The sequence below is a fragment of the Phocoena phocoena genome, chromosome 16 (assembly GCF_963924675.1).
Source record: "Phocoena phocoena chromosome 16, mPhoPho1.1, whole genome shotgun sequence".
NCBI classification, from domain to species: Eukaryota; Metazoa; Chordata; class Mammalia; order Artiodactyla; family Phocoenidae; genus Phocoena; species Phocoena phocoena.
This window is the reverse complement of record NC_089234.1, coordinates 11,575,744-11,833,540: the sequence shown is the minus strand read 5'-3', so window position 1 is coordinate 11,833,540 and position 257,797 is coordinate 11,575,744. Positions and strand designations below refer to the sequence as shown.

Below are 257,797 nucleotides of genomic sequence, written 5' to 3'. Positions count from 1 at the left end.
TTTTTTAAAATTTATTTATTAATTTATTTTTTTTTTATATTTATTTTTGGCTTGTGTTGGGTCTTCGTTGCTGCATGCGGGCTTTTCTCTAGTTGAGGCAAGCAGGGGCTACTCTTCATTGCGGTGCACAGGCTTCTCATTGCAGTGGCTTTTCTTATTGCGGAGCATGGGCTCTAAGCATGTGGGCTTCAGTAGTTGTGGCACACGGGCTCAGTAGTTGTGGCTCGTGGGCTCTAGAGTGCAGGCTCAGTAGTTGAGGCACATGGGCTTAGTTGCTCCGTGGCATGTGGGATCTTCCCGGACCAAGGATCAAACCTGTGTCTCCTGCATTGGCAGGTGGATTCTTAACCACTGCGCCACCAGGGAAGTCCCCAAGTCCAAGCTTTAAGTTCCAGTTGATCTGGTGGTTGAATGCTTCAGGCCAATCTTAAACATTGAAACAGACCTGGAAGTCTTTGCAACTGATGTATTATCTTGCTATGGTTTCTTCTCTTGCCTGATCAAGTAATTTGTTTCTGCATTCTATTGTTCCCTTTAGATCATTAATTACTGAGACCTGTTCAAGGGCAAGTTCTGTGGTCAGGCTTAGATCACAAAATAGCTTAGGCCAAAAATGGCTTCTGTTAGGTCAAGAAAGCCATGCCTGGTTCTCTTTCTCCAAGGACCCCCCACCTTATCTACTTACAGGCCCAAGACAGCAGCCCAATTCCCAGATCTTTTGGCCACTGGAGAGGACGTTTCACTGCTTATCGCTTTTCTAAACAGAAAGCTGAAGCAATTGCATGTGGTTCAACAGCTTGCCTCAAGTCACACAGGGATTCATTGGCAAGGGGACAATTAGAACTGAGAACTCTTCATTGGACACGTTGGTCTGCTGATATCTGTCTAAAGCTTATCTCCTATGTCCTAAAAGGAATGAAATAACCTAGAATCTCAGGCCCAGAGGCCCAGAAGGAATTTCATACCAGAGCCTTTCAAGCCTGTTCAGAATTGCAAAGTGAGTGGCCTTCAGCTAAATCTCAGGCTACAGCCAAGGACTTCCCCTGGGAGGATAAGCAGAGTCCTCCACTTGTTCATTCCAAGAACAGATAATCTTAATTAGTATTTGTATTTGAGCACTGTTCTGCTAAGCCTTTCCTGACTACCTCCCCCATGGGTCTGGGTGAGAGAAACCTTGCAGGTACCTAGAAAGCTTTTCTCATTCTCATTTCTCACGTTTTTCTCATTCTCATTGCTCTTGCCACATCACATTGGAATTTTCTAGTCTTCTCTAGATCTTAACCATACTGTGAACTTCATGAGGGTAGAGCTCATGTCTTACTCAGCTCTGTGGTCCCCATGGCTAGGCTAGTGCCTGGCTCATAGCAACTGCTCAGAAAAATTTGTCAAATGAATGAATAAGCAGTGGCTGACATGGTGGCCAAAACGTTCTTTCCACATTCATTCTGGAAAAGACATCTCTTTATTCAGTTTTCTCTAGCTGTCACAACAAGGACACAGATTGTTCCCCTGAAGAAAAAAGACAAACTGAACTTGTCCTCATTACCAAAAGCGTAGAAAATAACTGAAATTCTTGCTTTTGAGTTTGGGAGAAGAATTTTTGGACCTAGTCGAGGGAAAGGCAAATAAAAAGATATATGCTACTTTTTATGATGATTAGGAAAATACCTCCCTGGAACCACAAGTTAATATTCTAGTAACTAGGGCTACAATTAGAGATGACAAACATTACTCTGGGTTTTGCTGAGTTCTTCCTCTTTCCACGGCAAAAAGCATTCATTTTTTTCCCCTTCTTTTCCCATTGACAAGGGCCCCTGGGTTCAGGGAAGATGCAGTCTCAACACTGAGCCATGTCTGCTAGCAAAGGCCTCTCCTGAGAACATTATCTCCCGGATTCCCACTGCATGGCCTCGTGCTGCTCCACGGTGAGCTCCTCAAGGGCAGGCAGCGGAGTAGCGGGTGGAGTCAACTTGTCCTCAGTTCAAAACCCCATGGGGAGGGCTTCCCTGGTGGCGCAGTGGTTGAGAGTCCGCCTGCCGATGCAGGGGACACGGGTTCGTGCCCCGGTCCGGGAAGATCCCACATGCCGCGGAGTGGCTAGGCCCGTGAGCCATGGCCGCTGAGCCTGTGCTTCCGGAGCCTGTGCTCCGCAACGGGAGAGGCCACAACAGTGAGAGGCCCGTGTACCAAAAAAACAAAAAAAACAAAAAAAAACCCATGGGGAATTCCCTGGCGGTCCAGTGGTTAGGACTCTGTGGGTTTGATCCCTGGTCGGGGAACTAAGATCCTGCAAGCCACGTGATGTAGCCAAAACAAAAACCCCATGGACCCACAGATTGTTTCACCTTCCCAAGTCTGAGAGTCTCCATGCAGGAACACTCACCTCACAGGCTTCTTGTGAAGCTTCTTGTGAGGCTGGGTTGGGAGGGCCTGCCCACTGTAGGCTCCTGGTCACTTCATGTTTACTCACAGGGCAGCTCCCTTCCTGCCACCCCGACACACCTCAGCTTCCTTCTGAGCCTTTCCCCTCCTGTCTTTATTGCCTATTCCCCGCCTATTCCCTCTCCCCCCGCTCTTTATTCAGTAGATCATATTTTTTAGAGCAGTTGCAGGTTCACAGCAAAATTTGGTGGAAGTACAGGAGACTTCCCGTTTCCTCCCTGTCCCCGCTCCTGCACGGCCTCTCCCATATCTACATCCCACACCACGGTGATGCATTTGTTATAGTCCATGAACCTACATTGATAATGTCATTGTCATCCTTAGTTTACATTAGGGTTCACTCTGGTGTTGTACATCCTACAAGTCTGGACAAATGTGGTGACGTGTATCCACTACTATAGCATCATACAGAATAGTCCACTGCCCTAAAATTCCTCTGTGCCCCCCCAGTCATCTCTCCCTCCCCATACCCTCGGCTACCTATCCCCTTCTTAGAGCTGTGTCTCCCGTCCAGCCTGCCAACATCCTCACTCAGATAGCTCTTACTCAGCCCAGACTTACCAAACACAAGACCAAACTCTTGCTTTCTCTCCTCAAACCTATGCCTCACGGCGCTCTCCCCACCATCCCAGCCGACCAGCACCCAAAGGATACACAGTCTTCTCTCCACCTCCACTGCCACCACCTCAGCCCAGGCCACCGTCATTTCTCCCCTGGAATTTTCACAGCTTCTTAGGGCCTCTTGGTGATCAAAAAGGCTTAGGTCACTTCCATGATGTGAGGTCTATTTTAAAAGGGAAAGAAAACCCAACACAAAGTCCACACAATTCTGTCCCATGTCTCTGTATCCCTCAGGCCCTGCTACTTCTTTGGACTCTGGAGATTCCCAACTGCCCTTACCTGCATCTCTGTGTTGAGGCCTTTCAGAACTGGGGAAGGCCGGACCACCCATCCCTATGGAAAGACAGAAATTTAGGAGAATTAACCCCTGCCCAGCAGCCCTCACAGTGGCCAGGTGGAGAGAGTTGGTGTAAAAATAGCCCAGCTCCCCTGCTCCTGGGTAGACAAGCTGAGGTGAGTTCCCAGAGTTTCCACAGGGATTAAGCTGGTCACCCATGGAGGTTTCTTAACACATCTTTACTGGCTGCTTTCCCGTATGACTTCCCCCACCTCTCCTGCACTTCCGGCACCTCCCAGACAAGCTCCTTGCATTGAATCCTAGTCTCAAGGTCTAGGAGAACCCAAACTCAGACACAGCACTACAAAAACTGTAATACAGAATGCTATCCACAGGCTGATTACAGGATTTAGGTAGAAATATTTATTCGTAATTCACTCCACGCGTGGCCCGTAGAACTCTATTTGAAGACGTTACAAAAGTACAGGCTCGAGGCCCACCCCTTTACGCCTGGCCTGCCTGCTTCCCCTCCCCCTCCCGTGATGGGCCCTGCAGCTTCCTACCTAGTCTCTCTGCTTTCACCGCCTCCTTCCAGTTCATCCTCAGCAGCAGCCGTGGTTCTTCTTCAAACCCCAACCAGGTCATTTCATCTCCTACATAAAACTCTTCAGTAGCTTCCCGTTTCATTAGAGTAAAACCCCAATTCATAGAGGGCACTAGACAGTCTGTGCCCCTGCCTCCTCCCAGACCACTCATCTGGGGCCCATCCCACCCCATCCCTGCTCCAGCCACACTGGCTTACTGCTCCTTCCCCAACACCCAGTGCGCACCTTGGCACCTGCCGTGCTCTTTGACTGGACTGCTCTCCGCTCAGGTCTGGCTACCTCCTCCTCCCTAATTAGGTCGTGGCTTAGCTGTGGTCCTCACCAAGAGGACTCCCCTAATGACCTTGTCTCTTATTACCGGCTTGGCCCTTGTCTGTTTCCTTTGATTGGAAATTACAATTACTTTGTCTGTTTACTGGGTATTTTTTGGGTTCCCTCCCAAGATAAAAGCCCCAATAGGGCAAGGACCATGCCCATCTTGCTCACTGTTACATGCCCAGACCCCAGCACGTGCCTGGCACATGACAGGCTCCTGGCCAATGTAGATGAATCTGGCTGAAGATCTAGCTAAAAACTCACCATATGCAGCCACTTCTGATTACACATCCTCCCATCCCAGCTGACATCTCCTTTCCCTGAATGCCTTTGACAGTTATCATCAACATAATTCTCTTGGCGATCAATCCTGTGTTTTATCACAAGCCTTCTACTGTTACCTTGAACTGTTACTTGACTAATGTTTCCTTTCTTAATCATTTCTGGTGGCTCTCCTGGTTTGCAGCTTGAATTACTGGCTAATTCACTTTTTAAAAGCCCCTCAAGGGCTTCCCTGGTGGCGCAGTGGTTAAGAATCCTCCTGCCAATGCAGGGGACCGGGGTTCGAGCACTGGTCCGGGAAGATCTCACATGCCGCGGAGCAACTAAGCCCATGTGCCACAACTACTGAGCCCGCGTGCTGCAACTATTGAAGCTCGTGCTCCTAGAGCCCATGCTCCACAACAAAAGAAGCCACCGCAATCAGAAGCCTACGCACCACAACAAAGAGTAGCCCCTGCTCGCCGCAACTAGAGAAAGCCCGCACGCAGCAACGAAGACCAAACACGACCAAAATAAATAAATAAATAAAATTAATAAAGAGAAAAAATTTTTGAAAAAATAAGATAAATGAATAAATAAAAGCCCCTCAATACTTGAGGGTATATTTTCTAATAATAAGGACATTCTGTTATACAATAACCATATTACAACGATCAAAATCAGGGGTGTTGGGCTTCCCTGGTGGAGCAGTGGTTGAGAATCCACCTGCCGGTATGGGGGACACGGGCTCGAGCCCTGGTCCAGGGAGATCCCGCATGCTGCAGAGCATCTAGGCCCATGCGCGACGACTACTGAGCCTGCGCTCTAGAGCCCGCGAGCCACAACTACTGGGCCCACATGCCACAACTGCTGAAGCCCACGTGCCTAGAGCCCGTGCTCTGCAACGGAAGAGGCCACTGCAACTAATGAGAAGCCTGCGCACTGCAATGAGGAGTAACCCCACTCGCCGCAACTAGAGAAGGCCAGCAACAAAGAACCAGAGCAGCCAAAAGTAAAAACAAAAGAAAAAAAAGAAAAAATCATCACATCACATTTAGTTGTCTTGTTTTTTTAGCCTCCTTTAGGCTGGAATAGTTCCTCAGTCTTTCTTGATCTTCCTTGACCTTCACCGTTTTAAGAGACACTGGCTAGCTCTTTTGTAGAATGTCCCTCAGTTCACTTGTTTGATATTTCCTCATCATTCAAGTCAGGTTAAACATTTTTGACAGGAAGACCACTGAAGTGTTGATCCATAATTTACTTAACCAAACTGATATTGTTGGAGATTTGTGTTGTTTCAAAATTTTCTTCATATTATAACTAATATTATGATCTTTATATATCATTGTAGCCAAATCTTTGCACACATTCTTACTTATTTCTTTAGAGTATATTTCTGGAAGTGGAACTGCTTTAAGGGTCGTGTGTGTGTTTATAATTTTTGTTACGTGTTGCCAAATTGCCTTCTAGATGGGCTGTGCCAGTTTACACTCCCTCCACAATGAGTGAAAGTGGCAGTTTCTAGGACGTTTTGCCAACACTGAATCCAAACAGTTTAAAGCATCCTTCCTGCAGCAGTCTGTACTTCTCACGTTGGTCTATCTTCTACTCCAGTTTCTTGCATACGACTGGTTGGTGCAAAGCACCTAGAAGCTGTTTAAAGGTAGGGCTTGTGTGCCTTACTCATCTTTGTGGTCTTGTTCATCCCATGGTGCCTAACTATGCTTCCTACTTAACAGTGGATCAATAAATGTCAAAGGAAGGAAGTAACAAATGATAATTTTGACACCTTATATGATGGTTAGATTCTGTTCTGACATGTTGGGTTAATAAAAATGTCATTAACATTAGCATCTCAGAGTTTAACAAGCAGAGTCCCTACTAGCCTAGATTAGAAAGCAGTCCAGCTTTTTACCAGTCCCTATTCCCAGGACCTCTTGGGAGTCCCAAAGAATCTTTACATCTTGTCCATTTTGACCCCAGGTGTGCTCTTCACCTCATGTACCAGCACTGCAACAACTGCTCTGGGTTTCTCAGCTCCCCTCTTGCCCTTGCTCCAGAAGCTTCTCTGGACTGCTGCCGGTCTTCCTGTACATACTTCTGGGTCCCAGGGTGGTCACATGCCTTTTTCTCAATTCCTGGATGCCAGCAGAGATAAGCGATCATTTTAAATTGAAGGCTTGGGGATAACAGACGGGAATTACAATGCAGACAAGGCAAACATAAAGCAGGGTGTGAGCTATCCTGTTCATACACTCTGTCACCTTCCCAGCTCCTTAGGCACCCCTGAGGGACGATTTTCTCCTTTGCAATACCCCTTCTTCCCCCATGTTTCAGGGACCTGCTCACTTGGGAGAGTATCGTATGGAGCACCCTTGATCTTGCCTCTTTTTTCCATGCCAGCCCTCCCCCACCCTCACCTTGGCTTCTCCCAGAAAGAATCCCCAGTGATCAGCCTCCCCTGGTGAAGACATCTTTTTAGAATATGCAGCACAGTTCAACTCCTCTGTATTCCCATTCCAGAGTGGGAAGTGGCTTGATTTTCAAAATAACTAAAAGCCGCTGAAAGTGTTTTCCCAAAATAAAAGAGCCTTCTTCCCTTTCAGATGAATTTTCCCTCCACCTCTACCACAACCACAACAAAACACTGTTCGCCTAAATAGTCTGTGACTGCCTTTAGTCATCATCATTTCAGAAATATTGGTGCCATGTCATGAATCATGGAACATTTACACACAACCTCACCGGTTTCAAAGCATTATTATGGGCTCCAATTCCCTGCTCTGTTATGGCTACTTAGGGGAGGGGCTCCAAGTCTTGTGCAAGGAGAAGCTGCTTTTAATTTCCCTGAGGGTTTGGAATGCTGGGGGCCAGAGAGGGAGAGGTTGAGTAGAGGTGGGACAAGAGGTTGTGCTGAAAATAAAGATGCTTTTGTTTTTGTCTCGTCTCTGGTCTTCCCCAAATGGGAAACTGACGTCTCAGAGAGGAGGGAGGATGAGAGGGGTAGTGGAGGGGAGCAGTGGAGCAGCCCCTCCAGGCCAGCAGGGTAGTGAAGCTCCTAATCTGCAATTTCCTAACCGGGAGTGCTTATCACGGCTCAAAGCCTCCTTCTTTCAGAGGAGTCACACTCCACCCCGACATGAGACAGCCTGCCTGTTGCCTACCACCCCTTGTAATTTTGTTCAGCACACCAATGTTCTGGTCCTCTCTTTGTTAATTTCTTCCTCCTCTCCTCTGCCGCTCCCTCTGTCCATTAAACTATTCTCTGGACTCTTGGTCTCCTGCCAATATCCTCTCTTTCCTGCAAGATCAGTGCACATGGTAAAAATGCTGCAACTTTCCTATCATTCTAGAAGATCATGCAGTAGAATGGAAACAACGCTGCACGTAGAACCAGGGACTGGTCTTGGAGTCCCAATCCTACAACTTTCTGGTTATGCATCCTTTATTTCAACAGCCTTTTATATCTCTTTAATTTCCTTGTTTATAAAGTTGGAATTATAATACCTACCTACTCGTTAGGTAGGTGAAAGCACTTTGTAAACTGTAATTTGTTGTTTAGCATATTAATATTATTAATCACTAGGTCTAATCCAAGTATTCCCCAACTATTACTTGAATTTAAAAATTATATTTTTATTGAGATAAAATTAACACAACATAAAATTAACCGTTTTAAAGGGAATGGGTCAGTGACATTTAGGACATTCACAATGTTGGGGAACTACCGCCTTTAGTTCCAAAACATTTTCATCACCCCAAAATAAACCCCCAGACCCATTAAGCAGTTCCTCCTCCATTCACCCTATCCCAGCCCTTGATAACCAATCTATGTTCCTGTGTCTATGAATTATGAATATTTCATATAAATGGAATCACAAAACATTTGTCCTTTTATGTCTGGCTCCTTTCACTTAGCAAAATGTTTTCAAGGTTCATCTACTTTGTAACATGTATCACTATTTCATTGCTTTTTGTGGCTGAATAATATTCCATTGTATGGATACACCGCAATTTGCTTATCCATTAATCTGTTAATGGACATCTGAATTGTTTCCACATTTTTTTTTGACCTTGAGTCATGTGAGCTCTTAGTTCCCCGACAGGGGTCGAACCTGTGCCCCCTGCAGTGGAAGCACAGAGTCTTAACCACTGGACTGCCAGGGAAGTCCCCTGTTTCCACCTTTTGACTGTTGTGATAGTGCTGTTACAAACGTTTGTGTACAAGTTTTCAGTTCTTGGGGTATATACCTATGAGTGGAATTGCTGGATCATGTGTTAATTCTGTTTAACTTTTTCAGGAACTCAGTTTTTTTTTTTTTTTTTTTAGGAAAGAAAAAAAGAACATTAAAAAAATCAGAAAAAAAAAATCAGGAGTGGGGCTTCCCTGGTGGTGCAGTGGTTGAGAATCCACCTGCCAACGCAGGGGTCACGGGTTTGATCCCTGGTTCGGGAAGATCCCACATGCCGTGGAGCAACTGAGCCCATGCACCACAACTGCTGAGCCTCTGCTCTAGAGTCCGTGAGCTGCAACTACTGAGCCCATGTGCTGCAACTACTGAAGCCCGCGCGCCTAGAGCCTGTGCTCCACAACAAGAGAAGCCACCGCAATGAGAAGCCCGCGCACTGCAATGAAGAGTAGCCTCCGCTCGCCACAACTAGAGAAAGCCCATGCACAGCAATGAAGACCCAACACAGCCAAAAATAAATAAATAAAATAAATAATAAAAAAATAAAGTTAATCTATGTAATTATGTATGTACCAGTACTTTACTCCTTTAAAAAAAAATCAGGAGTGATGGAACTGTTCTATATTTTGGCTGTGTTGGTGTTACACAAGTATATGCATTTGTCTAAATTCATAGAACTAAACACCAAAAAGAGTGAATTTTATTTTACTGTATGTAAATTTAAAAGGTAGATGACAAAAGGAAAAAAGATACTCATCAACTTAAAAAAAATCATCTTGTTATGGCAAAAGATTGGTAATAATAAAAAATGTTCATCAGTGAACAACTAGTTAAAGGAGTTACAGTCCAGCCATTTAATGGAATGAATATCCTGAGTCCTTAATAAAAACAAGCGAACGGGCTTCCCTGGTGGCGCAGTGGTTGAGTCCACCTGCCGATGCAGGGGACACGGGTTCGTGCCCCGGTCCGGGAGGATCCCACATGCCGCGGAGCGGCTGGGCCCGTGAGCCATGGCCGCTGAGCCTGCGTTTCCGGAGCCTGTGCTCCGCAACGGGAGAGGCCTCAACAGTGAGAGGCCCGCGTACCGCAAAAAACCCCCCAAAAAACAAAAAAAACAAGCGAACCGTCCTCCCTGCCCCGCCCCCCCAAAACACAGAGAGACCAGATTCAGCCAGGACAGAAGGGAATTCTTTGGAATCCCAGTTGGATCCTGGAGCACATGAGCGTTGTGGAGCTTGAGATACAAGTAATAGAAACGTTCTATGACCCAATAACCACTTCATGAGCAGAATTCCCTTTGCAGCACGTGGGGACTGTTTGCGTTGCATTGAGTGGCCTAGCACACTCATGGCCTCATTTTAGCCCATAAATGTGGAACCTGAGGCTTACTTTTTCCATGTGGGGGCTGGCTGCAGCTCTCCAGAGTTCATGCTAGATGGCATCCTCTCTCTATGGAGGAGACAATGACAGCTAAGCGGAATGAGTGCTCCAAACTGTCAGGTTCCCGCCCAAGCTCATTTCTATGGCAGGGAACCCACGCCTTTGCTCCTACAGGAGGGGATTAAGCTGCTCCAAATTAGATACTATATTCTATTTTATGTAATTGTCAAAAAAGTGATCTGGGGACCTCCCTGGTGGTCCAGTGGTTAAGACTCCATGCTCCCAATGCAGGGGGCCTGGGTTCGATTCCTAGTTAGGGAACTAAGATCCCACCCACCGCAACTAAGCCCTCGCACTGCAACTAGAGAAGCACACTTGCTGCAATAAAGAGCCCGCAATGAAGACTCAATGCAGCCAAAATAAATTTTTTAAAAAAGTATATATTAAAAAAAAGATCTGCGCAAAGCATTACATTTTTTAAACTCCGAGTGTTTGTTAGATTCCATTTATCATACAACTGACTAGCTAAGACTTCAAGGAAGGAGCAAGTATGCCCTCCTTTTATTGGGTCAATTAAATATTCACCTACCCACAGTGGCCTATCTTAGGACAGTAGAAGCTTCATATTAAGGTCTCAAAGATAATTAGGCTCAGAGTCTCTGGAGCAAGAGAAAGTTTGTTATTGCAGCATTAATGTCGAAATTGCTGGAGCCCTCTCACCTGTAAGTCATCTGCTTTTAAAGGCTCCTAACATTGCATTTAACTCAGCTCACCTCCTTTTTCTCTTTAAGAAGCAATTCTACCTTTGTTGTCAAGATTTTATCCACATTTTCACTGCAGGCTACCACGCTCAAACAAATGAACCTGGCTTCGGTCATGTCATTGCCTGACAGATGCTAGTCATATAAAGACCATCAGTTATGGCTTGGATTCTTTGCTTATCCATATTAACAGAAAATCATTGGCTTTTAAGTAGATTACTAGGTAAGAGTCTGGTTTTCCTCCTCCCACTCTGAATTAATTTGTATGCTTTTGTTGTGTAATTTCCTTACCAATTTGAGCATTTTTCCGCCATCTAAATCTATCTGATTGCTCGGCACTGAACCAAACAAAAATACCCAGCTCTCCACCTGTCATTTTGGGGGTAAATAGCTTGTGTTCTATTCAAGTCTGAAAAGTGAGTTGAAATTTGTCTGCTTAGTTTTCCTTAAAATTGTGTGATTGGCTTAACTACTGGGCTGATTGCAGGAGACAGCTGGATTTGAGGATGGAGGTACAGTCAGACGGATGGAATCATTCCAGGGACTGAGTGTCATGGCTTTCTAAGATGTTGACCTCTGATACCAGGAGGCCAGTCTCCCCTACTTTTCCCTTTTAATCTCTGATCTGGCAGTGATGTAGGAATTTTGATAGTTAACTAGTACAGAATAACTAGCACCCCAGAGGCCTAGGTGGGGCTGTGTCATGGCGTATGTGCTCTGAGTCAGCAAACATTGCCAAAACCTGTGCATAAGGTACTTACTAGGTTCTACAGAGAATGGAATCAAAAGATGAAAAAGACACATTTCAGGCCTTTGAGTAGGGAAGGCAGACACTTACCTAAAAAACTAGCCTTGCCATCCACTTATCAACTGACCTAATTCTCCCAGGCTCAGTTTCCTTTCCATGCAGTGGAGGCAACAACTTTGTAACAACTCAGGGCCCAAGTAAGTCTACTGTGGGGACCCTCCTAACAGAACATAGCACCAGGAAAGAGGCCTTTCCTTCTCACTAAAGAAGATCATGTTAAACTGCTATAGTGTCAGGAGCACAGAGGTCACGTGTGGCTGGAATCTTTTTTCTGAACTTGCAGTTGAGAGCCCCACTGATGACCCTGTAAAGTCTTGTTACCAAGTTGGGCATTTAGATGTCTATAGATCATAATTATCTGGGTGAAGCCTCCCAGCAGACTTAATACGATCAGCCAGTTTATCTTGAAACCAAAGGCTGCTATGGTCCCATGAGTTGCTTCGAGTTTAGTTTTTTCCAAAGTGTGATATTTCTACTACTACTCACATTTCAAAAATGGTTTGGGTTAGGATAATAAAAAAAATTTTTTAAAAGCAACTTGACTTTAAAGAAAAATATTAAGAGAAGAGTAGGTGGTCTACAGCATTGCAAAGTTTTTAATGTCAAATTTGGTCACCACTGGGTCCATGGATGAAGGGACTTCTCAGAGGGGAGGGAACATAACAGGAAACCCTGTGCCTCCAATCCCACGGTCAGCTCTCATTTCTCCTCTCCTAGAACCTTCCTAGGTGCCTGAAATCGCTTCCTCTCTGTTTCCAAAGTCCTTTGTGTCTGTGTCCACAGTGGCTCTTATTCCAGTTTATCTCAGTGCTTTTCCTCCCAGTTTGCTTGCTCTCCTAGTGTGAGCTCTCCTGGGAAATCAGCTTTGTATTCCCCGCAGTGCTTGGTACATAAAGGTGAACTTGGAAGATGGAGAGAAGAAGTGGGAGAATGAAAGCACTGTCTCTCCAGCTGTTTCCTGATGATTAGAAAGCTGTGAGGCAAGGAAAGGGATGGAAACTCCAGCTGCAGCACTATTGGAAAAGCCAGTTTGATTATTCAAGCAAAGCAATCCATATTTGGGGACAAAGATAGGTTTGTGACTTTCAGAATAGTTGCTTTCTATTTACAAGAACTCTGACAGAGCAGCTTTATCCACGCAATACAGGTGCTGACAGAAGAACAAGAAGATACCCTGTTTCTTTGGCATTTCCAGCTCAGCTGACCTTGAATGGATTGGGAAGTCAGCATCAGTCTATGGCATATTCCCATCCCTCTCGAACTCACCCACCCTCCATTTGGATTTCTCTTCTTCCTCTCAGCCAGCAAGATTCCCAGTTTACCTATTGATATTTAAACCTTCCTGAATCAAACCCGTTTTTCAAGAGGACTGTGAGTCATTAGTGCAGTTCATGGAAAGGAATGAAGCAATAATGGTGGTGTTATGGACTGGAATGGACCCCCCCCCCCACCACTTAAGTCTTAATCATTTAGCCAACTGCCTGCTTTGCCTCTTACAGTACAATTTAAATTCACTCTGGCAGCCAAACAGAACAATTGCAACCCAGCTCTGCCAGCCAGCCTGCTAGCCAGAAATTAAGTGCATAGACTCTGAGTCCAACTGCTAGGTTCAAATCTTAGGTCTTCTGCTTATCAGCTGTGTGACCTTAGGCACGTTATAAAACCTCTCCTAAAAAAAAAAAAAAAAAAACCTCTCCTAAGCTGGTGACTTTATTTATAAAATGGAGCTGTGTTCTCTACCTCATTTGGATGTTGTGTTTACCGAAATTAATCATAAAGCACTTAGCACAGCACCTGACCCACAGCTGGTATCCAGTAAAGCTAGCCATTATCGTTTCATTCTTGCATTGGAATGTCCTAATTTCTTCATAGAGGCACAGGTACTTGAAGTACAGCTATTTATTTTGTAGGCAGGACATATTGCCTTGTAGCAGAGAGAGTAGTAGATAGACTTTCACTTGCTGAATGACCATGCTGAACCCACTTATTCTCTAAGGGTCTGTTTTGCAACTGTAAAGTGAGGAGGGGGGAAGGAATGGCAGGAATTTTCCAGGATTGCAAACTCAATAGTCTGTAGAGGCCAGATAGGTAAAATCAGTGGTGACTTGGGCTGAGTATAAGACAATGAAGAATGGTGGGGATTACGGTTAATTGTAGAGTTTAGTTACTCAAACTGTGGTCCACGGACCAGCAGGGTTGACAGAACCTTGGAGTTGGTTAGAAATAGCTGACTCGCAGGATCCTCCTCAGCCCAAGCAAAACAGAACCTGTATTTTAACAAGATCCCTTAGGTGATCTGTGTGCACATGAAAGCTTGAGAAGGCTGTTGTGGAGCACAAGCCATCTAAAGGCGTTCAATTTTAGTTTTTTGTTTTTGTTTTTGTCAGTCAAATAAGTAAACTTTGGGCTGCATCAGGCCTTAGGCTGCCAGCAAGTGCCAAGGGCCCACCATAGCTGCTGAGCTCTGAGATGCTGCCAGCTCTAGGATTCTCCATCTCTCTAGACTCTTTCATTGTAAGTTAGGGCTCTGGGCAGTTGGATATGCAGCCCAAACCAAGCCCGGGATGCTTAGAATAGTAATTCCTGGAGTGGAAGATGCCTAAGAAATCATCTGCTCAGCTCTCTGCCTTCTGACAGGTAAATTGTTACTGTTCCTCTCCACTTTGCATACAAGATAAGTGAGGCACAGGGAGATCCACTGATCCAAATCCAGACACTAGAAATGGTGGTGATGGATACATTCCATCAGAAAACGACAATCCTGTGCTGTTAGAATAGGCGACCATCCTGGTTTCCAAGGCCTGGAAAGTCTATTCATTTCTTTATATTCTCCAATGCATAATAATTGTTCTCCGTTTCTCTCGGCACCTCCCTGCCACTTCCTGTCAGCCCTAGGGATGGAAGGTTTCCTCCTTTCGGACAGAGAAGGCCCAGAGCCGGCTTCTGAACGGATATCCGGCAAGCAAGATGCGCATGAGGCAAAGGCCTCATTGTTCCTTGGGGTCAGCCCGCCCCTCCCCCAGATCGGAGGACACTTGTCGCAGACCCTGGGTGTCCCAGGGCCCATTTCCCAGGAGTGGAGCCTTCAGAGGAAGCAAGGGAGCAACGCTGAGTGCAGATCTGGGGTCTGATGTTCTGAGGGTACAGTGGAAAGGCACTAAGAGCTCCAAGATAAATAATCCCGGAATTTGAAAACGAATTTCCAACACTGGGTGCTGTTACTTATTAACGTTCCTGACTCCGGCGATTCCGTCTGCATTTTTATTAATCTGAATGAGTCTGGTGGTAATGAGGATCGTTGATTTGCGGGCCCCGCGTGCTGGAAGGCAGGTTATGTGCAAAACCAGCCGCTTCCCACGCCCGGATCCCCAGAGTCTCAGCCGGGCGTCCCGGGCGCAGAGGGGGTCGGGGGGTGGGGCCGTCGTCCGCGTGGACCCGCCGCCGCGCCTCCACTCCGCGGCCGCCGGGGGGCGCTCAGACTGCGCGGCCACCGACGCGGCCGCCAGCGCCGGGTCCCTACCGACTCGCAGACCCCTTCGCGCCCTCGGAGGAAACAAAGTACACCTTTGTCAGCCACCGAGCGCGTGTGCGTGTGCTACGGCGCACAGTGGCCGGCCGCCGCGTGCGGGGCCCGCGGGCGCGCCTCGCCGCCTCTGGGCGGCAGCCCCTGTGTGGGCCCGGCGTGCCCCAGAGGAAGCGGGCTGCGGCGCGCGGTCGGGCCGGCCTGACCGCCCACCCCGAGCAGGCCACGAGGGGAGACCAGAACCCGCACCGACTCCTGCCCGGCCGCGGCGCTTCGCCCGCCGCCGCCGTGGCCTGTGCACTTCTATTTCTGGGTTTTCGGCAGGGCGGGAAGCGGGCGAGCGGGAGCCCCAGGCGTGGACGTGCGAGTCCGGGCCCCAGGGCTGGGAGCTTCGGCTCGGCCGAGCCGCCTTTGATTCGCCCGCCGCCCCTAGCAGCCCTGGGGCACCCCCGCCTTCACTCCGAGGGCACGTCCCGTAACGGCTCTTGGACTCTGGTAGCTAAGCGCCAGCCCGGCCCCAGGGCAGGGCGCTGGGAGTACTACAAGTCCCAGCAGGCCCCGCGCCGCGAGCGCCGAAGCGGGAGGCGCGGCCCGGCCTGACGCCTGCGCAGTGCGGCCGCCCGAGCCTGCTAGTACCACACCCCCGGGAGGGACCGAGGGGAGGCAGAAGCATCCGAGGCATTAAAGCATCCGAGGGAGCCCGAGGGGAGGAGAATGGAGTGACAGAGAAACACGGAGGGTGGGGGGTGGGGGGGAGACTGTTGAGGGAGGGGGGAGGGGGGACACAGAGGGAGGAAGAAGCGGCGGCGGCGGCTCCTCTTTGCAGAGGTGGAAACTCCGAGGGATAAGAGCAGGAATAATGCGGTAGGCTAGGCGGGCTGCTCGCTCCCGGCTCCGGCAGCAGCGGCAGCAGCCCGAGCAGCGGCAGCAGCAGCGGCAGCACCTCAGGCGCTGACAGCCCCGCCGGCCGGCTCCCTCGCTGACCGCCGACTGTCAATGGAGCTGGAAAACATCGTGGCCAACACGGTCTTGCTGAAAGCCAGGGAAGGTAAGAGGCAGGGCTGGTGCGAGCCTGGCGCATTCGCCGCGGGCCGGGGTGCCGGTGTCGGGCGGCGTGTGGGCTGGGGCTGTGCGTGTGCAGGATGCCCGCAGTGAGTTGGTCGGGAGCAGGACACCTCGGAGAGCTGCTCTGCAAACGTTTCAGGGTTCCTGCCCTTGTGCTCAGGGAATCTGGACTTGGGCAGAGAAGGAGAAACGTGGAGGTTGCAGGGATTAGGATGCTAAAATATCCCTTAGTTTCCAGCCAGCTCTAACCTTATATATCGTGCCATCTCGGCAGCTGTTGAAAGGTCAGTTGGAAAGGCTTTCATTCAGGAAGAGATGGGCAAACATGCAAATAAAATAGCTTTTCCGAGTCGGCCCGGGATGGTTCTGTGAGTGAATTCGGGGGGGGGGGCGGGGGTTAGGGGGGGAATTATTAGAAGCCAGTCTTTGCTTGCGCAGGCTGAGTTGATATAGGCTATTGCTGGAAACCATCCGCTGGGAATGTTTCTTAGGGAAATCCCGTCGTGTGGAAGGAAGCCTTTTAAAGGCAAAGTAAGATGTTGATGAATTAGCCCTTTCGTAGAGTAACGAGAGGATGGCTGTACAACTCACCTAGAAAATAATTCAGGATTTCAGGGGTGGGTTCCCCGCCCCCCACTTTTGGGGAGGAGGAGAGGTAAGTGAATTTTTTGGTTTTGGGCTCAATTAAGGAAAGAAAGGTAAGTGTGCCAAGTGTTTAGATGCGTTTTGGATGGAAATCATTAGATTTTTCTGCATTAGGCTATCAGGAAATATCGTCTAAATGGAGTGGGTAAGAACCTAAGTCGACACTATAAACACACTTTCTGACTCTTCCTTGAGATGAAAAAAAAAAAAAAAGAAAGAAAGAAAAGAAAAAGAGAGAAAGTGGCCCAGAAACTTACATGCTTCCTAAAATGATTGCGTGCGTGTAAACATACATATTTGGGAACACCTGGAATTTATGTAACATCTCTTTTGCCAGGATTTGAGCTCTGGGTGCAGCCTTTTTATGAAAGGGGAAGTGGTTTTCCCTTTCGTGGGAGGAGGCTTTATTTGACACCCAAGGTAGTAGGCAGTCTACGTAAGGTCTTGACTTCAGAAGGATACTCGGGGAGCAGCCCACGAAAACGCCTTATTTACTTCTTAATATTTTCATTCACCCACGTTAATGAATGAAGGAAGACTTTCTGGCCAACAATAAAACGATTCATGTTTATCCAGACGGTTCCATCACCTTGTGGCACTGTACACGCTGTATGAGTAGGTGATGCACAGCTCAGGAACTCAAGTCGTAATTTCGGTGTCACTTGTCTCTAAAGCAGCAGCCTGGAAGATTTGCTTTGAAAACTCCAGCAGAGTTGAAAATGTGCAGGTCTGTCCCTCCCATTGCTCAGCTTTGGTGTGAACAGACTTTTAAGAGAGGCTGTTACTTGGTGACTTCAGGTTCTAAAGCATGAATGTTTTCTGTTTTCCTAACGGGACATTGTAGCAAATTGGATCAAGGTGGGGGCTGGTGGGCTCTCTCCTGAACGGGGCAGTGAGTCCTGTAGGGGGAAAAGCGGACAAAACAGCCCCCCTCCCCCGCTCCCAGCCTTAGCAGCCGCCACCTAGTGGTGGAATATGGTTGTACATCTCAGGGTTCGGGGGCTGGGAAAGTTTTCACCCTCTCTCCATTCTGAAATTTTTTCCTGGGAAATCATTGGATATGATGGTACTGGAGGCTTCGCAAGTTTCACTGGTTTCTCCTGTTGCCTGGGGAATTGGGCTGCCTAGATTTGCTGCTCTACACATTCGTTTGCCTGGAGCTTGCTTTTTTTCTTCTCTCAGCATTTGGTTGCTTCTTTTAAAATGTTTTGCTTGGAGTGGGCAAAGTATTATCAATTTTCTCCCCCAGTTTGATCTCCCCATTTTTTTTTTTCACCAAAATGAATTCACCACTTGATAATTTTGTCTGTCAGGTTAACACATTTTTTTTTTTTTTAAACAAATTGTTTTTTTCAGAGCCTTAGGAAAGAGGGCTACAGTCTGGAGGCTTATATGGAATGACCGAATTACAGTGATTAAAAGTTCCCAAGAATGTGCCTTTCACTTCCTTTTCCTTTTAAAGTCTTTTCAGTTTCTCTTTGAGAGTTTGGTAGTCATCTCATGGTGAGAAAATAGGCTCCTGGTGGCGCCTTTGAAATGGAGGGGGCCTTGCCTCTAAGGATACAGAGAAACTGACACGTGAATGAGAAAAATTAATCGCTTACATGGAAACTTCGTTTTGAAATTTGCGTTTCTCCCCCCCTTTCTCTCATATGTCTAAAGAGAATCCATGATTTTAAGTGCTTCCACTTTCTTCTTGCTGGGTCTTTATTAAAGATTTGAGTACATATATTCTAATTAATGTAGAAGCTTTTAGAAATAAAAGCAATTAATTTTTCTCTTCACGATTCTCATGTAGTTGAAGTCATTCTTTTCAATTAAGTAATTTTCCTAATAATCGTATTACCCAAATATTCAGAAATGAAAGTTCTAGTCAGTTTAGTGAAAGATCTAACATAAAATTTATAGTATCTTTAAAAATCTGAGTTGTTTAGAATGTTTAAAATCACTTCTTGAAGATTCTTGTGAATGGTTATAGATGAGAAATATGATTGGTAAATACGAAATATAATGTAGTTCACTTAACAAAATACACTGTAAACAATTTAAAATGTGGCTTTCAAGTAAAAGTCACATTTGTCCCAAACAATAGAGAAACAGGCCTTGAAGAAAGACAGACATACTTTGCAAATGCTATGAAGGAATTTGTAGTTGTCCATGTTGGTGGGTAATTTTGGGGCCTATCTTTTGTTATTGTTACGCATTCTTAAAGGCAGATGTCTTCTAAATTCATTGTAAGTTCTTACCATAATAATACATGTGTAAAGTGGAGAAATGAATATAGCAATAAGACAGAAAATCTATAAGTGAATTAGAGTAAAAATGATTCATCGTTAGTAATTAGAAAACATAGGAAAGCAGATTGCACCTTTGTGACAGTTGTTTTGAAATAAGATAGAGATCTGGGTTCAAAATTTTAAACCGCCCAAATGTATTTTGTTCTGGTCTCATGAGAAAACATCAACTTGATCACCCTTAGGAACTTCAGCTTACTCTCCTAAAAAGTGGGTGGTTAGGGAAAAAAAGAAAGAAGTTGAGACTGAATTCATGCCAATTTATGGAAATGAGCTAAGTGATTAAGCATTTAATGAAAAGAGACCCAGACTAACTTTATCTGTCTATCTATTTACATTTCAGAATCTCAGAAAATTGGCAAGCGTGCTAGTGCTGAAATAATAGTAGTGAGAAAGAGTGTTTGCAGAGGGCCTTTTGTGTGTTTCCTTTTGGTTTTATTGTTGCAGTAAAGGTTTTTGTGTTTTTGTCATATTCTAGATCTGTTGCCTCACTCCTGAGTGAACGGTGTGGAGCAGAAATTTTGTAAAGGCCCACCTTTCCTTTCTTCACAGGCCAGCAGTAGCCATAGTTGATCAATAAAGACGACAGAGAGGGAGTATTGATCACATTTTCCTGAGCGTGATACTAGCAGGCACTGAGTACAGGAACTGAGAAGTCAAAAACATAATGACTTTGCCCTTGGATGTCAAAAACCAGAATATGCAAGAGCCTTTGACTCAGATATCTCTGTAAATTTGTTGGCCCGGCTCTTCCTGATGATTAAGATTGGGGACCTGGGGAAGGGTGACAGCAGAGGCTGGGGAGGGCTGGAGAGGAGAGGGGACCCGCATGCAGCCGGCAAGGGGCAGGCTCTGCCTAGACAGACTCAGCATTCCACAGCGGGGCTGAAAGCCCTTGTTGCCCCTCTTCCCTCTTCCCCTTGCACCCTAGTTCACGATGACAGAACCAAAACATCAGTGTATTCCGTTATTAGAACATTGGGATGTCTCTGAAGCCCGCAGCCCTTCTACTGCTGTCGGCAGGCGTACTTAATCCACCCCGTGGCTTCTCGCTTCAATCTTCCCGCACAGAAGAGCGGCAGCTTTGCATCCTGGGTGCAGGCTGCTCAGCGTGTGTAAAAGCTGCTGGACCTATTAAGTACAAAGCTGTCATGAAATGAAACTGCCTTTTACTTTTTCTGAGTTTCTTTTCAGTACTGACAACTTGGAGGTGGAGAAACCAAAAGCAATTGTTTTCAGAGGCATTGCTTTCCTACAGAAAGATTTCCAGTGATGATTTTACCTAATCTAGCTGCCTGTTTTTAAAACCATCAGATAAATGCCCACAAGACTCTCGTCTTTCGGTAGCTTAGCCGCTTCTTGTCAGATTCTACACTCCAAAACGCTTGATTCTTCCAGTCCCCAAACTAATCCTTGTTTAAATTATATCTTCAGCAGCCATAATTCTTTTTTTTTTTTTTTTTTTTTTTTGCGTTGCGCCGGCCTCTCACTGCTGGGGCCTCTCCCGTTGCGGAGCACAGGCTCCGGACGCGCAGGCTCAGCGGCCATGGCTCACGGGCCCAGCCGCTCCGCGGCATGTGGGATCCTCCTGGACTGGGGCACGAAGCTGTGTCCCCTGCATCAGCAGGTGGACTCTCAACCACTGCGCCACCAGGGAATCCCAGCCATAATTCTTGTAGTGGTTTGCCAAATGATACCCTTCGGGTGTGGGCCGAAGACTTTGGTAACATCCAAGTGAATTTCAGGAAAGAGCTCAGTATAGGACCAAATTCACCTTTACCAAGGGCCATTCAACCCAGACCTGGGAATTTACAGTGTTCTAGTGAAGTGGTTCCAGGACTGCAGGTAATACTTAACGTTAATATTTGTTGCCAGTGTATTTGTAGCTCAAGGTAAAGTATTATAGTATCTAGTCATTTTTGAAATAAAAAAGGCTTATGGTTACAAAAAGATTTCACTACAGGAGAGCATGCAATTCAGAGATGAAATTTGAGAAAACAATAGAAAGTGACTTAAAAACAGGTGACACATAGAAAAGGAAATCAGGAATTTCTTCAGTCTTACAACCCCTAGCCCCTACACCTCACTTCAAAATAGAATAGTGAAGATAAAGGGTTTTAAGATGTGATTTTAAATGATTAAAATAGATTATGTGGGCTTAAATAATAGGAGTGATTTCTACTTTGAAACACATCCTATTACATTTCAGTGAAAATTTTTATTTAAAAATATCCTAAACATTGAAAAGATTTTAATCCATAAGTAAAACTTAAAATTTTATCTTTTGGGGGTAAAGACAATATTGTTCCATCTGGTACCATTCAGACACTGGAGGAAACACCCCATTTGGTATAAATTGTGCTGCCTTTTAAAGAGAAAGCAGTTATGTCCTGACTAGACCTTGCCCCCTCCCCCAGTTTCTCATTTTGGGTTAACCATTCTTTTTTTTTTTTTGGGTTAACCATTCTTAAATTGTCCTCTGAGGTTCTTACAAGGGTAAAAATCATTCATTCATTCAGCATTTGATTGTTGAAGGGCCCTGTTGGAGGTGACATTTTGGATGTTCAGCCTTGATGAGATGCAGCTGGAGGTGGGTGAAGAGATGGAATTGGGCATCATCATTATCTTCTTAGGCTTTTAAACTGATAAATCAGATCTGAGTAGAACCCGATTTTTCCCCTGAAGAGCTGAAGCTGTCTGTTGTGTGACCCGCTTAGCTGGGAACTGTCTGTTGACTCTGCTGTGCCTAGAACTTGAACACTAGCCTGAGGGACCAAAACACGATTTAAGGATAATTCAGAAGTCATACTTGAGGGATAGGCCCGAATCTGGAAGACAACTGCTGATTTTCCAAGATACTGTGTTTTTATGACAGTCAGTTCCTACAAATGGAAACCACTCAAAACAATAGCAAGAGGACCCTTTGGTTGAGGAATGAGAAGATCCAAGAGGAAAGTGGTGTGCGGAGGTGCTTTCCAGGTGGGACCTTGGTGGTCTTCCTAGGGCAGCAGCCTGGGCAGGGCTGATGGGCTGCAGCTCAGGGGTAAAGATGGTGGAGGCCGCCTTCCTTTCTGGCTTTTTCTTGGAATTGGCTTGAGCATGTCCTCTGGTGGAGCCTGGAATGACCTGAAAGTGTTAAAGGCGTCTGTCTAGTCCTCTAAAGATGTGCTGTCCAACATGGTAGCTACTAGCTGCATGTGGCTATTTACGTTTAAGTTAATTAAAGGGAAACACTCCATTCCTGAAGCCAACCATGTTTCAAGTGCTCACCAGTCACGTGTGGCTAGTGGCTACCCTGTTGGATGGTACAGATGTAGAACATTCCCAGCACTGCAGAAAGTTCACTTGGACAGAGCTTCTCTAGAGTTCTACACCTTGAATTAAATGAGTGTGCTAACCCCATAACTTCTGACATGAAAACTGGGAGAAGGTAAGGGAGGGGAAGGAGGGGGAGAAACAGGAGAGGCTGGGGGGTGGGGGATCAGGGATTAGGACTGAGTCACTTCAGAGAAAAATGCAGTTCAAGGACAATCATAGATGTTGGTGGAGATAGTAAGCCACCCATATTCCTCCCCCTCCCTCGTTTTTTTTCATATCTTGTTGGGAAATTTGCCTAGATTGAGCAACTTACTGTCCTGATTTAAATTTTTTTTTTTTTTTTTTTTTGCGGTACGCGGGCCCCTCACTGTTGTGGCCTCTCCCGTTGTGGAGCACAGGCTCCGGACACGCAGGCTCAGTGGCCATGGCCGACGGGCCCAGCCGCTCCACGGCATGTGGGACCCTCCCGTACCGGGGCACGAACCCGCGTCCCCTGCATCGGCAGGCAGAGTCAACCACTGCGCCACCAGGGAAGCCCCATGATTTAAATTAAGTGCATGTTATAGATGTGCACAGGGCCCCATGTTCCTTCTCGAAACTCCTGAGGTGAGGATATTTTAAAACCATCATTTTATTAATAAAAACAAAAAGTCGTGTGTACAGTAAATCCGCAGAAAGAAGGAAAAAAAAACAAAGCCTCTTTCTATGGATTTCAAAAAGACAGTCTAAAATGAGCGGGAAGTTAGGTAAAACAATTTTAAGGGTTTCCGTTTTCTTTTGAACACGCCACATTGAAAGAAGATCATGGAGAAGGATGTCAAGAACACACTATTCCTGCACCCGGTTTAAAATGATTTCTCTTTAAAAACTGTTTCCTGTGTGATTTGAAACCTTTTAACGATAACCCAGTTAGAACACACTTAGAAAGCAACATGATTATTTGAAACAATGAAACAGTGCGCTGCTGTTCTTTGGGGTCGGAAGCACAGAACTCTGTCTGAAGTTGTGCCAGGGAGTCGACTGGTAACCTCCTCCTGGCAGAAGTCAGCAATAAATTAGGCTCATTTCCATAGGGCCTGTTTTGTCTCTAGGAATTTGTGGTCGGTGGAGTATCAGTATTTTTTTAAAAGGCAATGATGAAATAAACCTTAAAGGAGAACTTCTGGGGCCTGTGCAGAAAGTAAAAGAAACGGAGATAAACAGATAAGAACATTCATAGGTTGAGAAGCAGCAGAGGTCCACGGGACGGCCAGGGCCTGGGCTGCCCCAAGGCTTCTCGGTGGGTCTACTGATCTGTTCTCCACTTTCCAGAATAGAGGTCACCCCTGCTTTTCAGATGAGGAAAAGTGAGAGGAAAGAAAGGGAGTCACTTGTCCAAGATTACTTGAATTGCAGACTTTTCTAGAGAAGCCCTTCAAAATCCTTTAACGTTCCAAAAGAAATCTTTCCCCTCCCCTGTAATAACATAAGCCCCAAACTCCCACAAAAACCGAAAACCAAAAATCCAAACCCATTTCTCTGGGCGGTATGGTTTCTAAATGTAAATGCCCTGAGGTTGCACTTGTGGAAGAGAAAGAGGGTCTCTGACAGATTTCCTGGGGAAAAGGGGCAAAATGGGAATCTAATTGCCCTCCAGACCCTGACTTCAGCTAAATGCCAGTTTGAGAGCAGTTGGATAAAGTAATTCCTACTAGGCTATGAATGACTACCATAAAGTGAGTCCTCAGAGTGGGTGTTCCCATTTTAAAAGTAGAACTGTTTATCAGCTCGACTGAATCTGTGATTGACGAGGGGGAGACATATACAAACGTGCCTGCACCTGTGCATGTGTGCGCACATGGCTGCGATCCGTTCTGAAGCCCCCATCACCTGTGTTCTACCTGCGTTCCCCCCTCCCTGACACATACCAGCACAACCAAAGAGCAAGGTCAGCCTCTTGGCATTCTTCTTCTTCCTGGCAGGGCTTGGGGAGAATCCTGAGTAGCCAAAGAATTGCCCCTGAGGGACAGGGGATTAAACGAGATGGGCGGTGGTAGGGACATGTCAGCGGTGGCAGCCCTGCTCCCTCTCCTTGGCAGAGCCAAGACATGGGCACTGGACAGGCCAGTTCCTGCTGATGTTGGCTTGCCACGTGCAGGTCATGTCTGCCCGAGCTCCCCTTCCTTGGGTGCTTGCTACCCCTTGGGAGATCCTTGCCCCTGTGCAGCTCTGCCTCATGCACCTTAGGTATATGCTCATGTCTCTGCAGCTTTCTTTTTTTTTTTTTTTGCGGCACGCGGGCCTCTCACTGTTGTGGCCTCTCCCATTGCGGAGCACAGGCTCTGGACGCGCAGGCTCAGCGGCCATGGCTCACGGGCCCAGCCGCTCCACGGCATGTGGGATCTTCCCGGACCGGGGCACGAACCCGTGTCCGCTGCATTGGCAGGCGGACTCTCAACCACTGCGCCACTAGGGAAGCCCTCTGCAGCTTTCTTTACTAATAGAAAAGTAGGGGGCTGGGATGGGGGTTACCTACTGGAGTGGTTTCTCGGCCACATCGCAGGGCACAACCCCTCTTCCTCCCAAAGAGAATGTGTGAAGCAGCCTTTTTCCCCAGAAAAGCTCTCTCAGAGTTAACCCTTTCCATGTCGCAGGGGTAACCTTGTGGGTATTTGCATTTAGAAACCAGACCATGCATGCGTGGGTGCATTTTGCATTAACTTAGGAACTTTACTTTTCAAGGATCTTTGGGAGCTGAGAGTCTCTTCCTTGGGGGTTGCTGTCAAACTTGTGACGTCCTGCTGGAGAGGAGGCAGCACGAATGAGGGGACAGGGAGTCAAGCCTTTGATCTGCTCCTGCAGAGAAGGTGAAGCTCCAAACTTAACCGATTCAGGAAGGGAAGTGGGGGGTGAAGGATAGAATGACCCACTACAGGGTGGAGAGAACCCAGCCAGTGTAATTGGTCTGCATATCTGATAAAAGGTCTTATGAAACCTCATTTGAAAATGGAATTCCATCTTGGCACAGGTCGTAGCACCACTTGTGAAATGGAAACAAGCTGGAGGAGGGTCAACAAATGGGCCATGAAAAACGGCTTTCTGATGGCTGTCGCAGGAACACAGTCTGCTCCATCCTAACAGGGTCTGGGTGCTGAGGAACAGCTTGTTAGGATGCTTAGATAACATCCCCCGAGAAGGACCCCAAGCTCTAGGACAGATAGGGTGGGATGGGGACAAAGAATTGGGCTGCAGGCTTGAATGGCAAAGATGTCTCAAAATCCCACTTTTCTCAAGCCGAGTGCTGTAGTGGGTTGATGCCACTAAGCCTACAGTCACAGATTAGGGAGGCTGTCAGTCAGACGAGTGCGTGCCTGGAACGTAGTAGGTGTTCAACAAACCTTGATTTGGGAATGACTGATGTATATCTAAGTTTTGTGGAGGAGGGGGAAGAGCCAAGAAACTAAGGTCCTCAAGAAGTGGCCTTGATGTCTCAGTAGATGGTAAATTAGGAGATGATTCAACATGGTTAAGAAAGATTAACTAAGGGTATAGGGCAAATTGGAAAATGTTTTCCAAATGTTTGTCTTAACTGTGAAAAATGTCTGGCAGACTTCCCCATCCTGACCCCCAAATTGGAAGTGGTTTGTTTTTACTTGTTTTGGAAGAAATAAATGTTTGCATTAGTCCAAACATTCGGGGCAAACAGTTCTCCCCAATTCTGAGGCTCTGTGTGGGTCGGAGATGTTTCATGCTGATAACACTCATACCTTTTTTGGTTAAATTGAAGGTAGCTTAGGACACAATCTTCACATGCTTTTCACATCACTGCTAGAACGAGGCTGAGCAAATGGAAAGAAAATAGGAAGCCAAACACGGATCCTTCCAGATGCAGCAATGGTTGATGACCTGGTATTTGAAGGATAGAATCTTTATAGAAAAATTGCCTGTTTGCTCATGGGCAAAGAGGCTGGATCCAATTAAGACAAGGAAAACGTATGTTAACTCAGAGAAAAAATTTCTGAACAGTCAATCCTGTAATCCTCTCTGAAGAGGAAGGGGTCGACATGACGGGGCTTTATGGATGATGCCAAACCCTGTGCTATATAATAATTAGTAACCACTGGTTATTCTGCCTCACACTCATTCCCCAAACCACTAACCATCGCTTGCGGTGGAATGCACCAGGCCTAGATATTTGCCCCAGATGTCTTCCCATGGATAGTATCCAATTAGAGGACTTTTGAGAATTAAAGCTTAATTCTCTTATAACATAGCAGAATACAAATTAAAGAAGAACAAACCTGATTTCCTCGTCGGTTCAGTGGGTGACTAAGGTGAGGGTTAGTCTTCAGGTTCCCTTCAAGGACACGTCTCAGTTTACGTTTTGGTAACTATTGGGTGGCTAATTGTCTTACGTCCTGGTGCCTGGTGCTTTTGCTAGTTTTTTTGGGCAGCTTACAAACATTTCAGGAGTGGCTGTGAGGGGATCGAGGATTTGAGAGGCGTATTCAGAGAAGTGGACCTATGTCTGCTTTTAATTTCATTCTTCCACGGGGGGCCTCTGCATTCTAAATGTCTTCCTAAAATATAGAGCTTTGGGGATCCCTGCAAGCAGAATTCCGAGGGCGATAGCCCTAGATTGGCTTCTGCATCTTCCCTAGGATCGTAAATCCAGTATTTAGTTAGGTCTTCTTATGTGCTAGGCACCATGCTAGGCTCTGAATGGAGGACAGGAAGCAATGGAGCTTCCCTTCTTCTTTGTTTTTTTTAATAAAGGTATTTTTATTTTTATTTATTTGGCCACGCCTCTCGGCTTGTGGGACTAGCTCCCCGACTAGAGATTGAACCCATGCCCTCGTCATTGAAAGCTCAGTCTTAACCACTGGACCGCCGGGGGATTCCCGCCTTCTTCCTTTTAACAGAATTGTTTAGGAATTATAGAGTCCTGGGTGCCCATGGTTTCATTTGTTCTTTACAGCCCTGTGAGGTATGTTTTGTTCTTCCCCAGTTTATAGATGAAGAATCGAAGGCTCCGAGAGGTATTGGGTTGGCCAAAAGGTTCGTTCGGGCTTTTCTGTAACTTCTTACAGAAAAAACAGAAAGAACCTTTTGGCCAACCCAATAAATGCCTTGTCCTGGAGCATCCTGCTAGTTCCACAGCCCGGACCCAGCGCGAAGCCCAGTCTCTACCCTGACATTCTGCTCCATCACGGCTGCTGCCCTCAATAATCTTACCAGCTAGTGGGAACATCAGTACTAACGTGCATGAGACATTTGCAAAAGAATCGAGTGTGCCGCTGTGACTCACAGTTCAATAGGAGTCATTCTATCTAAATTTGAAGGTTTTCTAACATTCGCACAGACAATACTTGCTTGCTAAAGAAAATGCAAACAACAGCGCACAACATCAAGAAGAAAGTCAAAATCTCCCTCCTCCCATGTGCCCCTGCTACCCGTTCCACCCCTCAGAGATAGTTACTGTCAGCATTTAGATGGACATTTTCCCAGATCTCTATGTATGTGCGCTCATGAACATACAGATACATTTGACACAAATGGGATCCTAGTATCCACGTACTTCTGCAGCTGTTTTCAGTCAACAATAAGTTGTAGTGCCTTCCCATATCTCTGTTTAGTTTCCCGTGAAACGAAGGTGTGTTAGGAAAAATTGTGAAAGACTTTGTAAATGGAGTGTTGTTGCAGTGGAATGCTGGGTGTTTTCTAGCAGACCCTGAAGGGCTATCGGGCTGTAAACGGGTCTGTGTCTTTGATTGTTTTGGAGTAGCTACATTATTACATTATTAATGTATTTAACCATACATTATTAATGTATTTAACCAAGCCCCTATAGTGGGCCATTTAGGTTTTCCAATTTTTAAGTATATTGTAAACAGTGTGGGAATCGTCTACCCATTCTGTAACATCTTTATACACTTATTTAAAGACTTAGTCCCCCCGAGTCCCCATGGTGGTATCTGCCTAATAGATACTATCCCTCACTCCCCCCCTTGGGAAGAAGAGTGATGATTTCTGAAATGGAGTTAAGTCATCCTAGGGATGTACAAAGTACATTTTCTTATGAGAAAGAAGCATGATACACATGAGGACATGTGATACGATATTTTTGAAACCTTTGGTGTTTAACACCTGCACCTCTGAGTGTTCAGTCATCTTTTCTATGCTATTCAAAGCTTGGATTGGGGAAATCAAGTTCAGTCAAAGACTTTCCTTGGTGATGACTTTATAATTGCCCCTGAGTTTTGCATGTGTGAATCTGGCAGGGAACACAGGCTCAGATAACAGCCCATATTTCTCTCTTGCTCTCTGTTTTGTTTTGTTTTTTGGCTGCACTGTGTGGCTTGTGGGATCTTAGTTCCCGACCAGGGATCGAACACACATGCCCCGTGCAGTGCAAGTGCAGAGCCCTAACCACTGGACCACCAGGGAAGTCCCATATATTCCTCTCTTTTGATCATCACCACAAGCCAGACTTGGAAGCTATTATTATTGTTATTTCAATTTGAGAAAGAAAAATATCAAGCTCAGAGAGGTGATGTGATTTTCCAAGGTCACACAGCAAGGACCCACTTCTCCCCGTTCCTCCTCTGGTGCTAACTCACCACATCTTTTCCCATCTCTAAGGACTTTCACATTTGTTTGTATGTTGCGTAACTCTAGGGAGTCATCGGAACCTGGAGTTCGGAGTTCATTTTTCAGAGGGAGTAGAGTTATAAATGTATCTTGGGGAAGGGGCACCCTTTCCTAATTCTTTCAAAGGCGCCACATGTGCTGCTGGTGGTTCCACACAGTGTCCTTTGCCTCCTGTCTCTTAGCTGGTATAGCTTTCTCCTCTGTGGAATTCTGGGGGTTTTTCCATGGGTAACTGCTTTGACTGCAGGTTTGCATGTGATTTACCTGGGTGAGGGTTCTGTGAGTCCCACCTTGAGAATCCAGAGCTCAGGTAAAAACAGTACAAAACAAAAAAACCCCTGGCCCTGCCTCCCCACTCTATATCCCTCTGAGATAAGCTTGGCTCCAGGGCATAGTCCAAGGTCCTGGGTCTTGAATATTTTTGTAACAGTTGGAGAAGAGAGTGGCATTTTCTTCCTGGAAGCGTTTGTGGGTTTTTGGCTCGCCCGGTGGAGACTCACTGTGCCTGGAAGCGCAGGGAACGGAGAAAGGCGGCCCCTTGATTGGATTATGGGTCTGCACAGGGCTGTGGGCTCACTGTCATCTCCGGGTGCAGGAAGGAGCTCCACCAACCAGAGCCTGCGCCTTCTTCCCCAGAAGAGGGGTCTCAGGACCGAAGGAAGCCCACGTGTGCGTGGAGTGCAGGGCCAGAGCAGAAGCAGCCTCTAAAGTAGGACCGGCCCCTCTCTGAGGCAGTTCTGCTCTAATACTGATTCCCAGGCTGCATTAGTTCCCTAGGGCCACTTAGGGCTACAAAGTACCACAAAATGGGCAGCTTAGAACCACAAAAATTTATCGTCTCACAGTTCTGGAGGCCAAAATCAAGTTGTGGGCAGGCCACGCTCCCTCTGAAGGTGCTAGGGAAGGATCTTTTCCAGACCTCTCTCCTAGCTTCTGGTAGCCTCAGGCGTGCCTTGGCTTATAGATGGTTGTCTTCTCTTTATTATGTCTCTTCATGTGCTTTTCCCTCTGTACCTGTCTGTCTCGGGGTCCAAACTTCCCCGTTTTATAAGGACACCAGTCATATTAGATTGAGGCCCACCCTAGCGACCTCATTTTAACTTAATTACCTCTATAAAGACCCTGTTTCCAAATAGGTCACATTCTGAGGGTTATGGCTTCAACATCTTTTTTTTGGTGGGGCAGGGCACAGTGCAACCTGTAACACAAAGCCCTGCCCCTGATGTTCTAAATCAGAAGCTCCTGGGGAGCACCTGAACATCTGTATTTTAAAAACTCCCCAGGATCAGCCAGGTTGGGGAACCACTGCTCTAAAAGGTTTCTCACTCTCTTCTGAGGTGATCTTGGAGATTCAACTCCAGCCTGGCTCCCCAAGCAGTACCGTCTGCAGCTTCCCTAGCAGTAGGTTTCTGCCCCCTGCGCAAATCTTTCTAGTGTAGAGGAACTCATATATATATGAATGATAGGCTTTTTGCTTTACCCACTAAACAGTAAACTCCCCTGAGGGCGGGGACTAGGTTTTTTTCTTTCCTGTATCTCCCTGGGCCTCACCAAATGCTAATGGCAAACCCAAGTTTGCAGTCAAGCCCAGGTGTGCCTGGTGCAGTGCTAACCCACCAGGTCCTGGTTCTGCTCTTTAGAGGCATCCAGAATCAATGCAGCACCCTTTGCTGAGGAGGCCCTTCTGATGTTAGAAGACAGCTGTAATGCCCACTGTAGAACTGGCGCCAGAACCCCAGCCTCTAGATTCCCAGGTCTATGCTTTCATTGTACATCACGTTCGAATAACAGACACATTCAACCAAGGGTCAGAATCTGCTGGCAGATGGGGTGTTGCTTACACCTAGCACAGCTCAAGGAAAAGCTGTTTAATAAATTCCTAGAGGCGGGGTCGAGACACCCACTTTTTTGCTTTTCAAGGTAATATGGTATCTTCTCTTGCTGTTAAGTGCATCAAGCCAAGATGTGCAGTTTCCGTTGAAAGCACTATTAATGCCTCTAGTGAAAAGGCTGAAGGGAAGGGAGATTGTGCCGCCGACACCCTGGCTGTGTGAGCTTAGACACATTGCTTGACCTCTCTGAGCCTTTCCTCGGCTGTGTAAATGTGTACCTCGGCCCAGGTGATTTCCAGAGCTCTTCTCACCCTTTGGATCTTGAGAATTTGCTGGTGTATATTTCACTGATAGGAATTCATCTTTGGGTACTTCATGATAAGATTCGATGTTAATTTCGAGAGCAGGCATTGCATATTAAAATGAAAAGTACCCCAAGGAAAGAATTGGAGCTGGGAGGGGTTGTGTGTATAATAGAAACAAACAGAAAAAGCAAAAAACCCATCACTGCTAGTTTAACTGAAGCCTGCAATCTAAGGAAGGCAGATGCATGATTCTAGTATTTTCTTTAGTGGATTATAGAAAGGCAAATTAAATAAAAAATAAACCGTTTGATTGTTCTGCACTGTATTATCTTAATAAACAGTCTTCCTGGAAAGTTCAAAAAGACACAGTGCTCTGTCTGGCCAAAAAATACAATAAGTAAATAGTGTTGAGAAAATAAGAATTTTCCATCTAGACATGAGTGATGGAAACATTTTCATGTGGACTTGGTGACATCCCGCAAGGAGTCAGAGATTGATAGGCATTACCTACTTTCCAGGGCTGTGGTTGGGGACATTGTTGTCACCCGCAGGGAAAGAGGTCAGAGACTCAGACGGGAATGGGCCCTGCCAAGCGCTCTTGTGGGTTCCTGGCAAATCCTGACTCACTTCTTCATTCCTCTGCAACATGCAGTCTAGACGTCTGCCTTATCTCGACTGGTGGCACAGATTTCATAGACTAGGGTGATGCTGAGAGGGTTGGTGGTCCTCTTCTGTGTAAGGTTTCTACAGCTGGAATTGGTACAAGGTGGAGACTGGTAATTTGGGTTCTGTCCTTGCTTTGTTGTTAATTTGTCTGACTGGGTCACAAAGCTAGTAACTTAGCCTTTCTGTATCTTTATCATTACATAATGCCCTAATGATTACAGAGACCAAAGAAAGGATATAAATAAAATACAAAGTTCAGATACAGACTCAAGTTTATGCAAAAATTTAGTATATAATAAAGGAAGCATTCGAATCAATGGGTAAAGAACAGCTTACTCAGGAAACGATGTTGAGGTAACTAGCTCACTGGTCATTGGGGAAGGCATGTTAGATTCCAGCGAGACTGGTATTCCCCTCCCCAATTCTGATTCGAAAAATCCTAAGGAATGACTCCTGTTGGCCTGCCTTCATCGCTCTGGGACAATTAACGTAGATCGCAGGCATCAATTCTTAGACTCTTAGGTTGCAGGCTATTGGGGTGAAGTTGTAAGACCATGGTGGCTCTGGTTGCAGCCAGAGAGGATGGGGGTTTTAAGTGGGGAGGTCATTTCTAGTGGGGGGAAAAAAAAGAGGGTCATGGTCAGACAGGCAGTATGTAGGGATTTGCTATACAAGAAAATATCCTCAATCTCACTAGTAAGCAGAATCTTATATATATGCATAATCTTACATTGGCAAAAATTTTAAACATTGATAATGCCTCTTTAAGGAAGTGTGGGTAATTAAGTTCTTTCAAACATTATACTTCCACTGCTGATAGGAGTGTAAATGAATAAGTCTTTCTTAAGGACAGCTTGGCTATATATATATATATATATATATATATATATATATATATATATATATATATATATGTCTCAAAAGGCTTGAAATTGTGTAACCCTTGGTCTTGAAATTCTATTTCTAAAATACTTTTTTAGGAAAAAGGAAAAATCAATGCACAAGTGCTATGCAGGAGGTTGTTGAGTAGATGGTGTTTATAATAGAAATTGGAAGCAATTTCAATGACCTTCAGTAGAGGCTTGATAAAATGAATTTTGGCGTATTCAAAAAATGGACACATACGTAGCCATGAAGAATTATGGAGATCAATTCTTATTGACATGGAGAGATGATCATAACATAGTGGGTGGAAGTTAGGAAAACCTGGATTTTGTACAGTGAGTGTTCATTATACTTAGAAAAACAAAGACATTTCCATCTGGAGAGGGGGGATGACAATTTGTGCCTTGTAGGGCACAATTTATATTCTTTGATGGGAACATAAAGAAATAAAATCCATAAAAAAACAAAACAAAACATGCCAGGCCCTCTGGGTCTCACCAGGGGTTGTCCTTCTTAGCATTTCACCATGGTAAGTCATAAGATTATTCCCGCCATCTTGCTCAAATGATTCTAGAAATTTTCCCTTGGACCCATCAGTTGACTGACTAGCTTGATTGAATCTGTGAATAAATGCCTTAGCGCACCTAGAACACTTTTTTGGGTGGGGAAGCATCTTTGTCTTGCAAATATGAATTTGATTTTTAGGAAAAGCTTACATTCTTACTGTTGGGTTTGGTGCATGAGGGCAAGCGGCCCCTCTGGGTGGCAGTTTTGGAGCTGAGGAGGAGGCAAGAGCGGAGAACGGGACTCTTCCCAGTACCCTGGGCAGGGTTGGGGTTTATCTAAATCCCCCCCAGGGTACTTGCTTTGTTAGGCTGGGTTCTTCTGGGTGTGCAGGCCCTTTGTGTTTGCCTCAACAGTAAGGCAACTTGCTTCTTTTATTGTCACGTGACAGTTGGTGGGAGGTGAGCACCTGAATTCTTGTGTGACAGTTGGGGAATTGATGAAGAGACACTGTGACTGTCTGGAATCCTGTAACCAGGGATGTGCCCGGGGCACTGGCATCCTGTCAGCTCTATCTAGTGAACCAATGACCAGCTAATGAGCGGGCATACTTTGGTATGCACACAACTGGAGTCAGTTTCACTGCTATGATTCAAGCACCTCCCAGGTGTGAAAGGCCAGGTGAGGCGCTTTAGGAACGTCAAGATGAAAGAGACTGCTTTGGTCTTCAGGATGTTCCAGTGTAGTTGGGGAAGGACAGACACATGGCCAACTACATTACAAGGTAGACCATAACTACAGAGGTGGTCTCGATGGGGGCGTTCAATAAACACTTCACAGAGAGTTGGTGTTTGCCTGGACCATGGAGGCTGGTGGCTGATAGTGTGAAGCCACCATTCACAGAGCCCCTGCCGGGTGCCAGGCTTTGTGAAGGGGGCTTTACAGAGATGTAGTTTTCAATCCAGTGCGTTAGGTGTCATTGTCATTTGCATATGACAAATCTGACAGAAAGGCTACTGTCTGAAGTCCTGCAGCCGGTAAACATTGTAGCTTGGATCTGACCCTAAAAGCAGTGTTGTGGGAAGAATTCCACCTCATGAGGTTACAGGGTGGAGACGGAGGTTCCTGGCAGTGGGGAGGGTAGAGCTCCAGGTTGTTTGCCTGGTGCCTGGACTAGCTGTTTGCCAGGTTGTTTGCCTGGTGCCTGGACTAGCTGCAGGGTAGCAGGGCAGGAAGCCTGGAACAGTGGACAGTCACGTGGGGAACGAGGAGGTCTCTGAATGCGAGGCTGAGAGGTCTGGAGTTGCATTTGGAGTTACGGAGCTTTTGAACATTAGCATAGGCTAATAGGCTAATGCTGGCTGAGCTGGAAGGCCCTGGATCTGGCAGCAGAGGCTGTGAGGCCAAATGCCCAGTAGTTCTGAGAAGTATGTAGGGGCTGACCAGGCTCCTCCCCAAAAGAGGGAATGGGGTGGATAGGCACGGCCTTGGAGGCTGAATCTATAGGACTCGGCACCTGATGGGATATGGAGGTGTGTGGAAGGACAAAACTATTAAGTTTGAACGCAGGCGACATTGCAGAGCAGCTGGGAAGATGTTGCTGGTTCAGGGAAAAGATGCAGGTATGGTTCGGGCCTCACTGAGTGGAGGAATGGCCGGGACGGAGCCTTGAAGTTTGTAGGAGTCTCCAGGCCAGAGGTGAGGTTTGGCGAGGTGCCGACAAGCAGCAGCTTTGAAGAGACATGGGAGCAGGTGGCTCTGTTGTTTTTCTCTGCCCAGCACCCATTCCCTCTTCTGGTAACTGCGCCTCCATTTTTCTCGGGGACTGCTCCTCCCTCATATTCAATCCATGAGGTTGGGTGGTAGTGACTTCTCATTGGCTCTGTTGGTGAGCATGTGACCCAACCCTGGCCAATCAGAGCACTGCTTCTCTCTCTACCTCAGGGACCAGAGATAAGGCTGTGATTCATGGTCCAGAAAGGGCTGCCCTAATGTCGCTGGGGATGCCGAGCTGGTGGAAGGGAAGCCTGAAGCCGCTGGTGGCTGTTGCCACAGGCTGCTTGAGAATAAAGCCAACCTGAGATGGAGGGAGGGAGGGAGGGAGGGAGGGAGGGAGGGAGGGAGGGAGGGAGGGAGGGAGGGAGGGAGGGAGGGAGAGAGGAGAGAGGGAGAGAGAGAGAGAGAGAGAGAGAGAGAGAGAGAGAGAGAGAGAGAGAGAGAGAGAGAGAGAGAGAGAGAGAGAGAGAGAGAGAGAGAGAGAGAGAGAGAGAGAGAGAGAGAGATGGATTCCTCATCACATTTATTTGATGTCGGTCTCCAGCCATCCTGGGAGCCAGATGCATACCCTAGGCTTCCTGTTTGGGTGACCCATGACTTGACACTAACAGTCAAAGGGTCCTGACTCACTCCGGGTTAGAAGCCATGTATTTAGGGGATACCTAACCCTAGAAGGCGTGGCCAGAGGGATGGGGCATGTATCAGGAGGACCCTCTGCGTCAAGGAAGGCTGGGTGAACGTTTGTCCTGGGCTTTGCCTGAGCATAGGGGCAGGTGCGTTTGATGTTTGCCACAAACAATACAGTCTCCCACCTGACTGCCCTAATGGGACTTCAGTTGTAGAAAAAAAAAAAATCAGGAAATAAGTAAACAAACATGCTGGTCACCATGGAAATGTGAACCCAAGGTGTTAGGAACAATAGCTGTGTGTGAGTCCGGAAGTGGATTTGTCTACACAGACATTGGTTTGATCCCAAATCTGTTTCCTTGTGGGAGTCTGGACATGTCCATAAACTCGTTATATAGCCAGCTCTTCCCTGGAGAGGGTAACATCTCTGACAAGCCTTTGTTTTATCATTATTAAAATAGCTGTAAACTTAATACAGTGCTCAGGCCTGCCAGGGCCCTCCCTGGCAGCTGCCTTTTGAGGTAGATACTCTTTTTTTTTTTTTTTTTTTTTTTTGCGGTACGCGGGCCTCTCACTGTTGTGGCCTCTCCCGTTGCGGAGCACAGGCTCCGGACGCGCAGGCTCAGCGGCCATGGCTCACGGGCCCAGCCGCTCTGCGGCATGCGGGATCTTCCCGGACCGGGGCACGAACCCGTGTCCCCTGCATCGGCAGGCGGACTCTCAACCACTGCGCCACCAGGGAAGCCCGAGGTAGATACTCTTTTTAATCCCAGTTCCACAGGTGAGGCTCACAGAGATACCTCAACTTGTCCAAGGTCACAGCTATTAATGGAAAAGTTGGGATTTGAACCCAGGTCCCAGGGTCTGTTCCCTTTCAATCACCATGTTCCACTATCCCACCTTGGTGTTGAAAAAAATATTAATAAAAGTAGTTAATACTTACTTTGCATGTCTTATTTCCTTGAGTCCCTATCACAAATCTATGAGGTAGGTACCACTGGTTAATCCCATTTTATAAACGAGGAAACTGAGGCACAGACCATTTAGGAATCCTAGCCAAGTCCCACAGTCAGTAGGAGGCAGAAATATGTTTTGAGGTTGATTTTTTCAGATGGATTTGAAATGCTAGTATGCCTTAAATTTAATTTGGAAGCCCAGGATGGGTGATAACTATTTCCTAAATCTAGCTTTCATCGATTGTGATGTTCTTCATTTATTTAAAGAAATAAATCAGGAGAATGAACATTGTGGACAGAGAATAATAGTGACCTGATTTGTCTCTTATCGTTGGAAAACCATATCCTGGGATTCACTAATGTGTAACTAGTTGGAAAATGTTAAAGCAGAAGGGTAAGATTTTAAAACAAAATCACACCATTAAGTCTATGTAAATTAGTTCCTCGGTGAAGAAAAAACCCAATGTACTACTTACTGTTTGTGAGCCAGCTAGACGTGTTACAAATGCTGTGGAGTGGGAGTATGTGACAATTTTTTTTTTCATTGAGGGACCATTAGAAGAGACACTCAGGCTGCTTAAGCTCCCCCAAACTCGTGAATTGGTTCAATAACAAAATGTATGAATCATTTTAATATGAAGGTACAAGGACATATACTTGAGTAATTTCTGACACTTTTTTTTTTCTTTTTGAAAATGTGTTATATTTAGGATTTACTGTTAGAATTAAAAGTGGATTTGGGGAGGCCAGGGCCTGTGCCTATTTATTGCTCTTTGTTATGTACCGGTATACAGAAGGTGCTCAATAAATACTTTTGGGATGAATTATGAACCCAGGAGCACCAGGAAGCTCCTGAGGCTGGCTGTTGGCCAAAGGCTGATGAACAGTTTCGGTCCTAACAGGTATCCTATTAGGATTGTGCTATTGTTACCTCCATTTCACAGATGAGGAAATGGAGGCTTAAAGAGGATAAATAACTTCCCAGCATCCTGTGTCTTCTCAGTTGTTTAAACCAAGCAAGCGAAGATGATTCTTACATGCACTTTTCTGCTCTGTTGGGTCTAGGGCCCACTCCCCTGCTTTGACTTTGGGAAGGAAGGTATAGGCCTTTGTTTTGTAGGACTATTTATTTGAGTTACTGGTTTCTGCTCCATCACAGGGGCCTGCAAACTAGTTAAGAGCTTTATTCTCAGTGTATCTTGTATACTTTTATTGAGAAAAGGCCGCCGGTATTGTGTTCCTTTGTGCAGATGGTCACAGTGCCCAATAGTGCTGGGGCCCAGGTTGTAGCAGGGGCTATTTATCATTTAGTCCAGGGGTTGCAAACTGTTCAGCCCACACACTATTTTAAAAATCAGAATATTTCACAAAACATTCCTGACTTAAGACTTCTCTTAGAAAACTGGAAGTTCTGGCAGTATGAAATAAGAGTTTTTATGTAGCAGCATCTGTTGAGGGCCGCTACTACTGGCAGAATTTAAAAGTTCTGTGTCGAGAAGCAAGAAGAACTACAGTCCTGCAGCCTGTGGAACAAAAACCACATTCACAGAAAGATAGACAGGATGAAAAGGCACAGGGCAATGTACCAGATGAAGGAACAAGATAAAACCCCAGAAAAACAGCTAAATGAAGTGGAGATAGGCAACCTTCCAGAAAACAAATTCAGAATAATGATAGTGAAGATGATCCACAACCTTGGAAAAAAAATGGAGGCAAAGATGGAGAACATGCAAGAAACGTTTAACAAAGACCTAGAAGAATTAAAGAACAAAAAAACAGAGATGAACAATATAATAACTGAAATGAAAAATACACTAGAAGGAATCAATAGCAGAATAACTGAGGCAGAAGAATGGATAAGTGACCTGGAAGACAGAATGGTGGAATTCACTGCTGCAGAACAGAATAAAGAAAAAAGAATGAAAAGAAATGAAGACAGCCTAAGAGACCTCTGGGACAACATTAAACGCAACAACATTCGCATGATAGGGGTCCCAGAAGGAGAAGAGAGAGAGAAAGGACCTGAGAAAATATTTGAAGAGATTATAGTCGAAAACTTCCCCAACATGGGAAAGGAAAATAGCCACCCAAGTCCAGGAAGTGCAGAGAGTCCCATACAGGATAAACCCAAGGAAAAACATGCCAAGACACAAAGTAATCAAACTGGCAAAAATTAAAGACAAAGAAAAATTATTGAAAGCAGCAAGGGAAAAATGACAATATACAAGGGAACTCCCATAAGGTTAACAGCTGATTTCTCAGCAGAAACTCTACAAGCCAGAAGGAAGTGGCATGATATACTTAAAGTGGTGAAAGGGAAGAACCTACAACCAAGATTACTCTACCCGGCAAGGATCTCATTCAGATTCGATGGAGAAATCAAAAGCTTTACAGACAAGCAAAAGCTAAAAGAATTCAGCACCACCAAACCAGCTCTACAACAAATGCTAAAGGAACTTCTCTAAGTGAGAAACACTAGGGAAGAAAAGGACCTTCAAAAAGAAACCCAAAACAATTAATAAAATGGTCATAGGAACATACATATCGATAATTACCTTAAACGTGAATGGATTAAATGTTCCAACCAAAAGACACGGGCTTGTGGAATGGATACAAAAACAAGACCCATCTATATGCTGTCGACAAGAGACCCACTTCCGACCTAAGGACACGTACAGACTGAAAGTGAGGGGATGGATAAAGATATTCCATGCCAGTGGAAATCAAAAGAAAACTGGAGTAGCAATACTCATGTCAGATAAAATAGACTTTAAAATAAAGAATGTTACAAGAGACAAGGAAGGACATTACATAACGATCAAGGGAACAATCAAAGAAGAAGATATAACAATTATAAACATATATGCACCCAACGTAGGAGCACCTCAATACATAAGGTAACTGCTAACAGCTATAAAAGAGGAAATCGACAGTAACACAATCATAGTGGGGGACTTTAACACCTCACTTACACCCATGGACAGATCATCCAAAATGAAAATAAATAAGGAAACAGAAGCTTTAAATGACACAAAAGACCAGATAGATTTAATTGATACTTATAGGACATTCCATCCAGAAACAGCAGATTACACTCTCTTCTCAAGTGCGCACAGAACATTTTCCAGGATAGATCACATCTTGGGTCACAAATCAAGCCACAGTAAATTTAAGAAAAATGAAATCATATCAAGCATCTTTCCTGACCACAGTGCTATGAGATTAGAAATGAATTACAGGGAAAGAAACGTAAAAAACACAAACACATGGAGGCTAAACAGTACGTTACTAAATAACCAAGAGATCACTGAAGAAATCAAAGAGGAAATCAAAAAATACCTAGAGACAAATGACAATGAAAACATGACAATCCAAAACCTATGGGAGGCAGAAAAAGCAGTTCTAAGAGGGAAGTTTATAGCTATACAAGCCTACCTCAAGAAACAAGAAAAATCTCAAATAAACAATCTAACCTTACACCTGAAGGCACTAGAGGAAGAATAAACAAAACCCAGAGTTAGCAGAAGGAAAGAAATCATCAAGATCAGAGCAGAAATAAATGAAATAGAAACAAAGAAAACAATAGCAAGGATCAATAAAACTAAAAGCTGGTTCTTTGAGAAGATAAAACAAAATTGATAAACCATTAGCGAGACTCATCAAGAAAAAGAGGGAGAGAACTCACATCAATAAAATTAGAAATGAAAAAGGAGAAGTTACGACAGACAACACAGAAATACAAAGCGTCCTAAGGAGACTACTACAAGCAACTCTATGCCAATAAAATGGACAACCTGGAAGAAATGGACAAATTCTTAGAAAGGTATAACCTTCTAAGACTCTACCAGGAAGAAATAGAAAATATGAACCGACCAATCACAAGTAATGAAATTGAAACTGTGATTAAAAATCTTGCAACAAACAGAAGTCCAGGACCAGATGGTTTCACAGGTGAGTTCTATCAGACATTTAGAGAAGAGCTAACACCCATCCTTCTCACACTCTTCCAAAAAATTGCAGGGGAAGGAACACTCCCAAACTCATTCTATGAGGCCACCATCACCCTGATACCAAAACCAGACAAAGATACTACAAAAAAAGAAAATTACAGACCAATATCACTGATGAATATAGATGTAAATATCCTCAACAAAATAATAGCAAACAGAATCCAACAACACATTAAAAGAATCACACACCATGATCAAGTGGGATTTATCCCAGGGATGCAAGGATTCTTCAATATACCATAAATCAATGTGATAAACGATATTAACAAATTGAAGAATAACAACCATATGATCATCTCAATAGATGCAGAAAAAGCTTTTGACAAAATTCAACACCCATTTATGATAAAAACTCTCCAGAAAGTGGCCATAGAGGGAACCTACCTCAACATAATAAAGGCCATATACGACATCATTCTCAATGGTGAAAAACTGAAAGCATTTCCTCGAAGATCAGGAACAAGACAAGGATGTCCACTGTCACCACTATTATTCAGCATAGTTTTGGAAGTCCTAGCCACAGCAATCAGAGAAGAAAAAGAAATAAAAGGAATACAAATTGGAAAAGAAGAAGTAAAACTGTCATTGTTTGCGATGACATGATACTATACGTAGAGAATCCTAAAGATGCCAGCAGAAAACTACTAGAGCTACTCAAGAATTTGGTAAAGTTGCAGGATACAAAATTAATGCACAGAAATCTCTTGCATTCCTATACACTAATGATGAAAAATCTGAAAGAGAAATTAAGGAAACACTCCCATTTACCATTGCAATAAAAAGAATAAAGTACCTAGGAATAAACCTACCTAAGGAGACAAAACACCTGTATGCAGAAAACGGTAAGACACTGATGAAAGAACTTAAAGATGATACCAACAGATGGAGAGATATACCATGTTCTTGGATTGGAAGAATCAATATTGTGAAAATGACTCTACTACCCAAAGCAATCTACAGATTCAATGCAATCCCTATCAAATTACCAATAGCATTTTTTACGGAACTAGAACAAAAAATGTTAAAATTTGCATGGAAACACAAAAGACCCCGAATAGCCAAAGCAGTCTTGAGGGAAAAGACCAGAGCTGGAGGAATCAGACCTCCTGAGTTCAGACTATACTACAAAGCTACAGTAATCAAGACAATATGGTACTGGCACAAAAACAGAAACATAGATCAATGGAACAAGATAGAAAGCCCAGAAATAAACCCACACACCTATGGTCAACTAATCTATGACAAAGAAGTAAGGATATACAATGGAGAAAAGACAGTCTTCAATAAGTGGTGCTGGGAAAACTGGACAGCTACATGGAAAAGGATGAAATTAGAACAATCCCTAACACCATACACAAAAATGAACTCAAAATGGATTAGAGACCTAAGTGTAAGACCAGACACTATAAAACTCTTAGGGGAAAACATAGGAAGAACACTCTTTGACATAAATCACAGCAAGATCTTTTTTGATCCACCTCCTAGAGTAATGGAGATAAAAACAAAACTAAACAAATGGGACCTAATGAAACTTGAAAGCTTTTGCACAGCAAAGGAAACCATAAACAAGACAAAAAGACAACCCTCAAAATGGGAGAAAGTATTTGCAAATGAATCAATGGATTAATCTCCAAAATATATAAACAGCTCATGCAGCTCAATATTAAAGAAACAAACAACCCAATCCAAAAATGGGCAGAAGACCTAAATAGACATTTCTCCAAAGAAGACATACAGATGGCCAAGAGGCACATGAAAAGCTCCTCAAATCACAATTATTAGAGAAATGCAAATCAAAACTACAATGAGGTATCACCTCACACCAGTCAGAATGGGCATCATCAGAAAATGTACAAACAACAAATGCTGGAGAGGGTGTGGAGAAAAGGGAACTCTCTTGCACTGTTGGTGGGAATGTAAATTGATACAGCCACTATGGAGAACAGTATGGAGGTTCCTTAAAAAACTAAAAATTTGGGCTTCCCTGGTGGCACAGTGGTTGAGAGTCCGCCTGCTGATGAAGGGGACGTGGGTTCGTTCCCCGGTCCGGGAAGATCCCACATGCCGCGGAGCGGCTGGGCCCGTGAGCCATGGCCACTGAGCCTGCACGTCCGGAGCCTGTGCTCCACAACGGGAGAGGCCGCAACAGTGAGAGGCCCATGTAACGCAAAAAAAAAAAAAAAAAAAAAACTAAAAATTGAATTACCATATGATTCAGCAATCCCACTACTGGGCATATACCCAGTGAAAACCATAATTCAAAAAGACACATGCACCCCAATGTTCATTGCAGCATTGTTTACAATAGCCAGGTCATGGAAACAACCTACATGCCCACCGACAGACGAATGGATAAAGAAGACATGGTATGTATATACAATGGAATATTACTCAGCCATAAAAAGGAACGAAATTGGGTCATTTGTAGAGACGTGCATGCATCTGGAGACTGTCATACAGAGTGAAGTAAGTCAGAAAGAGAAAAACAAATATTGTATGTTAGCGCATATATGTGGAACCTAGAAAAATGGTACAGATGAACCGTTTGCAGGGCAGAAATTGAGACACAGAAGTAGAGAACAAACGTATCGACACCAAGGGTGGAAAGCTGTGGGTGGGAGGGGGTGGTGGTGTGATGAATTGGGCGATTGGGATTGACATGTATACACTGATGTATATAAAATTGATGACTAAGTGGCTTCCCAGGTGGCGCAGTGGTTGAGAGTCCGCCTGCCGATGCAGGGGACGCGGGTTCGTGCCCCGGTCCGGGAAGATCCCACATGACGCGGAGCGGCTGGGCCCGTGAGCCATGGCTGCTGAGCCTACGCGTCCAGAGCCTGTGCCCCGCAACGGGAGAGGCCACAAAGGTGAGAGGCCCACGTACCGTAAAAAAAAAAAAAAAAAATTGATGACTAATAAGGACCTGCTGTATAAAAAAATAAATAAAATAAAATTCAAAAATAAAAAAAAATGAAAACTGGAAGTTTTGGCAATATGAAATAGGAGTTTTTACGTAGCAACATCTGTCTACAGTTGTATATTGGTTGTCTATTTTGGGGCAAGGTTTCAGGCTCTACATTTCACCATAGACCCCACTATTCCCTCTTGCCTCATACCAAGTCCCCTTTACTCAATTATGTCACCTGACCAACCCCCAGTTTGGGACCCCTGTCCTTTTCCATAATATATTTGCCTTGAAAACTTTAAGTTATATAATAAAAACAAGTTCTTTTTTTTTTTTTTACAAAGCAGTTTTGCAGGCACAGGGTTCACTTAAAACATAATTTCAGCAGGCACAAATATTGTTCATTTAATGCTGAGAACTGGCAAGAACGCTGTATGAATACTTAGCAGTCGGAATGTGTTGGAGTGAAGGCCATGGCAGGCATTATCTGGAGTCTCCAGTATACTGAATGGAAGGGCTTTCTTCAAGGAAACAAAAAGTAACACACAAAGCTAAGTGACAGCAGCAGTGTTCAAGGGGAAGACCCTTAAACTTCTGGGATACTGAAGGAGGTGGGGAGCTGGGGAAGGCAGGTGCAAGGGGAGAGACCCTCCCATCAGCTTCTCCCACTCCCCATGGGAACATTCCACGACAAAGGAAATGGAAGCAAGTGAGCTGGGAAATACCCAAGCTGAAGCTCCAAGGATGCTGTTTACAAGTTCTTACAGGAAAGACTATTATGGGCGAGCTCTTAATGGGTTGTCTGTCTGTCAAGGGAAGAGAGACTGGGGTGGGGGAGGGCTGGAGTTAAGATGGAAATGGCTCAAGCACTGAATCTTGCATTTCCTGTCTTTCCATTTGCAATCTGCCTGGGGATTAAAAGGCCAGGAGGGGAGCCTGCTGAGCTGGGGAGGAAGGGGGATCTGTGTGTGTGTGTGTGTGTGTGTGTGTGTGTGTGTGTGTTCCTTTTTCATGTCCTGAGTATTTTCTGGGTGCAGAGAGGGCTTTCTGGCTTGCAGAGGAGAGGATACCCCTTATAGTGGATGGAAGCTGCCCAGATGACAGGCTGGAAGATCAGATGTTATTGCTTTCCTGGGTGGAGGGTGAACTGGAAGGAGAGGTGCCTAGCCCTGAAGATCACAGTGAAAATTTGGACTAGCTCACCCTGGGGAGGTGGCACGATTTCCTCTGAAGTTTTAAAATAAAGGGCAGAGATTCGATTCCATCTGGAATGATGGGTGTGGCCATGCCTGGCGGCTGGGATGGACACAATGATCCTCCCAGCCCTCTTTGTTCTGGGACTAGACACCCCACTCCTCAGCGCCTGAGAAAATTCGGGGACTACAAAGGTTTAGTCTCAGCACATTAGAATTACTGCTAGAAAATAAAGATCCTTAAAGCTGGATCCTTTGGCTTCTTGGGCAGCAAACAGAGAAACGCCTCCCTTCTGTTAGACACTCAAGCTCCAGTGTCATAGAGCAGAGTGAAGAGAATCTTCTTCTTTATTTAAAAGTGGACTGCATGGCGGTTGACTATTCCAGGGCCCGACATTAAATAACCGAATGCAGTTTGCTGTCTGGAAGTGGTTCGCCACGTTCTCCTGGGCCCCGTCGAGAAGTGGTGACCCCTGCAAAGAAGGGTGATAATGTGGCCAGTGTTAGGATTCATAGTGTCCCCTTTCATTCTTAAAAGGGTCCCTGCTTGGACAATAAGTTGCATAGTCACTTTACCGTGAAAGAGCAGAAGACACTCAGTAGAAAACTTTGTTTGGGGAGGCAGTGTTGAAACCAAGCCATTTGAAAAACATGATTTTCCACTTAAAAATATATATAGGGCTTCCCTGGTGGCGCAGTGGTTAAGAATCTGCCTGCCAGTGCAGGGGACACGGGTTCGAGCCCTGGTCCGGGAAGATCCCACATGCCGTGGAGCAACTCAGCCCATGCGCCACAACTACTGAGCCTGCACTCTAGAGCCTGTGAGCCACAACTACTGAGCCCGTGTGCCTAGAGCCTATGCTCCACGACAAGAGAAGCCACCCAATGAGAAGCCCACGAACCGCAACGAAGAGTAGCCCTGCTCACCGCAACTAGAGAGAGAGCCCGTGCGCAGCAACGAAGACCCAACGCAGCCCCCCCCGCCAAAAAAATATATATATTTATTTCTTTTTTGTAAAATCTAAATGATGTCTGCAACCTTCAGAGCCTGACTTCTTGCTCGAAAGAGAGGAAGGAAGTTTTGTTATTGAGAAAGCTCATTGACTAAAACCAAACAGAAAAACAAACAAATAAAAAACAAAAAACCCCAAGGAGAATGAAGTAAAGGAACCTGGAGCTTCCTCATCAGAGGCCTGAACCATGCAGGGGCTGCGGGGGCTGAAAGGGGGCTTGTAGCAGCCTTCTGTCCACGTGGGCAGACGCCTCAGAAGCAGGGCCTTCTGTCCACATGGGCAGACCCCTCGGAAGCAGGGTTTTGAAAGGAAAGAGGATGCAGAGAGGTTCATGACTTGATGCTGGCCAGCTGGAACATTCAGGATGCAGATGCCCAGGCCACAGGGCCCTGAGGTCAGAGGGAGCAGGCTGGTGCCAGACTCTTAGCCCTTTGCTGGGGCCACTGGTCCATCTGTGACCACGGTTGATTGCAAGAGTGTGGGTTAGGGGTTGAAAAACATCTGGGCTCTAGACACTTCTGTTAAAAGATAAACTGAGGGATATTAAAAATTTTAAGGGTTTATTGGAGCAAAAATCAGTTCCTATCGGGCAGTGCCAAACCAGAAGCAGTTAGGAGTGTTCCACTGACTGGGGGCTGGGGGGACTTATATAGAGAAACTGCGAAAGCAAAGAAAGGAAATGATTCAGTTGACTGAAATGTAAAGCCCAGTTGGCTCTTTGTGATTGGTTGTCCTTAGCCTTTTAATTTCGTAACCTCGAAGCACTTACAGGCTTAGATTTTGGTTGGCTTATGTAGGCTGCCTCAGCCTAACCACCTCCTTCTTAATTAATGCAACACCAAAAAAGACAAAAAGGACTTCCCTGGTGGTCCAGTGGTTAGGACTCTGCACTTCGACTGCAGGGGGCACAGGTTCGATCCCTGGTCAGGGAAATAAGATCCCGCATGACATGCAGCGTGGCCAAAAAAATAAAAAAATTAATGCAGCACTTCCTAGGCGGGGTGACCTATACTGAATCATTCTCTTGGTTTCCTCATCTATAAACTAGGGATGGTACCACCACCTATTTCCAGGGCTTCTGTGAGAACAAATGGAGGAGGGCAAAGCTGGGCTGGGCCATGCCAACCTGAGGGGTTGGCCTGTGGTCCGTTTGTGGTCACAAGGAGGGCTCTTTCCTGTGGGCAAAAGGGAGTAGTAACCCTCGAGCAACTTCGCTTTAGGGACATGTGACAGGTGGCCTACAGTGCACTCTCTTCCCAGCCCTGTCAGCGGCTGACAGGTCCAATGAGCCTTCGCCAAAATGTAGCTTTTCCTAACACGGGTCTTTCTTCAAATTCTGTCCTATACTGCTGACCACAAACTTCTCTGGGAGCGTCTTTTGCCAGAATGAAGCTGGCGTAACTGTAGAAAGAGGCAGTGTTATATATACATGATTGTGAAAAATGCTGTAGTGACTGGCACTTAGGAAATATTCATTCATTCATTTAATTTATCCACCAACAAACAGGCACTGAGCCCTGCTCTGGTACCAGGCACTGGGGCGACTGGGTTAGCCTGTCAGACATGGTCTCTGCCTTGATCTGGAACTTGCCTCCTTGAGGGAAAAGCTTGCAAATAACACAAGTAATTTACCCTCTGTTAAAGAAAAAAATAAAGACTAAGAGACCAAAGATTGAGCACTAAGTGGGAAAGTTTTACTGCTTAGTGGGGAATCCGACAGCGTGGAGTCTTGGATGTGGGGGACGAGGTCTAGGCAGGGGAAGGGTTGCTGTCAGGCTTTCATAGCTAAACACCCACAGGCTGTAACTCATTGACACTAGGAAGATAGCCTCGTTAGCATTGGTGCCCAGGCAATACCTGGGCTTGTTGGTTAGGTGGGCACCTGGCTGATTGGAGGTGGTCTCCTGCGTGACAGGGGCTGCCCATGGCATCATGGTACTCTGCCGGTTGTGTCTTGTGCTGTGTGCAAGATTTGCCGAGTCTGGATTATGGCACCCAGTGGGGTCTGTGTTGTAGCAGTAGGCTGGGTAGCCAGGTCAGGTTTGTCCCATCTAATGGGTTATATACCCATTAAAGGTGAAAATTCTTAAGATAATGCAGAAACATGGAAAATAATCTGTGAACTCTTAACTGCAAGGAGTAGAACATGAAAAGATCACAACTGCAGTACTCAGAAATCCTGGGGTAGCAAGTGACAGAAATGCAAATCTAACTAGCTTAAACAAAAATGAGAATTTGTGGCCTCCTGTGTCTGGGAATCTAGGGTATTGTTGGATTTCTGGGTCCAGGATTCAAATAATGTCCCTGGGGTTTTTTCTGTCCCTTGCAGCTCTGCTGGTCTCTCCTCCACTTAATTCTTGGCTGCTCAGGGGGTCCCATAGCAGCCCTCTTAGCAACCCCAGTGCAAAGAGAGCATCTTTTCGGAAAAGCAGCCGGAAAGTCCTGGAAGATACACTTTTTAGTAGCACGATCTCTCTTGCCTGTCTGATGCCTGGAGTGGAGGGAAGGAATGATGGCAGGGGGTCAGGTTGAATGGCTGTCGGAGGAGGGGAGGAAGGAGGGCCACAAAGTGAAAACCACGACTGTCTACCCCAACTGTGTAAGAATAGGCACCTCCTGGTAGTGCCAGAGACTCCTCAGTAACTTGTAGTCCTGGGTGGTAGGAGCTTGGGGTTTTTTTGTTTTTTTTTTTTTTTTTTGCGGTATGCGGGCCTCTCACTGTTGTGGCCTCTCCCGTTGCGGAGCACAGGCTCCGGACGCGCAGGCTTAGCGGCCATAGCTCGTGGGCCTAGCTTCTCCGCGGCATGTGGGATCTTCCCGGACCGGGGCACGAACCCGTGTCCCCCGCATCAGCAGGCGGGCTCTCAACCACTGCGCCACCAGGGAAGCCCCGGAGCTTGGGTTTTAAAGTTGTTTCCAGTCATAAAAATCACAGTGTTTAAAGAGAACAGTCAGGGCTTCCCTGGTGGCGCAGTGGTTGAGAGTCCGCCTGCCAATGCAGGGGACACGGGTTCGTGCCCCGGTCTGGGAGGATCCCACATGCCGCGGAGCGGCTGGGCCCGTGAGCCATGGCCGCTGAGCCTGCGCGTCCGGAGCCTGTGCTCCGCAGCGGGAGAGGCCACAACAGTTAGAGGCCCGCATACCGCAAAAAAAAAAAAAAAAAAAAAAAAAGAGAACAGTCAGACTCAGAATTGTCCTTCCTGTTACATTATGGTTGGGGCCAAAATAGACATTTGCGTTTAAGCCTTGATCCTGTATACCAGGGTTTAGCAAACCTTTTCTGAAAAGGGCAGATAGTAAATATTTTAGACTTGTGGCCTGGGTGGCCTCTGTGGTACTACTGAACTTGACCATGGTAGCTTGAAAGCAGCCATAGCCTATGCCTAAACAAATGGACATGGGCCAGATTTGGCCCACAGGCATTATCTTGCTGGCTCCTCATATAGATGTCTGAAAATCTTGTATTCAAATAGGCCATAAAACACTGCTCTGAAGTAAACTGTATGTTTGCAAACCACATACCTGATAAGGAATTAATATCCCCCCAAAATAAGGGACTCCTAGAACTCAATAGCAAAAAACCAAATAACCCAGTTAAGAAAAAGGCAAAGGACTTGAATAGACATTTCTCCAAAGAAGACATACAAATGGCTGACAAGTATATGAAAAGATACTCAACATCTCTAATCATCAGGGGAGTGCAAATCAGAGCCACAGTGAGATAATACTTCACACCCATTAGGATGGCCGTTGTCAAAAAACAAAAAATAAAAAGTGTTGGCGAGGATGTGGAGAAACTGGAACCCCTGTGCCCTGTTGATGGGAATGTAAAACGGTACAGCTGCTGCGGGAAACAGTATGGAGGGTCCTCAAAATATTAAAATAGAACTACCATATGATAGCAATTCCACTTCTGGGTATTTATCAAAAAGAATTGAAATCAGGATCTCAAAGAGATGTTTGTACACCCATGTTCATTGCAGCATTATTCACTATAGCAGAGATGGAAACAACCTAAATGTCCTTTGACAGATGAATGGATTAAGAAAACGCGCGCGCACACACACACACACACACACACACACACACACAGCGGTATATTATTCAGCCTTAAAAAAGAAGGAAATCCTGCCACATGCGACAGACAACGTGGATGAATCTTGAGAACGTTATGCTAAGTGAAATAAGCTCTTCACAGAAGGACAAACACTGTATGATTCCACTTATATGAGGAAACTGAAATAGTCAAACTGATAGAAGCAGAAAGTAGAGTGGTTACCATGAGCTGGAGGGGAGGAGGGCAATGCGGAGTTGCTGTTTAATAGGTATAGAGTTTCAGTTATGCAAGAATAATTCTAGAGATCTGCTGTACACATTGTGCCTATAGTTAACAATAAACAATACTATATCGTGCACTTAAAAATGTAAGAGGGTAGGGACTTCCCTAGTGGTCCAGGGGCTAAGACTCTGCGCTCCCAATGCAGAGGGCCTGGGTTCGATCCCTGGTCAGGGAACTAGATCCCACATGCGGCAACTAAGAGTTCACATGCCGCAACTAAATATCCCGCACGTGGCAATGAAGATCCTGTGTGCCGCAGCTAAGACCTGGCGCAGCCAAAAAAAAAAAAAAAAATAGTGCCACAATGAAGGTTGGGGTGAATGTGTCTTTAAAACAAGAGTAAGAGGGTAAACATCATAAAAAAAAAAAAAAACTATATCGGGGCTTCCCTGGTGGCACAGTGGTTGAGAGTCTGCCTGCCGATTCAGGGGACACGGGTTCGTGCCCCGGTCCGGGAAGATGCCACATAACGTGGAGTGGCTGGGCCCGTGAGCCATGGCCGCTGAGCCTGCGCGTCCGGAGCCTGTGCTCCGCAACGGGAGAGGCCACAACAGTGAGAGGCTTGCGTACCGCAAAAACAACAACAACAACAAAAAAAACTATATACCTAAAGTAAATTGTATAACAGTTTATTTTCTGTTCCTAATGTGGTGGGAGAACATTTGGAAAACATAAAATTGATCCCACCACAAAAGCAAGGAATTAGAATTGCCCTGTTCAAAGGGGCAAGTGATGATCCATCACAGATCAGTCAGCTGAAGAAATCAGTCATGGCCACATCGGAAGAGATGATGTCTGAAGGCTGCAAGATGGCTGGCTGGGTTCAAATGCTGGCTAGGATAGCTCTTCTTGCCGGTTTTAGCAATTCATACAGTTGTGTCACGGATTTGAGACTAGCATGGCATGCCTAGTTGAGGTTTAAAGCTCCCTCCTGGACCCTCCAAGCCAGGTGTTGCTCAGGATTAAAAACATTCATTGTTTGGTCAACCGAAGGCCCTCGCAGCTCTGATGAGAATGTCACCTGCGAAGGACTGGGCTCCTCCCAGGTTTGCATTTTAGCACCATCAGAGTCTGCTTCGGCAGCTGCTGTTTTAATGGACACAGAGGGAGTGGCTGAGGGCCTCATGGGGGTCTGTTCCAGATGAGAAAAGTCTGTGGTCCTGGGGTCAGAGTGGGATCTTGGACCTTCTTACGTTCCGCAGATGTGATTGCATGGCACGCAGAGGTAACCTGGAGTGCAGAGTCCATGTGACCGTCTTGGGGTATCCACTCCACGCCTCCTACCCAGGCCAGTGAAAGGCGGAAACTCTGAGAACATTCCACTTGAATAAGATGCGTTTAATAAGAACAACGGGAAATGGTAAACCTGGCTTGGGGAAAGGGAATGTGCTCTTTCATGTAAAACAAACCAAAAATGTGACTGTGGGAAGCATCCAAAAAATAAGATGACCTGGAGGCTGGATTTAAAAATTGGCACTGGGGGAAATCTCGTTTCCCCAGTCGATGACTCCCCCTTTAGCTGTGCTCATGCCAGTGGAGCAAACCAAAATAACTTCATAAATTAAAGTTTATGCAGGGAAGAAAGCTAGGCCTGGACTATCACACACCAGATGAAAACCTTGACAGCTTTGTTTACAACTGACATCCTTGGTTTGAAGGTTAATGGTGTCTAGAGAAGGTTAGGTTGTACACATGTGCAATTAGAAAAATCACTGTTGATAGAGAGAGACATAGCTGTGTTTACTTACTATAGTTTATGCCACCTTTGTTGGCTTGTTTGTTTTCCCTTCTGGAAAGAATGTCTTTGTCCTTCAGTAATTAATTATAACCAGCTTTTGTTTAGATCCAAGTACATGGAGACTGCTCAGAGAGCTCAAAGTATGTCAGTAGTAGTGCCTTGTAACTAGGACCTCGATTTTTTTTTCCTTTCATTATGCAAGAAGTAGAAGGATGCATTTGGGATGTAAAAGGTTCAAATTACAGAGCAGCATACATTCACAGGAGAGCTCAAAACTCCCCTCACCGCCACCAACCCGCCGCCCTCACTGCCCTTGAGATTTCCTGTTCTTTCTAGAACTGTTTCTTTATGTTCACTGTTTATATGTCCACCAATAAGTGTGTATTTATGTATACATAATATACACAATTACTTTATTTTTAATACACGTATGGGGTCATGATGTACATATTGGCAGACAACTTGCTTTTTTCACTTCACGTGTCCAGATCTGCTGCTGGTCAGTCCATGTGTGCGTGACTTTTAATGCTGCAACACATCTCATAATATGCGTGCGTAACTTACTGAACCATTTATATATCCTTCCTTTTGCTGTTAAATGAAGTAATGAAGGCATGACATCACGACTGCCTTCTGGAGCTAGACTGCCTGGCTTTGAAATGGGACTTCACTTGAGGGGTTGGGGGTCAGGGGTGTACGACCCAGGGCGGGGTTGGCAAACTGCAGCCCTCTGGCCAAATCTGCCCTCCTCATGTTTTTGTATGGCCCATGAGGCAAGAATGATTTTCTTATTTTCAAATGGTTGAAAAAGAAAATCAAAAGATAAATGTTTCCTGATATATGAAAATTTTTTGAGATTCAAAATTCAGTGTCCATAAATAAAGTTTTGTTGGAATATAGCCATGCTCATGTGTTTACTGTTGTCTGGGGCTGCTTTCATGATGCAACAGCAGAGTTGAATAGTTGTGACAGCAACCATCTGGTCCACCTAAAATATTTACCATCTGGCCTCTTACTGAAAACATTTGTTGACCCTTGACCTAGGGCAAATTACTAAGCTCTCCATGTCTCCACTTTCTATACCGTAAAATAAAGATAATAATAAAACCTACTTTGTTCAAATATAGTTAAAAAAACCCCCCAAAAAACAAGACCTACTTTGTAGGGTGAAGTTACTTATCTATATCAAATAAATATCACATGTAGATTATACCAGATTATAATGTGTCAAATGTATGTGTATAAATTACATGTGAAACATTTAGAACCCTTTAAATGCTTCATAAAGGTTGGCTACTATTATACCATCATTATTATCATTATCATAACTCTGTGCACGTGTGCAGGGACACTGCAGACACCGGAAGTGGACTTGATGGTGGAGGGATGTTGGTGAGTGCTACCGAATTGCTTTCCAGAACAGCTTTACCAATTTTTGCTCCCAGGAGTCCCTGCCGTCCCACATTTCTGACCAGCTGGATAGGGACTCACGGAGTAGATTAAAACAACTCGAGTCTGTGAAGAGTTGGGTCCTTTTGGGCTCCAAACACACTCTTGAGAGGCAGAATTTCCCCTCTGAGTGCTGTGCCCAGATCTCTGGGTCGACCGTGCCTGGAAAGGTGTCCCCTCCAATCAGCATGAACTCACAGTTGTTGAGTGAGGGCCTCCTCTGTGCTGAGCCCTGGGCCTGTACGTTCTCATTTTAAGTTTTCACAGCCACCTCTATTTTCCAGATGAAAACTGAGGGGCTCAGAGAAATTAACTTGCACAAGGTTCACAAAACTTTTGATGTCACTCCCTTACTTCCAGGAAGGGATAAGGAGGTGTCAGACTCTCCATCCGCTCCCCTTACTTTCCCAAATCAGCATCTTGATAACTGGGTACGAGCTACGTGGAAAATTGGCAGTGAGCTTCAAAGGGAGTGGCCTAGTCACGGCTGAGTTTATCTCCTCCCGTTCTAAGTAAAGAGAATTTGTCATAGCATACGTTACTATATTTTTCATGCCCCAGTGTCACACTTTGTGCTGCTCAGTCACGCTGGGAATGATGCAGTTCTAATAGATAACCCCCCGTTGGGTAAAATGTCTATTTTTAGGCGTCTCCCGGCGCTCCTGTGAGGGGCCTTTGCAATAGCATTTCTCATGTTCCATCAGCGGTCTGCAAAAACATGAAGCAAATTTACCCGGATATTGTTGACCTTGTACACGAGGGGAAGAATGTTTCTGGTTTTGTGTGTGTTTTCACTGACGAACATTTGCATTCTTTCCTTCTTCACTTCTTATTTTTTCTCATACTGACATTAAGAAACAACAGAACGCCACTTACCCCACAATTTAAAACTTGGGATCTTAACCTGTACAGACAGTTGTTCTCCATGAGGAATGTGAAACATTTGACAGAATTTCCTGAAGGAATGAAGAGCCACAATCCCTTGATTAAAACCACGTTACAACAGAAATCAGGCCATATCCGAAAGCCCCTGGCAGAGGGCTGCTTATTTGATCAAATGAAAAAGGTAGCACAAGTTGGATGCTTATGGCATCACCAGGGCCTTTCTGTGATGCTTAAACTTTTTAAAGAACGTACTGAGAACTTCCTCTTAAAGCTGTCTCTGCTCTGAGTTATTTTCGCAAAGGCTGGCCTTCCTTCCTGCATCCCAGTGACTGATAGTCATGGTAATAGATGAAAAGCCCAAACTTCCATTCTGACAGGCTGTGAACTTTTATCTGAAGTTGTAATTGTCAGGCTCCCCTTGTTCTTTTCTTGCTGTCTTATACAGCGGATGATGAAAGGGGCCTGGGGAGAGGTAAAAGAAAAAGCCTTCCAGAAGGTATGTGCCTAAAGCAGGGTTTGTCAGCCTTATCAGTATTGACATTTGGGGCTAGATAATCCTTTATTGTGGGGTTGTCCTGTGCACTGGAGGGTGTTTTGTTTGTTTTTTTAAAAAAATTATTTATTTATTTTTGGCTGTGTTGGGTTTTCATTTCTGTGCGAGGTCTTTCTCTAGTTGTGGCAAGCGGGGGCCACTCTTCATCGCGGTGCGCGGGCCTCTCACTGTCGCGGAGCACAGCTCCAGACGTGCAGGCTCAGTAGTTGTGGCTCATGGGCCCAATTGCTCCGCGGCATGTGGGATCCTCCCAGACCAGGGCTCGAACCCGTGTCCCCTGCATCAGTAGGCAGATTCTCAGCCACTGCGCCACCAGGGAAGTCCTGGAGGGTGTTGTTGTTTTTTTTTTTGCGGTATGTGGGCCTCTCACTGTTGTGGCGTCTCCCATTGCGGAGCACAGGTTCCGGACGCGCAGGCTCAATGGCCATGGCTCACGGGCCCAGTCGCTGTGTGGCATGTGGGATCCTCCCGGACCGGGGCACGAACCCATGTCCCCTGCATTGGCAGGTGGACTCCCAACCACTGCGCCACCAGGGAAGCCCCTGGAGGGTGTTTTTAACAGCATCCCTAGATGCTAGTAACACTCCTGTAGTTACGACAGCCAAAAATGACTCCACACACTGCCAGGTGTCCCAGTGTTGAGAGCCACTGGCCTTGATCTTGGTGGTCTTGAACTTGCATCCTGCTCCTTTGCCCTGTGCATCTCCCACTTGCAGCTCTCCCATGAACAGGAACCTGTTTTCTTCATCCTACCCTTACTGCCTTGAGACAGTGCTACATCTGGACAGGTGTGCCAAGCTCGCCCCGGCCCGGGAACCTGGAATAAGGCGTTTCGCTTGAGGTGCTGCAGCCAGCACTCTGCCCGGCAGGTCCCTGTCGCTGCTTGTGCTGCAAGGTATGCTGATGGGCAGGTGTGTCAGTAGTAAGACTGTCTTGGAGACAGGTGTGTGGAAGGGAAACTGTCTGGTCAGTGTGGGGTGGAGCCTGGCAGCCCCAGCTTCTGGTCCTGATGGCAGGGGCAACTGATGGATCACCACGCTCTGATCCCTGGCAGCTCAGGCCTGTGATAGACAAGAGAGCTGCCCTGCTGTTTCCCCTTTTGGAATCTGAGGGCAGAGATGGTGAAACTCCTGGGAGAGGCTCAGCTGGATCCCAGTGAGCGGGAACACAGCCCTTTCCCAGGGCCGAGGGGCGGGAGGTTCCATGAGTGCCTCTCTCTGGGACATATGGCTCCACCGGCCCCCAGAGCACCCAGACACCTGGGTGCAGTGGCTACACTGGGGCGCTGGGGGAAGAGCACTGGTCCAGGAGTCACGTGGCCTGAGTTTGGTTTCCATTCTACTCCGAGTAGCAGTGTGACCTTAGGCAAATAGAGTCCTCCCTCTGTCCTCATGTTTCCCATAAAGCCACCTTCCTGTGTTCCTGTAGAACATTCTTCACTTCTGTTTTCTCCTGACTTACAGGCAAAGGTGGGATTGTTGACAGGTGGAATTGTGGCCTTATTGAATTTGCTTTTAGTTGTGAGTTGCTGACTAGTGGGGTTCAGTGAGGGGCTTGGGGGGGCTCATTCATTGTTTTTTCCCTCATGTTTATGGGGTCTTGGAGGAGAGCCCAATAAATAGCATTTCTCTTTCCTGAAGAAATTGAGAGATGAGACCCTGGTTGCGGGTTTGAACTTTGGAACTTGTCCAGATTTATTTATCAAGTAAGTCATCTTCTTCCCCTGGAGCCAGTAAATCAAGTGTCCCAAAGGCCAGGAGTTTTTAGGGAAAGTGCTGGACACTGGAGGGCAAGGGTCATGGTCAGTGTGGACTGTGAAGGCCCTGTCCTATGCCCGGTAGGGGATGCTGGCCTGGCTTTCCTTGACCATCTCATTGCTTCAGGCTGGTTTCAGACCCTGGCTGTCCTGACCTGCTGGTGAGGGAATACTGCTGTCATGTCCTTCTGAGCCTGGAGACAGCTCAGTGGTGACAGCCCAGGGACGACGCAGTGGTGTCCACACCACCCAGTGCCCCTCTGAGCTCAGTGGTAGAGCTCAGTAGTAGAGTAGATTACACTGGCCCTTGGTGGAATTCCCAAATTCCAAGGAAGAGCGTGGGGGATTGGGCCAACCATGAACTATCTCAGGTTCTGGGTTGCATCAGAAAACCTGCCACACCAGGTCGCTGATGTCTGCTGATGTCTGCTTCTCTCGGCGTCATGGTCTCCACAGCCCCCGGACCCTGCCTTTGGAGGCCTGTGGAGGAGCGGGACAAGCCTGCACTCTGTGTTCCCCCTTTAACTGGAAGCTTGGAGTCCTCGATGCAGCTGCTCTGTTTTATGTGTCCCATTGACTGAGTCCAAGCTCTGCGTGAGCCTGGTCCCTGAAGTGTGATGTGTGGCCTCTCCAAGGCTGGACCAGCATCCCGGCTCTGTCCCTGGCACACACCCAGCTTGTTTGGAGGTCATATAGCTCACCATAAAAATGGTGTGAGTGGCCAGCTCTTTCTTCACTGTGGCTCTGGGCAGCCCAACCCAGCTTTAGGGTGGATGCGAGGCCTGAGAGTGAACTTCTTTGTGAATAATGACACAATTCCAGAAAAATGCAGCATCTCCCGGATACAGCTTCTGGAGCTTGGCCTGGGGAGGGGGGCCTGGAGGATTTTTCGTGTTTGGGCTCTTGGCGGTTCTTTGCCCCAGGGGGGATGTGTGTGTGTGCATGTGTGCATGCTTTTTCACAGGACACATTATTTTCAGATGCTTGTGTGGACAGTTTTTGGGAGTCCCCTGGGGAAAAGGAAAAAGTCCAGAATGCTGTGACACCTGATGGAAAATATTATGCCTTAGTCAATGGAGTTGATGTGTCTCCTCTGACTCTTGCCTTTAGACTAAACCACACCTCAGCCAGAAAGGATGAGGCACACATGGAGCCTTCTGGGCTGGTGAGTGTCCCTCTGCAATGGCACTGACTTAATTCTAATCGCCTTGGAAAAATGCTTTCAGAATCATACAGCGCTTGAGTTTGGGGGAGGTGCTGAACGGTCATCTTGGCCAAATAACTCTTTTTAAAGGAAGAGGAAACTGAAGGCCAGGGAAGACCTACGACCCACCCAGGGTTGCACAACTAGACCTTGAATCCTGTCTCTTGAAACCCAAAAGAAGGTTTTGTCTATCCTGTGCTACTTGAGTCTTCAGACATAGATTGTGACAAGTTGTAGACAGGATTTTAATTTCCACTCTGGTCTCATTTGTTCAGTCACTCTAAGCGTCACACGTGCTCCAGGGACTGTGGACATAGAGGTGAGCAAGGCAGACCTGGTCCTTGTGCTCGTGGGCTTCCCAGTCTAACGGGGAAAACGGCTGTGAACAAGACACCACATGTGAGATGCGAGCAGAAGCAGAGTCCCAGCTCCAGGAATCACCCGCCACCCCCCAGACCCCACCCTCCATCCTCCAGGCCCTCTCTGCTCTTTGCAGAAAGGCTCTCAGTATCAGAGAATTTAGGGAACTTACCTATGGTCGGCATGGCCGGGTCGAGGCCTGTGGGTCTGGGGAGGTGACACCGGGCCGCAGCACACCCCTCTCCTCCCCACTCCCACCCCGACCCGTCCCCTAGCCTTCTGAGCCACTTTCCTTGGACTCTGGCCTAGTGGCTGGGTCTCTGGTAATGAGTGTTTGGCCTTTGAGCGTATTTCTTTTCTTTCCTTTTTTAAAAAGATTGAGATATAATTCACGTATCACAAAATTCACCACTTAAAGTGTACATTTCAGTGTATTCACAGTGTGGTGCAACCGTCAACACTACCTCATTCCAACGCAGTTTCATCCCAAAAAGAAGCCCTACACCTGTGAGTAGTCACTCGCCATTTGCCCCTGTTGCAGCTCCTGGCAGTCTGTGTCCTCTCTTGCTGGACATTTCACATAAATCGATCTTACAATATGTGGCCTTTTGTGTTGGGCTTCTTTCACTTAGTCTGACGTTTTCAAGGTTCATCCTTGTGGTAGCAGGTGTCAGGACTGCATTCCTTTTGGTGGCCGAGTGATATTCCGTTGGGTAGATGTATCACATTTTGTTTATGTATCTGTTGATGCCCCTTTCATTGTAACTCTAATCACAGCCTCCGATGTCTGCTTGTGTTCTCTGGTGAGTGTTTGGAAGTTGTTTCTAATTTGTCTAATGGAAACTTTGGTCGACATTCTCCCCTTGGTAGGCTGGCCGTACTGGCCTAAGGAGAAGCTAAAGCAGTGATTCTGAATTGGGAAGGGGAATGTCCTCTCCCCCAGCTCCCCAAATCTGACATGACTCCCCCGGGGGCACTGTGACAGGTGGGAGTACGTCATATCTCGAGAGTGTTGGGGCAGAGTGGCTGAGTCCATGGATGAGGGGATGCTGTAGATGGGCTGGGCTGCCTGACCGACTGGCCTGCATGTCTTTATTTACATCTCACCTGAGCTGCCGTGACGGGTTATGGCACAGCCAGTCCAAGAGCATGTTTGGGGCCCTTGCTTAGAGTACTGTCTTTATTATCTTTTATTTTCCCCATTTATTTCATTAAGATATAAACTTCACCTTTTAAAATCGCACGGTTCTGTACATTTTAACAAATACATATAGTCATATAAGTACTACCGCAATCAAGAACATTTTCGTCACCCTCTGAAATTCCCCCAGATTCCTTTATAGTCATCTCCTCCCCCAGCCCCAGCTTCTGGTAACCTCAGATTTATTTTCTGTCCCTGTGTCTTGTCGTTACAAGAATATCACAAATGAAATTACATAGAATGTAGCCTTTTGAGTCTGGCTTCTTTCACTTCACATAATGTATTTGGATTCACTGTGTTGCCATGTGTATAAGTTCCCTTTTATTTCTGAGTAGTATTCCGTTGTTTGTTTATCTGTTCCCCAGTTGAAGGACATTTGGGTTGTTGCCAATTTTTGGTGACTATGAATAAAGCCACTGTAAACATTCATGAACAGCTTTTTGTGTGAACATAAGTTTTCATTTCCCTTGGGTAAATATCTAGGAGTGGGATTGCTGGGTCATATGGTAAGTGTATGTTTAACTTTATAAGAAACTTCCAAGCTGTTTCCCAAAGAGCTGTAGCATTTTGCATTCTCACCAGTGATGTATGAACGTTCATTGTCTTTTATTACATTCTAGTCTCCAAATTGATCAGAGCCAATATACGCTTGGCATTTTTCGTTGCAAGGTACAAAGACCTACTCTGTTTACCTTACCTGTTTTAGTTCAGATTCTCCCAGAAGTAGCTTCTGAGGCAGTGATTCGAGTATAAGTGGCTTATTTGGGAGATGGTCCCAGGAAACACCAGCAGGGCAGTGGAGAGGTGAGAGGAAAACAAAGGAAGCCAAAAAAGGGTGTTCCATCGAGCAGTTTACCATTTGGGGCAGCTCATGCTCTATCCCACTAGGAACTCTGAGAACCAGTACAGAGCACACGCCTGAGGTTTCTCCCACACGAGGAGCGAGACAGCTGGGTTCTGCAGACCACCTCCCATGTCACGGGCTGAAGGCTGCTGCTGGGGTCTTGTTCGTGGCACTTGCAGCTGCCCCGGGTGCAGGGACAGCTGGCTTTGGCAGACAGAGTCACAGGTGAAGGGTATTTGGAAGTCAGGCCAACCTGTGACAGTCAAGGTGTGCGCTCCTCAGATAGTAGACATTTCCTTCCAGCCGCTCCCCATCTCCCTCTCTCAGCATGGCTCTCGCCACTGGTGGCTTCCCTCTCTGCTTTGTAATTCTGCTGTTGTGTCTCTTCTTATGTTCCCACTACAACTCACTGACTCTGTTGAGTTCAGACTCCCCAGAGAGAGAAACTGGCTGGCGAGTTAGTCACTGCCTTTTTACTGGGCAAAGTCCTCAATTTAGATCATCCTATAGACCTTCTGGCCATCCTTCGACTGCCCTTGGGTTAGGTGGCCTGGTCTGGGCCACTCAGCTGTGGCCAGGGAGGTGAGTCAGAGAGTTTGGAGAAGCGCTGTCCAATAGAACCTTCTGTGATGATGGAAATGTTCTGTATCTGTGCTACCCAATATGGTAGCCACTAGTCACAGAGCACTACTGAGCACTGGAAATGTGGCTGGTGCTACTGAGGAACTGAATTTTTAATTTAGCTTAATTTTAATTAATTAATATTCAACTTCAGATAGTGGCTAGTGTACTGGACAGCACAGTTCTAGACCATGGGCCACGAAGTGGCCTTGACCTTTTTCTCTAGCATATAATGTGATATGTGATATAACCTTTTCTAGAGGTCAGTTTTTTAAAAAGCTAATTAATATCTGATCCAGAATCTGTGGGATTCTGATTCTGAATCTTTTAAACTCTTGTTTCCCCCATCTGCTTCAAGAATGGGAAGTACCATCATTTTAGGCAATGAAGTTAAAATTGACCCAGCGATTTTTTGGGAGGTATGATTCTGTTATGAACCTCCTTTGATATATTTACATTTTATCCTCAGAAGTTCTCTTTAATTCTGTGACTCACTCTGACCTCTGTACTACCCCTATTTTGTGTTGTCAGATGTCTGCGTGTGAGTTACTGATTTCCCCCCTCACACATGGAGACACCTGGCAGGTGGTTGACCCACCAGGGAGTAGGGCTGAAGTTGTTTCTTGGAACTTGGAAGTACAGGTTGTGTTCCTGATGGCAGCTTAAGTGTGCATTTCTAAATCAGAACCAAATTAGGACAAGTGTTCCGTGAAACACCATTACAGGAAATGTTAATAGGTATATCCAAGAAAAAAGGTTCTATGGTCAAATATTTTGGGAAATATTGCTTACTATAGCTTTTTCTTAGGTATTCAGTTTTTAAAAATTCTTTTCCATTATGGTTTATCATAGGATATTGAATATAGTCCTCTGTGCTATACGGCGGGGCCTTGTTATCCATTATATATATTATAGCTTACGTCTGCTAACCTCATACGCCCACTCCATCCCTCCCCCAACCCCCTCCCCCTTGGCAACCACAAGTCTGTTCTCTATGTCCATGAGTCTGTTTCTGTTTTGTAGATAGGTTCATTTGTGTCATATTTTAGATTCCACATATAAGTGATATCATATGGTATTTGTCTTTCTCTTTCTGGCTTATTTTACTCAGTATGACAATCTCTAGTTGCATCCGTGTTGCTGTAAATGGCATTATTTCATTCTTTTTTATGGCTGAGTAGTATTCTGTTGTATATATGTATCACATCTTCTTTATCCATTCATCTGTCGATGGACACTTAGGTTGTTTCCATGTCTTGGCTATTGTGAATAGTGCTGCTATGAACATAGGGGTGCATGTATCTTTTTGGATTAGAGTTTTGTCTAGCTATATGCCCAGGAGTGGGACTGCTGGATCATATGGTAATTCTATTTTTAGTTTCCTGAGGAGCCTCCATACTGTTTTCCATAGTGGCTGTACCAATTTACATTCCCACCCACAGCGTAGGAGGGTTCCTTGGATATTCTTTTTTTTTTTTTTTGTGGTACGCGGGCCTCTTACTGTTGTGGCCTCTCCCGTTGCGGAGCACAGGCTCTGGGCGCGCAGGCTCAGCGGCCATGGCTCACGGGCCCAGCTGCTCCGCGGACTGTGGGGTCTTCCCGGACCGGGGCACGAACCCGTGTCCCCTGCATCGGCAGGCGGACTCTCAACCACTGCGCCACCAGGGAGGCCCTCTTGGATATTCTTAATGCACATTCTTATATCAAAGGCTCTGAGAAGTCCTGCAGAGGAATATATATTCTTTTTCACTGTATAAATCAGGTTTTCCAAAATTATTTGGACATGGAATCCACCTTTTTTTTTTTTTTTAATGGGCCATCTCTTTTTTGGCATTTCCTAGGATACTGGTCTGTAGACCCTTTAGTTTAGGAAACGGGTATAGGCAATTCTTAAACTTTTCTAGCTTAAAAGTCTGAGCGCTTGGCTAAGAAGGAAATTCTCTTTTCCATTATGCTCTTAGCTTTTCTTCTACAATCTTTACTTCTTGTCTCCTTCTCTTCCCCTCTGTCCCCCAAGTATTGAAAACCTGGTTGATTACTAATTGTGGGACTTTTTCTGTAACACACATTCTGAGAGAGATGGCTGGACACATCAGAGAATCACAGTGTTGCTTTTCTCAAATGCCATGTGCCCCAAGAGGCTCTATGTTTGTTATCAAAATGTGCTGCTCACATGCTGCCTTGGGTGCTGTCATTGGCATTTTCAACTTGCTCCTGTGTCATTTTGCAGCCTGGTTCTTCTGAATTTCAGCAAAATGACTGTGATTAGGTATGTCTCTTTACATTTCAAGTGACAGAAGCTCAACTCCAACTAGCTTAAGTGAAACAAACAAGAAACAAATCAATCCTAGGGAACTTTGTTTAGTTTGGTTTAATTCTGGGTGGGGCTCAAATGATGTCATCTGCTGATGGTCCCTCTCTGTTTCCTGTCTCCCCGCCTTCCAAAGCTCTTGGCTCTGCTTCTCTTGGTGTGTTGGCCTCTTTCTTTCCTGACACAGCTCATCTCTTTCACCATCATGGGAAAGATGGCCAGCTGCTCTTTTTTTTTTTTTTTTGCGGTACGTGGGCCTCTCACTGTTGTGGCCTCTGCCATTGCGGAGGACAGGCTCCGGATGCGCAGGCTCTGCAGCCATGGCTCACGGGCCCAGCTGCTCTGCGGCATGTGGGATCTTCCCGGACCAGGGCACGAACCCACATCCCCTGCATCGGCAGGCGGACTCTCAACCACTGCGCCACCAGGGAAGCCCCGGCCAGCTGCTCTTTGTCGTTAAGATTTGCCGTCCCCACAGAGAAAGACTTCCTGTGCCAGCACCAATATATCAGATGTCATTAAAACATTCTGATCAGCCTTGCTTGGGTTTTGTGTCCACACTTGTGAACAGGGGTTGGGGTCCTATGAGTCATGCAGGTGGCAGGACACTGATTGGCAGCATAGCATAGTAAGTGGGGGCAGGACAGTTTTTCAGCAGAGAGAGGGGCCCTGGGTGGACTGAAACGACAGTTATCCACTCACAGCGCCTACTCCCTTTTCCTGGTGGCCAGGGCTACCCTGAGTCGTCATGGTGTGAGGTGTCTCTTTGATCCTCAGTTTTCACAGTTGGGTTTTGGAATTCAAAACCTGATCAGACAGAAAGAGCGATTTTAGGTTTGAGGCTACAACTTAAACGGAGGCCTCTTGAGCAAGAGGCCAGACAGAGCTCGACCACCTGCGTAGCTGTGAGGCCAGACGTGTGCTGGTAAACATTTAACAACTAGCTCTTTGGAAAGAAGAATGTCGTGATTTGTAGCATTTGTGTTTCCATGGTGTGAATATTCCCTCCATAGCTGATTTCAAGCTGTCAACCTGACATCACTCAACAGGGAGATGGGAAAAGATGTTTGTAATTGGCATGTGCCCATGTAAGCCAGCTCCACAACATGGTGTGAGGTCTACCAGGAAGACCGGAAGCCTGGGAGAGGTTATCAGATTCGTAGCTTGGGCTGTTGAGGGGAAAGATAGAACAGGACCAAAAAGGGATGAAAGCAGAGCAATATGCCTTCGGCAGGCGGTTGAGTGGAGGCTGGGGTCCTTTTTGGAGTCAAATGACCTGGGTTTGAATTTCCACCCGCCACTTAAGAGCTGTCTGACCTTGAATAGTTCCCTTCACCACTATGTACCCAGTTTCCTCATCTGCAAAATGTGAAGAATATTGAGGCTCCATTGAGATGATGCATGGGATGTGTTGCACACAGGGCCTAGCCCCTACCAAGCACTTAAATATTAATTGTTGGGACTTACCTGGTGGCGCAGTGGTTAAGAATCCGCCTGCCAGTGCAGGGGACACGGGTTCGAGCCCTGGTGTGGGAAGATCCCACATGCTGTGGAGCAACTAAGCCCGTGCTCCACAACTACTGAGCCTGCGCTCTAGAACCCACAAGCCACAACTACCGAGCCCGCGTGCCACAACTACTGAGGCCCGTGCGCCTAGAGCCCATGCGCCACAACAAGAGAAGCCACCGCAATGAGAAGCCCATGTGCCGCCACAAAGAGTAGCCCCCGCTCACTGCAACAAAAGAAAGCCTGCGCACAGCAACGAAAACCCAACACAGCCAAAAATAAATAAAAAGATAAATTTATTTTTAAAAAAATTAATTGTTGCTATTCCTGACCACAAACAATAAATTGGAAAGGATCTTAGGGTCCAAAGAGGAAGGTGCAGACCTGTCCTAGGGCACTCAGTGTCTAGCTGGGAGGCAGACTCCAAGATGCCTTCCATCCTTTTGTGCTACTCTGTTCTGGGCTAGCAGGGGCTCACAGCAACCTCTTGGGACAAGTGGCAGCCTTTACCCATTTTACTCCCTCTGCTGGGAACCAGGAAGCCTTTCCTCTGTGAATCAAGCGCATGTGTCTGGTCCCCTCCTGCCCATAATTTTTGGGGCCCTGCTCATATGTCGGGCTCTGTCCTCCCTGCTTTCTATTCCTTAGTTTCCTTAATCTTCTTAACTCCTCTATGAGCCAGGCATCACCAGCCTTGTTTTACAGATGAGGAAACTGGGGCTCAGGGTAGAGCAGGCCTTTGCCGAGGCTCCTGGGCAGGTGAGTGGAAGAGCAAGGATTTTAATTCAAAGTGGGCGTTGTGGACTGAATGTTTGTGTCCTCCAGAATTCATATGTTGAAGCCCTAACTTCCAGTGCAGTGATATTTAGGAGGTGAGCCTTTGGGAGGGGATTAGATTTAAATGAGGTCCTGAAGGACTTCCCCGGCGGTCCAGTGGTTAAGCCTCCGCACTTCTACTGCAGGGGGTATGGGTTCGATCCCTGGTCGGGGAGCTAAGATTCCGCATGCCTTGTGCGGGGCCAAAAAAATAAAATAAAAAATCCTGTTATTTGAAAAAAAGAAACAAACAACAAATAACTAAATAAGGTCCTGGGAGTGGGACCCCATGATGAAATTGTGTCCGTAGCTGAGCCGGGGACCACCTGGAGACAGAGGGCCTCCCTGGCTTCTCCTAGGAGGATGTCCTGAGGTGGAACAGCTGTGCGCACCGTCTTAGGGAGGTTTATTTGAGGCTGCTGTGCGCCTGGGCAATCTGGATTCTTAACCTACTTTTAGAAACAAAGCTGGTTGTTTTTACCCAGGAGAGCCCTTCCCAAGTGCTCAGCCACCATCCAATGAGCGTCTCTTTCCCTTTCATAACTTGTGTGTTTTTAAAGGTGAGGAAGTTTAAATGGTAAAGCCGTAGGGTCAGCCAAGGGGACACGCTCTCTCATCCTTGTGGCTGGGGTAGGAAACAGGGAAAGTGGATTCTACCTGGAGCCAAAGAGGCCTATAGCTGCTTTTTCCTATTGGGCGGCTGGTTGAGGAACCAGAGGGCCTGTGCTGCTTGCTTTCCCATGGGACCTGGATTTGGCCAGTTTGGCGGGGTTGGAGTAGGGAAGGGAGATGTGTTTTATTATCTGGTGCTGGTTTGGATGGCCTCTTCTTACAGCTTACCAGTCTGGGGCGGGGGTGGGGGAGGTTATGATTGTCCTGTAAGCTGGGCCTTGGGCTGCAAGGGATTCCTAGGCTGGCAGGTGCCCGAGGCTGAGCTGACTGTGTCCTGAGTTAGGGATTGAGGATGGTGGTAAGTTGAGAGGCAAAGTCTTAGACCAGGTCACCTGTGGGTGGCCTTTGTGCCCTCTCTTTGTAGCTGTGGTGTGAAAGAGCTAGGCTGTTCAGGGATCTTCCAGCTGCTGGTGGAGGTGGGGCATGGTGCCAGGTGGCAAAGAAGGAAGTGAGTTGGCTGAAGACTCAGCCCAGGGCCTGGGTGCCTTAGTGAGGAGGTGGGAGGGTTTAGCACTAGGGAGCCATAGAAGGAGCTGATGCAGGAGCGACTCGTGGTTTAGAAAGCTGACTGGTAGCCCCAGGTAATTTCATGGACCTCAAGGGGTTGGACCCACACGCTGCAAACCATGAGGCAGCCTTTTTCTTCCTTTTTGTGGCATACTGCTCTGACTTCAGCATGTCTCAAACTTTTCACCCCCTCTCTAGTACAGGTCTAGGTACAGTGATAACGCTACAGACCCTCTTGTTGGCGATTACTTCAGAAGGGGTTGTACTGAGGATGTGACTCTGACCTACAGGGACTGCATGTGCTCTTTTCAACTTGCCTCTCTGTTTTGCTCACTGCGTGGAGCTCACCCATAGGTTTTTATGCACCGATGTGGAATAAGTGAGTTCTATTTAGGCTGATTTGGTCTTAGGGAGAGAAGCCCCATAAAAGCCATTTCCAATAAAGGGGGGTTTATTGTACATCTACAACAGGCATCTCAAGACAGGCCCCATGGGGACTCGAAATGGACCATAAAGTAAGGAATGAAGGCTGTTCTTTCCATATTTCAGGAGCTGCTTGCTGACTTAGCACCAGACCCAACAGGGCAGCCTCATCCCCCAGGCTGTGTGATCTCATTGCTCTCATGTCCCCACAGCTGAATGCCCCAAGTTCTTGGGGTCCCTGGGACGGAGAGCCCATCTGTCCTCTCCAGGCTACAAGAACCAGCCAGCCAAGGGATGGGAGTCTCTTGGGTCAGGCGTCCATTCCTGTCCAAGTAGGCACGTCATTGGCACTTGTAACTGACAAATCAAGATGGGCAGGAGTGGAGGCAAGGGTAAGGCGGGACGGCTTAGGCGCCCCCCTTCCCATCCAGGAGAAGCTGCTCATGGCCATTCAGCTGTTTGGTAGAACCACTTCGAACTCATCCTGCTGCTCTTAGAAGGTGCTTGTGGCAGTACAGGAAAAGAGAGCCCTTGACCACTCTTGGATTCTACAGCAAGTAGCTCCAGTGCCTGCTGTGAACCTGAGTTTCGCCTTCCATGAAATGAAGGGGTCCGATTAGAGGCTTCTGGGAGTGTTTTCAGAGCTCTGGGTTTGATGGAGCTTTGCCTCGGCTCAGCCACACAAATGGTGATGTGGGACTGGGAGGCTGCTCGGGCATCAGAAAATGCATCTTTGGGCTTCCCTGGTGGCACAGTGGTTGAGAGTCCGCCTGCTGATGCAGGGGACACGGGTTCGTGCCCCGGTCCGGGAAGATCCCACGTGCCGCGGAGCGGCTGGGCCCGTGCGCCATGGCTGCTGAGCCTGCGCGTCCAGAGCCTGTGCTCCGCAACGGGAGAGGCCACAACAGTGAGAGGCCCGCGTACCGCAAAAAAAAAAAAAAAGAAAGAAAGAAAATGCATCCTCCCCACTCCTCTGCTCAGCCAGGTCCAAACCCCTAGATGCTGCCTCACAGGAAACAGGGTCCCCTGAGGATGGGAATAAAAGCCAGTGGAATTTCTGCAGACGTGAGGAAGGGGACAGGGTGCCCTTGTTTGTGCTGATCCCCAAATGAGTGTACTGTCTAAAGCCCACCAGGTTTGGTACCTGCAGGGTGTGTCAGCAGGTGGCAAAGGACAAGGTGGAGACACTGGCACCAATCCCACTCCTGTTCTGTGCACTGACCTCATGCACACCCGCCTGTGTGCTCCCAGATGGAGAAATTCTTTGTATTTGTCATTTATCTCTTACCTGCTTCTGAAGCAGCAGATGGGAAAGCGGAATTAGCAAAGGCAGCTTTCACACAACCTTTGTGTTAATTAAGTAGAAATAATTAGATTATTTAAAAACAAAATCCAACACTGCATATTTCTGATTTTGGGATGTACTGTTTTTCCGTGCAAAGAAGCGATTTTAGGGCTTCCCTGGTGGCGCAGTGGTTGAGAGTCTGCCTGCCGATGCAGGGGACACGGGTTCGTGCCCCGGTCCGGGAAGATCCCACATGCCGCGGAGAAGCTAGGCCCACGAGCTATGGCCGCTGAGCCTGCGCGTCCGGAGCCTGTGCTCCGCAACGGGAGAGGCCACAGCAGTGAGAGGCCCGCGTACCGCAAAAAAAAAAAAAAAAAAAAAAAAAAAAAAAGAAGCGATTTTATAATACTATAGAGGAAGTGCCAGCGTAGCTTCCTTCCGTCTCTGGGCAGACCCCATGTGTGGGCGTCGGCAGTTGGTCCTGATGTCTGAGGACCTGCCTCAATTAGTGCAGCCTCATCAATGAGCTGGACCCCCTTGGTGACTTTCGTTGCACAGAGGGGGCATGATTTCGAGGTTGGAATAAGTCAAGTGGCCTAGGCTTGAATCCTAGCTCTTCTACCAACTAGGATATGACCTAATTAATTTCCCTGAACCTCTGTATTTTCATCTGTAAAACAGGGATAATAATAGGGTCGTTGACATTTAAATCCTTGACAAATGGCGCATGATAAATGCTAAGTGTTGTCCTTGTCATCTTGGTCATCCTCCTCCTCCTCATCTCCGGACATGGAGTAGAGTAGGGGATGGATGGGGTGTACTGTCTCTTTAGTCCCTGGAGAGTGCGGTCCTGGCTCTGTCTCCAGGCCTGGATGAAGGGGGGGTTCATCAGTCGTCTCCAGAGGCCTGGGCCCCAGCTGGCCTCACTCCTGGGTGATCTGGGGGAGTGGATGAGAGAGGGGGAGTCCTCACCTGGCAGCTGAGTCCCTGTGGGCCTGGAGGCCCCCTCCAGAGGGGGAGGATGTTCTGGCCCCTCCTCAGGGTAGAGCTGGGGCCTTGGTCACAGGCGGATCATAACTGTACCTCATTCCACACTCTTCCTGGCAAGTTTCTGCGTGTTCTTTAATGGAAATGGTAGAACTGAGCCGGCATCATTTCTAAACAAAGAGGGACTTTTCACAGGAAGCTTGCAGACCTGACACCTTCTTGCTTGCTGTGGCGCGTGGCCTCTTCACTGACAATTGGTGTGTGACTTGCTTGAGAACAATAGACAATAGTCGTGGCCTGCTTCCTGTGAGAAGCAAAGAATGGGCACAGGTGGGGGTCCGGAGGAAGGGATTTCCTGAGAGCATCCTGTAGCCCCTTAACATGTTGGCCCTGTAATGAGAGCCGTCAGGGCTGACATTATTGAGGGTGCCCATAGGCGGGCCCTGTTCTGAGACCGCACACACTTGAATGAATCATCCAGAGGAGGTGATCAGGACTGATGGAGGTGCCGAATGCTGTTGTCCAGGCCTCTTCCCTGGAGCCATCTTGGAAGGGGCTCGCCAGCTCCACGCCAGGGATGTTGAGCTTCGGGAGAGAGGGGGCTTGGCTTGCCCTGCCCCTCCCGCCCTGCCAGCGGCCCCTCTCACCGATTTCCTCGTCTGGTCTACTTCTGCCGTTTGGCCTCCTGTTAGCTCCTTCAGTGGACCTTCCTGTGCGCCGGTCCTGCTGCCTGGAGCCTCTTCCCTCCTCTCCCGGCCCTTCACCCATTCGATTCTTCACTGACCTTCAGGGTTTGGCATAAGCCTCACCTCCTCAGGGAGGCCTTCGTTTGCCGTCCTGAGTAGCCGGGCTCCTTTGCGGACCACGCCATCCACGTTGTTCTCAACCACAGCCCCCTGTTCGTTTCTTCCTTTCCCATTGCTCACCACAACTTGTAAGTGTACACTGGTTGGTGTTCTCGTGTGTCGTCCCGTCCCCGACTGGGCCGTGGGCTGCTCGGTGCAGGTCTGGCTCATGCTGCCACAGTGGAATCAAGTGAGTCCGCGCACGAGCAGACCTTCTCAGAGACCTTCAGACGCCGGGTGAAGGCACAGCTCGGTGTGTGTGTGCTGGGGGTCTCGAGGAGATTTCCAGAGGTTTCTTCTGAGAGGCGTGAAGGAGAGAGTTAAGTACAGGTTTTCTAAGTAAGACAATAGGGATTTTCTCTCCAGCAGCACCAACTGCAGAGTACCTGGCATACTCGTTCAAAGAAAAAAAAAAATCACTTAGTTCTTAAGAAGGCTCTGGAAATTTCATCTGCGTTTGGGCGAATTGGCACGCAAGGCCTCTGGAGCAATACAAATGTGGAATTTGAACTCTACCCTGCCTCAGAGAGCAAGGCTGGAGCGATAGGACAAAATGCATTTAAATGTCACGCCTTATTATTAGTTGTAATCTTATCTTTGTTAATAATAATAACAGGACCCGCCTAGAAGTTGCTGAATAATAGCAGACAGGCGCTTTCCTAAGCTCACCGTCAGAGAACTGTGGACTCTGGGGGGGGCGGTGGCTCCGCTGACACAACGGGAGGGATGGCGATTTCAGCCGGAAGCTCCACCCTGGTCACACGTGTTCTGCCACATCCTCCACGCCCTCTGGGGCTCTGGTCATTCGGAGAGGCGCCGTGGAGGCCCGTGGCCTCTCAGACACTGGCCTTGCCTCTTCAGAGGCTTTTCTACTCCCACCTCCCACCACCCCGAGCTGCTGGCACAAGTTAGGGGGTCTGCAGGTTTGGGACGTGCGAGGCAGTTTCTCTCTGCAGAGATTCTGCTGTGGCCTTTCCCTTCTATTGTTTGCTGCCCCAGTGACTTGCTGAAACCATGTGTTTCCTACAGATTTTGTTTGCCTGCGTTGACGTCTTTGTTTTGCTCTAGTAAACAGCCATTTAGCATATACAGATCTCTGCACTTGACAAAGAGAAATCTGGGGCCCTGGACCGGGTGGCTGCACTGAGTCACTGACTCTTTTGAGTCTGAAGACCTTGGCTGGTCCAGAACTCGTAAATGACTCACACTGTCAGCGCTGGCCCGTGTGCGGAGGTTCATTTGCTGGCTGCGGTAGTGGAGGGCAGTATCGGGCCTCTGACTAGTCAGGAGTAAACCTATGTTTGAGAACTAGGTTAGTCAGGGTTGAGTCCCAGCTCCAGCACTTTCAGCAGCTGTGTGACCCAGATTTGGGGAAGTTGCTTACCTGATCTGTGTGTTTCCTCATCTGTGAAAATAGTACCTACCTTGGTGGGAGGATTAAAGGAGTTAATATTTGGAAACCATCTTGTGCAGGGCCTGGGGCTAATATATGCTAGCTGTACTTGTTATTTGTCTGTTGGGCCCCGTTACTGGACTTTCCCCAGAAATCCTGTCAGGAAAGGCTTTCCAGCGGACCCACTTCACTTAGAAGTGGAATCGAGGCGTTTATCACTGTGGGTTGATGTGATCTCCTGGATGTGGTGGTGATGGTCTGTTCATCAGAAATCTGAACTTCTACCTTGTACAGGACGCACAGATGCTGAATGGGAACAGCCCTGGGTTTGCACCCCCGTGACTGCCCTTACTGCCGTGTGACCCTGGATGTGCTGCGTATCTTCTCTGGGCATTTCTCACCTGTGAAACTGAGCCTGTGAGATCCCTCTTTCACAGGGTGGCCGTGAGCTTGAACTGTGCCTATGTCTGTAAGGTGTTTAGGTGGCACAGAGCCAGCACATGGTGGGTCGGGGGTTTGCCCTGACGAGCTGCATCTGAAAAGGCCAGAGTTCGGTATCCTTAGAAAGGGCATTGGAAATACAAGAGAAGCTTGAAGAAAGTGGAGTGGTGGGGAGTGGGGAGCAGAGGAGGTGATCACAGCCTTTACACTTCTCAAGGCTTTACCCCATCAGATTGTCTAGGTCATTTGTGGCCCAGCTCATAGAACTGGAGTGACAGGAGGCGAGACCATCGCGGAGGGACCTGAGCCGCCGCAGAGAGCGTGGATTCCTGTTCTCAGAGAGCTTCAGGCAGAAGCTGGATGGTGCCTGGGAGGGACAGGGATGTGGTGGTCCATCCTGATAGCCTTCAAAGTCCTTCCCACCCTGGATATTCTAGGATTCTCGCACAGAACCAGAGATAATGTTCCGCTTCAATACCACACACGTGTCATTCCCCTGCCTCAGAATATGAGGGCAACTAATGGATTAATGGGGCACCTTTAACCAGTTTTAAAGGCCCAGTCAGAGAGGAGATTACACCAGGTCATGGGTAGACTGTGGATTTCCAGAAGGGGGCCTTGGCAGCTCCACTCTAAGCTCAAAGGAAGTGATTTTGAGATGCATCCACTGGCACCTGTTCTGAGGCCAGTAGTGTTGGAGGCCGTGCTGGACACCATTGGCATGAAGGGGACTTTGATGTGGTCTCTTCCAGATGGAGCTCCATTGTGGGATTGCGCCGTCTGCCTTGGTACAGCAGGTTGTAAAGATCAGGAGTGGGTGACTTCAAGAGTGTACAGACTCCACACGACCATTTAAAAAAAGATTTTAAGTTTATTTATCCATGAGCAATCCATGGTGGTCATTACTGGATGTCGGGGGCAGGGTGCCAGCCTCAACACCCTGGCCCCAGGCTTTCTCAAGCCCATCCAGGGCACCATAGGCATTGGTACCTCAGACCACAGGTGCAGGTGGACCACTGCTCTGACCCATAGGGCAGGACTTATTTCCCCAGGCTTTGTTCACATTGGCCACCGACTTTTTCACTGTGGTTTTGGGGCTTGTTTGATGGTGGGAAAGTGTCTGAGCCATATACTTAATCTTTTTTAAAGATTTTATTTTTTTTAGAACAGTTTTACCTTCACAACAAAATTAAACGGAAACTACAGAGAACTCCCATATACCCACTGCCCCCAAATATGCACAGCCTCCTCCTTTATCAGCATCCCCCACCAAAGTGGTACCTTTGTTACAATTGATGAACCTATGGGACACCTCATAATTATACAAAGTCCATAGTTTACATTAGGGTTCACTTTTGGTGGTGTGCATTCTGTGGCTTTAGACAAATGTATCCACCATGATAATATCATATAGAATAGTTTCATTGCCCTAAAAATCCTCCATGGTCTACCTATTCATCTCTCCCTACCCCAAAACCCTTGGCAACCACTGACCTTTTTACTGTCTCAGTAGTTTTGCTTTTTCTAGAATGTCATATGGTTGGAATCATATAGTATGTAGCCTTCTCAGGTTGGCCTTTTTCACTTAGTCATATACATTTATGTTTCCTCCAAGTCTTTGCATGGCTTGATAGCTCATTTCTTTTTAGCACTAATATTCCATTGTGTGAATGTACACCACAGTTTATACATCCATTCACCTTCTGAAGGACGTCTTGGTTGCATCCAAGTTTTGGCAGTTGTGAATAGAGCTGCCATAAATATCTGTGTGCGGATTTCTGTGTGGACAAAAGTTTTCACCTCCTTTGGGTCAATACCAAGGAGTGCAACTAGCTAGATCATACTGTAAGAGTACGTTTAGTTTTGTAAGAAACTGCCAAACTGTCCTGCAAAGTGGCTGCACCATTTTGCATTCCAGTCAGAAATGAATGAGAGCTTCTGTTGCTCCACATCCTTGTCAGCACTTGGTGTTATCAGAGTTTTGGATTTTGGCCATCCTAACAGGTGTGTCCTGGTATCTCATTGTTGTTTTAATTTGCATTTCCCTGATGACAAAGAATGTGGAGCATCTTTTCATATGCTTATTTGCCATCTGTATACCTTCTTTGGCAAGGTAACTGTTAGGGTTTTTGGCCTATTTTCTAATCAGGTAGTTTGTTTTCTTACTGTTGAGTTTTAAGAGTTCTTTGCGTAATTTTATTTTATTTTTAATTTTTATTTTGGCCTCGCAACATGTGGGATCCCAGTTCCCCAACTAGGTATTGAACCCGCACTCCCAGCAGTGAAAGCGCAGAGTCTTAACCACTGGACCTCCAGGGAATTCCCAAGAGTTCTTTGTACATTTTAGATAACAGTCCTTCATCAGATGTGTCTTTTGCATATATTTTCTCCCAGTCCATGGCTTGTCTTCTCATTCTCTTGACATTGTCTTTCGCAGAGCAGAAGTTGTTAATTTTCATGAAGTCCAGCTTATCTATTCTTTCTTTCTTGGATCAAGTCTTTGCTATTGTATCTAAAGTGTCATTGACAAACCTGAAGTCATCTAGATTTTCTCCTATGTTATCTTCTAATGCCTAGGACTTTTCAGTGGTGTCACTGTCATCTCTTGTTGAGATTTCTGGGTAGCCTTCCCTTGATCCTATGTGTTCTCTTTTTCTTTAGCTAGTTAGAGCTGGGTTTATGTCATGAATGGAAGAGCCCTGAGGTGCTTGGTTTATAGCAAAGCTTGGCTGGCCTTTGGCATGTGATCGGGGACGGGTTCCAACTCAGCCATCCCGTTGAGGAGCTGAGAAGCGGGACTGACTGGCCGACACGAGATCATAACACTGACCCAGGGAGGCCAGGGGTTTCCCCTGGGGCACAGGAGCACACACCACACTTATCTCTGAGATGTCTGACCCTGACAAGGCTGGAAGAGATGAGGCAGCGAGTGGTGAAAGTTCTGGTTGGGGCCGCACACGATGTGGAAGGGAGAGCAGGAGAGCAGGAGATGTTCGGAGAGATCCCAGGGGTAACGTTCATTGTGCGGCTTCCTCATGCACTTACCCACCATGCTGACTTCAGAAGGTGATCGGCCCACTGATTCCGAGTGTCACGCTCGTGTTGTAAGTGGTGTCTGGTTGGTCCTGGGAGACTCAGCACAGGTCTCTTTATGCGGCTGTTTTTGGTGGTTCTCTTTCCTTTGGTGTCTCCTAAAGCAAGGCTGGATATGTTCCTCTCCAGCCCGCTGTCTGCATCTGGAGACAGGGGGTTGCATCTTTGCCTGTTGAAGGAAAGTTATAGTTTAGGTTTCTCCATCCCCTTGGCTGATTGTCCCTCGCATCCTTGAACAGAGCTGGTGCCCTCTGGGTGGGCTCTGCAGCCTCAAGAACGCTGTCAGCTGTCAGCGGGGAATCAGCACGCCAGGGTTCCTGCCTCGGATGCAGCTCCTCACTAGGTGGTCACAGGCAAATCTCCTGGCCTCTGTGGGCTCGGGTTCCTGCTGTTACACGGGAGTTGCTGTGGAAATGCAAAGACCCTTTGAATGTAAAATTTCTCAGAGAGCAATATTGGAAAGTGGTTCAGAACCTGGGATTGGAGTTATGGTTTGGCCACATGCTAGCTTCCTAAGGCTGTCAGTTTCCTCACCTGTAAAATGGGCTAATGACGGTCCCTGTCTCGCTGCTTTTGGGGAAGATGAAGTGAGATAGACACCGGAGTACAGTCACTGGTACGTTGGTAAGACTCAGTAGGTGGCAGCTAGTACTTCATATCACCGTCATCACGGGTGTGACCCTCACACAGGATGGGGAGCAAGTTTCCCGACTCTTGCTGGGGTTACAGCCCAGATAAGCACCCAGAGTGAAGTGAGGAGGGCATACGGTTGATCAGCATCTTTGGTTTCTTTTCTCCAAGCAGTGACCTGGACCGGCTGCGTGACTGTGACCTGCACTTGACCTGTTAGAAACAGATGAGGGCAACCTGAGAGAGCTTCCTTTACACTGGGCAGGATTGGATCTGTGACCACGGATCGTGTTACCACTTCCTGGAGACAGGCAGTCCTTTCAGTTTTATGTAAACTTTCCTGTGATGGAGACTTGATACAGAGGAAGAAAAACATAGGGTGAACCCTTTATTTCCTGTGATAAATGATGACCTTTGGAACTGGGGTCAAGTCTGAATTCTCCAAGGCAGAATTATTTCTTGCTGCTGTGGTTTTATAGTCACGACATGCTGTGCTTTTGACTGCTGCTCCTTCTGCCTGATGATCTGATCGAGATGCCAATAAATTAGATGGGCGCCTTTGGAAGGCATTCAAATATTACTCATTGGAGTAAAAAGGCAACATTTGTTCAGGGAGAGGGCCGAGCATTATAAAAATGGGTATTAGGTACTTAGTGTCAACATCAGACAAGAAAAGAAGGGCTGCAGGAGCTGGGGACCGTCTTGCTGGGCAATACTAAAGATGCAGACAGAGATGCAATTGTCCACGGCTGTCCCAGCACCGCAGTGGGCTTTGAGGATTCCCTGCTTGAGGTTTGAAGGAAGCCTGTGTCTTTCCTCCTCTATTTGCCAGATTATCGTTTCCACACATTTAGCCACAGAGGTGGGATATACCGGGCTTTTGCTGGAGAGACGTGCAGCTGAGATTCTGCTGTAAAGGATGAGGTTTTGAGTGAAATCAGAGGGCGTTTTTGGTTTTCTTGAAGTCGCCTTTGACATTTTAGCAACACAGCTAGCAGATCAGGGGTAGAAGACTCCAGTAGGATTTGAGATCCAACAGGATGTGGGAGGAGTCCTAGACCTCAAAGAGAGGAGGGACTTTGGGGAGGATGAAGTGCTCCTTTTACTTATGAGAAAAGGCCCAGAGAGGGTGAGTGGAAGGCCGAACAGCACACAGCTAGTTAGGGCCAAGTTGAGACCTGAACCCACGTCTTAACTTCTAACCTGGGGCTCCTCTGTGGTTGGCCCATGCTTGTTGCAGTTCACAAGTCCTGTACAGTGGTCGACTGTGATGGTGCTGTTTGTCACTTCTGTACCAATGTACTTTGGCAGATGAAATTTATATTTTACGATGTGTTCTTTTTTAAAAAGTGATGTGATCATACTGTGGAAAAATTTCTCCAAGGAACAAAGTCCACCAACCATTAATGTTCTGGCATATTTCTTTCCTGTCTTCATTTGTGCCTGAGCATGTGAGTGAGGAGAGAAAGAAAAAGAAAGACCCACAGAGTAAATATACAAGCAGAAGTAATTGTAATAATGTCAGACTTAGCATTCAGCCTGACTTTGAAGTTTATTAGAAATTGAGTTGGAGTCCCCTGATGGCCATATTTCCATTGCTTGTCCTTGTGACTTGGGAAAATTTATGGTTCCTTGGCCAAATCTCTGGATAACATGACCAAGTTTTAGCCTCACCTGGGTGAGTAAAGTTTTAACCTAAATGTTCTCAAGTGAAGAATTAGGTGGTGATAGTTCAGAAGGTAGCTTGTTTGGAATCCTCTCGCTAGACACTGAGCATGGGTTACTGACACCTGGATCAGTTCAGCCAGACCCACAGAGAGCTCACAGACCGCCACGCTGGGGCGTGGAGACCACACAACCGGCTGACTGTGTGCACTTTTCCCTTCCCAGTGGTTCTCCAAACTAGTTCTGGGGGCCATGAAGGGATTTCTAGATGTCAAAATAGAAATAATAACGTCCACACACTTTCCCTGGAGGGATAATTGATGCTGTTGAGACATGGTCCCTGTATATATCCTGTAAGTGGACAGCAGTGGCAAGTGGAAGATGGCAGCCTGGGGTCCCTGGGGCTGGTCCTCATTGCTCTGCTCCGGGGTGTCAGGGAAGGCCTGCACCACACTCCCTTTTCTCTTCTCTGTAACACCCCCTCCACGACACGGCCGGCCTTCACTCTCCAGACTGGCACCTAGGAACCTATATTCTTTTTAGAGCCACTTCATTGAGGTATAATTGACAGGCAGTAGTAAACTATGCATATTTATAATATGCACACCATTGGAAAAGTTTGGGCTTATCCCCACACCTGTGAACCCACTGCCGCAAACAAGTTAGTGAGCCTGTCTGGCACGCCTGCCCGTTTCCAGATGCCCCTTTATCATCCCTCCCTCTCATCCCTCCCTGCCTTCCTCCCAACCCCAAGCAACCACTCATCCTGCTTTCTGTCACTATGGATGAGTTGACATTTTTTAGAGATTTCTGTAAATGGAATCACATAATCAGCACTCTTTTTTGTCTGGCTTCTTTCACACAGTGTAAGTATTTTGAGATTCATCCACACTGTTGTATGTATCACTACTTCCTTCCTTGTTTATCTACTCACCTGTTTGGGCATTTGGATTGTTTCCAGATTTTTTTGCTATTACAAATAAAGCGGCTGGAAACATTGTGTGTAAGTCTTTCTATGGACATATATTTTTCCTTTTCTCTTGGGTCAACACCTAGAAGTAAACACCTAGCATGGCATGACTGGATATGGTGGGTATAGGTTTAACTTTTCTGGAAATTGACAAACTGTCAGTTCCTAGTACCACCGTACTAGGAATCTATATTTTTAAATAAGCCTCCCCAGCGATTCTCCCGTAGCCTTTTCCTTCCTGCGATCACCTAATGGCCTGTGGTTGGTCCTGAGTGACAGGCCTCGTGAGCCAGTCACCTCCACTTGTTCTCTCATGGCCGGCTTGGACTTGGCATCTCTCTGCAAGTCGCCCCTGGGGAGCAGAGGGGAAGCTCAGACTCTTTCCGTGCATACATGCCTCCCACCCACCCAAGCCACAGCAGATGCACTGACTTTCTCTAGGGTCGACAAGCCACGTGGCAAGGAACCGCCTTATCCAGTGCCACAGTGTCCCACCCAGAGGCCTTAAAGAGGTGGACGCTCCTGTGACCCCCTCGTGAATTCTTGGATGCCTCGGGGTTCACTTGTCGGCTGACCCCTGGATTGACATGAGCCCACTGAAGAGACAGCCTGGAATCTGGCATGACTGAGCAGTGAATCAGAGCTCCTGCCTGCTTCCTCCCAGCCCTTCTGCCCATCCCCCAGCATTTACGGGCCCCGTTAGGTACCAAGCCATGAGCTAGGTGCCCATCACAGAAAGATGAACAGGGTAGTTCTGTCCTTGCTAGACTCCGCATCCAGGAGGGGCAGATTTTCTGATGACAGCAGGCCCGGGAGGGGGCAGGCTCGCTGCTCCTGGGTGGGCAAGGGTCCGGGGCGTGGTTAAGCCATACTTCACTCCAATGGCGACAGCAAGGGCCTCATGTCCCTTCACAGCACAGACGACTCTTGAGGGCTCTTAGGGAACGGGTGACGACGGCCCGCGGCCCCCTGGCGTTCTGTGGCTAAGGCCGCCTCGAGCCCTGCGGGGCGAGGAGGAGACGAGGTGTTCCAGGCTGCGGGCCAGGGCCCAGGCTCATGCACGTCATAGCTGCTCGGTGCGCAGCACGTGCTCTCGCTGGGCACACTCACACCATTTTCTGGGGGGCAATGAAGTGGAAGGGAAGCATGTGATAAATAGAGCAACCTTGGGAGACTGTGAAGTCCTGGTTCTGCTCCTGGAGGGGCTGTGGTCAGTTTGCACACTCCTTGGGCTGGTGGTGATGGAGGGGCACGAATCCCACCACGTGGCCACGCAGGCTGTTTTGATCCTGCGGCCTCCTTTTCACTTGGATTCCTGCTGTCCTGACCCCACAAGTCCCATGTTTGAGTGGCACCGGGGCCAGGATGGGAAAAGCTCTAAATGCAAGGGCAGTGTTGGGACTTTACCTGTAGGCAGTGGCACGCCCCTGCGCTGTGCCCAGGGAGTTGGAGGCCTTAGCGCCTTTGACTAGAGGCTTTTCCCTGTCTGTGCAGAGCAACTGTACTTAAGGTGAAGAAGAGTGATTTAAAAATATTGGTGCAGGAACAAGTTATGTTTGGTAATGAGATATCCCAAGCATGCTTTGTCTGAGTGACGGTAACAGTTCATGCTAGGACGCGCACAAAATCAATACTCCAAGCCTGTGGGCCAGCACACTCGTTGCCCCCAGCTTACAAAGGTTTTCTAGTTGGCTTTGCTACCTGCAGGGATGTGACTGTCAGGTTTCTGTGGCCTGCCAGGCCGGTGCCCTCCCATCCATCCCTCTGTCATTCAAAAGTGGTTCTAACAGCTCTGGTCCGCTGTCATCCGCTCTCCAGTTCCCTCTGCCTTTGTAGGTTGATACCCGTCTTATTCCTTGTCATTTTAGGGGTCTCAGGAAGGAGAGGGAGTAAACGTGTTCTGTCCAGCTCCGCCATGCTTGCCCGGGAGTGAACCAGGTCTCTCCAGGAGTTGGGCAAACACAAAGCATAGAATCTACCATTTTAACCATTTAAAGGTGTGCCACTGAGTGGTCTTAGTTACATTCACAGTTTTGTGCAACCATTACCACGAACCATTTCCAGAACTCTTTCATCATCCCAAGCAGAAACTCTAAACCCATTAAACAGTAACTTCCCATTCCTTCTTCCCCTCAGCTCCCGGTCGCCTTTGTTCTGCTTTCTCCATCTATGGATTTGCCTACTCTAGGTGCCTCGTGTTAGTGGAACCGTATGGTATTTGTCCTTTCGTATCTGGCTTATTTTACTTAGCATAATCTTTTTAAGGTTCGTCCATATTTTGGCATGTATATAATATCCCATTGCATGGATATAGCATATTTTGTTTAGCCATTCATCTGTCGATGGACACTTGCGTGGTTTTCACCTTTTGGCTATCGTGAATTGTGCTGCTGTGGACACTGGTATACAAGTATCTGTCTGAGTCCCTGTTTTCAATTCTCTGGGGTATACACCTAGAAGTGGAATTGCTGGATGGTAACGAAATTCTGTGTTTAATGTTTTGAGGAGCTGCTAAAGCTGCTTTCCTCGCAGAATGCTTTGGAGGCAATGATTCCCCCACTGCCTGCAGGATAAAGCCCAGTGCCCGCCTCTTGCATTCAGGACTTTGATCATTCTGCCTCACTACAAGGATTTGCTTTGACCAGACTGATTTGCCATCATGTCCTGTGTCCATGCCTGGGCTGGATCGTTCCTTTCACCTAGGATACCCCTTCACCTCCCTCTCAGATTTACTGCAAATCCTGCCTTCAACACCTCCTTTGGAAAAAAATTCACCCCTCCTTGCTGCTGCTCCCAAGGCAGTTCTTGTGGGTCCGACTCGGTGATCCAGATCCCAGTTTGCAAACTAATTCTGGGTTGGTAGTCTGTGCCCTGAGATTACTGTTTCGCCCCTTTCCTCTGGCTCCTTAGCTCCCGCTAGGTGTCAAGCTCACCGAAGGCAAGCACAGACTGTTCCTTGTGGCTCGGCCCATCTTGTATGTCCAGCCTGTGACTGCCAGCCTGCGGGCGAGCTGGTGCTCTGCAACCAAGCTCCACGTGGCATATCCTCTTCACAGGGAGGGATCTGGCTGGCCCCCGGCGTGAGCGTGCCGGGCCTTCCATGCTGGCAGGCTGCCTCAGGTTTCCGGGGTGCGGCCTGGCTGCCTTTCTTCTTGGGCCCCTGCCCATTTGGAAGCATGCCCTCGAGTACCGCCATCCCTGAACCAGGCCATCAGGTCATCCGATCCCCCAGGGGGGCCAGGAAGCCTGGCTGAACACGATGACTGTGAGTTAGTCACAGAGAAGCAAGCAGCCACTTACTGAACTTGGTGGGCGGATTCAGTGGAGCCTCTGATTTCTTAGGGGCCGTCTCATTGCCCAGACACAGCCTGAGTGGCCTGTCACCCAAGCCAGAAACCCGGTGTTGACTCTCAAGCCCGGCCTACTTCTCGTGAATCCTGGCGATTCTCCCTCTGAACTCTCCGTCCACGTCTCTGGCTTAGAGGATCGCTGTGGCTTCCTACGCGCTTCCCCCACTTCCGGTTTGTCCCCCACTCCAGCCTGCCCGTATATGCAGCGCTGCCTTCCTAGGGTTCAAATCAAGCTGCACCCGCCACCCTGGTGAGTGACCAACAGCCCCTCCCCGCATGGATTTTGGGCCCCCGCACTGCTTTAGTTCCCTGGGTGTGCACAGGCCCTCCTCTCACTGTCTTGTCTCACGTGTGCAGTTCCCTGGCCCTGGAGCATTCTCCCAGCTCTTCGCCAGGGCAGGTCCCACTCGTGCTTCAGGCTTCGGCCCTGACGTTGCTCCCTGGGAGACACTCCTCTGACCCCAGCTCGATCGTCCCCGCGGTTTGCGCTCCCTCTCCCCTCCTCCACCTGTGCTTACCAGCCTTAGCATGGTCTGGTCTCCTTACCTGGCCCCCTCACCAACTCAGCCAGTCTCATGCCACTGTGTGCCCAGCTCCTTCGACCAGGGCCTGGGCACGGAGGCTGCTGGAGAAATGTGGGTCGTGGGGTAGGACAGACCCCCGGGAGGCTGGACTGAGGCCCTCTGGGGGTCCAGGTTTCTCACCTGGAGCAGGAAAGTTTGGCCCTGGGGTCTGGGACAGCTTCCTGCTGTCACGTCCCTCACGTCCCTCGAGGGCCCAGATCTAACTGGAGTAGGGACAAGTGCTCCGGGAGTTGTCAGTAGGGTCCAGCGTTGGTGGAGGCCCTCGAGGCTTTGAGGAGGCTTTCTAGAAGCATTTGGGCTGCTGTCTCGTGAGCAAACAAGATTGAGTGTCTAATCTTCAAGGCAAGTTCTTTTAAGAAGGCAGGTCTATGGGGCCAGGGGGAGCCTGCAGTTACTCCAGTTGGCAGGGTCTGGTGGGCATGAGCAGTCTGCTGACCGGGGTCCAATCCCTCTTCTAAGCCTGGACAGTCACAGGTGCCCATGGAGACTGGTCCTTCTGCGAAGGTGGATGCGTCTCAGGGCCTCTCAAAGGTGGCAAGGGGCTTGGCCTGCTTCTGATTTTTTGTTTCGTTCTGAGGCTACGAGTTCATTAAAATAAATTTTTTATTGAAGAATTGTCTTTTTATTATTTCTTTCTTATTTTTTTATTTTTGGCTGTGTTGGGTCTTCGTTGCTGCGCACGAGCTTTCTCTAGTTGCGGTGAGCGGGGGCTATTCTTCGTTGCGGTGCGCGGGCTTCTCATTGCAGTGGCCTCTCGTTGCAGAGCACAGGCTCTAGGCGCGCAGGCTTCAGTAGCTGTGGCTCGCTGACTCAGTAGTTGTGGCCCGCGGGCTCTAGAGCGCAGGCTCAGTAGTTGTGGTGCACGGGCTTAGTTGCTCTGCGGCATGTGGGATCTTCCTGAACCAGGGCTCAAACCCGAGTCCCCTGCATTGGCAGGCGGATTCTTAACCACTGTACCACCAGGGAAGTCCCCCAGAAATTTAAAATTCCACAGGAAGGTTACAAACATTATGGTATTTAAAACGATTTACCTTTACTAAGATGGTGCTTTTAAAACAAAAGCTGCCAGCAACTCTGGGTACCAGGTAATGAGAGGACGTGGAAGAAACACCGATTCATAGCGTGCTGCAGGCGGGGCGGAGCTGGGATCAAACAGAAGTGTCCCCTCTCCTGAGGCTGAGCATAGTCTCATTTGAAGATGATACAAAATATTTGATCTTGAAGCTTCTATGAAAGTGAGGCCAAGCCCCACCTCCCTCCCCCTCCCCACCTTCCCACTCCCACCCCCAGGCCCTGCAAGTCCTTCTGCGAGGCTAGGAAATGAGGACATGGGGTGGGGCCTGGGGGAGGGAGCAACTCACACACATTCCTGGGGCTGTGAGTTGTGGGTTTCTGGAATGCCCCATCTCTGGGCTCCCTGGCCAAGTGCTAGTGGGGCCTGGGGCACACATGCTCTTACCCAGGGAGGCTTGTTCCTGGGGTGGAGTGAGCTCAGTGCCCGCCCTCTGGGGATGGGCCTGCTCTGTGGCCGCCTGTGCTGGTGGTTTCCGTGAGATCTCGGAGTCATCGAGTGTCTGTCAGAGCTGCGCATCCTACCCCTCACTCTGCAGATGTGACCATGAGTCCCCCTCCTTGCAACATACATAACTCAAGGTCACACAGTTAGTAGCAAAGCTGAGAGGTAAACCTGATTCCTTAAGGCCTGACTTGGGGCTGGGGGGTGGGAGGGGGAATGCCTCCAGCAGGAGAATGTTTCAAGTTTCCTCTTTTTCTTTTTTTCTTGCGGTACGTGGGCCTCTCACTGTTGTGGCCTCTCCCGTTGCGGAGCACAGGCTCCGGACGCGCAGGCTCAGCGGCCATGGCGCACGGGCCCAGCCGCTCCGCGGCATGTGGGATCTTCCCGGACCGGGGCACGAACCCGTGTCCACTGCATCGGCAGGCAGACTCTCAACCACTGCGCCACCAGGGAAGCCCTCAAGGTTCCTCTTTTTGTCCCCGGGGCTTAGTATGGAGCCGGGCATGTCAGGAGGTCAGCAAATCTTTGTTGAATGAATAAGAGCAGCCACGATTTATTGAACGCCAGGAATTACGGTAACTGCAAATCTATATGGTTTCATCGAATCCTCCTCCAGCCCTGGGCAGTAGGTACTTTTATCCCCTGTGTGCAGGTGGGAAAGCTGGAATGCAGATGGGAAAAGAAACCTGCCCAACGTCAAATAACTAGTGAATGGAGCTGACGTTTGGACTCAGGTTGTGGGTCAGAGCTACTGTCGAGACCATTGCTGTCCAACAGGAAATTCATGTGAGCCTCCTGTGAAACTGAAAATTTCTAGTCATCCCATTAAAAAAAGTAAAAGAAAAACAAAAGCAAAAGAGAAACACCTGAAATGACATTTATATTTTATTTAATCCACTCTAAGCAAAATATTATCATTTTAACATGTCATCTACGTAAATATTATTACTAAGATATTTTGCAGGTTCTTTTCATACTGACTGTTCAGAATCCAGCGTGCATTTTAACATCTCACTTTGGATTGGCCACATCTCGAGTGCTCAGTAGCTAGTCGCGTCCAGTGGTTTCTGTGTTGGGCACTGCGGCTCACTCTGCTCGTCAATGAATGAATATTGGGATTTGTTGCCATTTGCAGCTGAGGAAGCATGAGGGAGTGGTCAAAGGGAATAACAGATAGAGAGGGCGTGGCAGGCCTGAGCATGTGTTTTGGGTTCCAGAAAGCACTCGCTGGGTCTCTCCTCAGGTGTGTATGCTGGGTGAAAGCTGTCACCTCGAAAAGGGAGTATCCCACTAGGGGCTGCCCCTGAGAATGGAGCATCTCACCCACATTCTGGGACGGGGCGTGGGCAGGGTTGTGCAGAGCGCAGACACCCTGCGCTTCCAGCCCTGAGCTGCGGGGAAGCCCTGCTAGTCTGCGTGGGGATCTGGCTCTGAGCTGTGTTGCTTTTGGCCAAAGGCGGTTGCAAAACTCCCGGAGCTCAGAACAGGTACGGTGTGTTCTTCAGGAAAGGTTGCGAGGTTTCAGACATAACAGAGGTTCTGAGTATACAAATAGAGGATGTCTTCAGTCCAGTGTCAAGAGTGAAGTCATCAGACTCATACATCATGGGGTCGGCGCTGGCTGACGCATTTAGGGCACCTTGGGCTTGGAGGCGGCCTGTAGCAGGGGAGACTAGAAATTACAGACCCGGGGAGTGGGGAAGGGTGTGTAAACGGAAGGGGAGACAGTAATGCACTAGTGTTTTCTTAAATGGGTCTTGAATGAAAGGGGTTAAGACTGTCACTTAAAACATTTCCTGGATGGTCCTAAGGTGTAGCGAGAGGAGGGTTGGTGGGGAGAAGAGGGCCCCGTGGGCCAGGCTCCCCCGTCTCGATTCCTGGCTCAGGGCAGAGATCAGAGCAATCTGTGGCCAGTCTCCCCGCCAGACAAGGTGGCCATGGCACAGTTCTTAAAATCCTGCACTATGATTCAGGAATAGGACTAGGTGGCCTGGGAAAAGGAGTGTTGGCAGGCAAAATATTTTAACATTAAAAAAATAACAGTGGGACTGCTCTGGCGGTCCAGTGGTTAAGGCTCCGCGCTTCCAATGCAGGGGGCACAGGTTCGATCCCTGGTTAGGGAACTAAGATCCCGCATGCCAAGTGGTACGACCAAAAAAAAAGAAAAAAGAAAAAGAATAATAATAATAAAAATTAACAACAACTGGTCGATAAGTCCACATCCCCTGAGGCAGGAGTGGAGGGGCCGGGAGCCGCTAAGGCTGCGCCAGAGCCGGGGATGACAGGCAACAAGTTCTCTCACCTCACCTACAGCTTCTTGGTGGAAATCCCTCAGACAAGGCTGTCGCAGCTTCCCCGTCTGCAAAATGGGTCTAACAATCCCTACTTTCCTTGCAAGTTCAAGTTAGATGCTGTACATGCAGAAGCAGTTTGTAGAGCCAAGCATCGCAGGAATCCAGAGGTGATTGTTTTTATTAACCCTACTGTGGATCTTTTATTTTTATCTATCGTATAGCCTTTAGGTATTGTGTTGTTGTTTCATCTGAATTTTTAAAACTTTTCATTTTGAAAAATTTCAGGTGTACTCAAACATAGAGAGGATGGCATACTGAGGCCCCTGTGCCCTTCAGCCCGCTTCAACAATTCTTAATATTTCATCAGGGCGATTTTGAGCTCACCGAATAATTTCTTTCATTAATCGAGTTCCCGAAGTGCTTTAAGTCCTTTGAAGTAAAATCTGACCCCTCACTTGGGAGAAAGAGTGCGTTTGTGTATTCGGCGTTTTGGCCTAACATGCTTGCCGCAGCAAGTGATGGGCTTTTCAGCAGCGTCTCATCAGTGGACTGTGTGGGATCCCACCTGGGGCCTCTGGGGCCCCCTCACCCTTCCTTAAGCCACGAGGGCAAGATCAATTCTTGCAGGAGTTTGCAGGCCTCTGAGAACTCTCCTTTTCAACTTGCTATAATTTGAAGGGAAAAGGTTGTTCTGGAGTCTAAATGATTATTTACAAGAGGAGCTGGGGAGTGGTTGACAGGAGTTTTGAGGGGGCCGGGAAGTCTGTTGTCTCTGCTCATTTCGGCCTGCCACGCACACGGTCATCCATTCCCATGTGGCGGTTTCGGTGGGAAAGGTGGGGAGGGGGGGAGTCGGGGGTGAAGGCTGATTGGACTTCCTTTGATCTGTTTCTGCTCAAAGCTGCTATGTGTAATTCAAGCTTCTTAACTTGGCCAAACCACCTCTGGGTGGTTGTGAGGGTCAAATGTCAGCTTCAGATGTCACGTCTGTCTAGCTCACTAATCTGTCCCTTGTACCTAAAACAGTATGTGGCACATAGTACGTGCTCAGTAAATTTATGTTGACGATCAGGAGGGAGGGAAGGAAGGAAGGGAGGAGGGAAGGAAAAGTTACATCCAGCCATCTACTATTAATAATTCATCGCAAATCTTTCATTTCAGGACAAAGAAATGTCATTAGAAGGCCCCCAGGAAAAAAAAAGCCTGTTTCCTCTGGGCTTCGAATGCCTTCTCTACTTTTTCTTCTTGTAGAGATTGTATTCTAATCTCAGGCTTAGCTCAGATGACATTTCATCTTTTAAAATGTTTTGGACTTTCTCTGGCAAAATCCATAGCCACCTCTGCTGTCACCCACGCTGCTGTTCACACCTCCATTAAAGCCCAGATAGGAGGATGGGTCTGCTTCGTCAGGTGCCAGTGGCACGTTGGTCACTGAGAGGTTGGCACTGTCATGTCCACATCACCAGAGAGGACTCAGGTTCAGAGAGGCAAAGGGACTCTCCGGGTAGACACAGCTCGTGGACGGTGAGCCTTACATCCAAAGTTAGCCTTGTCTGAGTCCAAAGCTCTGCTCGGAGCCCTGCTGCTCCCGGGTGCATCTGAATCCTTGGCTTTCGGTTCTGCCTTTCTGGGCTGGGTGGTCCTCACAGGTAGGAATGGAGCCTGTGCCTGTGTCCCTTGCTGGGAGATGTGCAGCTCCTTTGGGGGCACATCTCTCTGGCTGGCCACCCTCGGTGCGGGGTCTGTTCTCCCCATCCTGACTGCCTGCAGATCCCCCCCAGGAGTTTGTGAGCCTTGAGGGCAGGGGCGTGGCTCACTCCATCCTTGTTGTTGTGGGCTTGCCAGGGTGGGGAATGAGGAGGAAAGAGTGGAGGGGCTCTGAGCACCCGAGTGTAAGCTCCATGCAGACAAGGGCCTTGGCTGCCTTGCTAGTGGTAGTCGCAGTGTGTGTTGCTCGGTCTAAGCACATAGTAGGTGCTTAATAAGTATGTATGGAAAGCATGAGTCACCTCCGAGCCCTGCTTCCTGGCCTTCCCCAGGGCCAGCTTTGTTGTGGTTTCTTGAGCTAAGAGTGGGTGGGCCAGGCTGAGGGGGCACCCGGTGTGACTCCGTCCCCTGGGTAGACAGCAGCTCTACCACCCCTCACTGGTGTCACTTCTGCCCGCCTGCAGTGCATCCCCACAGCCTGGCCCGGTCAGATGAGGACCCTCCCGCGGCGCCCTTGTTTCCCTGCCTTCTCACCCACTCACGCAGCGTCTCATCTCCTGGACACTCATATCCCGACTGGCTAGCAGGCCGGTCATCTGGAGAAGGGGACACAGAGTCCAAGCTACTAATCCCTGGCCTCCGGCGTGCCCTTGAACTTCCCTTTAAACAGCTCTCCGACCCCCAGCAGCACTTCAGGTCACATTCCCAGAGAGCCTGCAGATGAGGGCTGAGTCTGTTTATTTTCCAAGATTTCAGAAAACATGCCTTTTTTTCCCCCTCTGACCTCAAACAAAACGTTTTCCCCTGAAACACTTGTATTTTTAACTGCATGAGAAAATATGGTAAGAGAGCATATTTTCTTTTCAGAACTGTCATTTTAAAAGAGTTTAATTTAAAAAAAGGGGTTGAGGAATGGGGAGAGTAAGGTGTTTTTTTGTTTGTGGTGCTGTGGAGGCTACTTGGAGCTATTTTCTGCCCAGAACCACGTGTATGTGGCCCCTACTCAAAGATTCGCAGAGGTTTTTGAAAACTGAGCCTGCAGCTGTTTTGGTCATTGTTGTGATCAAGGATTTCTGAGCACCTTTTCTTCTCCTTCTGAAGACCTAGGACTGGACCCACTGAGGGCTGTAAACAAGCATCTCCCTCCACAGCAGGAAGTCCTTTAATGTGTCTTTGCGTTGAGGAGCTGGTATTCTGGGCAGAGTGTGGGGTAGGATGGGAGGCGGGGCCTGCTCTGCTTGTGGCTTTCTCCCCCTGTGGGGGTCAAGGATGGCAGCAGCCTGTGGACATATTTGTAGCCTCTGAATTTTCATCTGGTGATCTGAGGATCTGAGGCCCAGAGAGGGTTGGTGACTTGGCCATGGTCACACAGCCTCCCGGATAGTGATGCGTGGAGGCCTGGAAGAGAGTGTCTTACCTGTGTCTTGGTCTTTGTACCAGATGCCCACCGTGCCCGAGTCTCCCCACGACCCAGCAGTGGTTTGTTGATGGACTTCCTGGAGGCAGTTTCATTAAGCTCCAGCTGAACTGCCTTTGGCCTGATTGGGATATGGTTCTCTTGTTTCCAGTTTGTACAACTGTGCTCTTTGTTCCGCTCAGATCAGGGTCAGGCATGTCAAATACCGACATTTCAGGGATCCTTCTAGAATTTAAAACTTTTAGTTCAGCAAGTACTTACCGATTGGGAGGCTGCTCTGTGCTCAAGAAAAGTAGAAAAGCTGGCTGCTGCTTAAAAGGAGCACTTGCTTATTTAGCAGGGGAGGTTGAAGCCTAAGAACCCCCAAGTGCTGAGCGGCTTCTGGAAGATGCCTCTTCCCCCGCTTCTTTCCACCTGTGGCCCTTCTCATCACCTCCGTCCTTTGCTGTCACCTCTACCGCTACTATCCTGGTTCAGAGACTCATTCCTTCTCTTGCCTGGACTTTTGCAGTAGCCCCTGAAATACCTCCTGGTCTTGCCAACATCATGACGACTCTCAAACTTGCGTCTGATCATGGCTTTCCTCCCACAGACTGGCTCTAACTTCTCTCCCCAGACTCCCGTCCTGTCCTAGACCCCATGATCCAGCCATTGCCAGGGACCCCTGACCCTCTGGAGCCTCTCTGCCTGGAATGCCCTCTCACCCGCCTCTGCTTGGAGGGCACCTACTTGTCCTTCCAGGGCAGGATGAAACATCCCTCCCCTGGAGGACCTTCTAGATTCCTTGGGCTTGGTTTTCCCCTTCTGTGCTTCTACAGGCTTCTGTTCACTTGGGTCCTGTAGTCCCTGGTGTTGGGCGTAATCATCTGCTTCCTGGCCTGTCTTGTCTTCCGGACTGCGGGTTCCCCTAAGGAGGGGGCTGTCATCCCTGTGTTCCCAGCGGCAAGCCCGGTGCAGTACAAGTCAGAGATGGGAGCCTGTTTATTCAGTAAATGCGCCCAGGATAGAGTGGGGAGGATCAGGGGAAAGCAAGAGGGACAGGAGAGGCAGGCCTGGGGCGAGTAGCAGGAGAAGCTTTGCCGAGGAGTGAGCCTTGCGTTGGCCCTTGAGGGGTGATAGACATTAGGTTGGGGGTGGATCTAGGGTGGGGAGAGGTCTTAGGCATTGGAAACAACGTGGTGGAGGCCCCCGGAGCCGGGCATTGAGGGCTGGGGGTGATCCTATGGTGGGGGGTGTCTTCCTCTATGACCTTCAAGTTTCTTGTGGCTTAATCTCTTCCACTTTCTGGAAGCTGGCATCAGCGGCAAAGGAGGGTTCCTTGAGTTTCCAAAGTAACACAGATCAGCAGGAAACTCGGTGAAATCTGTGCTACACGCCGAGGTGGGGGGGTTCAGCCTGGTATCCTTGGAGAAGCAGGCGTCTGAGCCCAGGCTCCTCTTGGGGTCATTCGTTGGGGTTGTGGCTGCACGGGTGGACACAGCAGCATCTGCTGTGGCGGGCATGACCACGGTGTAGAGCTGCCTGCCAGAGCCAGGAAGGAGCTGCCTCCTCGGACCCGCTCGTCAGACTTCACATTCGCCTGGTGCCTTCGCGTGGTGCTCATCTGCTCGTTGTTTCTGGGCTGCTGCCTCAGACTGGTGGCTATTTTGGGGGTCTTCCAGAGAATGCTAAGAAAAGTAAATAAGCCCCAAACTTAGTTCTTACCCTCAGGGAATAAGTATATTTGAAGTTGTACACAAACTTAAGGATGCCTTTTGCCAGCCGAGACAGGGTGGAGCTCTCCAATCATATTGACTTTACAAAGTGCCTTTAATAACTTAATCCTGGTGACACTGACCGCTAGCTCTGGGTCAGGCCCTGAACCAAGTGCCTGGGGGCGTCAGCCCATGTCATACTTCGGACAGCCTATGAGCAAGAATTGTCTCATTTTATAGATAAAGAAATGAAAGCCCTAGAGAAATTAGGTAACACTTGTATAATAGTTCAAGGTCAAGAGGCCGCATGTGGGACTTGCTGACACTCTCCTTTGACTCTTAGAGCCATCTTGTGAACCAAGGCGGGGGAAGTATTTTTATCTCCCATTTAACAGATGAGAAAATAGAGGCCCGGAGAGACATACAGAGGCACATCTAGCCTGAACCCAGGCTCCTGACTTGTGGTCCAGTGCGCTTTCTTCTGGCCATGCTGCTGTATTCTTTATTTAGCTGACAGATGCTGCTCTCCCATGGGGTGGTTGTAAAGCTCCAGTGCGGGGTTGCCTTCAGTGAAGCAGCAGCAGGGCACCCAGAAAATGCTCCGTGTGCTAAGTGGCTTTGTTCCTGTCCACCCTCACCATGCCAGAGCACCGCCCGCGAGGCTGTCACTCCAGTGGCTCTTGACGATGGGTGACCACAGATCCGTTCCGTCTATGTCGACCTTCCCGGTGCCAGGCACAAGGCAGGCTTCCTTCTGCCGTGCTGGCTCCGCCCTGCCCCTGGTGATACAGTGGGTGGGAGGAGTGGGTGGTGCCTAGACGCTCTGGCTCTGGCAGCGTCCCTCACTCACTTAACCGTCTCTGCAGGGTGGTACCCAAGTCAGGGAGTGGGAACAATACTCTATTGTTATGTTAAACCTGAAATAGACACCTTCAGTTGGAGGGGGTGAGATGCGTCTATTATGGTTTAGTAATGACAAGAGCACGCTGTCTTTTCAGATGCTTGACAATCACCTGCTAATCCCCTGGGGTCTGGAAGCAGCTGTATCTTCACCCTCCCCTTCACTTTGTAGGGCGGGGGAGCAGCGGAATCGGGGTGGGGAGGGGATGGGACTCGGGCTTCATGGTTTGAGAAGATGCATTTGTACTTACTCCTGACCCTTCCCGCGGGGAGAAAAGGGCGCCTGGCTCTGGGAGAGATGCCTGTATGGTGGTGGGAGAACATTGCACAGACCCAAGTTCAAATCCCAGCTAACATTTATTGAGCACTTACTGCATGCATGTGCTCCACTTAGCACTGTACCTGTGACGTCTTGTTCGGTCCTCACAGTGCAGGTCTCTGAGGTCAGTACTGTTTGCTCGTTTGTTCCCTTACTCATTCATCAAGATTATTGAGCTCCTCCTGTGTACCAGGTACAATTCCGGGTGCCAAACAAGGCAGACAGAGTCCTGCTTCCGGGAGCTTACACCCTAGTGAGAGGCATCGGATGTAGCAGAAAGCAGCAGAGAGCTGGGTTTCTTACGCGCTTCTGAACGCCCTGTTCCTTGTCCCCCGCCCTGACCACATCACTCTCCACCTCCAGCCCAGATCTCTCTCTGGACGTCCATTGTCTCTGTCTGGACGTCCCAGGCACTGCAAACTTCACATTTCCAATGGGCCTTGTGGTTTTTGGTCTCTCCAAACATGCTCCTCTTGCCTCAACAAACGGGAGCCTGTCCCGACCCCCCTCCCTAAGTCCCCCTCCCGTCCTCCCCTGTTATCAAGAACAGTCAGATCAGGCTTCCCTGGTGGCGCAGTGGTTGAGAGTCCACCTGCCGATGCAGGGGACACGGGTTCGTGCCCCGGTCCGGGAGGATCCCACGTGCCGCGGAGCGGCTGGGCCCGTGAGCCATGGCCGCTGAGCCTGTGCGTCTGGAGCCTGTGCTCCGCAACGGGAGAGGCCACATCAGTGAGAGGCCCGCGTACCGCAAAAAAAAACAGAACAGTGAGATCAGCTTCTGTGTTGTGCTTCCAGGACCCCACACCTACTGCCCCTGCCGCGGTTCAGCCCCACACTGCTTCCAGCTTTGACCTTTTCAGCCTTGCTTTCCGGTTACTGTGCCTTTGCACATGCTGTTCCTGCTGCCGGGAACACCGTTCACCCTCAGGCACACTCCCCGCTCCTGGCAAAGTCCAGCCTGTGCTCAAACACGCCCTTTGTGGAGCCTTCCCTGAGTCTCCTGGCAGACTCGTGTGCGCCTGTCCCCATGCCTCCTGCGGTTAGGACATTCCACGGCTCCAGTCTGACCTTCTAAGGGCTGGCCTGACCTCCTCCTACCACCCTGGGGCCTCCTGGGGTGCAGGGAGCAGGCCGCATCTCCTTTTTCATCTTCAGTGCCCAGAATGGTAGGTGTTTATTGACCGATGTGCTATGTAGATGAATATTAGATCTCTGACAGAGATGTCCATCTTGGGAGTATCCTTCATACCATGATAGACAGAATCCTGTTCTCCTTTAAGAAGCCTTAAGCTCATCTAATTCTGTAGTTTCCAAACTTGTTTAGATGTCTTAGAAACCTGTTCAGATGAAATTGCTCCACTCTAATGGTTCCTGAGGAGGTCCCCAGGGCACCCTGCAGGGTCCTAGTGAAACAGTTTGAAATCCAGTGGTCTAGCCAAGCTCTCATGTATCAGTGAGGATTGGAGAAGAGAAGGGGTGGGTTGAAGGCGCTTCCAGTTTCATGGTGGCTAGTGACAGAGCCCTTTCCGGTGTGCCGCCGAGTCCCCCGTTCAAGCAGACGTTCTAAGGGGGAGCAGCCCTTTATCCTCACGATGCAACGTGAGGTCCATTGGTACTGAGCTTTGCAGAAGCTCAGTTGCTAAGATTTTTCTTTAAGCATCGAGTGTTCTCCCTAAAGAAAAATGCTGCTGAAGAGTGGAAAACCATGCATACCCGCTGAGCCCGGGTGCCACTGCACCACAAGTTTCTAGGAGTTGGCAACTGTGTTTTAAAATTGAGAGGTGCACGGGAAGGGAGCCTGCAAGGAAGGAGCCTATAAATATTCCCTTTTGTAGGGTGCAGAATTGACGTTTGGTTTATTCGTAGTGTGTTAGCTTCCAAAGGATGAGCCACAGGGTTCTGTATATTGTGAGGATGGGAAGGGGGTGGTGGGGGCCATCCCGTCGGGAGAAAGATGCCAGTGTGCCGCTGGCCAAGGGCAGAAGTTGTCCCCACTGTCACCTACATAATGGCCCAATTTAGAAGCTCATTGGCCTGAAAGGAGGACAAGGTTCCCTCAGTTTTCCCCCAGTCACAGGGTGAACCGAGACGTTGGGAAATTGTCTCAACTGCCTTTCATTTCTAGGGGATAGATAGCATGTGTGTTCTACAGCACTTTCCCTTATATTGATACTGTGACCTAGAAGTTTACAAAAGACTTCCAGACATTTTTGGCGGGGGCAGGTAAGCTTTTTATTGAGGTGTACTGTTCATGTAGAAAAGGCAGAAACAATCAACGTCCTGCTGGATGGGATTTTGCAAAGTGCACGCATTGCAGAGCCAACGCCCCAGAAGCCCTCTGGGACCCCCCTCCAATGTCCACCTGCCCCAAGGTGGTGCTAACACCAGGGGGTGGTTTTGCCCACGTTCGAAGTCTGGATGCGCAGAATCACATGCTACCTGCTTCTTTGCGCCTGGCCTCTTTGACTCACCACCGCGTTCAAGGTTCAGCCACGTGGTTGCAGGCACTTGTAGTCGGCTCCTTCGCACGGTCTTCCACTATCTCCCACACACATTTGACGGTCACGACAGCCCCGCGAGGTATGCGGGTTGGGGACCGTTCCTCCCGCCTGATGGGGAAGGAAGCCCAGAGTCAGGGAGGGGAAGCGGCCTGCGAGGTCACACAGGTCGGCAGAGGTGGGCCGGGGGTCCCCCGAGAGCTCTGCCCTGGATCCCCACACCCCAGACCCCACAGCACTGCACTGAGCCTCCGCCTCCCAGTTAGTGTAACGTGTTCTGGAACTTTCCCCTCCAGTTTCACGTCAATCCTCTGTGCTGCAACAGAAGTTCCTTCCCACATCTTCTTTCGTTCTATAGAAATGGACACTCACTCTGTTCTTTGCTCCTCTGGGAAATGACTTGCATTCCCTGGAAGTCACCCTTGGACGGCTGGCTGAGGGATGTGGCCTCCTTGAACTCACCCTCTTCCCAACCCTGTAATTATCTGGGTTACTCACCTATAAGCCGTTCCTTAGCTGTGATTCTCAAACCGGGAACCCAGCTAGCAACCCCCAGTGGGGTTTGGCCCTCCCGGGAAGGTTCCTCAGGCAGTCATGCTGGGAGCCTTTTCCTCTGGCCTCGTGTGGAGGTAGAAACATACAGGCAGAGGTGCAGACTTTGTCCTGAAAAAATGCCCACGGTACTCTGCTAGGTAGGCCTGCCCTTTACCCCCCCCAGCCCTGCCTGACGGAAGCCTAGTGATGGAACATTCTGTGCTCCAGCTCTTTCTTTCCCTTGTTTTTAAATGGACGCCTGTCATCAGGGAGACCCCCACCCCCCACCCCCCCCGCCCCCGGAAGCAGCAAACCCTGTTCATAACTCTGGGTATTTATTTCTGCACCCTAGAGGTCAAATGCCCTTCTGCCTCGTGAGAAGGCTGGGATTGACGCTGAGGAGCTGGGAGTGGATCGTGGGTTGACAGCTCAGATGGGGGCGGCTCTGGGACATGTCCCATCTGCATGACAGCTGCTGAGGAAGTGACTGGATCCTTCTGGGAGTGATTTGTTCCTTTGCCCTAGAAATTACCACTGGCTCTCTCTATGGTCCTTCGAAAGCTTCTGGCTCTCCTTTTGAGTTACTTTGACCGTATTTCCTTACCAGTTGAATCCCCGGTTTTCTGAATTCCCACTGCTGGTTTTGCTTTTTAGCTAAGCCCTAAACTGCAAACATGTAGTATGTATAGCATTATTCCCCCTGCTCGTGCCAGTAGCAGACATTGCTAATCAATTGTTGCACTCCTGTCCACTGAGCCTGAACTGTCTTGAGTCCTGGAACTCCAGGCAGCCACTTCCATCTGTTTGGAGCTCACAGGCGTAAAATCTTTTTGCCATTACAGCTCCAGGTGGTACAAGCAGAATCCTGCTTTCTGCCGAGGAAGCTTGATTTCCTATGAAAGGGGCCAGAAATGAAAGAAATCGCCTCTTTGAAGCATTCGTTAGTTGCCTAGACCTTTTCCCTTTGCAGGCGGGGTGGCAGGGAGTAGGTGTGGTGGCATGTCTTGCCCAGTGGATATTTTGAATTCAGGAGTCCACATTCCTTTAGGGTGTCATTTGCTGCTTCCAGAATCACACTTTCAAGGAGACTTGAAGGTTGTAAATAAATAACTGGACTCTCTTCCAGCCTCCTGAGGTCTCACAGTGATTGGTTGTTGCTAGAGTCCTCAGAGTACATCCAACAGGAGAAAAATGTAACTTGTGCAAGTCCCCACTTAGGAATAGACTCACTTCCTGCTTCCTGGGTGAGACACCACCTGGCAGGAGGGAGGCCCCGGCTGGGGGCAGGGCAGCCCGAGGGCCACTCTCCTCACAGTCTAGCTTGGTCAGGGTGTCCCTGCTCCTTGCCCCGCGTGTTTATTTCCCAGGCAGGACTTCGGGGCTCCCCAGACTGCTTACCGCTTCTGTTCACAGAGCCGGTGGTGCCCTGTCTCTGGCAGGCAGCTTAGGGCAGAGAGTGGGGTTAGGAGGCCCCTGGGAGCAGGGGCAAGTCCTCCCTCGGGCCCACATTTCTTACCTGCCCCCCAGTGCGCTGTTATTACAGTGGGACTGGCTGGGGTATATCAGCCTCAGGCCAGCCTACCTGGTGGTTTAAAACCAGACTTAATCAAAATGTAAATACTTCTTAGGGCCAGAAAGCAGGTCCCTCCAGGTGTTTGAGCAGAGGCTGGAGAGCCTGGAGCCTGAGGAGGGGGCGGGCCCTGTCAGGCTCCTTCCACACTGAGGCCGGGGGTTCCCTGGGGCCCCTGCTAGGGGTCTCTGGAGGATCCACTGTCCACAGGGTGACAGTGCCCTACCTGCCCCACCACTGCTTGTAGACACTGTCAGTGGGGCAAAGGTTCAGGTGGCAAGAGCGTCTGTGTCCTCCTTCCCTGGTCCCCCACCCGCCCCTGGCATTCCCCAGAGGGGGGTCTCTGGCTCTCCCGAGGTTGCCCAGTGAGTAGGAGGTCGGTCACATGCATTGATGGAGGGCTGTGTATCCGGCATTGTTCTGAACTCCACGGGTCAGCAGTGACCAAGGCACATGCCATCCCTGCCCTCAGGCTGGGGTGGTGGCCCGGCAGTAAACCAGGAAGCAAACAAGATCATGTCAGATGGAAATAATCTATAAATATGTAAACCGTAGTAATTTCCGATGGTGATCAGAACTGTGGAGTCAGTGAGATGAAGCGGGATTAGATGAGAATGAGACAGACTCTGCGGGTGGAAGTGTTACTGTAGAGGGGGGCCACAGAGCTGCCACGGGGCTCACGTGACTCAGAGGTGTCAGAAAGGGGCCCGCGTGGGATGGTCAAGCAGGGGGCACAGCTGGAGCAAAGGCCGAGAGGTGGGAACCAACTAGAAAGTCTCCGTGGGAACTAGAGGAGGTCAGGCTGTCTGGAGGGGAGTGCGGGCCTGGGCCGTGGTGGGGGCCAGCTGTGCGAGGCTCTTGGACATCATTTCAAGCTCGTTGTTAAGTCATTGGAGGACTTTATGTGAGAGAATTCCAGGATTGGATCTGGGTTGGTATAGCTCTGGCTGCTGGGCCGAGATGGTTTGAAGCGGGTGACAACAGAGGTGGGAGAGCAGGGAGGAGGCTGGTCCAGTCGAGTGACAAGAGCTGATGCTGGCCTGGTCCAAGGTGGCAGCTGTGGAGACAGGGAGGGGACAGGCATGTGTTTTGCTGTAGAAACCACAGATCTGGGGATGGACCCAGTGTGGAATATAAAGTGGGGGAGCGAAAGTGAAGAATCCTGGGTGTCTCCTGGGTTTGGGACCCGGTAGGGCTCCTCCGATCCACTCACCACCTAGGGTTGCATGGTCTGCGGTCCCCTCCCCTGGCAGAGCCGGAGTCCTTGCTTACCTGAAAGTGCCACGCAGTGCCTGGCTCCTGCGGGCCATGCCTGGAAGGGCAGACTCCACCCTGCCTTTCTGGAGCCAGAAGGCTGGACGTTGTGATGTTACCCAGCATCTGGGGAAGTTGGAAAACTCAGGGTTTAATGCCTGAGAGGCAGCCCTGGGCAGCCCTGGCTGATGTGGCCAGGGGGCTGTGTTTGGTCCCCGGTGACGGCAACTTCAGGACAACGTTGAGAGCTACCATTGATTGCGTGCTTGCCCTGCTGTGTGCCAAGAGCTGTACACACATTTCTCGCAGGTATTCCTCACAACCCTGAGCAGCAGAGTAGACGATCTTATCCCCATTTTGTAGATGCAGAGATTGGGGCTCAGAGTGTTTGGTCCAAGGTCACCCAGGTAGTGAGCGGCCCAGCTCACCGACAGGCCCCTGACTCCAGGTATTAAGTCCTTTACCAGCACCCAGCTCTGTCGCCAGTGAGCCACACCGCCCCCTCACCAGTTGTGTACCGAGGGCCCGCTCTGTGCCCGTCCCTGTCTAGGCCCGGGGGACGGAGAACCCCTGCTCCTCCGCGCATGCGGGAGAGGACCGCAGGGAGTTTGCGGAAAGAGCAGCCCCTCCCACCCCGTCTCCCTTTCTCCTTCCTTCCCTTCCTTCCCAAGAGGGTTCGCTGCCGGGGCTCAGGCCAGGTGGGAGCTGCAGGCAGAGCAGCCTTGGGCCCAGGCAGGGGCCGTCAGCCTCGTCTTTTGCGACAGCTGCCTGGGCCCCGCCCGCCTCCGCCCTGGCACCTGAGGGGCACACCTGACCCACTTGCACTTGATCTGCCGCCGCCTGGCCCTGTCAGTGGGTGGGGAGCGAAGCTCCTCCATCAGGTTTGGACGAATCCGAAGGACTCCCTCGGGGTCTGAGGATGGAAGTCATGCCAGGACGTTATTGTGCCAAGTTTTCTTTAGCAGGGAGGGGGAGGGGCTGTTACGCTGATGTCCAGAAGAAGAGGGTGTGATGTGCCCACATTTCCCAAACCTCACGTCAGATGCCCTGGCCTGGCAAGTGACCATCCGTGTGTGTCCTCACGGGCACAGGGCCTGGGACTCTGGGGACTGAGCCAGTGGGGTGTGGCTTGCCCTGGCTGGCTTCCCTTCTCCATGTCTGCCTGCTCCCCAGTGTAAACCCGTGGGGGTAGGGCTTGATTCCTCCTCATTCAAACTGTGTCCTTACCCCTAGCCCCCCGCCTGGCCCGCTGTAGGTACCCAGTAAGTGTTTGTTGGTAGGTTGAGTGAATGAATGAATGAATGGGTTGCCCCTGGTCTTCAGTGCTTCTCTGTTGCTCTAGACCTGCGCTGTCCAAGCTGGTAGCCACTCGCCACACGTGGCCGTGGAGCCCCTGAAATGTGGCCAGTCTGAACTGAGTTGTGCTGTAAGTGTATATAATATTTCAAAGACTAAGTATGACCAAAAAAAGTGAAGTGTCTCATTACTAATTTTTTATACTGATTATGTGTTGAATTGATATTTGGTATATTATTAAAGTGAATTTCACTCATTTCTTTTTCCTCTTTTGATGTGGCTGCCAGATAGTCTAAGTTTGCCTGTGTGGCCCATGTTCTATTCCTCTTGGACGGCGCTGGCCTCGGCTGAGGTATTTGTCTTTGAAAGGCCAAGAGACCTGGGCTGGAATCCCAAGTCTCCCATTCCTGCCGGTGTTACCAGTGCAGGGCTCTGAGTCTCAGTTTCCTCACCTCTGAAATGGGGGTGCTGAGTGAAACCTCACGGTCAGAATTAGCCGGAGGAGACGGCAGTGCCTTGTGTGTGGGGCCCCGGGTGTTTCTGCTCCCTCCACCTCTCAAGGAGGCGGCTCTGATTCAGGGGTTTGGGGCCAGGCCACGACTGGGCCCTGCTCCTGGGACTCAGAATACAGGCCATGATGCTGAGTGGAGGAGAGTGAAATAAAAGAAAAAGAAAATCACTGTGTCCAGAAAAATCACTGTGTCCCGAGGAAGCAGAAATGTCAGAAGGGTGGAGAAAGGAAGGCAGGCAGCCTTCCTCTCAGGACCCCTGAGCCCCAGGGCAGGGAGCTCAGGGAGCAGGGGGCAGGCCGTGATTGTCACCCCGACCCCGGGGCCCTGGGGTGCTCTCCACCAGGCAGTCATGGCCTGCGCCCTCCGTGGTGCTGGGGTGTTCCGGTGCCTTTCAGTAGCCTCTGTGTTCAGAACAAGGCCAGTGTGTGTGTGTGTGTGTGTGTGTGTGTGTGTGTGTGTGTGTGTGTGTGTGTATGTGTGTGTGTGGCGGTTACTCCTTTCACCCCCATCCCCAGGGTTCGGTGTCTGTCCCTTGAACGGGGTGGGGCAGGTTCAGGACCAGGAGGGAGTTTCCGAGCCCCCCACCCTCACTCCCTTGGCCACCTGGGAAGCTACCAGGATTCATGCAGTGCTGAATGCTTCCCATGCATTTCCTCAGCTGTTCCTCCCAATCCAGCGAGCAGTAGCCCATTTCACAGAGAAGAAAATGGAGGCTGGGAAGGGAAGCAACTCGTCAAAGGCCATACACCTGCAAAGAGGTGGGCGGCCAGGAGCTGAACGTGGGTCTGCGCTGGGTGCTTGGAGGGTGGACTTCGGACAGAGCGCCCAGAAATCTGCAGCAGAAGGGGCCCGGATGGCCTGGCAGGGAGGCTTGTGCTGCTTGTCTCTTTAGAACGTCACCATTCACAGTGTCATGGTCTGTCTGTCTCTCTGTCTCCAGTCTGCTTCACTGGCTGGTCCCTAAGCCTGCTTGGTTAAGGCCCCGGCACCTCCCGAAGCAGGAGGAGAATGCGTCACCATTCCTCAGTTTCCTCATCTGGCACAGCTGGACCTTCCTCGCTGAGTGGAGGGGGAGGATGGAGCGAGGTCAGCCTCCAGAGGGTGCTGCTCAGCAACAGCAGCTCACGGGTGTTATTATTACTGTTGCCTCGACTGCCACCCAGTTCTCTTATTTCCAGCACTTCCTCTTGAAGCTTTGGAAACAGAGATCCTAAGTGATTGGTAGCAAGTGAAGGTGCATTGCCCAGCCCTGCTCCTTGGCCTGACCCAAGGTCAGGTGTGGCCAGCAGGTGGGGGCTGGTCTGTTTCAGCTGTACAGGGATGCCAGGAGTGAGGTGCGGCCCCTGGCCCAGCTATCAGCGTTCCCAGAGCAGCTGCCTCCCACAACTGGGCATGGCCATGGTAGTGTGTTCCCCAGACCTGCCGAGGTGGAGCCGGACCGGGTGCCTGGCTGCGAGGAGCCCTGGGAAAGCCCAGGTGAAGGTCTCCTGAACCTCGCATTGAGCTCGGCACTGGGGGCCTGGCCTAGAGCCTCTGACCCTCCAGCTCCCAGGGCTCCCTGCTTCAGGGCTCAGGGCTCTCAGAAGCTTGAGGAACCCAAGGTCCCCAGGGGATTCTTGGCCCCTTCCCATCCCTTTGAGGGCAGAGCAAGGGGCAGGCAGATGTGCCAGGGTCACCTCTCAGAGTCCCGGGTAGAAAGGAGCACAGCACAGCCTGCTTCTGAGGCGATGCCTCTGCTCACTCATTCATTCGTTCCCTCACTCATTTGCAGACACTAACTGAGGTCTGCTGTGGGCCTGGAAGCATGTCCTAGTCCCTGAGTGCTGGTAAGCAAAAGCGACATGGCCTCGGATGGGACCTAATTAAGACATAAATTATAAGTCTTTGAAGGAAGGACTGGGGAGCAGTGGGAGAGAAACATGGAGACATAACTCTTGGATTGATGGGGAGGAGGTTCAGGGAATGATGTGACGCTGAGACCTGAACGCTTGTCTGGGGAAGTGGGGGGTGACATGTGTCAGAGCAGCATTATTTGTGATGGTAAAAATCTGGAAATAACCCATGTCTCTCAACAAAGAGTGGATGAGTGAATTATTTTCACAAAACCTGTGGATATATGTTTAAATTTTTAAAATTCTCTTTAAGCTTGAAATATTTCATTAAAAAAAAAGATACTGGAAGTGTGTATCTGGCAGGGGAATGACATGTGCAAAGGCCCTGAGGCAGGAACTCTTCCCCAGTGAGGAAGGAAGTGAAGGCCTGGCTTTTGCCCTGGAGGCCACCCCACCTCCTCTCTGTTTGAAAGTCTGCTTTCAGCTGCCCCTGAGACCAAGGGAAAGGTCCTTGGAAAGGCGTTCTAGGAGTCCTGGGTGTCAGCTGGAAGACAGTATGATGGTGGGGGAAATTGGACCATCGGGGGCAGTGCCTGCGTAAGCTAGATTAGTGGGAGGGGAAACCTTTGGGGTGAGTCAGCCTTCTTTGGTTGGATGCAGCAGAGCCTAGCTGAGCTTCTGCCAAGGGCCCTTGGTGATTCTTCTCTCCTTTTGTGGAGGAACTTGCCTGCTAACCAGGGCATCTGTGTGAGGTGAGTCACTGTTTTCCCCATTTTGTTGATCGCAGACGCCTCCAAACACGTCCGTTTAGTCTGAACCGCACACACTGATGAACTTGGACATCTGGACAAGCAAGCTGGGCATGTGCTTCAGCTTTATGTCCATGGACGGCTCTCTAGAGCTCTCTGAAATCCATGGAAGCAGGGATTGCAGATCGAGGATCACTAATCTGGTCCAGGACCTCTCTTTTCTGATGCGGAAACAAAGGCCCAAAGAGGGGAGGTATCCAATCTGAGGTCACGCCGAGCGGGAAGGAAGCAAGGGGCCCGGCTGACGTTTGCAGTCTTGGCCTGGAACATGGGGCTCAATGTCCCGAGCTGAGATGAGTCCTGCTGGCCTCTCCTGGGCAGATGCGTTGTGTCTGACCCTGGCCCCTGAGCCTGGTGGGTAGGGTGGGAACCACGGGGGTGAGATTCTGGCCAGGGCACTGCACCTGCAGGTGCTTCCTGCTGGCGTTCTGCTAGGGAGCACGTCCCTCCCCCTTCCGTGTGACTCTTTGGCTGCAGCATCCGCCAGCATCTACTGGGTGCAGGGCAGGGTGCTGGCTGCAGGGGGGCCATGGCCTCCGTCCTGCTGGATGCTTCTTCTGGCTAGTCCGTGCCAGGTGGTTGTTAGAGGGTATTGGGGCTTTGCCTGAGAAAATGCAGTGCGCCCTGCATGACTCACTTCTCTCTGGCCCTCTGTATCCCCAGCTATTCATTGAGGGGCAGGGCTGTGTGATCACCAAGGCCCCTCCCAGATCTGGCGTCCATTAGTTCTGAGTCTGGTGGAGAGGAGGGAATCATTACAGCCCCTTCTCATTGAGCTTTCTTCACTGTGCCGAATGCTTTACATGCATCAACGCATGACTCCTGTGTCTGTGAGGTCAGAAAAGAGTCAGTTGAAGCTCAGGAGAGGTTGAGTACTTTCCCAGAGTCAGTCACACAGCTAATAAAGGACACAGCTAGGATGTGAACCCAGGCAGTCCGACCCTGGAACGTGTCATCTTAATCACCACTATGGCAAACTGAATAAGGGCCCCCAAAGATGTCAACATCCAAATCCCTGCAACTTGTGAATAAGTTACCTACCTGGTAAAGGGATTTTTTGGCTTAATTACATTAATTAAAGGATCTTGAGATGGGGAGGTTTGCCTGGATTATCCTGGTGGGCCCGATGTAATCACAGGGGTCCTTGTAAGAGGGAGGCAGAGGGAGATCTGACTACAGAAAAGGAGGTCAGAGTGATGCAGCTTGAGAAAGACTCAACCAGTGGTTGCTGGCTTTGAAGCTGGAGGAGGGGACCACGAGCCGGGGAATGCGGGCAGCCTCTGGGAGCTGGAAAAGGCATGGGACCAGATTCTTCCCTAGAACCTCCAGAAGGAATCAGCCCTGCCAACACCTTGGTTTTAGCCCAGTGAATCTGATTGCGGACTTCTGACTTCCAGAGCTGTAAGATAATAAATTCATGTTATTTAAAGCCACTAAATGTGTGGTAATTTGTTATAGCATCAACGGGAAATTAAAACAACCATGTCCTCCTCACTTGCAGCTGGCTCTCCTTTCTGTATTCAAGTTTGTTTCTGAATTCCTAGGGGTAGAAATCTAATCTGCCAAATAGAGCTCTCCTTGGCCATTTTACAACTAAAGAAGCATTTTAGACAAAGACTTTGTAAGGCCAACCGCCTTGCTCCCATTTTCTCTGCTGTGTAATGGGAATTAGGAGGGAAAGGGTCATGGGACCCCAGCATAGACTCTGCCTCTGTGAGTCCCCAGCTGGACGCTCCACCTCTCCAGGCACCGTCTTTGATTCTCTGTGAGTGATCGCCTGCAGTGGGGTCTGCACCAGATGCCCAGCACATCTTTGTGGGCTGAACAAGCAAGGTCAGGGCCAAGGTCTGCGGCAGCAAGTGGTGGACTTCTCCCCAGGTCCCTGCAGAGAACACAGGTGCTCTGGTTCATCCTCAGGTACCTGTGCTTACGGTAGAAGTAGCCTGTGTGCTTTACTGGGTCAGGAATTTAGACAATCCTTAAAGAAAGCAGTTCTTTCTGTAGAGATGCTATCTTGAGGTGATCTTTAAGGACAACGTGCCGGCTCTGTAGAACCCAAGGTGAGGCCCTCTGGTCCAGTCCAGTAGCACAAAAAATGGGGTTCTTTTTACCTTTCCCAGAGTGTGGCTTAACTGCTCTTGGGTCCATTGCGAGGACCCATGGGCCCTGAGAGCTCATGGGCCCAACTCCTCATCTGAAGAAACTGAGGCCAAGAGAGGGGAAGGGACTCCCCAGGGTCACACAGGAAGTTAGTTAATATTTTTCTTTGTTGGGAATTCCAAGCTCTGAAATGATAGGGATTTTTCCTGGGGTCACATTAAGACGGGGGAGTCATTCACTCTTTCATTTAAGAACATTTTATTGTGTATGTGCTCGGTGCCAGGCACTAGGTATAGTCGTGATGCCAGCTTTTGAGGAGTCACCTCCTAATGGGTGGGGTGGGTGGGTGACAATAAGCAAGCCTAAAAGATAAATGAATAAAATAATTTAAGGTCATTACAGTTTATAAGGGGAATAAACAAGATGTGATGGGGAGTATCTGCTAGACAAGGGAATCAGCGAAGTCCTCTCGGAGGGGGTGATCTCTCAGTTGGAAAGCAAAGAAAGAGTCATGGGGAGCGTGTTTCAGGCAGAAGAAACAGCCGGGCACACGGACTCGGAGTTGGGGGGGAGGGGAGGAACTGGTGTATTTGGGAAACCAAAGGCAGCCCAGTGCGACTGGCACGGAGTGAACCAGGAGATGAGGTAGGGTGGGGAGGCAGGTGGGCTTCAGCCTGCAGGCCTTGTTGGTCACGGCGAAGGGTTCAGGTTTCATCCCAAGGACCATGGGGAACCATTGGAGAGACTGGAAGTGGTTTGCTTTTGTAGAATGACACAGGCTGCAAGATGGACAGTGCATTGGGCGGGAACCAGATGGAGGCAGGGAGGCGTCAGAAGGCTGCTGCAGCCGTCCTGTGAAATGTGATGGTGGCCTGGACCAGGGCGGTGGCCCACTTTGGAGGGGCAGGGAGATGGCAGAGTGAAAATGTCATTTGGAAAGAGAACCTGTAGGACTTGCTGGATGGTTGCAGGTGAAAGACTGTTAGTTAGCTGTCGCTGTGTAAGAGGTTACTCGGCAGCTTAGAACAACAATCAACATTTGTTAACTCACGGTTTTTGTGAGTCAGGAATTGGGGAGCGGCTTAGCTGGGTGGTGCTGGCTTACGGTCTCAGGTTGCAGTCATGATGTTAGCCGGAGCTACCATCACCTGAAGGCTTGACTGGGGCCAGAAGGCCCGCTTCCAGGGTGGCTCCTGCACATGGCTTGGCAAATCAATGCCGGCTGCTTCCCGGAGGTCTCAGCTCTTGCCCACGTGGGCCTCTCCATAGATGTCCTCAGAGCAAGTGATCCAAGAGAGGGCAGGGCAGAGGCCACAGTACTTTCACGACCTAGCCTTGGAGTCATACTGTCATTTCCACCACATCCCTTTGGTTACACAGGTTCAGTGTGGGAGGGGACTGCACAGGCTGTGAATCCCAGGAGGCAAGAATCACTGGGCCATCATGGAGGCTGTTTACCACAGGGGCCATGAAGAGGGTGAGATCACGGATGACATTAGGCTTTTGGCCTAAGTGGCTGGGTGAATGGTGGTGCCATTTACTGAGAGGTCGAAGCCCATGCTTGGGGGAAGGTAGGTGGGAATCAAGAACTCTCTTCTAGACCCCAGTTTGGGAGACTTCACCTCTGCACTGGAAACTTCTGTCTATAGGTGCTGCTGTGCTGTGCTGGTTTGGGGCTTCCATAGCCTCAGACTTGGGGGGAACTTTCTCAGGGCCTAGTTGTCATCTGTCCCTTGAACTAATCCCATGTCAGCCTCGAGGACCAAGAATTAAGAACCAGGCATTCTTAGGTTCAAATTCCAGCTTAGCCACTTTGTGGCTGTGTGACCCTGGGCCAGATTCTTGGCCTCTCTGGGCTTGTTTCCGCATCTGCAAAACAAATCCGCTTCGCTGTGGTAGCATGAGACTCAGAAATTATGTTGCTGTAGCGCTCAGGCTGGGGCCTGGCTCGCCCTGGCCTTTTTACACTTCAGATTCCCAGCCTTTCTGTGTGCACAGTCATAGCTACATCATAACATACCCAGGTCGCTAGGTGGATTTGATTGGGAAGGATTTCTAAAGAGTCTGTTCAGCTTCTTTTAAGTAGATGATGCAAAAATTCTGGGGACAGCAGAAGTAATTATTACTCACAGGGAAATGCAAGTATTTTTATGAGTATCTTCTGAAAAATTGAGGCATTTCTTCATGAGCAAACAGTCCTGTTTATTTCTCTAACAAAATAGCCACAATTGTGCTGCAGGGGCCAACTTTCAATGCCAGTGGCCTTTCTCAGGGGTCAGCTCACCTCCCTCCCACTCCACAATCCCCCCCCCGCCACACACACTTTCTTTTCTTTAACCTAGAGGAAACATAGTGAAGACAAAAGTGACCAAATTTGGGCTTTGCTGAGAGAACGGGATTACTTTTGCAGTGAGAAGTTAATTTTTGTGGCCAGACTTTCTCAACTGTGAAAACCAGTGTGGGCAAAAGCATAGTAAGCCTGAAAGTACATTTGGAAAATGATTTTCCTTGGAAAGGACGTTTTAAAGAAGGTCATTAGTGTTTGCAAGAGGACAGGGGCATCTGTTTTCTGCTGAAGGAAATGTTCACTCGTGAAGAGACAGAGAGGAGGAGAGGGGAACGGGGGAAGCCATGGGGAGGGGATGCTTGGGGAGCCGAGATGGGAAGCAGGACGGCTTAAAATCGTGTTCGCACCCTCCCGGTGCCTGGACACTCTATCTGACCCTGACAAAGGGCATTTGGTTATTACACCTGTTAGGGAACTGTGGCTCAGAGAGATTGGGAAGGTGTCCTGTGGTCACTCAGCTGGTGGACAAACGCTGCCTGTCTGATAGAGCCCCCTCTCTTTCCATGCTGCCGTAGGAGAAAGGGCTTTTCGTCTGGGGTCAGGATAACTGACACGGTAAGATGGGAGGAGACACACCTGAGGGGAAGGGCTGGGGAGGCGGTGTGTGCCCTGTCCCTCCCATAGGAGGTGTTGTGTTCCCATTTTCAGGGAAAAAAAATGCAGGCTCGGGAAAGACTACGGTGTGTGATGTGGTTTTATTGTTTTAAAGTCCATTTGGGGGACCCTCCTGGCGGTCCAGCGGTTAGGACTCCGAGCTTCCACTGCAGGGGGCATGGGTTCGATCCCTGGTCGGGGAACTAAGATCCTGCATGCCGTGTGGTGTGGTGCGGCCAAAACATAAAAAGTAAAAAAATAAAGTTCGTTTGGAAACCATCTCTTCCGTTGTGGTTCTGCCTCTCCACCTGTTTATCAATCTATTTGTCAACGAGTTATTGAGCATTTACTATGTGCCAAGCACTGTTCTGGGTGTTTGGGAGACAGCAGGGAACAAAACAAAGATCCCTGCCCTCGTGAAGCCTGCATTCTAATGGAAGGAGGGGTGGACACAGGCAATAAGCCACGTGGAATGTTACAAAGTGATATGTGCAGTCGAAATTAAACCTACAAAGTAAAAGAAGGGTAGAGGGATCCGGAGAGGCAGGCAGTGGGTGGGTACAGCCTGTAGTGTTAGAACAGGTGAGCAGCACGTGTTGCCTTGGAGGCGTGGAAATGCCCTGGAACTAGGCAGCGGTGGTGGTAGCACAGCGTCGTGAATGTCCTAAATGCCACTGAATTGTTCACTTTAAAGTATCAATAATTAATTTTATTTATTAGGGAAAAAATATTTATTAGGGAAGAAAAGGTGGTCAGGGTCAGCTTCATGGAGAGAGTGGTATTTGTGCAAAAGGCTAAAGGAGGGGAAGGTGTTAACACTTGGGATGTTTTCTCCCAAGGAGAAAGAGGGAGGCTCCGGGCAGAGGGAATAGCGGGAACAGATGAACTCAGGTGAACTGGGACCCCCAGGCTAACAGCCTGCTGTCTGTTTTTGTAATAAAGTTTTATTGGAATAAAGCCATGTTCATTTGTTTACGTATTATGTTGTCTGTGACTCAGGGACTTCACCTGGGTCTTTACAGAAAAAGTTCCTGACTCCTGAGGTAGAGCATACATAGGTCCTCAGGTGGGAAGGTACATGGGGTATGTGAGGAACAAGAGGAGGAGAGGATGGCTGGAGTGAGGGAAGGAAGGAGTAGAAGCAGGTGAGGTCAGAGAAGTCACGGGCACCAAATCAGGTAACCCTCCTGCATGGCTTTCCTGTGGCACCTCTGGTAAATGTCAGGACAGAGGCTGACATCATGCTGATGGGGAAGTGTGTGTGTGTGTGTGTGTGTGTGTGTGTGTGTGTGTGTGTGCGCGTTGGGTGGGGGCAGTGGTAGGGTGGAGAGATGGCTGAACTTGGGAGTCCTAACACCTGGGCTTTAGACCTGCTGTCTGTCCCTCGCCAGCTCTGTGTCCTCAGTTATCTCATTTACAAAAGTCGTGATGGTGGTGGTGGTGATGGGTGATGGTGATGGTGGTAGTGGTGTTGGTAGGGATGGTGATGGTGGTGGTGGTGGTGAGGATGATCGTGGTAGTGGGGATGATGTTGACGGCGGCGATGGTGGTGGGGACAATGGGGGGGTGGCAGTGATGTTGATGGTGAGGTTGGTGGGGGTGGGAATGGTGGTGATGGGATGGCAGTGGTGATGATGGTGGTGGTGTTGATAATGGCTACATCCAGTGAGCCCCTACTCTGTGCTAGGTACTTGCACACTTGACTCTAACTCTTTATCGCAGCGGTGCAGATTGGGTAGCAGCATCTTCCTTTGCAAGAGAAAACACTGAGTGACTTGGGGAAGACCCTGTGTGTGGCAGGGCTCCGATAACATGCTGTGATAGCCACTTATCATACTCCAGTGAACAGACCGGAGGCAGTGGGCGTGAGAACCCCTGGTAAACAGCGCAGCCAGCACTCAAGGGCAGCAGCCTCTGGTCAAGGTGGCCCAGTCTTAGTGCTGCCCTTGGCAGCAAGGGTTTCCTGGGAGGGGCCGTCCCCGGGCCCCCCTGCCCTCCCACTCCCACCGCAAAGCCACACCAGAGGCCTCCCCTCTCTCAGGCTCCGTGTGATGGGGAGGGGCCGCATCCCCCCCAGCCCCATGGCAACCAGTTACCAGGCCTGGTGTTGGCTTGGGTTTTCCTAATTGAGGTTGTGGGATCCTTCTGGTTGTGGCTGAGGCTTTTCTGCCCTGGAAACCCGGCTGTGGCATGGCCGTGGGGTGGGGCCTGGAGGTGCTGGGACCTGCCTGCAGGCCGCACACGCCCCGTGCTGCTCCGCCCCCCCCACCACTACCTCCCGCCGCTTCAGTACCCCGCTTCCTTTGAAGAACATACTGGAGGTTTTAGGTTCTTGTAGCTGACAGCTGTGGCACCACGAAACATTCCGTGGTCAGGCTCTCTGTGTGTCTTTGCCATGGAGGTCCCATGTCTGGTCCCATGGAGGGTGCAGCCGGCCTTGAGGCCTGGGGTGTGGGAATGCACTGCTTCTGTTTGCCCACCGTGGTTTTTGCCCATCCTCCTGGTGGGGTCCCTGTGAACAACGGAAGCCCCAACTAAGCCGCGGAGTTCAGCTCCCAGGCGGGTAGACAGGCCCTGGAAAGGCCTCCGATCCTGTCCCGTCCTCCTTGCTTCGCTGAGTTTGGGCAGGGTGGTCCCCGGCCTGGCTGCGCCTGCACCAGTGTCAGCCTTTTGATTGGAGCCCAGGGCTTCATCCTGAATTCTGATGAATTCAGGTGGTGGTGGTGTGAAGGTAGCAAGCCCCTCTGGGTGGGAAGAGGCTCTGTGCCCTCCTCCCTCTCTTGCCCACCCCTGGGGTCCTATGCCAGCTAGGATGGCGCTGGACACACACTTGAAGACACCAGGGCTACCGGATGCTTCCTGCCCCGAGGAGCCGTGGACTCAGCTGCCCCGCTTAAATGGCACAGTTCCCATCACAGGAGATTCTGGGCCAGAGGTGCCTTTGGTAGCCCCTCGTGTTGTGTTTTCTTCCAAACGTTTCCATCAGCGGGTAGTTCTGGGGGCGTCTCCACTTGGCGCCACCAGATCCTGACCTCCCAGCTCCAGCACTTTGGGACAGTGGGGTAACGGAGGAGTGGAGGACAGGGGAGGATGGAGGGGGGAGTCAGCTAGATGCAGGGGGCGTCCAGGAAACGTCACAGAAGAGGGTATCCTGAGGCAGAGACCCTGTGGGTACTGAATATTTCTAGAAAGTGAGACCTACAAAAATAGAACGAGACCCCTGGCCCTGGGTTTGCAAGCTCCATCCCCCTTGCCCCACGCACCCGATCAGCTCCCTTCTCATCTGTACTAATGCGATCTTAAAGAAACACTCTTGAAAAAAAAGGGTTCTGCTGCCATGACCTGGCACCACCCTCCCCTGCCCCCTCCTCCCCCTCCCATCCCAGGTGAGGAAACTGAGGCCAGAGGGGTGGGCCCGTCTCCCTTTCACAGTGGTTGCCAAGTGCATTGGGTTGGAGAAAGTCCCCTGCAGGCTGAGGTCACCTCAAGTACATTTGGCTGGAGTCACTCAGTGACGCAGTCCCGAATGGCCCTATAATTGGGATCTTGCCTTGTTTGGGGCTGTATGAAAAGAGACTCTGAACCAGTGAGATACACCCTCCTCTTCAGCTTCAGCTGTGGGTGCCACTCTGGCAATGCCAAAGGGGACACAGCCCAGGTGGATGGGACAGAAATATTGGTGGCAGGGAGGGGCGAGCATAGAAACAAGCAGACACAGGGTCCACCTACCCCACCAGGAAAACTGGCCTCCTCCGCATTGCCTGTGGCCTTTGAGAACACCCACGGCCTCCCTGTGGCGATATTTTCTGGAAAACCAACACTGCTGGCAGTGCTGTGGAAACTGAGTCCTGAAAACTCACCTGGTTAGAAAGGAATTGAACAGACTCTTTAGCTCCACAGATGTCACAGGCAAAATTGTCATAGTGCCTTCCACTTGACCGGCTGGAGTGGCTGAGTCCTCAGCTTCTGTGGCTGGGAACACAGAGAGCGATCCTTCCCATGTACAGTCAGTCACCAGGATGCTTGAGACCCTCCCAGACCTTGATCCAAATGCGCTGAGAGCAGCTCCTCCGGTTTTCGTGGTTCTCACCCCCCAGCCCCGAGATGTGTATTCTAAAGACCTGCTTTACAACACAATTTGAATTTCTAACAGATTTGGTCCCTGACATTAACATGACCTTTCCAAGCCTCCTGGAAGCTTGGTGACCCACAAGCCATTCCGAGGAAGGGGCTCTGAGGTGACAGGAGGGAGAGGCCCTGCTGGGAATCCTGGGGCCCCTGTAGCCCAGGCCCCCCTCCATCCTGTGTCCTTGTGCCTTTAACCAGCAGTGCCCTAAACCGTTTTGGAAGAGAGGGCAGCTGTTTCTGTGGTTTCGCCTGTGCTGCCTCTAGTTACATCTGGCACCACCTGGGGGCCTCTGCACTGAACGGGCAAAGCTCGCTCAGCCCCTCCGTCTCGCCCCATCCACAAGGGCCAGAGCTGATTGGGTAATTTCAGAGCCTAGGCTGGCCCACGACATGTGGCGTGCCTGGAGAGAAAAGGTGAGTTGGCCAATCAGATTTGCTCCTTGGGACTCTAGGCTCAGGATCTGGCAGATGGGCAGGGAGGGGGCTTTGGGGCCTGCCGGCTGCAACGCCATTCTGAGACTGACTACCCTGAGTGAGCAAAGACTCCGCAGAGGAAGCGCAGTCCCCACGAGACCACCCTCGCTTCAGACCGCAGCCACCAGTTTGAGAGTCCCCAGGCCACACATACTTCTGACTAACTGGCTAAACATTTGGGGATTCCCCCAACCCCTCTCAGGTTTGATGATTCACTAGGACGACTCACAGAGCTCAGGAGAGCGCTGTATTTACAGTTTTATTAGAGCGAAAGGATACAAATCTGAACCAGCGAAAGGGGCAGATGCATAGGGCAAGGTCTGCTAGGGACACGTCACCTTCCCGGCCCCAGTGTATGATCACCAACCAGGAAGTGCACCCGAGCCCAGTCCCCAGAGTTTTTATTGGACTTTTCATTACTTAGGCGTGATTGATTGAATCACTAGCCACATGTTTGAATCCAGTCTCCGTCCCCCTTCCCCTCCCCGAAGTTTGGGCACCCTCATTTGGCTCAAAGCCCCAACTCTCTAAGCCCATGGTTGGTCATTCTGGCATGGCCAGCCCCAGCTTGAGTCGTCTCCTTAGCATGAGCTCGGGTGTGGTTCCGGGGGCCCACCACGAATAAAACCCACACCCCCATCACTCGGAAAATTCCCAGGACTGGGAGATCACCTACCAGGAACCAGGGACAAAGTCAGTTTCTTCGTTATACAACAACAGCCAATGGGGTTCCATGCAAAGAGGTGAGTAAGCCTGGCGTGGTCTGCAGAGAGGCACATGGCGGAGTGAGAGGCAGAGACACCCCAGCCCCGGGTTCTCTGTGTCTCCACAGCCTTCCTGTTCCCACAAACCCAGCTGCCCTTGGCTGCCTCTCCTTGGATTCCTAGAGGCTCCAGTGATCCTGGTAATAATCCCTGTCTTTGTGGGTCAGCTTAAATGATTCTCTCTTCCTGCTCACCGTGGTTAGAACCGCACTCACCAACACAGTTTTCCAGTGTGAGTTGACAAGTCTGTCCTGGAGGATGTGGTCCATGGGAAGACCAGCTTCCACTCCCTCAGGGCCCACAAAACGAATCAGGTGCTCTCCGGATCCCAGTGTGCCTATCTCCAGGGACGATGCTCTTCTCTCTGGGTTCCAGAGAACAATAAAGGTTCAAAGGGAAAAGGTCAGAATGGGAAGAGGTACCCAGGAAGTATAGGGTGTGTGCACTGATGATTCGGGCGGGGTTTGAGGTGGGTCCTGCATGCTCCGTAGGGAACCAGACCTGGGCCTGGTGCCGGGTGTGGTGGGCCCCTGAGGCCATCTCACCAACTGTTCCCCCATGGCCACTGGTGAGCTTCTCTCCAGTGTCTCCCTCTGGATTTCTGGAAACAGTTGGGTCCGCATCCAGTTTGCCTTCCTACACCGGCGAGTGGCCGGGTAAGCGGTTTTATGGGCGTCGTGTGAGAAGAATGCTCACGCCAGGCAGGGGACAGGGACCGGGATTCTTGTCAGAGTCAGACCCCAGGATCACCGAATTGGTCCAAACTGCTGTGAATTTTTTCAGATCTAGAAAAGAAGTAGGCAAGGCAGAAATAGTCAGAGAGAGAAATTTCCAGAAAGAGTGGTCCTGTCGTCGTCCCGTTTCCCACATGATGCTCAAGGGCTTTCTCACACTTGACCGTGCATCAGTATCAACCTGGAAGGCTCATTAAAGCGGACCACTGGGCCCCCTCCCAGAGTTTCTGACTCAGCAGATCTAAGGTGGGGCCCAAGATTTTGCATTTCTGACAAATTCCCCAGTGATGCTGGTGCAACTGGTCCAAGGACCACATCGGGAACCACTGATTCAAGGGTGTGAAGGAAGGTCTTTCCAACAAATGCAGAGAGCCTTTCTCAGCTTCCCCCAAGGAACCTTTCTCTGACCAGGGAGGAAGAGAACATTAGAGTAGGAGTCAGGATGCCTGGGTGTGTGACACGAACCGCTTGAGTGATTTGAGCCAAGGTTCTTGCCTTTCTGAGACTCTGTTTCCTCACCTGTCAAATGGGTCCAGTAAGAGGACCTATCTTGTGTGGTTGATGTGAGGATTAAATGAGAGGGTGTCTTAACAAACAGCTCCCTGACTCCGGTAGTACAGGAAATGCCACATTTCTCTAACTTCCAAATCAGATATACTGTAAGATTGATGAGAAGTTCAAGGTCAATTGTTTTGCAAAGGTCTGTCCCACTCCCTTCCATGGATGGCACGAGAAGCCCCAGGGCTCAAAGGAATCCAGCAAATAAGACCTCACACCATCGGGGTCACTGCTGTTGCCGATTTTGTCGGTGTCCTTTGGAGGAGAGGTCTCTGCGCTTTTCCACTCCCCTGTGTCAGGCTGGTCCCGGGTCCCTCACAGCTCAGAGCCCCTCGTCACTGGGATCCAGCAGAGGCACAGGCCTCCCCACCATACTGTCTCCCTCTCGTTCTCATTTCAGTCCTCAGCCTTCAAAGCACGAACACCTCCCTGGAAAACAGTAAAAGCAACAAGAATAACAGCCAGTTTCTTCCCCCACAGTGACAGTTTTCTCATGGCAGTTTTCTGGCATGATCTTTTCATTCTTCCCTGGGCACATCCACAGGAGCAAAAGAAATGCCAGTTCGTTCCTCAGTAGCTCACCCTGTTATGAGTACTTGGCCCGTGCTTAAGACACGGTAGCTCTTTATTACTTTACTTTTTCCCCCAAGTCCTGCGCTCCATCCCCGCTAGGACTTGCCCTCCTGCTGGCCACTCTCCCTCCTCCTGCCCTGCCACCCCCTTATCACACTTCACTCGGCCCATCTGGGGTGTACCTGCACGAGGCCATTGCTGGCAGCCAAGGGAGACCCTGGGGGCTGGAGAAAGCAGAAGTGATTTGGTAAGCAACTTCCTCTCTGGAGGCTGCATCTTCCTGTCGCCCACCTTTCTCCAGGTTTTGCTTGGACTCTTGCCCACCCAGGAGAGAGACCTGCTGCCCTGGTCCTTTGGTGCCTTCCCCAGAGCCATGAGTGGGTAGAGTTCAGCCCATGTCCACAAGCCCGACATCTTGGTCTCTTCTCACCTCTGATAGGAGCCCTCCTGTCTGGCTCCCAACCTGTGTTGCTGGCATCCCCTCCCTGGCTGGGGCCCCCTTCCTCCATGCAGCCCCCACCTGCCTAGCCACACCCCCAGTGGTCTCACTCAGCTCTGCCCTTTTAAGCGTGGAATGAGCTGGACGTCCACGAAGGTAGGCACTCTGTCCTCTTGGCCGTCTCATTTTTAGCCTGTGGAAGGTAAACTGTGAGCAACCGTAGGCTGGTTGGTAAAGAAAATAAAGCCCAAGGATGCTCAAGACAGGAAGTGGCTGCCAGTCAGTGTGGGTTGGAGAAGATACATGCTCCTGTTTGCGTGTGTGGTTCATCTACTGGCCCCATTAATTCCTCTCCCTGAGCCTCAGGTTTCTCATCTGTGAAATGGGGCTAATAACTGCCTTATTGAGGACCAAGCGTGTGGCATCTAGTTCAGTGCTAAGCAAATATTCACTTAACCAGTCAGTCAGCATAACTTAACAAAAGCTTGCAATTGTCCAGGCCAGTTGTGTTAGCTGCCCCACCCTCTGGAAGGTCTGGGCTGAGCTGGGAGAGGGCTGTGGGCAGACAAGGGATCTGCCTCTCAAGGGCAGCCCTGGGAGGGGCATAAGGTTGGGGGCTTGAAGAAAGAGCAGGACTTCAACAGGCAGAGGGGTCAATTCTGGAGGTCAGAAGTCTGACCTGGGTCTCATTGGGTTAAAACTAGGGTGTTGGCAGGGCTCTTTCCTTTCTGGGGGCTCTAGGGGAGAATCTGTGTTCTTGCTTGTCTAGCTTCTAGCGGTCGCCTGCACTCCTTGGCTCGTGGCCCCTTCTTCAAAGCCAGCAACAGCTGGTCTAGTCTTTCGCACATCACATCACTCTGAGCTGACTCTCCCACCTTTGCTTCCACAATTAAGGACTCTGGTTACATCGGGTCCCCCCAAATTATCCAGGATAATGTCCCTGTCATTATCCTTAATTCAGTCTGCAACCTTAATTTCCTTTGCCACATAACCTAACATATTCACGGGTGCCAGGGATTAAGGGATACTTTGGAGGAGCATTGATTTGCCTGTCATAGTCCCTGCCCTGTTCTAGGGGATGAGGAAGTGAGGAGAAGGACGAAGGAAGCCCCAGGTGGCTGTGTGGTACCCACCGGCCCTTCATTACTCCAGCCTCTGGGTCACATCCTCCAGCCTTGACTCACCTTTGCCACCTCCCTACTACCACCACTGTGGCCCCATTACTAGCGAGTCTCTCCCAAACCTCGCACTCCTTCTGAGTGTTGGTCATAATGGTCATTAAATAAAGCAGCATTTCTCCATTTCAGCACTGTTGACACTTAGAGCACGTTGTTCTCTGTTGTGCGGTGCTGTCCTGCTCATTAGACATGGTTTAACTGTATCTCTGGCCTCTACCTGCTAGATGCTGGTAGCACCCTCATCCAGTTGTGACAACTCCAAATATCTCTAGACACTGCCGAATGTCCCCTGGAGGACAGATTGCCCAGGGGTTGAGAACCGCTGAAATCAAGCCTTTGATGTTTGTCTTCCTTACTAGATTGGGCACCCAAAGAAGGAAGCCCCAAGAGGGTGACACCCCATCTGTCTTGCCCGTCCCCATGTCCCCAGCACCTGCATGGTGCTCGGCATTTACTAGATGCTCTACACATACTGGTTTAATGAATTAATGAATTTTGTTAATTTTCTTTATTTTTAAAGTTTTTGGTGTTAATTTTCTTAATGGATAAATTAACCTATAAAAAAGTATGTGTGTGTGTGTGTGTGTGTCTTAAATAGACTCCTGTTGCCATAGACTGGCTACCTAAGAATCGCCTGGGGAGCCTCTTACGTAGCCCGACTCCTGGGTTCCGATCACAGAGAGTTGGGGCTCAGGCTGATGGGGTGCAGCCTGGGAGTCTGTATTGTCAAGAGGGCTTCACCAGTTCCTCAGAAAAGGGAAACATAGAATTACCATATGACCCAGCAATTCTGCTCCTAGGCATATACCCAAAAGAATTGAAAGCAGGGACTCAGATATGCAGAGCAGCAGTATTCACGATAGCCAAAAGGTGGAAACAACCCAAGTATCCATCAACAGACAAATGAATAAACGAAATGTGCTGTATGCACACAATGGAGTATTATTCAGCCTTAAAATGGAGTGAAATCTGACACTTGCTACAGCATGGATGTACCTTGAAGGCATCATGCGAAGTGAAACCAGCCAGTCACAAAAGAGCACATCTTGTACGCTGTCACTCGTGAGGTCCCTAGAGTAGTCCAATCAGAGAGACAGAAAGTAGAAAGGTGGTTGCCAGGGGTAGAAGGGAGTGGACGCTGGTGTTTGATGGGTACAGAGTTTCCATTTGGGATGATGACGTTCTGGAGATGGACGGTGGTGACGGTTGCACAACAATGTGAGTGTGCTTAATGCCACTGAACTGTACACCCACAGATGCTTAAAATGGTACATTTTCTGTTATGTATATTTTACCACACACACAAAAGTGCTTAATCCCAGCCAGATCTGGGAACAAATAGTGTGGGAATCAATGGGAGCACAGGGGGTGCAGACTGGATGAGTTCCTTTTTTTCTTTTTTTTAAACATCTTTATTGGGGTATAATTGCTTTACAATGGTGTGTTAGTTTCTGCTTTATAACAAAGTGAATCAGTTATACATATACATATGTTCCCATATCTCTTCCCTCTTGTGTCTCCCTCCCTCCCACCCTCCCTGTCCCACCCCTCCAGGCGGTCACAAAGCACTGAGCTGATCTCCCTGTGCTATGCGGCTGCTTCCCACTAGCTATCTACCTTATGTTTGGTAGTGTATATATGTCCATGCCTCTCTCTCGCTTTGTCACAGCTCACCCTTCCCCCTCCCCATATCCTCACGTCCGTTCTCCAGTAGGTCTGTGTCTTTATTCCTGTCTTACCCCTAGGTTCTTCATGACATTGGTTTTTTCTTAAATTCCATATATATGTGTTAGCATACGGTATTTGTCTTTCTCTTTCTGACTTACTTCACCCTGTATGACAGACTCTAGGTCTATCCACCTCATTACAAATAGCTCAATTTCGTTTCTTTTTGTGGCTGAGTAATATTCCATTGTATATATGTGCCACATCTTCTTTATCCATTCATCCGATGATGGGCACTTAGGTTGTTTCCATCTCCGGGCTATTGTAAATAGAGCTGCAATGAACATTTTGGTACATGACTCTTTTTGAATTATGGTTTTCTCAGGGTATATGCCCAGTAGCGGGATTGCTGGGTCATATGGTAGTTCTATTTGTAGTTTTTTAAGGAACCTCCATACTGTTCTCCACAGTGGCTGAACCAATTCACATTCCCACCAGCAGTGCAAGAGGGTTCCCTTTTCTCCACACCCTCTCCAGCATTTATTGTTTCTGGATTTTTTGATGATGGCCATTCTGACTGGTGTGAGATGATATCTCATTGTAGTTTTGATTTGCATTTCTCTAATGATTAATGATGTTGAGCATTCTTTCATGTGTTTGTTGGCAGTCTGTATATCTTCTTTGGAGAAATGTCTATTTAGGTCTTCTGCCCATTTTTGGATTGGATTGTTTGTTTTTTTGTTATTGAGCTGCATGAGCTGCTTGTAAATTTTGGAGATTAATCCTTTGTCAGTTGCTTCATTTGCAAATATTTTCTCCCATTCTGAGGGGTGTCTTTTGGTCTTGTTTATGGTTGGATGAGTTCTAATGGCCCTTTTAAGCCTCAGAGCCGGAGCTGATGGGGATGGGAGCATCGGACTTGGCTGATTTCTCGAGACGGCGGCCCTTCCCCGGGGGATGCACGTAACCTTTACAGGGGCCGGGCCAGCTACCGACTGGAGGCCACTGTCCTGTCCACAGGGGCAGCCGCCGCCCAGCTCCAGCTCATCCTGGAAGAGAAATGCAGGAAGAGAAGTCCCAAATCTGGATTCATATGTAACATCTCCATGTTTAAATCTTGACACCGGGTTCAGTGAACAGGCAAACAAACCAACAAGCCACACGTGGGTCCAACAGAGCAGCTCTTCAGGCCTCGGGCCCGGGGTGGCGTCTCTTCTCGGTGGCTTGGGCCTCAGCTGGAGAGATTCGAGTTCTGTTTCCTCCTACCGGATGCCGTATCACTTCTGAGGTCTGATGCCAGCTTCCTCTTTGATACCTGGGAGCTTCCTTTGCTTTCGGTGCTCCCGAAAGGGAGCTTTATAGACAGAAGGATGAGCGTGAATGCCTATAGGGTCTGGATTCTGCTCAGGCTGGGGTCTTGGCCCTGCCATTTGTGAGCTGTGGGCCTATAGGTGACTTGCTTCTTTCTTCCCTGTGCCTCAGTTTCCTTGTCTGTCAAGTGGCAATAGTAATAGTTATGCCTGGGAGAGTTAGAGCGGGGACCAGGGCAGGGCAGCAGAAGCGCTGTGAGGTGTGCGTGGATGTGTGATGGTGTGTTGGTGCCGCTGGAGCAAAGAGCACAGTGGAGTTGGACAGGCCATCAGCTGGTGAGTTACACAACGTCGGACGTCTGTTTCTACATCTGTGATATGCCCAGTGATTTCCTCCTCCGCGAGTCATTCTGAAGATTAAGTAAGATAATGTTCAAACAGTGTCTGGCCACAACGTGAGCCCCACACACATTTGTTTTGTTCCTTGGAGGCTGGGGCCTTTGACCTTTGTGGAGGCTTGAGGAGAGGGGGCTGGGGCTGGTTGGCTGGGCTGAAGACAGAACGAGCAGAGAGCTGGGAAATGGATCGTGTCCTGCCCCTCTGCCGTCAGCTCCCTCCCCTCCTTCCTGGCCCCCTGGGTGGGGGTCCTGGTCCCATCCTCAGAAGCCCACCCACTTGCTGTTCAGGAAGGTGGCCTCAGCTTTGCAGGGCAGTTGGATGAGTTGGGAATCTCCCTTTATTGAGATCAGCTCTGTGCCAGCGCAGGCACACGCTGGGCCGGGGGCGGGCCCAGAGCCGAGCTCCTCCAGGTGTCCCTGGGTTGGCTGGCAGGTGGGGGCTGCCCCTGGGGGTTGGCCAAGATCTGGCGTCTCTTTAACTGGCCCCAAACTTCGCGGGTACTTGAGGTGGTGATCACATGAAGGGGGATGAGAAGCCCTTAAAATTCCGAGACGCTGAGGGTCCTAAAGGATTATGTGATCTTTGGTGAGTCACTGACCATTGGAATTTAAGGGCCACTGTGGGGGCAGTGGGCAGATGATGGCATCTCAGGTTCTTGGCGTGGTCCTGGCCACGTGACACAGAGGTGCCTCCAGGTCCAAGTTCCAAATGGTGGTGGGCTCAGGGACACATAGGCTGGAGTCGGCCCCCCCTTGCCGTTTGCACACCTGAGTGTTCTGACATCTGTCCACGGATAAGGTGTGGTAGGGATGATGGGAACACCTGTGTGTGTGCCTTAGGTAGCTCCGTGTGTTCATTGCATGTACGTGTTCATTGTGTGTTACATGTGTGTTCATTGTGTTTGTATGTCTATCATGTGTGCATATCCATTGCATGTGTGTCCCTAGCGTGTGCGTGTTCATTACGTGTGCACACTGGGCAGGATGCAAGGCCTGACGGGGGTCCTTCAGGAGTCCTTCCAGCCTTGAGAAATGCATCCTCTGAGACCCTGGGGTTCGTGAGGTGGGAGAAGAAGGGGCTACCCAGGACAAGTGGAAGTTGAAGTCCTTGTCCCCGACACCTGGCCTCCAGCTGGGGATGGGGACTCTCCCCAGGAAACAAGGGGATAAAATGAGGTGGTGAGGGGGCCGCAGTCCACCCGCTTGTGAATCCATTTCACCAGGATTTCCCAGGCCGACAGGCCTGGCCCCTGCCATCGGAAGGTTGTGGTCGAGTCTGGGGTGAACACCAGGCACCCGGCAGGGCTGCACAGCCTTGGGAGACGCCGAGGAAGAACAGGGTGCCCGGTGTGGGTGCAGGTGTGGAGGATGGGAGGGACCACTGCTGCTGGTTGGGGGGGGGGTGCCCAGGCCCGGGCGAGCCTGCGGGAAGAACACACAGGCTTGATGCTGACTAGGGAGGGGGCGTGTCCCTGTCTCCCAGCCAGGAAGCCGTGCACGGGCTCACTGGGCTGGGACACAGGCTCTGGAGCCTTGGACAACACCAGCATCAGCTCCCCATCTTTCTCCCCCATCTCTGCAGGGGGCGGAGGAAAGCGCAAGGGGAAAAGCAAGAAGTGGAAGGAAATCCTGAAGTTCCCTCACATTAGCCAGTGTGAAGACCTCCGAAGGACCATAGGTAAGCTGTCCTGCCTCGAGGGGGCACAGGGAGGGACGGAGAGGGGAGCAAGCGGCCCGTTAACCGGATCCGTCTGAACGGTGAGTCAGGTACAAATCGATTAATGCAGTAAGGTGATGCCAGGTAGGCGCTCCAAGCTGATGCCTTTGCTAATTGGTATAAAGATGCAACCAACATTCGTCGAGTATTTGGTGTGTGCCGGGCAGGATTATCTCCCCATTACCCTTTGAGGCTGTTATTTTACTCCACTTTTCAGCTGGGGAAACCAAGGCACAGAGAGATTCTGTAATTGGACCAAAGGTGCACAGCTTGTGGGAGGGTGGTGGAGGTGGGCCACACCTGGCCCTGAGCACCCCCCTCGTAGCTTTCCGCCCTTCCTTCCTGGGGCCCGTGGGTCCTGCCTTCAGGAAGCAGCCCCAGGCTTTGGGAGCTGAGGCGGGGTGTTGAGCCTCTGGGCTCCCCTTCCCTGCTGCCAGGGATGTGGGTTCTCACCGAGGAGCTGCCCTGCTCAGTACACAGCCCTGTCCTCTTTATTCAGCACCCACACGGCCAGGCAGCTCCAAGAGTAGAGGGCGCTTGTCTCCCTAGGGGCTGGCACAGCCAAATGCACAAGGAGGGTCTGTCCCCGGCCCCGCTCCGAACACGGCTGTGGTGAGGAGGCTGGGGGGCTGGACGAGGACTCTCTGTGCTGGTGGGAGCCCTGGCCCTTCTCCCCTCTGTGCCCAGGGAGGGGCACTCCCGCTTGTTGCATGAGGGCGTCTTATCTGCTCCTGACTGCTAGAGGTCACGGATGCGCCATACTGTGTTTATTACACTCAGACCCTTTGAGCGTGCATATAGGATGGTGCTGTTACCCAGAACTCCGCAGGCCCAGCTGCTCTTGAGACTTCTGCCTGGGGCACTGGGAGAACTGCCCTGCGCCTGCTGTGGGACGTGAGGCCACTCGTGGCCGTTAGCTTTTCTGAATGGCTTCTCCGCGTGGCCTGGCCTCCACCAGCTCCCCAGGCCAGGTGGGACTCACGTGCCGTCCCAGGCCTGCTCAGTCCTCTCGCCGGGCGCCCCCCTCCAGATCCTTCCGTTGTGCTGTGACAGCAGGTGACCTGTTCCCTCTGTGCGCCCCACATGCCCAGCACGGAGGAGGAGCTCCCTGAATTGGTGTTTATGAAGTGGAAGGGAGCCACGTGCATCCCACAAAGGCAGATGTGAGCAGGGAAGAAGTAGGGTGCTGAGTGGTGGGGAAATGACCTCAGACCCACCTTCCGTCCTTAAAAGCTCAGGTCGGGGTCCCCACGGGGTTCTTGGGGCTGAGAGTGCAGGTGGCCCAAGAGATCAGGGCCTCTGGGTCCAGGCCGACTTGGGTTCAAACCCCACCCGCTCTCCAGCCACCTGACAAGCTACTTAATCTTGCTGAGCCTCAGTTTCCTCAGCTGAAAACAGTGCTCACGAACCCAGTCCGGTGAGACCAGGTGTGTGAAGGGCTTCGCTGGAGCCCGGGACCACTCCCCTTAGCACTTGACTTTCTTCCCGGAATGCACAGCAGCTCCCACTCTGCTGGGCCACTCTTGTGTTGGGGGTGCCCGAGTTTGCCCTTGATCTGGAGGTACGTGGGGCAGCGGGGGGAGAGAAGATGGGCTCTTCTTCTGGGGCTGGGAGGATGTCGGGGAGGGTTTTGCCACTGACAACTCACAAGTAGCCTTCAGAGAGGGGAGAGGAAGGAGAGTCCCTGGAATCTGCCGCCACCCTCCCAGGGCCATCTGGTTCTTTAGGCCTGGAGAGAGTAGGGCCTAGGGGTGGGGAGGGGTGGGGAGGGGTGGGGAGCTCAGATGCCATGGTCTCCGCACAGCCCTGGGGAACCAGACCCTCTTCTCCATCCTCTTGGTCCAGGGCGAGCACGTTCACCAGCTACCACATGCCTTTCCTGGATGCTGAGCCCAGCTTTTTCTCAACAGGCCCAGGAATGGCTCCCACTCAACCTCAGAGCCATAGGGCTGATCCCAGAGACCCTTCTGAGATGTTGATTTGGAAGAGAGAACTTGAAATAGGAGGAAAGGACCCTCCAAAGTGGGGAGCTGTGTAGAGAGGCAGGGTAACTGCGTGAGGGCCAGTATCACCTGGGAGGGGCCCGGCAGGTGGAGCCCATTTGCTTCTCTGCCTTGGGTTAACGGCCTGCAGGTGGTGGTGTCTGGAATGGTCCTCAGGACCCAGCCCCCTCTGAAGGCCACCTCCTCAGAGAATTAAAACTAGCTCCAGGGTCTTTCAAAGCATCCTGCCCTTTTGTGAGGGCACCTCCCACCTCCCCACCTTCCACCCCCAGTTATTATTGGATGTCTCCTTGCCCCTCAAGTGCTAAAGTCTCCTCGAGAAGGATCTTTTAAATTCACCACCATGTGCCTGGTGCCTGCTTACAGGAGGAGCACAATAGTTGTATGAACGAGTGAAGGAAAGAATGAATGAAGTGGTATGAAGGAGTGAACACTGAGCTTCTGCAGTGTTTTAAATAAATGGAAGAGTGTTGAGAGTCATATGAAGAACATTCGTGTACCCGCCACCTGGATTAAAGAAATGTTAATATTTTGCCATATTTGATTCATGTGTCTCTTGAAAATGGAAAACACAAACGTCAACTATAGGACTTCCAGTTCCAGACAACGTGGAGCAGGTGCGTTGTTTCCTATCCCCCCTGACCATGGGCAGTCCAGAGCTTTGGACATCACATATAAAAAAATATAAGAAGATTCCTAAAGGGACCTCTCTGGTGGCACAGTGGTTAAGAATCGGCCTGCCAATGCAGGGGACACGGGTTCGAGCCCTGGTCCAGGAAGATCACACATGCTGCAGAGCAACTAAGCCCATGAGCCACAACTACTGAGCCCTCGTGCCACAACTACTGAAGCCTGCGCGCCTAGAGCCCGTGCTCTGCAACAAAGAGAAGCCACCTCAGTGAGAAGCCCGCGCACTGCAACGAAGAGTAGCCCCTGCTCGCTGCAACTAGAGAAAAGCCCGTGCACAGCAACGAAGACCCAACACAGCCAAAAATAAATAAATAAATAAAATAAAAACAAAACAAGCATTTAAAAAATAAAACAAAAGAAGATTCCTAAAAATGGAGGAAGAGGCAGACTGGCTGGGATCTCAGGATGTGAGGAGTGATGTGCCAGTGAGCTCCTGGCTTTTCTTTTTTGCCTCCCTTAAATCCCAGGGACCATGTGCTGGAGAAACTCACTACCCGGAGATGCCAATGGGTGCAAAAGAAAAGACACCCCCTCCCAAAATAAATCCTGTTCTCTCTAGCCAGCAGCCTGGAAAAAGGACAGCTGAGCTGAGCTGGCCCCTCCAGAACGGTCACACTTCGGCCACAGTTCACTCCAGCAGTGTGGACGCCTCACTGTCTACCTTTCTTTTCACCTATCCTAGTGCCAGACTCAGAGGCCCAGGGCTCCCTCCCTCTCCACGTCTCTCCTTTCTGACACACAGATCCTGATACTTGGAGGTGAGCGAGTTCTGCCGAGGTTCAGCCCCTGACACCAACTCTCAGTGCCCCCCACTCTAGCCCTGCTCCCCATGGGGCCTCCAGGCATTGCCCCAGAAGGGCCCCAAATGCCTCTCACCTTCCAGTTGGCCCGGCTGCACCCTCGTCACTTCCGGTATGGGGGACCCCCCTGGAGCCTAGGATTCGCCTCTGAGCTTTTCTATGTCCGTGGATTCCACCCCATGGGCCCCATCCCCATCTGTCCATCACGGTCCATAAACGGGCCTCTTGTCAGGGTCCCCTCCCCTGGGAGGGTGAGAGAAACGTGCACGCTGGCGTGTGAAAATGAATTCTTCTGTTCTCCTAGAGGGATTGAAAAGACTCTGTGTATGAGTGCAGTGTGAGGAGAGGCCGGGAAAACAGGAAGGCCGCCATAAACCGAGGGGCTGCAGCTCGTGGGGACCGGCCCCAGGGCTCGGGCCTTCCTGTGTGTTTACAGTCCGTCGCTCTGGTGTTTGCCCAGCCTCTGCTGGGGTCCTGCTGGAAGACTTTCTTAAATAAAAATCTCATTTCTTCTCTAGACCAATATACAAACCAAACAGTGGCAAATGCCACATTTATTTTTCTTGTGGACACATGAGCTCACTTTCTGAAGCTCTTTGGGAGGATGTCCCAGAGCAGGCTTTGGGCCAGGGTGATGAGGCCCTTATGGGCCCAGAGGGCCCCGTGGGAAGGCTCTTGATCAGAGGGGAGGACGGAGACCACAAGGACCCCGTTGACTGGCCAGAACAGTGGTCTGTTAAAGCCACACCCTCTCTCGCCCCCAGCACTGCCCTGACAACCACAGGCCATCTCCCCCAGCAGCCAGGGGGATTCTGAGAAATGAAAACGGCACCCCTTGGGTCCCCTCCTGAAACCGCTGCAGCAGCTGCTCCCGCCTGCAATAAAAGACAAACTTCTCACCGTGGCTTATGAGCTCTTTGGTCGTTGCGTGGAGCCTAGGGATCCCTTCTCAGAATAATGCTTTTACATACAGAAAATAAAATACGCAGGGTTGCAAAGGAAACCAGTTCTTTTCAAATAGTTATTAGATACTTTAAAATGTTATGATCTTGAAGTATATGTGCTTTTTTGTGAATAATAAGGCCCAGCAGCTGGTCTAAGAGCTACTGTAATTTTGAATTAGTGAGAGCGTAAGTGATGTTTCCAGATATCTGCAATGATGGTGATATGAATGGGTCTGAGATTTCTGTCGTTGACAAGTCCCAGGCACCGCTAACATTACTGTGGGTTGTTGTCAACATTTGTGACTCAATGAAGTGCTCATTTCCAGTTAGAGGCTGGTGAAGAGAGAGATGACATTTTTCTCCATCCAAGTTCACAGACCCCCTGAATCCTATCCATGGACCTCTTGGCAATGCCCTTCCTACCCTGTCCTATGTGAGCCGGCCCTCACCTTTGTCTCAGTCACTTCCTCCTCCTCCATTCACTTTGCTGTGCTGGTTGCCCTTTTTTTTTTTGGTTGCCCTTTTGTCCCTTGACTACCCCAAGCTTGTCTGGAGCCTGGAGCCTTTGCCCCTGCTGTCCTCTGTCTGGAATGCTCTTCCCCACACTTCTTCTAGGGGGCCTTTAGGTCTCAGTTCAGATATCACCTCCGTAGAAAAGCCTTCCCAACCAGCCTTTAGATAGGAACTATACTTGCCTTCGAATTGCTGTCTGTCACACTGTGCTATTTATGAATGTTCTTGGCCTGCACCCCCAGCTGCCGTCATCCTTTGTTTAGTTGCTGACCTGTGTATTTTCTCTCTCCCTTACTGGACTGGATGTCCCATGACAATACTGACTGTGTCTTGTGCGGGTCACCACTAGAACAGTGTCTGCCACACAACAGAGGTTCACTAAACGTCGGGAGAGTGAACGAAGGAATGAATGAAGTGAAATATTGGAAATGAGGGCTCTGTTTAAAAATTCTGTGACATATGCTTGCCATACCCACATTTAATTTAGCCAGTGGTTTAAAGTCATAACAGTTCAGACTTGGGAGGCACCTTAGAAAGCATCTGCTTTGTCTCCCTTCCCCCACTCCCTACTAGATGATGAGCAGCTCAGAGGGGCAGGTGACCTGGTGGCTCCTGGTCCAGGCCCGTTTCCCCTGAGGCTGCAACTGGAGTAATTCTCACAGTGACGTTAGGCTTTTACGGAATTCTTGACTCAAGGAACTAGAGAGCATCTCGTCTAGCCACCCCTTTCAGACCTGAGTCGGAATTTCAGAGCCTGTTAGACTCCAAGAGGAGAAGTGACCTGCCCAGGACAGTCCAGGCCCCTGATCCTGAGCTGCAGCTCGCCACTCCCCAGCATCATATTGATTTTATAAACATTTTGGCATCAGCCCCCAGCCCACAGCCCCCAGCCCACAGCCCCCAGCCCACAGCAGAGAAACTCAGTAGGTACTCGGAGGGATAGACATTTCTATGTGTCTCTTTTTTCTTTCTTTTTTTTTTTTTTTTTTTTTTTTTTTTTTATGCGTTACGCGGGCCTCTCACTGTTGCGGCCTCTCCCGTTGCGGAGGACAGGCTCCGGACGCGCAGGCCCAGCGGCCATGGCTCACGGGCCCAGCCGCTCCGCGGCACGTGGGATCCTCCCAGACCGGGGCACGAACCCGCGTCCCCTGCATCGGCAGGCGGACTCCCAACCACTGCGCCACCAGGGAAGCCCTTTTTTCTTTCTTTTATCTTCTAAGTATGGGTAGCATGTTCATTTGCTTATTCAGCAAGTGTTTACTGAGCGCTTAAGGTATGCTGTGCACTGGGGAAACAGGCCTGATTCCTGCCCCCGGCCCCCCGAGCTCATTCATGGCTGAACCCAAGAGACTGGCAGAAATAAAGAGGTGATAACAAATTCTGAGAAAGGTCCATGATGGAGGGACAGGTTGCCGAACTAGAGAATAGTGTGGAGGGTCTTCCACCCGTCAGGAACTTCCCTGGAGGAAGTGACGTCACTCTGAGCCTCCCAGGGCATCTCTTTGTGGGAGCTCCCTGGGGGCATGGACCACGTGCTCTCCATCTTGGGGTCTCCATCGCTGGCACAGTGAGTAGGTGGATGGATGGATGGGTGGATGATGGATGGATGAAGTGACTGAATGAATGGATGCTGCCCTCCTCCTCAATCTGGAAACCATAACTGGGATTGGCAGTAACGAGTATTAAGACAGAGAGTCCTTGCCACATGTATCTACTTCTAGTGTGAGCCCCAGATATGAGTAACTGATTTTAGACAGTCCTGGAGGGGAGCAGACAGATCGTGGGAGAAGAAGCGTTCTTTGATATCTGCTTGATGAAACATCAAATAATGGCATTCGTTAGTAAGCTAATTGTAAGATAATTAGAGGGTCCAAATCAAAGAAGTTCTCAGAATGTCCAAAACTTGGAAGGCTGGAACGTCATTGTGAAGATAAAAGATTGTTGAGGTCTGCAAATATTTCTCAGTGACGCAGAAAATTCTGTTGGGCAAAAAGTGTGGCATTTTAATTTATTTAGCTCAGGCTCATTGCATGCTTTTTTCTTTCATTAAAAAAAAAAGAGTATGAGTGAAAGAGTTGGTTATTCCACTGTTTGGCAATATTTCTGTAGGAACTGTCCAAAAGCTATATAATAAATCAAGGCCCCTCCCCACCCCCTGGTGAGGCTGACATTTACCAGGAGGCTGTTTGCAGAAAGTAGCTGCCGCGGTGCCCTGTACACTCACCGATGGATGGGACGGGAGAGATTTCATTTGCCTTGTGGGACAGCGTCTTGCCAAAGTCTTAACTCTTTCCAGGAGCAGAAGCTCTAGGCTATGGGGGATTCCTGGAAGAAAATGGAGACTTTTAACCTTTAAGAAGAAAAACCAAAATACTGTAATAATGTGAAGATGCCTTGAACTAGCCTAGTTTTGACTATTCACCCAGCATTGCTCATGGTCTTTGAACAAGAAGTCAGCCTACAAATATTTGTTGAGCTCCTGCTGGGTGCTGGGCATTGTTGCAGGCCCAGGAGCTGTACCATTGGCCGCAGAAGCAGGGTCGTCTTGTGGAAAGTCACTGGCATTAAGGTCAAACGGTGGCTCTGCTGCTCCCAGACGTGTGACATGGGGCAGGTTGCTTAATTTCTCTGGGTTGTCGTTTCTTTGTCTGTCAAATGGGAGACACTATTACCAACCTGGTAGAACCGTTGGGAGGGCCAGCAGAGTGCCTAGAAGAAGCCATCCTTGTCACGATCATCATCATGGTGCTCGTGATGTGTGGCAAAGGCTGAAGGCCCTTGGGGAGGGCTTCAGAGTTTCCCAAAGAAGCCGAATTGGCTGCAAACGATGAATGTGGCTAGCTGCTTCTGCGCTGACATCTCGTGGGTCCAGTGCCCCAGGGACTCCAGCCTTGGGATCATTTGAAACCTACCCTTCCTTGAGCCCCTGCCTCTGGCCTCCCCTTCCTGGAGGCCACCCTGATATCCCTGCAGCCCTCAGCCCTCCTTCTTCCCCTCAGCCCCACAGCACACCTGTGGAAGCTGATGGCGTCACACTGTGCCCAGATCCCTGGCCTTGTAGGTTTCTTTGCAGGGACATATGGAAGGTTGTACCCCAGAGCGCTAATAAAGGTTACCCCTGGGGAAGGCATAGAGGTCAGAGGGGATATTAGCTTTATCTGTAAGGTGATTTTTTTTTTTTTTTTTTTTTTTAAGGAGAATGAATTGGCGAGTTATTTGTGTAAGTGAAAGTTGAATGAATAAATACAGAATTTGCTGCCTGGTTCCACAGTGGGGCAGTGGGATTGGTGACACCATTGCCCTCTTTCCTAGTTGATTTTGGGTCCCCTGATGAGTCTGTGGTCTCTGAGAAGATGGTCAGAGTCTCTCCGTCTTTGCAAATCCAGCAGGACTGTGGCTGTGTGGCTCCTGCCCGGTTCTGCTGGGATGCTGGCAGGCAGGAGCCACCGTGTTGCCTTCAGCAGGTAGGGTCTCAGGGCCTTCAATCCTGCAAGGCTTTGGAGGAAGCCCAAGCCTGGATCAGCTCAGCCTGACCCTGGACCCCATCCCTGGAGTCTCCAGCCTCCTCCTGGGCTGCTCAGCTCTGCGCTCTGACTGGCGGGGTCCCCCTCATCCAGCCCACTGTGGTCTCCTGCCTGCACATCGTCGATGTCCACTGAGTGGAATGGGCAGCTGGGGTCCTTTCCCAGAGATGTGACAGGGGCTAGTCCATGCCGTGCTGCAAACAGCCTCCTTTTCTGCTCGTCCCTGTTCAAGGGCTACAGGTTCCCTGGCATTGCCAGGCACGCATCAGGGTCTGGAAAGGAGTATGGGCTCCTGGGACAGGTCTTACCCCACCCAAGGGTCTGCATGACCTGGTCCCCTTCAGGCCTTCCAGGCTGGCACGTAAGCTCTTGGTTTCATCGCCAGGTGAGCCAAGTCTTTCTACAGACGTCATTCTCGTCCTTGGGGTGATAAGGGCACATCATGTATGTCGTTCTGCCACTTGCCATGCTCTGATAAGACACAGCATCTGCTTGTCCTTGGAGGGCAAGATAAATTTAGATGTGGCGGATTTAGAACATCAGGTGACCTGTCTGCAGCTGTAGCTCTTACAAGGGAGAGGGTGGCCTGGCTAGTTTGCTGGGTGTTAGTCTCACCTCTACACCAAGATGAACAGCCACTGGAAGGCAAGGGCTGGATCTTCGGTGCCCAGCCTGGGCTTGGGTGCAAGCAAGATGCTCAGTGATCCTAGCTGGTGGGTTTTGTGTTTGGAGATTCTTAGAATGGAGCACTGATAGGGATTTTACAGATGATCTGAGATTGTGGTTTTCAAAGGCTGTCCTGCAAGGGAGCATGAGAGATCCAGAGCAGACTTCTATCTGAACAGGGTTTCTTTTTACCTTTTATATTTGGTAAGATTTTATTCCAGAGTGAAGGTTTTTACCTGTGTAAGATTTTATTCCAGAGTGAAAACCAAGTTTGAAACCCACTGCTTTAGGCCAGGTCTCCCATTTTCCAGGTAAGTAAACTGAGTCCCAGAGAGACAAGTGACATGCCGAGGTCTCCCTGTGACCTGACTCCAAGGCAGGCTTTCCCTCAGTGTGTTAGTCGACTCAGGCTGCCAGAGCAAAATGCCACAGACATTTATGGGGGCTTAAACAACAGAAATTTATTGTCTTCACAGTTCTAGAAGCTGGAGGTCTAAGATTAAGGTGTCGACAGTATTGTTTCATTCTGAGCCCATGAGGGAGAATCTGCTCCAGGCTTTCCTCCTTGCTTCTCATGGTTGTTGGCAATTTTCAACATTCCTTGGCTTGTAGAAGCATCACCCTAATCTCATCTTCACCTTAACATGGCATTCTTGTTCGTGTCTGTGTCTGTGTATGTCCAGATTTCCCCGTTTTATAAGGGCACCAGTTATATTGGTGTCATATTGGACTAGGGTTTACCGTAATGACCTGATTTTAACTCAGTTACCTCTGTAAAGACCCTATTTTCAAATAAGATCACATTCTGAAGTACTAGGGCTTAGGACTCCAACATGTCTTCTTTGGGGCTCACAATCCAACCCCTAGTATAACCTTCTCACATGGTCTCTGGAGTTCAAGTTCAAGGGGCTAGAGGATCCCAAATCTGACCAAGTCTGAGGGTGGATCCTTCCCTCCTTCCTGACCCCAGCTTGGGGTTAACCCCTGCAGGCCCAGGCTGACTTCTTCCCACAGGCCACAGGAATGTCTGCAAGACAGTTAACTGCTTTCCAAACCATGCTGCACGGTGCTGTTTTGTTTCCTCCTTTTACTATTGTTGTTATTGTTCCAGTAATTGTAATTGGTAAATTACTTTGCTAAAAATCATAAGAAAGGCCACCCACAATTTTACCACTCAGCTATAGCTAGTTAATACTTTCATGTCATTCCTTCTAGCTTCTTTTCCCCGTGTACATACCATGGTTTTGTTTCTTAATCTTTTTCTTAACATAATTTCAAAAATATTTTCCCAGGTCATTAAAAACCTCCATAAACGTGATTTATGTTTTTCCATTTGGTGCATATTTATTGAGTGTCAGGCATTGGGGATACATCAGTGAACAAAACACAAAATTCCTGTTTTCTTGGGCCATCCAGAGGGGTGAGTGTCTACACCAGCGGACAGTGGGGAACTAGCCTATTGCCGTCCTCCCAGCATTGGTCCAGGCCCCCGATCTTTCCCCACCTGTGGCTTATTTATTTCCTGCGGGCGGATTCTTCCTTTAAGTTATCTTGAAAATAAGCCCTCTTGGGACTTCCCTGGTGGTCCAGTGGTTAAGACTCCGCTCTCCCAATGCAGGGGGAACGGGTTTGATCCCTGGTCAGGGAACTAGATCCTGCATGCCACAACTAAAAGAGCCTGCAGGATGCAACTGAAGATCCCGCATGCCACAACTAAGACCCGCTGCAGCCAAATAAATAAATAATTTTTAAAAAAAAGAAAGGAAGAAAAGAAAAGAAGCCCTCTCCCATTAGCCTCCAATGAACCTGATTTTTCAAGGCTTCCTGTCTATCCCATGTATATATTGTACTTTTGGGGTTTTTTCCCTCTAGTTTTTGCCATTACAGTTAGCGTTCAGATGAGCATCTTTGTACTTCATTGTGACATTGCTCAGAGGTGAGAAAGCCCACGCTGTCTTTTTTTTTTTAATTTATTAATTTATTTTTGGCCGCACAGGGTCTTCACTGCTGCACATGGGCTTTCTCTAGTTGCGACGAGCGGGGGCTGCTTTTCGTTGTGGTGCGCGGGCTTCCCATTGTGGTGGCTTCTCTTGTTGTGAAGCATGGGCTCTAGGCGCGCAGGCTTCAGTAGTTGTGGCACGCGGGCTCAGTAGTTGTGGCTCGTGGGCTCTAGAGCACAGGCTCAGTAGTTGTGGCTCTCAGGCTCTAGAGCGCAGGCTCAGTAGTTGTGGCACAGGGGCTTAGTTGCTCTGCGGCATGTGGGATCTTCCCGGACCAGGGCTCGAACCCGTGTCCCCTGCATTGGCAGGTGGATTCTTAACCACTGCGCCACCAGGGAAATCCTCACGCTGTCTTTTTCTTTTAAACCCCACATTTGTTTATTTATTTGTTTTTGGCTGTGTTGGGTCTTCGTTTCTGTGCGAGGGCTTTCTCTAGTTGTGGCAAGCGGGGGCCACTCTTCATCGCGGTGCACGGGCCTCTCACTATCGCGGCCTCTCTTGTTGTGGAGCACAGGCTCCAGACGCGCAGGCTCAGTAGTTGTGGCTCACGGGTCCAGTTGCTCTGCGGCTTGTGGGATCTTCCCAGACCAGGGCTCGAACCCGTGTCCCCTGCATTAGCAGGCAGATTCTCAACCACTGCGCCATCAGGGAAGCCCCCTCACGCTGTCTTTTTAAAGGCAGACGCGTGTAGCTAAACCCGAGTAGCCTGCGCCATGACCTCTGCCTCCCTTGCTTCCTCTGGAATGTTCTGTTTCCCGCTCATGCTTGCGTCCGCAGATGCCATTAACCTGAAATGTGCCTCTGATGGACAAAGCCAGTGAGGTTTGGTGAGCACCTTGGCCCCGCTTGCCAGCCCCAATTCACTGCAGTCGCGGGCATGAGAAGGGCTTTTCTGTCTGTTTTAAGGCCTGTTGCTGAAAACAGGGGAAAAACAAGCTGGTTTATGCAGCAATGGGGACCTCAGACCAGCACAAGAGGCCAGCCGACCCGCAGCAGGCTGAGCATGACAGTTCTGCCCCATAAAGAGACACTAGGACAACACTCCTGATGGTCTCTGCTCAGACTATTTACAGAATTTATTTCCCGGGCTCTGTCTGTTCAGCAGCACCTTGGCAGTATTGCCCCAGCCTCTGCCTCAGCGTATTAAACACCCCTTGTTCCGAGTACCCCAGAGCTAGCACCCAAGGGAGAGTGAGAAGAAAAAAATGTGGGCGGAGGGATATTTGTGGCCAATATAAACTTTCAAATTAAAAAAAAAAAAAAAGGACAACACCAACAAAATGTATCCCCTAAAGGGCTCCTGTAGGCATGAGCTCCTACTGACTTCTCTCTGCGGCCCCTCCCAGCTAGTGTTAGGAAGGAAAATGCAAAATCAAGAAACATGCAAATCGAGCGCGGCTTTTCATCTGTTCGTTTTTTCTGTTTCACGGTTGTGCTGTCCTTGCATTGTCTATAAAAATTATATTTTAAATTATTATTATTATTTTTTGGCCTTGCAGCTTGCGAGAACTTAGTTCCCAGACCAGGGGATTGAACCTGGGCCACGGCAGTGAAAGCGCAGAGTCCTAACCACTGGACTGCCAGGGAATTTCCTAAAAATTATTTTTAAAATTATCTTTTAGTTCTTTTTGTCTTTACAAAAATAATATAAGCCCATTGATGACATTTCCAAAATAGAATCTAAAAAGAAGAAAATAAAAATTGCCAATGAGACAACCACTGTTGACATTCCGGTCTGTGGCCCTTTCATAGTTTGTTCTGCTCAGAGAGAGAGAATTGTGCCAGCTGTCTTTTGTTGCCCTGCCCAAAAGTCAGGTATCATCTTAAATTGAGAAATATGGTTGTAGAATCCCCAGTGGACTGGGAGGCAGAAGACCCAGCTTCCCGTGCTCCTCTCTTGCTTCTATGGCCTTGGGAAAGTTGCTTAACCTCAATTTGCCCATCTTTAAAATGGGGATCCGGTAATCTTTCCTACCGTACTGGATGATCAAGTGGCCAGTGGAGTTACTGGTAGAAAGTCTTTATAGTGAGCTCTGCAGATTGATCCTGGCTGTTTTCAATGTGGTCGTGTGACCCTTTCTTCTAAAGCCACCCCTGTGTCTGATCTTGATGACAATCACCACCCTCCCTGTGGCTGCGCAGAGACCCGGGATCCTCCCTTTCCCTCTGACTTGCCACCCCTGTCCCTGTCCTGTGTACATAGCCAGTCCCTTCCAAGTCCAGGTAACTGCCTCCACGGTCTCTCTTGGGGCAGCCCCTCTCTCCCCATCTCCACCATTCCCTTCGTCCCGGGCACTACCTTCTCCTGCCTGAACTCCTGTGTTGCTGCCAACTCCTTCCAGGCTCATGTGTTTCCTAACAAGCTCTACGCAACAGCCAGGAGGCTCTTTCTAAAACATCCATCTGATCACGCTACCACCTGCTGCTTCAGTAGCTTTCCAGTGTGGTCAGGATGGAGCCCAAAGGTCCCCAAAGGTCTTATCAAAGCTGTCCAGGCCCTGCCTTACCTGCCCTTTCTTACTGCTCCAGCTTCACCCCTCCTACTGTGCCCCGACTCAGCCTTTCCTTCTTTTTTTAAAAAAAATATTTATTTATTTATTTAGTTTGGCTGCGCCTGGTCTTAGTTGTGGCATGCATGCGGGATCTAGTTCCCTGACCAGGGATTGAACCCAGGCCTCCTGCATTGGGAGCACGGAGTCTTACCCACTGGACCACCAGGGAGGTCCCCAGCCTTTCCTTCTTGTTTCCTCCCTTCTCCAGGCCTTTGCCTGGCATACATCCCTAACTCTGCCTGGTAATTGACTCAACCTTGGTCTTCTACCTTGCAGGTCACTTCCCCCAGGAAGCTCTCCCTGGTGACCTTACCTAGTCTGGGTTTGGTCCTCACCCTGTGGCGGTCTGAAGACTAGCCTCTTCCTCGGCTTGACCACAGGGTAGAGCCTGGATCTGCCTGGCACTGTTTCCCCAGCATCCAACACGAGTGTCTACCCTGCACCGTGCCCTTTTAGAATCTTCATTTTCTTTCCTTGCTGGGATATTTTTGCCTTAATCTTCCCAAATCCTGGAACGATTGATTGCTGATGGGTCGAATTTTTCTCTCAGTTCTTTTAAAAGGCTCTGGAAATGTGGTTAGAGAACGGCTTTCACCTTGTCCGTTCTGAAGTAGCTGCTTTCATCACAAATGGTTCAGGACAGAGGTGTCCAACTGTACCCTCCAAGGGCAGTGACCCCACTTTTCTCTCCCTTTCTGACTCAAGGGACAGCGTGGGAGAGCGGGAGGAAGGGGTGAGTGCTGCCAGGCCCGCTGTCCCGCCAACCCCCTCTGGTTGGTGGGCAGAGATGGACACAGAGGTGATGCTGCTCCAGGCCTTTAGCTGAGACCAGCTTGAGGCGGAGCAAGGTGCCGAGAATGGCTTTGCCAAGAGACGCCATCATCAGGCTTGGGTGGCAGCAACTCTGCAAGTACCTGGCAGCTGTAGGCACTGGGCATATGCCTCAGGCAGGTCAACTGGGACAAAGCTTTTGAGGGGCTAACCCAGCTCTGTCAGTTCGGTACAGAGACAGCAATGAAGTGTGAGGGACCTGGTTTTGAGCCAGGCTCTGTTCCTTACTGGCAAGTGATGTAACTTCCCTAATCCTCAGTCTCTCTATCTGCAAAACGGGCATAGGAGTGTTGCGAGGATTACCTGGGGACGGGTGTGGGGAGAGCTCTGCACAGGGCTGGGCTCACAGTGGGTGCTCACGGTGGCCGCTTCAACCCCTTCCTCTTCTTTATCTCACTGTGGTCAACAGTTGGTACAGTTCAGAGCTTCGCCTCTTGGTTCCCTGAGTGGTGGTCGCCAGGTCCTGCTGCTTTTATCTGTTCATTCATTCATTCTTTCATTCATCTGTTAAGTCTTTACTCTGTGCCAGGGATCTGGGGAGCTGCCAGGTGGTAGGGAGCTGCTTTCCGGAGTGGCTCTTGGTAGCATGGACTGGGCCGTGTATTTCCTTTACTTAACCTGGATATAACCCTTTTCCCTTAGCCCTCAAATCTCTATTTACTAACTCTCAGCAGGCTCAGAGTCTCCAGATGGTTGCCCTCCACACCTCCTTTCTTACAGGCCATCTCATCTCACCCACCCCTCTGGCTCCAGGCAGGAGGGGTCTCAACCAGTTCAGACACATGGAGTGAGAGCCAGTTCATCCGCAAACCCCTGTCCAGCTTTCACTCTGAAGGCCAAGCAGAGGGTCCCCAGGGGGCATGTGAGGCCAGCTCCATCCCTTAAAGAGCTGTCCCTGGTTGGGGAGACAGGGCGGAAAGCACACACATGATGCTGGGTAACAGCCACGTGAATGTGGGCAACTGTCAAATATCTGTCCTTAGTACCAAGTGCCCAGAGGTCGGGGGAGAAGGGGGACAGAGACGTCTGTGTGGGACGGGAAGGAGCCAGCTGAGTCGTGGCAGAAAGGGAAGACTTTTGGGGTCAGCAGGTTCAGCGTCATCCAACCAGCAAGCATTTCCTGGGCACTTACTCTGGCCAGACATCAGGCTGCTTGCCTAACAGACACACACTCATCGAAGTATTACAGAACCCTATGGGCCAGGGGCTGTTTTCCCCGCCCCTATTTTTTTTTTTTTTTTTGCCACGCCGTGTGGCATGTGGGTCTTAGTTCCCCAACCAGGTATCAAACCCGTGCCCCCTGCAGTGGAAACGCGGAGTCTTAACCACTGGACCACCAGGGAAGTCCTCCTGTTTTATGGACGAGGATGCAGAGATTCAGAGAGATTAATAAACTGCTCAAAGCTACAGAGCTCTGGAAGAAGCAGAGCCCACATTCAAACCTGGGCCTGAGTCAAGGCCATGCTGGCTGTGATTTCCACCATGTTGGCCATGATTTCCCCATGGGGGTGGGGCACATTTGGACGGTGATGATGCACTGCTTTGGTGAGCTTTGTGCAGGGAAGTCAGGAGTGAGAAGAGGCTAAGAGAGGCTGGGTCGAGCCAGAGACACCATCCATGCCTCCAGCCTGGAAGGTTAGGTCTTTGTCTTGCAGGTAGTAGGGAGCCATTGAATGTCCATCTCTGACAGCCCCTGCACCCATTCTCAGTGAGAGCAGAGAGCAAAGGGGAGCAGGCAGGGCTTCCTGGGTGACATGAGATTCATTCACTCCTCCAGATATTTATCCTTTACCTACTGTGTGCCAGGGAGAAATGAGACAGTGTTTCTCAAGTACCCAGCCCAGGACCTGGAATGTCCCAGAAAGGGCCGCCACTTCTGATGGCAGTACGCCGTGGCTCAGGTGATGCCACAGGGGACAGGAGTGGCTGAAGCTTCCTCACCCGCAGCGTCAGTCTGGGAGCAGGTTTCTCTTTGTGATGCTGGGTCATGGGATGCCTTTCACATAACCTGTGAGGTCTCCGAGCCGGTAGCCCTTCCCGCTGCCCACCTGTCTCTCCCCTTCTTTTCGGGGGTGATTTCTCGTTCCCCTGCTGTCTGTCCTCTCTCCCTCCTCCCCCGCTGGACCTTTTAGAAGGTGTCAGATGGGCAGGAATGTCACACTGGCCATCTTAGACCAGGATGTGCCTGGGGTCCGGCTGGGAGATCACCTCGGGCATAGTCCAGGTGCGGCTTGCTGACCTGAGCCGACTGGGCGTCAGAATGTGGGTTTGGGTGCAGAGGGAACTCTCCGCCCTTGACAGTCCTCTGGCCTCCTCCCCTGGCTAGTCAGCCAAGAGATTCGTTCTCTTGGGGCTTTTGCCACCCTCTGTCCGTGTTTGGCTTTAAGGTGAAAGGAATAGTTCTCAGCTGTGCTTGCCTGCTGCCGTGTTAACTTCCCACTCATCCCCAGCCTGCACCCCTCCTGGATTCCTGTTTCTTGCAATGACTTTACTAGGTAGAGACCTCAGAATTTCTGTCCCCAGTTGGTTGGATCTACCCCCCTCTTCTCCCTCTCTTTGCTTTGACACTCAGTCCTGAGGGCTGAGGTACAGCTGGCACCTGGCTCATCTGAGGGGAGACCAGGTTTGTGCTGTCTGTTGCCCTCCAGCTTTCTGGAAGAGTCTGCGGAGGTTCCCTCTTGTTGAGGGGATTGTCCTCGGCCTGGCCTTTGTGACCCAGCGCTGTACTATGTGCGTGCGTGTGCGTGTGTGTCCATCACCAGACCATGTGCCCTGAAGGCAAGCTGTTGGCTGTCTTGTATCCCTTTTGCCTGAACAGATACCAGGTGGAGTGACTCTGACCTGGAGACAACACCAGCAAGGGAAGGCAGTGGAGAGAGTTCTGGGCCAGGAGATAGAAGTTCCAAATTCTGCATGGTTCCCACTTACCAGCTCTGTGCCTTAAGCCAATCACCCACCTCTCCAAGCCTCCGTTTTTGTTTTGTTTTCAATGAACAGGCTCTATTTTTAGAGCAGTTTTAGTCTGGTGGAAATATTGAGCACAAAGTACAGAGAGTTCCCATAGAGCCCCTGCCTAAGCCTCAGTTTTCTCACCTGTCAAATGGGGATGGACACTCACCTTGTTCTTACTGTGCTGGGGGGTTGTATAGAAACCACCCCTCCCCTTGCCCCCATTTTATGGATGACATGGCTGAGGCTCAGAGACAACGGGCCTGTTCAGGACCACTGGCTGGGGAGTGTGAGAGCCTAACTGCAGGGGTCCAAGCAGGCAGTGAGTGGGCAGGGGAGGGACGAGCTGAGTGGGACCTTCGGCTTATAAGGCCTTCTCAGGGGGGTGGAGAGTCTCCCCAGGAGCAGCTCTGATCTCCGCCACCTTGGTTTGCAGCAGGGAGGAAAGCACAGTGCCTCCCAGTGGCCACTGAGCTCACACATCCCTCCTGGGGCCCCTTCATTCATTTGTTCAGTGAGTCCTTGAGTGCTGACCGGGTGCGGTGCCAGTGTCGGGTGCTGGAGATCCGAGTTGTAGTCGTTTTCGAGCTAACAAGATTCCTCCTGGAATATCAGAGCTGGAAGACCTCAGTCCCATTCTAGCCACACCCCTCACTCTGCAGGTGGGGAAACTGAGGCCCCACAGAGGGACGGACGGGCAGGCTGGATGCTGAGGACGGCAGGAAACTGGGAGGGGCCTGGGTCTGCTGGCTTGATGGCAGGCACCATGGGCCCAGGAGGTGCCTTAGTCGAGGAGCCTAGCAAGCCCAGCCACAGCATCTTGTGCGGGGAGGGGTGGGGTCTGAGCCGGGGAGGGGCAGTTCTGGGTCTGTGGCAACAAGGGGCCCGTCCTTGGCTCCTGGTCTCCTCCCATCCTGCCGTAGAGCTGAGTAATCACTTGCTGGGCAGGTCGTGGGGCTGCCACGCTCAAGGGCAGCCTCCAAATTGGGAAAGGGCTTACTCCCAGGATCCCGGCCCTTCCCTAGGAGACAAGGGCCGCTTGGCAAGCAAAGAGGGCAGCCTCACCGGTACCCATGGGTACAGCCGGGTGGTGCCAGGTGGCGCTGTCTGTCCCGTTGTGTTCCAGCATCCACCCTTTTCTTCTCCATGAGCGAGGGCAGAGTGATACCCCACGGGTGAGCTCTTCCCTCACCCACCCGACCCCTGGACAGGGGCTGTACCTCAGTTCCCTGTGCCCCCCGGCCGTGTATCACAGCACCTGCATCCAGTAGGTGCTTGTTGTGTGTTTGATTAACGAGGAGTCCTGAGGCCTGGTTTTCGTTTATGCTCTGCCACTACCCACCCACCTGCATCCCTCTGTTCAAACTGCTGGGAAGCCCACAGCCCAGTTTTGTGCCAGAGGCATAGCTCTCCTTTGTCAGATGCCCTGGGGGGAGCTTGTTTTCTTCCCCCTCCCTCTTTGCTGATTACTTCCTCTTCTTTGTCTTTCATTGAACGATTGAACTTGTGCTTTTATTGGAAAATGGTGTGGATCCTTTTGAGACGTGAGCAAGTAACAAATACACCAGTCATTAGAAGTAAAAATGAGAAAAGGCCCCCCTGCTCCACCTGGGAAGTAGGTGCTTCTGAGCTCTGTTCCACCTCTCTGGAGAGAGGGCAGATTAGCACCTGCCCTGCTGACTTCGAGGAATGTATGGGCAGAATGTATTTTGACAGGCCAGGGTGCTGGGCAGTGCCAGGCCAGTGCCTGCCCCGGGGCTCTAGAAGATGAGGCCACTTGGGCAGGAAGATGCCACAGGCCTCCGTGGAATTGGCTGTGGAACAACCGGCCTGGAGGGGCCAGGGCTTTGCCCGGCTGGGCGCCGCTGGCCAGCTCCCTATTTCGAAGAAACTGGCTGAGACATTGGCTAGACCGGCCATTGGAAAGTGCCCTGGGGGGGGGAATTAGACATCCCAAGTTATAGCACTGGTGGCAGGCCAACTTCATGTGTTGCTTTGCTTTGCTCCTCTGTCCCTGGTAAAGAGGTACAGTGACAGGGCATCCACGGTGAGCCAAGACGGTGACATTGTCCAAAAAAGGAAAGAGCTCGACTGAGAGGTATAAATAGGAGTGCGGGGCTGGGGGGTGGCCGGATGACAGGGCTTCTCTGCTCAGCCCCTCCACCACCACCGGAGGGCTGCTCTTGAGGTGCTGGCCACCAGCATGAGACAGATTTTTTGAGATGTTGGCGAGAGATGAGGGTTGAGGAATCTCCCATCATCCTGCACCCTCTTCCCTCGCCACACCCTGGCCATCACATCACAAGAGAGAGTTTGGGAGAATGAGCTCTAGGTGGCCCATTTGCTGTGTTCAGAAAAGAACTTGTGGCTTGAGACTAGAGGGAGGAGAGGAGGGAGGATGGAGGGGGCTTGTGGTCTGTGCTGGAAGGAGGTGGGGGCCGGTGAGGAGCTGATGGGGCTGGACTAGGGCCAAGCCTGGTCCTCACTGGGCTTCACGGTTACAAAGCTGCAGACAAAAGGCAGGACAGCAGCTCAAGGTGGCGGCATGGCTCTGGGAGGTGGGCCAAGGTGATGCTGCGTCAGACGATATTTCCGATGGTTCTGGAAGGAAAGCAGTATCTTTAAAAGCCAAACAGGTTCAGTGCTTTGCTCTTCCATTTACTCACTGGGTAGTCCTGGGCAAGCCTCTCACCTTCAGGAAGCAGTTCTTCATTCGGACCATGGGGTAAATACAGGACACCCCCCGGGGTCTCCACGCGCATCAGCTGAGACACGAGTGGGAGGGCGCTGTACTCAGCGCTGGCACCTGCCGGTGTGGAACAATACTCACTGGGGCCGAGATGGCCCTTGGGGGTCGGTGTGTGGTCTGTCTCTCTGCAGTCCTGGAGACGGCCTTTCTGGGGTCATTGGCCAGCAGCCAAGTTATTTTCCCAGTGAGGCCTGAATGGTGAAAGCCAGCTCTCCTGTCTGGCACTGATTCAGCTGCCGTCACCTCCTAGTCCTTTGAGTTCCAGGGATTCTTATGATCTTCAAAACCGCCACTTAACGCTGACTGTTGCTCTGAACGTGCCTGTCTTCACTCTCCATGGAGGCTGTGGGGCTGCCATGCAGCTTGCAAAGCTCTTTTCATACTCGCTGAGCTCATGTAATCCCCCAGCAATCCTGCGGGTAAGTGGTATTTCCATTCTCCTTTTACAGACCAGGCTCCTAGAAGTTGCCTCCGTTGCCCAGCAAGACCTGGCCTGTGGCTGCTCTCTGCTGCTTCTCGGGGCTTAATCATGGTTGTGCCACACAGCTTGCCCCAGGATGGGGTGAGGATGCCGTGCAGATGGGCCTGGAGGGTCACGCCCCTTCCTGCTAGATAAGCTTTCCACCAGCGGCAGCCACCTCTTTGACGGGGACCCTCCAGCTCAAGAGCCTTTTGCATCTAGGTCTTTGGCTCCGTGGTCCCAAGCAGCGTGCTGCCTACACCTGTCTCATTTTCTCAGTACTCCATTTGGCCACAGAAAGGTGAGGTGGTGGGAGAAGTATTATCTTTCAGTCTGAGTTGGTTTGAATTTGCCAACTAAAACATTTACGTACGCCAAAAATCATTTCACTCGGTTACTTCTTAACAGGCCTAGTGCACTATTTTCCATCAAAACATTTCCATCGTTCAGAAAGTGTCTCTGACACAGAAGCTGGGTCCTGCTGCATCTTTGTCACAGCTCACATTTTATTTGGGATCCAGTGTTTTTGGAATGTCACCACCTCTTGCTTTGCGTAAGGACTGAGCTCCCTGATGGAATATTTTGCAAGAATGTTTTTCATTGTCAAGGTGGCATAAAACTCCTTCAGAAGGTTTTCTTTGTCCATCTCAGAGAAGAATCCCCTTTCTGTAGAGCTCCTGCCACGTTTCACTGGCCAGGATGGGTCTTGCCAGGGCACCACGAAATGGATCATGTCCCCTTACAGCCAAAGCCATTGAAGGTTCATGGAAATGTTTGTGGAAACAATTGCAGACTCCTTTGCTGACAGCCCACTCCTTTTGTGTAATTTTTGATAGAACATGCACCCAGCACAGCAGAAGAATTTGGCCAGCCCTTGGAATGTGCTGGAATGGAATTTAGCTGTGCTCTCCGTCCAGGTCTCTGATATGGCTGCGAGAGAATGTTCGCCTGCTCATTAAGCAAATATTCAATGAGCTCCTTCTATGTCCCAGATTCTGGGCTACTCAGAGATAAGTGCCACCCGGGCCCCATCCTCAAGGAGCCTAGTTGATGGAGACTAAAAGATGCAGGTACATTTCATTCCTAAATACTTCAGGACCATATTAGGAAGGGCAGCAGGCACGTCTCTTAGTGTTGTGAGGTGATTTCAGGTGAGACATGGATGAACTGGGGTTATGCATTTATTTTGATGTATGCCATTTAAAAGGAAAAAAAAAGTAACTACTACAGTAATTTCCCATATGTTATTGATTAGGGAAAAAAGTTGAAAAACGGTAGGAGGGAGAGTCAATTAAAACCCAAGTTAAAGAAAAATACCAAGTAAATACTCTAATGGTAGTAACTATTACAGGTGGTAGATTATGGTAAAAGTTATCGTTAAAAAATCTTGACAGGGCTTCCCTGGTGGCGCAGTCGTTGAGAGTCTGCCTGCCGATGCAGGGGACACGGGTTTGTGCCCCGGTCCGGGAAGATCCCACATGCCGCGGAGCGGCTGGGCCCGTGAGCCATGCGCGTCCGGAGCCTGTGCTCCGCAACGGGAGAGGCCACAACAGTGAGAGGCCCATGTTCTGCAAAAAAAAAAAAAAAAAAATCTTGACAGTGACTCACAAATGGCTATATCTGGAAAAGTTCAGTGCAGGTTTGTTGCATGCTGATGGGCTGCCAGGGGCTTTACCTGTACCATCATCCAAGCTTCAGGAAGCTCTGGGAGATGGTGGTGTTACCATCCCAACTGACAGCTGATGAAACTGAGGGTCAAAGAGGGGAAGTGATTTGCCCAAGGCCACATGACTAGTAAGTGGAAGAACTTGAATTGAACCCTGGTCTGACTCCTGATCATGAACTCTTCGTCACTATGCTAAATGACAAAGTACTGCAGTTGGTCAAATGAAGAAGTGATTATTTCCTCCCTAGGGTATAATCCAAGAAATTTCCTAGAGAAGGATGCCTTGACTGAGGGGCAGGATTTAGCAAGGGAGGTTTGGGTGGCAAGGCAGAGTATCCCATCAATCAGATACCTATGATCATTTGCTGGATGGTTTGAACAACATGTTTTTTCCTCATATAAATGAAGCCTCGAGGTTAGGCTACGGCTTGGCTCTTCTGTGCCATTAGGGACCCAGGCTCCTTCCATCTCTTATCTCCACCAGATATCTCATGGTCCAAAATGGCTAATGCAGCTCCAGCCATCACATTCTTGTTCCAGGCATTAGAAAAAAGAAAGTGAAGAAAAGGGTAAATATACATTCCTTTCAATGAGTCATCCACCTTTAAGGAGTTTTCCAGAAGCTGAACCTAACCCAGCTTCTCCTCATCTCGTTGGCCAGCCCTTGTTATATGGGAGGCTGCCTACTGTGTGATAGGCATATGTGCATAGAAAACAAAAGTCCTGTCCTCAAGGTGCTTCCAGTAGAGTGAGCTGCTTTTGGTTGAAGGTGTGGAGAGGACAGCAGTTGTGTGGAGAGAAAAAAGCCTCCTCTGAACTGGGACCTGCTTCTGGAGTGGTCCCAATAAGCCTGGTCTTTTTTGCACTGTTCTGCGTGTTGGTTTGTTGTTTAATTGGAGTGTAGAGTTGCAGCAATTAGGCTGCCCCAGGCAGCCCCTGCTCACCATCCCGTCAGCCCCTCTGAGAAGACAAGAGCCACTCTTGAGTGCAAAACAAACCAGGTTCCCAACCTTCCGTCCTCCAGTGCAATTAGAGCAGTAGCTGCAGAGTCAGCTTTTCACTGCAGCCTGGAACTGAACCCTGGGCTGTCATTTAGAGCCCTGCATGGGGTGCAGAGCCCCGAGGTGAGTGTGGGGTTCTGTGCAGCTTGCGGGAAACTGCTTACCACCTGGTCTCCATCCTCCCTCTTGCCCTGCCTCCCGGCTGTGGGGACATAAGCGTGCTTTGCACTTCTCAACTCTCAGGGGGTGTATGTCGGCTAGTTGCCAGGGATGTCAAGTTTGGAGAGTTCTTTAATATCAGTGATTCTTTTCTGAGTTGCAGAAGTTGTCCTGGGGACCCATTCATAGAAGATCGATCCTTGTTTGGGTGAAGCCCACTCTGCAGGGATTTGGGTTCTTTTGGGTCTGAAATACTCCCCTTTTACTTTGGGGGAAACTTTCACTTTTTATCAGATCGTGGAAAGAATGTTAGAGCTAAAATGGGCACAAGAGGTGGGATTAGCCCCCATGCCTCCATTTTCATGATCAGGAGACTTTGCTGCAGCCAGTATGAGGCAGAAGTGGGGAGAGCAGGCTTCTGCACGCCAGTGCTGTGTCTTTGCTCTGTAATTACCTCCAAGCAAATAGTATTATAAAGAGACTGGAGAGATGCTTTCATATGGCGTTAGAAATCAAACCGTTATTAATATGCTAATTACAATGGTTTTATATTTACCATTTAAGCAAGTCCTGGAGAGCTTCTCCTTGGCAACACTGTTAGACATTCTGTTCTTGAAATAGAAAGTCCATTATTACTGCTTAATGAAAGCTCTAAATCCAGGCTTTCCCTGTGTTCAGCCAGCCCTTTTTCTTGGATTTAGTAGGTCCAGCCCTGGCTTCCTGAAATGAAGGCTTGGTGGGGTTGGGTGAGAAGGAATTGACGCAGCTCGGAAAGCAGGCACCTCCTCAGAGATGTCATGTCGGTGGATGCTGGAGCCCGCAGGTCCTAGGCCAGTTACCCGCTAATGTCGTTATACATCTAAGTATTGTTAGCAGTGACATAACTCACTCCTAAACCAATTCTACTGACTTTATTTTTAGACTGGATGATGCAGGTGCTGTTTGGAAATGTCTTTTTCTCCCTACATCACTTTTGTCCGGGAAGTACCTGGTTTATGAGAAAAACAAAATGGCAGTTTTTTAAGGAGCCTCCATACTGTTCTCCATAGTGGCTGTACCAATTCATATTCCCACCAGCAGTGCAGGAGGGTTCCCTTTTCTCCACACCCTCTCCAGCATTTATTGTTTCTAGATTTTTTGATGATGGCCATTCTGACTGGTGTGAGATGATATCTCATTGTAGTTTTGATTTGCATGTCTCTAATGACTAATGATGTTGAGCATCCTTTCATGTGTTTGTTGGCAGTCTGTATATCTTCTTTGGAGAAATGTCTATTTAGGTCTTCTGCCCATTTTTGGATTGGGTTGTTTGTTTTTTTGTTGTTGAGCTGCATGAGCTGCTTGTAAATTTTGGAGATTAATCCTTTGTCAGTTGCTTCATTTGTAAATATTTTCTCCCATTCTGAGGGTTGTCTTATTTATGGTTTCCTTTGCTGTGCAAAAGCTTTGAAGTTTCATTAGGTCCCATTTGTTTATTTTTGTTTTTATTTCCATTTCTCTAGGAGGTGGGTCAAAAAGGATCTTGCTGTGATTTATGTCATAGAGTGTTCTGCCTATGTTTTCCTCTAAGAGTTTGATAGTTTCTGGCCTTACATTTAGGTCTTTAATCTTAGGGGAACACTCTTGCACTGTTGGTGGGAATGTAAATTGATACAGCCACTATGGAGAACAGTATGGAGGTTCCTTAAAAAACCTACCATATGAACTACCATATGATAGTTCTACCATACCACAAATAGAACTACCATATGACCCAGCAATCCCACTACTGGGCATATACCCTGAGAAAACCATAATTCAAAAAGAGTCACGTACCAAAATGTTCATTGCAGCTCTATTTACAATAGCCAGGAGATGGAAACAACCTAAGTGTCCATCATCGGATGAATGGATAAAGAAGATGTGGCACATATATACAATGGAATATTACTCAGCCATAAAAAGAAATGAAATTGAGTTATTTGTGAGGTGGATGGACCTAGAGTCTGTCATACAGAGTGAAGTAAGTCAGAAAGAGACAAATACCATATGCTAGCACATATATATGGAATCTAAGGGAAAAAAAATGTCATGAAGAACCTAGGGGTAAGACAGGAATAAAGACACAGACCTACTAGAGAATGGACTTGAGGATATGGGGAGGGGGAAGGATGAGCTGTGACAAAGCGAGAGAGTGGCATGGACATAAATACACTACCAAACATAAAATAGATAGCTAGTGGGAAGCAGCCGCGTAGCACAGGGAGATCAACTCTGTGCTTTGTGACCACCTAGAGGGGTGGGATAGGGAGGGTGGGAGGGAGGGAGACGCAAGAGGGAAGAGATATGGGAACATATGTATATGTATAACTGATTCACTTTGTTATAAAGCAGAAACTAACACACTATTGTAAAGCAATTATACTCCAATAAAGATGTAAAAAAAAAAATAGCCACTCAGCCAAGGGCAATATAAATATTTATCTGGGAAACAGGGGGGATGAGTGCCTTATTTGCTTTGAGGGTGGATCCCAGGGAATCAGCACCCCTTAGCTTTCTGAGGAGCTGGGTAAGGCAGGAGCCCTCTCAGAACTGGGTGCTTTCATTCACTGGCAAACAGGAGAGTGAGCCTTTGTTCCGATCAGGGATCAAAGATACCCGATGAAGGGCATAGGACTTTTCTGAAGAGTAGGCTGTAGGTTCTAGAAGAGTAATAATACGTTAGCTAATGTGTTATAAACCTAACACATATTTAAGCACCCACTATGCACCAGATCTAAACTAGGCACTGGAAATACATTGGGGAATGTTCCAGTTACCATGGCTGAGTGATGTAGTGACACAGAACAACCATTGACTGTGCTCACGGATTCTGTGGGTCTGGAATTCAGAGGGTAAAGCAGGGGTGGCTTATGTCCGCCCCACGTTGTTCAAGGCCTCAGTGCAGGACTTGCCGCTTGGATGACTAATCCACTTACATATCTGGCAGTTGATTTGGCTGTTAATGGGTCCTCTGTTCCTCTCCATGTGGCTTCACCATGTGGCCTGGGCTTCCTCACAATGTGATGGCTGGTTCCAAGGATGAGCATCTCAGAGATGGAGAGCTGAGCAGAAGCTACGCCCTTTTCGTGACCTAGTGCCAAAGCATCGCTCTCACCGTGTTCTGTTGGTTGAGGCAGTAACAAGTCCATACATGGATTCAAGGGGAAGGAACAAAGACCCCACCTGTTAGTGGGAGGGATGTCAGTCACATTGCCTGAAGAGCATATGGGGTGAATGTATATTTCAAGAAGTATAAGTTTCGAAAATATGAGCAAGGAAGAAGAGGCTATTTAAAAAAAGCAAAATAAAAAGAGAACTTTTAAAAATGAAAATTTAATAAATGAAAGTTAAAACTCAAGGGACAGATTAAATAGCAGATTAGACTTAGTGGAAAAATTAGAGAAGTGGAAGATATATTCAAATAAGTAAACTAGAATGCAGCCCAGAGACTTACGAAATGGAAATAATAAAAGACAGTAAGAGGGCTTCCCTGGTGGCGCAGTGGTTGAGAGTCCGCCTGCCGATGCAGGGGACACAGGTTCATGCCCCGGTCCAGGAAGATCCCACATGCTGCGGAGCGGCGAGGCCCGTGAGCCATGGCTGCTGGGCCTGCGCGTCCAGAGCCTGTGCTCCGCAACGGGAGAGGCCACAACAGTGAGAGGCCCATGTACCACCAAAAAAAAAAAAAAAAAAAAAAGACAGTAAGAGACATACAGGATAGAGTGAGAAGGTCTAATACACACCCAGTTGGGTTTTCAGAAGGCAATAATACAGAAAATGGGAAAAGGCAATATTTTAAGAGACAATGACTGAGAATTTTGTAGTCTTTGACAGATATGAAACCTCAAAATCTAGGAAATTCAGTGAATCCCAAACATGAGAAATAAAGCATGATAAATGAAAATAAGGCTTCTCCTTTGACACATCAGTGTAAACCTGTGTCCACCTAAGACAAAGAGATGATTTTAAAAGCAACCAGAGAGAAGAGCAAGATTTCCTGTCTAGGAACAGTGATGAGTCTGTCAGATGACTTCTCAGCAACAGTTTATGGGAGCCAGAAAACGCTCTAATAACTTCAATGTGCTGAGGGAAAGTAATTGTTAGCCTATAATTCTATACCCAGTGAAAGAATAAGAGCAAAATTAGAGATAGAGGACAAGGCTTGGATAATTCCCCACAGATTTATTTTGTAATAGGACATTCTGAAGAATGTATTTCAGGCAAAAGAATATACCAGGTGGAAGGTCTAAGGTGCAAGATGGAATGATGTGCAAAAATTTTGGTAAATATTTGGCTATATTTAAACAAATGCTAGTTGTATAAAATAATGTCTCAGTTGAGAGATTAAAACAAAACAAAACAAAATAGAACAAAAATACTGGGCAACCAGAACATGTAAGGTGGAAGGGGATGATCAGAATGAAAGCATTCAAACTTATCATATCTTTTTCAGAAGGAAATTTTAAATGTTCATTTACTTCAGATTTGTTAAGACCGAACAGTATAACTTCAAAAGTAGTAGAGCAGCAGTTTCTAAATGTGAACTGGGACCTTGGGTGTCCCTGAGAGCCTTTCAGCAAGGTCAAAACTATTTCCATAATGATACATAATCCTGATAATGTTATTTGTCCTTTTTACTCTTATTCTTTTGTGAGTATAGAGTTTTCTAGAGCCTATCATCACTCTGTTAATGAAATGTATGCCTGTATATTCTTTTTTTTTTAAATTTATTTAATTTTTGGCTACGTTGGGTCTTCGTTTCTGTGCAAGGGCTTTCTCTAGTTGTGGCGAGCGGGGGCCACTCTTCATCGCGATGCGCGGGCCTCTCACTGTCGCGGCCTCTCTTGTTGCGGAGCGTAGGCTCCAGACGTGCAGGCTCAGTAGCTGTGGCTCACGGGCTTAGTTGCTCTGTGGCATGTGGGATCTTCCCAGACCAGGGCTCGAACCCGTGTCCCCTGCCTTAGCAGGCAGATTCTCAACGACTACGCCACCAGGGAAACCCGCCTGTATATTCTTGTGTTTTAAATTTATCTCAATTTTATTTTCTAATATGGAAACTATGAATAGATATAACCCACATAAACAAAAGCTGTTTGGGGTCCTCAACATTTCTAGAGGTGTAACACTGTTCTGAGTCTATAAAACTTGAGAACCACTGTGGTAGAGGGGAAAAAAAGGAAGATAGAAACAGTGAAACATAGAAGGCGATTCTTGTGTAGCACTGACATATATATATACTACCAAATGTAAAATGGATGGAGTGGGAAGCTGCTGCGTAGCACAGGGAGATCAGCTCAGTGCTTTGTGATGACCTAGACGGGTGGGATAGGGAGGGTGGGAGGGAGGCTTAAGAGGGAGGGGATATGGGGATATACGTATACATATAGCTGATTCACTTTGTTGTACAGCAGAAACTAACACAACAGTGTAAAGCAATTATACTCCAATATGGATATATATATATATATTTTTAAAAAGACAATTCTTGTGAAATAGCATTTCCTGAGCCCTGAGAAACAATTGGTGCTATATAGTTATCCTTCATTCTAAGATAACTCAAGATAGAAAATTTTTTTTTTTTTTAACTTTTTTGTGGTACGCGGGCCTCTCAGTGCTGTGGCCTCTCCCATTGCGGAGCACAGGCTCCGGATGCGCAGGCTCAGTAGTTGTGGCTCAGGGGCCCAGCCGCTCCACGGCATGTGGGATCTTCCTGGACCAGGGTACGAACCCGCGTCCCCTGCATTGGCAGGCGGACTCTCAACCACTGCGCCACCAGGGAAGGCCCAAGATAGAAATTTTTAAATCGAGAAAACTGATAAAGTAAGGTACTAATATATTCTGCAGGACTTGAAAACATTGATTTGGAAGAATTTCAAGACTGGGTCATCCGCATCCTGTGTTACAGTGACACCTACTGAACAATGGGGGCGTTACAACCCAGCTCTATGGGACCAAGAACCAGCAAGAGTAAATGCTGCATTCAGACTGAAAAGGACCTAGAAAAGAGCAAATTCTGTCAGGCAGGGTATGACATTATAATCGGCTTAGACAAAACAAATTCTCAGGATGCAGCTCAGAAAGGACATAATGACAGTTGCTTTGCCTACACACCCTCTTCCACAGTTAGAAGGAAAATCAAGGAGCCTAGGGCAGAGGCTAACATCAATCACCTTGGAGCTTTTAAGAAATAAATAGTTCCAAGGCTTTATAGAATCAGAGTGTCTGGGCTCAGAATTTTATATTTTGAAAAAGTTCTCCAGGGAACATGGTCATTTTAGACAATATCTGGTCAGAAATGGCCCTGCTAGCGTGGTTTCTGCCTTATAGGAACCACATAGGGCTGGAAAGCTGAGCTTTGAGTCTCATCTATGCCAGTGCCGGCCCCCAGCTCTTCCACCGGTCGGTGCCCTGTTCCTTCCACTGTTGTCAACGCCCAGGTTTGAGGCTCTGAGCCCTGGACTTTAGACCATGTTCACGGCTCATGCCTTCTCGATTTCTGGGGTCCCGTCTGATTTCCGAGGTGGACTAGCTAGAGCCCTGTGTGCCTACCTTCCTGATGCCCTGCAGATCAGCCCCTTAACCACGTCTGGATTTCTACTCCCCGCATTGCCTGAATCCAACCTCAGACAGCCTTTGGGCTCTTCCAGCTCCATCTTTCTTCTTTGATCCCAGGATTATTTCCATTTGTGTCTCAGGACCATCAAGAGAAAAGAGCCAAGAATAGAGAAAACTATCAAAAGTAAAAAGCAAACAACAAAGCATAACCACAACCCTCTATATGCTTCAGCATCCGGCAGACCCAGCCCAGCCACCGTTGGTCCCTTTTTTCACAAGTTTTCAACACAGTCTATGGGAGGATTTGTCTTCTCGTGTGGGGACGCTTCTCACAATTGACAAAAGGAGAAAGGCTTTGCTTGACCGAAACTTGCTCTGCCAGCTCTCCCTTTTGCAACGTACCAGTGCTGGGCTGTCTCATGGTACCTCTAAGGCACCATCAGAGAAGGCCCAGCCCGGGACAGGGGGCTTCCACCCCCGCCGAAGAACAGCTTGTGAGGGAGGCCAGGCCAGGGGAGGAAACGTTCTTAACAACGAGTGAGGTGTGAAAGGGGCCAAACAGAGCCTGGAGCCCAGGCGGAGCGGTGTGATGTGAGATGCCTTGCCGTGTCTAAGGCAGTGAAAGTGATCTATGAGTGATCTTTTTTTTTTTTTTTAAATGACAGAGCACGGCTGGGTAAGGAATAGCGATTTGGCCATTTTGACCATAAATGCAGGTGATGTGTATTTATGCTCCAAAGAGAAAGCAACAAATGGGATATAGAGTGGGCTGTGGCCTTCTCCTTACTCTGGGCAAATTCCCGGGAGCCCAGCTCAAGATCATCTCAGCACAACAGAAGTGCCTTCAAAGGGACCTGTGTGGAGTCCGCATATCTGTCCCCTGGGAGATAGAGGCTAAGGTGGGACCTGGGAGTGTCCCACTGTGCCGGTTCGTGCTTGGGGGTCAGAGGGATGTTCGGAAAGGCCATGGCTGCAAATGGGGAATGGCGGGGGGAATGTTCCGTTCTGCTGCATACCTTGACCACCGCCTCCTGGATTCCTGCCCCTTGAGGGACAGCATCAGAGTCTGGATTGACGTTGGCTTGGCAGCTCTCCAGAGACCTGCGTCCCCAAGTGCCATGGAAATTCTGACTAAAGTTCAAGTTCATTCAACGCTAGCAATCCCCGTGCACACTCAGCCCCCCCCGCTGGCCCCCACCATTTACTGCTCTGCACGTGTTTCTTTCCACATTCTCTCTCCACCCCGCCCACTGCAGCCGTCACATCCCTGTGATGGCCCTTGCTCCTCCTTTGTATATCAGGTCTTCTCCATGGTTAGTAACCACGCCATCAGCAGAGTGATGGGCTGGTGGGGGGCACACTTCTTAAATGGCCGCCTCGGTCCCGCAGGGACTGGATTTTGGATAAGGTGTTGAGGCAGCCTCCTGAGCGGCTGGGCAGCGTCTGCTGAGCAGATTCTGGTCCTCTTGGGGTGACTGCGTCAGTCAACACCCCAAGGGCTGAGGCCTCAGTGTGGAAAGTATGCAAGCCTTGGACGATGCCACGGATGGTCTGGAATGGCTTGACCTCTCCTTCCCAAGGCTCCAGCTGATTTCCCCATCGTGTGGGGGAGAGGGAGCAAAGGGCCAGCGCGTCCCAGTTCCTGGAGCATCAGTGAGTGTCGCCAGGCCAGGGGTGTGGCAAGGGCTGGGAGCATTCTGGGGTCGCTGCCCAGGGGGCGTGGCTGGTCCTGGCCGGGATGCTGCACCCACCTTAGCATCTGGCCGTCACTCCCACGTGCAGCAGGAACCTCGTCCCCATTGCTCAGCTGGGAAAACTGACTAATGGTGCCGGACCCGGGCCCGTAGCAGATGCTCTGTGGACAGTAGCTGCTCTGATCATGTGGTTTGTCTGGGGTCACCCAGGTGGCGAGTGGCGGGGCCAGGACTGAACCCATGTCCATCTCCCACCCCAGCCCTGCCCTCCTGCCCTGTAGACTGGCCGTCTTCTCCTGGCCTCTCAGTGAGCCAGGCAGGGCAGAGAGAGTTAGTACCCCATTTTACAGACCAGGAAACTGAGGCCAGGTGATTTGTCAGAGATCACTGAGCCTGGCATTGGTAGAACTGAGCTTCAAACCTCGCTCTTTTGCTCGTACACCTTGTATTAGTCTGCTCGGATCATGACAAAATGCCACTGAGTGCCACGACAAAATAAGGCTGAGTGGCTTAAACGACAGAAATGTATTTTCTCACAGTTCTGGTGGCTAGATGTCCAAGGTCAGGGTCGTGACAGGGTTGATTTCTGGTGAGGGCTTCCTTCCTGTCTTGTAGACGGCTGCCTTCTCGCTATGTCCTCACATGGCCTTTCCTCTGTGCAGAGAGAGAGAGCGTGCGCAATCTCTGGTGTCTCTTCATCTTCTTCTGAGGACACCAGTCCTCGGATTAGGGCCTCACCCTTATAACTGCATTTAACTTTAATTACCCCACTCAAGGCCCTGTCTCTAATACAGCCACATTGAAGGTTAGGGCTTCAACATATGAATTTGAGGGGTGGGCACAGTTCAGTCTGTGTCCTACCCTGAGCCCCTTCCACTCTTTTGGGGCCCCCGGGTCACACCAGGAAATGTCTGCTACTGCACATCAGAGGAGTCATTTGGAGCGACCGGTTGTGCAGGAGCCCCGGGAGAGGACAGGGGCAATCTGAGAAGGCTTCCTGAAGGAGGCGTGTGTGTGCGTGTCTCTGGGTGTGTTTTTGTGTGTGTAGACACTGGGCTTGAGTAGCTGGCCCGTTTGGGAATCTGCGTCATTTCAGGGCAACCCCACAGGGAGTCCGCCCCTACCCCCCACCCCGTGATTCAGACGAGCTTGGCTATTTTCCAGGAGCAACTTTCTCTCCATGGATGTGGCAAGAGGGGAACCATCTGGTCCTTGCTTGGTCCAGCAAGGCAGCTGTAGCTTGATGCAGCCCATCAGGTAGCATTTCCAGGTCTTTAATGTGGAAGGGGATGGAGTTCCAGGTGGGCAAAGAAGGGCAGAAGTCGAGCTGAGGACCTGGGAAGCGCTCCTTCAGCAGAGAGAGACATCTGCAGATTGGCTGCTGCATGTGGCAGCCAGCCCCAGCTGCTGTGGTCCCAGCTGCTGGGGAGTGTGGTCTTTCTATAAAGAGGAGCCTTGTTAGGATGTCATCACCTGCAGGAGCCCCTGCTGTAAATCCTCTTGCCTTCCTCACCCAGTGTCTGTCCTCCCTTCTCTTCTTAGACTCAGGCCAGATGTGGCTGGTGAAGGAAACCCTCGCTGCCAGGTTTAGAAATTTTAACTTTCTGCAGTGTCTGTGTTTCTGGAGTGAGGGTGGGGTTCCCAGGACAGAGGCTTGGGTTCATGTACCAGGTCCTGTGTGGAGTCCGGAGCAGATATGGGTTCTCTGTGGGGTTGTAGTAGGTACTCAGTCAAGAGGCTGGAAAGAGTGCTGAGGAGGCAGAGGAGGCCGAGGGAGGCCGAGGGACTCTGCTCTTTCAGTGCAACTTCCTGTTTCTCACGTTTCCTCTATAAAGACCACAGTGCCAGCCCTGCCCCAAAGCAGAGTGTGAGCCTGTCCATTTTGGGTGTCTTTGGCTTCTCTTATGTCTCTGCCTCGGCTTAGCATACCTTGGCCCTTGCCGGGCTCTGAAGGTGTTGAGTTGCTTCTTGGAGCTTAAGCCACAGGCCGTGTGAGAGGGAAGAGCCCCCTCTTGCAGCTCCATGTGAAAGTGCTTGAAGCTTTCGCAACCCCGTTAATTAAGAAGATGGAGTATCTACCCTCCCCTTGGGCTTCCCTGGTGGCGCAGTGGTTGAGAGTCCGCCTGCCGATGCAGGGGACGCGGGTTCGAGCCCCGGTCCGGGAGGATCCCACATGCCGCGGAGCGGCTGGGCCCGTGAGCCATGGCCGCTGAGCCTGTGCGTCCGGAGCCTGTGCTCCGCAATGGGAGAGGCCACAACAGGGAGAGGCCTGCGTACCACACACACACACACACACACAAAAAAAGAAGATGGAGTATCTACCCTCCCCTGTCTCCCACCCCTTCTCTCCTTCCTCTGCACCTGGCCCAGGGACCTTTGCTTGGGTGACACTCCCCTCCCTTCCTCCCTGAGGGAGGCCCTTCGCTTCTCTGGTGGGCAGTGGTGGCTTCCTCTTGAGGGAGGAGCAATTTGCTTTCCTCCCTTCCTCCGATTCCCAAAGGTGAGTCTCTCTGGGACAGCAGAGGGGCCTCCTGGGAAGCCTCCTTCCCCCCAGCGCTTGCTGGGAGCATAGGGCCTTAGGAACCAAAAAGACCTGGACTCAGGCCCCAGTTCCCCCACTGCCGCTGTATAACCTCAGCGAGTTCCTTAGACCAGCGATGTGTGGTTTTCTGTTCAGTGCTGGGGGAGAAGTCTCCATCCCCCAGGGTGGCATTAAGAGCGAGAATGGAGTCTTCAAGCCTGGGGCTCTGTGGGTGCCGAGCACATGTGCAAGAGCTCCCGTGTGAGTGGTCCCTGCCCAGGTGGGGGATGTGAGCTGATGCCCCTCTCCCATTTATCACTCTGGCCTTGGCTGCTCTCTGACTGCCTAGGTGGGAAGGCCTCATCATCATGATTTAAACCATCCCCTTGGGGACTTCCCTGGTGGCGCAGTGAGTAAGACTCCATGCTCCCAGTGCAGGGGGCCCGGGTTTGATCCCTGGTCAGGGAACTAGATCCCACATGCATGCCACAATTAAGAGTTCCCATGCCACAATTAGGAGCCAGCGAGGCACAACTAAGGAGCCCGTCTGCTGCAACTAAGACCTGGTGCAACCAAATTAAAAAAAAACAAACCCTGTTTAGCAAGCCCCAGCCCTCGTCCATTCATTCATTCATCCATTCTCCTGTTTCTGAGAACCTGCCCTGTACCAGGCCTTGCTCTGAGTACTGGGGAGCACAACCAGAAATAAGACAGCAGGGCTGGCTCCTTGTTTCCAGACTGAAGCTGGTAGGGACACTAACCAAGCAACCACCCAAGCAGATTTTTTTTTTTTTTGGCTGCACCGTGGGGCATATGGGACCTTAGTTCCCTGACCAGGGATCGAACCCACGCCCCCTGCATTGGGAGTACGGAGTCTTAACCACTGGACAGCCAGGGAAGTCCCCTAAGCAGATTTTAAAGGTCACCTGTATTGAGTGCCAGAGAGGAGGGGTGACAGGGGCCCAGCTCTGCGTGAGGCTTGAGGGGACTCAGAGTTGCAAGGCAGCCCTTGCCTTTAGGAAGTGTGGGCGCCAGCTGTAGGCTGTTCCCACTCTGGGCTCTGTGACCGTCAGAGGCAATCAGACTGCAAGGTCAAAGTCAATATTTAAAAAAAAAGGAACGTCAGTTCTTAGGAAGCTCTTAGTAGCCCTGTATACAATCTTGTGTTTAGCCACTTACTTATAGCCGGGGCCCAGAGGCCACCTGGATGTCTGCCCCTTGAGTGCACGAACATCCCCCACCTTCCTGGCCCTTGTAAGAGAGGCGGTGCCATCCCAGGTGCTGGTATGGCCATCTGGGGGTTGCTCCTTGCCCATGCCCTTCAGGAACCCCAGAGACACTTGAGCCTGATGTGGCCAGGACGAGGCAGTTCGCACAGCGCCTGTATCTTGGGAAAACGAATGTGGTTCCCAGTGTGCTGCCTTGAGTTCCTGGAACCAGAGTGTTTGTTTTGTGTAATATACAGCAAAAACAGTTCTAGTGACTTCAGAACCTTGCGGCTTCCAAACTATAACTTATTAAAATACTGGATTTTTTATCCAGTGGATAAAATGTGGATTACCCGGGATATCACAGGGACAGAAAGCTAAATTGTGTTTGATAGGGAGAGAAAATACTCTCCATTTCAGGTCACCATTTTTAAAAAAATATTTATTTTTTTATACAGCAGGTCCTTATTAGTCATCCATTTTATACACATCAGTGTATATATGTCAATCCCAATCTCCCAATTCATCACACCACCAGCCCACCCCTGCCGCTTTCCCCCCTTGGTGTCCATACGTTTTTTCTCTACTTCTGTGTCTCGATTTCTGCTCTGCGAACCAGTTCATCTGTACCATTTTCCAGGTTCCACATATATGCATTAATATACGATATTTGTTTTTCTCTTTCTGACTTAACTTCACTCTGTATGACAGTCTCTAGATGCATCCACATCTCTACAAATGACCCAATTTCATTCCTTTTTATGGCTGAGTAATATTCCATTGTATACATGTGCCACATCTTCTTTATCCATTCATCTGTCAGTGGACATTTAGGTTGCTTCCATGTCCTGGCTATTGTAAATAGAGCTGCAATGAACATTGGGGTGCATGTGTCTTTTTGAATTATGTTTTTCTCTGGGTATATGCCCAGTAGTGGGATTGCTGGGTCATATGGTAATCCTATTTTTAGTTTTTTAAGGAACCTCCATACTGTTCTCCATAGTGGCTGTATCAATTTACATTCCCACCAACAGTGCAAGAGGGTTCCCTTTTCTCCACACCCTCTCCAGCCTTTGTTGTTTGTAGATTTTCTGATGATACCCATTGTACAAGTCACCATTTTTAAGGGGATTTTTTTTTAATCTATTTATTTATTTTTGGCTGCGTTGGGTCTTTGTTGCTGCGCACGGGCTTTCTTTAGTTGTGGCGAGCGGGGGCTACTCTTCGTTGCGGTGCACGGGCTTCTCATTGCGGTGGCTTCTCTTGTTGAGGAGCACGGGCTCTAGGCGTGTGGGTTTCAGTAGTTGTGGCACGCAGGCTCAGTAGTTGTGGTGCATGGGCTTAGTTGCTCCATGGCATGCGGGATCTTCCCGGACCAGGGCTTTGAACCCATGTCCACTGCATTGGCAGGCAGATTCTTAACCACTGTGCCACCAGGGAAGCCTCCAGGTCACCATTTTTAGAACTGAACACATGCTTTTTGAGATTTGGGTACCTTAATTCCACCAGGGAAACAGTTCTCTATTTGCTTAAGTCCAAGGGCTGCTAGAGGACCATGGGACCCTTGGAGCCTTATTACAGCACCGTGGGTCATGCCAAGGGAGGTCGGGTGGGTACATCGCATTTGAAGGGACACCTCGGCCTCCCTCTCAGTGCCAAAGGAACATCTGAAACTGCCTGATTTAGTAGATGAGGTTCAGGTGGGTGAACATCAGTTTCACAATTAATCCCTCATTGGCTGTGTGTGCTCAGCTCTCCCCTGGTTGGGCAGTGAAGGGGGTGGGTTTGGGGAATTGGCAGGAATCTCTATTGACTGCTCCTTATAATCATGATGGATAGACAGTATTGATATTTACTGAGGGCCTTCCACCTGACAGGCACTGCGCTAATAAACCCCTTGGTTGATCTGTACCTATGAGGTAGGTCGTATTGTTATTATCTCTATTTTAGGTCCAGGAAAGTGAGTCTCAGAAAAGCTCATACAGCTAGTATGTGGTTGGATCAAGCAGAGTATAGGTTCGGCTGCTGTAACAAAGACCCACCCGAACGCTGGTGTAAACAAGGTAGAAGCTTATTTCTCTCTCATGGAACAGTGCTTGGGTAGGGGTTTGGGGCTGCCGTGGAAGTTCTATCTTTGTGGCTATTTAGTTCCCAGTCTCTTCTGTCCTTAGGATGTTGCCTGCGTCTACATGGTCCAAGATGGCACCCCACATGTCTGCATTCTAGTCTACGGGAAGGGGGACATGCCCTTTCTCCTAAGGACATAACCCAGATAACTTGGACCTTTCTGCTCATGTTCTATTGGCCAAAACTTGGTCATATAGCCACACCTAGCTGCAAATGTTGTTGGGAAATGTAGTCTTTCTTTTGGGTGGCTGTGTGCCTGGCTAAAAGTGGGAGATCTATTACAACAGAAAACACGATGAATGGACGTTAGATGACTGGGATGAGTCTAGGTGGTGTACAGAGTTCATGTCTCTTACCTGTCCACCACCTCTCATCCCCGAGGAGTTCAAGGTCAGCTCCAAGGAAAGGAGCCCAGAGCTGGACCGTCAGCTCCTTGGATGCTTACGGTGTTGGGTGTTTCTGCCGATCCCTTGATCCTCTGGGGGAGCACAGCACAGGGCAACAAGTAGGTGCTCAGTAAATCAATCTTAAAGGGAGAGCAGTAGAGAGGGACCTGACCTACCAGATCCAGCCCCAGCTAAATATGATGGGCACATCTGGATGTGAATTATAAGGGGGCTGGAAACTGCAGTGACCAACTGCCAGGAGGCAGCTGGGCCTAGAAGGATTCCCTTGCAGGGTGGAGCTCCCAGCTGCTTTGGTTGGGACCACAGAGAGGTTCAGGGTATCCTGTTGGCTGCCCTGGCTTAACCCCAACTTTGAAGACATCTATGAGCTGTGATTCCAGACTGGAAATTCGACTCCGTGCCTGCTTTGGGAGGAACTGGCCGCTTTGAGTGGCTTCTCCCCTAGTGGTGGTCTCTTGGGCTGTGCCCTGTACATTCCTGATTCTTTTCTGGCCACACGGAGGTCTGGGTTTGTCAGCTGCTGGCCCCTGGTTTTCGAGGAAGGGCCTCTGCCTCTCTCCCTCTGTGCTCCAGCTGCCTGCTTGAACTGGCCCTGACTCAGCTAGAACAACCTCTCAGAACCCAGGCCCCGTTCCGAAGTCCTTGGAGGGCTTTCTGAGACGACACACTGAATGTGGGGAGCTGAGAGCTCTCCGGTCCCTGTTATTAGTTACACCTTCTGAACAGAGCTTCTCTCCATGCAGGTGCTCAGAAGGGAAAATCGGTGAGCATCCGAGGTTCCAGCGTGGAATTTTTCAATCATTTGAACGTTGTTCTTGGTGAGGAATGATTGAAAACAAACAGCCATTATAGGTTACGTTTTTAGACCATTTAGCAACAGAGGGTATTCTTTGATCATCCCCATGGTTTTTTGGTCTTTTTCGCAGTTGTCTTTCTTGTGCTGAGTAACTGAAGAGGATACCGATTAGGCTCGGCATCAGTTAAGTATCTGTCAGAACGTCTGTTCGGAGCCTGGCAGTCAGAGGAAAGAGAAAAAGTGTTCCCAGAGAGCCGTGTTCAGGCTGAGACGGAGCTTACGAGGTCTAGACAGTTATAAGATATGTGGAACTCTTAAAAAAGAAAGAAGCGAAGAAAGAAAAACATGTGTTTTGGGTTCTGCGTGCTTCTATTCTGTAGTTGTATCGCTGAGGCGGCTTTAGTTTACAATAAGTGGTATTTGGCAAGAAGTGTTACTGCCTGCTGACAAATTGATTGTGCTCTTTTACTGAGATGAAAATGCAGGAGGCATTTTGCTTTTTTTCCCTCTTGATGATTAAAAGCGTCTACTTGGCTCCAGGCAGAGATGGCCCCTGAGGATTTATATGAGACACCTGTGTAGCATCCATCACCAGCCTTCAGGCTGACAGAAGCAGCTACCCTGCACGGTGTTCAAAATGCCAGGTCCTGGGAGGGAGTTTTGACAGGCTTGACCGGGAGTCTCTGTGCCAGACCTGGGTGGGACCCTAGGGTGAGGGTCTTTGAATTTTAATCAAGAACTTCCCCTCCCTGTTCACGCTGAGCCAGGGCCTTAGAGCAGCTGAGCGGCTAAGCAAGCCCTGCGGTGATGAACAAAACCAGACCTGCCCCTACCCGGGCCTCAGTTTCTCCGTCTGAGCAATGAGGGCATCACACTGGCTTTCCTTCGGGTTTTCTTCGGGGTCTGTGTCCCTGCTCCCTCCGGCACGTCCCTGCTCTGCCCTATGATTGCGTTATAAAGAATGAGGATGCCAGTGCTGGGAAGAGGCTCCCTTTCCCATGTGGCAGATCCACTCATTAACTTGACCCAGCCCAGGGACAAATTAGAATGTAGCCAACAGCTAGCAAATTGATGAGATAGGTCGTTAATCCATTCATTCATTCATACGTGTGCACTCAAATATTACTGTACCAGCTCTATGCCAGGCTCTGAATGGGGAGCTGGGCGTGCAGGGAACCGGGCAGCCTGGGCCCCGCCTGCATTCCCCTCCTGTTGGCTGAAGGACTTGCCTCTGTGTCGGTCCTAGCACAGGAATGAGATGTGAAGTGCAGTTCTAACAGCCTGTTTAAAGCCAAGCATTTACTTTTGGACACCCAGGATTTTAAGATTTCTACCTTCAAAGAGCAAGGGATTTGTTTTGACAAAGGAAGTGTAAACCGGATTCTAGTGAATAATATTTCTCAATTTAATCAATTGTATATTTATTGGTGATCTCTTAAGTGTCCAGACTGTCCTAGGCTCTGCCGGGGATGCAGAGAATTTACAGCTCAGCTGGGGATGGATGGATGGATGGATGTGTGTGTGTGTGTGAGTGAGTGTGAAGGCCAACTCTGAGGACAGTGGCCGAAGGAATGAGACAGCACGAACGTTACTTGATCACAGGTGTGGTGCTGACCGCAGAGCTGAAGGAGCTCCAGGGAGGGGGCGTTCCGGAGGAGAAGGGGAGAGAAGGGTATTCTACATCATTCTCCTTTGCTGGCCCGGCTGGTGGAGCATAGCTGTCCAGCTGGTAGCCAGCCCCTGAGCTGCCACGGTTTTCCCAGGCCTTAGTCTCTGGAGGCTGAGCCCTGGACTCTGTATGCAGAGCAGTCCTGGGCCCCGTGAGAATGGAATGACAGGTCATGGGTGTGTCCAGGTTACCAGGGTGACTCTCTCCCCTGTGGACTCCCGGAGTCTGCCAAATGATGCCACTGGTGTGACGCCATCCACCTCTCAGGGTTCCAGTTCCTCACCTGCTGCCGCTACGGATTCCCTAGAGGCTAAGAAATGCAGAAGAGCTGTTCTCTTTTCAGGAAGAGCTGAGTTCAGATCTCATCTCCACCTCTTGCTAGCTCTGGGACCTTATGCTAATTCCTTCTCAGTGCCTCATTTTTTGACATCTGAAAAATAGGCTGTTAATAGCGTCTGTTTTGTAGATGCAAGAGAAAAGCATGTGAAGTGTGTCGCACAGTGCCTGGTATACAGCAGGTGCCCCGTTCATGTTAACTGCTATCGTTCAGTTATTATTATGACACATCAGGTGGCGAAATCGGAAGGTCACCGTCTGATCCAAAAGTCATGTCCTTCTGAAAACTAGCTTAGCTGAACTCTATGAAAATTCATGTCTAAAATCCCGACCCACCCTGGGCTGTAACTCGGCTAAGTGAGTCTGAGTTGAGGCTCCACCTCTCTCTGTTGGTTTCTGCTGAAGCATCACGCCTCTCCCCTGTTTCTCATCTGCAGCGTGGGTACCGGGTGAACTGTGTGCCTGGGAATATGTTCGTCTCTTCCCGACTCTAGCCCCTCTTGGGTCTGGGGCTAAGCTAAGCAAAGGTGGCTTGAAGGAAGGAGTTGACATGCTGTCATATTTAATTACCAGAGACCTGGATCAGGTACCAGTGGGCCAAGCCCTCCATACGCTGTTCCTTGAGGAAGCAGAGTGCAGGTGTATCACGTGGCCAGTCTTGTAGGAGCCGTGATGGGGCAGCTGGCGGAACTGGACGTGTATCTGAGAGAGGCCTCCAGGAGCACAGAAACACTGCCACCAAATATTTGCCCTCCCTATCTCAGGAATAAGGACTAAGGGGCAGGTATTACAGAAAGGTTTGGTCTCAAAATAAGAATGACTTTTAACATGGTGCTGATAAAGAGTACTGAACACCTTGTAGGTGAAGCACTTACTGTCCCTGGAATGGCACAAGTTAAGGCTGGCTAAGCCACTAATGGGGATCATATCCAGAGGATGGGGGTTGGAGGGGGTCTTTGGAACCTGAGACATCAGGACTTTGGGGAGACCATCAGTTGCTTCCACCTTCCCAGGCATTCACTTCTTAAGCCGCTTTTGGCCAGCACAACCGTGAGCCTCGCTAGGCCCTGGCCACTGGCCCAGGAAGAAGCAGGACTGCCTCTGCATGGAGGTTGCTGTTTGCCTTGGCCCCTGCTTGCCCAGCCACTTTCTGGCCCTGCCCTCCTGTGGCTTTTGCTTCATTAGCTCAGAGCTCCAGGTAAAGCCAGGCCCCGGGGCCCTGGATGGCACAGTGGGCACAGCCTCCGAGGCTGCAGAGCCTGCACGCCTCCCTGCTCTCCTCCCGGGCAGGCTAGGGCAGCCCACAGTAAGGGTGCGTCAGGCGCTGTCATCCAGGCTTAAACTGGAAAAACACTCGAGAAAGACTGACGCATAGAGAGCGGGGGTCACGGCCCCGGGGTCCCGCAGCAAACCGGCAGGGCTGCAGTGGAAGCTGGGGACCCAGCCCACGGAGCAGCACGCTTCCCCGGCCCTGGGGAGATGCTGCTGTTAAGCTCCCGCTTGCTCTGCTCCCGCTCTGGCCACAGTGCAGGTGCAGGAGGGGCCGCAGCCGGGTGGCCTTAAAGACCCCAACAGTCGTGAACTCTGCTTGGGGCTCTGATGCTGGAGAAAGGCCGTGCCCTCTGGTATCTCCATCCCCACCAGGCTCCTGCCTGTGGACGCACCCAACTGGGAGGCGGGGACATTTACGCTCCCCTAGTTCATCAACTTCATTTTGTAAAAGGGGAAACCTAGGTCCAGACAGCAGAATGATGGGTCTGAGGTCATACATGGGTCAGAGGAGAAGCTGGAGGCAGAGTCCAGTCCCCTGGCCCCAGCCCCATGGCCCTGGCTGAGCTTTGAAGACAGTGAGTGAGTCAGGCAGGGCCTGTGTTCAGGCCCTTCTCGCTTCTGGAGGCGAGGCCCACCACAGCTGCAGCAGACGGCCTGGCCCAGCCTCGCCTCGGCCTGGGTACCCAGAGCCCTGCAAGCCTCACGGGTTCTTTTGTTAACCTTAGATGGAAGCCCTGCTAGGGACAGCTCTTAATCATCTAGTTTTTTCGGGGAGACCTTCATTTCTGGCAGATTAATCACTCAGTGGCGTGGGGAGGTGTCGAGGGGGTGTGGGCCTGGGATTTCTACTCCCCAACTTGGAGGCTTATGGTCTCCACTTCACACTGATTTGTTCATTTGTTTTGTTTTATCTTCATTTGTTTTACGTATACACCTGCGCTCTTGCTTGGCCAGGCACTGTTCCAGATACTGGGGATAAAATGATGAACTAGACCTTGGAATCTCCCGGGGAGCTTTAAACACTACTGACGCCATCTCCAGAAATTTGATACAGTTGGCCTGGGTGTGGCCTGCGTGTTTCCATTTCTAAAATTGCCTGTATCCACATGGAAATTTCTTTTCAAGGAGGAAAAAAGCTTGTAGAAAGGATGTGGCTCTAAGCGGATGGTTGTGAGCAGAGCCCGAGTGAAGGGAGGCCCCGGGTCATTCACCATCCACCAGGCTTTCCCAGGTGCCGGCACCACAGTGGGCCCGGTTCCAGCTCCCGGAAGGCTCTGCTGCAGGCCCAGCAGGGTGAAACGGGGTTCTGAGCACCCGCCTGTGACCCAGGCCCTGCACCCCAAGGGGGACATGTCTGGCGGCCACAGCTTCTTTGCTTGCCAGGGCCTTCTTAATCTCAGTGATCCTACAGCCAGATTTTTAGAATAGTTCTTTTCCCCTCATCTGTAAAGATTTAAAATCTTAAGAAATAGAAACCACCACAGGTCACACACATCAGTCGTCTCCTTTTTGCCTGGCATTTTCAAAATCCTCCACTGGTGATGAACCAGGTGCCTTTTCTACTGATGCCTTGTGGCTGTCATGCTCCTTCTGTGCTCGCGTGGAGGGAATGCTTATAGTCACAAAGTGGGGACTTTCAGCCCGGGAGAGGGCTGAGAGCCCAGTGGTCTCTACCGGCCAGTAGATATGGCCGGTAAAAGAGCCAGGCCTGGAACCCAGGTCCCAGTTCTGTCCCCAGCTCTTCCACCGTGCCGGGCATCCCAGCCACTGCCCCACAGTGTCCATGCCTCCCTGGCCATTCCCTGGGTCCACCTCCGTCACTCCACCCCTCCATTTACCCACCCGATTCTTCATCCCATTCTCACTGCAAGGGAATATCTAAATTCTTCGCTTTTCTTGGCTGCGAGGATAAGAGAGAGGTCACTGCCTAACTCTGGGGCCCCATCACTGCCCAGAGGGCCCCGTGGTGACAGCAGAGGCTTGACATCCTTTCCAGCTCAGCCCCCAGGCCGTTCCTAGGCTCCAGGTATCTCCTGGGCTTTGACCGCACACAGTGGATTCAGGGCAGAGACCTGAACCCTCACAAAGAGGTGGGGCTCATTCGGGCGGCTGCATGGGACCCCCCACAAGTAGACTTCCACCCACCCCTCTTCCTTTCACAGATCCACAGACCAGACCCTCCTTTCCTCCCCCTTTCCCACCCCTGTCCCCACTTCCCCCACCTGGCAGCCCAGGCCCAAACACCCTACAGCTCAGTGGTTTTTACATGTGACTTGTCCAGGTGTCACTAACCTTTGTAAGACTCGGGCTTAATAGTTTTGATCCTACAGAGATGCGTGACAAGTACAAGACATTCAGTAAAACCCGAGACCAGCAGGAGGGCAACAAAAAGCACAGGAAGATGGGGCTCGGTTTGGGTGTGTTCGTGTAATGTGCCATATGTCATTTTTATTCACATAAAAACATCTTTCTTGAAGCAATAGGAACCCACTCGGCTGTTGCAAACCAAATACCAAATGTTTCCTTTTTCCTCTCCTGCTCCTTCCAAGAGGCGGGCTATGAAGAAGTGCCGTTATCCGTGATGCTATCTTGCCTTTCAGAGAGCCTTTTCCTCAGAGCAAACGCCCGGATGTTTCTTCCAGCTTTGGCAGGAATTTTTGAGAGAAAGCTGTTTTCAAATCCCTTTTCTGTCTCTGTCTTAGACCTGGAGTACAGCAAAGGGAGGGGCTCCAGGCCTCAGTCTAATCCAGTCTCCTCCAATCTGTTTTCCTCAGTTGCCTCAGGACCTATAAGCACCCCTGCCCCCAACAAGAAAAAACAACAAAACCTGGTATTTTGGTGAAACGGTGTTAAATAAGATAAAATGAAAGAAAAGAAAAGAAAGCTCCAGTTGGTAGAGAGATGGCACCAGGAATCAGGAATCACTTTTGGATTAGCTCTCCCACCGCCCCGCCCCCCCCTCCGTGTACAATAAACAAGGGCTCCCGTGTTAGCATTTCCATTTCCTCAGGAAGCTGCCTTTCTTGCTCCTACTTCTGAAATGGAATGTGCATTTTCATTGGCCCAAGTTCAAGGAGTGCCTAGGGGCAACAATGAAAAACCGGTCCCAAGCAGGTCTCGGTGGTAGGTGGTCGACACCCCCTCCCCCAGAGCCCGGACTTATTGCTTCCTATCCTCTGGGGATTGACGCCAGATGGGGAGGGAGGGCGGGGGGAGGGAGGGGGGGAGGGAGGGAGGGGTGGCGACCTCCCTCGCTTGGGTTTGTAGCCATGAGGGGAGCCATGCTGTCCCCGCTGCCTGAGTTCGGGCTTTCAGTTGGGAAAGTCTGGTGACCCTCCAAGCATCCGCATACCAAAGGCTCTTAATTAAGAAAGTATGTTCCCATTTCATGTCACTCGAAAAGAATGAAAACAGTGACAGCATTTATTTATTTTCACTATCAATATCATTCCTGTTTCTAATTCCACTGGGGGTTATGAGTCTTGAAGGAATTGACTGTGGGTTGTGAGATTTTAACCCCAGCCATGTGCTGTGGGGATACATGTGTCTTCTCTCTCAGAGAGAGGCTCAGAGCGAGGGGGAGAAGGGCCGCAGAGCCCTGGCCTCTGCCCTTCTGGAGCTCAGAGTCAATGGCTCTCGCCGGGAGGAGTGGCCTTTGCTTTGCCTTCTTTGGTGCTGATACAGAGTTGTCCCCCTTTCACCGGCTACATCCCATTTCTTTTCTGAATCTTCAGAGAGTCTTATAGAGGAGTCTTATAGAGGAGAGGGGATGTCCGAATGGCTACCATTTGTTTAGGACCCACTATGTGCTGACACTGGCCTGGGCACTCACGTGTGTTGCTGATCCTCTGATTGCCCGTGTGATGCGTGAGGACCTGGGCCTCAGGTTAAGGGATGTGCCCAAGACTAGATAACATGTTAGTCCATTTGGGCTGCTGCAAGAGAATACCACAGCCTGGGTGGATTTATGAAGAACAGAAACTGGGGCTTCCCTGGTGGCGCAGTGGTTAAGAATCCACCTACCAATGCAGGAGACACGGGTTCGAGCCCTGGTCTGGGAAGATCCCACATGCCGCCGAGCAGGTAATCCTGTGCGCCACAACTACTGAGCCTGCGAGCAACAACTACTGAGCCCGTGTGCCACAACTATTGAAGCCCACACGCCTAGGGCCTGTGCTCTGCAGCAAGAGAAGCCACCGCAATGAGAAGCCCGTGCACCGCAACAAAGAGTAGTCCCCACTCACCACAACTAGAGAAAGCCCACGTGCAGCAACGAAGACCGAACACAGCCAAAAATAAATTTATTTTTAAAAGAATCACACAAATTTATTTCTCACAGTTCTGGAGGCTGGAAGTCCAGGTGCCACTTCATAAATGACCATCTTCTCTCTGTGTTCTCACATAGCAGAAAGGGCAAGGGAGCTCTCTGGGGCCTCTTTTAAAAGGGCACTAATCCCATACACAAGGGCTCCACCCTCATGACCTAATCACCTCTCAGGCCTTACCTCCTAAATACCATCACAATGGGCATTAGGTTTCTAATGAATCTGGGGGGGGACACATTTAGTGTATAGCAGGTGTCCTTCACAATGGTCCTGAGGTGTGGGTACTGTCAATGGCTTATTACAAGAACAGGCTAGGAGACAAGAGGAAGCTCTTGGCAAACACCCAAACATCACAAGGTGGTGGTAAGAACAGGGCTCCTTGTCTTGTTGTGCCCTCTGTTGGTTGACAACTTGTTAAGTGTCATGCCCGACCTTTAAGGTAGGCTTGGCTGTGCCTGAAAACTTCAGGACATGTGTGTTGCAAAAATGCATATGTTGGCATGCTTTGCATGTGTATTCTTAGGCAGTTACCTTCATTATCAAGTAAATTTACTTGCCAACCCCTCAGATAACACTGTGCTGATTCGTGTCCCTTTGTGCCTCACCTCCTATCCCCAAGCAAGCTATCAGTTTCTGTCCATTTTCTTTAAGCCGTTCTCTCTCTCTTTTTTTTTTAAATTGAAGTATAACAGATTTACAATATTATGTTAGTTTCAGGTATACAGCAAAGTGATTCAGTTACATATATTTTTTCAGATTATATTCCATTATAGGTTATTAGAAGCTATTGAATATAATTCCCTGTGCTCTACAGTACATCCTTGCTGCTGATCTATTTTATGTGTAGTAGTTTGTATCTGTTAATCCCATACTCCTAATTTGTCCCTCCCTCTCTCCCTCTCCCCTTTGGTAACCATAAATTTGTTTCATATTGTTAACGAGTCCAAGCTCGCTGTGCTCACCGCATGACAGGCCAATGAATCAGAGACAAGGTGTTGAGACAAGGAATACGACTTTCTTCGGAAAGCCGACAGACCAAGAAGATGGCAGATTAGGGTCTCCGATAAACCATCTTCTCGGGGTTTGCATGCCACTTTCTTTTATAGCACAGAGAGGGGGAGGAGATGGGCTAGGAAAGTAAAAAGGCCATAAGTTTTGCAAATATCCCCTGGAATGGCCAGCCTGGGGGCGGGGGTGGGGTAGGGTCGGAGGAGGGGATGTGTTAATTTCTTCTTTCCTGCAGACATCCGCAGGTGGGCGGAGTCAGATTGTCTTCCTGAGAGCTGAACAGAGGCACTCTGGTTTAACATTTCAGGCAGAGGGGCAGGGTTCCCTGAGGCAGGCCGTTATGTATGATTATAATAACAAAAGCAATGGAAAGCAAAGGTTAAAGTCAAACAGATCAAACACGGAGTCCGATTTAGCTCTTCCCTGTTACACTGTCTGTGGATCTGTTTCTGTTTTGTATATAGATTCATTTGTATTATTTTTTAGAGTCCACATATGAGTGATATCATACAGTATTTGTCTTTCTGTCTGATTTACTTCACTACGTATATTCTCTAGGTCCATCCACGTTGCTGCAAGCGGCACTATTTCATTGTGTTTTATAAGCCATTCTCTTTTTTCTAATTACTGTGGTAAGAACATTTAACATGCGATCTACCCTCTTCATAAATTTTTAAGTGCACAATACAGTGTTGTTAACTACAGACACAGTGTTGTACAGCAGAGGTCTAGAACTTAATCATCTTGCATATCTGAAACTCTAGATCCATTGGACAGTAGCTCCCAATTTCCCCCTCCCCCAATCCCTGGCAACCACCGTTCTACTGTTTCTATGAGTTTGACTATTTTATTCAAAAATTTTTTTCTTTTTTTTTTTTTTGGCCACAACACGCGGCTTGCGGGATATTCCCCAACCAGGGATTAAACCCATGCCACTGCAGTGAAATCCCGGAATCCTGACCACTAGGCTACCAGGGAAGTCCAAGTTTGACTCTTTTAGATACCTCATAAAGGTGGCGTCATGCAGAATTTGCCCTTCCGTGACAGGCTTATTTCAATTAGCATAGTGGCATCAAGACTAACGTATGTTGTCACGTGACGTGATTTCCTTCCTTTTTAAGACTGAATAATATTCCACTGTGTGTATGTACCACATTTTAAAAATCCACTCATTGGTCGATGGACATTTATGTTGGTTGCCACATCTTGGCTGTTATGAATAGTGTCGCAGTGAACATGGGAGTACTAATACCTCTTTGAAATACTGATTTTAATTCTTTTGGATAAATACCCAGCAGTGGAATTGCTGGATCGTATTAATTTTTTGAGGAACCTCCATATACTTGAAGCCGTTCTTGAAGCCTCCCTGCAGTGGTCGCAGATCTAGCCCTGAATTCTTACCCTAACACTCTTGTCCCAGGCTTGTCCCTGCCCTGTGGCTTCTCCCTGCCCCTCCCTCCAGCCTCTGGCCCTATTTCTCTGGCTTTGACCTTCTCCTCCTTCCCCAGCACTCAGCCTCTCCCCTGCTGACAATTTGCATTGCCTTTGGCGAGCCCATCTCTCCCATTCCCGTGCGCCAGCGAGCCCTCCCCTGGGCACCTCCCCGGAAACCCAGCCAAACCAGGAGAGCAGTGCGTGTGCCCCTGCAGCCCGGGCGTTTCTGGCTGCCCTGCCCAGCCCTGTCTGTGAATGTGCCTCCCTCCTGCCTGGGCTGGTAAGCAAACTGCTGGGACAAAGGCAAAGCCTGCGGAGCCTGTCTCCTTTAAGGGGTGCCCCTCCCACCCCCCTGCGACAGGGCCTGGAATGAAGTGCCCAGAAGGGGCTCAGCCAGTGTCTGTGAACTTGCTAAGGGAACGTTGATTCTGTCTGAGGCATGGCAGGAGTTCGGTGTGCTGCGGGAAGGAGTGGCAGTCCTGTCTTCCTGGGCCAGCCGTGGGCGTGCTTGGGAGGCGTCAAGCAAACGATGAAGCGAAGAAGCAAAAGACATGTGGTTTCCTTAAAGCCACTTCAGTTCGGCTTCTCACCAAAGCAGGATCACAACCACAGGGGCTGTGCCCTCCCTGCCCAAAGGCCAGGGCTTGAACCACAGGTGGGAATGGCTCCCAAACCAGTGACCTCCTCCGTAAATGTCTCAGGCTCGTGGCTCCCACCCCATTTTTGTCCACCTTCCCATGCACTGCACTTGAATCATTTGTGCTCTAAAATCATTGATGCCCCAGTGGGACAGAGAATCCATTCCAGTCTCCTTGGCCTTGGAGTCCAGCCTTTTCCTGTCTGAGCCCAGCTGCCTCTCCAGCACATCTGCCCCCCATCCTCCTGGGTGCTGGTGGGCCCTAGTCCTCCCTGGGGCAGCCTGCCCCTTGATCCAGGGCACTATAAATTCACAGCTTATAATGGGCTTTCTGGACCCCCTTTTCCATCACCTTCCTCTGGACATGCTTCAGTTTTGTGTCCACCAGACCAATGTTACTGCAGCCGAGGTCAAATGTCACATCACAAAGATCACATCCCTATTCTTGGTCTCAGCTGAAGGCCAGCTGTTAACTCCAAGCCTGTTTCTGGATCATTAACCTGCCAATGGGTATGAGGTGTGTCTCCTCCCACCCACTCATCCACAACCCCCCCCCCAGGTGTTCAATAAGAGAGTCTGAAAATTGAAGGAACCTTCTAGTATCAAAAAGCAAGAGACCTTGGAACAGAGTTTGTTGAATGAATGAAGTATCCAAAAGAATAAGGCTAGAATGATTTGATGATTGGTGAATACTTTGGGGGCAGGGAGCCTGATGCCCCTCATATCTTACATAACGACAGACTCTTTCTGGCTTGGAAGGAAAGATCAATGAAGGACGTGGCCAGAAGCAGGATTTTCACATTCAGAAGAGCTGGTGTGTATGTTTGTGTGTAGACCGTGCATGTGTGCCTGTGTACACAGCATCCCAGGGGCCTCCCAGCCTGAGAGAGAGATTCAGAGACAGGGAGAGCCCTGCCCCTCTGTGTTGGGTACTCCTCCCCACTAACCCAAACAGGACACCCTTGGGAGACGGGCTGTGGGCAGGGCACTTCCAAGCTGTATTTCTACAGCATGGCTGGCTTCCTTAGAAACCGACTAGAAAGGATCTGCTCTGAAGATGTATTACAGAGCAACTTGTGCTTTCAATTTCAGTGTCCTCTGACTTTCCCGAAGTGACCTGCCCCTCGGACTTGCCCTTGACGCATTAAGAAGTTTGAATCTGCTCCTTTTCCTGTCACCTTGATCAAATCCCAAATTCACATTCTTCCTTCTGTGGCCTCGTTCTCCATTTCTAAAGGAATTGCAGACTTTGCACTTTGATTTTAGTGGTGGTGGTGCTTCCTCAGAGGATAAGCCCATTTATCTTTATTTAAAGCTGAGAAAACATCCAAATAGATGATTACTGACCCTCTTCTTTCTTCCTGGGCTTCCAACGCATGGCTTTCTTGCCTGGGATCCTCTGTACAGCTGGGAGAGGCACGGAACTGAGGTGCTGACAGCTTGTGTTGGAATCACATGGTGTTTACTGTGCTGTGAGTTTATAACGGCTTTGTTTCCATACTGACAGCACACGCCATATGGAGAGAAAAAATCCTGTCAGATGAACCCTTGAGGAATCACAATATGGTACATGAAATCTCATAATTGCTTTTGGAAATGGGGGAGGGCCCCTTGCTCAAATCACATAAGCAATGTGGCGCTCTCTGCCATAATTGAATAAAACGGGAGTTTCACACAAGGTAATTTCCTTTGTTCTGTGTTTGTGCTGGGGAAGCTCAGCTGACTGGGGAAGGACAGGGAAGTTTGTTTTCCTCTCCTTGGGGGATCAGGCTGAGTGGGAGGTGGTGAGAACGGAGGCTGTGTCTGTAGGGCATCGTGCTAACAGGTGCGGACTCCAGACCTGTCACCCTCCTGGCTCCCTCCAACCCAGACTCCCTTCTGTGGCTGATGATAACTTGACATTTTATTACTGTCACTTGGGATCTTGTCTGCTCACCCCCCCACACACACCCCCTTTCCAACAGAATCCAAGATCGCTGAGGGCTGGGACCATGTCCCATTCCCCCCACTCCCGACCCCCACCAATCCTGGCACACAATGAGGTGAGTCAAATGTTTGTTGGAGTGGCTATTCCCGAACAATCTGTGCATGGAAAGGTAAGCTGAGTTAAGGCAATAGTTCAAGGCTAGTTTCAGCCCCCAAACCAGTTGAGGAGCGGGCCGAGGGGAGACTTGCAAGGTGGCTCATCCACTTGACCAAAGTATCCTCTCAAGAGAGAATGAGAAATTTGTGAGTGCCTTCTGAAACAAGGTGTACTTAGAACTGGTGGATTCCTACAAAACCATTCTTGCCCTCAAGCAGTTTACCCATGAAAGGAGAAATGGGCTCTAAAACTCTCCAGCCCCAGTCAGTTGTTCTTTCAGTTGCAAGAGACAAAAACCCAACACCGACTGGCTTAAGCAAAGACAGATGGCTAAAGGTGCAGGCGCTGGGCGGGCCTCAGTAGGCTGCCTTTCGGGGACTCCTGTGATATTCACAGCTCCAGGCTTCTCTTCCTCACTCAGCTGTCCTTCCCTTGCACTGGCTTCATTCTCCATATGGGCTCTTGCTGGTGGGAAAAACAGTTGTGACGACTCTTGGCTGACCAGTCCTAAGGCCTTGTCATCCCAGAGAGGAACAAGTGTCTTTTCTGGAAGTTCTACCAAAAACCCTGGAAGGACTCCAAGGCCCCCTGGGTCACATGCCCTGAATCCATCATTGTGGCCACGAAACAGAGGGCTCTGATTGGCCAGGACTGAGTCACGTGCCCATCCCTGGGGCTTGGGAGGAATTGCTCCCTTAGGACCCTATGATGGTATTTTACAGACTCACAAGAGAGGAGGTTCCCCAAAGGAAGGGAGATGGAACAGACCAAAATCCCCACTTCCACGATGATAACAGATGGTGTTTATTAAGCAATTCCTTTGTGCCAGGCTCTCACTGCTCCTGAGAGATAGTACGATGACTGTTCCCAGTTTACAGATGAGGAAACTGAGGGATAATGTGTCAGGTCAGTTGCCCTGGGGCACACAGGCAGTGAGTAGTGAGGCTGGGATCTGAATCTGGGTTTAGCTCCAGAGCCCTTGCTCACAGCCACCACCCTCCCTACAAGTAATCGCTGTACCTCTGTGGATAAACTCTTTGGGTATGAAAATGAGTGGGCGTGATGGTTCTGTTCCTGTCTCCTTGTTGTTTTCCATATCTCCAGGGGGCGGTTCCTGGCTCCTCCTCTACAGTTGGCAAGGATACAGTCATTCCACCCTCCCAGGTAGCTCTTCTAACTGAGGTCTACCTCACCCTCTTCCTGGTTTCCCCACGAAGTCACCTGAGTTTTCCTGGTGCAGCCACAAAATCAAAGGGCTAATTTTCAGTGCTCTGGAGGGTCTGAGGCAACAAGTCTCAGCCAGACCTTTGAGCATCTTTCTGCCCAGAAAAAGCCTCTTGCAGAGTCATTGCAGGAAGAACCAGAAGGGACCCTCCCATCTTACCTCCAACATGCATCTTCATTATCGAGAGGAAGAGTAAGGCCCAGAGAGGGCAAGTGTGTTGCTTGAAGTCACACAGCAAGTCATTGGCTAGAACCCTAGTCTCTAGGCCTCTGGGCTTTGAGTCTTGCACTGTTATTTCCTCTTCAGAACTCTCTTGGCTACTGAGTGGCTGAGGTCTGGTCACATCCTGTCTCTGTGCCTCTAGCTCCTCAGCTGGAAAATACAGGGTTTTCATAGTTTGAAGCATTCTAAGACTGGGCTTTGCTCCAATTGGGCAAATATGAAATTTTGTTTACTGTATTCATTAGAATATTTGAATTACAAGTCATTTTAAAGTTTTTTCAAATTGCCCTAAATAATGCTCATAAATAAGCCTTTCAGATGTGGTTTGGGCTGCAGGCATAGTGCGACCCAGAGGTTCGTAACTTCACCAGAGCACCTGCTCATAATTTTCCCAGCTCTGACTTCCTCTATATGTCAACCTTATCCTCACAGCAGCTTGTTGTGCAGTGTCAAGAACACTGCAGCAGACCCTGGCCTCACACCCATGTACCCCAGTACCAGAGGAAGAGGGAGCACCTTGGCTTAGCGTGCCCAGGCGACGTCTGTGGTTCGTGCTGATTTTACTAGCTTGGGTTACATGCCCACCACCCTTATCCAGTCCCTGTAACCACGGAATGTGACATGCAGATCAGGCAGTCAGGGGCAGAGCCTTAGTCCCCAGAGCTGCTAGCATCTCCGTACAGAAATCAGGACACTGGAAAGGGAGTGGGCTGGGGAGTAGAGGCAAGGTCATAACTGGCTCCTCTTTCTACACTGACCTTGACTCTTCTGAGTCTGCAGAGCCTGGAGGTGGATAAAGGGTCCTGAGAGTTTGCCAATCACCTTGCTCCATCTATCTGAGGCAAGAACCCAGGTGTGGGTTGATGGCTCTGTCTGGCCCTTTCTGGGGTCTCACCGTATTCTTCTTTTCTTACCTCTAGAGAGAGATTACTGCAGTTTGTGTGACAAGCAGCCAGTTGGGAGGCTGCTTTTCCGGCAGTTCTGCGAAACCAGACCTGGGCTGGAGTCTTACATTCAGTTCCTGGACTCAGTGGTAAGTCCCTTCGCTGGGGGGAAGAGCCCTTTGGTCCTTTGTGATCAGCGATCGTTTTTGTCCAAAGGAAAAGATAGACCACGTGGCTTACGTGGCTACAGAATAAACTTGTTGCTTAAGAGACTGCCAGCGCAGACTTGTCTCCAGGTCACCACCTGCTGCACGACGGTGCGGGGCCACCTCCCACTCTGGGCCTCGGTTGCCGCTGCTTTAACACGAGGTTCTCTCAGTTCTCTGATTCTGGGAGCCTGGGTTATTGTGAAGTAGTACCTAGGAAGTTGGGTGGTTTTCCCAACACCCCCAGGTGTTGGATTCCTGGGCCCCTTCTTCCGGCTGAGAACCCGTTTTCTAAAATTCCAAGGCTTGTGTTTCTTTGTGTGCTTGTTTACTGTCTGCTTCCCCACTAGAATGCAAGCTCCCTGAGGCCAGGGCCCTGGGCTTCCAGTTCACCTCTGCCTGGCATTGTGCCCAGCCCATACAGGCATTCAGTAAACGTTTGTGGGAGGAACATGTGTTGGCCATTTCAAGGCAATCTGACAGCTGCTGGCTGCGCTGTGCTGGCTGCTGGCATACACAGCTGTGACTGACACCACGGGGACTTCCTTCAGATGTACTGGTCGTTCATTTGTTTAACAAATGCTATATTACTCACCCATAAAAAAGAATGAAATCATGCCATTTGCAGCAACATGGATGGACCTAGAGATGATCATACTAAGTAAAGTAGGTCAGAGAAAGATAAATGTCATATGATATCACTTATATGTGGAATGTAAAAAAATAATACAAATGAACTTATTTACAAAACAAAAATAGACTTGCAGACATGGAAAACAAACTTAAGGTTACCGAAGGGGAAAGGGAGGGGAAGGGATAAATTGGGAATTTGGGATTAACAGATACACACTACTATATATAAAACAGATAAACAACAAGGACCTACTGTATAGCACAGGGAACTATATTTAATATCTTATAATAACCTATAATGGAAAAGAATCTGAAAAAGAATATATATGTGTGCATATATATAACCGAATCATTTTGCTATATACCTGAAACGTAAATCGCCTATACTTCAATTTTAAAAAAACACCAAAAAACAAATGCTGATTGATCTGTGTGGGCTTTTAGGACAGGACGTAGGAACACACAGGAGTTCCTCAACACTTGCTTGGGAGGACAGGGCACCTCAGCCTGGCCTACTGCTCTTTGGGTGTCTGTCCAAGGAAGGTAGACAAGGAGTGGGGAGGTGAAAGATGAATCACGGTCAGTCGTGAAAGGAATGGGGTCATTTGGGCTCCCCTTTTCCAAGGCAGGGGGCCAAGGTGCTGTTGTTTCCTAGAGGCCCTAATGCCATCATTGGCTGCAGCCATCCTGACCTCCAGCTTGGTGTGGGGGACAGCCCTATGGGGCCCAACTTTCTGTGTCTTCTTCAGGGTCTCAAGGTGGATCTCTAGACCCACTGGCCAAACTGTCCCCTGAACTTCTCCACCGGAAGTCACGTGGGCCCCTTGAAGTCAGCACCCTCCCCCAGCTCCCCACGGCTACCAGCCCTGACATGTTCCCTATTCCAGTGACCAGCACCCCTCCATCACCCACCCCCGAAATCTTTGCATTGTTCTTGACCCCTCCCTCTCGTCATTCCTCACCCAACCGGATCAAGGACCATGTGCCTGGCTCCTGACTCCTCCTAGCCCAGTTCCCTTCCCTCTACAACCTCTCTCCTGGTTTCCACGCAGGCTCTCGCATGACGCATACAGGTGATCACCATAGATCTCAACCTCAGCTGAGCGGTAGAAACACCTGGGGAGCCTTAAAAAAGATACTAATGCCTGAGCTGAAGCCCAGACTCATTAATTTCAATCTCTGGGGATGGGGCCTGGTATTTTCATAACGTTTTATTATGGAAAATTTCAAACTATAAAAAGTAAAAGTCTACAGAATAGCAGAATGAACCCCCATGCACCCTGCTCCAACAGTTATGGATTCAAGGCCAACCTTGTTTCACCCACATCCTCCCCTCTGGCACATTTTGCAGCTGACCTCACTTATGTCATTTTATCTGTGAACGTGTCAGCATGTATATCTAAATGATGACGGCTCTTCAACCAGAAAACCACAATACCATTATCACAGCTAAAAAAAATAATTTGTTACTATCATCACATAATCAGTGTTAATAATCAAATATCATCAGCGTTCAAATTTCTGATATTCTCATGCTTTTTGTAAATGCGTGTCTTAACAGTTTATAACCATCTCCAAGAGTGTCCCACAGTCTGAATGTTGTGTTCTCACCCCCATGTGTCGTTTAATAAGTTCCTCTGTATTTCTTGTAAATTGCTCATTGAATCTAGAAACTTGGTCAGATTTAGTTTCAATCTGGTGGTGGTAGGGGACTGACTTCATAAGTGGTTTCAGGCTCTTCTGCTAGGGGACTTTTAAAAAAATATTTCTTTCTTTTGTTTTTGGCTGTGTCGGGTCTTAGCTGCGGCACACAGGATCCTTCATTGTGGTGTGTGGGCTCCTCGTTGCGGTGCGCTGGCTTCTCTCTAGTTGCGGCACGCGGGCTTAGTTGCCCCGCCGCATGTAGGATCTTAGTTCCCAGACGAGGGATCCAACCCGTGTCCCCTGCATTGGAAGATAGATTCTTAACCACTGTGCCACCAGGGAAGTCCCTGCTAGGGGACTTATAATATTTGGTGTCTGTCTTTTTGAGATGGCAGCAGCCATTGATATTCAATACCCAAATCTATTGATTAATTAGGGGTTGTGACATGGCGACGTTCTGTCATTCCTTCTTCATTTGCTAACTGGGAAACACTTCCTTTCAATTACTGTTTGGTTACCCGATGGTAAAGTTCATATAGGAATTGCTTGATTCTTTCCCCATGTTTATGTTTTCGAAGTACCAAATTGGTTCACTAGCATCCTCCAATGATAAACATGGGGCCTTTTGATGCATTGGTGCTCCATGGTTTCATTGTTGGTCTGTGGAGCCCTTCAGGTTGGCTTTTGGGCCCTTGAGAGGACCCCAGTGGTCATTGGCAGCCTCCTTGCTGTCTGGTGTGATGCAGTGTTCCGGGCTCATCTTGTTTGTTTCCTGCCCTCCACCTAGAGTTTGTCATTTCTCCAAGAAGCCCTGGTTCCTTTTACTGGGCAATGGTACTTAGAGACTACAGTTTGGCACTAGGGGTGTTCATTACCTCCCACTGGATTGGCCACTGTTTGTAGCAGACACTGGCAGTTTTCACATCTCTCAGGACTGTACTGTGTGTATGTCCAGAGCTGGGAAACACTGACACCCTGAGCAAAGTCCAAGCTCCTAGACCTTCCACCAGCAGGCCCCTGCCCACCCAGGCTTTGACTGGCCAGGCTGGTTAAAGCCTCTCAGCCCTGACTCCCTCCCTCTCACTACTCAAAATGCCTCCCGGGCCCCCTCTGCCTGGTGAGTGCCAGCTCATCCCCCTGCACTCTGCTCTCAGAAGCCTTACCCATCCGCCCTCTCTCCCCACGTGCCCTCTGCTCTGGGCCTCGACACACACCTGAGCCTCACACACCTGAGCCTCATTACTGCCCGGTGCTGGCAGAATGGCGCATCGTGGGGGGGGGGGGTGCAGGCCCCTGAGACAGACCTTGAGGCAATGCTGGCGCCACCTCAGCTGCCAGGGAGACCGTGGGCAGGTGCTTGACCCCTCTGTGCCCCATATCTCATCTGTAAGTGGGGCCGTAGCTGTACCTGATGGTGGTGGACGTGTTGAGGAGAGATTGAATGAGTTCACGCCACTCAGGGCAGTGTCCGGCATGTCACAGACACCTGATGAATGTAGCCAGTAGGGCTCTATTTGTGTGCCTTTCTCCTCCACTAACTGGAAGTCTCTGGGTGGCACAGACATAGCTCATCATCTCTGAATCCTCACAGCACTGAACCTGACAGGTGATCAATGCTCAGGACTCACTGGGACCTGGTGTCCGTGGCTGGAGTGGAGGGAGCCAGGGCAGAGGGGTCTAGGAGAGGTGACAACCATCCAAGACCTTGTGCCATTAGAGAACTCTGACTTTGAGTGAAGCAGGGGAGCCACTGGAGGGTTTTGAGCAGAGCAATGCCATGGTCTGATTTAGGTTTTTAAAGGATCCCTCTGGCTCCTGTGTTGGGAAAAGGCTATGGGGAGGCAAGGGTCAGAGTGGGGAGCTCTGATGGGTGAGAGCGGGTAGTTGCTCAAGCCAGGGTGGAAGCAGCCAGCCGTGGTGACAAGTGGTAGGATTGGGGGGCATGTTTTGAACCAGAGCTCACAGTATTTTCTGATGCCCTGGGGGTGAGAGAGAAGAGTTGGTGATGACTTCAAAGTGTTGACCTGAACCAGTGGAAGGATGGAATGAGAGTAGGGCTGTGGGAGGTTTGTTTGTGGGGAGGTCAGGCTCTTCACCTGGGGCACACTCAGCTTCCGCCGTCTACCAGATGGCCCAGTGGAGATGTCCATGCGGAGGTGGGTGTCAGAATCCGGAGTTTGTGAGAGTGGTCTGGGCTGGAAATAGCAGATTGGGAGTTGTCAGCATGTAGCTGGTACTTAGAGCCACGGGCTGGATGAGCTCACCAAGGAGGTGGACGTGGATGGAGGGGCTGAGGATCAAAGTCTGAGCCCTGGACAAAGGCTCCTCCCCGTTTGGAAAAGATGAGGCATCGGCAGCTTTGGGACCTGTCTGGAGAGTCGATGAGGCAGGGCAGGGCAAGGCTAAACCCAGGAGCCAGTGGAATTTTCCAGCCACGTGTCTTATTAGACGTTTATAGTCAGTTTGAAAAGAAGAAGGAAAAAAAATCCAGTGGATGCCTATTTTCATTCTGGTCCTGCAGACGTTCTCTTTTGCTGGGCCTGTACCAAGATCTCTCTTTTGGAAAGGAAATGTGAGTCTGGCTCCCTGTGTCGACGCGTCAAATGCTCCTTACATATGCCTTAACGCCGCCGCCCCTCACGAGAGGCTCACCGCATCCCCTCGCGTTTTTGTCTGCATCTCTGGGAGTTAGCAAGGCCTTTCATTGCCCATCCTGACGTGTCAAATGAACAGGCTTTGGAACACCTCTTTTACGCATGAAGACTTTACTGAGTTTTCCAGGGCTGGCGCAATGCTCGTCTGAAATACCTTTTTTCTTCCACGCTGACTGGAACTCTGAGGAGGGAGGAGGTGGCGGCATCCTTGGTGTTGCATGCCGCTCCAGTGCCCCTGGCTCAGTCACAGCCATAAACACCGTTCCCACCTCTGTGCTGAATTTCTACCAAGTGGAGTTTTTAAAAACTAACCCGTCTTCATCGGCTCTGACGTAGCCCCCAGGAAAGGCTGCTCCCCTGCACAGTCCTAAAGACGGAGTTCCTCGAGTCAAGCAGAAGACATCGGCTGTTTTAAAATGGGGCCTGGGTGATTTGGGGGCAGCAGAACTGTTTGTGCATCGTTCATCAGACTGCAGGGGCAATTCGGCCCTTAGTCTTGGTTGTCGAGCAGCTTCTGGGAGCCTGAGAAGGACTCCCCCATTGCCCTCCCTTCCAGGGAAATGGAGTCAGTGACCCAAGTCAAGGCCTTGAGTAGATTTGGCTTCTGGAGGGCCAAGAAGATTTGCCTAGCAGGTCAGGGGATTGGAAGGGCTTCCAGGCTCATGTCAACCTCCACAGGCCAATAGGGTCTGGCCATGGACCTCTTAAAGACTGATGTACTTCTTCTCTAAATTGTTTTCTGGGAGCCTTGATGGCATCTCAGCTCATTTGAAACCCTCCCGTCCCCAAGCATGGGTGCAACTTAAAGTTTTCAGGTCTCTTCTCTTTGGGATTAGGGGAGGTTTGGCAGATACTCAACCAGATTTACTCAACAGACATTTATGAGATGTCTCCAATGTGTCACACTCTGTTCTAGCAGTTGGAAGCTACAGAGTGAGCAGGAGAAGTAAGTTCCTGCCCTCATGGAGCTTGCTTTCTGATTAAATGCAAGATTGAAAAAGAAAGAGCATTTTTTAATGAACTAAAGAGATACTAGCTATAAGTTCAGACACCTGTCAAGTATTCATTATCTATTAATGGGTAAGAAATTACCTAAAACTTAACAGCTTGAAGCAACAATAAACATTTATCATCTCATAGTTTCTATGGGTCAAGGATTTGGAAGTGGTTAACTGAGGTGCTACTGGCTTATGGTCTCTCTAAAGGTTACCTCAAGATACCGGCTGGGGCTGCAGTCATCTGAAAGCTTGATCTGTTTCCAGGCTTGCACACATGGCTGGCAGGTTGGTGCTGGATGTTGGCTGGAGGCCTCAGCTGTCTTCCATGTGAGCCTCTCCATGGACTGCTTGAGTGTCCTCACAACATGGCTGGCTTTCCCCAGAGCACGTGATCCAAGAGAGCATGGTAGAAGCTGCAGTGTCTTTTATAACCTGGTCTCAGAGGTTCCATACTGCCATATCCCTGATACTGTAGTGGTTACGTGGGTTAGCCCTCTATTCAGTATGGAAAGAGCCTTCTCAAGAACATGAATATCAGGATGTGAGGATTATTAAAGTGTTCATTTTGGAGACTGGCAACTACGAATATGACTACGAATATGACTACAAATGGACTACAAATGGAGTCTCATATCAGGAAATGCTAAAAGTCACTCTAGCCCAGAACTATGGCATGTGAAATTAGTGGGCTATCACCTGGTTTCAGACATGTCCGGTTATCCTGGAATTTTGTTGTAAAATGAATTGAAATGCCTCACCAGTGGAACTAAATATTCTGCTTCTCTTATTTTTGAACCATACCCAGTATTTATTTTTGTCTTTCTATCACTGCTGTGATCTCCCAAAAGAGGGAGGGTGGAGGGTGGTAATCATTCTTCAGGTGGACATAAAGACCCTCAGAGCAGTTGGTAAAGCCTGGGAGCAGGGTCATCTTGAAAAGTACCACTTGTAAAAAAGTAGGTTCATATACTGGACATCTGTGGGATGGTCCAGTCTCCTGGGTGTCCCACCTGTACTCCCAGACAACATGGCTCTCGTAGAAGCTGCCATGTTCTTAATGCTGTCGCCTGAAAACCACAGCTGATTGGAGCAGGGATGAGTCTGTGAGCCAGTGCAGATCAATGAGTCCTTTCTCTGGGGTTTATAGATTTGAGGGGAAGTCATTCTCTGGTAGAGGAGGCTTAGAATAAAAAAAACCTGGCTGCTAGGTTTCGTACCACTGGAGCAAGCCAGGCAGCACTGAGGGAGAATGAGGCCAACACACACAGACACACAGACACACACACACAGACACACACACACACATACCCCAGTGAGAGTGGGTTCCAGAAGTGCTCATGTCCCTGGTTCCTGGTGCTCTGGGCCAGGCTGCATTTCCATTTTCCCCACAATTTGGTTGTTCAACCCATCCTTGGATTCCAGGAGCCCAGAGATTACGGTTTTGCCTGAATTAGGCTAGGTTGGGATTCTTTTCACTTAGAATTGAAAGAATAACAGGGAGAGCCAAAGACCTTTGCACGGTGGCCTTATGAGCGCAGGAGGGAGTAAGGACAGAGAAATAACTCCAGGGGCTGCAGGAAGAGGACCAGCTGGGCGGTGCAGGGGTGGCACAGAGCCACTCCGGGCGGAGGCTCTCTGAATGATGGGCACACAGCAGGTGAGCACACAGCCCCTCTGTGATCTCTGACAGCGGCTGGTAAATGTGTCACCTCCCCCCGACCCCTGTCCCGAGAGAGGGTCAGCGCCCTTTCCTCCTAACTTCTTTTCTGAGTTTGCCTCTGCCAAGATATGTCTCTCAAGCTGGTGGCCGTGGTGCCGCCACCTTGGGGTCACTCCTACCATTCTGTCTGTACCCCGCGTGGCCAAGGGTCCTCTCCTTCCTCCCTTCTTTTTCTGGGCCCATCCCATTGAAACCTGGGCCATGGAATCCCTTCCTGACCCAGGCCCGAGGGCTCCTCACATGGCGGCCAGAGACCAGAGAACACTGTCTGCCCAGGTGGGCACAGGCTGTGGAACTGACCAGGTCCATCTGATGCTGGGGCCCCGGGGGGACACCCCCATCTGCAGTGCTTCTTCATTCTCGCTGGAGGGGGCTGGGAGGGGGCAGGCGATGCCAGCCATCTGAAGGATTGTTCAGGCATCAGTGAGGGGCCTGGCCGGAGATGGATGGCTCGCTCATGTGTGAATGAACTAGAGTTTAATGAGGACGGTTGACAGAGTGCTGGGCAGAGCAGGGAAAGCAGTACTGGCTGATGTACACACCTGCAGGGACAGGGGAAGGGCCGATACAGGAAGGAGTGGGAGAAGGCAGCTGCAGGAGCTGGGTCTTCAGAAGGGGGTCCAGGAACCCGGGTGCCCAGGCGGCGAGGGAGCCCGCAGGGTGGGGAGTGACTCCAGAGGGGCAAAGGGAGACCCCCACCCCCATGGTTGGGCACCAGCAAGACGCTGAGGCCAAGGTGGGAGGAGCCGGGTGTTTCTCCGGAAAGAGCCATGGGGAGCAGCCCTGCCAGCCGGGCGTGTCACTTGTCCCTGCCGCGAGGACTCTGGAAAAGCTGACCACATCGGTAATTACAGAAGCCGGAGGTGGCGAGACCTCAGCCTCTCTGATTTCATCTTCCTGCCAGGGCAGGAGAAGGGCTCCCGGGACGAGGAGGTGACATCTCAAGTTGGTCAGAGGCCGAGAGGAATTCAGCTCAGACTCTGCTCTGTAAAGCAGTGCCGGCTTCTGTGAAAACGTGGCAGGGCCCCTTGTACCGGTTTGCAGTCTTCATGTTTTTAAAAACTCATCTGAGGGAGATGTGTTTTAATAGAGGACATATTTTTATGAGCATTTTCTGAGATGGATGATGCAATTAGAGCCAGCCAAGAGAGAGAATGAAATATTAGGTTTATAAACTAGGATGTACACAGATGTTTATACTCTTTGGCAAGTACAGATACGTAAATAATTCTTTTCGCCTTAAACTCAATGTAGTATTCTGCTCTTTGTGTTACAGCATCTCCTCCCCAAAGGCCATTCCTGTGTTTGGCATAAATCACCGTGCAAAGAGAAGGCTCATTAAATGCCTGCCTCCGTTGGCACCATGGATGTATCTGGGGAAGAGAAATACCCTCCGCGTGGACTGGCACAGGAGCTCTTTGGCGCTCTGGCTGTTAGGGTTGAGCTCTGGGCAGGAGAAGGTTTCAGATGCACAACACGGCAGGGAGGACAGTGTGTGTCCCCTCTGTTGGGAGGAGGGGACAAGCCCACCGCCCTCCCTGGTTGGAGGGAATTCTCACGGATGGAGGTCACGGGGGCATCCTGGCATGTGGTTCACCTCTCTGTTCGTTGAAGTCATTGTCGGGCTGCCGCTTCCAGAGCCCACTCTAATAGTAAAATTCTAGGCTGCTGGCCCAGCCCAGCCTCTTATTTGCTGTCTATGTTTTCTGGTTGAAGCTGATTTCAGCAGCTTTGGCCGACTACCTGGGCAAGGGTGTTCCCGTAGCAGCGGGTTCCCGGGTGGTCCCCCGCCTCTGGTTGTGTGATTGGCCTGAGCTCTGCCCAGCCGAGCTGCCATGGTGCTTTTTCTCTGTAGGTGGCCTCTCAGGACGGGTCCCCCATGAGCCCCTCTCGGGGGTCACCGTGGAGACTTGGCCTGTCACTCCAGGTGACTTAATCGGTGTGGAAAGCCCAGCTGGAAGCCTTCAGTTGGTTTTCTGCCTCCCAACACAAATGCTCTTCAAGTGGTGGCGACCTGACATGGACTCTCAAAGAAAGGCCTTTTGATGCCGGGCCGGGGATGCCTGTCCCCGCGTGCTCCCGGCTGCCGCCCTGTGGAACTGTGGCGCCCAGCTGCCCAGCCGGGCCTCTGCTGGGAGGGAGCTGACCTGAAAGGGATGTTATTTTTTTAACGTGGGTTTTAGTACCCAGAGCAATAATATTTTCAGCTGGTTATTGAGGCTGATTAGTGAGCCTTAGGCCTCCATTTGGTTAAATAGAGCCTCCTTCACAGATGTGTTTTGGGACAGTGCAAATCCAGGGTTCTGCATGGGATTGAGTTACCCCCAAAATGTAGTCGGGCATTTGCCTGTGGCCTGGGCCCTGCAAAGCAGTCTGGGTAAATTCCCATAGCGCCAGACCACCAGGAGGGGTTTTCAGGGTGGCTGGACACTGGGAGTTTCTCTTCTCCCCACTGGAAAATAGGGGGGCAGTTGTACTCTAGAACCCTCAGCCCCTTTAGAGTTGCAGCTCCAGCCCGGGAGGGTCTTCCGGGCTGGCCTGGGGAGAAATTGGACCCTAGACACTGGATTGAGAGGTTGCTTTGAACCAGGCCAGGGGGTGGGGGGCGGAGGTTGGGGTCTGACTTCACAGCGAGGTGGCTGGGGAAGGAGTTTCAGTCCCTCTGTGCTGATGTCATTTCCTGTCTCTTTTGAAATAGCTGTACTTTTGGACGGAGGCTGACAAGTCCTTGGGTGGTGGATTTTGAAATGGTTGTAAACAATTTGCAATTAGTTCCCTTGTTTAAATGAGAAAGGTAAACTCACCCAAGCTCTTCCTTAACTCGAGGAGGCCTTTTACCCACTTAGCAAGTGGGTCAGATGCCAGCGAAGGAGCCTCTCTCGGGTCAAGGAAGATAACACAGTTTGTCTTTTGAGGCCTCACTTCTTTCTTCAGAGCTCGGGTCCCACTGGCTTGGCCAGCCATCGGGGTCCTAAATTCCTTGGTGTTGTTGAGAAAGAGGTCTGGGCTTGGAGGTCCAAGTCCCAGCCCTGCCGCCTCGCTGCAGCCCCCCGCCCCTGCCCCCCGCCCCCGCCCACCTCCCAGTGACCCTGGGCGACTCTGCTGAACCTTCTGCTCTTTGTTTGCAGATGAAGGGGTATGACAGCAGCCCCTGCCCTCCGGTGTCACTACCTGGGCTCTTTTTAGGTTCATATAAGAGCACTTGAAATATCTCTGTATGTTCCCTTTGTAAACTGAAAAGCTGTAAAAGCTACGGAATGCATATTATTGTCTTCTCTTGCAAGGTGTAGTCATTACAATGAGTATTTATCATGTGCCCGTCTCTGTCACGTTCTCTCTGCACAGTCACCCTGCACGTAGGTGCTTTTTCCATCTGCACTTAATAGAGGTTGAGGAAACAGTCCAAGGTCACACGGCTTGTAAGGTGTGTGACCTCAGGCAGCCCCTCTCGAGGATCTTCCAGGTTGGTGGCTCCAGTTACTTTCCAGCAGCTTCCTTTGATTTTCGTAAGCCGGTGGTTCTCAACCCCAGCTGCCTGGGTGCCCGGCCAGGGAGTCGCCAGAGGGTCTGACTCCATGGGCATGGGGCGGGGCCCGAGCACCCTCGTTGGCTCCCCCGTGATTCTTATGTGCCGCCCCAGTTCTGAGCATGTGTCCACGGTGGAGCAGCGTGGGCTGGACTGGACGTCAGGGCTCCTCCCCTCTCTGGGCCTCAGTCCCTGCCCTGTAGAAGGAGGGGACTGATCACGTGACCTTCAGGGTGTCTTCTCCAGGGGCCTCTAAGGTTCTACAACTATGAGAAGGTCGTGAACAAATCTATTATTGTTCTTTTCCTTCTTCTGTTTTAGGCAGAATATGAAGTTACTCCGGATGAAAAACTGGGAGAAAAAGGGAAGGAAATTATGACCAAGTACCTCACCCCAAAGGTAAGAGGCTGCCCAAACCCCAAAGCAGGAGGAATATGGGCCCCCAGGTTTGTGCCAGGCCATGTGAGGAGTGCCCAGCCGGTGGTGCCATTGGTCTCCAGATCCAGAATTCTCATCCTCCTCCAGAGGCACCCAAGCCTGGCCAGGCCAAGGCAGCGGTCCAGGCCACCCCAGGCCTGGGGTGAGGAGGCCTGCTTCTCGGGGGCCCAGTCCCCTCCAGGGGCCCTCATACTTCCCACTGTTCACACCCAGGCTTTTGTGGCAGGACAGGTGGAGGCTCGGCTGAGGCAGGGATCAGAGTGCCCAGAAGAAAGGGCACAGCAGGGGTGGCTCTGAGAGGTCAGCGTGACGGGAAGGGGCCGGGACTGATGGGAAGGAAAGGGGCTGGCTGAAGCTGCGCCGCCAGAGGCAAAATCAGCTGAACACACAGCAGGATGCAGCGTATTCTGAAGTGTTCTGGAGGACGCTCGAGGGCCTCAGGACTGGGGTCACCCCCGTGGCCTGTGTGCACTCATGGGGGCACGGGCGCTGGATGCAGTTAAACATGGATGCTGCGGCTCCTCAGCTTGAGTTCCACTCAGGGGTCAGAGGCGGGACTGTGGACACAAGGAGTCCAGCTCACACACACCAGCTCCTCAAGCAGCAGGTGGGCTGCTGAAGGCATCCAGGGTGACACGAGGGGATTAAACCCACAGTAGCTCCTTCCGAGTTTACAGCCAGGCCTCCTCTTCTCCCTGTACATATGGATGGTTTCTGCACAGTTTTTTTGTTGTTGTTTTGTTTTTTAAAGCTTCATTTTAATTAGCTTCATTTAAAAGAAAAAATTTATTTTTGGCCGTGTTGGTTCTTCGTTTCTGTGCGAGGTCTTTCTCTAGTTGTGGCGAGCGGGGGCCACTCTTCATCGCGGTACGCGGGCCTCTCACTGTCGCGGCCTCTCTTGTTGCGGAGCACGGGCTCCAGACGCGCAGGCTCAGTAGTTGTGGCTCACGGGCGTAGTTGCTCCGCGGCATGTGGGATCTTCCCAGACCAGGGCTCGAACCCGTGTCCCCTGCATCGGCAGGCGGATTCTCAACCACTGCGCCGCCAGGGAAGCCCCTCTGCACAGTCTTATATATTTTATTCACACAGCACGGAAGTCCCTTGAGTCACCTTGTCGTTCTCAGCAGGGGTCACAGGTCCTTGGCAGCTCTGCTCCCACCTCACACGCTCGCTGCCCCCTGGGATGTTAGGGAGGTCCCAGGGGCCTGAGTGCGTGACGAGGACCGCCCATGCCACACTGAGCCTTGCTCCGGAGCAGGTGTGCTCGCCTACATCGCCTGCTGGCGGCCAGCCCAGCCTCACCCCACAGGCGTCTCCGTGTCCCTTTCCCCTGCTCCTGCCGAGACACCACCCCCAGTTGCTTCCCTTTTCTGCTTCTGCTGCCGTCGTAATCATACACACCCCTTAATGGAATGGCAGGCAACCCCAGGGCCTTTGCACTTTTCAGAAGCGAGTGGATTCATGTTCATAAACTCCTCCAGACGCTGGACAGGGCTGGCTCGCTTTGCACAAGGCGTGGCCCTGGGCACACCTGGCTGCCCTCTCCATCTGCAGGGCCACCAGGCTGCGTGGCCTCGCTTTGAAATTCCAGGTACGGGCCTGAAAGTCTTTAGGTTGAAAATGGTCAAGGAGGAGACGTGTCTGAGCAGGGTCCCCCTTTGCCCGCAGTCGCAGCCGCTGACCTGTTGAGAGGCTGCAGGGATGTTTTCGGTCTCCTGGCCACCACTTGACACGGGGAGTCCACTCCGGGCATAACAGGCCTGAGGGGCGTAAACACCCCCGGGGGAAGAGAACAGCTCAGTGCTGAGCACCTAAAGCAAGCCAGACACCAACTAGACACTATCTGTGACGGTTCTGGCCTTCATGAGATGAGAGGTGGATAGACAGCCCTGTTTACAGGCGGCTGCCAGGGCCCAGAGCAGGGAGTGACCTGCTACGGCCGCGCAGCTGATAGACTCTTGCTGCCCTCAGCCAAGGTGGTTTCTGCAGTGGCTCAGCTTTGTCCGTCCGGTTCTCCATCTGCGCCCCCCTTTCGGGCTGCCCACCTGCTGGGGTTCCCCCTCCAACGGTGGCAGCTAACATGTACTGAGGACCCAGTGTGTGCAGGCACAGTCTCACCTAGTCTTGCTGTCACTGTGTGATGTGATTCTGTTGGCTCCGTCTTGCGCGGACACGGAGCCTCAGGAGGTGCTGCCACTGTCCCAGGCAACAGCTGGGAGTTGAGCCCAGGTCGCGGTGATCCCAGAGCCTCTGGCTTTGCCCCTGTTCTGCACTGTGTCCACCGCCCGCCCCCGCGCATCTGCTGGCCTGGCCAGGATCCGTGGTGAGGATGAGGTTGTGCCTTTGCCTGGCCTTGCTGCCTCGCTTGGCCTATCCAAGGGCTGCTGCAGGGGCCATTTCCCTCTCCCCCCGCCGGCCGACCTTGACCAGAAGCCTCTTCTCACAGACCCCAGTCGGGGCCCCTCCCTACCCCTGCTCAGCGCTGCCTCTATCTCCTGGAGGGCAGGGGCCCACCCTCCCCGGCAGCTCAGACCGTTTCACAGGTGCCTCAGAGCTTGCCAGCATTTTTTCCTTAAGTACTCCTCAATTAAAAAAATTTAAAGCACAGCATATGTTATGGGCCAGGGGCCTGGGGAAGGTGTTCGAAGCGGTCCCGTGGGTTGACTGTTTTCCAATAATAAGTGTTGCGCTGCCTTCCTAGTCCTTCCTGCAGTCACTCTTCCAGGAGCCTGTGTTACTTCTCAGCGCTGCAGATACCCCGGGGGCTGGGAGCGAGCGCTGGGAGAGGAGCCACGTGGCTGAGGCCCCAGCACTGGCTCTGAGGCCTTCGAACGACCCCCAGGACCCCTGTCCCCAAACCCACGTAGTCCTCACCTTGTACCCACTCCTCAAGGTGCAGCTCATGTGTCTCGGCTCCAGGCGGCATTTTCCAGAGGGTAGAATGTGGAACACTGACCGTTCGAGAGGCTCTGGGAAAAAAAACACCTCTGTGGACAATTACCTGTGGGCAGCACTGCTCGCCAGGTCTCTCCCTTGTAAAGATTCACCCAGCCTGTGAGCATATTAAAGGCTCTGAGAAGTCCCTCAGTAAAGAAACCTGTTTAACTGCTAATAAAGCATTTCCCAAACTTTTTTTTTTTCAATTTCACATCCTGCTGAATACATCTTGGGCTGCAGAACACATGCAGCGGTCTTCACGACCTGGCCTCCAGTTTCCTCTCCCAAAGGCCCCACGCTGGGCTCCAGCCACGCCACCTCCCAGCCTCATCTTGATGTCCCCATCTCGTCACCCTTGTCCATCTGTTCCCTGCAAGGCCCCGCACCCGGAAGGAGCTGCCACCCCCCCACCGTCTTTCTGCCCCCCACACCCCACCCCGCCTCTTCTGCCGCTGGTCAGAAGCCATCGCTCCCACCTGGGTGGTCCAGCTCGCCGCCCTGTTGTGCCTCTGCAGGTCCGTGGGGTCAGTGCTTCCACGCCCTGGAGAAGGTGGCTCCTGAAGAGCCCACCTTCCAAAGAGGGTGACAGCACGTCAACAGATCGGTGGAATGCAGCGTGATGGGAGCAGTGGCTGACGGTGCACAGGGAAGTGTGAGGGTGGGAAGGTCTGCGGAGGCTGTCCTAGACCGGCCTGGGGGAGCCAGGGAGCCGTCTGGGAGTGGATGCAGCTGAATCGAATTTCAGTGTGATGCTGAGGGGAAGCCAGGTGCGAGTGAAAGGAAAGGAGAAGGGCCTTTCATGTGCAAAGGTCTAGAGCAGGGGCTCTCACCTGGGGACATTTTGCCCTCCCCCGCGCCCCGCCCCGGGGACATTTGGCTGTGTCTGGAGATCATTTTGGTGGACACAACTGGGGGTATGTGCTACTGGCATCTAACGCACATGGGCAGGGGTACAGCTGACATGCTGCGATGCAAGGACGGCCCCCCCACAAAGAGTTATGTGGCCCCAAATGTCGGGAGCGCTGAGGGTGAGAGGCCTTGGTGCAGAGGTGGGAAAGGGTGTGTGTGCGGGGGAGAGGTCAGTGTTACAGGGGCCCTCTGGGTGGCAGGACCTGGAAAACCATGGTGGGGAGTCTGACACCATCCTAAGGGCAGTGGGGAGCCCCTAGGGCTCTGAATGCCATTTGCAGTTTACGATGGTCTCTCCCCCAATGCAGAGGAGAAAGGGGAGGGGAGGGCTGGAGGCAGGAGGCCATTCCGGGAGCTGCTGCCGCAGCTGGGGCAGGAGGGGGGGGACGGGGTAGGGGGGGAAGACACAAGGGCCTTGGGAAATAGCTCTCGGCGGGGGTGGTGGTGGCAGGTGTGGGGCATGAGGAAAGGGAACAAGAGGAATCCCAAGTGACTCTCTGGTTTCCATCTCAAGTCACTGAGCGGGTGCAGGTACCCCCAGGAAAGGCACGGTACCCAGGATGAGAGCCATTGCTATAGGTGGCCAGGCTAGTAGCTCACTGGGCAGATATGATGGCATCTGTTCTCTGTGTCCCCTGCCCCGTGCACAGTGTTGGACACATGGCTCTCATTCATTGTGCGTTGGTTTGAATGAGACAATGAGGGGCCCTGGGAAGCTTCCCTCTATGGGCCCCTTCCCTCTCCCACCTCAAGTCTCTTTCTGGCGAGCTGACACTTGGCTGGCCTGTGTCCCCCAGTGTCTGACAGAGAGTGTTTGCTGAGAGTCTGGCTGAAAATCCCCGCTCAAAGTCAAAGCTCATGCCCGGAGCCAGATTCTCGCTCCCTGTGCGATGATGCTCTCCAAAGCCTGGCTTGAAGGCATCCATCTCAGAGGTCAAGCCCACTCTTTGGACACTGCCCAGAATCCTGCATCAGTTGCCCGTACACAGCCAGCCTTGCTCTGGGGGCAGTTAGAGGACAGCAGCCCAGGGTGGGCTTTGGGATGGGCTGAAAGCTGTTGAGATGTGACACGAAGGCTGTGGAGTGCTGTGAGGACGTGAGTTTTAGGACCTGGTAGACTCGGGTTGGAAGCCAGGCTTGGCCTGTTTTAGCTGAGTGGCCTTTGGAAAGTTACTTAACCTCCCGGAACCTCAGGCTGCCCCTCTGTCCAGTGGGCGAGGGTCATAAATACCAGCAGGACAGAGCCCAGGAGCTGGTACGAATAAGACTCTCCCTAAGCAGGGGCTCTCATCTGACTTTCCCTCTTCCTAGTCTGTGTTTTCATATTCAGGCCGTTGAATGAGGAAATCATTCAGACATGAACTCCAGCTGTGGCGTTGTGCGAGGCCAAGGAGGGGTCCACAGGGTCCTCAGCCTCAGAGGGCTGGCCAGAGAGACTGGCCAACAGTAATGCATTGGTCAGGATGATTAATGCTAGCTGCCACAACAAACAAACCCCAAATCTCAGGGGCTTCACACACCAGAAATTTCTTTCTTTCTCCTGCGTGCTCTGCCTGGGTCTCTTCTGGATGAAGATCAGGGGTCCTGGCTGCTTTGGTGTCTCCACCACCAAAGGGGAAGAGAGGAGTGAAAGACGGACATGAGCTTTAACTGCCTTGGTCCCGATGTGACACATCACTTTCTCTCTGTCCACTGACCAGCAAGGAAGCCTGGGGGATTCAGGGGAGCATATGGAAAATTGCTCCCTGCCTACGTTTCCTCAACCCCCAAGCTGAAAACATTGTCTGTTTGGCAGGCTAATTTCTAGTGCTGGTGAGACAGCTCAGAGAAGCTGCCCAGAAGCTGGTCGAATCAGACATGTGTGCTGGGCTCTGTAGAGATCTGGGCAGCTCACTTTCCAGGTACCTACAGATCAGAGGTGATACAGGTGGCAGGTATTCAGGTGCAGGATTGCTCTGAGCTGGAGATGGACCAGGAAATATTCCTAATTATAATAATAAATAATAATAATGGATGATCCTGAAAACAGTATTATATATCATTCATCACTACAGACATCATTTTTAAAATACCAGCTCATGGGGACTTCCCTGGTGGTCCAGTGGTTGAGAATCCATCTTGCAATGCAGGGCACGCCAGTTCGGTCCCTGGTCGGGGAGCTAAGATCCCACATGCCGCGGGGCAACTAAGCCCGCGCGCTGCAGCTAGAGAGAAGCACAAGCACTGCAACGAAGAGCCCGCACACCGCAACTAAGACCCAATGCAGTCAACAACAACAACAACAAAAAAGTTTAAAAAAATAAAATAAAATATTAGCTTATGGAGATATAATTCACGTATCATAAAATTTACTCTTTTAAAGTCCACAGTTCAGTGGTTTTTAAAATAGTCACAGAATTGCACAACTGTCACCACTCTCTGATTCCAGGACATTTTATCTCCCTGAGTAGAGACCCGACCCCGTACTCATCATCACTCCCTATTTCCTTTTCTTCCCACCCCAGGCAACCGCTAATCTACTTTCTGTCTCTATGGGTTTGCCAGTTCTGGGCATTTCATATAAGTAGAATCATACAGTATGTGGACTTTTGTGACTGACTTCTTTCACTTAGCATGTTTTCAAGGTTCCTCCATGTTGTAGCAGGTATCAGTATTTCATTCCTTTTTATGGCTGGATAATATTCCATTTTAATGGATAAACCACATTTTATTTATCTTCTCATCAATTGATAGACACTTGGATGTTTCTGCTTTGGGGCTATTATGAATAATGCTGCTATGAACATGCATGCACAAGTTTTTGCATGGGCATATTTTTAAATTTCTCTTGGGTATATTCTTAGGAGTGGAATTGCTGGGTCACATGGTAACTTGATATTTAATCAGTTGAGGAATGGCCAGGCTGTTTTCAAAGTGGCAGCACTATTTGACATTCCCACCAGCAGTGTATGAAGGTTCCAATCTCTCCACATCCTCTCCAACGCTTGGCATATTCCCTCCTTTTTTCATCCTAGTGGGTGTGAAGTGGTATCTCATTGTGGTTTTGATTTGCATTTCCCTAATGACTAGTGATGTTGAGCACCTTTTCATATGCTTATTGGCCATTTGTATATCGTCTTTGGAGAAAAGTCTATTCAAATCCTTTGCCCATTTTTAAATTGGGTCATTTTTCTTATTAATGTTGAATCCTAAGGGTTCTTTTTTTTTTTTTTTTGGCTGTGTTGGGTCTTCGTTGCTGCGCGGGGGCTTACTCTTCATTGCGGTGTGGGCTTCTCATTGCAGAGGCTTCTCTTGTTACAGAGCACGGGCTCTAGGCGCAGGGGCTTCCATAGTTGTGGCTCGCGGGCTCAGTAGTTGTGGTGCACGGGCTTAGTTGCTCTGAGTCATGTGGGATCTTCCCGGACCAGGGATCGAACCCGTGTCCCCTGCATTGGCAGGCAGATTCTTATCCACTGCACCACCAGGGAAGCCCCTAAGCGTTCTTTTTATGTTCTAGGTACAAGTCCTTTATCAGATATGTGATTTGCAGATACTTTCTCTCAGTCTGTGGGTTGTCTTTTTACTTTCTTGATGGTGTCCTTTGAAACACAAAGATTTTTCATTTTGATGACATTCGGACTCATTTTTGTTAGGCCCATAAATAGGCCTGTTAGACACGTTAGGCCCATAAATCTCTCTTCCTCTGCAAAACCAAAGCCCCATCGCCTGTTGTAAAGGGCAAGGCCAGGTCTGGTCCTTCACCAATATTCCACGCCTTCTCCTGGTTGACATGACCACATTCTTTAGGCTGTTGTCCGCCGGGTCTAGCACTGCAACGACCTGCTCTTGGATCTTCCTAGCAACTCCCCAAGATGGGTATTAGTGCGTCTGTTTTACAGATCAGGCACCCGAGGTTTGGGAAGGGAAGAGGCTGGCTTAGAATAGCGGAGGCGGGGCTTTAAAGGAGCTTCTTAGTGTCCTGCTTCGGCAGTGTGCTTTGTAGGACATCTTGCTCTGTTCATTTTCATTGTGCCCATCAGCAGCTCTGCCAGGTCTCCACTCCAATCACTAAGGCCTGGCAGGTGGCACCCAGTTTCAATGTGGTTTTGCTAGGAAGTATCAGTGGATGCCAGGCGAAGCTCAGACCTGGCAGAGGGTCCTGTTGAAAGGGCCTGCGTGGGCTTCTTCCGACAATGAGGTGGGCGGGTGGGTTGGGACAGGCTTCTGACATGAACCCACCTGGCATCCTCTGTGGGATCCTGGGAATGCCCCAGAGCAGGCAGCTCTTGGAGGGCATTTCTTGTGGGAGGTCCACTGGCAGGATGGCGTTCTCTGGGCCCTCCAGAGATGCGGGCCTCTTTGTTTCTGAAAACAATGGTAGGCTAGGGCAGGGAAGTTTGTTCTTGTTAAGGGGGAAACTACCCATCAACCTGAGTTACTGCACAAAAGAAATCTATTCCTAGTGCTTGTTTGGCTCTCCGGAAAACATCTACTTTTCAAAAAGTAAGGAGCTTGAATGAAAGGAAATAATAATTATTCCAAGTTCCTCTTTCTCTGGCCCCCGGTCACAGCCTCACTTCACTGGCACCTCCCCCTACCCCACCCAGGCAGTAGCATAGGATCTGAGCTAAACCAAACAGCTGGTTTCTCGAAAGGGGACAGCTCCTCGGCCTCTGGGGCAGTCAGAGGCTTCAATCTTTGTCTTCAGGGGCACATGGAACCCAGTTCTGCCACTTTCCAGTGGGGCATGTTTGGAGCCTCAGTTTCCCCATCTGAGTATGGGGATGATAACAGTGGTGCTCAAATGGGCTCATTTTTCTTTAAATCAACTCATCTTTTAACTTGAAATAAATGAGTTTCAAAAGGAAACTTTGTTATCAGGAATTACCTGGAAAGCCAGTATTGATTTGCTGTACATAAAGATAACTGGAAAAGTTATCCTAGCTGGGTACTGTTTTGCTTACCTAACGCTCGGAGCCTCCTTTCTCTTTGTTTCTGAAGGGCAAGTAGCGAGTAGGTTAGCAAGATGGTAGGTAGCATCACACTGAGACTTTCTTCTTGATGATGGGAGACTTAAAAGGAAATTGAAAAGGGAATACTTTTTTCACTGAGTGATTCAGTATTATTTAATTGTGTCCCTGTACCTCGAGGCTAAGACCACTTCATCATCTTTAGAAAATGCTGGGCTGTTTACTTCCCAGCTATGATGCATTTTAGAAATGCTGGCTTGTTGTTAGAAGAGACAGCATGACCTAAAGCAAAGGGCACTAGGACTGAGGCTCGCTCCTGGATCTCCCTTCCTGGGATCTGGGGCCCTGAGGAGCTAGCTTAGCATCCATCTAACCATCTAACCAACACTTGGTCTCCAGGGACCCAAGGCCATAGAATACGGGTGGCCCGGGTAATGCCTCCTTTCCACGTGCCTGGCCTGCCCTCCAGGGGTTTGAGCTCCCTGCTTCTGGCCCCAGAGCCAGCTGTTCATCTCTGCTAAGATCACCTGGCTCTTGTCTGCCTCCCTGCAGCCCGAACGGCATCTCCATCCTGTTGTCAGTGAATCTGGTGAGCTCAGAATCCACCTTTGCTTGAACCCCTCCTGGGCAGGGTCTGGCTGGAAGGGTCCAGCTGGAAGGACCTGTGGGGTATGCACCCCAGGTTTTCCCACTTCCTGCCACAGCACTGCAAGAAGTCTCAAGGCTGGAAGAGGGTTGAAAAGAAAACTTGAGAAAGGAACTTCCTGGGAACATCTCTTACTGTGTGCCAAACACTGTTCTCAGGGCTTTAAATAACTCACTTAATCCTCATATCTACCCCATAGATTATTATCTCCGTTTTAAAGATGAGGAGGTGAAGACACAGAGAGGTTAAGTAACTTGCTCAAGGTCGCACAGCTGCGATGGAGGAAGCTGAGACTTCAGAGTCTGTGCTCTTGACCCTTCCCCATCCTGCTCTCCTAAGATAACCTAACCTGGCTCCCTGCCTTGAGCTCCACTCACATCTCTTCTTGATTGAAGGACTGTTAATGACCAGTCCTTTGGAGACTGGCAAACCAGTGCCGTTTGGAGAGCAGCAGGGCTCCTGGGTCATTTCAAGTTTGCCCCCAGCACCCAGCACTACATGGCTCCCCATGGAGTGCCCCTGCTGCTTGAGCCAGCAATCCTGGTATGTTGGGAGATGACTCCATAACCCATCCTCAGGGACTGTTCCTCTAGTTCATCCCAAGGGGAAAGAGGACACCACCTAGAGTAGGCTACAGCACCCAGGGGATCTCAGGGGCCACCCGGTCCAAGGCTTTGCATGCAGTTTTAGCTGTAGATTTCCAGATGCAAAGACACGCGGGTCTGCTGTGGTTGACTAGCTTAGGGCAGGGCCCCCTTTTGCTCCCTCCCCCGTCCTGGGCCCTGGCTTTGAGAAGAACACTTGTGGCTCCTTGGAACCTGGTTTTAAAACTACTGGGCTAAGCCAAACTCCTCATTTCCTAGATGAGGGAACTGAGGCTCAAAGAGGAGCTGGACCCCTGAAGGGTCATACAGCTGGAGGAGGAGAATGAAACATTCCTCACTGGGCTTTCCACATCCCCTGTGCTGCAAGTATGGCGCAAAGGCACGAAACGGAATGCTTCCTGACTTCACTTACCACACCTCCCACCCTGGTTGGCCTGCAACTGGGCCTGAATTCCCCTGAGGCTCTTATTCTTTGCGTCAGTATTTGTCTGAATGCTGAGACGTTTGTAGTGTGCCAACAAAGCAGAGAAGGCTGCTGGTGCCGAAAGTTCTACCATTTAAGTATCCACGCTTTTTAAATGGAGATGCCCTTGAGGGGCATCACTGAATCTAACCCTCTCACACTCCTTTACTAAGGGTGGGTGTTAAAGGGGGAGGTGGGGCAAAGTGACATTATTTTAGCACCTACTGTATGCTGTGTGCTTTACATCTTTATCGCATCCTGTCTTCATGACATTCATTTGTAGTAGACACATTTGTCCCTGTTCTACCTTGGGTAAAGGCCTTTAGCTGTTAAGAGTGAAAGCTGGGAGAATTGAAAACAGGGACTGACACAGATACTTGTATGCAGACATCCATAGCAGCACTATTCACAATAGCCGAAAAGTAGAAACAACTCAAGTGTCCATTGACGGATGAAAGGATAAGCAAAATGTGGTGTAACGACACAGTGGAATATTATTCAGCCATAAATAGGAATAAGTCTTGACACATGCTACGGCATGAATGAATCTTGAAAACATTATGCTAAGTGAAAGAAGCCAGACATAAAAGGCCACGTATTGTGTGATTCCACTTTTCTGAAATGTCTAGAATAGGCAAATTCAGTGAGACAGAAAGTAAATTAGAGCTTACCAGGGACTTGTTGGAGGGAGGGATGGGGAGTTATTGCTTAATGGGTATAGAGTCTCTGTTTGGGATGATGGAAAAAATGTGGGAAAAGATGGTGGTGATAGTGGACATTATGAATGTAATTAATGCTGTGGAATCGTCCGCTTACAAGTGGTTAAAATGGCAATTTTTCTGTTATGTCTATTTTACCACAATAAAAGAAAAAGAACAACAACAGAAGAAAGGTGATGATGAGATGTAACCTCGGTCTGTCCGATTCTAGAACCTGGGATCTTTCTCTTCCACTGTGTCTTCTTCTCAGAGGTTAACCAAAGACAAAATCCCCCCGAATCACCTTCCCAGCTGCTGCACGAAGTAGCGAGTCCGGGAGGGCAGGTGGGTTGGAGGATGTGCACACTGGCTGGTCCCTCCTGTGCCGGTCCACCTTCTGGCTCCAAACCTTTGCGCTGTGTCATTAGCTTTTCCTCATGTCACAATCTCCCTGCACAACATTTTTAAAGACTGTGTAATTGTCCTTCAAATAGATACATTTATTTCTCTCCCCCAACCTTTCCTGGAAAACACATCTTCTTTGTGTGATGTCTTTGGGCCCCTCTTGACATCCTTGAGGCTGCTCTGCCAGCCGGGGCTCCCCAGAGCAGGCCGGAGCATGCCCATCGGGGTCCCTCTTCCTTTCTTGTGACCTTCCAGGTCGGAAAGTTGGATGTTCCTTCGATGCCAGTGGAGCCGGCGCTACCTCTGACCCCCATTCCTGTGTGTGTGTGTGTGTGTGTGTGTGTGTGTGTGTGTGTGTGTGTGTGTGTGTGTGTAGTGTTTCCTGACCAGAATTCCTCTTTTTAGAGTGTCTGGAGATAGAGAAACCAGCCACAGGCTTCCTGAGGACAGCCTCCCCTCAGCCTTGCCCTGGGTAGGCAGCCCTGGGTAGGTCTCTGTGGTGCCTGTGCTGGGCTGAATCCGTGTGGCCTGACAGGCCCTCCCTGACCGTGGGCCTTGGGCAGAGAAATGACATCATGGGGGTTTCAGTCGAATTCCCTGGATCTTAGGAGATTCCTGCCCCTCCTTCATTCCCAAGCCACGTGGAATGAAATCTTGACTGGAGAAAAATCTTCCCGGCCAAGGTATTTCCAACACGGCTTCAAACTGAAGCCGGTCTGGAGGCTGTGGACCGGGAGGGTGTTCTGGAAGGTGGGGAGTCAGCTTGCTGTGCTGTCACCTCTCATGCACAAGGAACGAGAGACACTCCCGGCCATGAGCGTTCTGCACCTCAGCCCCTTAGGACCCAAGTTCTACCCGTGAATTACCTGCACGTGGCCGCCCTGACCCAGAGCAGAGTTGGCCGAATTCAAACCGCTTGCCAGGAAAAGCCCTGCCTCTCTGGGTCCTAAGAGCCAGGACCGCCTGTGTAAACAGCGAGTCTTCTCCCATCGCACACTCTGGGCCCACAGGTCTTGACCGGAGATTGTCAAGTTGACAGAGCCCGGCTGGCCTCTCACTCCACGGCCAGGCAGATTTTGTTTTGTTAATTATCCTTTTTTGCTTTTGACGTAAAGAGTCATGGTCTGGGTCAGGGCCACTTGTATGTTTTCCTTTCTTTCTCATTCAAGTTGCCCGGCTCTCAGGGCCTCTGGCTAAATTCTGCTAGTGTTTAAAAATGTTCTCTCTCACTTACTGACCCCTAAAAATCCTTCATCCTGATTTCTGCGAAGCCACTTGAACAGAGGAAGTAAGGGACAAGACCCTTTCAGTCCCTATCTGCTTTTCCCTTCTTGGAGGGTTGTGGCTATGTCTCAAGGGCTGTGCTTCTCCACTTTGCTGACCCAGGGAATGTGATACCTTGTGACCTGGGGTGGCCCGGTCAGCAGGGGCACCCTCGGAAAGGGCTGGAACCCCCTGTAGAGCAGGCTTGCTCAGAAGACTGCCTGGCCCCATGGCCCCTCATGCAGTTGATGGTCTCTGTGAACCTGCTCTCTGCCATCTTAAATTTGTCCAGACAAGTGTCGATTTTGCCATAGGATAAAGTTGATTCTTTCAGAGCCCTGGTCTTCTCAGAATACTTCCCAGGGTACAGATACCTGGAGGGTCCTCCTCACGGCCTAGCCAAACGCCCTTCGTCCTCTGAGCCTCGATCAGACCTCACCTCAGCCATGAGGCCACCTCTCTGAGCTCGCCCTTCTAGGGGCTGAAAGGCCGCTCCACACTCGGCCACCCTCAGTCCCCACCAACCTTGAACTCCTGCCATTGGCCAAGTGAGTCTGTTTATGAGGTCACTGGGGTGGAGCTCATGACCTGGGCACAGAGTGGACACTCAGGGACCCTGTCGTAGCTGACAGACTGAATCAGCTCAGACCCCAGCGGGAGAAGCAGCGGGCTCCTTGCTCTCCGACTGGTCACAGCAGTGGCACCACCTCTGGGTCCGCTCACAAAGGCAGCTCTGTGCCCTGCAGTGTCTTCCGGGCCTGGCCGAGTAACCCGCTATCCCCAGGGTCACCCCCGAATTGGTGTAAGAGATCGTTGCCCAAAGACTTGAGGAGATCACCAGGGTGGCCGTGTGTGTCTGCGTCATAATGGAACCGTGGGCCTTATGTAGGACACCGGGCTGCTTCCCAGCACAGTGTCAAGGCAATGGCCTTCCTCACCTTCTCCTACCATGAGAAGCCCCAGAGAGCCCCGGGAGTCCCTTGGACTCTGGGTCTCTGGCTGTTCATCACAAAAAGATAAAGGTGCAGAATGGCAGTCGGGCAGGAGGTGGACCCCTGGATGTCCCCCTAGAGAAGACCCCTTCAAGACCAAGTGCTGTCTATCAGAGACAAGGGAAGATCCAGGTTTTGTGGGGGTTGAAGCTTAAGTAGCATGGGAAGTATGCTGTTTAAGAAGAATGAACAGAACATTAGGTACAAAAGTATTTCCTGAGAATGAGAAAAGAAACCACAACCAATGCCTGGAGCCTTGGAGATTCGGTCCTTTTCACCTGAGATCTCAACTTACTGGAAGTGCTTGTGCGGAAATGCTTCCTCTCTCACCTAGAAAACTCGGTAGCTCCTAGGACTGCAAGTAAAGGGCCCCAAAGCTTCAGCTTCCTCTGCTTCAGGGTGAGTTGCTTCTGATTGGATACCCTGCCGGTGAGCACCACATTTCCTTAGAGCTTGAGAGAGGTGCCATGAGACTTGTCGTTTTCCCAGCTTCTACCCCAAGGACCTCCAGCCACCAGCTGCCTGTCCAGCATGTGTCTCTGCCCAAGGGGGCTGCATCTGGCACTGTGCTCAGGCCGTGCAGTCCAGCAGCCTTGCCGACCACGTGGACGCTCAAGGAGGAGTTGGCGTTCGGGCCGAGAGCTGCAGGACACAGACATCGGGCCCAGCATAGCAGGAGCCAGAGCCCCTTTGCTCGCGAGCGCTTGGCTTGGCTGATTGACTTTTCCCCAGTGACCAAGATAACAAAACCCTGCTTTTTCCTCTGTTTCTGTTCTTGCCTGGGGCCCGTGGATTGTGCCTGCTGCCTGGTTGATGTGGAAGACGAGCTACTCCAGATGGACCCAGGCTGCGTGGCCGTGGCTTTTCCACATGGCACTGAAGGTTTTGATTAAAAGGTGGAAGAATGGCTCTTTTTCTTCCTGTCAGCCAGACCTTAAGTCAACCCTGGAGCGAGGAAATGCTGTCCAAAGCTGCCGTTCAGTAAATGCTCTCCTTTGTCTGCCAGTTGTGATTGTACAAGCAGGTTTAATTTCAAGCCAGGATTTGGGGTTGGAATGAGCACCCTCCTTTGCCCACCTCCTGCCTGTCCTGCTTTCTTCACCCAGTTCCTGTTCCTAGAGTCTAGTGGGCTGGGCTGAGTTAGTTTACGAAACTCGGAACCGGCCAACTTGAGCCGGGGGAGAGAAAAGCGAGCGGAGGGGACGCCTTTAGAGGGTCCTCCTCGCCACCTGGCCCAGCTCCTGAGTTTACAGATGGTGCATTTGTCTGGATTCTTGGCATCAAGTGGCAGATACTTAACTCCCAGTTGCTCAAACAAAGGAGGAATGTATTGGAGGGGTGGGGGATACGATTAAATGGAACCATGAGAGAGACACGGCTGTACGTGGGCTCAGGAACCCCTGGCACCAGGACGCTTTACCCAAGGCAGCTCCAGGTCCTCCCCCAGCCACCCCCAAGCCTCCAGCCCACAGTTTCTGCCCCAGACAAGCACTCCAACTAGTTGTAACTAAGAAAATCCCAAAGAACTGATTGGCCCAGATGTCCCAAAGGCAGGGGGTAGACCAGATGACCTCATGAAGGTACTTCTGCTATGAACAGGCATGTGTACACACATTGGTTCAACAAATATATTGAGCACCTACTACATGCAGGGCACATTGTAAGTTCATATCAGCCAAGCAGAGTAGAGAGATTACAGATTTTGGAGCCGGGCAGGCCTGGATTTGAATCTCAGGTCCTCTGTTTACTAATTATTGTGTCTAGGGGCATGTACGGAGTACTAGCTGCTCACCAAACGCTGTACTTAGTTCTGATGAGACAGGAATGAACAACATTCCTGCCCCTCAAAGAGCTCTCTAAGGCTCAGCGTCTACATTTGTGACCTTGGAACAAGCCCCACCTATGGCATCGTTCCGGGGAGCAACAGAAGTATGAATTTGTAGGAAAACTCACATGGAGGGGCCAGTGACTATCAGCCAGCCCCTCTCCCAGGGTCCCACAATGCCTCTGGCCCTGGATCCTGCTGGAGGCTGATTCCCACCCCTGCCCCTGCCCACAGCCAGGCCTTGGCAGCCCCGTGTGCAGAGCTTCCTGCAGCTGACACAGATCCCCTCACCAAGGGTCAAAGGGTGGCCAGGGTACAGCTGTGGGAGTGCCCCTCCCGGTTCCTGTCCTGGAGGAGAAATGGGGTGGCCCCCCAAGAAACAGCTGCCTCCACCCTGGTATGGGTGGGACAGGCAAACCCCCAGTAAGCCCCTTGTTTGGAAGGAAGGAGACCCCCCCCCGGAACCCCTGTCTTCCAGAGTGTCTTGCCTCTCTCCTGCTCAGCTTTTCCTGAAGGTCTAGTCTGTCCACACTGAGAAATTGCAAATAGTTTACATGGGGAATGTCAACTGCCCACGTATGAAAATATACACATCATTAAGTCCTAAGTGCTTGCGTCTGGAGATAAAGTGGACGGTCTCCTGGGCTGACCTTTTGTTCACTGGTGGAACTGCTGCTAATGACCACTAGCCTGTGTGTGTGTGTGTGTGTGTGTGTGTGTGTGTGTGTGTGTGTGAGATACGTATGGCAGCGCTATACAAATAGCACTTGCCGAAACATGCCGAGGCCACTGCACCTCGTTATCCAGCCTCCAAAGAGGGCTCTGCTCTCCAAGGCCAAAGTCGCATCCTCTTCACTATTCGAGAAAGACTGTGGCGTCCTTGGAGGGCCTGACGGTGCTTAGGGATAAGGCTCTCTGACCAGATTGCCTGGGTTTGAATCCTGTCTATGCTCCCACGCTTGCTGTGTGACCTTGGGCAAGTTACTTAACTTCTCGGGGCCTATTTCTGCATCTATAAGATGGAGATAATAAAACCTACTTTGAGAGGATTAAAAAAGATAACCCCACGTAAAACTCCTAGGACTTAACGTATATTAGGTGCTCAAGAAGTAGCAGTGGTGACCGCAATTGTCACTGGGAGGTGGGATTGGGTGGAAGGCCCTGCCTGCTCAAAGATTCATCTTGGATGAGGTTGTATTGGAAACAGGTCCTGAAGAGGGGGTAGGGTTCGGACAGCGTGCTGTGAGCGGGCCAAAAGGGCTCCTTCCAGTAGCAAAGGCTCAGCAGCTGGAAGGCCGGAGCTCGCCCAGGAAATAACAAGTATGGGGTGAGAGCCCTGGCGAGCAGCGGGCACGATGGGGAAGCAGGTCGAGGAGGGCATTCGGAGCCAAGGCCGAGAAGGCACTGGATTTTGGTCCTCTGGCCATGGAGATCATTTCCGCTGTGTGCTCTCGGAAGACTCCCTTGGCGGCCGTTGTGTCAACATAAGAGCGAGTGGTTGCAGAGGTCCGTGAGGGGCGTACTGGCTAGTCCAGGCGCCAGAAGAGAATTCTTGAAACCAGGGCAGTGGGATGGAGAGGGGTTGGGTGGGTGACATAGCAGGGCTAAGATTGCCGTGTGTGCCTGTCCCCATCTGTGAAGTGGGGAAAAGCTGGTTTCGAGTGGGGCCAGGGAGGCCAGGGCTGTGTCCTTTCCGTAGAGCTGGCTCAGGACAGCTGGCTAGAGCCCATGCTGCTTGGATCCACTCCCCGAGCTCTGCCCGCTACAGAGCCCCTCTGGTGTCGGTCCGCCTTGACCCTGGCCAGCACTGTGACTCGGAGGGGTCCGTTCCCTCGGTTGCCCATCGGTGCCAGGAGTGGGTTGGATCAGTGAGGCCCTGGGGGTGTTCCCAGAAGAACACCCTGCTTCCTGTGTTTTCCTCCTGCTTCCTCTCGGTCCTGAACCTCTGAGCAAGTGTAGGGCGTGTGTTTCCAGGAGGCTCCAAGGGCGACAGTAGAGGCGCTTGCTTTAGGAGTCTTGGCTACTGAGGAGGTGTGGAGGGTTGTCACGTGGCCCAACCGTGCCTCGATCCCTGGGCGCTGCCAGGGGCGCTGGCCACATACAGTAGATCCCATTTCCACTCTGACCTCTTGAAACAAGGGACTTGGGAGCCAGGAGATGCTTCGGGAATAAGGTCCTCAGACACGTGGAGTTTCTCTCCGATGCAGGAAATGAGGTCCCTTCATCCCTCCTGGTCCCCTCGGAGCAGTGGTGCCAGGGAGAGCAAAGCAGCTGCCCTCACCCTCACGATGCCATCGGGCTGGTGACTCAGCAGCCGGTGAGAACCAGCCTGGCAAGACCTGATCCTGTCAGCCGCCCGCTTACTTAACCGTATCTGGATGAGTCCTCCGCACTCAGGGCAGCACCCCGACTGCGCCCTGCTTGCTGCAGCCTCCAGGCCTTTGCCCGCACGGCCCCCCTCCCCTGGTGTACATCCCACCTCTCCCTCAAGGTCCAGTTCCAGTCTTCCCTCCCCAGGGCTCCCTCCCAACCTGCTCTCTCATTTCCCCCCGAAATTCTTATTGCAAAGGCCACCCTCGTCGGGTCTGAGATGTAGCACTTGGTAATCAGTCGCTCCGGACTCTACGGGCCGGGAAGGCTGGTCCTCTGGGGGGTGTCTGCAGCAAGGGGCTCCATAGTGCCACCTGGTGGACCAGCAGCTGGCCTGGCCCAGGCTGGATGACCTGTGGAGGCCGAGCTGGGCTTGGGCTGTCGGCCTGCCTCTGGGGCTCCGTCCCTCTCGCTGGAGTTCTCTGGGGCAGGCAGAGTGCTGAGTGAAGCACCCACGGGAGGCTTCGTGCCCAAACCAGGCCCATGCCTTCCCCACCACCGTCCCTTGCTCCCCAGCCTTGGTCCCTGAAGCACCCCAGTAATCTCTGTTAGCCGGTATGTCACCCCAGACCCAGCACATGCTCCCTTTTAATCCATTGCCATGCCGATGCAGCTTCAGGACAAGTCCTAGCTCTTCTGACTAAGCAGACGCCCTCCCACCCACAATCCTCCAGCCAACTCTCTCCTCTTTAGAAACCCCAGTGCACTGAATCATTACTGGCCATCAATACCGTCCACGCCTGAATATTGCAGAGGTTTCCGTGTTGATGGAGCAGAGGATGAGAGGTCTGGCCTAGGCCACTTGTTGAAGTTTAGGGTCATAGGCAGTGAGGCAGCGTGAGGGCACTGAGAACTTAACAGGGGAGTGGGGACAAAAGGGAGGAGAGGACTTAGGGAGGAGTGAAGGTGCAAAGCCCATTGGGCCCCTACACCCAGTTCACTGGCCTGCCCCATTCACATTCAGAGCAACACAAAGGGCTCTTCTCAATGTGCTCTGGTGCCCAGAAAAACACCCATGCAGCCTTCACCTCTCGCTGCCTAAAATGTGCCTTCTGGCTAACACGTAGCAGGATGCCTAGAACCTGTGGCACACGCGTCAGCAACAGCAGAGTGAGTCTGGGCCATCGGGGGGCTGGAGGCACAAAGGGGCAAGTGTGCTGAGTCTGTCCTACCATCTGGGCCTGCTGGCCACCTGGCCCCATCCAAGTGCAGCCCCAAGTTCTTCTGGTACCAGATTCAAGGTCAATTTCATGTTCCACAGGGAGGGTTGGAGCCCGTTCTTTTCCCTCTGGTGACAGTGGCTTTTATCCAGAGGCACAGACCCACAGACAGTGGATAAAGCACACCCGAGCTTTAATGCCATGTCTGTTCCCACTGCCAGCCTCAAAGGAGAAGAAACGGGGAGGAGTCTTAGCCAAAGAGGAGGGGGAGGTTTATTCCCTTGCTCCATGTGTGATTTCAGGGGCAGGACAGGTGGCCCTGAGCCTACAGTTCCTCAAGGAACCAAGTCCCATCTCATCAGGTGGGAGGGGCGAGAGCTCTGTGGTTAGCGGCCCAGGGCGTACACAGCCGTGTCCCAGAGGCATGTCTTGCTGTTTTAAGCTCTCCTGGAGTTGGCCGTAGAACCCTCCTTAAGGGCAGTTGGGGCTCATCCTGACTGCCAGCAGAGTTGGCGGGGCCAGGCAGACTGGTCACATGGAGGTTGACCAGCCATTGGCTTCAGCTGCCCTGGACCATCAGGAGGCCAAGTGTTCCCAGTGGGGCCTCCTCGGAAGCAGCACCAGCACACATCTCAAAGGAAACTTGGTGCCTGCATTCACACTCTTGTGCTAGAGTCTGGGCCCGCAGGCTGGAGCTACTTGAAGAGACCACCTGGTGACCAAAGAAACTGTCACTTCAAACCACGGCTGGCCTGAGGGGTTCCCAGGCCCCAGGGGGAATTTTACCAGCCACCTCCACCAACACCCCTTCTCCGGGCTGCTTTCAGTCCTGCAAATATCTGAGGGCCTTGAGGTCCTTTCTGTTTGGTTAGAAATTAGGGGAACATCTTTGACATGGAGGAGAATGACCCCAATCCTTCCTCCCCATGCTGACCCTCAGCTTCATCCCAGAGGGACAGTCCCCGCTAGAAAGAGCCACAGCACTGCCCGCCGTAGCTCTCCTGGCGTTCCTGAGGCTTCAGTGCAGGGAGGGCGACATTCCTGGCCAGAGCCCACCTGGCCTGTAGGATACACCCCTCTCCCTTCCCCAGCTGGCCTCACAGGCCTCCTGGGACCAGAAGGCATTAGCTTCCTTGAAAGAGATCTGAGACCGTGGAACTCTTCTGCCTTCAAGCCACAGAGGATGGACTGTGGTTGCCGGGATCCCAGAGCCTTCTCAGTGTCTGAGGGCCCTTTTTCTTACGTGACGCATCAGACCTTACCTGTGGACTGGGGAGAGCCTTCTCTGGGGGTCTGCCTTTGAAATCGACTTCTCTGAACTGGAGGGGAAGGACCAATAGCCTCAGATTCCACTGATGCAAATAGCAAATGTCCATTTGAGCAGCAGCTCTGCCCACCCTCCTGGCAGGTTTGAGTGTCGGGTCCCAACTTAAACCGGCCAACAGCTTCTTATTCCCTTCTTATTGGCCAAGGTGTCACTTCTCGGAGTCACTTGAGAGAAGGTTTGGTTGGAATCACTTAGTCTCTTCGTGTGGAGCCAAACCAAACGCGTTATTGACTCCCCTCGGGACTTTGAGTGTGGGCAGCTTCCCCAGAGCCCTCCTGCCAGCCAGCCCCGAGGAGAGAGACTTTATGCACAGCTGGGCTGCCCCCAGACCCTGGAAGCCCCTCCCATCCGCTTAGGAGTGTGGCTGACAGGGAGCCCCGCTGGCTGATGGGAGGGCCCAGAAGGGATGGGTGGTCTGAGGCCATGTTCTGCTTTGCCTCTGACCCCATCCTCTGGGAAGGTTTCCCAGATGACCCCTGCCCCCCAGCAACGATCCCCCCCCCGCCTCTCTGAGCCCAGTGGCTCACTGCCCTGAGCTGCAAAATCTCCTATATAAGTTCTGTCTGCCTCTGCTGGAGGGTCTTGGTGCCAGGTCAGCCCACGGCTAGGGTCACACCTCAGGGGACTCCTGGGAGATGGGGTTGGGTGACGGCAGCACAGGTGGCCCAGACACCCCACCACCTCCAACCGTACTTACTCTAGACCCACCCAACCTGGTGTAAATCCCCTCTCTGCCGCTTGTTGGCTGGGTGACCTTGGGCAAATGTCTTAACCTTGCTGAACCTCAGTTTCCTCATCTGTGAAATGAACATCATAATAGTACCCACCTCACAGAGCCAGAAGGAAGATTGAATGAAAGAATGTGTTGGCCTCAATAGATGGAAACCGTTGCTACCCATTATATTACTTATATTGGTTTTAAGTATTGGGCCCATAGAAACATTTCATTTGGTGGAGGAGAAAAGAAATTTGCTGATAAAAAAGTTTGAGAGCCATTGAGTTCCATCCATCCAGCTCATTTTATACATTACCTGTAGCCAAGAGAGGCAAAGGAACTTTTCTGTGTGGATATGACCTTATTTATGTCTTACTGGAGAAAAAGTGCTTTGAGGTCAAGGACCACCCTGGCTTCACATTTTAACACCCCTCCCCGTGCATGTGCCCAACACCAGGCCGGGCCACTGCGCGTGAGGGTGGGTCCTCCCTGGCTGAAGTCCATGACAAAGTGTGCGTCTGGGTGCATACAGGTGGCAACTCGGGTGCCTTTCTGAGGTCCCAGAAATGGTTCTGTTTCTCCCCATGGCACGCCCACCCAGCGTCTCTGCGCTTTGCTGACTCATGGCAGGGTTAAGGCCACACCCTGGCACACTGTGTTTCATCTTGCTTACTAACAAATATATGCTGGGCACCAATTCTGTGCCAGGCACGGGGCCCTTCAAACCAAAACTGCCCCAGCCGTCAGGTCTCTTCCTGAAGCCAGTTCACCCATGGCCTCGGTGGCTTGCCCTAATATTTGATTGCTTTGAAGTAGCCTGGAATCATTGATCCCCAAGAGACAGCTGCCAGGATTCGAAGCAAGTTCCCCAAGTCTCAGAAGCAAAAGTGACCAACCCCCAATTGTCAAATCTTGAAGGGCCTGTAGGGCATCTCTGGAGCTGTTCCCTCCTGGTACAGAGGAGGAGATGGAGGCATGAAATGGCCAAGGGCAGAGGGCAGAGCAGAGCTCGGGACTTCTTCCCCAGCAGTGAGCATCCTTTCTGCAAAACGCGCAGCAGTTGCTCCAGAAGCCAGCGCTCTACTTGTTGCTCTTCTGATGTCTCGTTCATTGAGTTTTGTTGTTGTTGTTGCTGTTGTTGTTGTTGTTTGGCGGTACGCGGGCCTCTCACCGTTGTGGCCTCTCCCGTTGCGGAGCACAGGCTCCAGACGCGCAGGCTCCGCGGCCATGGCTCACGGGCCCAGCCGCTCCGCGGCATGTGGGATCTTCCCGGACCGGGGCACGAACCTGCGTCCCCTGCATCGGCAGGTGGACTCTCAACCCCTGCGCCACCAGGGAAGCCCTCGTTCATTGAGTTTTTAGTGTGGGGAGAGGGGGATGGTCCAGGGCAAAGTGGGATGGAAGGTGGGGCGAAGGTGCCACCACCCAGGATTGGCGACAGCAGCCCTGGGGAGACACGCTCTGAGTCTGCGGGGTCGTGTAACGGGCTTTGCCTGCGCTTGGGTGCAGGCGGCATATACTGGCACAGCGGCCGCCCCCAACACACACACCTGAGGCCTCCCCCGCTCAGGGGCTAGGTGAAAGCCTGCAGAGAGGACCAGAGAGGAGAGGACCAGGCTAGGGGAGAAAGGAAGAAGGAAAGAACTCAGGAATGGGGGCATTCAGAACACTGGGGAGATTTCATTCACCAGAGCCATGCCAGGCTGCTGTGGGCACCCCCTCCAGCCCCAGAATCAAAACCCCCAGAGACACCACCCGGTGGGCTTAATCAGCCCCCAAGTTACAGTTCAATAGCTGGGAAGAGAAAGCAAGCCTTTCAGATTTCAGCATCTTTAGGGGGAGAAAGATATGTCTACATCCTGTGCTTTGGAGCCCACTCCTGGCAGTTTTCTCTGTTATCCCTGTAGTTGATTAAAGACCCACCTGGTGAGTAAAGAGCCGGCAGACAGTGAATGAAGAGGGGAGGGGAAGGGGTGGCCGGGCTGCCTCTGGCTGTCTCCGCACCTTCCCAAGGGGGCTGCTGCTCCTGGGTAGGACCAGAACCTCTTGGAACCGTCCCTTCAAACTTGAAACATTCAGGCCAGGCAGCTTAACTGGAAGGAGAACGAAATGACAGTGCTGACATCTATTGCACGCTTTCTGCTACCTGCCAGGATCCGGGCCAAATGCTTGACCCAAAGGCTTCATTGATTCATTCCTGGAGGAACAATTATTACTGACCATCCTCCTGATAACAGCCAGGCTGTACCAAGACCAGGGTCCCAGAGCTACAGCGGCAGATGTGGGAGTAGCACGCAGACCTACCAACGCCGAGGCCGTGCCGGTGTCACATCCCTCCCCTTGCTGCTGAGCCGTCCGTCCACCTGCCCCTTTGCCTACTCCAGACCCTTTCACACATGGCCTCGAGGCCAGGCAGGGGGCCGTCTCACGTCTGCCCTCTGGGGACGCAGCACCCCACCCCAGTGGCTAAGGGACTGGGGCAGCTCCGAGGGGCTCCCTACACTGAGGCTCACACCTCCCACTCGGTTCTGACCGCAGTCCAGGACGCGGGGATGTCGTGATCCATGTTCTGTAGAGCGGGGCTCAGAGGAGCCACGTAGCCTTACGAGGTCACACGCGGTGTCCGTGGCAGAGCCCGAAATCTGGCCCTGAGTCCCGGCTGGTTCACCACCTTCCAGCCCAGCCACCTTGCCAGACCGCCTACCACGGTGCAGGGGCCCAGGACCAGGTGCGGGTAGGAGGGTCCCCCGAGGCCACCCGGCGCCCTGCCCCCTCCCTCACTGATACCTCCTCTCCTCTTCCTCCCTGCAGTCCCCAATTTTCATCGCCCACGTTGGCCGGGACCTGGTCTCCCAGACGGAGGAGAAGCTCCTTCAGAAACCCTGCAAAGAACTCTTTTCTGCCTGTGTGCAGTAAGTGCTCCGGCCGCTGGCCTCCCTCCCTGCTTCCCGGCCTGGGGCGTCAGGCCCCTCCACCTCCCCTCGGGCTGCCACACAGTCACCCGGCAAGGGGCTGCCTCTAGCCTCCACCTGAGCGCTGGGCACCCGGGGCAGGTCTTCAGTGCCTGAGGGCCCAGCCAAGCCACCCAGCGCTTGTACACTTCTCATGAAGGGAAAAGATACCAGGGTGCCAAGTCCAAAGAGAACATCTGCTTCAGATGGTGTCGAAAGCAAGTAGCTCTCCAGGCTGTGGAGACAGAGGAATGTGCACGGGTCTGACCCAGTCTGGGTGGTTTGGAAATCCTTCCCAGGTCCCCCCCACGCCCACTCCTGCCCCCATCACTGCCACCCCCCAGCGCTGCTGCGGGAGCTGGGCTGCAGGCTGCCCTCTCAGCCACACCCCATCACCTTGTTGCAGGCTGTACGGCAACCATAATGGGACGTGAGACAAGTCAGTGGGTGTGGGGCGAGCCGTGCACCAGTTAAGCGCCACCATCGCACGCACACTTGCCATGAAGACTTAAGCAGCTAGGCTCACACCCGTTCCTGCGCCCACACACGCACCCTCCCTGTAGGCTGACGTGCAGCCACACGAACATACGTACGTGCCAAGATCGCAGCTGGCGTGACTGCACCGTGTTCAGACTCTGCACCCCAGACATTAGTTGAGCGCCTGCTATGTGCCTGGCACGATGCTGCGTGGGGGAGGCCTTGCGAGCAAGAATCCAGTCCTGCCTCCACGGCTTATTGTCAGCGCCCCATGCGCTCACCATGGGAAGAGCTGGGACATTCAGGGGCGCCAACGTGGGGCCCAGCCCTGTGGCAGGTGCTGGAGAGGGCCCACCGTGAGCAGAAACAAGCCGGGTTGCTGCCCTCCTGGAGATGTCCGAGGGTCAGCTCTGACGGCGGGTGAGGTCCTTGGGCTGCCCCCTGACCTTGAGGGAGTGGCCGTCCTGGCCCCCGACGCCAGCCCCTGTTCTCAGGTTTGGCAGGGTACAGCCTCCAACGAGCCCCAGCTCTGCACGTCGCCTCCCTTCCCCAGGTCCCAAGTGTCTGGGCTCGATTGGTCAGCGTGGCCGCTTTTTAAAGGGACGAAGCCCAGTTCAGAGCCCTCCAGGGCCTGGCCTAGAGCCTGGCCCACAGCAGGTGACCAGTAAATTCTGCTGCAGGGTTGAAAACCTCCCAGGGGCTTCACTGGTCCCGACCAAATCTAGGACCTGCGCCCCTCTGCCCCTTCCCGAAACACCCAGTCCTTCCATTGCACGTAGTTAAATATTCCTCTGTTCTCATCTCAGCTCCTGTCCCTTCTTCAGAGAGATCTCCCTGACACCCCTCGGGACCTCGCTTACCCCAATTCACGATAACATGCCCCTGGGGTCGTTTATTTGTTTGTTATTTGCCGTGTGTGTCCCCCATCATGCTCCCTGCTGTATCCCAGAACTAGAGCAAACCCCCAAGGCAACTACTTACTAAAGGTTTGCAGGGTCAGTCAATCTCAAACAACCTTTGTAGAATGGTGGAGCCTCTCTCCACTCCTGCTGCATCTGTTGGAGGCCCCTGTGTATTTGCATTTCCAAAGTCTGGAAGTGGATGAGGCCCGGCTATAATCTGCTGGTTATGGCTCTGCCCACCTGCTCCAAGGTCAGGGTTGTAAAACGTTCATGTGTTTGTTCCCTCTGAGCTAGGTCTGTCCACGACTACCTGAGGGGAGAACCCTTCCACGAGTACCTGGACGGCATGTATTTTGATCGGTTTCTCCAGTGGAAGTGGTTGGAAAGGTGAGTGCTCCCTGGGCACAGCCCCCCGACACACACACACACACACACACACACACACACACACACACACACACACGAGTGTGTGCCAGTGTGTGTGTGTGTGTGTGTGCGCGCGCGGGGGGTATTGGTTTTTCACCTAAGTCCTATAGAAGTCTGTTACCTCCCATGGGCCCATGGTTCAGATAAAATTCAGCGTTCTCTGCCTGTTAATTAAGTTCTTGTGTATTCTAGAAATGCTGTATGCTTGTTAACATCACACACACACACGCTCATGCAGACACACGCATACACTTAGCCTCTTGTTCTTACTTTTTGGGGTCACCGTCTTCGGGAATTCTTTCTCTGCCAGCAAATAAAGAGCTGCCATATTCTTTTTTTCTTTTTTTTTTAACATCTTTATTGGGGTATAATTGCTTTACAATCGTGTGTTAGTTTCTGCTTTATAACAAAGTGAATCAGTTATACATATACATATGCTCCCATATCTCCTCCCTCTTGCGTCTCCCTCCCTCCCACCCTCCCACCCTCCCTATCCCACCCCTCCAGGCGGTCACAAAGCACCGAGCCCATATCCCTGGGCCATGCGGCTGCTTCCCACTAGCTCTCTACCTTACGTATGGTAGTGCATATATGCCCATGCCTCTGTCCTGCTTTGTCACAGCTCACCCTTCCCCCTCCCCATATCCTCAAGTCCGTTCTCCAGTAGGTCTGTGTCTTTATTCCCGTCTTACCCCTAGGTTCTTCATGACATTGTTTTTTTCTTAAATTCCATATCTATGTGTTAGCATACGGTATTTGTCTTTCTCTTTCTGACTTACTTCACTCTGTATGACAGACTCTAGGCCTATCCACCTCATTACAAATAGCTCAATTTCATTTCTTTTTATGGCTGAGTAATATTCCATTGTATATATGTGCCACATCTTCTTTATCCATTCATCTGAGGATGGGAGCTGCCATATTCTTAGAAAGATTTGCACATCCCTCATGTAACCCAGCCCCCTATTGATGGACACGGAGGTTTCCCTCAATTTTGTGTGCAGGTTTCCCGAAGTCGTGAATGACTTTGTACACACATCTTTATTTTTGCAAATACATCCATAGAAATTCCTAGCAGATGGGAATTCCCTGGCGGTCCAGTGGTTAGAACTCGGTACTTTCACTGCTGGGGTCTGGGTTCAAGCCCTGGTCGGGGAACTAAGATCCCTCAAGCCACTCAGCGTGGCCACAAAAGGAAAAAAAAAAAAAAAGAAAAAGAAAGAAATTCCTAGCAGAGGAATTCCAGGGGCAAGGTTTCCGCTGTGAGGGACTGCTAGATCGCCCTCCCACACTGCGCCCGATTCCCAGTCCTGCCAGTGCCCGGGCGCTCGCTTGTCCTCAGATTCAGCAACACCCTTCTTCGTGCGTGAGAGACGCGTTTCCTTCTTGTTTATCTCTTCACCTCTAATCATGGGTGAGACCGAGCATCTTTTCATGTGTTTCATTTGCCACCTTATTCTCTGCAAAGTGCTCTCACACACACGGTGATGACTTGGCCGGGCAGAGGTGAGCTCCGTGTGACTGACAAGGAAGGAGAGGCAGGGAGGATGTGGCTTGCTGGGTCACCCGGCAGGGATTAGTGCAGCCAAGGAGGGGACCCTGGCCCAGGACCCCCAGAGTGGTGCTCTGCCCACCACAGCGTCCCAGGATTTGCAGGAGAGGGCAATGCTTACATTAAATCCATGCTGGGTTAGCTGGTAGGTGAGGGTGGGGGTTTCCCCTCCCACTGCCCAAGGTTCCTGTGCCCCAGGGGCCTGGCACTCACTGCCATCTGGGTATCTGGGCCGTGGTCAGAAAGCAAGGAGCCCTTCTGCTCCTGCATGTATATCGGCATCTGTGCTGGCCAAGTCCCCTGCAGACGCTTAGGACACATACCTGTGGGACATGAACCCCCGAAAAGCCGAATTCACAGCACTCCCTGCCCACTTCAGGAAGCCCTGAGGAAACACCCTGCCCTGTAGCCTCTGGGGGACGTCTCTCTCCACCCTGACCCATGGGGGTGACAGAGAGAGCAGTGGACGGTCTTCTCCGTTGGTGCACTGCCTGCCACTGGCCACCTTGCCCGTGCACGTCATGCCTCCAGGAGATGGAAAAGCCAAGCGTGGGCCACCAGGGGCCCACAGCCTGGGTCCGAGTCCCAGCTCTGCCTCCTCCCTAGGGGCTGGGGGAGGGATGCTCTCCACATCTTGGTTTCCTCACCTGTAATGTGGGGATGATAACACTGCCTGCCTTATAGGCATGGGGTGAGGGTGAGGTGAGATAGCACCGCACACATCAACAAAGCCAGCCTTTGGGCCTTGGGAAGTAAACTGCTGAATGTAATCGTCGGGGTGAGTCGTCACTGAGCACGTTGGCATCACCATTGCCGTCTCCCCCCCTTCTGATATTGGAGGGAGCAGCTGACCCTTGCGGAGGACAGTCTGGTGGGGAGGTACTCATCTTGCCCCACCTGCCACTCTGGAGCCCTGGGCTGTGTAACACAACCCCACCGTCCTGGGGTGGCAGAGTCAGGACACCGAAAGAGGGCTCTGCAGCAGGCTTCCTGGACTCCACTTCCAACCCAGCTACGTACCAGCCGTGACCTTGGGCATCTCATTTCACCTCTCAAAACCTAAGCGTTCTCATCTGCAGAATGAGGACAGTAATAGTCTCACCTCCTGAGGCTGGTGTGAGGATTACATGAGTCTATGTATAAGCTGCTTCAAGCAATGGGGATTGTTACCATAGAGACCCCCAGAAGGGGCTGTGTCCTTTATCCCAAGAGTTCTAATAATGACATCTGACACTCAGCACCTTACAAAAAGCCTTCAGATGCATATACCCTTTTACTGAGGATGCAAGGCTCAGAGAGGTTGATGGGTTGGCCCTGGGTCACACAGCAATGGCCTGGCAAGGGTGGAGCCTGAAGCCCAGGTCCCTCACTCAAGTCCTTCACTCTTAGCCCACCCAGCACTCCTGTTCCAATGGAAGCCTTTAGCTGTGGCCACTGGCTTTCACTTTACTTGTCAGTACCAAACACATGAGATGGAGAAATGGACTTTTAAAATCTGCATGCTGACTTCAAAGAAGTTATGCCCTTTTGAGGGCGTTAAGCTGTTGAAACCAGCAGGGCAGGACCCTGGCCTAGAAATGCCCTAAATGACTGACAGCACCCCGCCTTCCCCCCGCTCCCTTTTTTTTCTTGCTAAAAAGATCATGGCCTGTTGGTGCTGTACTGTTGAAATATTAAAGGGATTTTTTTTCCCTCCCAAGGTTAACCAAGAAATTCCTCGGAAATTGTATTACACTCATTTCCCCCAGCAGAGGAGCTCTGCGGTAATGTCGACCGACTGTTTGTTCTCCACGTATCGTAAACTGTTAGGCCTGGACGCCTTCATGTGGTTTCGAGGGCAGCTGGAAGAAACGCTTCCCAGGGCCACATGGCAGATGCAGGCGCATGGCAGGTTTGCTCTAGGCCGGCTACTCGTGTGTAAGATGCAGAGCAAGGGGGAGTTCTGCCCAGGGGCAGCCTGCACCCCGCTTCCTAAAGAAGCACCGGAGAAGAGAGAGTGAGTCACAGCACATGAATTCGAGACAGGCGTGCCAGGGAGTGCTCCGGAGGTTTCAGGGCTGTCCTGATTTCTGGTGAATCCCGAATCCTCTTCAGGACCCAGCAGCGAGAAGAGTTTCCACGGAAGATTCATTCAACAGCTGCTGGGCGACCAGAGGCTCACTGCTCTTTCTCGAGCAAAACCAGTTCTTTGGCCCAATTCAGTCTCACACCAATCCCCGCCCTGGTTAAGACTCTTAGGGTGGGGTTGGGGGATACTCAAAAATAGTCCTAGAGGGGCTTCCCTGGTGGAGCAGTGGTTGAGAGTCCTCCTGCCGATGCAGGGGACACGGGTTCGTGCCCCGGTCCGGGAAGATCCCACATGCCGCAGAGCGGCTAGGCCCGTGAGCCATGGCCACTGGCCCTGCATGTCTGGAACCTGTGCTCCGCAACAGGAGAGGCCACAACAGTGAGAGGCCCGCGTACCACAAAAAAAAAAAAAAAAAAATAGTCCTAGAGAGCCAAGAACCAATTTTAACGCCGTAAAAGCTGCTTGTTCTTATCCATGAATCAACTGATGAACATTTCGGTTGTTTCCATGTCTTGGCTATTGTGAATAGTTCTGCAATGAATGTAGGAGTAAAATATTTAACGTTTATAAATGGACCATTACTCAGCCTAAAAAAGAAGGAAGTCCTGCCATTTATGACAACGTGGATGGACCTGGAGGTCGTTGTGCTAAAGTGAAATAAGCCAGACACAAAAAACGAGTACTGCATGACCTCACTTACATGTGGGATCTAAGATATTCAGACCCATAGAAGTAGAGAGCAGAGTGGTGGCTGTCAGGGGTGGGGAGGGCTTGGAGAAATGGGAGATGTTGGTCCAGGGCACAAGGTTTCAGTTATGCAAAATGAATAAGTTCTGGGGATCTCCTTTACAACATGGGGACAGTAGTTAACGGTACTGTATTATTTACTTAAAATTTGCTAAGTGGGTAGATCTTAAGTGTTCTTGGAAGAAAGGAAGGAAGGAAGAAAGTACGGAAAAAAGGGAGGGAGGGGGGAATGTTAATTTTGTGAGGTGACAGAATGTTAATTAGCTTGATTGGGTAATCATTTCACAATGTATACATATATCAAAACATCAAGTTGTACACTCTTTGTCAATTATACCTCACTAAAGCCGAAAAGAAGAGGGGGGAAACCTGATTTTCCTTAGCCAAACAGGCCAGCGATGAAAAAGCACACACTGTCTGCAAGGTGGAGTCCTTTGCTGCAACTAAATGGCCATTTATTTACCCCACAAGTCCCATACTTGGCTCCCGATCAGAGGCTTGTCTCATTAGACATTATAAATGGCTTTGGTGGGACTTTCCTGGTGGCGCAGTGGTTGAGAATCTGCCTGCCAATGCAGGGGACACGGGTTCGAGCCCTGGTCGGGAAAGATCCCACATGCCGCGGAACACCTAAGCCCATACGCCATAACTACTGAGCCTGCAATCTAGAGCCCGCGAGCCACAACTACTGAGCCCGCGTGCCACAACTACTGAGCCTGCGTGCCACAACTACTGAAGCCCACGCGCCTAGAGCCCATGCTCTGCAACGAGAGAAGCCCGCGCACCGCAACGAAGAGTAGCCCCCTGCTCGCCGCAACTAGAGAAAGCCCGTGCGCAGCAGTGAAGACCCAACGCAGCCAAAAATAAATAAATAAATATTTTTTAAAGAATGGCTTTGGCTAATTAAAATGGGGAGTCGGGAGACACAAAAAGATTAGTCATAAATACGGCTTTTGGCAGACAGGATCTTCTCGTGTTCTGGGGCTCAGGGGGGTTACGTATAACACAGCGCCCTCGGTGGCGGGAAGCCTGGGAACCGCCGTGAGAGAGTAACCAGACTGGACCTGGGGACCAGCAGACTCTGCCCACAGGAGGCCGCGTCTTCCTGGGGCAAGTCTGCAGGAAGGAATAGCTCGGGCGCCCCAGGACGGGAGGTGCAGCCGTCCTGCCTTCCTGCCGTCCTGCCTGCAGGTGTGGGAGGGAGGGCTGCGGTTTCCTTTGTGGCCTCCGTGGGACACCAAGCCTCTGTGGCTCCTGGCCCCCTCCCCTCTCCCTGCACTGAGGACACAGCTTCCTCCTGACTTCAGCCGCATGATTTGCATTTGGGAGAGAGAGGGGAACCACAGGGAAAGTGTGGTGAAACAGCCTCCGCTCAGCTCTTCCCTCCCAGTGCAGTCCTGAGGGCGGCAGCCTGGGATCTGAACACCCAGCCCCAGCCCCAGAGCAAGTCCTCGAGGGTCCCGTCTGCAGTGATGTTTCCAGGGGGTCCCCGGGGCCTGGTCTGGCCATTTGTGCCTGGCACTGGTTCTTTTCAATGCTGCCCTTGTCTATTTCTTCTGGATTCTGCATCTTAATACTACAAGTCCCATGTTGGATTTTTGCTTTTTTCCAGGCAACCGGTAACCAAAAACACTTTCAGGCAGTACCGAGTACTGGGAAAAGGGGGCTTTGGGGAGGTAAGTGAATATCCACGTATTCATGAAAAGTTTCTGGACTCTTGTCACCTTTTCTGTCCCTTCGGGCTTGGCCTGAAGTGTTCTAAGCATGGCTTCCGAGCGAATGGCTTGGTCATGCACCCCCGATGGAGAAGGAGGGTGAGGCCGGGGCCTTGAGCAGGTCTGCTGTGTCTGAGGTGAGGAAGGAGGGTGTCTGTGGCAGGGCAGCTGAGCTGGAGCCAGCCTCAGGCAGGAGTCAAGTCTGGAGAGGAGAAATGGGCACTCTTGATTGTGTTTGGAGGGAGAAGGGAGGGCGTGAGGGGCTTAAGCATCCTGGCCACACCATGCTGTTAGTATGCGCTGTTGTACTTAATCTGATCTTCCCAAGCCTTGTTATTCCCACTTTAGAGATGAGGAAAGCTGAAGTTCACAATGGTTAGGTGACCCAGGCAAGGTCACACAGCTGCATAGGGGCAGAACTAAGACCAGACCCAAATGCCCTGGTTTCCATTCCTCTGAATTATACAGTCAGGGTTCGCAGGAGTCTCCCATCACTGCCCCCCGAAACAAGCCTCTCCTAACAGCAGCTGGTGCTTGAAAGTCCCCAGTTATCAACGGCTACATCTGGCTAGAAGCTTGGGACAGAGAAAATCTAGTTGCCCCTGAGAGAGGAACAGTTCTTTAGGCCTCAGCCAGCCATCTAAACATTGGTGTAAATGGCTGATTCTGCACCTCCAAGGTCTAGGATTTGCCTAAGGTGCCACCAAAGCCAGATCTCAAGGGCAGGGCCCTGGGAGCAGTGGGTCCACGGCCAGGCATCCTCCAAGCCCCAGAGACACAGCATCCTGGCCTTGAGGGAGCTTCACACTGGCCCTGTTTCACGTGCCGTGTGCCCTTGGCTTCTTTCTTGCCCCTCAGGTCTGTGCCTGCCAGGTTCGGGCCACGGGTAAAATGTATGCCTGCAAGCGCCTGGAGAAGAAGAGGATCAAAAAGCGGAAAGGGGAGTCCATGGCGCTGAATGAGAAGCAGATCCTGGAGAAGGTCAACAGTCGGTTTGTGGTGAGTGTCAGGGCCCCAGGGACAGGCCCCCCCTGGTGACTGGGACTTCTGTCCCTTAAGTGTGACAGGTCCCCATCCCCCAGGGCATGGGATGCAGTGGGGGGGGGGGGGCTGCAGAAAGGAGCCCGACACTCCCTCCATCACGAGGCACCTGGGGGTCAGTTGGGGCTGACAATGGTCACCAAGCTAGCCTGGCTCCCCTCTGGGCGTGAGACCAGGCTTCTCTGAGCGCCTCCGTGGACGAAAGAGGCCCACGCGGGGCCCAGCCAAGGAGCTTTGTTTCCACAGACCCCTGTAGGCTGGTTTCATCACAGGAGACCAAAGTGTCAGGATCCTAGAGAGGCCCATCTGGTTTATATTCGTGTGTTACTGCATCCAGGCTAGGCTCTGCTGCGGTAACAAATCAACCCCAACTTGAAGTAGCTGAAAATGGCAAAGGTTGTCCTTTTTCTCACCCCGAATCCCATCAGATCAGACCACCTTCCTTCATCTTCCAGCCACACCCTTCCCGGGAGTGTGGAGAGTGAGTGCTGGGGGCTCTGCACTGCCTTGGCTGCAGTGACACCCCTCACTTCCACCCACAGTCCTCAGCCAGAACCCGTCATGGCCAGGGACCAGCCAACCGCAGGGGAGGCTGGGAAATGTGGAGGAGGACTTGGGTATTTGGCCAGCTCTCAGTGTCACTGCCACTTGTTATTATAAAAAATAATATATGCTCCGGTAAAAAGTCAAACAGCACAGATGGGCGCAAAGTAAACATAAAGGCCTCCCTCTCTAAATAACCATTCCAGACGTGTTTGATTCATGTACAGATTTTATTACTTTTAGCCAGCGCGATCTTACTACAAATCTTAGGCTGCAGTGTTTTCCCCCTTAAATTGTAGAGCTTTTCCTACAACAGACCAACAGCTACACCTCTTTTTTAAAGCTGTGCACCATTCCCCAGATGCACAGGGAAGAGCTAGGCCACGACCTGTGCAGTCAGTCCCCACGATAGAAGTTGTTCCTGGTTTTGAAGCCACCGCAACAAATAAGGCTACCGTGTCCATCCTTCAGCATCCCTTTGGCATATTTCTGTGAGGGTGTCCGTGGGATGGACTCCTAGTGGAGGAATTGCTGTGTCAGAGGGTGTGTGCACGGCCCCCAGTTTCACTCCCACCAGCTCTGCGTGAGGGCAGGCTACGCCATCCACGTGGTGCTGCTGTCATCCCCCAGAGTGGGCTGGGCTTTACGAGGTGATACCCAAAGGGGGCAGAACTTTTAACCACCTGATGCACACACATGCTTTTGTGACGTAAAAACGCAGACACCGTCCTGTTGGGACCCCTGAAAGGTGCTGGCCTTCCCCTTCCAGCTTTGCCCCCTCACCTAGAACCACTGAATCTGATGGAGGGGCAGCGGCAGGGGCACCAGGAGGCCGTCAGGGCGCAGGGGGTGGCGTGAAGCTGCTGCAGCTCCTGCACCCTAGCCCTCCCGCCCAGCTTCAAGGCCCGGGAGGAGGAGTGGACGTGGTCAGAGGGTCCCCGGAACCCCACCGCAGGGCTGTCTTGTGCTCCCAGGTCAACCTGGCCTACGCCTACGAGACCAAGGATGCGCTGTGCTTGGTACTGACCATCATGAACGGGGGGGACCTGAAGTTCCACATCTACAACATGGGGAACCCGGGCTTCGAGGAGGAGCGTGCCCTGTTCTATGCAGCAGAGATCCTGTGCGGCCTGGAAGACCTCCACCGTGAGAACATCGTCTACAGGTGAGCAGGCTGACCCTTCCATGCCCTGGACTGGACGCTCGACCCCACCCTGGGAGTCGAGGCCCGGGCATTGCCCTTGAGTCAGACAGGCTCCTGCCCAGGAACCGAGTAAGGGAGGGAGGCCAAGTGTTCCCTCAAGAGTTGATGAGGTTGGGCCACTGTTCCCTTCCCAACCAGTGCCTGCGAAGCTCAGTGGAGCCTGGTGGCCTGATCCGGAACAAACCCCAGGAAGACTTTAGTAGGATCACCACCGCAGCAGGCATCAGAATGGACCCCGTTCCCTCCCACACCATCCAGCTTTTTAGGACCAGGTGTCCAGGTTCTGTGCGCAGTGGCCCTGACTCTTCTCACAGGCCTCCTCACAGAATTTTGAAAATCTGTGTGCCCTCATACATTTTAAGTAGACATCTAAAATTGTCCATCATATGTTAAAAGAGTGGCTAATATTGATATTTTGAAATGGAGCTAAAGTGGCATCACATTTCTAAAGGTATCCAGTGGAATCTGATTGCTGTAGCAAATTGATCTCCACCATCATGCAGCTAAAAAAGTGCATGAAAGCTCCTTAATGGTGAGGAGTTTTCTATGATTTTCTTCTCTACTCCCCTCCACCCCGACAGAATAGTTATTATAATGTAATATTTTTTTTGCATAAAAGTTATCGATTAGCATTCCACTCTGAAATATGTGGACGTATGTAAGATTTTTTAAAAATTTCCTTTGACCATAAGGCTCTAAGTGTTAAGATAATATATTCTGTTGAGTTGACCTTATAATGATTATTACTAGATCCCACCTCTAATTGGGATCTATGGTGACTGGCTCCAGAGCCATAGTCACATTTAGGAGTGGGGAGGAACCTGCTCTTCTTCTGTCAACTGAAGCCACCAGCACGTGGGGGACCCCCGCCCCCCAGCCGCTGGGGACACACTCCCCAGTTTGAAGACCTTTGCCGTGGGGCTCTTGTCGGAGATTATCTTGGGAGCCCGAGAAGGTTTTGAAAGCAAGAGGAATGGTCTTGATGACGTGCCCTTCCCCCCACACCATCTCCCAATTTATGCTTTTGTTTTGTTTTCATTCAGGTGGGAAGAGAGTCAGAAAATTTTCCCTGAGGGTTGAAAAAAGAATCCTCCACTTGATTGCTTTTCTCTTAAAAAAAGAAAAAAGGCATCCCTCCAAATTCTAGCCCTTCTTCTATGGAGGAAGGGAACCATGGTGCCTCCCCGGCCCCGACCACTTGCCAGAGCCTCTCTGGGGGTGTGGGTTTGTGCCCACTAGCCAGCTGTCTTTCCGACCCGGTGGTCGGTGGGGGCTGATTAATTGCAGTGATGACTCCTGCCCCTATTTGGAATGGTTAACACACCAAAAGCATGCAAGTTAACAACAGCAACAAAAGTATGTCGTGATAAATAACTACGTGCAAACACCAGTTATCACTTTGTGACGCTGCACCACTGGATATGGGCACAGCTCCCCATGAGGAGAGCTGCCCTCCGTTTGATGAACAAAGCCAGTTGGTTGAGAACCGAATCCTCGATCTCGATGCCATGTATCGTCTGCCCGACAGCTTAACTGAGTTGCACACACTATCCTGTTATTCTTTAACTCGTGGAGAAAACCGTTTATTAATAAAACCAGGGCTTCCCTGGTGATGCAGTGGTTAAGAATCCACCTGCCAATGCAGGGGACACGGGTTCGAGCCCTGGTCCAGGAAGATCCCACATGCCGCGGAGCCACTAAGCCCATGCGCCACAACTACTGAGCCTGCGCTCTAGAGCCCACGAGCCGCAACTGCTGAGCCCACGTGCCACAACTACTGACGCCCGTGCACCTGGAGCCCGTGCTCCGCAACAAGAGAAGCCACTGCAATGAGTGGCCCGCGCACCGCAACGAAGAGTAGCCTCCACTCGCCGCAACTAGAGAAAGCCTGCACGCAGCATAACGAAGACCCAATGCGGCCAGAAATTAATTAATTAATTAAATAAAATAAAAACAGACACTTCTGCTGCCTCCCGCCCCCCCCTCCCCCCAGTGGGAGTGGAGAGGTTCCCTTTCACATGAGCCCGATCATTTCATCAAACAGAAGAGAGACGTTAGGGACAGGAGGAGGTGGCTGCGTCTACAGCCGTGCCTTCTGGCGGTGCTCTCTCCCAGGCTGTGGCTCAGCTGGAGCTGGGAGATGTGCCAGGCTCCTGGGGGCCCCCTCCCCAAGGGGGTGTTTGTCCTGGAGGTTACCGTTCTCTCCCTTACAGTCCTCTGCCCCAATTCTGCGGCTGGTTCTTTGTCCTCAATAACTTCTCTTCTTTCATTCCCAGACCCTGCTCTGCCTTCAAGGCATCCGGGTCTTCTCGGGCCTGGAGGGGTCTGTCACCACTCCAGCCAGAAGTGTTCTTAGCCCTGGGGCCATCAGTGTGTGGACAGGTGCCAGGACTAGCCTTTGCCTAGCTTCCTTTTCAGTCACCCTCCGGGGTCAGGAAGGCACCTATGGCAAAAAGCAGCATTTGTTTTAAATTACTGGAGGGAGAGAAGTTAGCACAAGATTGTCTTGACCTAGAGAGAGACCAGACCTCCTGAGCCCAGAGTCGGGAAGGAAACACTCAGACCGGGTTGGCCCAAGGGGGTCCACCCAGATGCTGGTGTGCCCTTGCCTCCCAGAACAGCCGCACTCACTTGCTGGTGATCTTTCCCTTTCAGAGATTTGAAACCTGAAAATATCCTGTTAGACGATTACGGTAAGTCAGGCAGCGGCCCGGGGATCCTTCTCCTGCTCTGCAGCTGAGGTGAGCGTCGCAACCCAAAGGGAGCAGGGGTTCCCCCAGCGGAGACTCAGAGACACTGACCCGGGGTCCACGGGAGGGCAGAGGGCATGGACAAAGCTCCCACCCGGCAAAGAAGCAGTGTGGCTCGGCCGAGAGGGAGGAGAGGGAGAGAGCGAGCAGTGAATGAGGAGTCGAGAATTCCAGAGACTCTGGGCCAGTACTTAACTCTCACACAGCTTCCCTGCACCTCATCTTCCTTGTTTGTGAAATAGAAACAGTGGGTCCTGCCCTGCCTGCTTCAGATGGTGGAGGGTGGTGGTGAGGTTCTGACAAGATAGCTTGAGGAGAAGTTGTTTTATCAGCGATAGCCAGCTATAAATGTGTTGGGCGTTATTACTTGTCTATCACCATTGTGATTTTCTTGTGTGTTTGCACACACATTCACGGATAAGAGGAGCCACCACAGTAGCCCCTCATGACTGTTCAGCCTCTCATGCCTGGGAAGGGGTTGTCACATCTTCTATCTAACTAGATCTTCTCATCGCTACAGAGGGGGCAGGGCCGACACCCCTGTGCCCATTTTACAGATGATAAGATGGAGGCTCAGAGGAGCCAAGCTGCCAAGGTCCCTCACCCAGCAATATCAGTGGGGAGTTGAGACCAGAAACAAGTTCTCCCTGCCAGCATGCCCCAGACATCAGGCAGCCCCAGGCTGATGGGAGAGAGAGAGGGAGGGAGGGAGGGAGGGAGGTTGTTCGTGACCAAGCGAAGAGGTTTGATTGTGATACTGTCGTGTGGTGGAGCAGGCAGAGGGCTCAGGGCCCACTGCCCCTCTTTGGATGCGCCCAGGGCCCGCAGGGGTTCTTGCTGGTTCCAGAACTGTGCCCACCACTGATTTGTTGCCCAATGGCTGGAATATGTGTGCTCTCTCCCCTGCCCCCTACCGTTCCTGCCTTTGTCAGGGGCCACTGAGCCAGGGGAATCCACTCAGCTGCAGCCTAGCGGGGTCTCTGGCGTTGGGCCTTGCTGAGGTCCAGGCTGGGAAGGAGGGTAGTGTTCCTCCCTGCGGGGTCAGATGAGGCCACGACCCTGCCAGCTGGGCCACTAGGAGAGACAAGCACTGAGGCGAGCTCTCAGCACCACGTTGTCTCTGCCTTTGGGGGTCGGTCCTGGTCCAGGAGCTCCAATGCCTCCCCACAGTCTCTGCTAAGCCTGGGTGGCAGTGTCTCCAAAGGGAGAAAACAACCCCCAAAGACCAACAAGGCAGCACAGGGAGTTGCTTCCCAAATTGCTTTATGATTTTTCCCCTTAAGCAAATTGTTGCAAAATGTCAGGAGACTCTTACATTTTCCCATGAAGCAATACCAGAATCAGGCCAAGGCATTTTAAACTTTGTGACATCAGCGTTCCAAGAAGCCCATTAGGGCATTTTATGAGGCAGGTCTGCGATCGTCTAACCAAATCCAGGCATCCTTTTCATCGTTAAGTTTTTCTCCTAAAGAGTAATACTTTACCCCTGTCCTCTGACACCTGGACTCTCCCAAGGGTCTGCAGTCACCCTGCCATGGCAGGTTCGTTACCACTCTTTCTAGGACAGATGAAATGCCAGGGGCCCATGGCAAGTCTGGGGCCCTGCCCAGGGTAGACCAGATGTCCACATGACCATCCCAGGGACCTATTGACTCTGTTGTCCTCCCTCAGGTCACATTAGGATCTCGGACCTGGGCCTAGCTGTGAAGATCCCGGAGGGAGACCTGATCCGCGGCCGGGTGGGCACTGTCGGCTACATGGGTAAGTGTAGGCGCGGTCTCTCACCAAGCCCCACCCTCAGAGCCACTGGCCTCTTTGTGCAACTAGAAGTAGTCATGCTGGGAGGTGGGAGGTCTTAGCCAGGGTTCGGGGAGCATTGGGGCACCAGGGCGCAACTTGACTTCACTGAGCTCTGCAGCTCCCACCCCTAGCCCCAGCTACATCTCTTGGGAGGGCAAGCCCCTCCCAAGGTCAGTGGCAGAGCTGACAAACAGTGCTGCCTGGGGGTGGGTGGAGTAGGGGTCTGCTGAGTTGGCAGACAGCCTTTCAGGGTGACCTCGAGAGGGGGGAGATCATTAGGAAGGGTCCAGAAAGGAGAGGAGCACCCCACCTACTGTGTCACAAGTACCATTCTAAGGAGAGACCAGCCTCGGGCTCCCTGCGCTGCATCCCCTGAGCCTTCTCTGAGACCATCATCCCGGGAGCTACGGGGAAGAGCCCCAGAGCTACACCGACCCCTGGAATGCTCCTTCCAATAAGGGATATTCCCTGGGCTTCCTTCTGCACACCTCCCACTCATAAGCCCACTCACACCAGGAGGTAGAGGACTCCTGAAAGCTCTGGGGGTGTGGAAACCTTGTTTTCCTCTACCGGGCTGTTGCCAGCGACACATGCTTAGGGTTCTAGACTTGGTCTCTGGTGCTCGAGGGTCCTTTTCAGGTTGCACGACATTGGAGGACCTCTGGGGTGTGTATCTGTGTGTATGTTGTGGGTATGTATACCCATGTGAATGCTGAGGGATGGATGGACAGATGATAGGTAGATAGATAGATAGATAGATGACAGATGGATGGATGATGGATGGATTAATAAATGGGTGGATAGATGGATGGATGGGTGGATAGATAAATGGGTGGATGCATGATAGATGGGTGATGGTTAGATAGGTCCATCTGTGCACCTTTGTGTGTGTCTGCCCGTGCATCTGTGTCTTCTCCTCTTGCACAGAGTGTCTGCACAGCACATAGTGTGTGTGCATACCAGCACGTGTGTGGATGCATTTGCCTCCCTGGATGAATGTGGCCTGCCTGATGACCTGAAACTATCTTTTTTGCATTTCTATGGTGAATCTATAATTCATTTTATCAAAATGTTAGAGAAGCGATTTGAATTCCAGCTAAATTTAAAATCGTTTTACTTTGGGTGGACATACCATTCATTGAAACAGATACATGTGCAGCACCTACTGTGTGTCAGGCGTCGTACCTGTTACCGGGCACAGCAGGAAATAAGGTGGCTCACAGTCTAGTGGGGGAGACATCAAGGGAACAGGTTGTTTCCATCCACTGTGGTCAGGCTTCTGAAGCCACAGTCAGAGTCCTGGGAGCACAGCAAAGAGCAACCAGGGCAGGCTCCCAGGAAGAGGTGGTATTTACAGCAGGTGGTGGGCCAGGGTTGGCAGCGGGAGGAGGTCTGAGCCATCAAGCTCCAGGCCTTCTGTGGGCAGCAGCATCACTCCTGGCTGCAGGACGTCCCGAGGCCCCGTTGACATTCACAGTCCTGGCCCCATCTGCCTGGGCTCTGACCTGCCACCAGCTGTCTCTCACCTCTCCTCGCTTCCCTGCTCTGCCCCCAGCTCCAGAGGTCCTGAACAACCAGAGGTACAGCCTGAGCCCTGACTACTGGGGTCTGGGCTGCCTCATCTACGAGATGATCGAGGGCCAGTCGCCCTTCCGCGGCCGCAAGGAGAAGGTGAAGAGGGAGGAGGTGGACCGCCGGGTCCTGGAGACCGAGGAGGTATATTCGCACAAGTTCTCCGAGGAGGCCAAGTGCATCTGCAAAATGGTGAGCTCCCGGTGAGCCAGACGCTGCCCCGGGTCTGGTGTCCAGTGCTGGCTCCCCTCCCGGCCCTTAGCCGAGAACAGCAAATGGGCTGAAGGGGACAGGGTCGGGGCACGCTAGGGTGTGGGCGATGAAGCCACCAGGCTGGAGGAGCAGGCTGTGGACTGGGGCGGGCAGTGAAGGCTTCCGGGAGGGAGCCTGGGGTGGAGCAGGGCAGCTCTGTGATAAGGGAGGGGGCTGCGTGACAATGGGAGACACCCTCATGTCCAGCTCTGTGGGGGAAGCCAGCATGGGGAGAGAGGGGCTGATCCTGGCTCGCCCCCAAGATGCAGAGGGATCCAGGCAGCCCTTACCCTTGACCTTGGGCCTCCTGCTGTCTCTCCAGCTCTGGACCCCTGGGTGCTGGCTTGAGGCCGGGGCTGTAGGTGGTGATAGTTTCAGTCTTCGAACATCTTATACTCGAGTTTTCCACCCACTATATGGAATGTTGGTCACACTTGCTGGGGCCCTGCGTGACAGCATCCATGGATAGTGAACTTGACCCGGCCACAGGCAGGGCGCACTCGGGGAATGACCTTTAGACAGGCTGGGTAGACGGGGCCAGACTGGGGGGCTGGAAGCCAGATAGAGGAAGGAGTGACAGGAGCCATCAAAAGTGGAGCTGGGGGACTTCCCTGGCGGTCCAGTGGTTAAGACTTTGCCTGCCGATGCAGGGGGTGTGGGTTCGATCCCTGGTCGGGGAGCTAGGATCCCACATGCCTCGCGGCCAGAAAACCAAAACATGAAACAGAAACAATGTTGTAACAAATTCAATGAAGACTTCAGAAATGGTCCACATCAAAAAAAAAATCTTAAAGAAAAAAAAAAGTGGGGGCTTCCCTGGTGGCACAGCGGTTGAGAGTCCGCCTGCCGATGCAGGGGACACAGGTTCATGCCCCGGTCCGGGAAGGTCCCACATGCCGTGGAGCGGCTGGGCCCGTGAGCCATGGCCGCTGAGCCTGCGCGTCCGGAGCCTGTGCTCCGCAACGGGAGAGGCCACAACAGTGAGAGGCCTGCGTACCGCAAAAAAAAAAAAAAAAAGTGGAGCTGGAGAGAGTCCAACCCTGGACTGCGGCCCTTCCTCTCGGCCCAGGTGGGCCCTCTTCCTTTCCTGCCCGGCTCGTAGGCTCCCAAGGCCCACCTGTGGCCCCCAGGGCCCTCCTCCCTCTGGTGATAGCCCAGCTGTGCTAGCACCTCCACTGCAGGCAGCTGCCCTCTTATACCAGCCACTCGGGGACAGGAGGCGCCTGAGCGCTTGGCTCTGGGCACCGGGGATCCACAGATCCCCTTCCTCTCCCTGCAGCACGCTGCACCTGGAGCAGCGGACAGGCCGGCGGACCCTCAGGATCTGAATCCTGAGTGTAAACCAGGCTAGAGTGCAGAGAAGGGCAGGCCCGGAGAGCCGATGAAAAGTAGCAGAGTTTCTGCTTCTAGAAAACCTGAGGCTGCACTGCTAGGGGCCCAGAAACCTTCTGGCATAGTTCCCACCCCCAGAAGGCCACCCTCCTGGAGCCGTCCGCCTGCTGCCTGACCGCTTCCTCTTACCAGCCTCGGTCTGACGTCACAGAGGCATGGGAAGAAGGATTTGGGCTAGAGCTGCCATCTGACCACTTCCAAAGGAAGAGGAACCATAGATCTGTCATTGGCATGTGTGAGAGACCGTGAGGGACAGTGTGGTGTGTACACAAGCAAACACACGCCCGGACCACAGGCCGGTGCCAGCCTGCAGCTGGGGGACCTCCGAGAAAACAGGTGGTCACGGCAGCCAGAGCTGGGGTCGGGGGCAAGAGGAGCAGGGCAGCAAAAGGCAGGTACATGGAAATGTGGGGTCCTAGGGATGATTGACAACCGGGGGCTGGGGGGTGCCAAGGATACTTGGTTATGTCACAGTCAGGTATCTGTCCAGAGGGAGCTAACTGGACAAGGGAAGAAGGAGGTCAGAGCATCACCAAATGTCCCAGGTCAGGGAATTCAGAGAAGCAGGTCTTGAGAAACGCCCAGCAGCAGCATGGGATGTGCTGAGAGGACAAAGAGGCACAGAGCGCCCCCTCCCTGCCCACAGTCATCGGCTTTGGCGCCCGGCTTTGGGGCCCCAGGACCGGGGGCACTGCTGTTCCTCTGCTGTCCCCTGGTGGCCACTGAAGGAAAGGTGGCATCTGAGCCTGGGGCTCCAGGCAGACCTGGGTCCGTAGGTGTACGTGTCAAACCAAGGTCCCCTGTCTCTCTCAGCTAGAAGAACCTTTGGAGCTCTCTGGCCTTCCTCTGCCTCCTTACCCTGGGGTCTTGGAATTCTGGTCTTGGGCTTCCTCTGAGCCCTTAACCACAGCCCATCTGGTCTGGCAGCCAGGCTGCCACCGCCAAGGGACACCAGCTCAGGACACAGCAGGGCCTGACCGTAAGGAGACCATGGAGGCCCGGGGCAGCTCCAGCCCCACCTGCCGAGGAGGGTCTCTCTACAAACAGCAAGGAAGCTGGTCCCTGGCCCCCAGATTCTGTCCCTCATTCCATCCTGGCAGCCACAAGACCCTCTCCACTGCCCCTGGTGTCCAGAAATGCATGCATCTCATTGCCTTGTCCCCTGGGTCCAGTCGTACCTAGGCCCAGACCTCAGCCCCCACCTTTCTCAGGCCCCTGCTGAGTCCCAGCACTGGTTCTTCCCCACTGGCCCTGTAGCCCTCTCAGTCTCACCGGTCCTTCCAGCCCATTGCTAGTCTTCCTCCTCCAGCAAGCCCTCTCTGCCTGCCCCATCCACCTCAGCTCACACCATCTCTCCCTCTCATTTCTGGTTTATACGGATACTACATGTGTAAACTCTACCTGATGCCCAGGTTGCAGACAGGCAGCATGTAGGTGGGTGTTTATTTCAGCCTGCATAGTGTCTTAGAGAGAGGTGAATAGTGGGTTACTTGCCAAGATTTTTAAATGGGGCAAATTCACATAAAAACCTGGATTTTCTGGCTTCTCAAAAAAAGCAGAAGCCCTGGACACTGGCCAGCATCCCTGCCTGGCAGGAGCTGACGGGCATCCTGGCACGGCCCACCCAGCCCAGCCTACCCCTCACCTTATTGCTCTCACTTGTGCCATCTGTCTAGCCAGCCCCTGCAGGCTTTGCGGTCTGCAGCCTCTTGGGATTACTCAGAGCAGAGCAAAGTCCCAGGAGAAGAGCAGCTGAGGCTCCGAGCCACCAGCCCAATGGGCAAAACACTCTTTGGTGGTCGGTGGACCAAAGGGTGACATTGTGAGTGGCTATCTCATGGCTTAGTCCCTTCAAGGCTGTGACCTGGTGCTTGCCCCACTACCACCTTTCATTCCTTAGTTTGTGGGGGGGGCAGTCCCAGCAAGCCTCCCCTCCAGACTCTGGGCCCCAGGAGGCCCCCCTGCCCGCTGGCTCTCAGGGCAGCCATAAATGTGTATTAAATGAGCACATGCAGAGGGCACCAGGGTATTGGTAAAGGAAAGGGCTGGACTCCCTCCAAGGTGCAGACCACCCACTTTGATTTTAGTCTCAAAGCAGACAGTAGATTCCAGCTGCGTATATGGTGCAGTGCTCAGTGGGGTGGGGACACTGGGACTGTGGGGAGGGATGCCCCGCGGTCACGTGGCGGCCCTGCCCCATCTTCAGCCGGGGCCTGCCCCTCCCCTTCCCCCCTTCCTCTCTTTCATTCACACCTTCCTCCCGTCCAGCTGTCTGCTCCTGCAGCCCCTTCCTCTCCTATTAACCATCCTGCCTTTTGGTTGTGATGAGGACAGTCCTCTACCCCAACCATCCTTGTCTCCCCACTACACCTGTATTAAAATCCTACCTCTGGACCTGCCCTTCAGGACCGTCCATCACTCTCCCCAACCAGTCCCCTTCCCCCGACCCACCTCCCTCATCCTTCACTCGGACTCAAAGACAGGTGTTCCCCAAACACGCCCTGAGTGTCCCTGCCGCCCTGTTCATGATGCCACAGGTCCCTCCGATGCCTGCTCCCACCTTTGAAAGCCTGTCTCAGACGCCCCTTCCCCAGGACACCTCCCGATGCCTCAGCTGGCAGCCAGTTCTTGTTCCTCTGCCACCATGGTGTCATATCTGCATTGCCTTGACGGGTCCTCTGAACAAGAATTTTCTGAGGCCAGACCCTTAGCATCCTCTCTCGGGACCTACTGGGTACAAGTCTACAATGTACTTATGAACGGAGTAAATGAATGAAAGAACCTACTGACCAGCCCTTGCCCTTTGTAGCTTACCTGGAGCAGAAGAGTTAACACCAACTCAACAAACATCAGTGCATGCTGGGTTGGAGAAACAGACAGGACTCCTGCTCTCCTGGGGGTTCCAGGCATCTGAGCATGCTGGGAACATGGGACCACAAGGCACACTGTGGCTCAGGAGGCCACCCTGAATCGAGGCCTGAGCAGGCAGTGTCCGCTGGGTACCTGGGGTGGCGCAGGCACTGCGGAGGAGAGAGGAGGGACGTTCGGGAGGGCTCAGGAACACTCGTGTGAAAGGGAGGTGACCACAAGCTCTCCGAAGCCCCTCTGCCCCTCGGGCCTCTGGGCAGGAGGAAAAGCCCCCCAGGCAAGTCCTCATGGGGCTCTCCTGTCACAGCTGCTCACCAAAGATGCAAAGCAGAGGCTGGGCTGCCAGGAGGAAGGGGCAGCAGAGGTCAAGAGACACCCCTTCTTCAGGAACATGAATTTCAAGCGCTTAGAAGCCGGGATGTTGGACCCTCCCTTTATTCCAGATGTAAGTAGCCTCCCCAGCCTAGACTGAGCCTGTGCATTGATTTAAGACCTTCGACTTCACTAAACATCTGTGCTGGGCCCCGGGTCAGAGGCTGAGACCTGTGGGCAAGGGGTGGCCCCCATCTTCCAGTAGCAGGGTGTCGCCCGGTCTGGGGGTCTCTCTGTACCCACCCTGGCATCATCACCTCTATGAAGTCCTCATCTCCAGAATCCCAGGCTCCCAGAGCCCCTGGGAGGCCTCCCCCACTGACCTCGAATACCCAGAGGGCAGGGCCCGGGTTTGTCTCTGTGAGTCCCCGCACGGCTGCCCCAGAGCATGTTTGGTAGATGAGTGAGATGAAAGAGATCACTATGGTTACGGCGCCGGGGCCATAGCACCGCTGACGACAGCCCCATGGCCTGGTGCCTCGACTGCCCCATTTTGCAGGTGAGGAAACTGAGGCCTCCAGGGGATATGTAACTTTAACAAAGCACCTAAGCACTACAGCTGGGACCCCAGCCCAGGTCTGTGTGGCTGCCGAGCCTGTGTGCTGACCTACCACCCCTGACTGGCCTCCGATGCGAGAAGGGCCAGGGAGGTCCTCCTGGGACATCGCCCCGTTGCATACTGTGTGGGGCAGTGATGGCAGGAAGGGGCCCTGAGCTCTTGTCACCCCAGCTGGGGGCCCCTTGGCCCCTCTGAGCAAAGGGCAGCCCGGGTTCCCGGGGTGGGGGTGGCCCTGGGAGACCCCCGCTGCTCTCCATCAAAACCCTCCGGGCCTGGCTGGGGCCACCAGAGCCACAGGCAGGGCTCCTGGTGACCAGCGCCCTGCCCTCCCAGCCCCGGGCTGTGTACTGCAAGGACGTGCTGGACATCGAGCAGTTCTCCACCGTGAAGGGCGTCAACCTGGACCACACAGACGACGACTTCTACTCCAAGTTCTCCACGGGCTCCGTACCCATCCCTTGGCAAAGCGAGGTGAGCACGGCGGGGCCCTCAGCTTCACCCTGAGGGGAGGGTGCAACGAGGGCAGAAGAGGGACAGCTGGGTGGGCGTCCCTGTGGGCATACTGGGGCATGGTGTGGTGCTGGGTCAGGAGCTGGCTGGGTAGGAAGAGGAGGCCTGTCTCGATGGCTCTCTGGAGGAGCGTGGCTGGGAAACAAGAGAAATGGGGCAGCAGTGGGAGGCACAGGGGGGCTGGAGGTGGGGCAAGTTCCAGCTGGTTCGAGTGAGATGGCAGTGATGGGGCAGTGGGCCTGCAGCGCTGGAAGGGGGAGGGTCCGGAGCACTGGGGTAGAGGAGGAGCTGGGGGTGAGTCCCGTGGCTGGGAGATGAGCGCTTCCCTGCCACTGCCCTCCATGGCCGGCTGCTGTCTTCTCGGAGAGGGCGGCTTGCAGGGCCGTCAGGGAGAGGCGGTGGGCGGGCCTTGCTGCCTGGCTCTCTGCCCTGTGAGATGGAGGGCGGGCGGAGAGCCTGGCAGGACCGGGCTCGGGGCAGTGTTGCCCAGGGCTGAGCTGCTGGGATTCCTGTCCACCCAAGATGACCAACGCAGCCCCTGACACCACCCGTGTTTTGACCGCTTCTCCAGATGATCGAAACAGAGTGCTTTAAGGAACTGAATGTGTTTGGACCTAACGGTACCCTCTCGCCGGACCTGAACAGAAGCCACCCTCCGGAACCGCCAAAGAAAGGGCTGCTCCAGAGACTCTTCAAGCGTCAGGTGAGACCCTCACTCCCACCTCAACCCTGCTGTCCTGGCCTCAGCTCTGGGAACCCCCAGGTCTTAGCCTTCCAGACAACTGAGACCAACTTGCAGGCTGGGGAGACTGGGGGCAGCAGCAGCCTGGAAGGGAGAGGCAGCCTGTCTGAAGTGCCTTGAGACCCACTGGCTGATGGGGTCCCCAGAGCAGAAGGGGCAGGGCCAGCCCAAAGTTAACCGGGTTCCTCAGCCTCGGTTCTGCTGATGCTTTGGGTTAATTCATTGTCACGGGGACTTACGCATTGAGGGAACTTAGCAGCATCCCTAGCCTCCACCCAGTAGATGGCAGTAGCACCCACTGCCGTGTGTCAATCAAAAATGTCTCCAGGACTTCCCTGGTAGCGCAGTGGTTGAGAGTCCGCCTGCCGATGCCGGGGACACGGGTTCGTGCCCCGGTCCGGGAAGATCCCACGTGCCGCGGAGCGGCTGGGCCCGTGAGCCATGGCCGCCGAGCCTGCGCGTCCGGAGCCTGTGCTCCGCAACGGGAGAGGCCACAACAGTGAGAGGCCCGTGTACCACCCCCCCCCAAAAAAATTGTCTCCAGATGCTGCCTAATGGCCCTGGGGACAAAACGCCCCCCTAGTCGAGAGCCATTGTAAAGACGACGCAAGTTATGTAGGTAAAGATTTGACAAAGAACAGGGGGATCTGGTGCTGGAGAGGTGATCCCCAAAGAACCTCATGGCTCCCGTAGTTTGATGCTGTGCCATGCAGCTGGCAGCCAGAGGAGACTTTGGCCCTCAGGAAAAGGTATTCTTCCCTCAGAGCCTGTCCCTGGATCAAGGGTTGCTGTGGGCCACATGGGAGAAATGTCCCAGGAAGGACCCGGCAGGCTCTCTAGAGTGAGAGACCCCTAACCTCATCCCTGCCACCAAGAAGATGGCCACAATAGCGCCGCCTCCTGGCCTGGCCCTTCAAGAAGGCAGGGCCCCATCCTGAGGCTTGGGAGGCCCCTGGTTCCTTACTTTCCTCGTCCTCCCCCCAAGGGAGTAGCAGCAGCTCTGTACCCAGGCCCCGGGCATCCCAGCTCCCTCCTGCTTAGGTAACAGGGAAGAGATGGCTGTTCGTGGCACTCCACTGTGGGCCAGGCACTGTGCTGGGTACTTTTTGAAGGCGTCTCTTATTTAATCTTCACAAAACCCCAGGCCTTCATTCAACTATTCATTCCACCGATATGTATTGAGCACCTACTCCATGCTAGACTGTTACCCAAGGACTTAAGATGCATCAGCAAGCAAAACTGCATCCCTCCTTTGGGGCATCTTAGTGACGTGTGAGCCCAGGATGTGCTCCCATTAGCCCATTTCACAGATGAGGAAACTGAGGCTGAGAGGAGTTAAGGAACGTGCTCAAGGTCACACAGCCAGTGAGTGAGCCCTTGCGGAGGATCTGGGATAACAGGGCGGGCAGCACGGATCAGGCACACTGAGAGAAAATGCAGACCGAGGCCTGAGTTTGCGGTTTTATCTAAAAACTCCATGTGAGTTTCACCTCCTATTCCATAATATACTCATATCCATCTACTATAAAAATATAATTTTCGGGCTTCCCTGGTGGCGCAGTGGTTGAGAGTCCGCCTGCCGATGCAGGGGACGCAGGTTTGTGCCCCGGTCCGGGAAGATCCCACATACTGCAGAGCGGCTGGGCCCGTGAGCCATGGCCGCTGAGCCTGAGCGTCCGGAGCCTGTGCTCCGCAACGGGAGAGGCCACAACAGTGAGAGGCCCGCATACCGCAAAAAAAAAAAAAAAATATATATATATATATATGTATGTATATATATATATATATATATATATATATATATAATTTTCAAATGCTTCCATTAAGTAAAATTGAAGTTCCAGAAAGAAATGACCTCCACCGCCGAAGTGGCCGAGCCCCCCAGGATGGCCTGGGATCCTGGGACAAGCGTTTGCTGTGGAAGCTCACGGCCCAGGTTCAAATCCAGCCCTGACCCTTCTCGGTTGGGTGGCAGCGTATTGAACCCAACCCCCACCCCAGCCTCTGTTTGCCCACATGAAAAATCAGGATGGAGATGCCGGCTGCCCAGGGTGAGTGAGGTGGAGGACAGTGACCTCAGCACAGGGCCTGGCACCACGACTGCCACCAGGGGAGCAGACACGCCGGCTCTCTTCTGCAGCGTGAGGGGCCCGCGCCCACGGGGGTGCCAAGAGGGTGCCAGGGATACTGAGGGCGAGCAGCTCGTGGTTCCCAAGCCGGGCACCTGCTAGAGCCCTTTGCACACACAGCCTTGTTTCCGTCTCCCAACAGCCCCGCGCAGAAGTGGCTCCTAACCCACATCACGGGCCAGGCAACCAAGGGAGTCAGACACTTTCTCAAGGTCACTCAGCTAAGAAGTGGCGGATTTAGGATTCGAACCCGGCAGCCTAACTCTGGGCCTGCAGGCCTAACCATGTAGATAGATATTATAGGAGGGACCACCTCCTCTCTGCCTTGGGCGTCTGTTAATCAGGTAAAGCCCCCTGCCCCAAGGGGTGGCCTCCGGACCTGGGTCTGCAGGGGGAGAACAGAAGGCAGCAGAAAGCAAGGCGGGGAGCTGGTCAGCTGAGCTCCCCTCCAGTTCAGATTCAGAGGCCCCTGTGATGCAAGGTCCCCAGGGCTCGACTCTGTGATGACTGACCTCCTCGCTCCCTCTTTCTCTCCTCCCTGCTCACCCCCCTCCCAGCATCAGAACAATTCCAAGAGTTCAGCCAGTTCCAAGACCAGTTTTAACCATCACATAAATTCAAACCACGTCAGTTCAAACTCCACCGGAAGCAGCTAGCTGCAGCTCTGGCCTGAAGCCCACGGTGGGACCAGCCTAGACCCTTCTCCTTAGAAGCGGACTTGTGACCGGTGGAGCTTCTGCCCTGGCGGGCAGGCGGGGGAGCCCTCCAGGAGCTGGGGAAGGAGGCCGTCCAGCCCCGAGATGGGGAGCCTCCAGGTTCCTCAAAGAGATTTCCACTCAGGTCTGTGTTCGGAGGCGGCCCTCGAGCCAAGGTGGATTGGCTGTGTCTCTGTCGAACATTGCAATAGAAATCCAATTGGATACAACTTGCACGTGTTTTAACAGCATCATAACTAGAACTGAATTTTGTCTTTATTATTTTTAAAGAAAAGTTTTGTAAATTTCTCTATTGTTTCAGTTTACATTTTGTATATTTGTATTTAAATGAAAGTCAGACTTTGAGGGTGTATATTTTCTGTGCAGCCACTGTTAAGCCATGTGTTTTAAGACATTTTAGAGGGGTGGCGGGTGGGGAAGGGTGTAAAAAAAAAAAAAATGTGACTCAAGACTTCCAGAGCCTCAAATGAGAAAATGTTTTTATTAAATGTAGAAAATGATTCCCATTTCACCTTTAAAGGATTGATTGTATCCATCTCTATAACCTTTCCCTCCCTCGCATTGGTATCACCATTCTGTTGGCCTGTAATGATCTGAATTAAATGCTCAAAGACCGACTGGGACTTCACCCCCAGCCAGGATGTCTTCCGTTGGGGTCCATGGAGTTGCCTGGGCCCAACTCCGTCAAGATGTGCACTTTTCCTTTGGGGGCACACGATGCCACTGTTGCTTTGGCCTTGGCCTCCTCTTCCTTCTGGAAGGCGGCCGGTACGTGGAGCTGAGGGTCTTCAGCTCAAGGGTGTCTAGGCCTCTTTCTTTCTGAGTAGGTTCTGACTGCTAAAGCCAGTATGTTTTCAAGAGGCTTGCATTTGGGGATTGTTTTATTCTAGTTTTAAGAGACGCATAGCAACGATAAGGAGTAGTCATGGAACCCCAAGAGTCCCAAATGCTTACAGCCCATAGAAGCATCAGGGAATAGAGGTCTTGGGCTTGTAGAGGAGAAGGTGGCTCTCCCAGGATCTCTGGGCATGTCCCTTGAGTGTTTACGGGGTCATAGGGCCTTGAGAGCTTCCTGGGGCCCCGCAGATTCATTGGTTCAGGTGGCATGGATGCATGAGGTTGGCTCTCCAAGCAAATGGGAGAGGCCGGGCCACCCACAGAAACTCAAGAAAAACTCACTGTCCCTTCCGGGAGAGGTGAAGCAGAGGCGAGCTCTCATCAGGCATCTCAAAGCTCCAGGCACAAGTAGCCCCAGGAGAACTTGGTGGCTTTGCCAGACCAGGGTCTCTCTCTAAAGGCAGCCCCCAGGCCCTTTGAGCAGGGCTGTCCAGCCCCAGGGAGCGGCCAGCCTCCCCCCTGCTGCCTTCACAAGGTGACAGGGAGCAAATCTGCCTTTGCCTCCCCTCCGGGACGGGGTGAACAGTTGAATTCCCGGCTCCCCTGCTTGCCAGGTCACCCTCAGTCAGACCTGGTCTCAGCCACTGGGCAGCTGCCAGGGTTTCTCCCGGCGTGGGCCCTGCACTTCCTGCAGCAGCATCTCCTGTTAAAATACAGATTCTGGGCTCCACCCCAAACCTACGGAATGGGATTCCCTGGGAGTAGGGCCCAGGAATCTGTATGTTTAAAAAGCTCGCCAGGTCATTCTCATGCACCCTGGAGTGTGAGAACCACTGCCTTAGGCCATCGGTGGAGCTTTCGGTGTGAGCCTCCCAAACTTATTTCTCTAGGTGACCAGGCAACTTTGGAGCCTGAGCTTTTAGGGAGGAGAGAGAAGCCAGCGTGTCAGCCTGTGTCCCAGTTTCCATGCTCCTTCCCCAAACTTTGCCTTTGGGTCCTGAGGCTAGACAGGGGCCTGACCGTTGCAACTGACCATTTCGAGGTCATTTTACAAGGAAAGAGAAGAAAAGAAACAGTTGGGCCTCCCTTAGATCCCTTTAATGTGCAGTATTATTTTCTTCAAGACCAGCTCTCGTCTCCGAGGCTGCTTCCGTTACCCCTCTGGAGCTGAGTACAAGATTAATACAAACAGCCGTATTCAGTGTTTGCTGAGGAAGTGGAAAGCTCTTTGACCAGTATTTTAAGATCCTCAAGCTCTTACTGACCCTCCTCAATGAAAAGGACAGTCATCTTCCTGGGACAGTCAGTAGTCCACGCCACCACCCTCCTGTCCAGAAATTTCATTCATTTTGCCCGATTCACAGCAACTCAAACCTTTCCAAACGGACTGGTGGGGAGCAACCAGTCTCTTTACACCTCAAAGCCAACGCACTGTCCGTTTGCGGTAGAGAATCATCAAGAAGCAAGAAAGAAAACATACATCTGCTCAGTGTGTTTCTGCATCGTGAGAGCACAGAGGCTGAAGCACAGAACTTTGCGTGGCTCTCAGGATAACGGGAGTCTTCCTTCACCCTCGCCACCTGTCTCCTGAGCGCCCCAAAGTGTACAGGGTCAGAGTTACTGGCCTTTGCAATCCTCCTTTTCCTTTCGGTCCATTGCTTTGTACAGAGAAGGGGCGTCTTCATTTAGAACAGTGCCTGAAAGCCAGCCCCCTCCCCTCTGGGTCCCCAGTTGCCACAGGTCCTGTCCCTGGACCCCCTGCCCCGCCCTGCCGCCAACCTCTACTCCAGCTTGTTTTCTATGGCTGCATTTTTTAAAAGATTTTTTAACTTAAAAAAAAAAAAACAAATCTTCCCACCATCTACCTGTCCAGGAGGAGGCATATTTGGGCAGCCAGCGGATTCAAATCTTTTTACTGCATTTGAACTCTTCACGGAAGAGACTTTCTTCCTCCAAGCATGACGTTTTTCTCACCGGACCTTCTCTGACTTCGTGCCTTTGAGGTGAGACGCAGGGTCTTGCAGAAGCACCTCTGCTTCCCCTGTTCAGGAGCCAAGCCGCTGTCCCCAGTGAGACGGGGGTGGTCTCTGCCATGATCACCATGACCTGTGAGTGTTTCTCAAGCCCCCTGGGCGGCTCCCATGATTATCACCCACAAGATCACAAAGACCCAACCCCACCTTCACGGAGGATGGCACCACCTCCCACATCAACTCATCCTCTGATCTTTCTAGGCCGGGAACATCATTCTTTAAACCACGAGGCTTCTTGCGAGGGTGGCTGACTTGCACAGTAGTTAAGGGTTGTCCTGCCTTGAGCCGCCCCAGGAGGGCTTGTTTCCCGAAATGCACTGCTCTTAACAAAGGGGAGCGCTCAGTCTTGGAGGCCATGCTGCACGGAAGCAAGCACTGTGGCCTGGGGTATGCACGCTTCTCAGGCAGCCCACGGGGGCAAATGGCAGTGAGTTCTGGGGACACGTATGTGGACGTGGCCTTGGCATTGAAAGCACAAGTGAGATGCGGCTGCCTGCCCTTGAATCTAGCAATCCTTGGTGATGCTGAGGGCCTGGCCTCCAAGAGGCCAGGGGTCAAGGAGCCCAGCCCTCCGTGGAAGCTTCTCCCTATCCTTCTACACCCCTGTCCTTTCCCCCAGACTTTTCCCACTAACTTTCTCATGCAAACTGCTGACCCAGACCTCAATACAGAGGGAGCACTGCAGCCTCCTTGAGCCTGGTAGCCCAGGCCTTGCCGAAGGGAACAGCGGCCTTGCGGACCACCAAGTCCCCCGAGATGAAGAGGAAACGCCAGTCGGGGTGACACCTAGCTCTCCTCTGGGGCTGCTGTGTGCTTGCGTATCCATGGGCAACCCCTCTGGTTGTCTCCTGTTCTCTAGCTCCACACTCTGAGGTAGGACCTCCTAACTTTTTAGCCTTTCTATGGAAAGAGCGTGAAATCTTTGTGCATTTCCAAGCGCAGAGCTGTGAGTCATGAACGGCAGAGAGCTCGCTTTCTGATCACAACAGACCACGATGGTGACACCTCGTCCCCCTAGGCACCTTCTGTACCTACTTTTAGGACCAACCAGCCCAGCTTTTGAAGCTCCAACATGTAGGGGTCAGACCATGCTCAGGTGCAGGTACCTCGTCTGGTCTAACTTTAAAGGCTTGTGCCGTGGACAGTGGCTAAAACCTTTGAAACACTAACTCTCCTTAGGAGGGAAAGACACTCCCCAAAAGAAGAATCTAGATGTCTTTCCCTGGTCCATCACTAAGTCATTTTTGTAATAGATCAAAAGCAAATGTTCTCAACTAGAAGAGCTTAGTGGTTGTTAAAATAATTAGTGTTAAAATAATAATCCTTCTAGTATCCAAAGGTTTCTATTTTTTTTTTCAGGGAAATTTTAACATTGATGAGTAAAAATAGTTCCATTCTGGAGTCATTCCTGAGGATAACGGCTTCTGTTCTCCTGCTGCTCTTGAATCTTTTATGTTCCCTCGAATATGTCACAGTGCTGCTGTATCTAGATCGAACCACTGTTGTTGTTTTTTTTAAGAGAAATAAATTCCTTAATGAAAATATGGCTGCACTTCTTCCCTTCTGCTGAGCTGTTCTATTTCTTCTGCCAATGCCAGCTGCCCCCAAGATGCCAGGACGTGCTGCTTCAGTCTTTGAGTTAATCTTTCCTCAGGTGGACGGTTCAGCCCCACCCAATGCTGGCCCCCATGCTGACCACCCGACCTGCCCTGGCCCAGCTCCAGGGGGCAGGGTCTAAGGAGACCACCTGAGCCCTTTCCAGGTTGATTGGCTTCTGATCGCAGACCCAGCAGATGGCTCCAGAAGTGTTCCTGCCACAAGGTACCATGCAGGAGTGGGGTGAGAGGGCCTGAGCGGGTGCTGGCACCCAGATCAGATGGGGCACCTCCACCTGGCAGGTTTTACCTGACAGAGGCCATAACTCGGATGTGGGCTCCACGGAGAGGGCCTCTTCTGGCTGTCCAGCCTTCACGGAGCCACATGTCAGAACTGCTCACCAGCACGGCAGGACGGCCTCAGGACCTGGAGTCCCAGTCTAGGACCCGAGACCCGACCAGTCCCCCTCCACCTGTTTGGCTTAGTGGGACAATGAATAGGGCTTTGGGCTCAAACAACCCCTTTCTGACAGTCTGTATGAGTTTGAGCGGCCACTTAACCCTGAGCCTCAGTGGCTTCGTGTGTACAATGGGGTAACACCTGCTGGGGTGCGGGTTCTCCTGGAAGATTCAGGGATACACGTGTGATGCCCAGCACAGAGGCCTTTGCCATGGAGGACACTGTCGCCCTGGCTGTCTTTGGACCCCTTTTGAGCCTTGACCTCAGGACAGGGCAGGGGTCCTAGACCCACACACATCGGCCCCTGGGCCCAGCCCGGGAGCTGGCGGCAGTCCTAGCCCCTGGCAAGGGAGGCCCTGAGCTGGGAGTCGAGGCTGGAGCCGCCCGCCTCACAGGGAAGGTAGGAACTGGAATCGTGTCGCCCCGTGGCTCCCGGAGCAGGTGTCTTTCCTCACGATGTTGGAGGACTGAGGAGGAGTCTGCTCACTGAGGGGCTCGAGGGAGGGGGGCTGGTGAGCAATGGGGATGGCGTGGGGACCTGCTTGTCTGAGGGCCTGAGGGGGACTTCTCCTGGAGAAAAAGGAGGGGTGGGAGGAGTGCTCTGAGCCTCTGGACAGGGGTCCCATCACAGGTGCTGTTATCTCGGTGGCCCCAGCGCTTTCTCTGGGACCTTCTCCCACTGTCCCAGGACCCTCCCCCACCTGAGCCGGCCCCTCAGGCAGACAGAGCCTCCGTCCTCCTGGGACAGAGGGGCCAAGGGAGAAACTCCAGCCCCGCACACCGGCCACCTGCCCCCGATACTTCTGGGCCCCTTCCCAGACAGAAGGGGCGGGCCAGGGGCAGACAGCCCCTCCCTGACCTCCTCTCACTACAGACAGCCGTGGACATGGTAAGTGGGGGCTGAAATGGCCTCCAACTGATTTATTCTCAGCGAGGCTCAGCGTGGGCGCCCCCAGGACGCCGAAGAGCCTCTGGATGCCATCCCGCTGGGAGGGGGCCTGTCGGGGTGGCGGGGGACAGGGCGGGCAGAACCATAGGAAGGAGGCCGTTCACTTGGCTCGAGGGCTCCCCCCCTCAGCCATAAATCAGATAAAGGCCCTGCCTCTCCAGCTTGTATTCCAGGGGCATCAGTCCCCCGCAACACAGATAAACCAGGGGGTATGGAGACAGGCCAGTGCCTCTCACACTTCAGGAGCATAGCCTCACCTGGAGCATAGCCTCACCTGGAGCTCTGTAACTATACATTCTGATTCACTAGGCCTGGGTCAGGGTCTGCATTCCTAACAAGCTCCCTGGAACGGCTGCTGGCCCACAGGCTATCTTTGAGGAGAGAACCTCAAACTGGGAAGTCAGGCCAAGGTCTCTGGCCAAGCCAGGGCCTACATTCCCACTGCTGTCCCCTTCAGGCCCTGCATTCAGAGGTATAGATGTCTTAGGAGTACTCGGGTATGTCTGCCCTGCCCTCAGAGGGGCTCAAGCCAGTGGTTCTCAATGTCTGGTCCCCGGACCAGCAGCAGGAGCCCCCCTGGGAGCTCGTGCAAATTCTCACCCTGACCCCAGGCCCACTGAATCAGAAACTCTGGGTGGAACCTGGTAATAGGCCCTCCAGGTGATTCGAGGGCACACTCAAGTTTGCGGGACACTGATTTACAAAGTGCTTTCATCTCCTTAAAATCTTGTTGAAGCCCACGGTCTCCCTGCGGACAGCTTGTTAAGCTGAGACGGTGGAGGGTTCACGTGGGCACGTGTGGTTGGCTGCCCTCGTTCCTCAAAAATGAAAGCGAGGATGTAACGTGGTCGTGTTGCCTTATCTTTTTAAAAATGAAAGGATAAGCCAAACACTAAAAAAGAAAAAATTACCTAGAGGGAGAAGTAGCCAACAGGGAAGTGGGCTGGGGGAACAGATACAAAAGGCAGACTTCTCCGAATGTGCCTGTCTTGTAGATTTGACTTTGAAAGCTACGGGTCAAACATAAAATAAATCTGAACTTAGGGGAGATTTTTACTCAAAAGGATTCTTGCAAAGGAGGAAAGAAGGGGTTATTGCCAACAGGGGGATGGAGAATATCGCAGAAGAGAGGCCGCTTTGACCCTAAGATCTGCAAGGACTCAGGGGTTTTCGTTCTGGAGGACAGTAAACAAGCCGCCTCTCATCCCACTTCCCCACCCTCGTTCTTTCCAGAAGAGAACACTTTAGAGGCCAGCGTATTGTCCAAGGGGCTGTGTGCTGGCTCAGGCTGAGGGTGGGACAGAGTTCAGGGTCTGGAGGAAGGAGACAAATGTAACCAAAGCTGGGTTGACAAGCATTTTGTTCCGACGGGCCAGTGAGGACTGACAGTTCAGCTATTCATTTAGGAGGCAAAGCGTGGGAATTTGGAGGGTCTGTATCTGGCCTTGTCCTAGGCAAACGAGGGGGACATCCATGGGTCTTATCCGAGTCATATGGAAAGGGAGGTTCTTTGCAGTGAGCTGTTTTTTTTTTTTTTCCGGAACTCAAAAGGGTGAGAGGTTATTTCTTTAAAGTCACTGTTTTGCAAGAGCCCAGGGGCTCAGGTAAAATTCAACACTGTCACCTGTAAACGCTTTAGATGATTATAAAACAAAACTAATATCTTTAAAAGCATTCCCTAAAAATCAAAAGACAAAACAAACCTATCCGGGTACGCAGCTGGTGGCGTAATCACACAGAGAACGCTCCTAAGTGACTTTGAAACCGAACAGGACCCCGTGGGGCCCTCCCAGCTACAAAAGCCCCTCCATGTCCCCTGTTTGCAGAAAAAGGCTTTAGTCTCCTAGGCCTTCCCCCAGTTCCAGACAGCAGCTCAGGCAGTTAATAGGACGGAGTCACAGGACTTTGGGTTCCCCTGAAGGGATGTAGATAAAAATCTAGAACATATTTGAGTTTTTCTGCAGAAACTAAGACACCCACCCAAGGGGAGGATGGTGACTACACGCTGACCACAAGCACGCAGACCCCACACCGGTAGGAACCAGAAGGTTGAGATTCTGGGGACATCACCCTGTTACCACCAACCAATCAGAAGAACGTCACACGCCCTGCAGCCACCACCCCAAATTTTACCTTTAAAAAGTCTTCCCTGGGATTCCCTGGTGGCGCAGTGGTTGAGAGTCCGCCTGCCGATGCAGGGAACGCGGGTTCGTGCCCTGGTCCGGGAGGATCCCACATGCCGCGGAGCGGCTGGGCCAGTAAGCCATGGCCGCTGAGCCTGCGCATCCGAAGCCTGTGCTCCGCAATGGGAGGGGCCACAACAGTGAGAGGGCCGCGTACGGCTAAAAAATAAATAAATAAATAAAAAGTCTTCCCTAAAAGCCACCGGGAATTTGGGTTTTTTGAGCACCAGCCGCCTGTTCTCTTTGCTTGGCCCCGAAGTAAACCTCTCTGTTCCAGACTCTGACATTTTGGTTGTTTGGCCTCACTGTGCGTCAGGCACACAAACTTGGGTTTGACCACAGCAGGGAGTCCTGTGGGACCCAGACTGTGGCCTCCAAATACCATTTCCCACTAAAAGGACCCAGGGCTCCTGGTGAAATGGCCGACTCCAAGGCTGGGGGAGAAAATGCCCAGGAGAAACCTGGAGTATCTTGTTGTCCCAGAAAACAAGGAATTTATCAAAGACTGCTAGGGTTGTGTCCAAAGTACTCAGGAGCAACTTGAAGGAGTTCCCAGTGGCCAAATAGGGGACAACTGGAATATTAGTAAGAACGATAGATTAAAACAATCAAACATGTTGAAATCCAGGAGTTTATAATAATATTCAATAATTTTTTTTTTTAAAGAAAAACGTCATCAGTCTTTTTTTTTTTTTAGCTGCATGGCTTGTGGGATGTTAGTTCCCCAACCAGGGATTGAACCCACGGCCTCAGCAGTGAAAGTGTGGAGTCCTAACCACCGGACCACCAGGGAATTCCCCATCAGTCACCTTTGGAGGATTCGAGAGAACTAATACATTTTTTGGAAAACTAATAAATAATGGAAAAGAATCAAGTCCCATTTATCGTCCAATAGAGTTTATGCCAGGAATGCATTGATACAGACTTTATGTCTCACATGATCTCTCTCAGCCACTTAGAAAGGGTTGAATACTCTTATGATGCCCATTTACAAATTAGGAAACCGAGGCCTTGAGAGAGTAATTTAACCAAGCTCTCCCAGCTACATAAATAGAGGTGCTGGGACCTGAACCAGGCCATTGGGCTCCAGAACTTATATGCTTGGCCACTGGGTCATACAACTGCTATAATGAAGACACTCTTTGCTTTGCCCAGCCAAAGGCAAAGACTTCAGAGAGACAAAAGCTCAGACAGGAAATGTCAGGGCCTGAGGCTCATTGAATCTTCGATGTCTTGTCCATGTTACTTTACAGAGAAACCTCACACCACTTCAAGCATGAGAGTGTGCTCACTACCTGATAATGGGCCTGGCATCCAGGAGACATTTTTTAAAAAATTATTTTCCTTGCTTTCCCATCTTCCCCCCATAAAACAATAACAATGAAAACTACCAACTACATGAGGCCGAGCCAGAAAACCCTGTTTGGGGGTTGGGCTGATGGCTGAGTATTAGAACAGAGCTGTTCCCAGCATCAGTGCCCAAGTTTCCGCTGACCTGAAAGAACATTTGTCGTTGGCTTGAGCAGAAACCTCATCTGAATAAACCCTCTTGTGCAGATTTTGATGGTGATATTTTGAAGACGTGTCTACACTGGGAGTGTGAATTCCAGACTAGGGTCCTGCATAAGCTAGCTAAGCACTGCACTTCCACGCATGTGTTATTTCACTGTTTATACCAAAGCATCTCAATGTAAATTACACACAAGATAACATTTGAGTGAGGCAAAAACCCCGGACCCCCAGTATTATGGAGCTCATCAAAGCCTGAGAAAAGCTGAACTTGACTTTGGCACAAACTCCGAAGTAAGGATTTTCAAAGCAAATAGGTTTTTCAGGCAATGGGAAAAATTACACTTAGCAAGCCTGTGAAAACTGCCTTATATTTAAAGTGGGTTTCTTGTGGACCACATAGAATTGGGCCCTCCTTTTTTATCCAATCGGACAATCTCTGTCTTTTAACTGGCATGTTTGGACTACTCATGTTTAAAGTATTGTGTTGGCCAAAAAGTTCATTGGGGTTTTTAACCAACCCAATAATTTCTATGAATATGGGTGGATTAAAACCTTCCATCTTGTTAGCTATTTTCTATTTGGTCCGTTTGTTCCTATTTCTTCCTCCTTTTCTGCCTTATGAGTTTAATTGAGCATTTTTTATGATTCCATATAACTCTTGAGTTATTATTTATACATCTTTTAAAAACATCTTAGGAGTTGCCATAGGGCTTACAATATACGTTTTAAAATAATCTGAGTCTACCTTCAAATAATATTATACTGCTCTATAAGTCATGTAAGGATCTTAAAACTTTTATTCCCATTACTCAGCCATAAAAAGAAATGAAATTGATTTATTTGTAGTGAGATGGATGGACCTAGAGTCTGTCATACAGAGTGAAGTAAGTCAGAAGGAAAAAAACAAATACAGTATGCTAATGCATATATATGGAAGCTAAAAAAAGAAAATGGTACTGGTGAACTTAGTGGCAGGGCAGGAATAAAGACTTAGACATAGAGAATGGACTTGAGGACACGGTGGGGGGCTGGGCAGAGGGAGAAGCTGGGGCGAAGTGAGAGTAGCATCAACGTATACACTAACAAATGTAAAAGAGATAGCTAGTGGGATTGTTGGCAATCTGTATATCTTCTTTGGAGAAATGTCTGTTTAGGTCTTCTGCCCATTTTTGGATTGGGTTGTTTGTTTTTTTGTTATTGAGCTGCATGAGCTGCTTGTAAATTTTGGAGATTAATCCTTTGTCAGTTGCTTCATTTGCAAATATTTTCTCCCATTCTGAGGGGTGTCTTTTGGTCTTGTTTATGGTTTCCTAATGCTCAACATCATTAATCATTAGAGAAATGCAAATCAAAACTACAATGAGATATCATCTCACACCAGTCAGAATGGCCATCATCAAAAAATCTAGAAACAATAAATGCTGGAGAGGGTGTGGAGAAAAGGGAACCCTCTTGCACTGTTGGTGGGAATGTAAATTGATACAGCCACTATGGAGAACAGTATGGAGGTTCCTTAAAAAACTAAAAATAGAATTACCATACGACACAGCATTCCCACTACTGGGCATATACCCTGTATATTCAAAAAGAGTCGTGTACCAAAATGTTCACTGCAGCTCTATTTACAATAGCCAGGACATGCAAGCAACCTAAGTATCCATCAACAGATGAATGGATAAAGAAGATGTGGCACATATACACAATGGAATATTACTCAGCCATAAAAAGAAACGAAATTGAGTTATATGTAGTGAGGTGGGTGGACCTAGAGTCTGTCATACAGAGTGAAGTAAGTCAGAAAGAGAAAAACAAATACCATATGCTAACACATATATATGGAATCTAAGAAAAAAAAAAGTCATGAAGAACCTAGGGGTGAGACGGGAATAAAGACACAGACCTACTAGAGAATGGACTTGAGGATATGGGGAGGGGGAAGGGTAAGCTGTGACAAAGTGAGAGAGTGGCACGGACATATACAAACTACCAAATGTGAAACAGATAGCTAGTGGGAAGCAGCCGCATAGAACAGGGAGATCATGTCAGTGGTTTGTGACCACCTAGAGGAGTGGGATAGGGAGGGTGGGAGGGAGGGAGATGCAAGAGGGAAGAGATATGGGGACATATGTATATGTATAACTGATTCACTTTGTTGTAAAGCAGAAACTAACACACCATCATAAAGCAATTATACTCCAATAAAGATGTTAAAAAAAAAAAAGATAGCTAGTGGGAAGCTGCTGCATAGCACAGGGAGAGCAGCTCGGTGCTTTGCCAAGACCTAGAGGGGTGGGAGGGAGGCTCAAGAGGGAGGGGATATAGGGATATATGTGTGCATATAGCTGATTCACTTTGTTGTACAACAGAAACTAACAGCATTGTGAAGCAATTATACTCCAATGAAGATGTATTAAAATAAAACCTTAAAAAATTTTATTCCCAATTCCTTTCTCCCATCTTGTGCTGTTGTTGCCATATATTTTATTTTTACACATGCTGTAAGCATACAATGCATTGTTGCTATTTTTGCTTTAAAAATTCAGCTATCTTTCAGTGAAATTAAATAAGAAAAAAATACTTGTTTACCTTCACTTATTCCTTTCCCAATGTTCTTCATCTCTCTGTGCAGATCCAAGTTTCTAACCTATATCATATTTTTTCTGCCTGAAGAACTGCTTTTGTCATTTCCTAAGTAAGTCTGCTGGCAATGAATTCCTTCATTTTTTTGTTTGTCTATAAAAGGTCTTTATTTTTCTCTTCATTTTTTAAAAGACATTTTGCTGGGTTGAATTCAGGGTTGACAATTTTTTTCCTTCAGTACTTGAAAGGTGTAACCCCACTGTCTTCTTTCTGGAATGGTTTCTGATGTACTTTTTACCTTTGTTCCTATGCAGGTAATTTGTCATTTTTATTCGTCTGCCTTTAAGGTTTTCTTCTTTGTTTTTTAGCAGTTTGAATATGATATGCCTAGATGTAGTTTGGCTTTGCAATTTGTCCTGCTTCATGCTTTCTGAGCTTCCCAAATCTGTGATTTGCCTGTCATTAATTTTGGAAAATTCTCAGCCTTTATTCCTGTAAACATTTCTTCTGCCCCATTCTCTCTTCTTCTAGGATTCCAATTAGGCATATATTAGACTGTTTTGAATGCTCTGGTTTTTTTCTCCGTGTTTGTGTGGGTAATTTCTATTGACCAGTCTTCAACTGCACTGATACTTTTCTCAGCTGTGTTGGACCTAGTGGCGAGGCATCCTTCACCTGTTACCAAGTTTGATTTCTAGCATTTCCATTTGATTCATTATAATTTCTATCTCTCTGCTGAAATAACCTACCTGATCTCCCATTCTCCATTAAAGTTGTTCATATATTAATCAGTTATTTTAAATTCCCTGATAGTTCCAACATCTGTGTCATATCATCATATTGGATCATTGGTCTCCAGATTGCAATTCCTTTTGCCTTTTTGTATGCCTGTTTGAAAGCTGGATATATTGTATAGGATGGCAGATTCTGAGGAAACTGTTTTAATGCTTAGAGATGAGTGTGCTATCCCTTCAGTGTGCCTTTAGCGTGTGGGCTGTGTTCATCCAGTCAGTAGTTGGGCTGGGATGCGGAGTTTATTACCTTCAGTTGCCAAGGCTTCACATTCCTCTGGTGAAACGTTGCATTTAGCGAGTGGGCCAATCCACCAGAGGGATTCTCTCAGGGTCTGCTCTTGGCTTGAATTTTGGATCTCTCTTTGTACTGCCCTCCAAGGAAAACCTGTCTCAGCCTTCTGAGCTGTAACCACTGGTTCTTTCTACTCCATGCTTGAGTCATATGGTGGTAAAATGAATAGGGGTGGGGAGTGAGGGTGCATTCTCTGATCTTCTCATCAACCTTCAGTCTTGGCAGGCCCGGGGGAGCCTGGATCTTGAGAGTAGGGCTCTCAGGTGGTCCACCCCGCCTCCAACTTGAAAGCCAGGCGGGGCTCTATCCTGCATCTCCCCCAAGCAATGCGGGGGGGGGGGGGGGTCAAGCTTTTTTTTCCTATTCCCTCCCCCAGCTGCAAAGGGTCTGAGTGTCTTACAGCTACAGTTTTTATGACCCTTTCCCTTGCAGTTGAAGGTTTTCATTTCTTAGGGAGACTAGAGAGCTGGGTCTCAAAGGAGTTTCCACAGTGGGAGCCATTCCCCTTCCCCCTGTGGCCCCTTGCAGAAGCTTTCTCAGGCTTCTCCCCATCTTCCCAGTTACTGTCTGGTGGGATCCTGTAGGCAAAGCCTGCAGGAAGGCATGAATCCCTCTGTGTTTGCAGCCCCAGTGGCTTCATACTCTCAGCCCGTTGCAGGAAGTTAAAATTTTCTAGCTACATTTTCCTACCAGCATATATATGGCCAGAGGTACCTGCCCCCCAGATAAGCAAATGCTTAGGTCCTGTCTCTCCCCAGATTTCAGGTTAGTTGCTTGCCCTGCAAGCTCAGTTCTCTGATGGGTTTAAGAAAATTTGTCGTTTGTAGTTTGCCAAGCTCCTCTCCTGTTGCAGGTGGGAACTATACTCTGTCTGGCTCTCTACAACTCTGCACTGAGGCCAGAGGCTGGAAAACACTTTGAAGGCTCTAATGTGTGTCAAATCCTGACCGTGAGTCACGCTCCCCTGCAGGAATGCAGGCTGGGTTCCTTTTCCCAGCCTCTGCAGTCAGGAGCGGTTCAAACAGTGACACCTGACCGCACTGAGACCTTGACCAAGGAAGAACAGAGGGCAGCTGGGGCACAGAGGTGGCTCTGAAGTGCCTCTGGGTGCTGGAAGATTCCTGGGCCAGGGAGGGGGTGCTGGGTGTGCCAGACCGAGGAGGAGCGGGGCCCCTTCCACCAGTGAGCCACAGGGCGGGAGACGGGAGAAGGGTCTTCCTGCCCCACGCCCGCCTCCTTCTAATTCATTCTCAGAAAGGCAGCCAGAGACAGCGTTAAACTGACTGTTCTAACAGGCTTTTCCCCTTATAACTGTGACCTGAGGAATAAGCAGTTCTTCCCCCACATCAACGGTTTGCCCCAAAGTGGAGACTCATACATCCTTACGTAGTCTCCATATAGAAATGGGGTGGGAGGGAGGCGGGGACACCGTGGTCAAATTAACCCAGCTGCAAGTAGAGAAAAAGCTCTCATTTCCAAATTCCTGCCAGAGTCTGTGTATCCAGCAGGGGCCCCCCAGTGTGAGGGCTGCTGTGAGCCTCCGTCCTGCTCTCTCCACCCGTGGCTCTCTGCACGTGGGCTGGCAGCTGGAGCAAGAAGCAGAGGCTGCTGGGCATCATTGTGTCCGCACCCGGTCAAGCGCAGAGGAGTCTGGGCAGTTGACGTTGTATCACAAAGGTCCCCTTCCTGGTGATGGATTCAGGTTGCCTGGCTCTGAGGATCAGTCTCTGGGAGACGGGGTGGCGGGTGAAGGGAGAGGGGCGGCGATGGTGTCATAACAGATCACTAGGTGTATGATCAGGCCACTTAAGATGGCTGTTCCGTTGCTCTCCGTACATCCCCTGCTCCACCAGGCCCTGCTTCACTCACATGACTATCCAACTTCTCTTAATTATACGGCCTGGTAACTGAGCCCACCTGATGTCAATTGCCCCATAAATGGTAGCCTCCTTCTCTCCGGAGAAGCAAAGACTGCTGTCGTGTTTGCCGCACACAGTGGGGTCTCACTTCAGGACCCTTTGTGTAAGATTCCCCATCCAAGAAGCCACTGATGTCTCTGTCCCTGTCTCTGGGCTCTTCGGTCTTGAGGCTGGGCAACCGCTAGGCTTGCGGGCCAGCGGGGTGCAGCCCTACGTTAGTTAACGCACCTGAAGGCCGGAAGAAGCGTCTGGAGGAGGCATATTTGCCGAAGGGCTCGCGTGGGTGACTCGGTGGGCACCATCTAGGGAGATCAAAAACCCACCGGGGCAGTCACACTAAAGTCCCCCCAGGCAGGAGAATGTTCTAAGAAACTCAGATCCTTCTGAAGGTGCCAGGTCTTGGATTGCCCTCGTGGGTGAAGGTGACTAGGTTGGAAAATAAGACCAATCTTCCATTATGGCTGAATGTTTGAAAAGTGCGGGGAAGGGAGGTGGATTGGCTCTAGGGCCGCTGCCAGGGAAGGGTCAACTTGAGACGACACTTGGGCCTGGGATATGCCCCTGGGGAACCCTCTGGGGAGAGCTTTGTGGCTCTTTGGGTGATGGGGACTTTTTTTGGCTGCGCCACAAGGCTTGTGGGATCTTAGTTCCCCGACCAGAGATTGAACCCAGGCCCTTGGCAGTGAGAGGTGGAGTCCTAACCACTGGACCACGAGGGAATTCCCTGATGGGGACATATTTTAGGTCAGTTAAAAGCTGTGTCCTCCCACCCTGTGATGTAATTCCCTCTGTGTCCCACCTTCAGAAAAGTCTGTTCCAGATGCAGGGCCTCGTGCTGGGGTGGAGAGGAGACTAAGGGACCTGGGGCCTTCCTCACAATGCCCCTCTGCTGAGGCTGCCTGGTGGAAGTGGCAGCATTCAGGCGGTTCTGGAGATGAGGCAGGAGCTGGTGGCAGAGGGGCAGGGGCCCAGGACAAGGACCCGTGAGCCTGGGAGGGGCCCTTGGCACGAGGCAGCTGCCCAGTGGATGACCCCACCCCAGCCCTTTCTTTTTTTTTTTTAATTTATTATTTTTATTTTTGGCTCTGTTGGGTCTTCGTTTCTGTGCAAGGGCTTTCTCTAGTTGCGGCGAGCGGGGGCCACTCTTCATCGTGGTGCATGTGCCTCTCACTGTCGTGGCCTCTCTTGTTGCGGAGCACAAGCTCCAGACGCGCAGGCTCAGTAGTTGTGGCTCACAGGCCTAGTTGCTCCGCGGCATGTGGGATCTTCCCAGACCAGGGCTCGAACCCGTGTCCCCTGCATCAGCAGGCACATTCTCAACCACTGCGCCACCAGGGAAGCCCCCCAGCCCTTTCTTTAACATACTGAAAGAGGTGATCCTTAAAGAGGGGCGGGAAGGGATGCAGACAGAACACTCATTCCAGAGAGAAAACGGATTACGTGGTTCCCTGTGTCAGACCCTCTGTGGCTTCCCCATGCCCTGCCGCCTCTCCCCTCTCACTTCCAGGCCTTTGCACATGCTGCACCCCTCCCTGCAACACCCTCCACCCTCTTTCTTATTTTTTAAATTTATTTTTAAATTTTTTATTACTTTTTTTGGCCGCACCATGTAGCATGCGGGATCTTAGTTCCCTGACCAGGGATCGAACCCACGCCCCCTGTGGTGGAAGCACAGAGTCCTAACCACTGGACAGCCAGGGAAGTCCTCTTTTTTTGGGGGGGGGGAAGTCCTCTTTTTAAAATTATTATTATTAATAGACTTTCTCTTTTACTAGACTTTATTGTTTTAGAGCAGTTTTAAGTTTACAGAAAAATTGGACAGAAGGTACAAAGAATTACCGTATGCAACTTCTGCCCCCCCTCCCCCAGCTCTAGGACAGTTTCCTCTGTTATCAACATCCTGCATCAGTGTGGTACGTTTGTTACAATGGCTGAACCATTATTGATACTTTATCATTAAAGTCCACAATTTACCCAGGGGCTCTCTCTCTCTGTGTTGTGCAGTTCTATGGGTTTTGACAAATACATACTGTCATGCTTCCACCAGTAGAGTATTGAACAGGAGAGTTTCACTGCCCTGGAAGTCCCCTGTTCTCCACCTATTCATCCCCCTTTCCTCCCCCAGAACAAGTGACATCCCTTTTTAAATGACTATTAATACCCCCTTTACTCTTTGACCTAGTTTACTTTCTTTCTTATTCCCTCACTGAGTTTACAAATCTTTGACATAGGTTGGGTCTATATTTGCATGAAGTGATTTATTTAACTTTTTGAAGACGATGCTTTGACAATGGAAGAACACAGGGAAAATGACAACAGATAGTTTGTACTTTCCCTTTTATAAAGGGAGTAGGAGCCCAAGAAAGGCTGAATGCTGTTACTGTTCTCTCAAGTGACTGGTACAACTACCCAGCAAGGCAGGAGCTCTTATCCCATTACAGAGATGAGCAAACCATGGTTTTAGTTGCTTAATCACTCACCCAAGGTCACACAGCTGGGAAGTGGTAGGGCTGGACTTGAACCCTGCACCGTCTGGCCGCAGAGCCTGTTCTCTTTCAAGCATAACCAGAGTTGAGCATCTGTAATGTCACCTTCTATCCATGAGCTGTTCTTCCACAGCTTCGCCAGTCCTGACACTTACCTTGACACGGCTGGCCAGAGCAGGCTCTGCAGGCCTACCCACCCTCACTGCCTTCCTGGGCTCTTTGCCAGGATAACCATTGCTTCTGGTGGCTTCATTCGTGCTGGGGACTGAAGAGCCTATGTGGCCACAATAAAGACAGGAATCTTGTGGGACTCCAAAATCAGAATATAAGAGGGACTTCCGGACGTCTGGACCAGGCTCCACGGTGGCCCCAGCGGCATGTGGGAATCTTCCCGGACCAGGGCTCGAACCCATGTCCCCTGCATTGGCAGGCGGATTCTTAACCACTGCGCCACCAGGGAAGCCCCTGTGCTTTACTATGTACCAAGCATTTTACATCCTTGTCTCCCTAACTAGATTATAAATTCCTTAAGGATACGAACTGTCTTTTCTACTTCTCTTGCACCCCAGTACTGCGTGGATGAGGTGGATGGGGGTTCCACACCCTCGGATACCAAGGGCCGACTGTGGTGTCTAGTATCTAATGGCTCTAGGAACTCAGTAAAGGAGGAGGAAAAAGGAAGGAAGGGAGAAAGTGATGCTTATTCCACAGACATTCTGTCCCAGGCACTATCCTAGGCATTTTACATGCTTCACCTCATTAAATCTTCACACTCCTTAAAGAAAGGTGGTGGTGGTGGGGGATGGAAAGAAAAAGAGCATCTCTCTATTTCATAAGTTCAGCGTTTCATAAGTCCTCATGTTTCCCGTGTTTATTTCCCTTTGGGCTTCACGGGTTGTCAGGAAAGTTCCATTTGAAAACCTCTATCCTTTAAGCCAAGGGAAACACAGAAATGCGACCGCTTTGCCCACGCTTGGCCAGAGAGAAGAAAGAGCCAGGTCCAGAAGTGGGTCGAGAGTGAGGCTTTGAACCAAGAGAGTTGGGTGCAAGACCAGCTCTGCAACCCACTGGCTCCATGAACTTGGGCAGCTTACTTACGTTCCCCAAATCTAAATCTCTTCTGCTAAAAAACTCATGCAACATTCACTACACAAATGTGCAGTGAGCTCTTACTATGTGCCAGGCACTACCCCTGGTCCTAGAGAGATGAACAAATGAACACAAAAGGCACAAGTCCTGCTCTCACGGGGCGTACTTTCTAGAGGGGTAGAGAAAATAAACAGGACACATAAATATGTAGTATGTTTGTCAACAATGCTAACGGGAAACAAATGTCCTTCATAGGTGAGTGGTTAAATAAAGAGCAGTACATCCAATATCATGGAATATTCTAAACAATAAAAAAAGGAAGAAACTATTGATACACACAAGGACTCTCATGGATCTCAAGGGCATTCTGCTGAGTGAAAAGAGCCCATCTCAAAAGGCCACATGCTGCATGATTGCATGTGTATGTCATTCTCAGAATGCCAACATTGTAGAGATGGGGAACAGATTAGAGGCTGCCCAGGGTTAGGGGCGCTGGGTGTTTTGGTTTGACTACAGAGAGCAGCATGAGAGAGATCTTTGTGGTAATGGAGTATTCTGTACCTTGGTTGCAGTGGTGGTTACACAAATCCACACATGTATTTAAAATGGCCTAAAACTACACACACATTGGACCAGTGTCAGTTTCCCGGCTTTGATGTTGTACCATAGTGACGTAAGATGCCACCATTGGGGGAAACTGGGTAAAGGGTGCATGGGACCTCTCTGTACTGTCTCTCCAACTTGCTGTGAACCTATCATTATTTCAAAATTAAAAGTGTTTTTTAAAATATGTAAGAAAATATAAACTACAGTAGGGAGGAAGGGTAGGCACTATGTGGGCAGCGGGTGTTGAAAGTTTGGATAGAGCATGACAACCTCAGAGGGTAGAAGGGTGGTTTAAATGCAATGTGACACGAACCTAGAAATACTGCAGATACTCAGTAAATGCCAGTTTATTATTGTTTTCATTAGAGAGCTTAGGGTTCTGTTTAAATAACTCCTTTTTTATTTGATAATATTGCTGTGGTTATTTTTTTCTAGGTCCATAACTTTTGAAGATGCACACTGAAATATTTACAGATGACATGGTATGAGGTCTGGGATTTCAAGATAAAACACAAGGCAGAGAAGCGGAGGGATGTGGATGGTCAGGATTGGCGAGGGTTTCGGCTGTAATGGTGGCAGGGGTCCCTTGAATTCCGTCTCTAGGACACAGCAACCTCTCATCCCAGAGGGACCCCGAGCACAGTAGGAGCCAGTTCTCCTGCGGGTCCCTGAGGTCAGGACCACGCCCACATCATCGGCTTTTGGTGTTGCAGAGAAGAGGATGTGCCCTGCCAACCCGGTAGACCCACATCTTTGGCTGGGGGTCTGTAGGAGTCCATCTGAAAGGGCTTCTC

The 257,797-nt window shown here is 50.6% G+C and overlaps 1 protein-coding gene and 1 non-coding gene across 2 annotated transcripts; both read left to right on the top strand.

Moving 5' to 3' along the window:
• Window positions 1-16,011: 16,011 nt before the first annotated feature.
• GRK5 (G protein-coupled receptor kinase 5) lies at window positions 16,012-238,187 on the top strand. Its single transcript, XM_065893716.1, has 16 exons — window positions 16,012-16,231; window positions 121,232-121,327; window positions 175,334-175,446; window positions 187,000-187,077; window positions 211,192-211,292; window positions 213,005-213,097; window positions 219,116-219,179; window positions 220,077-220,217; window positions 221,777-221,967; window positions 224,662-224,699; window positions 226,428-226,517; window positions 228,112-228,320; window positions 232,948-233,085; window positions 233,905-234,042; window positions 234,653-234,784; window positions 237,510-238,187. The coding sequence occupies exons 1-16, from the start codon at window positions 16,180-16,182 to the stop codon at window positions 237,606-237,608; spliced, it is 1,773 nt and encodes a 590-aa protein (XP_065749788.1). The 5' UTR covers window positions 16,012-16,179; the 3' UTR covers window positions 237,609-238,187.
• TRNAR-UCG (transfer RNA arginine (anticodon UCG)) lies at window positions 46,667-46,739 on the top strand. Its single transcript has one exon. It is a non-coding gene; the product is annotated as a tRNA-Arg (tRNA).
• Window positions 238,188-257,797: the final 19,610 nt, after the last annotated feature.

Coding starts and splice junctions, on each gene's coding strand:
- GRK5 (XM_065893716.1), top strand. CDS start 16,180: ATGGAGCTGGAAAACATCGTGGCCAACACGGTCTTGCTGAAAGCCAGG. Junction 219,180..220,076: donor GAAAAGGGGGCTTTGGGGAG/GTAAGTGAATAT, acceptor CTTGCCCCTCAG/GTCTGTGCCTGCCAGGTTCG. Junction 224,700..226,427: donor TATCCTGTTAGACGATTACG/GTAAGTCAGGCA, acceptor GTCCTCCCTCAG/GTCACATTAGGATCTCGGAC.